General features: G+C 40.8%; 5 protein-coding genes and 1 non-coding gene across 6 annotated transcripts; 5 read left to right on the top strand and 1 right to left on the bottom strand.

Annotated features, from left to right (window-relative positions):
• Positions 1-2,188: 2,188 nt before the first annotated feature.
• On the top strand, positions 2,189-7,974 carry LOC150060639 (gastrokine-3-like). Its single transcript, XM_090336139.1, has 6 exons — positions 2,189-2,233; positions 3,622-3,672; positions 3,865-3,999; positions 5,558-5,665; positions 6,738-6,879; positions 7,772-7,974. The coding sequence occupies exons 1-6, from the start codon at positions 2,189-2,191 to the stop codon at positions 7,864-7,866; spliced, it is 576 nt and encodes a 191-aa protein (XP_090192265.1). The 3' UTR covers positions 7,867-7,974.
• Positions 7,975-12,909: 4,935 nt separating this feature from the next.
• Positions 12,910-19,538, bottom strand: Gkn2 (gastrokine 2). The gene is made up of 6 exons (XM_090336138.1): positions 19,527-19,538; positions 17,465-17,518; positions 16,937-17,074; positions 14,945-15,055; positions 14,162-14,318; positions 12,910-12,992 (listed from the first exon to the last, which is right to left on the bottom strand). The coding sequence occupies exons 1-6, from the start codon at positions 19,536-19,538 to the stop codon at positions 12,910-12,912; spliced, it is 555 nt and encodes a 184-aa protein (XP_090192264.1).
• Positions 19,539-31,634: 12,096 nt separating this feature from the next.
• LOC150060637 (gastrokine-1-like) lies at positions 31,635-35,869 on the top strand. Its single transcript, XM_090336137.1, has 6 exons — positions 31,635-31,665; positions 32,808-32,861; positions 32,949-33,086; positions 33,820-33,930; positions 34,761-34,908; positions 35,745-35,869. Exons 1-6 carry the CDS (start codon positions 31,654-31,656, stop codon positions 35,840-35,842), a joined length of 561 nt encoding a protein of 186 aa, XP_090192263.1. The 5' UTR covers positions 31,635-31,653; the 3' UTR covers positions 35,843-35,869.
• Positions 35,870-47,339: 11,470 nt separating this feature from the next.
• LOC150060636 (gastrokine-1-like) lies at positions 47,340-52,619 on the top strand. Its single transcript, XM_090336136.1, has 6 exons — positions 47,340-47,413; positions 49,167-49,220; positions 49,307-49,444; positions 50,657-50,767; positions 51,643-51,790; positions 52,426-52,619. The coding sequence occupies exons 1-6, from the start codon at positions 47,402-47,404 to the stop codon at positions 52,521-52,523; spliced, it is 561 nt and encodes a 186-aa protein (XP_090192262.1). The 5' UTR covers positions 47,340-47,401; the 3' UTR covers positions 52,524-52,619.
• Positions 52,620-61,967: 9,348 nt separating this feature from the next.
• Antxr1 (ANTXR cell adhesion molecule 1) lies at positions 61,968-262,880 on the top strand. Its single transcript, XM_090336766.1, has 18 exons — positions 61,968-62,395; positions 84,815-84,886; positions 87,817-87,888; positions 108,991-109,072; positions 109,611-109,644; positions 111,837-111,916; positions 114,593-114,661; positions 116,612-116,692; positions 129,754-129,814; positions 138,126-138,224; positions 154,560-154,629; positions 156,312-156,390; positions 179,094-179,189; positions 189,647-189,688; positions 197,036-197,131; positions 197,601-197,768; positions 206,780-206,860; positions 260,941-262,880. The coding sequence occupies exons 1-18, from the start codon at positions 62,244-62,246 to the stop codon at positions 261,202-261,204; spliced, it is 1,698 nt and encodes a 565-aa protein (XP_090192892.1). The 5' UTR covers positions 61,968-62,243; the 3' UTR covers positions 261,205-262,880.
• Positions 221,287-221,393, top strand: LOC150060635 (U6 spliceosomal RNA). The gene has a single exon (XR_016536335.1). It is a non-coding gene; the product is annotated as a U6 spliceosomal RNA (small nuclear RNA).
• Positions 262,881-288,358: the final 25,478 nt, after the last annotated feature.

The following is a 288,358-nucleotide window of genomic DNA, read 5'->3' as shown; positions in this document are numbered from 1 at the left end:
GCTAGTGTTTTTAACAAGCATCCAAATGCCACTTGACTATCAACTTGGTTTAACCACAGCTTCATTTGTATGAGATATTTATTGTAAACGTATCCCAACATTATGCCAGAATTCAATTGAGATCCAGTGTGACCTACTGGAAGACATGTGAGGGGAGTGATTGCATGAATATCTTTCAGATATCTAGATCCTTAGATAAAAGGATAGGGAAAAGAAGACCTGAAAGGTGCCAGGGATTGCCCATATCTTCATGGCTTTCTAATTCCTTGAGTCCTCATCTTCATTTCTCTTTTCAGCCTGTCTCATTTACTTCGAGTCCTATCTAAATGCTCCACTTTTACAGGCCTTTGCATGATTAGAAGTTCATTGGGAGTCAATCGTGCATGCCTTGTAATTTCAGCTACTTAGGAGGCTGAGATGGAACAATCATGGTCCAAGAGCATGTCTGAAAAACAAATGTAAAAGCAAAAAGTGCTGGGCCTAGCTGAAGTAGTAGAGTGGCTGCCTAGCAAAGGCAGGAAGCATCAGTACTGAAACAAAAGGAAAATAAAAAAAACTAATTTGGCTGATTCTCCCACCCTGTGACACTACTCCCTGACAAGTAAACTTATGAAAAATGGAGTGGAGATTGGCTGAGATTAAATGACCATGACTCTATATTTGCATAGAGAGAAATTCCAACAAAGTTAGTTGTTCAGCAGAGTTATCTGAGAAATTTACAGAAAACTGTAAGTGCAGGCAAAAAAAGAACATTTATTCCACTGGACCTTTGCTCGTTTCACCTAACAGCATGAAGTCATCCATCTCCCAAAAGCAGCACGGAAAAGATGAATGTAGTGAGAATCTTTGGAGTCCATACACTTAAGTTTCAATAAATCTATTAGCTCTAATAGAGAGATCCATGGGAGAAATAGAGGCCACTCCGTCCTGACAGGACTTTCTGAAAATGGGCCATGAGGAATCACATAGTTGGACTTTGCTCTCATCCATACAGAGTTAGGAGATAAACATGACAGGCACTATTGACAATACGAAGCAAATGAAATCCTGGCCAATAAGTGATTTGTAAGGCTTAAAATGAATGGAACTGTATTTGTATTTATCTTTGTTTTGTTTTATACATTTTATGGTTACTATCAAGTGATACGATTTTTTTTTTAATTTTACAAGTCATGATCCCTCCTAGTTTTGTTTCTGCAATATTTCTATTAGAGGAGCCACATCACATTTAAAGATCTCTTCTGGTTTTCCAATTTGATAGCTCTCTACAGCTTCTCAAACTCCTTATCCTGAATATTAAGGTTTTAACATTGATTTCTTCCCAGTTCCACTACCTTAAGCTCTGTGAGCTGGAAAGCAGACAGCTTCCTTCCATGGCTCATTCTAGTGTCCTGGATTACCTTTACAACTCCTCTCTCGGAAGAAATACCTGCTCAGTCTTGCCCTATGAGATCTGGCCTATCCACTGTAAATCTGCTTTTCAGAAAAAAAAAAAGTAAGATAGGACATGAAAAGGTCCGAATCAGTTCCCTTGTGTCTCAGGGAGTCCAAGGATTTTCAAAGGATCATATGTGAAGAAAAGCACCCTGAAATGAAAGGTGGCAAGAAAGCCAAGCCACATAGTGGGGACAAAAGTCTGAACATCAACTGGAGGCACACGTTTGAGGAGCGAGGTCAGGTTGGTGGCTAGGCAGAGGGCAGTGCCTGTGGTCTGGATTTGGATGAAAAGCTGGAGAAGATTACTTCACAGTCTACTCTTGCAGCTCAGTCCATGTCTTTAAGCCTTATGTGTTTGTTCCAACCATTTTCACTACTTAAAAACATCAGAAATTAAGAGGTCGAAACCTTGAGTTCATTAATACTCTATCAGACCATTTTGTGGGATTTACTGTTTAAAATAGTTACCTCCGTGGCTAAGGTCGTGGTAAAGTCATGGGTATGCCAACCCACAAAGACTTGTTCATAGCCCATGTTTGTCTTGGAACCAGGGGAGGTACTAGAAGAAAAGAAAAATACTCAGAGATAGTGGGGGAAATGTGATAACAGTAATTACATAAACTTGTTCTCCCCCTTACACTCTCAGTCCCCAGCCAAAAACATAGCAATAGCTGAAGGGACTATATAAATAGCTGAAGACCACATAAACCAGATTTATAGAACAAATGCACCATAGAAAATTCTACCATGCATGCAGTTGCATAAGGCCCTAGAGAGCAACAACATGAAATGCCTTGTAAGTACATTTTCTAATTTAAAAAGGGAGCAATTATATTCTCACAGTCAACATGGCCAAGAAAAACTCACCTCTTCTTGATCTCTTCAAAGGAAATGCAAAAGCAATTCTGTGTGTAATTCTCTTTACTTTAGAACATCTGAATGAAAAGTCTTATCCACAGAAACTAGTTTCCTAAAGGTTAAGAATCTTTGGATATTGGGTAGATATTGGTATTTCAGAGTCTTATTTTTTTAGAGTTGATCTTACGTTTCCAGTAAAGGCAAATTTCAGAAATATTTTGTACATGATATCAACTTGATTATGGTAGCAAAATAGTCTCTCTAAAATGTGTTAATAAAACAGTAGCCCCTCTATATATTACCTTTATAACAATAAGATATTTGACTAAAATGTGCTAACCTGAATTAATTGTAAGTCATATGATCTTGCCCTCTGCATGTCAGCTATCTTCTGGACTGACCTTACCATGTTATGTTAAGGCAGTAGCTACTTCCTTTGGCTTGGAGGATGTATTGGTTTTGGTTGTTGCAATTGCATGTGGAAAATTGTATGAGATGCTATGAGGCTGAGGGAGAAGGCCAGTGCCTACTCATTCTCATTGACCTGGTCAGTGCCCTTAAGCTCCATGAGCCTTTAATACACCATATAAACCATGGGATGTGGGACTGGGTGGGTTGCTGTTCCCATCTCCAATTCTCTTTTATTTACACTCTAATGTCTGAAATTCCTTCAATAGAAAAGGCAGGTCACACAGAGTGGAACTGATGAACTAGAAATAATTATATTCGTATATTTTTATTTAAAAGTAAATTATAAATAATTGACCCATGATCTTTTATTCTCAGGCACAGTGAGAGAATCTAAAGGAAATGAAATCAGGGAGCTGTTAGTTTCCAGTGGAGTGATAGATGAGTAGAAGTTAGGGCCAGGCCAGCCATGTGATTTGGGGTCTGGAGGAACAACTACTCTATTAGAGAATGTCCAGTAGTCAGAAGTAGAGAGGAAAGTGCAGAAAAGAAGACTACAGACCTGGATTGTATTAGCCTTTGCATTTTGACCCAGAATGGTCCTGCCCTGTGTACAGATTAAGTAAATGGTTAGATTGCCTAATGTTTATCCCAGTGATTAAAAGCAGAAGCCTCATAAGAAATATCCTTGAATGAACCATAATGCTTCTCCTTCTGAAGAGCCAGCATACCCCATTCAACTACATTAAACCATAGTCTCCCAATACATGGCCCACTCATATAACTCACGTGCATAAGAGACAGTAAAACTTACAGATATCTTGAAGATGGCTGTAATAGCCATAGAGCTATAGGCTCTGGACTCTGAGTTCATTTGAGGCTCAGGAAATAGTGCATGGACATTTGTTCCCCTTTCAGATGGTAACCTCCATCCTCGTGATCTTCCTAACTCCATCTCTGGCCCTGATGGTAAGTAGGGTGGGGAGAACCCAATCTGCCCAGGGAGAAATCTTGGCCCAATCTTCAGATAGAACTATTTCAGTAGTGGTCATCAAGGGTGACATCACTATAATTGTTTCGTGAGCGCTGCGTAAACCTGCAAAGAATGGACAAAGTAGAGGGTTGGACTGTCTGTCAACTTTTCTTTCCTTGATTCCCCAGAACACCAGTGACAGCCACTCCCTGGATGGATCTGATGGAACTCAAATCATACATGTTGACACCTCCCGAGGTCTAGTCAGCATTCGAGACAACAATGCATTTAGTGAATGGGATGGAATCTTGGACTACAAGAATGTAAGATGTGCAACATGCTCATAACACTGCCAAAGAAAGCCTTTTTCTGGTCCAAAACACAGCTTACTCCTTTTCCAGAGAGAAGTAGAGATTGCCTACATTGGCCTTCAGTTGGTTTAGGTACTTTATAGGAATGCATGTCCTCAGGCAAGGGATCAGCTTTTCTGCAGGTGTAGTGACTTCCTTTCAAATCAGACTCTGCACTTCCTGTGAAGTGTCGATTTCCCATGACCACCATTAAGAATGTCTTTAAAGAACCCCATTTCCTACAACTGGGAGGTAGCATAGAATTTGTCTTGGGTCCAGACTTCACTGTTGGTTCCTTTAAAAAAAAGAATTCTGCATTGGTTGTCAGTCATGGGGCTTGAGCCCTGGGCCTTGAGCTCAAAGCTAGTGCTCTACCACCTTGAGCCATAGCACCATTTCTGGTTTTCTGGTGGTTAATTGTTGATGAGTCTCATGGAATTTAGTACCAAGTAGGCTTTGAATCTCCATCCTCAGCTCTCTGCCTCCCGGGTAGCTAGGATTATAGATGCGAGCCACCGGCACCTTGCAGAATTCTGCATTTCTTTCTTAACACTGCTATCTAGAACTTGTCCTTCTGCTTAAGTACTAAGACATAGCCGATAGAAGCAGGCTCTGGGAGGGGACAGCTGGGCCTTGGGCTAGCCTTCTGATAGAAATGAGATGAAATCACAAAGAGATCACAGCCTTGGGTACTTCAGTGACTGCATCTGAAAAAACAGCACCAACAGCTGCCTTTCCTGGCTGATAGGACTCTGAAGATCCTCAGCTGTCCAGCTCCTCCCCACCTACCCTCGCCCATTCTTTTCAACCTATAGAGAAACAGACATGGTTTCCACATCTGCCCCTTCCTGTCATGCTTTGTTTCCCATGATCACCTCCCTCTCTCTTCACTAGCCCACTCAAGAATCCTCAGCAAAATACCCCCAGAATGCTCCAAGAGATTTCCAACTCCATTATTAAGCTATGGACCCTTTTCCTCAACAAAGTATTCTGTAGTGGCCACAAGGTGGCAGGAGGCAGTCAGAACTCTTGCTGGAGAAGATTTCCAGCATGTAGGAGCACAGTGGGCACAGGCAGACCCCAATGCAGAAGATTACTACTCTGCTCAAACTGAGTGAGACTCAATGACCAGCTCAGAGCAGCATGAGGAAAGGCTTGATCAGGACCTACCCTAGAATCCAAGCCTAACCATCCCATCCTAGGGAATCTTCACAGATCTCTGGAACTTAGGCAGTACATTCTCAAGCATATGGTATTTCATCCCACTCTCTCCTCATGACAACTCTAGGCAGGGGAAGGGGGACTTGGAGGATGGAATGTGCTCCAAAAAGAGCAGCAAGAGATTGTGCCACAAGGGGCGCAGAGAGCAGCAGGGCTTGGTATGCACAGCCAGTCCAGATGCTGACCTTGGCTCTGGAGTCCAGGGAAGCACAGTGCTGAGACACTCTACATTACAGCCAGAAGAGCAGTGAGGTGCAGCATGTGGAGAGCAGGTGGCTATATAAACATGTGTCTACTGTGTTGCTTTAAGAATCTCTTGGCAGCTAAGCTATTTAGCAAGATGGCTTGCGTGCTGGCTAAGATGGACCAAACCATTTTCCCAAGTTTGGACAACATCAGCAAGGCCCTGGGCAAGAAGGTAAAGGAAACCAGCTTACTCTTGTCCCCTCCTGTTGTGGTCCCCTCCTTCTCTGGAGTTTCCCAACTCAGCCAACCTCCTTTAACAATGCAGTCCATGTGGGGGTGGGAGGCGGGGAAGAGACTGTGTGTGTGTGTGTGTGTGTGTGTGTGTGTGTGTGTGTGTGTGTGTGTGTGTGTGTTGGTAATGGGGCTTGAAGTTAGGGTATTGCTTGGCTTTCTCACTCATTGCTGCTATTCTATCACTTGATTTGGGCCTCCAATTTTGGCTTTTTGTTAGTTATTTCGAGATATCTCCCAAATTTGTCTTCCTGCACTGGCTTTGAACTGCAAACTTCAAATCTTAGCCTCCTGAGTAGTGAGGATTATAGGTGTTAGCTATTGGCACCAGAAACATGCTTGTTCTTAATACCCAGGAAATTATACTATCGTCCAAAAGGCTCAAAAAAATTAAAAGCACAGTTCAAGTCACATAAAAATATAGTAACTTATAAACCTATATATCTATGCTAGTACTAGGGCTTAAACGTGGGGCCTGGGTACTATCCCTTAGCTTTTTCACCTAAGACTTGCACTCCACCGCTTAAGACTCAACTTTATTTTGGGGTTTTAGTGGTTAATTGGAGATAAAAGTCTCACAGACTGGGTGTCTTTGAACTACAATCCTCAGATCTCAGCCTCCTGAGTAACTAGATTTATAGGAGTGAGCCACTGGATTCAGCATTTGTCAAAAAGTTTTAAGACAGAAGTCAGGAGTGCTCCATTCAACTGCCTTAATAAGAAAAAAAATGTATATAACATAAGGACAGCAAGTAATTTTAAACTATTCTATATAATCACCAGAGAGGAGGCAGCATTAAACAGTGAAAAGAAGGTAAAAAAAAAAAAAAAAAAGTCCTGTGAACACACAAACTGACAGATTTTTCTAGAGTAATGTTGCCTTCTTGTGGTAAGATTGGATATTGCTGTTAGAGGCTGTACTAGACAGGTGCTGAGCCAGTCTGCCCCCAATCCCAGCAATCGACTCGTTCCTCCTCCCCATTCACTACTCTGTGCTGTCTCACCTGTTCCAGGCTTCCAGTCATTATTCAGCCACCCACGGCCTGGCCTACACTGTTCTACCCAACCGGGTGAAGAATTTAGCCCAGTATGGAATGCTCATCAAGGACTTGTGCAGAGCAGTCCCTGCCTACTTTGCCCAGCAGCAAAAAGAAGGTTTGCTAACAACTTAATTAGAAACCTAAGACCATGGGCAAGTCAAAACATAGCATGTGATTTTTTTTAGGTCATTGGCAAGTTGTAATGAGAGCCTAATCTTCTTCATTATCAGTGGTATATGAATAAAATAGCTTGGGCTGTATTCTCCCTCATTGCAGAGATGGATTTTTGACATTGGGGCTCCTTGGGGGCTGAATGGGTTTTTAAGATGTTCAAGGCCAGTCATCTCATCAGAGGGACTGAACTGTTGGTGGATAGCCCCCGACTAAGCATCACAGCCCCCAGCAGCATATCATTGCTTTGGACTGGATTGGGGAGAGGGATCCTCAGTCTTCCTCTTTTAAATTTGAAAGATGAGACTCTGGTAGTTGTTTACTATACTATACTAAACTATACTATACTATACTATACTATACTATACAGGTCAGGGACTTATTGTCTGGCACTTGTTCTTGGGATGCGATGAAGGGCCAGCCTACAAAATTATCAGGTTAGGCCAAGATTCATCTACTAATCCTGATCTAGTCAGTAATATCTCTCCATTGGTATGTTACAAGTCATTTATTTTAACCTTAGTATAAACCTCACAAACTCACCTTCATGGTAACAGGAGGGTCCAAGAGGAAAAAACTAAGCAAACAGTAAAAACTAGAGGGTTTGAAGGATCAAGAAAGATATTTGAAAGTCAATAGAAAGAAAAGGAGGCATCATTAACCAGTCACTCATTACAGGAGACAGCATGATGGGATTTTCCATTCCTGCCCCATGGCCTCTTGCTATTAGATGTTCTGAGAACCATATTCAGTGAGATACAATAGAAAGTGCATTCTAGGCCATCAGGATCTAGAAAGGCTTGTTTATATAAAACGCCTTTCCTTTGTTCTTAAAGGTACTGCCTTGGCAAAGGATCCCGACTCCTGTTTCGAGTTCCAGCTTTTGTCCTTTATGGGAATCTCCATCTGTGGTGAGATTTCTGGACTCTGACCCTCTTAGTCAAGCACATGAAGAGTAGGATTGCTAGCTTGGCTGCTAGCAAGACTGGGGTAGGTGCCCAGGGACCTGATGTACCTTCTGCCTAGGAGAAGTTGCTCAACTCAGACCTCTCCCTTGTGACTTCCTAACCCAACGCTGGGCTTTGTAGTCTGGAAATTTGAATGCATTTTCTCCTTCCAACAAAGAACAATAAAGCTTCATCTATCATTGATATAGCCATTTCTCCCTGACTTCCCTGGCCTCTCTCAGCACAGACAGCCAAGTACATCCCTGAAGCAACACACGCAGCATGGCACAAATGAGAAGATGCCTCCCTCAGGATGTCTCCTTCCCAAGAGTCGATTGCAGCTCTATCCCTTGAGGAATCTCTTGAAAACTTTGATGATAAATACATAAGCCAGTGAAGGCATTTGTCAGAGGATAGACTTGACTGTCCGAGCTGACGCTGCCACTTTGTCTCCCCGGAAGTGAGACTGAGTTTCCCGGGAAGCCCCATCTCTGAGTTGACCCAGCCTGAAGTTTGAAAAGCCTGCCTGATATTTGAGTGAGCACCACTTAAAGCTGATGACACCCTGATAATTGTCATTGTTGCAAATTAATCAAGGACCTGGGTGCTTAGCTCTCATTCTCTGCCTGTCCCTGACCCATCCTTTATGGGGAAAGTCTGGGAAAGTCCTTTCCTACTTCTTGCACCTTGTGTAATTACTTGGTGTCATTGTAATCAGAATACCTGAGAAAACAACATGAAGAGTCAAAGGATTTATTTTGCCTCTGGTTTCAGAGGGTTTGGTCTGTGGTCACTTGGCTCCATGTTTAAGAGAACAATCTGACTGTGGAAGTGTGAGGCAGAGGAGATTCTCACCAAATGGTGGACAGAAAGTAGAGAGCCCAGGAATGATACCTGTCTCCAGTGTCCAGTTCCTCCAGCTAGACCCTACCTTCTAGAATTTTCACAGCCCCCTAAAATCAGTGCTAGCAAGGAGTCAACATATAAACTTGTTGGAGATATTTCATATCCAATCTGGTGTCATCCCTCACCTGTCCAAAACTCCCACTTCTTACCATCCTCAGGGAAGAGCTAGCTGGCCCTTAGCTAGCTTATCTGCCCCACATAGAGCTTCCAGTGTCCATTTTGTGCAGATTGCATTCTATTACTTTTCCAAGCAATCTGGTGCATTGCTAAATAGGTTAAATACCTTATTTGTGTTCTGCCTCTTGCTTTGACTGGAGACCGCCCACTCCCACAGGTTAGCCTGTGTCTCTGAAGTTAGTCTTGAATATCCTGTCTTTGGTCTCTGTCAGTGTGTGAGGGGGGAGGCTGTTTGGCACACAGCCTCTAGCCTGGCTCCAGATATAAGACTTCATGGGCTACAGCAATCATCAGTTGTGTGTCTGTGTGTTTCTTGAGATTGGGACTCCTTCCTATTCGATTGTCTCTGAAATGTGACAGGTGTCCCAATATTTTTACTAAGATATAACATGGAATGAAGATGTTATAAACACAGCTCAATGAGTTTTATGTAAACACATATCCCCATGCTTCACTCAAATGAAAATATAGATCACCTGAGAAAGTTCCTGGATGCCACCCCCAAGAAATACCCTAACCACACTCCTCAGCTCCAAGGGAGTGGAAGAGGCAGTGTGGAACACGTGAAGATCTCTCAGCAACAATCAAACATGGGATTCTTGAGGTGGAATCAGCTTCCAAGTATGGGGACTCGATTCTCTCACTGTAGAGATAAATTTGGGACACAGGAAAAGGGAAGCTGGCAAAGATAACAAACAAATGGGCAAGGCAGTTAGCTGCTAGCAAGGCATTGTGTGCCAGGGCCATGTTCTATGGGTGGCAGAGGAAGGCTGAGGGGTGGACCGCATCATTTAAGGCAGGGACAGGTAAATTCTCTTAAGTTCCTTCCCAAGGATCCTTCCCTTATACATGCTTCAGAATATGTGGAAATGGCCTTCTGAAGCCATACTGTTTAAGCTCATGCTGAGGAATGGGCTTACTATGTTAAATAGAGATGGGCCTCAATACTCCAAATACCTTGATCTTTCTTCCTGTGTGATGATCCCTTAATGTCAACATCGCTGCCTCCTCTGATATTTCTTGAGAGGCGAGGGGACTCTGCGGATTGCATCTAGCTGGAGAAGGAGCAGTACGCCAGGCAGAGCCAGATAGCAGGCATCAAGTAATACTCGGTCCTTCTAGGACTGACCACAATTACAAATTTCTAAATGCAAGTGCAGGAAGGTGGGGGTGCTGGGATTGGTAAAGGCCATAGGAGTAGGAGAAATGGAAGCAGCCAATGCGGCAGTCCTAGGGCATGTGTGCTCACTGAGTTAGCTCTGTCCTTATTACAGGCACATCTCTGGAAGGAATGCTTTATAGGCAATAAAAACCCCATCCACCAGCCTCACCAGGATTCTTTAAAAACAAAAAAACCAAAACCTCCCGTGGCAGGCTTCTCCTAGACAGCGTTGACTTCTGTAGACAGCTTAGTAACATGACCACTCTTCTAGCCGCCAGAATGGGTTGTTGACAATCCAGGTCAGGGCCCAACCATCTGTGAGCTGACTTAATTGGTATTTGCTTTCCTCAACACTTCAGAAAGGCCTGGTGACAAGAAAATGTAAAGGAGATGGAGGCCAGGCCTCCTTGTGGCCTCCATTTGAACATGGTCCTTTGTGGTACCTGTCTGGTTTATTTTGCTTAACACCTCTGTGGGTATTCAACGTAAACAGCAGCATGAATGAATTAATTGGTTGAGGGGGGAAAAAAAGTTCTGCTCAAAGTTCTGCTTCCAAAATGGAGCAAATATGATAAAATGCTGTACAACTCAGAAAGGATAATACATTTTCAAGCAGTAAAAATGTCAAAGGACATTGCTAACAGCCTTTAGTGTTCCCCGCCTCAGCTCCACTGCCCTGGCCAACTCAGTCAGAAAGTGACTCATGTAAGCCAGTTAGGGCTATGGCTAGGAAACTTTAGGTTAAACTTAATCTGAATTTGGAGCTGAGAGGAGCCTTGTCTCTAGAGATGAAGCTGGGGAGAAGACCTTGGGGTTGCCCCCTAGACAAGAACCACTGTAAGATGCTAAGCCTGACAGACAGACAGGAGAGGGGACATGTGGGAAAATGGAGTCCAGCCACCATCAAGTGCCTGGTTCCAGCTACACAAAGCAGAACACTCCTTTTCATCTGTGGTTAGTTACACGAGGCAATAAACTGCCCCCACCCTAACCTTAGCAAATTGGATTTGGGTTCAACACTTGCAAACAACAAGGTCCCATTTATAATAGGCTATGATTTGTTGGTTGCTTCCTTATATGCTTCCTTATATTCACTGTTCTTATAAAATGTGTTTCTATAAATGCCTCATTTCCTCACTACTTTGTGGAGAAAGGGGCAAGAGACTGGGGGCCTCGTGCTAGCTTGGCAAGCATTCTACCACTCAAATCACACCTCCCGTGCCTTTGCCTTTATTTTTTGCCCAAGCTGACTTCAGATCAGGATCCACCCAGTGCTCCCACTCCATACCGATAGCTAGTAGGAAACAGGCAACTCAATGCCCACTTTGATTTTTGAGATAAGGTTAATGCAGCTTTTTCCCTGGACAACCTGGAACCATGCTCCTGCTAGCTCCTCTCTACCTCCCAAGAAGCTAGAATTAGATGGTATGCGCCATCATACTCAGGCAAAAAATAATAATTTTTAGAATTATAGCCTTGCCTTTGCCTGAAGAAATGTTAACAAACATTCAAACGACACTCATTGATGACTATCAAGAAGTAGAAGAGCTGAAGCTGAGAGTTGAAGGGTCACACCATCTTACTAGCTGTATGGTGCAGGCATATGACTGCGAAAATAAAAGACCCTACCTCAAAAATAACCAGTGCAGGGCCGGGAGTTTGGCCTAGTGGTAGAGTGCTTGCCTTGCATGCACAAAGACCCGGGTTCAACTCCTCGGTACCACATACATAGAAAAAAAGCTGGAAGTGGTGCTGAGGTTCAAGTGGTAGAGCTCTAGCCTTGAGAAAGTCCAAGGACAGCACTCAGGACTGGCAAAAAAAAAAATAACCAGTGCAAAAAAGGTCTGGAGCTATGACTCAGCATCTGTCTAACAAACATGAAGCCATGAGTTCAAACCCCAGTACTGCCAATCCAACCAAACACACAAAAAGATATTGATGAGTACTATTTGGAATCAAAGTAGTTGGTGGCAGACAGGAGTTCTGGTTAAAATATGCCTTTGTTCTGAACTTGAAGGCAGCCAGCTAGCTAGACTCCATTGAAACCCAGTGATTTAATCTGGGAAATGTCCCACGTGGCACAACTTCTTTTAGATCTTGCAAGTTCCTTTTCTGCAGTGTATGTACTCAGGTTCTCCAGTTAGGTTGTCATTCCTGTTAAGGTTTTCAGTCAGGGCATCTTTTCCTAGATGTTAGATGTTCCTTCCTCCATCCCTACTTGTTCCAGGTTAGCGCATGTCCCAGTAGTGTTTCATTAGGTTGAGTCTACTGCTTTGGTGAGCTCTAAGTCATTGCCTAAAAATCTATGAATGGCCTTCAAAGCTGAGTGCTTCATTACAGGGGACACTTCCCTTCATCTTAGCAGTCAGGTTGTTTGCTTTAAAGATATATGTGCCCTTCTCTCTTGCCAGTCGGTCATCACCATCTGAACCCCTCCTGTACCCAGGCTACCCAGTGCTTTGGGACAGAATGATGGGAAGCAGGTCTGGTAGGAAAATGCAAACAGAGATGGAGACTCATAACTAGATAGTTAATCTGCAGGTGACCCAGCTATATTAAGAGAATGTTCACACATTATGCATCTTACTCGAGATGTTGGTGATGGCTTCCCCCTGTTGCTTACAAAAAGAACCAAAAGCCCACTCATGTATCTGTAAATATAGTCTTTACGTTTTATTATTGTGTCTCATAATTAGGTAGAATATTGAGAAAGAATTTAGTTCTGTGTGAGTAGAAACCAGGGGCATATTTTCTGAAAAGATGAAAATGGTAGGTAAATCACCTAAACGTTAACGCCTGCACAGATGGAAATTCCAAAGATACCCAGCAGTCCAGCCTTTGCACAACCTCCAACACCAGTGTTATCTGGAAAGGAGAAAAGGTTTTCATGAAAAGCTTAAAAATAATCCAGGGGGAAATAAACCAAATGCTTTGTGTAAACCAAAGGTTTTCACTATATTTGCATGATGAAGAATCATACAATACTTCATACGATTGACAGATTCCTGGAAGTGTGAGCTAGGTAAATCCTGGTTGATGTTATGATATTCTGTGTGGGTGGAATAGCTTCGAGCTTTTTTAAGTGAACACTTAATTTAAGTAGTGAGTAGCAGAAATACAATGGATGCTTGTCGGGAGCAAGAGTGGAATCAAACTGTACTTTGATTTGCATCAGATAATTGCTTGATTGTCTTATTGCTTTTTGGCCTTCTCCTGTTCAATTGATCTGAGATTTACCATATGAATGTAACCCCCAACAGTTCCCTGATTAACCATCTGGATGTAACACCTGGGAGTGCCCTGGTCTCAGGGAGGGATAAAAACTTTGAGTGAAAAATAAACGAGGCGGCAGTTTTTGCGTGCACTGCAGACCTCCAGGACCCGATGTGTTTGTCTCTCTTCTAATTTTTCCAGTCCCTGGCCCTTATTTCAGGAACCCCAATTTGTTGCCGGGAGGCCCCGGCAGATGCTAATCTTTTTTTCCTCTTCATCTACTTTATATTATGCTGGAGGGTTTCTTTGTGGTCAACGTCATCAGTTGTCTCTTGCTACCCTTCTACATTTAAAACCTTTGTAAAATTCAGTAATGACTCCAGTTCTCCTAGAGGAAACAAGGTGTTTTCTTTTGCAGGGCGCTTTGCTTATTCCTGTCTGGACTAATTCAGCCCTAGATTCTGAATCTTTCTTAGTAATTACATCTTTGGAAGATGCTATTCTAAGGGCTCAGAAGATTTCTTTTCTTTTCCTTGATAGCAGGAATATTTTGTTATTCCACCTTTTGTTTTGACCCATCAACTTTTTCCACTAGACTATGTGTTGCAGGGAGGCAGGCTTTTTCTCACTGCGGCATCCCTACCAATTTTCACAATCACCATGCTTAATAGGAACTTATTTCCCAGCTACAACTACATTGAGTCATATTTTGATTCTGTGTGTGTGTGTGTGTGTGTGTGTTTCACAAACCTGTAGCAGAGTGCCAATACATAGGAGCTTTCAGAAAACATATGCAAAAGGAATGACTTATTAGTACTCACGTGACTTTTCAACCATTTTCCCCTCATACAAAGGAATGTGTTTGCAGAGTTGCTCAATGGGCGACCCAAACAGGAGCCAGTCCACCTTGGTGATGAGAGATTTCAGCGGGTTGTACTTGACCCAGGTGTACTTGCTGGAAGTAATGGTTTTCATCATCTATACCAGCACAACCAAAACCAGCATGAAATAAGGTGGTAAATCTGACAAACATTATATGATATTATGAAAGGTTTTCTCCTCAAATTACTAAACAGAAGACAGCCAGTGATCTCAAGTCACCCTCTTTCTGACCGCTCTGTCTGTGGACCAGTTTTATTATGTACCAGTATTACTTTACTACTCTTGGCAATGAAGCCAGTGAAGACCACCTCTAAAGGTGACACAGGTGAGAAGTTAGGAGAGAGGCTAAACCTCAGTTATCTAGCCCTTGTTGTGCATTGTGCATAAATTCTCACACAATCGTATGATTTCTCTTTTCATCATCGAATATTATTATACATTTACTCCTATTTCTGCCAAATACTCCAGTGTAGATCAAATACTGGAATTTATTGTAAACTCGGGGATTTAAGGTGAGAAGAATGGAAATCCAGCTGTGGTATTGTCCTGATCTTTTGTAGATGAATTGGTAGACAGACAGAAAAACAGACACACAGATCCTTTAATAATGTGAGTACTGGATCCATGGCAAAATATAATAGGTTCTTTCTCCTTCATTTCTCCACAGGCACCCACATTGCTCGGCTCAAGAACGGGGAAGTTTTAAGGGTGCCTCGGATTACCTGCTTCTCATAGATGTACCGTTGGAGTTGATCCAGAGCAGGGATGGCTTTATGATCCATCTTTAGGATATAGCAGGCTCTTCGGGAGAGCACCCTGGAGGCGATGTAGCCCTGAGGAAGTAGGAGGAACACAGTTACCAGCCCTCCACAGTTCCCTAGGTTCTGAACTCAATGAGGGCTATGATACCTGAGCCTTAGCAGGAAGACTCAAGCAGGTACAGTAATACAATCTCATTGTTTATCTATCTGAAATCAGCTCTCACCACTCATCTTTGACATAGTATTTTAATATTGTCACGACCTTCCCACTTCATTTGAAATTGTTCCTATTTACACCTACTCTTGATGCTATGGAATCAAGATCTGAAATTGAGGGTTTGGAAGGCTGAGACATGGCAGCTGTCACTTCCAGGTTTATTCAGCCTCATCTGAAATTTGGAGAAATGAATATTTGTTTCAAGGTTCTAGAGCTTGAAGTCAGAGATACATGCTCGGTCAGCAGGCCCTCGTCCACTTGAGCCACTGGGCTAACCCTGAGAAATGAAACCTTCCTTAGAACCATGCTGTACATCATGTAGACAAGCTATTATGTAGTAATTTAAGCCTCAATTCAATTCAATTGCATTAAAAAACAATAATAATATAAGATAAATAAAATAAAAATATAAGGATATCTCATCAGACAATTCCAGTGCTGAGTAACTGCAAGTAGCTCAGCACTCCCCCATTAGAAAGCACAGATAGAACATTTGCACCTGGCTGAAAATTCTGTTGGCTAGTGCTTTCTGGAACTTTCTAGAACTCTCTAGAACTCTATAGCTTTTGTACCCTCACCCGCACATGCATTCTTCACCTTCTTTACTATCTTCCCCCCATCTCTTGTCTGCTATATCTATTATCCACTGCAAACTCAGGAGCTCAAGAGGGATGGGCTGGAGGAAGCTGGGATTAGATGGGATTAGAGGGAGGGTGAGAGTTTAACTCTGCTAAAGTTTCATTTGAATAAAAATATTATTTGCAGAGTTTCAAAAATCATGTGCCCTTTAGGGTTGCATTAATAGAAATCCTTCTAGCTCCGATTTTTCAGCTTTCTTAAATTTCCAGTTCTGTAAAACAAAAACAATCTGAAATGAAGGCTGAAAGTGGCTTAAACCAAATCCTTTCCATTTGAGTTTTTATGCCACTTTTTGCAATTTCTAGGCCAACTGCTTAAAATGATTTTACTACCATTTCCGTTCAAACTGTATCTTTCAAAGATTCACTTCTTTAAAATGTGCTATGGAACTTCCAACACTAGTGAAAGCCTGTGAGGACTGGGGGAGAAAATGAGGGAGAGACAAGAAAACCAAGTGTAAGCGCTGAGTGAGAGAAGCAACAACGTACTAGTATCAATAGTAGTTTACGCTGGCAGGGCAAACAAGTAAATCCTCCCAAATCAGAAGCAGATACTGGGAAAGTTTCTTAAACTTTTGGTTAATACTAGTAACTAAATCTTAGAAATTCCTTCTTAGAAAAAAAGTACAATATTGAATATCATATATACAGAATTAACATATGTGTGTGGTATTTGTGTTTCTCTGGAGGTCTGTGATTTTACGCTTATTCTTTTCTGCATAGTATTTCATACTAGAGTTCTTGTGTATTTATTTATTTATTCATTCATTCATTCTAGCAACAAAATTTGTCAGACTCTATATGATTACCATTGCTTTGTTCAGGGATACTTACTTTCTGAGTGTGTCATAAGGCATCATCCCTTTTCCAATAGCTGTCCCCCCAAAAGCATACAAATTAATATTTTTCTTGTCTTTGTCCCTCTTACAAATGATTGTTAATTAGTTGCTTGGTGACATAGAAGGAAAAGCAGAAGTGAGAAAGGTGTTTTTTTTGAGTTGTAAAGATCTTAGAATTTAAATATACAGTAAATAATGATCTCTCTGCTTTTTAGTAAACCTGTCTTGAAAAGTATAAAATAATCCCTTAGCTGCTTACATGTTTGTAGTCAAAAATTGTGGTAGAAGAGCAGGATCCTGCATGGATGTCAACAGTAGCCGTATTTTCTTGATTGTCAATTGTCACTGTCTCTTGAATGTTGCCCCCATTGTTGCTTGGGCTGAAGACATTATAAACCTAGAATCCACAGCAATGATAAGACTTTTTCATTAGTTATATACATTAAATGCAGCCTTTCCAGAAAAATAAAAGCTTCTACTGGCTACAAACTGTACTGAAGGCTCATTTTTCCAAGGGGATCTCAGTGCAAAGCCCATGCTACAATAAGAGTTCAAAGCTTTTTCTCCCAGTTCATTATACTATATAAAGAAAAAGCGAGGCATCAGAGGAGAAATCAAGAGTCACCACCCTGTAAAGCCATGGGCTCCATATGTAATGGTATCACAGCTAGAGAGAAATAACCACTCCATCACTTCCATTGTTGGTGATTTATGGAATTCTCTGTAGTCTTTCCAATTATTTTCATCTCCATTTTCCTCTCCCAACATCTCTAAGGAACCAGCTCACCTCATATCCATGAGATTGTAGCCCAGAGATGGCCAGCACTACCAGAAATGCCACCTGAAAAACAGAACATCCATTCCCTGTGGGGTAGTCACTGAGTGCAGGAACAGCAGAGGATATCAGAAGCCTAGGGACACATGTGAGTGGCTATGGAGGACCTACATGGAAAGCACGCACATTCACTCACTTAACAGACATTTTTGAGTTCATGCCATCTGTCAGACATGCAGTGCTCTCTCTGCCACCATTTTCTAACTCTTCCACACCATCACCAACTAGACAAGAGGAAAACTTGGGACAGATGAGCAGAGAGGAAGGATTTAATTTCACAGTTGAAATACAATGGTGTGATTCATATTGGCTTTGTATTACAGTGAATGTCATGTTTTTTGTTGGGAAATCCAAAGCTTTAATTCCTGAAGGCAGAGTAGAACATTTGAGAGATGCATGAGGGATACAGACACAAGGAGTTTTTAAAGAGTAACTATGAAAGTACAATTCTGGGGAGCATGGTTGACTTTTGTGACTGAGATCAAGAAAATCCTCCATGTTCAACTACAACCCACTCCTGAGTGATTCTGCGCAGATGTGCTGGGTTCATAGGCTGCGAGCTGAAATGAGGGTACTTTGGATATTTTTCTGTGAGAGTGCCAGTGGTTTTGCATTCTCTCTTCTGAGTACCTATCATTGCTATGTCCCAATGTAGGCAGCTTGTGAGAAGGGTGAATATGTCTAAGAACTGTATATTTCTACTTTGCTTTCTGTTCCTCTCCTAAAGTTCCTCTTCTGGTGCATGGGGTTCAGTACATCCAATTAAGTCCTGATTGCAATTATCCAGCATGATTACTTATGCAGGGACATGTCTTCTCTACCCTGTGCCAGCTCTAGGAGCCTCTGACGTTCCTGTATGATTACTCAGTAACAACAGGGATTTGAATAAGATGGTGAGCTAACCACTTCCATAGATGTCCAGAAAGGGCTTTGCTACCCAAATAATCTCCCACCCAACACCATGATTAACTACACCCTGTGGTTATAAGATGATAATTTAGGATTGGGTCTTCTCTTGAAAAATTAAGAAACCCTTAAGATTTTTCTTTTTCTCTTAGCAGATGACTAACAATCAAAGGCAGAAATTGGGGACAAGATTGCATTCTAGATCAGAACATAGGCTACTGTCCTTGGACAATGCAGTATGGAACCCCAGAGGCTAGAATCAAATGGAAGAGTAAGTCAGCCTTAGGGAGAATTTGAACATGATGACATTAGGATGACTCACTGCTTAAATTTTACTTGATTGCTCTTATAAGTAGGACCTAAGATAGATAAATTGCATCCTAAACCCCACAGTGAAAAAATCACATTCTTCTGTGTCTCAGTCTCCTCAGTCATAAAATGAAGATAATGCCTCTTGGCTTTTAAAAAAGGTAAAGGCAGGGCCGGGAGTTTGGCTTAGTGATACAGTGCTTGCCTACTATGCACAAAGACTCAGGTTCAATTCCTCGGTACCACATACTAGAAAAAAGCTGGAAGTGTTGCTGAGGCTCAAGTGGTAGAGCTCTGGCCTTGAGAAAGTCTAAGGACAGTGCTCAGACCCTGAGCTCAAGCTCAGGACTGGCAAAAAAAAAAAAGCGGAGTGGGGGTGCAGCAAATTATATTATTCATGTGAAATTCTTAGCTTGAGGCTTAAAAATGTATTTGGGGACCCATAGCTGTTATTATTACTATTACAAATATGATTTTAATACAATCATTCAATTGGAGATAATAAATAGAATTGTTCTAAAATGCCTACATTCCTCACAAAATAAATGATTCTTCAAATAAAAATTCTCTATTTCCAATTTTTTTCTGTCTAGTCTTTTAGTAAGCATCTCAAAAAAACCCCAAACAACCAACACATAAACATCCAACTTAATATTCAGCTCTATTCCTGTTAAATATACAAAGCCTGTAAATATGTACAGAATTTGCCTAAGGCCTCTGAAATCCATGACATGCTGGATATGAGCACTCACTGCAAGCCTCTGCCATAAGAGAATCAAGAAACACAACAAATACTCACAAGGATTTTCATTTTGCCTGCAGAGAAGAAGGTACTGGAGCAACTGAAGGTACTAGTATGGCTTCTACTCTTTATATTGGTTTTAAGACATGGAAATTTCTTTTTCAAACGATGACATCAGAAACAATCATGACATATACACACCCGAGCAAATTCTGCTATCAGAACTGACTCCAACCACACACCTGCTATCACTAAAGTTCATTAGTAATGGAAATCCACCACTTGGTCACTCTACAAATATGTCTTGCTTATCTGTTCCATGCATACTTGAGATTTCTATTTCCACCCTTTAAAAATATTATAAGATATTCATTCTAAACATATAGGTGGGTAAGCACCCGTTTGTAGAATCTCCTCCTGTATATCAAGTTTTTTCTAAATACCTGAGTTGGGCCTTCTCTCTACATCTTTTCATCTCTGTTCTGCTTGTTCATCTACCTCAAAGGAATGACTTGATCACAAAATATTGTATTTATAAACTACTTTGGTAAATGGCAACTCTTACTAATTTAAAAGAAAAGAACAGATGTGAGACCAGAGGTGGAAAATGTCTGAGAACTCTGGTTTGAGAACACGCAACTTCTGACTTTTTTCTTTAGAGCTGGTAACAATTTCCAATGATTTACAAGAAACAAGGCTCAAAATTACCAGGACTAACCAAATGTTTACACTGAACCTTTACCAGAACTGATGGAATTTATGTGCTTTATATCTCCAGTCACCTTGAGAAACTTCAAGAACTTCTCAGATTAAAAACAAGAGAGAACAACCACCCTATTCAATTATTGGTGCTGACAAAACTGAGCAGCCACATGCAGAAAACTAAAAATTGATCCTAGCCTATCACCATGTCCAAGCATTAACATAACATGGATCCAAGACCTCAATATCAGACCTGAAACCCTGAAACTGCTACATGATAGAGTAGGAAAGACACCGGAACTCATAAGCACAGCAAAATCTTCTTGAACAGAGTCCCAGTGTCACAACAGATTGCAGAGAGACTTGACAAATCAGACTACCCAAAAATGAAAAGTTTCTGCACAGACAAAGGCATAGCTATTAAAGTAGAAAGACAGCTAACCAACTGGGGAAAGATATTTACCAATAATACATCAGACAAATGCTTAATATCCAATATCTATGGGGAACTCAAGAAACTAATCCCCCCAAACCCAACAAACCAATCACCAAATGGGCAAGGGAACTAAAGAAAGACTTATCAAAAGAAGAGGTTAAAATGGAAAAAAAATATAAGAAAAATGCTCATCATAAAAAGAAAAAAATTCTCATCATCCATGGTCATAAAGAAAATGCAAATAAAAACAACCCTAAGATACCACCTTACCCCAAAAAGAATGGCCAATATCCTGAACTCAGATGACGACCAATGCTGGCAGGGATGTGGAGAAAGAGGAACCGTACTGCTGATGGGAATGTAAACTAATTCAGCCACTCTGGAAAGCAATTTGGAGGTTTCTTAAAGTACTGAAAGGGCCTGGAGTTTGGCCTAGTGGTAGAGTGCTTGCCTAGCATGCACGAAGACTCAGATTCAATTCCTGATACCATATACATAGAAAAAAGCCAGAAATGGTGCTGTGGCTCAAGTGGTAGAGATCTAGCCTTAAGAAAAAGGAGCCAAGGGCAGTGCTTAGGCTCTGACTCTATGCCCAGTACTGGCAAAAAAAAGAAAAAAAAGAACTAAAAATAAACCTTCCCTATGATCCTGCCTTGCCGCTCCTGGGCATCTATCCTGAACATCACAATCCAGCATATGATAAGGACATCTGCTCATCTATGTTCATCTCTGCACTATTCACAATAAGCAAGTGATGGAAACAACCCAGATGCCCCACTACAGATGAATGGATACAAAAAATGTGGTACATGTATACAATGGAATTCTACATAGCCAACAGACAAGATAAAATAATGGCATTCTCTGGGAAGTAAATGAAACTAGAGCAAATCATGCTGAGTGAAATAAGTCAAGAACAAAGAAACAAAAGGTGCATGTGGCTATTAGATCCAAACAGTACAAAAGTGATGAATCAAATGTTGGGTACCCAGGGTTATAGACATGGTTTTAGAGATATAAACATAATTACATAGACATAAAAATCTATGATGGAACATATACTCCATAGACATAATGTTATATTGTGAAGATTGATATGTATCTATGACATACAACCCCTCAGCTTAATTTTAAATATGTTCTAAAATCTATGTGCCAGTGATTCCGTATAGAGATTCCCTTCTAAAGTACTTGTTTGTTAAACATGACATTTAAACTATGACGTAAAAACCATGTTAAATCTTTTTAAAAAGAGAGAGAGAGATGAACTTTAATTTGTGTAAACTAGCACTACAGTCCAAAAGATCTAGTTGAGTCTAAGATGGGATAAAGAATTCATAAGGCAAGGACATTTTGTAATGCTATGGTAAATTATAAAATATTAAGAATCACCACCATGAGCAAAGAGATAGAACAAACAATATTGTTGCCCAATGGCTAAACAAACTTCCTCACTACTATCCCTTAGAGATATAATAGTAGTGATTTTAAAAGATGGACATGTTGGAGTGGAGGGTTTCGAGTTCACCGGAACTCACCTCCACTGAGTGCTCTGTGGGGGTTGATATAACGTGTGCAGCTTTATTAAATCTTTCTGCGATCAAAGCAGCAGAAAGGATCTCAGTTTTATAGCACGCCTACAATTGTTCTGCCATATGTGACTCCACAGACTGAAAGGAGAAGGAAAGAAAAGCAAGCAAAAGCAAGCAGGCAAGTCTTAGGCATGAGTACTGATGGAGCTATTATCCCTTCCTCTGTACTTATCTCCATCCTGACTTAATAGCTCTGGGTCTATAGATCTAATGATGATAACAGCATTTATAGAGACTATAATCCATCCCAGCCTCTTCTAAATACTGATGTATTGATTTATTTGGTCCTCATGGCCTTCTATTCCATCCGGTTTCACAGATAGACGTTAAACAACTCCCTCCCTCAAAGTCACACAACTTCTAAAGGCAGGAGTTCAGATTGGAGCCTAATCTGACTCCACTGACCTCTCTATCAAGCACAAGAACTACATGTCTTTTCCTCTTAGTTGCTGGATAACTGTAACTTCTTGCCTCCCCAAGATGGAGGCATTTGCCAGGAAGCATCTGTTTTCAGAATGTGCCTTGCCTGAAGGACAGATTAGGTTATTGTCAGACCTCCCTACCAGCAACTCAATAGTAAAAACATTGAACAGTGAGAAGGAGAGAAGCTGTGTTTGTAAACATTTCTATAAAGGACTCATCTCACAGCTGCCCTACTCCTGTTCACGCACAGACAAGACAGGCCTATTGGATCTTTGTGCCTGATTGGATCTTTGGTGTAGTAGATGGTCTGAGAATGGATGCAGACATGTGAACTTCTGAAACCTTCATGGTGTCTTCTGATTGAAAGAATTATTTACAATCTCCCCACTGCATTCACACAGAAAGCTACTCAGGAAGCTGAGATCCAGTGATTGTGGTGTGAAGACAGCCAAGGCATGAAAATCTGTTAGACACTTAGTTCCAATTAACCACCCAAAAGCTGTAAGTGTAAGTCAGGCATGATGGCTCATACCTGTAATCCTAGCTGCTCAGGAGGCTGAAATCAGAGGATCGTGGTTCAAAGCCCGCCCAAGGAAGAAAGTCTGTGAGACTCTTATCTCCAATAAACCATTAGAAAACCAGAAGTGGCACTATGGCTCAAGTGGTAAAGCCTTGTTCTGAAGAGCTCGGGGACAGTTCCCAAGCCTAGAGTTCAAGCCCTACCATCGACAAAAAAAAAATAGCTGAGAGTGGAGCTATAACTCAAGTAGTAGAGCACCATCTGAAGGGTCAGAGAGCCCAGTCCCTGAGGTCAAGCTCAGTACCCGGGTATGCACGCATGTGCATGTGCATGCGTACACACACACAAACATACACACAAGACCATCATTCTGGCTTTTGGCCTTGAGATTAGTATTTCACAGTATGGGAAGCAGTGAAGTTTTGAAACAATTCTTCAGTGATCGGGAGCATGGCTCTTTACTACTCTCTCGCACAGCCTTTGTTCTGTTGATGCAGACGGCATTGACCCAGATGTTTCTGCCCCATGTTTACATATTTGGAGTGCTCACCTTGCCCAGTCAATTATCATGTTCAGGCATCTGATTTACCACATTTTGGCTTCTTAATTTTGAAGAACATGAAGTGATATATATGAAGATGTTAGTTTGTACCTATCTGATGAGTGCAGTTTAGTATCTTTTTTTTTTTTTTTTGCCAGTCCTGGGCTTGGGCTTAGGGCCTGAGCACTGTCCTTGGACTTTCTCAAGGCTAGCACTCTACCATTTGAGCCTCAGCACCACTTCCGGCTTTTTGCTATGTACGTGGGGTACCCAGGAATCGAACCCAGGTCTTCGTGCATGCTAGGCAAGCACTCTACCAATAGGCCAAACTCCCGGCCCCCAGTTTAGTATCTTTTTATAACTTCAAACCATTCGGTTTTCTTCTCTAATTTGCTAGTTTCTAGCGTCTGCCCATTTTTTTTAACTTATAGGTATTTTAATTGTTACATAGGAGTTCTCTTCATATTCTGAATAAGAATCCTCATTAGAAAATCTGCTCCATAGTTCATTGTGCAACCTTGTTTACAATGTGATCTGTTATTTAGACATTTTTAATCTTAATATCAAAATGAGCAATATATTCTCCTATAATTTGTGCTTTTAGTCTTTCTTTAGAAATGCTTCTAATGTCTTTCATGTATTTCCCTGAATTTTTCTTGAAGTGTTGATTTTCATGTTTTAATTTTACTATTATCTTTGAATATAGTATGAGGTTGCGATCCAATATTTTTTTCTATTTAGGTATCAAGTGGTCTCTACATCTATTACTAGTTTAATCTTTATTTCCAGTAACTTATAGTTAGTTATAATTATGTTTATGCTGTTTCTCTATAGAAGTCTGATCATTGTCTAGTTCATTGGTATATTTAGTTATCTAAATGACAATGATGTCTTAATTTCATTGTTCCTTTAAGTAAATCTGATATCTGATAGATCAAACCCCTCAGCTATACTGTTTTTCAAATTTGCTATGACATTCTTGTGAGTTTTTCCTGTCACCTATTTGCTCTCCTTTTCATGGACTGTATCCTATTCCTTTTAGAATTACTATTACTTTTCTAACTTCTTGAAATTTGACCCATCTCTATTGAATGTCTTGATATTTTTAATGAAACCATTAAGTATATATTTCCCTCTAGTTATATCTTATTTTCATCTCACAAGTATTTTACTATTTTTAATTTCCACTGTGAGAACGATTACTCATTTTGTATAATTAAAATGGGCTAATAGAAATGATTGAAATTAAGTAAATAAAATCAGTGAATTTAAAAAAGGAAATTACAAAGAAAATGCTCTTATAAATATAGCTAAAAAAACTTCAGAAATATTAGCCTATTGCATATGACAATAAATAAAAATAATAGAACATGACAACCAAGACAAGTTTTTCCTCAAATATAAAGCTTATTCAACATTTTAAATCATTTTAAAATCATCCAATATACACTAACATATAATCACCCAAATTTAAATAATATGAGCATTATGATGACTACAGAGAAGAATCTGAAGAATTCAGCATCCACTGATATGAACAACCCTTACAAAAGTAGGAAAAGAAGGAATCACCTCATGTTGATAAAAGGCACCTGCAAAAAAGGAATGCATATTTTTAATTCATCAAAAATGAATAAATTGGTCTTAAGTTAGAAGTTTTTGTCTCACAGAGAAAATATTTCTAAAATACATATTTGATAAAGAACTTACTATACCTAGAATAGGCAAATAATTTACAAAAAGAAAATAATTCTTAAAACAAGCAAAAGACTTGAGAAATGTTTTGCAAAAGAAGATATACAGATGGTCAAGGTTACATTGAAAGATTCTCTTCACTGGCGATTAGGGAAACAAAAAAGGGTAATTACATTTCTAAAATGCTTATGTACGCACCTCCCTAGACATGCCTGATATGCCTCTAGGAAGGAATTATATCAAATTTTAAGGTGTGTCAGTTAGGAAAAGTGAATTGAGGTTGCTTTTGTAGACAAACACCAACATCCACCAACTAAAATATTAATTTACTAGGAGGAGCTCAAGGGTACTGGAACATATAGGTGAGGAAAAAAGAAAAGAACTCCTAAACGTGCAGACTACTGTTGGAACAAACAGAAAGGGCAGTTACAAGTGGCAACTGGCCAAGATTAAATCCCTGTACTATCTCCAGCTCATGTAACAAATCATGTTCTTGGTAAATTGAATAAATCTGACTTGATTTTTCTCTACCTGTGATTTAATGAGATATTTAATAATCACAAAGTGAATCTGAACAGGTGCTATAAAATCTCCTCACAGACACTGAACCCCTCCCTTCATGCATACCACCTAGATCAGCTGTTCCCTGGGCTGGGGGAGAGAGAAGGCATGGCCCTTCCACTTGTATGCCCATGTCAGCCTGCCCTAGAATGCTCAGCAATGGCATGAAGCTCTGTAAGCACTCCCGCCTAGAGTGATTAGTCTCTTCTAAACATGTGACTCTACTGCCAGTGTCCACACCAGCAAAGGAACAAGCATGGGCTCCAGGGTGATGGGAATTCATCATGCCATTTCTAACTTCCACATATCTGGAATGGGTTACAAGTCTTTCAGAGCCTCATTTTCTGCATACCTCACTTTGATAGTCAGCCTGTGCAGTGTCTTGCCATCTAGCAAGTCCCAGTGCAAAATGAACCCCTGGTTGAAAGAACGGGAAAAAGTTCTTCCTCTTATCCTTAGATCCTCAATTTTCTTCAACCTGTAATGATATTTTTGTTATTTAATGCCCCTAATGAACAGGCAGATCTAAGTGTCTAAGCTTAATGTTTTCTGTGCGAGGCCTTAGAGCATTTCACTAGTCACATGTCCATAGAGCCAGCCCAGGTGATCATGGAAATTTCAGGAGCTTGTAGTAAGCATCGCTTTTTTTACATCTTCAAATCATACACAGAACTTATTAGCTGAAGTATAAGGAATTGCTATTATTTAATTGGATTTGGGTAAGGAAATGGGTAAGAGATTTCAGGCCCAATAACCCACAGTTGAATAGTAAGCATGCCTGGCTAAGATGAGAGGAATTGGTTTCCATGCAAAGCCTATGGAACCTGGAAGAAAAGATCTCAGAGTTAAGTCACAGGACGTGTGTTTTTGCTAAGCACTTCCAGGATGCATGGCAAGCTATGTAGTCATGGAAGCTCAGTCCTCCTCAGTAGCTCTGGAGATTCAATGTCTTCATCTGAGGATGTGTCTTCCCAGAAGCCAAATGATGCACATAGGTGTGTATATTCTATTGGAGAGGAGAAAAGGAAGTCAATTCACCCTGCAGAAAACACATTTTTTTTTCTTCACTATTCAGTGGGATTACTTTGGCTTCTTGTCCCCAGGATCCATAGAAGACAGAAGGGTGAATTTACTCAGAGGAATTTTTGCAGAAAAATTTTCTCAAGGCCTATTTACAACACTGAAACACTCATGGTCTCAACTACTCCAGGCATTGTATATCATTGCTCCTCTCTCAGCAAACCCAGGCTTGGCAAATGAAACCAGACCTACATATTCAATCATCCACAAAGAGTCAGAATCACATGTACATTTGAAAGCTGATGGTCCAGAAGAATGGACAAAAACTAAAGAGCTCCCTTGTGGACAGGAACTTGAGGGAAAGAAAAAGAAGAGGTGACATTGACAAAAAGAATTATACTTTTTATATGACTTAGGAAATAGCAACCCCTCTGTACAGCATTTTAATAATAAAAAATTATGTAATAAAGTAGAATATTTTGGAATCAGAAGCTTTCTAATAATTATTATTACAAACCATGTATATGGTTCTATGGTATTTTCACATATATTCTTCATAGCCACAAGTATACATGGAAGGTTTGATGAAAACCTGCCATCTCCGAGGCACCAGAGCTTCAGAAGCCATCGCTACCATCTGAGCCATAGGCAGATGACCCAAGATGCAAGAGAGCAGATGTTTCCCAGAGGTGAAATGTGTTCAGCTCTCATAGTGAGCAACCTGCCTTGAGGCCACCAGAAATGAGTTCATCCATTTCTCAGAGAAGCAATAAAAGCAAAGAGGCTGAGACCATCTGCGCATGAAGAGGCTTTCCACACAAGCAGACAAATGATAGCATGAGGAATAATAAAGACAGAAATTGTTGAGTGCCACAACAACAGAACAAGATTTCTAGAGATGAGATTGATGAGACACAGGTGATCATACCTGCTAGACAGCCCTGGGTGGCCTACACAGAAGACAGAAACTTGAATAAGAGTACCAAGGGTGGGCCGGGAGTTTTGCCTAGTGGTTAAAGTGCTTGCCTAGCATCCATGAAGACCTGGGTTCGATTCCTCTGTACCACATACATAGAAAAAAGCCGGAAGTGGCGCGCTCAAGTGGTAGAGCTCTAGCCTTGAGAAAGTCCAAGGACAGTGCTCAGGCCCTGAGCTCAAGCCCAGGACTGGCAAAAAAAAAAAAAAAAAGAGTACCAAGGTGTACATAAGTAAAATACACATGGAAGTATGTCCAGTACATTAACAATCCCACCACTCAGAGGAAACAATGAACATAAACAGTCTTATTTCTGTGGGAAATCTCCCTCCATTTCCCTGAGCTGAACAGGCGGCATGGGGAACGCATCTTGTTCGGTGCACAGGAAGGCAGTTTTCACTTTGCTCAACATGTTAGGGTGTGGAGTAAAATCAAGTCTTGGTGTGTGTGCACTGGGAGGTAAATTAATGATAGGGGCTTCTGTGTAACAGGGCCCAACACTCACTCTGGGCAGGGCAGACCATGTTTACCCGTGATATATAGGGTAAAATACCCACATTTGACCCACACTAACCCCAGCGCACTGGAGCCATTGTACTACCTGGGCCTCCCAGTGTGTCACCACAGCCAGGGGATGGCAGCGCCTCTCCAGCACACATCTAAACCAGAACAGATAAGTATCGTGAGCTCTGTACCCTCTAGCTTGATCTTCTCCTTTGTGATAACGTTCTTCAACATTTTAGAAGGACCTAGGAAGCATCAAGCATGAGGACACACAATGTGTGAGACATAGCTCTCAGGATGAGAGGGAGCAAAGAACCCACTCAGGGTTGTTCAGGACATTGTGCAGGATTGAGGTGAGAGAAGCCACCAACACACACACACACACACACACACACACACACACAAACACACGTGAGCATGCACACACACCTACATGCCCATACAATCACACATCTACTCATACATCTTATCACACACACATACACACACACATACACATACACACACAAATACTACAAATACATCAAATACTACACATGTATGTACACACACCACTCCCACTCAAACATAGTCACACACCTACTTACACGTATTCATATAGCATAAAAGTAAAAGAGAATAAGATCCAATTTGGGAATTATTGATATAACAATACTGTGTGAAGAAGCAGTTTCTTTTCCTTCACCTATAGGGACCTTAAAGCCAAGAGGAAAAATATGACTCTGTGAATGAAGATAGAACAGAGTTTAGGTCTTTGGAACCCTAGGTCCAACCAGCGGGTCCTAAAATGGATTTTCAAGTGCAAGAAACACTCTCAGTAGCCATGGTTATTGCCCCTCCCCACCAAATAAAAAGATAATTTCTCATAAGGGAGGGCAAGAAAAACAAGGCTACTGAGAAAACTCAGGTAAGAAAAAGTAACACAACTAGGTTCTGTCCTCATTGAAATTTAGGAAAATCTGTATACAACATGTGGATTTCTCCCTTATGGATTTCTTAAGCAATTGGACATGGGAATGTGAATTGTCTAGCTACAAGAAAGATACCCTGAATTAATTCTTTCTGCCTGTTTGTCTGTCTACCAACATATCTACCTACCTACCTACCTACCCACCCATCTACCTATCTGTCATGGAGCATGTACCATACGAGCATTTCACAGATCCACTGTAGAGTATGTCAACTCTGAGGCTTTGCAAAAGCAAGGCATGAAAATGTGTACTGGGTTTTGCATGTGGTGTGAACCAAGATGACCACTCAAGGCTTAGCCTAAAGGCAGAGCCTTGCTGTTTCCTGTTGACTTCATCATGATCTGACAGTTCTGCAAGCTGATGAGGACTTCTTCACACAGGCCCGAAGCTTATTGATGCTGGGCAACTAGATTAGTTGTAAAGGTATTTGTGGATGAAGTTTCTTTTATTATTATTATTACTATTATTATTATGGGGCAATGTTACATTCACCAGGTGGATGAATGGTCTTTAAATCCATATCTTTTAGTATTCACTGTACTCCTCTATGTATATCGTTTTGAAAGCAATACTGATTTTGAGTCTAGCAATAGAAACCCAAAATCCCTCCCTATGGCTGCTGTGAATGCGCATAAGGACAACTGTGAACATAGGAATGTTGCTAAAGTGGAAATCTGTAGTCCAGCAATTAATGAAGCAAAATTATCCACCTCACTAATTGTCACTCACCAGATTTAGTTCATATGGACAAATTTAGGCTTTAACTCACATTCAACAGCATTTGAATCGGCGAAGTGATATCAGGCTCTTACTTGAATGACCAAGGGACAGTTTCTACCACTTTTGTTCTGAAACTTTTTACATTTTAATTTAATGCAATTTTTTTTTGCCAGTCCTGGGCTTGAGCTCAGGGCCTGAGCCCTGTCCTTGGACTTTCTCAAGGCTAGAGCTCTGCCACTTGAGCCTCAGCAGCACTTCCGGCTTTTTTCTATGTATGTGGTACCGAGGAATTGAACCCGGGTCTTGATGCATGCTAGGCAAACACTTTAACCACTAGGCCAAACTCCCGGCCCTTAATGTAATTTTTAAAGTATAAACACCTAAGAGACAAATAATAAAACAGATATGTCAGTTTTACATACAAGAGAGAAAATGAAGGACGCATTCAATTAAAAGATGGGGGTGGTGACTGGTAAAGGGAACAGTATCTGAGCTGGGATTTGAAACGTGAAATGCAATTTGTCAGAAAGGCCAGGGAGCAGAATTCTGACACAGGTCAGAATAAGGAACAGCAGGGGCAGTGGCACAGCAGTGTGAAACCTCTTGAATACTGCGGGAATGTGGAAACTGATTAGCTGGAGTATAATGCACAGCATACAGAACAGACTCATCTGGGAGGCTGAGAACTTTTCTGTAGAGAACCCTGGATGCTGTGCCTGAAAGTGTTAACTTATCTTTAGGGTACACTGGAAAGCATGGTAGACTCATGTGTATCTACATAACATGCTTTAGGAAGAACAACCTAGGAGAAAAGGAAAGAATGCACGAGCTGTCAAGTACCCATGACCTAAATGGTTAATAGACAGCCTGAGCTTTGTGAGCTCAGGCCACCATTGAGAGGCATTTCTAATGTGTCGTGACAGGATTGAATAACTCACTGGAGGATGGGTTGGGAGATAGTGCTGACATAACTCTGAGGTTTGCTAACAATAAGTAGTAATACTCTTGAGAGATCTCAGAAATCCAGAAAATTGGGTGCATTTAACAAGAGGAGGTAATAAATCCTGTTTAACCAAACAGAAGCATTGCAATGGGATCAGAAACAGCTCCCATAGGAGCTGGTACCAGGAAAGCCAAGTATAGTTACAGATTTTACCTGTTGTCTTGTTTGCTTTTAGGGATTATTCTTTTCTTCGATCTTGGTAGTACCAAACCATAAAATCCCCACACCCATGGTTTCCATTGGACCAGCAGTTATCACAAATACTGTTGAATTGGATGTGACGTTTGACTTCTAACAGGTGATGAGTCAAGTCCACTGCATGTCAAAGGCTTTGATAACCAGGCAGCTGTTTCCAGGCTTCCTGATAGGTGAGGTACAGAGACAAGAAAAGAGGAGATAAGTTCCTGACTCCTCCTGAGCACACCTATTTTGAGCAAAGCTGGTGAAGTACAAATAGGAGCGGGCAGACTGGCTATAAGCCCATCCTCCAGCTTGCCTGCTCCAGTGCACTGCTGAAGACATGAAGGTCACAGTAAGTCCATGTGCTTCTTCTGAATGTATTACCATATCATTGGAACATATTAATGTTCTGAGATGAGTCTGCTTCTAATAGTGTGTTATCATCATAGGAAATTTGGGGGAAAATATTCTTTTCACTTTTTTTTCTGGAATCATGGCATTCACAAGCATCTCTACTGAGAAAGAAAACAATACCAGGAGTAGACATATGTCTGCACATTTTAGTTCCAATTATTTGGTAAAATTGCTTGTCATGTTCCCTGACTTTTCCCCTTTGTCGTTTCCTCCTCTACCTAACTCTTGATTATATTCATGGCATATGAAAAGCTTATTATGAGAGGAAGTGGGGGAGAAGCTTATCATGTTTTTGTGTTGTGCAATAGATCTACAAGTGAGGAAGGCTTCTTGTGGATCATTGGTGGGCATTTCTGCTGGAAAGCTTCTGAACCCTGAAGCTAGTGCTCTTCCCCTGCCTCCATACACACCAGAAACAAAGGGGCGCACCCTAAAATTCCACCAAAGGTTTTGGTGACATCAAGTTCCTTACAAAGAATATAAAAAGATTAGCATCAGATGAACATTCTTCTGCTTCAACGTATTATACAATGGATTATAAGACACAGACACCGTTTTATAAGGAGGGTGTCAACATAAAATGATTATCTGGAAATAAGTCTTAGTAGCAGCATGGCTGCGGAAGGAAAAGCAGTGAAGATGCTGGAGATGGGTCAGAATTTCTTTCTCTTCTAGTTTTGTCATGAACAAGATGGTAGCTTCTGGCCCACTCCCTTCCTGTCTACTGCTTAGCGCCTTCATTTTCACAAGGCTCACATTCCAGTTCTGTCTCCACTTCTGACATTTTACAGAATAGTTTTAACTCTTTCTTAAACTAATAAGAAACAATGATAGAAAATTCTTAAAGTCATAAAAAGAAATATGTTCCTTCTCTAGGAGGAAAATACTCAAGATAAAATAGAAACTAAGATGGTTTTCAGGTGTGATTTTCAGAACTTTTTATAACTTTTCTGCACTAAGTCAAAACACAGATCATTGACACATTGGTAGAACAGGTAAACTTTCTCCTCAGTTGGACAGAAAGTAGGAGAGGTGCTGCTAGCTGATGTAACAGCAGGGCAATGTTATCTGTGCTTCCAGATGCTCTTCCTGGGACTTCTTGCACTCTTCATAGCTCCTGGTTTGGCTAACTACGTAAGTATCACTTGGTAATGTTTGTTCCTAAAATGTGTTTGCAAAGACACACGGCAATAAACCATTCTTAATTTCTTATGACGTCAGAACATCAACGTGAATGATAACAACAACAAGGCTGGCAGCGGACAGCAGACAGTGAGCATCAACAATGCGCACAACGTGGCCAACGTTGACAACAACAATGGATGGAACTCCTGGAACTCCATCTGGGATTATGAAAACGTAGGTGGGGTGCATGCACTTGCCAGTTCTGGGAAATAGCACCATCCTTTACAAAGAAAAAAAATAATGTACCAGCTAGCCATCGCTTTTTTAAACTCTATCTGCACATAAGCATAATAATTACAAATGTCTGCTTTGCTTACCTAATTGTATTTCCTAGATATAATTACTATGAATAAGGGTTGCCTAATCAGTTAAAATTCAAACCAACAAACATTTAGGTGACACTGGCTTTGACAATAAGAAGACTATAGGACAAAAGATGTCCTTTTGTCTTGCCTAGAGAAGCCGAAATATTGATGAAGGACATTTATCTACATTATCACCTTTGATAAAGCATGTCCTACCATAAAATCCAAGGATTCCTATGTCATCAAAACTTACCAATTCCTGTCCTATACACCTCCTTCTAACACTGTAAAGATCAAAGAAGAATAACATATCACAACATTGCATCAATAAAACAGACACATGAGCATAGATAGCATCTATCATTCTAGAACTGAGGATAAACCATGAGGTAGAAGATCCATCTCTCCCCTCAAAGAGCCTCTTCTCTACCCTCACAAACATTAAGAACACGTGTGATCCCAAACAGCACCAAAGCCAGGGCTCCTGTTCCACCTCCTCACAACCCTGGAGTTCCATTTCCCTCTGCTGACAGGAGGACTTCTGATAAGAAAGAACCTAGACTGGGAAAACATAGACTTCCCTGCATCCTCTTCTTTAACAGAGCTTTGCTGCAACCAGACTCTTTGCCAAGAAGTCATGCATTGTGCACAGAATGAACATGGAAGTTATGCCCTCCATTCAAACTCTTGATGCACTGGCCAAGCAGCAGAAGGTAACTGTAAGTCTTTTGCTTTCTGGTGAAAGGACGTGCTGAGAAAGCTAGTTATAACATCTTGAGCTCCTTGTATGTTGTAACATTAGGCACAGGGTGGGCAGAGTGGTTTATCATTGCCCAAGGGGAGGCTGCATCCACTATACCAGCTGCTGGAGCCCACACTTCTCTCCAGGAGGTTCAGCAGACAAGTGACTGTTTGCAGACCAAAGTTCCATTTATATCAGTGAAGTCCCAGTAATTCTCCAAGTACATTTTTCTGCCAGAACTAGAGTCAAGAGATTTAGCAATGTTCCATTAAGTTTTTTGAGACTATCCACCTAAGTTTGAATTTCAGATCAATACCATATTTATAATATTTGGGACAGTTTCCTCTTACAAATAATTTGTTATTTATCTGAAATCAAGTGTAACTGAATACCAGTATTTAGTCTAATAATCATAGTGAAAGTAAATAGGAAGAGGGGAGCCAGTACAGTTACATTTTATTTCTTGCCTGAGTCCATATTCTTGTAACTGTTAAATGTGTAACTTTCATCGACAGAATGGACTACACTAGTAGTCTAGATAGACTGTATCCACAGGTAGTGATCATCACAAGACAATAAGTTTATCAAGACAATGCAACTTTCCGAATAAATGTAGCCTCTGCCTTAGAAGCAGAGGTTTCATCACATCCAACTAGCTTGAGATAGTCGAAGCAGAGCTGGAATTCACTCTTCATCATCTTAATTATGAGAAAACTGTTTTGATTTCAACCTATCCATCAGCAAACCACTCACCTTGTCACTTACTCGGTTTCTCCCTTGTTCACATTCCTCCACACTCAGCTCCAAGGTGCAGGGCCAGCAGGATCACCTCCCAAGACCATGACCTTCTCCATCAGCCCTCACCCAGTGGATGACCTGAGTCAGTTTGGAGCAAATGTTGCTAGCATGTGCCGAGGGATGCCAACGTACATGGCTGAGGAGATTCCAGGTGGGTCTCCCTCCTACTGAATAGCCCCTGTTACTATTGGTAGAATTGCTACAGTCCGATCATGCTCACATGTAGTTGGTCCTCAAGGCCAACTCTTGTAGGCACTGTCCCAAAAACGTTCACTATGTTGATTCCATTGGTTTTCACAACAGTTTTTGTGGATGTTTATTTGTTTTATGTGCCAGTTCTGAGGCTTGGACTCAGGGTCTTGGCATTGTCCCTGAGCTTTTTTGTTCAAGGCTACTACTCTACCACCTCAGCTACAGCTATACTTCTGCCTTTTTGGTGTGAATTGGAAATAAATGTGTCATAGTTTGCTTCTTGGCCTGGCTTCAAATGAAAATCCTCAAATCACAATCTCTTGAATAGCTAGACTTACAGGTGTGAGCCACCAGCACCCAGCTTTACAACAGTCTCTGTTGTCGGCACAAGTGTTAGTCTCACTTTAGTTGCAAAGCCCTCACCTAGGTTACTCAAGAATATTGGCTCAGATTCTGTGCTCTAACCTTTATAATATTTTCAGGGGAAGATATAGAGAAAACTCCAGGTATATTCAAAGGAATTCATGAGATGCTAAATGAAAGAAGATATTGCTAACAGGTCACCCATTAAATATCTAAGCTTTTATAATCACTATATATCATTTGAAACGTTCACCTGCTATTTTAATCCCAATAATAACTTTCCAGAATTTAGAACTCTGATGTGAATAATTTTATCTTCACAGGTAGGAAGGTAGATGGGTTGATAGATAGATTGATAAAAGATCGATTGATTTTAAAATTAGTACACATAGTTTAGAAATTAACCTTCAAATTGTCTTTTATTTTTATCAGGAATAATCCCACCATTGGACACTGAAAAGTGCTACAGTGCTAATATTCTCTGGATTCTGAATATGTCCTTCTGTAAAACAACAGAGGAACAATTTTAAACCTTCCATGAATTCCATCCTCAGAGAATGTGATGTCTTAAAACAAGGGTTCTAATTGATTATAGCAAATCACTCGCAATCTCCTCTTATGCTTGGTTTCTTTAAGGTTCAATAAACTGATCTAGCACAAAATTCCACGAATATGACTACTCCTATTATTTTAATTGAAAATGTACTCACTCATAAGTAAAAATGTATTGGTAGTAAGTGTGTTAACATGTGTCCAGGACATGGCCCCTATAAAGAGCCTCATTACAAACTGTAGCCTGGGATTGACCGAAAACTGTTCTACAGTTGGTGTGTAAGTAGTATTTCTGGTCATCAAAGACAACAATGAGGAAGGGAGGTTCACTTGCGAGTAAGTATGAAATATCAAGGCAAGGCAAGCTGAGACTATCACTGGGGACCCTACTGACACCAAGACCCAAGACCACTTCTCTCCCTGAAGTTGTGTGTTATTTCGTCTCTAAAGGGAAGTCCACTCTGACCTCTCCTTATTTCTACCTTCTTTCCATTTTGTAGATGGCCTTTCCTATGCTTGTAGAAAGAGATGGATAAACCAAAATATCTGCCTCATCATTCCTGCTTAATTTTTTGTAGTTCAAAAGGTGATATCTAGTGTTGAATTCCAATTCTAATTTTCCATAACATTATAAGAGGCACCCTGTTTAGCTCAAGTCCACATCTCCTTTCCTTGATGGTCAGGAGAATAAAGTCTCTTTGAGCCTAGGGCACAACGGTGTCCACTAAAGGTGAAAGTGCTCAGAGAAAAGAGATTCCAAATGTGGGTTCTGACATAAACCAACAGCTCACATTTATATATATATATATACAAATATATATATGCTTTTGTTTTTTGTTTGAGTTCAAATTCTGAGACTTGAACTGGGGGGGGGGTGCTGGGTGCTGTCCCTGAGCTCTTTTGTTCGTCTAGAGTTCTAAGCTTCACTTCTGGCATTTTGTGGCCAATTGGAGATAAGAGTCTCATGGACTTTTCCTGCAGGGCTGGCTTTGAACCATGATCCTCAGATCTCAGCCTCCTAAATAGCTAGCATTATAGGCATGAATGTCCAGTTTATATATGTTATTTTTGAATCCCTCATGCCATAAAAGGCCATCCAATCCACTCCCATGTCTTTCAGTAATTCTCACAACAAAAACTGAAGACATTGATTCCAATTACTTAGAAAACTCTAATGTAGGTCAATATTACTAAGAGAACATTATAATTTCCTTCATTTGGATGCAGTTGCATAATTTTTATATGTAGTGTACTACCAAATTAGCACTATTTTTGAAATGTTCTGAAACCATGAAGAATAGAGATATTTCAAATGCTACCAAAAAATGTGTGTCCTTGCTGATTACAGACTCTGCTTTATGCAGACAGAAAAGAAAGAAAACGTTGTAAACTGTTTATCATGCTTTGTCCTTGACTTTTGAGAAATGGTGACTCTTGCAATTTGTAGTAACATCTAGCCAGTACTTATGACTGAAAAATTAAATTTACAGCCGGGTGCTGGTGGCTCACACTTGTCCTAGCTATGTAGAAGGCTAAGATCTGAGGATCCCTGTTCAAACCCAGCCCAGGCAGAAAAGTCTGTGAGAGACTCTTATCCCTGATTAAACACCAAAAAAAGCCATAAATGGAGCTGTGGCTCAAGTGGTACAGTGCTCAGCCTTGAGGAAAAAAAGCTTAGCAACCCCCAGGACCAGCTGAAAAAAAGTTGCATTCAGTTCACATATGAACTGAAAAAAAAAAATCAGGATCAAAATAGGAGACACATTAGAACTGTGAAATACTGAAACATTGCATAGAAAATCTGTGAGAAGAATCAATTGGGTTATGTAGTGAAATTTTTATAGCTGCTCCATTCTGTAAAAGAAGAATGGCTGAACATTCAGTCAGGTCTTCATCTTCAAATATTAGTTGAAAGAAGCACCTCTTCAAAAAAATGAAAAATGTTTGTTAATATTATTTTTTATTTATTATTGATAAACACATTTTAATAAAGTTAAAAGAAATTAATTGAAAAAAGTGCTAGCTGTAGTGGCTCATATCAGTAATCTGCATGTATTTGAAAGTCTAGGTAAAACTGTCTCTGAAGCACTAATTTGGTAAAGCTGACTCCAGAATAAACAGACATCTGGAACAGTTCTACAGTCAGTAAAAGAATTGGTTCAGAAATTGTAAAATTTCAGATGAGAAAGTTATAGGTCAATATTTTTATGGGAGATGTAACAATTGAAGATATACCTTTTTCTAATATCATACAAATTATTCTAGTATATGAGAAAAAAGAGCCAAGACTATATTAAATTCATTTCAGAAGAGTAGTCCTAAAATAAGAAAATGGAAAGTATCTTTCTAGGTTGTTGATACATAGGAACAATTTATGCTTCAACAGTGCATGGGTTCACTCGCCCATCACCTGCTGGATGAAGAGGTATGCTTCACCACCAAGACATCCACTCATCGTCATGTGAGGGAGTTTTGTGAGCCTCGATGATTCAGTGGAGAAACTGAGTTTTGCAAGGCGCAGGAATCACTAAAGAATAGGACTGGGGTGTCTGGCTTTCTGAATCCATTGTTTTTCTCTCACACATTTAGTCAAATCATATTCATTTTGAAAGCAAGATGGATTCATGGAGAAGAAAAGAGGCTATAATCTGCATCATTATCAAAAGCTAGGGCTCAGATGAGAGTTCTCTGTGTTCATTATGAGGAATATCAGAGGGTGAAGTTTTAAGGCCCATTTCTATACAATACACACCACACACACACACACACACACACACACACACACACACACACGCACGCACGCATACATACACACACACAAATACACACACACACAGTGTTAATCTCAACAACACCCACCCGTTTAAGGTCTTGGAGTTCTTGAGCTAACACAAGGCAGTCAAATCTACAGTGCTATCTTTCTTGCTTAAGGAAAGCAGGAAGGCCCACCCATCTCATTCATCTTTTCAGTGAAAATTGCTTAAGAAACAGCAAGACATTGCCATAGTAACAGAGCCATCTCCCTCCCAGCCCACATGCATGCCCAGATCAAAATCCTTTGCAATGGCTAAAAATACTTCTTTGGGAAGAAATTTAGCAATTAGGTGCTGAGAAACTCTCAGAGCAGTGCAGGATCTTGGCCACGACTCTCTTTTATACTCTCTAATATAATACCTGTGAATCACATGGTGTGGGATGGTGGAATAAGTGAAGCTAGATTCAAACAACTGCTCCCTGACTAAGAAAATGAACTGTTTGTGGCCTCATGGTAGGAGGAAGAGATAAAGCAGAGTTAACAGTTCCTACTTTCTTAATCAATTACTAAAATAACCATGGACTCTCAGTAAAATTCAATACTAATTATTTTCATTTGATATGGCGGTACATACTTGGAAATCTAGCGCTTGGAAGGTGGGGGCAGGAAGATAGATCATGAGTTCAATGCTGGCCACATAGGAAGTCAGAGGCCAGCTTGAGCTATTATATATAGTGTCTCCTAACCTCAAGACACAAAATAGGGGAGAACTAAGGAAAGGGTGACAATGACCAAGATGTATTGTACTTATAACCTGATTTAAGAAATTGCACCCCACAGTTGGAATTTAGCTCAGTGGACGAGCACTTGCCTGGCAAATGCAAGGCTCTGAGTTTGGGTCTCAGCTCTGTAAAAAACAAAATTAAAGAAACTGAAAGCCAGGTGCAGTGGCTCATGCCTGTAATCTTAGCTAGTCAGGAGGCTGAGATCTGGTGATAAAGCTTCAAAGCCAGTCCAGGCACCTGGGACTCTTTTCTCCAATTAATTTCTAGAAGACAAGAAGTGGGGCTTAACTCCAGGTTAGGGCAGTAGCCTTGAGCTGAAGAGCTTAGGGACAGTGCCCAGGCCCAGAGTTCAAGCCCCATGACCCACAAGAAATTGCAACCCTTCAGTATACCTGCACAAGAGAGAGAGAGAGAGAGAGACAGAGAGAGACAGAGAGAGGCAGAGAGAGACAGAGAGACAGAGACAGAGACAGAGAGAGACAGAGAGACAGACAGAGACAGAGAGACAGAGAGACAGAGACAGAGAGACAGAGAGACAGAGAGAAAGAAAGAGAAAGAGAGAGAGAGAGACCACATCATCATCAACATCATCATCATCATCATCGACATCATCATAAATTTCAGTCATTTCAATAAGTCTCCATCTGGGCTCCAGGGAAAATAGGCATGCCATCATGTCCCTGAGAGAAACCTATGACAGAATGAGAACAAAGGTTTCAGAAGGCCTGCTCAACCATATAAGCACAGTTCTAATCCTTGTTGCATCATATCTACTACCATCCCACAGTAAGCTAAAAGGTCAAGGTAAAGTCAAATTGTAGGGAAGTAGCTTGATTGTGCTTCTCATGTGAGACGAACTGAGCAAAATGACCCTACAGCCGAGATACAGATCCAGAGAGCAGTGATGAATGGGAGGTGAACACTCAGTCTGCCAGTCTGCTTTATAAGATGGTTGTCATGAATGTAAATGTATGCAATAGTGTTGATGCATGGTAAGCATTTAATAACCATTTATTTTCATCTTTTATGTACAGTCTTGGTCCATCACTGTCATGCTCTGAACAAAGTCTCTCCAGATTGTGGTAGTCAAATATGGTTCCCTTACAGGAATACTTTTATATGAATATGTTCATATGGCAATACATTTCCTCCAAGCAACAAGTAGCCCTATTTCCTCGTTGGACTCGAAGGTAGCCTGAGTGACTTTTCTTCATCAGTGGTGAGGTGTAGAAGAGACATTTGAACACCTCCAAAGGCAAGGTGAGAGAAATCTTGAAGCCTTGAAATACTCACACTTGGGCCAGTTCCTTTGGAAAACCAGTTGCCACTTGCAGGACACCCAAGCACTGTCTTTTAAAAACTTCAGCTCCTCCCCTTTCACTTCCAGACTTGTCAGCAGCCTCCTTTCTGTCATCAATCTTTGTCACTGCCCATTGCCCTTCTAATATAGAGATGCTTTAGTTCTTTCACCATATTAAGAATGCTATTCATGTCCCTTTCCCTCCTTTAAAAAGGTTTCATTCTCCCTCTATCTGAATGCATTGCACTCCAGATCACCTACACAGTCATCATTCTGGGACAGGATTTGACTGTCTTTGTACTGGTATATCAGTCAGGGCTCTCCAAAGAAATGGAAATAGTAGAAGGTGTGCATACAATTCTGATAGGGGCTCATGGATTATATGCTTAATTCAATTGAAAAGAGAAGAGAGAAGGGGAGGAGAAGAGAGGAAAAGGGTGGGAAGGGAGGGAAAAGAAAGGATGAAGAGATCTCAGGGTGCATGAGGCTGGTGCATGGCTTTTTCCACTATGTTTATGTGGTTTTTCCAGTTCTCATACTTAGAGATGGCATTCCCTTGTCCTCTTTTCCTATTACTATTTTTACTTGCATATTGCTACAAAATATATGAATTTATATACCTTCCTTTCTAAGTGCCTGATATTATTTTGTAATGACCCAAAATCAGTTATGAAAAGGTAAAGTAAGATTGCTCTACTAGACAAACATACATGTCCACTAACTGAAATGTTAATTTATTGGGAGGAGATTCAGGGTTTTGGAACACATGGGTGTGGAAAATAGAAAGGAGTCAGACATGATGACTCATCCCTATAATCTGGTGACTCAAGAGGCAGAGATTGGAAGGATCACAGTACCAGAGCAGCCGTGCAAAATGTTAAAGAGACCCCCTACCTTGATGAATAAAGTTGAGCATAATGACCTACACCTGTCATGTCACACTTGCAGGAACATTGTCATAATCCGAGGCCCAGCCGAGGCCGAAAGAAAAGACCATGAACTTAAGATTGGTAAAAGCACAAAAGGCCTGGGGTGTTGCTCGGAGCCTCAGCACACTTGCCCAACTTGGATGAATCTTGCTTTCAGACCTCAGAACTACAAAGGGAGGAGGAAAGGGGAGAGACAGAAAGAGAAAAGCTGGGCTCAAGAGCTACTGTTGGACCAAAGAGAAAGGGCAGTTTCAAGTGGTTACTGGTGAAGATTAGATCCCTGTATTCTCTCTAGCTTGGTGTGTAATAAATTATATGTTCTTGATACACTGGATAATTTTGACTCACTTTTCTCGATCTCTTTGTGATTAAATGAGATATGTAATGATCATGAAGTTCAATCTGAACATGACGCAAATGTTTCAAGATCTCCTCATACACACACACACACACACACACACACACACACACACACACACACACACACACAGCACACCTGGATCTTCTGTTCCCCAGGCAGGAGGGGCCTGGTCCTTCTACCTGTAATCCATGACCTGTCCTGGTGTGCTTAGCCATAGGCCCTGTTGCAACCGGAAGTTTGGAACAATCTGAAAACCTGTCTCTACAGTTGGTATGGCGAAACTGTAAGGCACAAAGGAATGAATTTGGGCTCCAGGGTGATGTGAATTCATCACTCCATTCCTACCTGCCATACAACTTGTATGAGTTGCAAGTATCTCAGAACATCACCTTCTTATCTCACTTTGGTATCCAGATCATATAGTATCTGGCCTTCCATTAGTGTCTAAGAGAAAATGAACCCTTTGTTGAAAGAGCAGGAAAACTTTTCCATAGGTTCTTACTTTCTGTCAACCTGGAATAGCTGGAATTTGTCATTTAACATCATAATCCCTTAGGCACAGACATGTTTGTAAAGTCAAAGAAACTCCCCAAATTTACCTGGGGACTACCCCTAATTAAAAAGCAGGTATAAGGATGCAGGCCTAATGTTCCCTGTGCTAGAGTGTGGGCCTTGACAAACTCCAGTGGTCACAAGGCCATACACCAGCACTGCCTTTCATGGAGATTTCAGAACCTTACACGGGACACTGTTTTATGTGAATCTGCCATGGTATTTATTCCTAAATAGGGCACTGTTTTAGCTGGAGTATAATACATTGCTACTCATTGATTGGATTTCAATATGAAGAAATGGGTATCATGTTGCAGGCCCTGTGATCCCTTGCTGAGCAATAAAAGAAACAACTTTTCTGGCAAGGATGAGAGAACCCTATGGGTCCTAGAAGGAACAGCATACCGTAAAGTAAGTCCCAAGTGCTATGTTTTTGCACTTCTAGGAGCTGGACACTGGGTACATGGGTAGGAAGAGAATACAGTTGCACAGTGATGAGAGTTAAATGCTCTTGACTAGCCCTGGAAACCTAATGTCTTCACCTGAGTATGTGTTCCTCCAAAAGTGAAAAGTTGCATACGTGCGTGTAGGTTTTATTGTGATGTAGAAAAGTAAGCCAGTTTGCCCTACAGAAAGCAAGGTGTGCTCCATTGCTCAACAGGGTTAGTGGGTTCTTTCTTATCCCAAAGAAGCCATGGAGGATGGGAAGATACACAAGTTCCTGGCTCCTCATCCACATGTGGCTCCTCCAGCTCTAATATGTTGGTTGGTTCCAGTCAGAACAGCTGCTCATTTGTCAATGGACAGTTCAGTTCTTTCCAGACTGAACGCTAAGCCTGAACGAATACCTCACATCATGAGTGCTTTTACAGAATTGTCATTACCTGCTTCCATACGAATGCAATTTTAAAGAATATTTTAAAAATTATCTTTACTACCATTTTAAATTTAAAATAAGTTTGAATCAACATCTTGGAATAACATTTTAGAATTACATTTACTTCCTTTTGATGTATCTAGGGCATATTTTTAGAAATCTTTTTCAGAATAGAAGTTCTGGCCATTATTCATGATGATAAAATGAATTTATTGGTCATCATTTTCTTTATCTCTAATTTCATATAATTTATACAAACAATGAATTTACACAGGAGGTCTTTAAATATTCACTCAAGATAATAACTCTTCTAGGCACCATATATTATTGCTTGCCTCTGATGAGATCCAGAAAGTTTGGCCATACAATTGGACAGAGTCATTTAATCAGCAACAGAAAGCAGAATTGTATGTATTTTGGAAGGCAATGGTCCCAGAAGAAACAGCAAAGATAAAAAGTTCAGTGATGCCATAAAAAGAACTCCCTCAACCTTGTTGTAATTTGAAAAGAATGTTGTTCCTCTATACAAAAAACAACCTACATAATGCATTTGGATTTTCTGGAACTAGACTCTTTCAAAGTAATACTTATTACAATAGTATTTCATATATTCCTGCTGATATTTTTACATATATTCTTCCTGGCCACAAGTACACATGGAAAGTTTGATGAAAGCCTGCTGTCTCCCAAGTGCCATGGCTTCAGTTACAATAGCCATCACTTCAGTCTTAGCTACAAACAAGTGAACCAAGATGCCAGACAGCAGATGCCTGCACAGAGGTGAGCTGTGTTCAAATTTCTTAGGGAACCAACTGAGTTGAACTATTATATAGGTGCACCAGTTTCTCAGAGACACCAAAGTTAAGGAGGCTGAAACCACCTCCACATGAAGAGGCTTCCCACACAAGCAAACAAATGATAGCATGAGGAATAATAAAAACAGAAATTGCTAAGTGCCACAACAACAGAACAAGATTTCTCGAGATGAGATTGATGAGACACAGGTGATCATACCTGCTAGACAGCCCTTGGTGGCCTACACAGAAGACAGAAACTTGAATAAGAGTACCAAGGGGTACATAAGTAAAATACACACGGAAGTGTGTCTAGTACATTAACAATCCCACCACTCAGAGGAAACAATGAACATAAACAGTCTTATTTCTGTGGGAAATCTCCCTCCATTTCCCTGAGCTGAACAGGTGGCATGGGGAACGCATCTTGTTCGGTGCACAGGAAGGCAGTTTTCACTTTGCTCAACATGTTAGGGTGTGGAGTAAAATCAAGTCTTGGTGTGTGTGCACTGGGAGGTAAATTAATGATAGGGGCTTCTGTGTAACAGGGCCCAACACTCACTCTGGGCAGGGCAGACCATGTTTACCCGTGATATATAGAGTAAAATACCCACATTTGACCCACACTAACCCCAGCGCACTGGAGCCATTGTACTACCTGGGCCTCCCTGAGTGTGTCACCACAGCCAGGGGATGGCAGCGCCTCTCCAGCACACACCTAAACCAGAACAGATAAGTATCGTGAGCTCTGTACCCTCTAGCTTGATCTTCTCCTTTGTGATCACGTTCTTCAACATTTTGGAAGGACCTAGGAAGCATCAAGCATGAGCCCTTTCTAGTTTGTAAGAAGGTGACAAAGCATCTGTCTATTCTAGGTTCTTCCCTCCTGGAGTGGACGCACAATGTGGGAGACATAGCTCTCAGGACCTGCTGATGCTTTTTCAGGACTTTGGAACTTTAATGAGAAAAGCATTGAGATGAAGCCTCCCTCTCTCTCTCCTCCTCCTCCTCCTCCTCCTCCTCCTCCTTCTCGTCTTCCCTCTCTTTTTTTTTCCCTCTCCCACTCCTTTTCCTCACTCCTTTTTCTCTCATTCTCTCTTTTATTCTCTGTCCCTTTCATCTCTCTTTCATTCATACACCTAATCACAAACATATACACACATCACACAGCATCTCACACATTCATATATGTACTCACATGCTCTACTCACGTACATACTTCCCCCTCACACACATCCATACATGCCACCTACTCCCACAATCACATACCTAGTCACACACTCACATACCATACAAAAAAAACAGGAAAAGGGTCTGATTTTGGAGCTGTTTTTATGTACATATGTACCTTTCATCTATCTGTAATCTTTTATCTAGCTATTCAACATCTATCTATCCATCATCTGCCTATCAAATATCTTTCATCTGCATCATTGTCTATTCATTATTCATCCATTATTTATCATGTGTATCTATCTTTCATCTACCCGTTGTGTCTACCAGACCCACATTTCACAGACCCACTGTAGAAGATGTCAAGCCTGAGCCCTTGAAAAAGTGAGGCATGAAAATGTGTCTGGACAGTAGGTGGTACATAAACCAGGATGATCCCTAAGGTTGCATCTAGGCAAAGCTCACGTTCTTCACTCTTTGATCTCACAGTGTTTTGATGGTTTCCAAAGCAGATGAAGACCACATTTTACACTAACTCCCCTATCCACTCATACCAACAATTTCTAAGAGACATTGATAATGAGTCAGCTTTTGAAACCTACCACCCCTCTTAAGATAATGGTCTAGGAACAGGACAATTATGGGTACAAGAAGGTTTATAAAGTGTAAATTGGCAGATTAATAAGGTAAAACCTTTTTCTAAAGTAAATCTGTCCCACCATATTCAACTTATGGGAAAGAGCAGGAAACAAAATTAAACTTTAATTCACCATCAAGACTCTTTTACAATTTACCTGTTTACCTAGGTGGCAGTTTCTACTCCCTTCTCTGATAAATACCTTTAAAATCATTTTATTATAATATCTGAAAAATAAATATCCTAGAGACTGATAAAAGGACATAGATGTTAGTTTAAGCGCCCAGAAAAATAAACATGAAGGAAGTATCCAAAGAGGAGATAAGGAAGGAAGTGTTCGAGGGAGCCATGTCTAAGCTGGACTTTGAAAACTGAAATGCAATTTACTAATTAGAGAAAAACTAAAAGGTGAAACTTGAGAATGACACACAGCAGGTGGAATACATCAAGGCATGAAACATCTTGAATAGTACAGAAATGTGGGAACTCTGGCTCTCTAGAGAAGAGTACACAGCATACGGCAGATTCATCTGGAAGGCTGAAGCCTTTAGTATAAAGCACCCTGCTCTACTGAGTTTCAACTTAATCTTGAGAGCCTTCAGTAAAAATTTCTAAACATGGTAGGGTCATGTGTATTTGCATTGTTTGTTCAGGAACAAATCTAGGGGAAAATAGAGAAAATGGACTGACTTGATTGGTTAATAGACAATTGTTCTGAATGGTAGCTGAGGCATTGCAAGGCATTTAGGGGACAATAACAAGGCTTAGTAACTAGTAATTACAGATAACAAATCTGACAGTCATCCTGCCTTCTAAACTTATGTGTGGTACTACTGCTGAGAATTCTCAGGAGTACAGAAAATGAGGTAGAATTGGTAAAAAGAAGTTTATGATGACAGTTCACCTCAAGCAAAAGTATTACAGTGGGATTAAGACAGGTAAGTTCAGAAAGAACATTGTTTCCACATTCCTGAAGAAGCTGATAACTGGAAAACCAGGAGCACATACAGATTTATCTCTAGTCTTATTTGTCTTTAGGGATTATTCTTTTCCTGGATTTGTACAGTATCAATGTACAAATCCCCACACCCATAGCTTCACGTTGGACAAATCATGTTGAATTTGATGTTATATCTTTGGCTTTAACAGGTGATGAGTCAGATCAACTCCATGCCAAAGGGCCTTGCTGACTAGGTAGGCCTTTTGAAAGGCTTCCTGGTATGTGAGCTGTAGTGCAGATACAGGGGAGGAGGAGATAAGTCTTGATTCCACCTGTGCACACCTATTTTGAGCAAAGCTGGTCAAGTACAAATAGGAGGGCAGACCGATCAAGTCTCTGTGTCTGCTTCCCTGCTCTATTGCACGGCTGAAGACATGAAGGTCACAGTAAGTTCATGTTTTTCATTTGAAGGTTTTTGGAAAATGTGAATATTCTGAGATAATGGGGTGTGCTTCTTATAAAAGTATCACGATAATGAGAAACTTTGATAAATCATTTTCAGACTTTCTTTTCCATGGAGTCATCACCTATCTTTTTAGACAAGGATGGCCCTGGGAAATATCTATCTATCTGAGCCTCTTATACCAAGCCATCTGATACAATAACTTGTCACACCCCCTGTTTCAGCTTTCTACAAGGCAGCAGTCCTTAAGTGTTAGAAAGTACCTGGCCTTTCTCTATTCTTCTTTCCTCCTTTACACAAATCCTTGAGCATGCTTGTGACAGAAAAAAAAGGCTTATGAAACAAGTGGAGGAAAAGCTTGTCGCATTCTTTGCTGTGCAATGGGTTTCCAGGGAAGAAAGTCTGGCTTTGGCTCTGTCCCTGCTTGCTTGTGGAAAGCATCGGACATCAGGGGCTAGTGCAGCCTTCCCCCACATTCCCACAGAAACCAGAGCGAATCTAGATGTACTCCTATATTCTGTCAAAAGGTACTGGAAGTACAGTGTTCCTTACAACAGAATGAAAGAGACTTCATGTTTCACACACCGGCATAGGATGGCAGATTCTCTTTTGTCAAATAACATGCTGTAAGTGCAAGATTGCTATGCAGAAATTAGTCTTCTTAGCAGTAGCAAGTCTGAAGGATAAAAGCAGTAAGAGCTCCACACTTCACAAAAATTCTGACTTAACTCTTACGTCTGCCATCAACAAGAGGTAAGTCCTCGGCCCAGTCCCTCTGCACTGCACGTCAGCTTCCTCCTCCAAATGAGGCTCGCCTTGTACCGCCAGTTCTCCGCATCTGCTCTACTTCTGAAGCCCAAACCATCATTGTAACTCTTCAACCATGAGAAAAGAATACAGAAAAAAATTCCTAGGAGTCAAGCACCAGTGGCCCATACTTATAATCTTAGCTACTCACGAGGCTGAGATCTGAAGAGAGTGGTTCAACGCCAACCCAGGCAGAAAAGTCTGTGAGACATTTATCTCTAATGAAATCACACAATAACTGGCGATGTGGTTGAAGTGGTAGAATGTTAGCCTTGAGCAAAACGAGCTCAGGGACAGCACCAGGACCAGGAAGAAAGAGAGGAAGGAAAAAAAGGAAGGAAGGGAGGGAGGAAGGGAGGGAAGAAGGGAAGGAGGGAGAGAGAATGGGAGGGAGGGAAGGAGAGAGGGAGGGAGGGAGGGAAAAGGAAGGAAGAACAGAAGGAAGGAAAGAAGGAAGGGAGGGAGGGAGGGAGGAAAGGAGGAAGAGAGAGAAGGAAGGAAGGAGGGAGGGAGGGAGGGAGGGAAGGAAAAGAGAAAAACAAAATTAATAAAAAAAAACTCTTATAGGAGTGAAGTATTCAGGATCAAATAGGAAAAGTTTCCAGGTGTGAATTTCAAATCTTTTTATAACTATTTTTGCACTGTGTATCATTTCTTCATTTCAACGTTTATTTTTTATCCATTTGAATAGATCTACATCTAAATTTCTGAATCTGTATGTCACACTAATATAATTACTTATAATGAGCCAGCAATTCCATATTAGCATTTAAACTCTCTAAACGGTTCAAAATACAAAGTCAAAGAAGGAACCCAGGTCACTGACACATGGATAGAGCAGGTGAACTTTCTCCTCAGTGGGACAGAAGAGGGAAGGGGAGGCACTGCTAGCTGATGTAACAGCAGGGCAATGTTATCTGTGCTTCCAGATGCTCTTCCTGGGACTTCTTGCACTCTTCATAGCTCCTGGTTTGGCTAACTACGTAAGTATCACTTGGTAATGTTTGTTCCTAAATGTGTTTGCAAAGACACATGGCAATAAACCGTTCTTAATTTCTTATGATGTCAGAACATCAACGTGAATGATAACGACAACGTGGCTGGCAGCGGGCAGCAGAGAGTGAGCATCAACAATGCGCACAACGTGGCCAACGTTGACAACAACAATGGATGGAACTCCTGGAACTCCATCTGGGATTATGAAAATGTAGGTGGGGTGCATGCACTTGCCAGTCATGGAAAACAATGCTCTCTTCTTTAAAGAATGAACTTAATGCTGCAGCTAGCCACATTTTAAAAATTCTAACTGCGCATAACGATAGCAAAAGTAAAAGTGCCTGCTTTGCTCACCTAGTTTTATTCCTTTTGTGTAATTACTATGAATAAGGGTTGCCTGATCAGTTAAAATTCAAACTAACAAACATTTTAAGTAACACTAGATTGAACAACTGCAAAAAATATAAGACAAATAAGATGTTGCCTTTGCCTTGTCTAGAGAAGCTGAAATATTGATGAAAGACATCTACATTATCACCTCTGATAAAGCACACCCTACCACAAAAATCAATTCTTTCTATCACAATTTACGATTCATAAGTACCTCTCATGTCTCATTCTGCCTTAATTTCCTTCTAAAAAGACAGAAATGCATATTTTACCTGCAACGCATAGGACCCAAGAGAAAAGAAATAGCAATAGTAGTTGGTATATGAAGGAAAAATAAAAAGAAACAGCTAGACACTACATACAAGATGATATTCTGCTTTTTTTTTGTCGGTCATGGAACTTGAACTTTGGGCCTAGGCACTGTCCCCGAATTCTTCAGCTCAAGGCTACCCCACTTTACCCTTTGAGCCACAGTACCACTTCTTGGTTTTTTTTTTTCTGGTGGTTAATTGGAGACAATAGTCTCATGGACTTTGTGCCTAGGCTACCTTTGAACCTCAGTCCTCAGATCTCAGCCTCCTGAGTAGGTAGGATTAGAGGCATGAGCTACCGCACCCAGCAATATACTGCCATTTAAAAATCAAAGTCTTTCCTTTCACTTTTTTCATCAGATCAATTAGGAAATTATTCCTGTCTTAGCTGCCTCCTTCAGATGTTGCAAAGATCAAAGAAGAATAACATGCCACAACTTTGCATCAATAAAACAGACACATGAGCATAGATAGCATCTATCATTCTAGAACTGAGGATAAACCATGAGGTAGAAGATCCATCTCTCCCCTCAAAGAGCCTCTTCTCTACCCTCACAAACATTAAGAACACGTGTGATCCCAAACAGCACCAAAGCCAGGGCTCCTGTTCCACCTCCTCACAACCCTGGAGTTCCATTTCCCTCTGCTGACAGGAGGACTTCTGATAAGAAAGAACCTAGACTGGGAAAACATAGACTTCCCTGCATCCTCTTCTTTAACAGAGCTTTGCTGCAACCAGACTCTTTGCCAAGAAGTCATGCATTGTGCACAGAATGAACATGGAAGTTATGCCCTCCATTCAAACTCTTGATGCACTGGCCAAGCAGCAGAAGGTAACTGTAAGTCTTTTGCTTTCTGGTGAAAGGAGGTGCTGAGAAAGCTAGTTATAACATCTTGAGCTCCTTGTATGTTGTAATATCAGGCACAGGGAGGGCAGAGTGGTTTATCATTGCCCAAGGGGAGGCTGCATCCACTATACCAGCTGCTGGAGCCCACACTTCTCTCCAGGGGGGTTGACAGAGAAGTGATAATCTATGTACATCAAAACTCTATTTACATGAACAAAGTCCCAGTAATTCTCAAAGCACATTTTTTTCTGCCAGAACTACTTAGAGTCAACATAGTTAGCAAATAAAAATGTAATTATAGTTAAGACTGAATTTTAGATAAATGACAGTGTGAGTATTCCTTTAGGATAGTTGAAATATTCTTATCTTAGAATAATTTATTATTTATCTGAAAATTAAATGTAACTGAGGGTCTAATGTTTTATCTAGCAATCATGTTGAAGTAGAAAGGAAAATGGAATCCACGGTCGTTTCCTTTGTAGCTTTCCCTGGATTCAAAGCCCTAGAATTGGCACACAGGGATCTTTCCTTGATATGGTAGAAAAATAGATTGCATTCTTAGAAATTGATCATCCCACGGTCCAAACCAAGCCATCTAAGATAACCCAATGAGAGTTGGTTTTTTGAGTAAAGTTAGTCTGACTTCTGTTTGAATTAGAGAAGCTGAGATTTCATACCATCTAACTAACTTGAGACACTTAGACATATTGAGATATGACTAGAAATCACTCTTCATCATCTTGACTGTGGGAAAAATATAGCCTGACAAACTCTGTTTGGTTTCAATCTTTCAATCAACGAATCACTGACCTTGTCTTTTATTCTATCTCTTTCTTCCATCTACGTTCCTCCACTCTCAGCTCCAAGGTAAAGGGCCAGCGGGATCCCCTCCCAAGAACATGGTCTTCTCTATCAACCCTAACCAAGTGGATGACCTGAGCCAATTTGGAAACAATATTGCTGGCATGTGCCAGGGAATTCCAACATTTGTGGCCGAAGAGATTCCAGGTAGGTTCCTTCCCTCTCACACACCCCAGGTTAATGCTGCTATTGAAGAGCTTCTTGAGCCTGTCCAGCAGGACCAGTCCTGTGGAGGACGGTCATCAAGACTAACATTTCTAGAGCATTTGTGCCACTCCAATCACTGGGCCTTCAATATGCTGACACATCTGAATTTCACAATTACAGGTGCTAGGGAAAGGCTTATTTTATGGATGAGGAAAATGTACAGAAAGTGGTCACAAAGCCCTTATTTGGGTCAGTCCTGAGCATTTGGCTCAGATTTTACATGTCAAGGGTAAATCTAGATTACATTTCAAGCATATTCAAAATAGTGTAGGGGTGGCTATATAAAAGAAAAATACTAATTACCCAATTACTAAATTTCTGAGGATTCAGAGAGAATAGCTTATTCAATAGCTTACTGGTATGCTCATCCAGTAGCAACTTCCCAGGTCTTTTTAGTGAATAATTTTATCTTGATATGTAAGACAGTAGGTAATAGATAGATGGATGCATGTATACATACATCTTGCTACCAGTGCATAACTAATTTGGAAATTATGTGACACTCCACTATCACTCAGCAAAAAAGTTCTTGAATTGTCATTGAAGTAGAATTCTTCTTTTATTTTTTTTTTCAGGAGAAAACCTGCCTTTGTACTCAGAAAAGTGCTATGACGCTAATATTCTCTGGATTCTGAACATGTCCTTCTGTAGAACAACAGAAGAACAATTTTAAAGCCACTAGATTTGGTCATCAGAACACACTTAGTGTAAAAACATGGGTTCTAATCATTTTTAGCAAGTCATTCTGAAAAAAATTGCCGTGAATTATATTTGGTCTTTACAATTCAATAAATCTCTTTTGATCTGAATTCTACTTATACAAAGCTTCCTATGATTTCTATTGCAATGCACACACTTGTAACTGCAATGTAGAGTTAGCAAGTTGTGGAGGCAGGTTAGGTACAACTGTCAATATATATTAAAGATCTGTCTCTTAAAAACAGTCCCTCAGATGGTCCAAATATTATGAACTGCCACTTGGAAATGGTTCCAAGAGCATCCAGCAGCTCAGAAGACTGCTTTATAGTTGCTATAAAAATGATGTTTCATCATGTTGAGTGAGACAAGTCAAGACATAAGGAACAAAAAGCGCATGGTATCCTTAATATGCGGCTATTAAATGCAAAGAGTACAAGAGCGAGGAATCAATAACTGCATACCCAAAGCTATGGACACGCAATGGAAATACAAACATAACTATATAGACATAAAAACTTATGACTCTATAGACATAATGTTTTATTTCATAAATTAATATGTTTCTATGACATACAAACCCTTAGCCTAATTTTGACTGAGTTCTAAATACTAAGTCCCAGTGATTGTAATTAGAGGTTCCCTCCTTGAACACTTGTTTGTTAAACTTGTCATTCAAAATATGATGTAAACATAAGCCATAAAAAAAATGATGCTTCAGATCAACAAAAACAAAGAGGAGCTTAAGCTGGGAGTGTGGCCTCCTGGTAGAGTGCTTGCCTAGCATGCACAAAGCCCTGGGTCCAATTCCTCTGTACCACATACCCAGAAAAAGCTGGAAGTGGTGCTGCGGCTCAAGTGACAGAGCACTAGCCTTGAGCAAAAAGTGTCCAAGGACAGTGCCCAGACCCTGAGTTCAAGCGCCCCCCCAAATAGAGAACTCAAACCAGCCTATGCCAGAATGTGAGGTGGACTATAGGATATAGAAATATCTAAAGTAATTCAAAAGCAAAACAAATACCTAATTATCAGAGATACATTCTCCCTCTTTAATGTATCTCCCTCTTCAAGATACACACGTATGTCTTTCTAAATTTTCCCATGTTTTCCTTCACTATTCACATAATAGCTGCAAAATTACATTCCAGAAGATATGTGAATTTTATACTCAGAAGCAAAATCTGAGTGTTATTTGCCTTGTTCCTTGCCCCTTTTTAATTTCAATTTTGCCTAAAGTTTGTCAGTTTTATTCATTTTCAAAGAACAAAACATTGTAGTCACACAATGTGGTGCCACATAACGTATTTGCAGCCACAAAGGAGGCAGAGCGGGGAGGATCATAGCATGAAAATGAGCTGAGCAAACCAAAGGTCATTTAGCTCCAGTGTCAAAAACAATCCAGTTAGAGAGGACATTCCTGTGGTTCCAGTCACTTAGGAGTTGAAGGTTAGCAGGAGTACAGCTAAGACTAGCCCAGGGAAAGTGTGAGAACCTACTTAAAGAATAAATGAAAGCAAAAAGGGCAGAGGTTTTATGCTCAAGTAACAGAGAACAGGAGACCCTGAATTCAAAGCCCCAATAGCAAAAAAAAAGAGAAACAAATTTTTATTTCATTGAGCCTTACAATTGTATGTTTCTGTTTCATTACTTATTTTTGCAGATATTCTATTCCCTTGTTGATTTTAATTTTGTACTTTCAAATGGGATAAAGTATTTCCTTTTAAAAAACATTTCTTATCAGCATCAATTAGCTGTAATTCTTTTTTTTTTCTAGTCCTGGGGCTTGAACCCAGGGCCTGAGCACTGTCCTTGGGCTTTCTCAAGGATAGAGCTCTATCACTTAAGCACTACTTCCAGCTTTTTTCTATGTATGTGGTACTGAGGAATCAAACCTGGGTCTTCGTGCATGCTAGGCAAGCACTATACCACTAGGCTAACCTCCCAGCCCAATTGTTGTAATTCATTTTTACAAGCTCATGTCCTCTGTCACTCTCACTCCTCCTCCTTCTGGCTTTGCCAAAACCACTCTCCATGGTAACACATGAATACTGGGTGACTTCATTCTCCTGACCATTAAGGAATGGAGAATATGGCTGTGTGCACCAAACAAGATCAGGGAAAACTGAAAATGTCAACATCAGACTGTTCCCTCTTGAATTGCAAAATCATATGAACACAAAGGATGAGGCTGGCGTTTTGGTTACACCATCTTTTATTATAAACACAGAAAAGCCCATCTAGAAGACAGAAAGAAGAGAGGAAGATAGAGTTTGGAGAAGGCTTCTCCTTAGAGAAAAGATAGCACATGGTTTTCCAGGGAGAGAGGAAAGATGTCTTGGGTCATCTTCATTGTATTATAATAATCTGTATATATAACTTAGTAGATGAACATGACAAAATGTGATTGTTTCTTAACATAATTTCTGTGTTAGGAGAACATGATTAATTGGGAACTGACAGCCAGTAGAAAAGCATTCCATAAATGTCTATTGCATATGCACAGGATATTGCTGCTTGCTAGATTTGGCTGATTTTCTTTCCTTGTTTTTCTCTTTCCCACAGTTACTGAATTGAGTGCATGATTGAGAACCATGTTTTAAGCTGACCCCATTACATACTAAGTTTGTAATGAATTCCTATCATATTTCTATTTTAGTGTCCAGACAGCAAATTAATCTACCTACTTAATCTTCCACCCCAAGGCTTTCTTTCTGCCTTGGAGCAGATCTGATTTCTAGAAGTCACTTTCTGAGTCTGGGCCTTTTCTTCTTTTTTTGGCTCTTAGATTTGCAATAATTCCATTGCCTGTTTCTTCCATTTCAACCTAAGATAATAATTCCACTATGGTAGAGTGGCCCTTGGTTTCTTTAGGTGTTTATTTACTTCACATTTTCTTTGGTTTAAAGTCACAATTTAAGTGACTATATTCATGATATGAACAAAATACATTGCAGACCAGTCTTTAGCCCTAATGAGAAATACAAAGAAAAAGAAAATAAAGCCTGGGGTTGTAACACTAACCTTGCCTTGAGTTCTATACCTATTTTGAAAGGAGTCTGCTCTAACTTCAAGAATCAGTCCTTATATCAGGGGACTTGAAGATTCTTTTACATGAGTGACATAGTATTTGAGTTTGGTTTGTTCCCTGTTCCTTTGGCCCCAGAATGAACAAATGCTTTATATATCAGATTTCAGGGTGACCCTACTTCCTAGATTTGCATGTTGCTTGAACACACTTTTTATGTCACTCTACCACAATTTTGATTGCTCTCAAATAGTCCCTAAAGCATTCAGGGCACAAAGGCAAACATCAAATAAATGGATCCTGTTACTAGCTATACCTCTGTTCCCAAACCTCCTGTGCCCTGCTGAATTCTAATGTTATGAGTAGGGAAAGCAACATAACGGCCCCTTTCCCAAAGCTGGAGATAGTTTAAGTACCCCAAATCTTAGTTCCATTGTGATAGGCTCTTTCAACATCCCTTTGGAAACTCTTCATTAAAGGGTATTCCTCATTCACTCTCTAAGAGACTTTTGGCATGTCAATTCATCCATTCCTTGCCTCCCCGGCAAACATTCTTTCACATCAGGTCAGCTTTTCTTAGGACTGGTATATCAGGGTCAAAGGTATATGCTGAGTCCTTTAACAAAGAGGCTAACCAACCATATTTGGTACCAAGGCTTATACATTGCTAATATTCAATACAAGCACACGGTATTGTATAAAGTAGATATCTGAAAACTACTTTTTAATGAATGAATAAGTTAATGAGGAAGAATAATAAGGGGTCTTTCCTATGGATTTCTGTGTCTCACATATCAATGACAAAAAGAATCGTGGATATTTAATGTCCTCAGACATCTCATTGGGGTTTAACAATCTCGAATTCTTGGCTAGCAGAAACAGCATTGTTTCCAGTAGATTATTGATAGCACCAAAGTGTGTTTTTCATTTGTTTTCTACATGTGTCCTAGGAAACCACCAACTCCCAGTAGTTCCTGGAAGAGCAGCAATCTTCATGTTTGCAGTTTGCAAAGTTGTTCATATGAGCATCAATAGAAGAAACAGCTTTGGTTCACTAGGAATAGACAACTCAAATGTTTTGGCACTTGGTTATTTTAAATATGATCTTATTTTAGGAGAAATGAATTTTCAAATGCATTTTCTCAGAATTTACCAGTAACAAGAACAGCCAGCATCTATCTTCTGTGTGCTACCAGAGGGCACACATGACATACTTTATCTCATTAGAAGTACAAAAAACTCAGTAAGGTAGTTAATAGCACTCATCTTCATTTTTCAGGTGGGAAGTTGAGGTATAGTTAAGTCAAGTGATGTTCACAGCCAACCAGTTTGTGCTGGCAGAGCTGTGCTGTGTTGCTCATAGCCAGATGGGAGATTATTGTAGTCATTAGCAGGTCATCCTATTTGGTGCTCAAATTGTTTGTGGGAATTACTTCACATATTTCAATAGATCTCACAGGGGAAGAGAAGGATAGGAAAGAAGAAGGCAGACCAAATTGGTCAATAGAACACTGGGTATTATTAATTATGGTCCCAAAAGCTCCAGTATCTATTTCTGGTACTCTGAAGTTACTTAGACCCTTCAAAGAGCACCATTTGGGTTATTCCACAGTGAGCAAGCATCGTAGCACCCATCTTCACAGTAAGCCTCTCCCAAACATCCCTCACCTATGCACATACACACATATGCTATAACATATTTTCAGAACCACTAGTCCCTCTGGCTTGCAACTTGCATGACAACCGTTAGCAAAAGAATTGAAAAGAGGGGCCGGGAGTTTGGCCTAGTGGTTAAAGTGCTTGCCTAGCATGCATGAAGACCCGGGTTCGATTCCTCGGTACCACATACATAGAAAAAAGCCGGAAGTGGTGCTGAGGCTCAAGTGGTAGAGCTCTAGCCTTGAGAAAGTCCAAGGACAGTGCTCAGGCCCTGAGCTCAAGCCCAGGGCTGGCAAAAAAAAAAAGAATTGAAAAGGTCATAGACCAATCAGAGTAGATTTTTCCTGGTATCTTTGTTCTAGAGGGGGGAAGGTCTCTGAGGAAGGCACTTGTCTTAAATATGCTCAGGTTGGATAGAACTGGCAGGATCAGGCTGGGATTGCTGTTTTGTTTAGCTTCGTGCTGGCTTTCACTGGTCTCAAAAGTAGTTCACTGGATATTTGTAATCTCTGGGCTTTTTAAGGGCCCTGGACTATGTTGGTGCATTTCAGCTTTTATCTGAGCTTTGAGTTTAGTTGGCTTCATCTCTGCTGTTAGTGAAATGAACTGTTTGTTCAGCAAAGGGCTGAATCCTTTTAAGGACCTGGGATGGACTTTTTAGGACATACTGTTATAAATCACGGATTATTTTCATGACTGAGTCCTTCAAAGGATGTGTTTTTCAGAAGGTAAAGCTGTGGGTAAGGGGAGCCTAGGATGATACATGGCCATAGCTGAGCTGAGTTGTTAAAAATCAAACAGGATCTTTCTCTGGGTCGATATTGATTCATATATAATATGAACCACTTTATTTTGCAAGGCTCTAGATTAGTCAGAATTGGGTTTCAGCCCATTCTGATTGGGATTTATGTCTTCATTTGGGATGATTGCTTTGGCCTGAGAGTCTTAAGGCCACAACCTGTGACATTTGTTAACTACTTCTCCAAGAAACTCTTCCCTGTTCTGGTTCCCAAATGCATGGTTAGTTTTCTCTCGTACATCTTCAGCCCTAGAGATATCTGCCAATAAAATGGATGCCACCATGAATTTGCTCGCCACTGTCTTCAATTGGAGGGGCAGAAGTGTTCTTTTCAAAGCTCGTGGATCTATCTGGATGCACCTTGGGATCAATGTCTTCCAAAACACTGACATCTTTGGAAAGGGCTGGAACCAGAGGAACATTCTCAGTCCAATTAGAACATTAAGAATTGCCCCTGCAAGAGACAATAAAATACTGACAAAAAAGACAATATTCAAAATCCTTCAAGTTCTAAATTAATTCCAGGAAATGCTAGCAGATATGCATTAGAGACTCTTCCTAAGTCCTGCTCACCCTTCCCATGACCCTGCATATACATAAGGCTGCTATATCCCCAAAGCCTAAGATAACAGTTGTGTCCTACCTCTCCACTGAAATACCAGTGTAGGGTCATAGAAGGGACTTCACTTACTATTGGTAAAGACTGTGGACATCTTGGTTTTCTTTCAATTTTTTTTCCTGTGAGTAACTGTATTTAGGAAATATGATGTCAAGTTCACTTTGTGGGCATATTTAGAGCATGTTCTTGTACACAAGGCCATCTTATAATTTTAAGAGGCAGCCAGAATGGATTCCTCTGGATAGAAAGAAAAGATTAGAGCTGTGTTAAGATGTAGACTTATTCAGCTTTCATCAGTAGTCTTCCTTCTAGAATCTTGGTTAAAAGGCAGGGGCAATTGGAGCACTCAAATATCTGAGTCACCTCATATCCCTCCCTGCCCCCTAAGGAACCATATTTGTTCTAGGGGAGACTCTTGGATCACCCTCTCCCTTCCCTATAAAATATTCTACAGGGAATATTCTCCTTTTCTGGAACCTGTGCCTTACCTATCTCTGATAATGGTATCTCTAACTCTGAAGACCTGTCATGAAGCCATTAGTTCCGTTCCCAGGAAAACATTCTAAATTGCTCTTGAGGGGGTCAAGTAATGTGGCTTAGTGGTAAGGTGATAGCCTAAGATGCATGAGGCCCTAGGTTCGATTCTTTGGCACCACATAAACACAAAAAAATAAATAAAATGATTATTTTTAATTGCTTTCCCTGTAAAATTCCCACCATCTAAACGCTTAAACAACCTACAAGACCCTAATTCTTCCTGAGCCTCCTCCACTCCCTTCAAGTAGGCCTTTCTTTTCCTTGTCAATCCCATAAGCACTTCTTCACTTTGTCCTCATTACTTTTCTTTCTTCTGATTTTCTAACCTTTATTGACCCAGTTAAATGCATAAAAATTTCTCTCTCTCTCTTTAAAAAAAAATTCAGCTACAATGAGACTAGAATAAGTTGTAAACCTCTCCCCATGCCTCTCTCATCCTTGGGCTAAGCATTTGTACTCAAAGCTAGCACTCTACTACTTGAGCCACAGCTCAACTTCCAGCATGGCATGTGTGTGTCGTGTGTGTGTGTGTGTGTGTGTGTGTGTGTGTGTGTGTGTGTGTGTGTTTAACTGGACATAAGAGTCTCATGGACTTTCCTGCCCCAGCTGACTTCAAACCACAGTCTTCATTTTTCAGCCTTTTAAGTAGCTATGATTACAAGCATGAGCCACTCTGGCATCTGGTGATATCTCTCTCTCTCTCTCTCTCTCTCTCTCTCTCTCTCTCTCTCTCTCTCTCTCTCTCTCTCTCTCTCTTTGTGTGTGTGTGTGTCTCAATGTCATTTATTACTAGGGCTTGAACTCAGGGTCCTACACTCTTGTTTAGCTTTTTCCACTCAAAGCTGGCACTTTACCACTTGAGTCACAGCTCTACTTCCAGCTTTGTGGTGATCTACTGGAGATAAGAATCTCTTGAATTTATCTGCCTAGGCTGATTTTGAATCATACTCCTCAGATTTCAGCTTCCTTAAGGTGGGAGACACTGGTACCTGGCTGTGTTTTCCATTTCTTGAGGCAACAGAAGTGAAGAAAAGGAAGTCTTTGTCAGGAAAGAACAGTTTCACAGACAAGTAAATCGTGGAGCAATTAAGTACTTTTTTTCCCAGACAGAAATTCTCCAGGCTTCAATGTGATAATAGGCATTTATTAGTTATCTATTACTGCTGAACAAATTACCCCTGCCCTCAGAAATGACAGCCTCAAAAATGATTGTCTCTTTTCTGTGGGTCAGGAATCAGGAAAGGGTGTAACTGAGGAGTTCTGATTTGGGGTCCCTTGCTAAGGTCATTTGAAAGATTTGATGACAGGAGCAGAAACCACCACTTATAAGGGGGCTAACAAATGGTTTTGTCTGTCATCAGGGAATGTACTTATGGACTCCCCCATAGCGGTGCCTGGGTGGACTCTTGACAAGGCAGTGGGCTTCCCTAGAGCCAATGACCAGGAAGAGCAGAGGGGAGAACACAGGTTTTCCATGCCCCCCTCCCTCGCTTTCAGCTGTCATTCACCATCAGATCTACTGTGCCTCATCCATCACTTACAGGCCTGACAAGGTGTCAGAACCAAGAAAGGAGGACTCTGGAAATCACCCCTTGGGAACTCCAGAACTTATGTAAAACCGCTTAGGTAAAATCTTTCACCGACCTGGACCCTTCTTCCAACGCACCAGGATTCCAGTGTGCACATGGGAAGATTCCCTAGAACTGAGGCATGAGTGTGTACTGAGGACTCCTGGAGTAGAAGATACAGGAACTGAGGGCTGGGGTTTGATCTGGAAGGGGAGCTCAGAGGCCACTCTAAAGAAGCCATTAGAGTTTAGGAAGGCGAACACAAGGCTTCCCCAGCTTGCCACAAATTGCTTGAACTGTTTACACTGTCCTTAGCTGTTTACTTCCTCTGTCCTACATCAAAGATCAGAATAAAAGCCAAAGTTCACGGGCTGAAAGGAAGGATTGTGTCGCAGAAGCCCTAAAACGTAGAGAGATGGAGCTGATCTAGTGGGCTCAGCTGTTCCCAGCCTGGGGCAGTCCAGAAACCCCACAGGCACTGCATTGCACGTGCTTTTTTGAAAACAACCCCAGTCCTCTTTGTGGTCTGCACTTAAGACTACCTAAGGTCACTTGGATGATTCAGAAGACAAAGGCCTTGTTTTTCCCTACTTAATTTGCACAATGACTTTATATTTGTCAAGGTCCGAGGCTGGAGTCGGAGCCACTGTGCTTAGAGGAAATGAGTTCTATCAAATATTTACAATGCCCATATCCGCAGAGGCAGAAATGGAGAAGAAAGTATGGAATAGCTAGAGAGACTGGAGAAGGGGCCACGGGAAGGAAAAGAAAGGGAAGATGCATGACCACAAAGGAAGGAAACGGCAAGCGTGGCTTACCTGGAAGTGATAAGGAAAAGGAGATGGACACTGTGTCTCTGGCGGGGTGTGTGGTTGGGGGTTCGGGGCAGGGCGGGGCTGGGGGGGTCCCCAAGGCCAGATCCAGCCGCGCTCTGGCGGACCCCGGCTGACCTCTGCCGCTTTCGACCACAAGGTGGCACTCTTCGAACTTCTTTTCCTCCACCAACACCACCCCCAATTTTTTTTTAAATTTAATTAAAAAAAAAAAAATCAGAAGGGGAAGAGGGGAGGGAAGAAAAGGCAAAGCACTGCCCCAACCGAGGAACAAGTTGAAAACCCACCCCATCATACTTAAAGCCCGGGACAAAGGGCCGTCCAGACGGAGCTGCTCGCCTTGCAACACCCGGGCGCAGCCCCGGGGATCGGCGGCGGCGGCGGCGGCGGCGGCGGGTGGGCCCGGCCCGGCCCGAGAGCGGAGTTACCATAGTGGGATTCTTGAAATCTGAAACCCCGGCGCCGGCTTCGGAGCGGAAACCGGGAGGGAAACCTTGAACTCCTCCAGACAATCGCTTCCGGGGAGCTTCAGGGGGAGGCCGAGGGGCCACCGAAGGACCTGCGGGGCGGGGACCCTCGGATGGCGCGCCTCTGAGGCTGGTGGCCAGCTCGCGGCGCGGGCAGTGGCGGACCCGGCGAGCGGCGGCACCGTGGACCATGGCCACCGAGGCGCGCAAGGCCCTTGGCGTTGGCCTCAAGTGCCTGTCCCTGGCGACTCTGGCGCTCCTCTGTGCCGCGCACGGGGGGCGCAGGGAGGATGGGGGGCCGGCCTGCTACGGGGGATTTGACCTGTACTTCATTTTGGACAAGTAAGTGCTGTGGGTCTCTCCGCTCTGCACTCTGACGAGCCGGCGGCCCCGGGGAGGACCAGGGGTCGGGGTGGCAGCGGGGTGAGCGCGCGTCTGGAGAGGCGCACGGGGGGCGCGGGGGGCGGCGGTGGGGGCAGCGCTGCCCCTTTGTTGGGGAGCCCTCCTCCCATCCGGGGAGGCGACTTCGTTTGTTTGGTTTTGGAGGTGCGGGGGGGTGGGACGACGACACAGACTTCTCTGCCCTGCTTACTGTCTGTGATCAAGGAGCCTGCCAAAGACTTTAAGGATGCTGTTGACTTCAGCTTGTGCGTGTGTGTGTGTGTGTGTGTGTGTGTGTGTGTGTGTGTCTCTGTGTGTGTGTGTGTGTGTGTGTGTGTGTGTGTGTGTGTGTGTGTGAGGCTTGCTGACTTAGGCGCTTGCTCTTCTAAAAGTAAGAGGCGTGGTGGGCATTTCAAATCCGGCCCTGTGTTTTTGGGGGAAAAAAAGCACCACAGCTAAAGCCCAGAAGGCCGCCTCTTTGATCTTCGTGCTCTTAGGAATGCCCTGCCCTGGGCTTTGAGAGGGAAAAGAGAAGGCGGAGTTCGCAGCCTTGGCACTCTATTGAGCTCTGGGCTAGGTCGCTGTGTGGAGCCGTCCTGGAGGGTCGCCTCCGGATGTCTCAGAGCATCTTTGTCTTCTGCCTCCACCATGCCCAGTCACCCCAAGCGAAGATGTCGCGGGCAGTTTTTCCCTGGACGTCCCCAGAGAGTACATTCTCCCTCTTCCTGCACTTGAGATCCCAGGTGTAGGGGAATTCAAATTCGTGGCCTGGTGACTGGTAGGCTACCCAGGGAGATGGAGGAGCTCTGGTTTCTTTGCTAAAAGCCATGGCAGCTAGACATGAGGACTTTACTCAAAAGAGAGCTGAACTCAGACCGCTACAGGTTTGTCAAGATGCAGCCACTGCACAAGGCTCGATGTTATCTGCTGAAATTCAGCTACAGTTTTTAAAAATTTAGCATAAAATTCCCAAAGCCCCTTAGAGAAGATCCCTGCTTGTTAAAACGGTGCCAGCATCCTCAGTGCCAAGGAGGAGAGGCTCTTGCAGTTTACAGTGGTGGGGAGATGAGTTTCACAGGCTGGAAAGTATTTGGGAGTTGGAAAACAGAGTCCTGAAAAATAAGCTGGCCACTAGACACCAACTGTGCTCTGCAGTTGCTCCTGGAGTTTGGTTTTTCCGTAAAGGCTGTTTTTGACTCCAGATTCCTTGGATGAAATGCAAGATCTCTTCCTTGCAGATTTATGAGAAGGTGGATAGCAAAAATATAATCCCATGCTAAGATATGGAAATTCTTTGGTTGCTTCTAGGGAGTAGGAGGACTAGCTCCTAGACTCTGGATGGGGTCTGAAAACACTCACAGAGGTTTGTGCATTTGGGTTGTTTCAACAGTGAGTTCATAGCCGTGCACAGGGAAGTTTGGGGAAGTGGACACAGCCACCATTATCAGAGGGACATGATCCATACTGTAGAGATCGTCAGTTGTCCCCAAATTCACTTCCAAGTTGAATTAAATTTGGCAGTCCAATTTCTGCAAGAACTTTTGAAGAAGCTGGGAAGAATTAGCAAAAAGAATCTAGGCTTGTGTTAGATCAAAAACATAGTTGGGAAAAGGATAATGAAATATGCTTTTTCTCTAAACAAAAGCTACATAACAAAAAGAATAGGTGGATAGAAAAGGAAATTTTAGACATATACCAGTAATCATTTGTTGGAATTTCAGATCCGGAGGAAGTGAAGTGTGTGTGTGTGTGTGTGTGTGTGTGTGTGTGTGCGCGTGTGTACGCTATTACTTGAACTCTTAGTTGCATTCCTCATTAGGTTTTTTGCTCAAGGCTTGTGCGGTACCACTGGAGCCACACCTCTGCTTCCAGTGTTTTGGTAGTGAATCGGAGTTTAGAGTCTCATGGACTTTTCTACCTGGGATGATTTTGAACCACAGCCTTTAGATCTCAGACTTCTCAGGAGCTAGAACTACAGACATGACTCCAGTACTGGACATGAATTGATTATTTTTTGAAATGGTTTTTTTGCACAAGTGGTTTATAACAGGGGGGATGAAAAAGATCAGTTTATACATTATAGCCCGCACCAAAATAAATTCCAGAAAAAGTGAATTTTTAAATATTTTAAAAGAAACGATCAAAGAACTAGAAGGTCATTTTAGTGAGAATTTCTGTCATCTCAGGTTAAGAGCTTTCATGAGAGCAATTAAGAAACAATAAAAGAGAATAAAACACATTTGAATACAGTAAAATTATCCTTATCTGTGATAAGGATAATGATATAAATAATCAGTTACAAAAAGATAGAAGTGGTTCTAAAACTCAGCCCAGTGAAAAGAGCCTTACTGCACAATTCGCAAAAGAAACGTATACAAAAGTCACTAAATTAAGAAGAAGTTAAATTTCAGTTGCATTCAGAGAAATAAAAGAATCCAACCAAATCTAATTGATATCATGATATTGTGGACTGGCCGCCTTGCCAGAGGTGAGCATTGTCCTTGCTCACTGGGGCAAATATAAATGTGGTACAATCTTTGTGGTCTTGCGCTGTCCAAGAGAACTCTATCAGCCAATAAAGATGTTCTGTAGTTATCCTGTCCAAGATGATAGCCACTGCATAACTAGTGAAGGCTTGAAATGTGTTTGAATGCTACAGAGGTGGTGAACTTTTCAGTTTATCTAAGTTAATGAAAGTTGAGATAGCCATGTGTGACTGCTTTATGGATTGTGCAGATAAGATAATTTGGCAGTGTGTATCGCATGGTTTTAAAACAGTGAAAGGTCTCTCCTTTCCATATCTCGGAGAAAAAAAAAACTATCCAAATAGTCATGCAAAAGTACCTAAATATACTGGTGTTCATAATAATGAAAAGGTAAAAATTACCTAATAGACCTGAAACAGGTTGAGAAAGACATGACAATGCCAAGTATTCTGTGTGTCCATATTATACATGTTGATACTTTAGGACAAATATGTATTCTTATAATATACTCTAGTGTGAAAACAAACTGTCATTATATACACTGTGATAATATCTTTATTTTTAAAAAAAATCAGCCAAGTTTCATCCCAGTTCAGGAAGCTACCCGCAGGAGATTGAGGCAGGACAGTGAGTTGGAAACCAACCTGAATTGTATGGCAGTACTCTGTCAAAAAAATTAAATGCATAATATAATTTTTCCCAAGTCTTTTCATTTCCTTACAAATGGAGCAATGTTATTCTTTCTGATGGCAGCATAGAACTTCATTGTGTATAAGTACCATATCATCTTGATCCAGTCATCTACTGAGGGGCATCTGGGTTGGTTCCATACCTTTGCTATGGTGAATAGTGCTGCAATGAACATCATCGTGCTAGTGGCTTTAGTATGTTCTTGTTTCTGGATGTTTGGGTCAATGCCAAGGAGTGGAATTGCTGGGTCATAGGGGAGCTCTATGTTTAATTTTTTGAGGAACCTCCATACTGCTGCTTTTCATAGTGGTTGAATGAGTTTACACTCCCATCAACAGTGTAGTAGTGATCCTTCCTGGCCACATCTCTGCCATCACTGTTGTCATTAGATTTCTTGATCGTGGCCATTCTAACTGGAGTGAGGTAGAATCTCAAAGTTGTTTTGATTTGCTTGGAAAAAAAATCATATTGTGACATAAGCCCGACCCAAAGAAACATAGGCTCAATTGTTTCCCTTATTTGTAATAATTAGTACACACCTAGGACTCTCCTAACAGAGGATTACAGTAGCATAAATGAGGCTAAATGAAAGGATCTCCAGGATATGGAAACAAGAGCTTTATCTTGTGTGATTGTTGTTCTTAATGTACTATGTTATTTCTCTTCTCTTTTGTTGCCCTTTGGTTAATCTCATATTGTTACAGTATTTGACTTTGTTACCTACCCTATTGTATATACGTTTATTTGTTTATTTGAAATAGGAAAAGGAAGGGGGGGGAAACAAGATGATTGGGAGGGGGTGGAGAGAGGGAAATGGGAACAAGAACATGAGAAAGGGTATCAGTGTGTGAGAAGTAATGCATCTACTATCTGGTGAATATAACTGTAATCCCTCTATACATTACAATAAAAATGCATATATATGTAAATTTGTAATGATCAGATATAGCTGTATTATTTCTAGGAGTTTCTTGTTGTTGCCAGTCCTAGGACTTGAACTCAGAGCCTGGGCACACTCCCTGAGCTATTTTGCTATAAGAGTCTCATGGGCTTTCTTGATTTAGCTGGCTTCAATCCTTGGTCTTCAGATCTGAGCCTCCTGAGTATAAGTGTAAGCCATTGACCATGGGCAGAGATTTTTAAATTATGATTTTATGCTTCACTGAACAAACATCCCTATAATAAGCACATATCAATTTCATATTTTAAAAGTTATTTTGAGGCTGGGTGCCAATGACTCGTCTTTGTAATCCTAGCAACTCAGGAGGCTGAGATCTGAGGATTGTGGCTCAAAGCCAGCCTGGGCAGGAAAACACAGGAAAAGCCCAAGAAAGCTCAAATTAACTGGCAAAACACCAGAAGTAAAGCTATGACTCAAGTAGTAGAGCACTAGTCTTGAGCAAAGAAGCTCAGGGACAAGCATTCAGATCCAGTATTCAAGTCCCAGGACCAGCAAAAAAGAAAAAGTTTGCTTTGAGCTTTACAAAAAAGAAGTCAAAATTAGAGAGTCAATTATCTTTACAATCGTTGTATTGAGCTTCCAACCCCTCTCTACTATAAAGGAAGAAGCTTCTTTACTACTTAATCCTGGAATAAATTTCTAAATATCCTAGTGGATCCTTTGAAGTACATCAGGAGCATGTGAGGCAGACTTCAAAGGCACATAAAACATACATATGCGCGTGTGTCAATGTGTCTAATTTCTTCCTTTGGTTGCCCTGTTGCCTGAAGATGAGGATATTTTCATGGTGAATAACGAACTTCTCAGAACTTTGTATAATCATGGGCGTACCTCCAGCTTGCTACCTTCAGCCAAGCAACTAGATATGATTATTTTTTTAATCTTGAACTGGGACTGGGCAAGTAGGCAGCCATAAAAAGCAGGCCCCATGGTGGTACCTAAAGACATGGTAAAGATCATGTCCTAGATAGAACCTCCTTCACCTTCACTGTCCAGTACCCAACCACAGCAGAATGGGAAGGAAAGAATGCTAACTTGACTTTCCCTTGTGCTTCCATGATCCCTTGACTGGTAGACATTGTCTACAGACTGAAACCAGGGGATCACTGAGGACAAATTCCACTATTCTTCTCACCAGTCCACAGATCCCTTTTCTCTCTGGACTCGTTCCCTTTCCCATTGCGTTAAAGCTCGAATCACTTCAGCTACAAGTAGGATGCATGTCTGGCCTGAAGGGAACCCAGATTATACACTTAGTGGAACGTCATGTTTTCTCAACCAGGAGCAAAGACTTGGTAATAATAACCTAGAACACCACAGAAACACAATAAGGCGTTATTAGAGGCTTTGGCAGAGGGGCTGCACTAGGCTTTAGACTGATGGAATTTCATGTTCATTTAAACATGCTTTTCTGGTTATAGTCAGGAAAAAGTAGATTGCTGGGAATTCAGTCAGGGATTTGAAAAGTCAGATTTGGAAGGCTTCTATCCAGAGAAAAATAATAAAGGAGCAGCTAGTCTTTTTTAAAGTCTCCCGGGAAGTTTTCAAAGATTTCATGCATCCATTTGATGGACTCAATAGACACAAAAGCACCTTTCCTCTCTTGCAAGTCCTTTCTATTATTGCAAGACACATTTATGTATCACATACTGGTCTTTGTTAGGCACTTAATGGAGAAAGTAGATTTTCCGTCTTGAGTCTCAAGGAAGTACTGGCTATGGTATATGTGCCCTAAAGATTTCAAAAACAGAATGTGGGGAAGAGAACAGGAAAGTGGAGGAGGTGGTGGCCTGAAGGGTGGGGGTAGACGCTGAACAGCTTTATTTAGAAAACTTCCAAGAGCCAAATCCTGTCATTTGTTTCCTACACCCAATAAATCCTTACATGTGAAAGGCTCCCCACAGTTCACCATGAGCGCCTTCCCATGAAGGCCTCCAGCTCCCCTTTCTTGTTTGCTTGGCATCATTTTTTTTCACCCTAAATTATCACTCACTCATCCAGACTTCCAAATGCAGAATTTACCATTGAGTGTCCTGTGGTGCTGTGAATGGATGGGGCTAGTACAGCATTTATAACCCAGCTACACAGACATGAGATAGACTTGAGTAGCACTGTACCTGATTACCAATAAAGTAATGATTTGGGGGAGGGGGAAATTACTTGCAAAAGCAGTCTTTTGCAAGGAGGAATTTAATATGAGTCTCACAAACTCTTTTGTCCCAGAATCAACCTTGTTTAGTAGTTAGGGCTGGCAAGATTGTTCCTAACTTATGGATGGAAAAACTTTGTTCAACACACTGGGCTTCATGGATTGCCAGAGTTCTAGGATAAGAGCATGGCAAAGCCAGGACACTGTTTTCTTCTGGCTCTCAGCCTGGTGCTTTCTGTTCATTTTTGCCCTGTGTAATTGGGCTATAATGAGAAACTGATGGCAATCCAACTAAAAACTCCAGGTGCATTAAAAAAAAAATCTCTGCATCAAGTTGGGTGCCAGTGGCTCAGGCCTGTAATCCTAGCTATTGAAAAAACTGAGATCTAAGACTGTATTTTCAGGGATTATTTCTATAGTATGTCAAAAAGCTGAGATCTGAAGATTAAGGTTTGACTCCAGCACAGACAGAAAAGTCAGTGACACTCATCTCCAATTAACCATCAAAAGGCCAGAAGTGGAGCTGTGGTTCAAGTGCTACAAAGCTAACCTTGAACAAAAATGCTCAGGGACAATGCCCAGGCCCTGAGTTCAAGCCCAAGATGGTGCACAGGCACGCACGCGCGCACACACACACACACACCCCTCTGCATCAAACTTTCAATAAGTCAAATGCATAAGGCAGTCAAGGATGCTTAATTGAGGAACTACTAGTTTCACTGTTAAATCAATTGGCTAAAAGTTTCAGCTATTCCAAGCTATTGTGGTCCATTGGGGTACAGCAGGATTGTTGGAGTCAAGCAATAAATCAGACCCTAGGTGTGTTTGGGTTATCTAGTTCTGCTTTTAAAGATCACACTGAATCTGATTAAAAGGAGAAACTTAAGTGTGTAGAAGTGTTCAAACATGCAAGTGTAGCCTTTTCTCAGATAGAAAGATGGCCTAGAGTAATAAAGATGCAAACTTTACTCTGAATAAGGAAACAGTCCATTTGATAGCACTTTAAATATTTCCCAATAATAAATTTAAAAGATATCAGGGCTGTGCCTGTTGCTCATGCCACAGAAAGCTGATTTCTAATACTGAGATTTGAAACCTGCGCAGGCAGAAGAGTCTATGACATTCTTATCTCCAATTAATCAGCAAAAACCCAAAAGTGAAGCTCTGGTTCAAGTGGTAGAGCACCAGCCTTGAGAGAAAAAACTAAAGGAGAGCTCCTGGGCCCTAAATACAAGCCCTATTATGCATACATTCATGTACACACACATGTATGCGCACACATGCACATGCATACACACACACGCGCATACATTATATGGTTTTTTTTTTTGTTGTTTTTGGTTTTGTGTTTTGCCAGTCCTAGAGCTTGTGTTTTTGTGCTCAAAGCTAGCCTCTCCCACATGAGCGCTAGTTTCACTTCTGGCTTTTTGGTGGTTATTTGGTGATAAGAATGTCATGCCTTTCCTACCCTCAACTGGTTTTGAACTTCGATCTTCAGATCTTACCCTCTTTAGTGCTAGGATTACAGACATGATCCACGGATACCCAGCTCCATGACTGATTTTTTTCCCCCCACTGGTTATTCAGCAGACTTAGAGCATCCCTGTGGTCAGGCAATACTTGGTAAAACTGCTTGCAAGTCAAGAAGCTTGGCGTATGGGTTAAAAATAAAAATAAGTAAGGTGAAAGTGTTTTGTTTTGTTTTGTTTTCTGTCTGGGTCAGCCAAGTAATTACCTCACTTTCCTTAGCTGTGGAGACCTGGTAAAAGTCAGTGTCAAGTTGAGAATAGAATCCAGGAGTGCTGGAAGATGTCTGTCCTAACATAACCTGTAATTATCTCCAAATGCTAGAGGACTGCTAGTGGTCTAGGTACTAACTCTGGCATCCCTTAGGCATACTTGACTGTACATAAATGCAAATAAGATTTGTCTTATGCTAATTGAGAACTTGTATCTGTTTTGGTGTGGGACCAAGAAGCTAAATCTCACTTCTCCCTCTAATAACTCTGCTATGAGACAAAGAGTATTTGGATGTGTTTTTCAGACATGTCAGTTTTGTATTGAAAAAGTAATTTGATTTCTAAAAATGGACTGAGCTGATTCTTTACATGCATGCAGCATAAACACACTCTCAGTACTGGTTGTAAGTGGCTGAATTCCTTGGTGTATTAAGTAAAGAGGGTGGTAACACAAAGACCTACTGCAAGCCATATCTTGTTCTGGCATGTGCAAAGAATTAAAAAGCAATCCTACAGTGCTGGCTTTTTAAGCAAAGGACTTTAAGAGGACTTGAAACAAAGATGATGGCTCCAGTTAGGATTTTGGGTAGGTAGAGGCAGACACTGTGAAGTTTGGTCCAATAGGAAGTTTAAAAATAAGTTACTAGCCCGGAGCTGGTAGCCTGTAAATCTAGCTCCTCTGGAGGGTGAGATCTGAAGCCAACCTTGGCTTAAAAGTCTGTGAGACTGTTATCTGCAATTAACACTAAAAATATTGGAAGTGTGTTGATTTTCAAGTGAGAGAGAACTGACCTTGAACCAAAAAAGTTCAACCACTGCACCAAGACCCTAAATTCAAACCCCAGGACTGGGGTTTGAGTATATGCATGCCCCAGGATTGGTGAGCGCGCGCGCACACACACACACACACACACACACACACACACACACACACACACACACACACAGAGTTAGTGATCCCTGGCCCTTTGCCTAGCATTGTGGTAAATGCTCTGCCCGTATGATCTCTTTTAGTCTTTGTAGTCAGTCCCCAGGAGGTCTGCACAGTTCTAAGAACTATTTCACACAGACAAAAATTAAGGTGAAGGAGGCTGGCCAAGGCCACTCGAAGTGGTGGAAGTGGTGAAAATAAGCCTCAAGTCCAAGCCTCTGATTTAAGCTCAGCACAAAAGGATGGAAAGAATCTGAACAGGCTGAAAGAACCTAAAATCAATCAGAGCAGAATAGGTTCCACTGTGGTAACAAAAAACCCACAAAATCTCAGTGGTACCAAAGAGCAAAGGTTTATTCTTTGCATGTGTTACGTTTGAGGTTGTACTTATGGCTGTTCTGAGAATGAGGCTGGTGGAGGTTTCTTGGAACTCCAAGAAAATGCTGGGGAGGATCTAACCAAAAGTGGCATATATCCTTCCACTCACAGCCAATTGGTCAGAATTGGTCACATGGCCTTACCTTATGGATAGGGTCTATTAAGGAGGTACATTCTGAAGGATGGAAAAGCTAGATAATGCATAGGCATTAAATGCACTGCCTTAACCTGATTCAAAAAGAAAGGCAAAGACATGGAAGTAGGATAAGGAAGTAAGACTAGATGGGGGGAAGGCAATTTGGAGCTGTATGTTGGATGTTTTCTCAGTCTGAATTTACTGTCAGACAAATTGTTCAAATTTGCTTAGGAAGCATAATCTCTCTTCTTTTCTTCCCTACCCATAACCTCCACACATTAGGAGAAATCTTCAGCGCAGATAAATTAAATTAAATAGAAGGTTAAAAGAGATAAGTTTCTCTACCACCTAAATGCACAGGAATATATTTGCAAGGTAAGAATCTCTCTTCCCATAGCTGATGGAATAGAAGTGAAGAATTGGGCATCAGGAAGAAAGAACAACCCCTGGAACATGAACATGAGCCAGTTGATAGATGGTGGTGGTGATGGCAACAGTGGTGATAATGATGGTGGTGATGTTGACAGGGATGATGTGATAAATGGTGATAAGGGGTAGTGATGATGACATTAGTAATGATGTTAACAGTGGTAACTGTGATAACGATGGTTGAGATGGAGATGGTGATGGTGGAGGTGATAATGGTAATGATGATGACGACAAGTTGATGTCATATTAGTGGTGATGGTGACAGTGATGGCAAGGATGATATGGTGGTGGTAATTACTCAGCGAAAAACAACATGGTCCTCTAACAAGACATCCCCCTAGATTCTAAGCAAGACTACCTGGCTAAGGGCAAGAAATATATTATTCCAAATAGACGTTTATAGAACTGTGCTAGAATTATAATTATAGTTAGAAGATGCCTGTGACATGTATGTTCTCAAGGATCACACAGTTTAGAGGAAGAAATAAAGAACTGGCAAATCAGCTGGTAGATTGATTTGGTTACATTTCACAGTGAAGGTATCTATGGACCAGAATCTTGGAAACTGAAAATAATTTCATCAGATTGCAAAGTATAGAAAGGGCAACAGACGAGAAAGCAAAGTGACCTTTATTCTTTTTTTATTGAATGTAACAGTGAGACTCTAGAAAGAGTTTGAATTTTATCCCATCAGCAATAAGTTGTACAGCTCTGTGCTAGTGGCTCACACCATAGCCTCTCAGGAGGCTGAGATCTGAGGATCATGGTTCAATGTAGGTCTGGGCAGAAAAGTTCATAAGACTAATCTCTAATTTTTGACGCCTAAAAAGCCAGAAGTGGAGCTATGGCTCAAGTAGTAGGACACTAGTCTTGAGCAAAGAAGCTCAGAGACAGTGCACAGGCCCTGAGTTCAAGCCCCAGAACTGGCACAATTTGTTTTTTTTCTACCAAGCTTCAGGATTAAGGGATTGTAGAAGTCAAAGGTCAAGCTTACATGTTTTAAATATATATGAATATATCGATTTGCATAGTGGGAATGTGGGAAAAATGAGGAATAAAATGGAGAAGTCTTTTATATTGAGGGGAAACAGGACTTGAGCAATTGTGAACCATTGAACAGATCAGGGAGGAAAGAGCTGCAAAAGTAAGGATCTGATTTCAAAAGGAAAGAGGAGTTTCCTGTGGTTGCAATGTCTGAACATGTGGGGATTTGGGCCGAGTATGGTGAGTAGGTAATATGATTGATGGTCGAAATTAAAAATAAACACTTCAGTGTTGCTAGCCCAAGGGCAGTAGTTGAAAATGTGAGTACATGTAGTAAATAATTTCGAGGTCAAATCCAAATAATATTGTATTTCATAATGTCAAGAAGAGGTAGGCTTTTAAAGAGGAAAATAGCCAAGTTCCAAACCAGAAAAACTACCTACAGGAACTGACTGGGAGAAAAGAAGAAATTCTATTGAACAGAGCTGGTAGATAAGTAGTGGAAGGAGAATGGCAAAAACCAGTATAGGTTGGTATGAGCAGTGGCTCATACCTGTCATCCTAGCTACTCAGGAGGCTGAAATATGAAGATTGAGGTTCAAAGCCAGACCAGGAACTAAAGTCTGTGAAACTTTTTGGGGGGGGGTGGGTCATGGGGCTTGAACTTGACCTAGGCACTGTTCCTGAGCTCTTCCGCTCAAGGCTACCCTACCCTTAGGACAAGCCCCACTTCTCATTTTCTAGAGGTTAATTGGAGATAAGAGTATCAGATCCTTTTGTGCCCAGGCTGGCTTTGAACCTTGATCCTCAGATCTCAGCCTCCTGAGTAGCTAGGATTATAGGTGTGAGCCACCACGCCAGGCAAGTTCTTGAGATTCTTATCTCCAATTAACCACCAGAAAACCAGAAGTGGTGCTGTGACTCAAGGGGTAGGGCAGTAGCTTTGAGCTGAAGAGCTCAGGGACAACACCCAGGCCCAGAGTTCAAGACCCACAACTAACAAAAAAATATAGACTTGTGTGACTGAAGGAAGAGGATATATTGTTTTGATAGAGTGATCATCTGGGTATTACCCTCTTTCCTCCCCAGCTTAAGTTATCTTTGCTTCTCTCTCTAGCCTCAGTAAATGGTGGGATCATAAACCTAGGTTACAGATCTGGAGCTAATTCTTTTTCTCACTCTGCAATAACGGATGGTGTCTGAGAATGGCAAATCCCTTATGATCTTGAGTCTACTCCATTCTTCATCTAGTTCTTGTATTAGCTCAGGCATCCAACACCTTCATCAGTTTTCGCAAACATCCTTAAAGTGGGCCACTGTCTCCTCTTCTCTTACTGCTTTTTTTTTCAAATTACTAGGATTTCCCCCCACAGTCTCACATTTGCTAGGTGGATGTGGTACCACGGAGCCATGCTTCCAGTCCATTTTTACACTGGCTCATTTTACGATGGTATATTGTTTTCTACCTAGGAATAAATTGGACTGAAACCCTCCCATTTTTTTCCCTTCTTGCCAAAGCTGAGATGACAGGTGTATCCCATCATACCTAGCTTCATCCATTGAGATAGCATCTCTCAGATTTGGGGGAGGTTGATGGGTAGTGAGGATTAAATTCAAGGTCCAGAGAAGCCTCTTGGAACAGAGCTTTCTCAACATCTCAGTGCAAAAGGATTAGGAGAAGAGTCATAACCATCCTGCTATCATCCTTACATAAAAAAAATAGTGAAGGAGCTGGGTGGTGTGGCTGAGTCTGTAATTCTAGGCATATTGGAGGTGGGGATTGGAAGATCTCAGTTTGAGGCCAACCTAGGCACATGCCAAGAAGTTTTTCTTGAATTCATCTCAACCAATGGCATGGTTTGGCATGGTGACACATGCCTGTCATCTTAGTGACACAGAGAAGTATAAGTAGGAGTCTAAAAGGCCAGGGAGGCATCGGCATAAATCAATGTCCTATCTCAATACTATATTGCAGATACCAGGTTTACAGACAGTCAGTACTCAATGAGATAAAAATGAAGAATCCTGCTTGTAACAGTACAGTAGTCATAATAATAAACAATCTAAGATAAAAAGAAATACAGGCTGCCAGTGGATAGCACTAAGTATAAATAAACAAACGTGAGATAGTAACGATCATTGTTAACGGCGTAACCAAACACCCTGGCACAGGGAGGACAGTCCTGCCTCACTGTAGAAGGTGTAATGCCTTCTACATTTGGTTCCATGATGACTGGCAACCAAATCAGTACTCCTACTGCCCCCAAAGTGCCTGATTCTAAGTCTTTTCTGGAATCTGCATTCTCAAATTCCTACAACAGTTCATGGAAATTCTCCGTGAGGCCGCTAATACTGCACCTGACACTGAGAACTGTAATGGTACATTCCTAACCCCGCCTTTGGGAGGCAATGTTGCACAGTGGTAAGAGGAAAGGCTTAGCCTACTCTGGCTTGGAGGACCCTCTCCAGAAGGAGAATCTCATTACTTTTTTTCATAGCTTTCCTTACATTTTCACATAAACTTACACTTTTTTGGGCGGAGGGGGTCTTGGAACTCGAACTATGGGCCTGGGCATTGTCTTCAGCACAAGGCTACCACCCTACCCCTTGAGCCATAATGCCATTTCCAGTTTCCTAGTGATTAATTGGAGATAAGAGTCTCATAGACTTTTTAGTGCCCTGGGCTGGCTTTGAATCTTGATCCTCAGAGCTCAGCCTCCTGAGTAGCTAGGATTACAGGCGTGAACCACCCCGCCTGGCAAACTTACTCTTTTTACCTTAAAAAACTAAAAGCATAATTTTAAACAGAAAGAAGATTTCAATGAGCATAGTGTTTGGATCAAGAGTATGGATTCTATAACTCGAATCCTAGTTTGATCACTTAGATGCTATGTGTGTCTTCGAACAAGTTACTTAGCTTCTCTGTGAACTCAGCTTCCTTATCTGTAAAACTGGATATATTAGTTTTGTATTATAGAGTTGAGCTCAGAATGGAGCTGGCCATATTGGAAGTGCTATGATTACTAACTGATGAGCCATGTAAAGTACCCTCATCAGTTTCTTCTGCTCCATAAATCCTCAATAAAAGTGAGGTATAATTACTCATCATTCCATAAACCTCATTGGGGCATTCACAAGCCAGCTGGCTGAATCAGTGAATGGTATAGGGAAAATAGGTCTAGCAAGATAACTGAAAGTGCTTTAACAGAAATATAAATGTTGATGGCCTTTGGAAGCATTTCAGGCCCTCATTAGTGCAGACACTAAAATTAAATGAGCTCAAGTATTTAATGAAAGGAAAAGAATCTAAGCAGAGACATCTCCCTCTCCCACCATCACCTAAAACAATCTCATCCTCCAAACAGAAAAAGTGTTGGGAGGTGCCCAGAGAAATACCCCATCACTTCAAGAACATAAAAACACTGACATGTAACACATTTGTAGGAAATTATACCAGAAACAAAGTGGTTAGTCTGAGATTGAAGGATAGCCCCTTACTGAAAACATATTACTTGAACATATTAAAACAGGAAATATATTTGAAATAGAATACAGAACTATGTGGCATAAAATAAACAGAACCAAGAAAAAACAAATAAAATCTGTATTCTATGAGGGAGACTAATATATCCTTATGAAGCTGTCTTTGGTTTCAGACTGCTAGATTCACGGACAACTGAGGACATCTTCAAAGAACACAAGACTTCATACTCCTATAGGAAACAAAAAGATGACATTTTTCAGTTAATTAAAGAAACTGACATGTATCTGAAGTTAATATTTTCCCCAGATAATACAAAAGAATTTCATAAATTTCATACAACTTCATAGGCAGGAATAATCCTTAAGCAAATACATTAAAGCAAAGCCAACAGAATAGTAAAGGAACAACGTTCTAAGACTAAGTCAATTTGTCCTAGGAATGCAAGAGTGTTTCAGTATTTAGAGAAAGAGTAAGATAACCCAATTTATTTCACCTACTAAAAATGGAAGCCGTATTAGTATCTCGGCAGAATCTAAAATACATTCATTTGAATACTACTTACACATCCCAAGGACAGAGGATGTGAATAATAATTAATGAGGCTGATTTAACAAATATTTTTGAACTCTATACTCTATAGAGAATAAGCTTTCCTTTCAAATATCCATGCAATATTTATTAGGTCAGAAAGAATACCTCTATGTCTCAAAGCACATTTTTTCCTGTCCACAATTTATATCCTGTCAAATATTACTGGATAATAAATAAATAACAGGAGTAACAAAGTCCAACCAGAATTTTTGCTCTCAGAAAAAAATATATACATATGTTTGTAAGTATATGTGTGTGTTTGCATGTGCAGGTGTGTGTGTGTGTGTGTGTGTGTGTGTGTAAAGCTTGTGATGAGAAAGACAACAGTAAACACAAAAATTATAAGAACAAGACTGAAAGAGATTGTAGGATGGAAGTTGGCAAACAATGGCCTGTAGCTTATTGTTGTAAGTAAAATTTGTAGCACAACCAGATTTATTTTGTTTTATGATTGTCAATGACTGGTTGCCCTGGGGACAATATCTATCCCAATACCACTCTCCAAGCTAAAAATATTTACTGTACGGCCTTTTACAGAAAAAGTTACCAATTTCTGGACTAAGGAAACATGGGCAAAGAATGCGGATACCGGTGTTAGCAGCCTGGGTATGGGTGTCATTTTGAAGGGCCTGGCATTCGCTCAGGGACATGCTGTAATGTCTTGAAAACCGTCATCGTTTTGCATAAGAGGAATTGCTTTTTTACTTTGTACTTATCCCAGAAAAGTATGTAGCCGATCCGAACTCATACAAAGAAAATCAAAGGGACAATGCAAGTATTTTTAAAATTCTGTCATATATAATGAAAGAATTCAAATAAAAAACAGTAACAAAGTCAATTTGTCTTTCTTCCATCCATTCTGACTCTAGTGCCCCATTTATCTTGACATTGGAAGTCTATATAGGACAATTAATTGCCTCCTTGAGACTCAGAGATGAACCTCCCATTCCTGATACCTGCTCCACCCTCTGTTTTCTCTTCACAATTAATTCTCAGGGAGCAGAGAGGAGAGTTGAGGGATTTCTATTCCTCTGCCATTTTGTCTCTCCCAAGGTACAGGTTTCTCCACCCAAGGACACTAGAGGAGATTAGATCTTCCCCACGCTATGACCTGAATCCTCGAATTTGGTTCTTTCACTGCTAAAGGAATTTAGAAAAACTCTGTTGACAATGTCTTGTGTCCTAGCCACTTACCTTCCTGCAAAATAATATTTCAAATCCCCAATATTAATGTTCCCTGATCGCCTCATGGCTGAACAGGCAAGTCATCTGCCCAGCCATTGTAGCTCCTGGCAGATGGATGTTTTGGACTGCCCGTGTTGGGTTAGGTCATTTTCTATGCAAATGCCAATGCAGAAAGAACAGTAAAAATGACAAAATATGACTTCCATTGTGATGAAAAGATATTGCTTTTGCAATAGTGCTGTTACAAAAGTACAAACTGGAAACAATCCAATCAACAAAAAGGAATTATACCAAAAATGTATTTGTAATATGAAAAAAATACAGTTATTATAAACAGTGCTAGGGAGCATTATTGAATGAAATAAAGGCTGTGTTTGATAGCCATAATAATGTTAGGTAAAGAACAAGGAGCATAAGCTATAAAGAGCAGGCATAACCATAACCATAATGTTAAGAAAGAACAGGGACCAAACTGCTAGATATATGCTGTGAGAAGAGTGTGAAAACGACGTGGCTGATAGTTGTGTCTTATGTGGCATGGTCAGTGATTTTTCATTTTCTGCCTCTTGTGATTGTGATTTTCTTCTTAGCTTAGCCTCCCTTCCCAGATTTCCAACAGGGGACATGCTGCTTCAGTGATACAGTGCGTTTACCCCATCTCCCGTGGTGCCCTCACTCTGAGTCACTTCCTCCCAAGCGACAGCATCCATCTCCACTCAGAAGGGGATGCCCCCCTCTTTCTGGCCTTCAGAGGGTGTGCAGTGGTTCTGTGGCTTCATTTCTGAGTCTAGAGAGCGTGAGAAATGGAGCCGCGGTTGTACAGTTCAGCTATGGGAACAACTTTTCTGGGCAATTAACCAATTGTCTGTGTTCTTAATAACACCACCATGTTGGTGGTGAGTTTACATCAGAAATAGCAGCAGTTGATATCACAAAATATATGTAGATGTTTCCATCTCTGTGTGTGAGTGTGTGTGTGTGTGTGTGTGTGTCTGTGTGTCTATGTGTCTGTCTATCTAGCTGCCTGTCTATCTGTTGGAAAAGGCAGAATGGAGGCACAAGGAGGAAATATTTTGTTATAATAATATTATGTGATCATGACAATATAGAAAAGATGTATTGTGCATCTTGATGCTGCCTGTGTATACTTATGCATCTCTGACCAAAAGCTTCATGAGGCATTGCTTCTTGTTACTGTTAGCAAGCTATTCTAATAATTCAATTTGAATGGTTTTAATTTTGGGGGGTGGAAATACTGGCCACACCACTAAACTGACTTCCCAACTTGTGAATAATTGCTGCTTTCACGGCTCTCAGACTGACTAAAGGAAAATTCATCATCACAAGTCAGAGATTAACATCCCAGGCTTCATGACACAGGAAGCAGCAGAGTGGGTGACTCCAGACTCCAAATACAGTGCTCAATGACTTTTTTGGTGTCTGGTCTGTATCTGGAAGAATTGGGATAGACCCAAGAATCAAGATCAGTTTGTGAGAGTAGGAGGAAGGCTTGGCTATGACCCCAGACAGCAATAGAAGAACACGGGCTAACAGTCTGGGCTGGATTTGGAGTTCCAGCCAGCTAATGTGCAGTGTGAGATGGGAGGAAGGAGATGAGGGTTGAGGAAGTGGCTGGAGTGAGGAAGAACAATGAGAAATGGATATAGGGTCCTTGAACTAATGCGGAGCTCCACAAGCTGCTGAGAGTATCTATATCCTTGTCCATCATTTTCCAAAGATTGGATAAGGACCTGAATGTTCACTGGAGACGTGCGTGAGTGGACTGTGCTGGGGGCCAGGGTGTCTAAGGAAAAGGTTTATGGTTTCCATCTTTAGAACTACTCTGCTCTTCTATATTAAAAGACTCCTGGATAATGCCTCCAACTGCAAGCTTTCTGTTGTTTCCTTTTCGTTAGATTCTAATCCATATGCAAAACAAAAGAGTCACTTCAAATCCAGTTTGACCTACTGATTCTGGTATACTGTTTGTGTGGCTAATGGAAAGAGCCTGTGTTTTCTAAGGCGTTTAACCACAAGGAGGTTTGGAAACTCTCATAAACACGGAATAATGCATTTTTGTTCAGAAAACAAATCAGAAGATTTAGGGTTCTTGTTTTGTTCCTGCCCTTTGCATATTAGATCGTGAACGTAATTGAACAATAATCTGAGGGCAATGCCAGGTTCTGTGTGTAACTCCTTGCCAGGAAGAGGTAGTAAGTGCAATGTCACAAACATTTCCTGACTCTTTATACTATATTCCAAACTCTGGAGAAAGCATGGAGAAACAGCAAAACTAAGCAAGAAATTCTGGAGCTACCCTCAACCGTGACCTTCTTCAGGACTTAGCTGTCAGAACTGATGTTTTCGTATCCTATAATGTGGTGATTCTTTCTGCAAACCCTGGTCAGAAGATACTATGAATTGAGGGTTCATGGCCTCCCAAGCATGTGTAAAGTCCTGAGTTCAATTCCCAATTTTTTTTCTAAAAAAAGCTGGATGCAGGGTGGCTCACACCTGTGATTCTAGCTATTCAGGGGGCTGAGGATTATAATTCAAAGCCAGCTCAGGAAGGAAACTTTGTGAGATTCTTATCTCCAATTAACCATCAGAAAGCTGGAAGTAGTCAAATGGTAGAGCACTAGCCATGAGCACAAAGGAAAACTCAGGGACAGTGTCCAGATTCTGAGTTCAAGCTCCAGGACTGGGGGGATAGGAGGGGGTAGGGCATTGGCTCTGAGTGGGCTCAGGCATATTGAATGCATCTTCTAGAATTAAATTCTGTAACACTGTCTTTAGGCAGAATTCTTAGGAAGCTACTCAAATTTCAGATGCTGCTTGTATTTATCATTGTGGAACAGAAACAAAAAATACTAAGAAGAGGCTAAGAGCCTCCACACAACCGTGACACCAGCCTGGACTATGGGACAGAGGCTAGAACTGAAATTGAAGTATCTTATTGAGTTGAAATCAGAGTATGTACACAGGCAAAAGTTTCTAGCACAATTTGCCTGTGACTATAGTTCTCTGAGTAATTATGTGTTCAAGGCAATTCTGAGGAAAAAAATAATATCCACAACTGAGTCCAATGCAGTGTTTTCCAATGTTGTTAATATTTGAGCTTGGAAAGAAACATTCTTAACTTTTTCTTTCCCTTCCTTTCTTTCTTCCTTCCTCCCTCCCTCCTTGCCTCTCTTAATTCCTTCCATTTTTTCTTCCTTCTCTTTCTTTTTCACTCTATCATTTCTATTTTTTCTTTGTTTTTGGCAGTGCTGGGATTTGAACTCAGAGCTTCATGCTTGCTAGGCTGGTATAATACCGCTGAGCCACATCTCCATCCCTGCTTTGATTTTTAAGATAGAGTCTCACTTGCTGCCCAGGCATGAGTGTGAGCTACAGAGAAGATTCCCACCACCACTAGGACCAGAGGTCTGCTCTCCTAGCTTCTTGCCTTCCATGGAGGAGTCATGTGGAATTTGCTACCCAAGCTGGCCTGGAACCACAATTCTCTCAGTCTCAGCCTCCCTCATAGCTTGAGAAAACAAGTGTATGCTACTGTGCTCAGCTCAATCCAAACAGGTTGAGAGGGAAGTGATGGGGGAGGGAGATACGCCTGAATTTTTCTGTTAGTGCTGGCCTTGAAACATGATCTTCTCATTCTCAGCTTCCCAAGTAGCCAGGATTACAGGCTTGAGCCACCTGCACTGCTTCTACCTTACAGCTTTGGATCACCAAGGCTGGATGAGCCTTTCAGTCTGAACATACTGCCAGGACTCCTTAGCTGGGGTCTAAAGTCATTCACTCTTACTCAAATCGGCATGACAAGTGTGTTGTTTTGTCTACTGTAGACATTTCTCCAACCAATGCCTGAGTTTGTTCTGGTTGTGATCATAGTCAATTTAGCTCCTCAGGTTTCTAGAGTCAACCAGAAAAAAAAAAAACTACCCTCTGGTTCCCAAAATTTTAGGAGGTTTTGATTTTCCTCAATACTTGGGAAAGTAGGCTATGTATAACTCCACTGTGACTCAAGATAAAGAATTATATAAAGAGTTGTATTTACATAGAAGAAATGACAATCCAAATGCCAAATAGGACATGCTACTCTCTTCTCTTTGCCCTGGAAGGTGGAACCTCAACCACAGACCCTTCTTATGACACTTGGCATCTTAATTATTCTGAGTTTCTTGCTCGACTTTGAGTACTTTGAGGGGAAATAACACTTCTAGTTCTGTGTACCTTGGACAGCTAGAAAAATGCCAGCAATAAGATATATTTTGCAACTTAATAAGAAATGGGATATCTATAGTATAATTCTCTTGCTGCCAACTATGCCAAATACTAGTCCAAACAAATAAGAAAAGCATTCAAGATCAGAACATGAAATTACAACCATAAATTTCTGTAGTTGTAGACGGACCCAAGAGAGGATATTTGCCTTTTGACTCTTTGTATCAGCCCTTTGTAAAATTCTGAATCAACCTGTAATCTTTAGAAAAGGACAGCAAATAATATAGTAAATGCCAATGAGTTCTTGACCTAAAATGAGCAAAATTTAACATGTTTTCACATTTTTAGTGTTTCTTAAAAGAAATAGGTAGCATGTGTTAGCAGATTCACAGCAATTACCTATCAATGATATTAGTTATTTTTTTCTCCAATGCAGCATGTCTGTCCCCATACTTACTATACAAGAGTCTCATTTTTTTTTGTCCGTCATAGAGCTTGAACTCTGGGCCTGGGCATTGTCCTTGAGCTCTTCAGCTCAAGGTTAGTGTTCTACCACTTGAGCCACAGTCCACTTCTGGTTTTTCTGGCAGTCAGTTGGAGATAAGAGTCTTATGAACTTTCTGCCCAGGCTGGCTTTGAACTATGATCCTCAGATCTCGGCTTCCTGAGTAGTTAGGATCACTGGCATGAGCCACCAGTGCCCGGCTCTACAGAATTCTTATAATCACTTCCTTGCATGGGAGATTATAAATCTAGAAGCAAAATTGCTGATCATAGACAATGCGTGGCTTCAACCTCATTGCCAAATTACCTTTCAAAGGATTTTCATCATTTCCCAAATCTCAGCAATATGTGGACATTCCTACTTGGTCCATGTTCTCATTAGCACTTAGTATTCAGATATTTTAAGTTTTGCTGAATCTGCATGGTATAAAATAGTGTTTCTGTCATTCTTAAATTCTGCCATTCTTAAATTTGTATTTCTGCATTTCCTAGAGTAGTAAGCATTTTTCTTATATTGATTTTATTTCAGGAAAGTACCAAGAGTTAAACATTTTAAGGAAATATAATGCAATTAGTCATATTAATAAGCTAAGTAAAACTATAAAGTTCATTATTACAAAGAAATTCTCTTAGGGGAATCATCAAGTGATTGATTATTCAGGGTTTCTGCTAGATTCACTTTGCTGAGATTTTCTTTAAGGGATTTGTCTCCCTATTTGCAAATGAAATTGGATTCTTAAGGGGGTTCTTATGTCTTTGTTTTTCATTTTGTGCTAATTTCATTTATAAGAATTATAGCTGGGGTGGGGGAGGGAAAAAAATCAGGAGCATAGTGGGTCAGGGCCAGCCTAGCCAAAAAAGTCTCAGAGATGCCATTTCCATCAATAAACAATTCTGAGTGCAGTAGTATGCACATGCCTGTCTTCCCAGGGGCATGGGAAGGGAACCAGGAAGACTTCAGCCTAGGCCAGACTGGACAAAACCAAACAAGAGCCTGCTTGAAAAACAAGAAAGGGCCGAAGGCTTCATTTAAGTGGTAGAGCACCTGCCTAGCAAGCCTCCGGACCAACCTCGAACTCAGCACTGCAAAAGATTATGTTTCAAAAAATAATAAATGAAAAAGGATATCTTTTCATTTTTCATCAGGGAAATAATGAAAGCCTCCTAGAAATAACAGTGTCCTAAAGATTCAGAACTAACTTGTGAGTCTATTTGAGCTGGAGGTGTGCTTGGCTTATTTATTTTTCCCGTGAATTAGTGTGGTATAGTGGTGGGGGCAAGAGGTGATAGAATGGAGAAAGTTCCTTAACAAAACTCTGTAAGAATTTGGTAGGGCTGAAATTAACTCATCACAGAAAGCTGAAACAACCGTTCAAGTAATTCCCAGGCTTACATTAGCTTCGGGAGATGAGCCCAGTTCATAAGCTAAGTTAATGGAACTAATAGAATGTGAAGAGAAAGACACAAGGCAGAGACAAATAGTTTCAACATCTGCTTTTGTTTTCCCAGGTCAGGAAGTGTGCTGCATCACTGGAATGAGATCTACTACTTTGTGGAACAACTGGCTCATAAATTCATCAGGTGAGCAATACTACACGTTTGTTTCTCTCATACCTCTCTCACAGGAGTAAAACCCATCCATGCTTGCTCTTCTCCCTTGATAAAACTGGATTCTCCACCCTGAAACCGGGGCTGTATTCTCTGTTTTGACCTATGCCACATATGATAGGAACTTTGCCTTAGTGCTACCAGGAGGATCCAGGTTTGCTTGAAGACCAAAATGATTCATCTTCTCTCTTGTTTGTTAAATAGTGTATTCTTGTAAATGAATGATTGACAACTTCCCTACACGGTTTCATGGAGTCGGGGCGGTGGGCAGATACTCATGCTGCACCTGTGTCTAAGGTGCAAAAGCACCAACTCACAGTTCTCCTTGCTTAGTACTGAAAGCATCCTATGCTAGGAACACTAGGTATTCCTGAGGGAAAAATAACCATAGTGGTTGGACATACCAGCCACATACATGCTGGTAGAATTCCCTGAACATTCTCCCCATCATTCCAGCCATATTTAAACATGGTCATGGAAATATTACAAGAATCCTGGAGGTACTGCTTCTCAGGAAGTAAGGCTATCCAGTAGAAAGGGAAAGAAGAGTCAGGTCATCTTCCAAGCCATGACATGGCGGTGACAGTGTTCATGTATGTATTTGAAGTAAGTTGTCAAGGCCTTTGGTAAAATGGTCTGACCACTGTAAATTCTAACAGAGCTCTATCTCATGCCCAGTATGAGACAATTAATTTTGAGTATGAGTCTTCATCTCAGAATACAGGGTGGCCTCCGGGCTCAGGTTAATGACAGCTTCCTCTCACTTCTTGACCAACCTGTCCCTATGTGTCTAATTGAAGGGAAGAAGTCAGGGAAGACCTCTCTGTAATGCCCCAAATCGGAACTGACTGGAGGAAGTGACCTCATAACACCAAAAATTGAAAGCTGCAGCAGGAAATCAACTAAATCTACATGATTAGGAGAGCAGAGGCTGAAAGAAGAGGATGAAAAAAAAAGGGAAACTATAGAAGCAAATACATAAATGGCTTTAAAAATAGGAAAATCATTGAAAATGTGAGTGGAAAGGAATGACTTTCCAATCAGAAGAGGCGTTCAGTAGCCCTATTTTGAATATCTTGGGTAAAAATTGCTATTGTTTTGAGCAAATAGTCCAATCATAACTGAATAATTTCAGTTTTTAGAAGTCTTTTTGTTTTTGAGGCAGAATGTCCTTTCTTGTGTTCTCATCCACTAGCCCTTTGGAGTGACACAGAATGCATCTGTGTCCAGACACTTGACAGGATCTGCTCTGTCTCTACTGCTGTTCTTTTCTTCTCCTTCTGGTCCAGTCCAGTGGAAAAGGCTCTGAAGTTAGACAGATGTACTTTTGAATTCAAGCTCCATTGTGCAACCGTAGCAAATTGCTTACACTGGTCAAACACTGATTTCCAAGGAAAGATTATACAAAGAGAGCATGGGCAAGCCAATCAGCCCCACCCCTGCCTTTGGGTGACCACAGGACATCTCTTGCTTAGCTCAAGCAGCTCTGGACTCTTCACTGTCAGAATTAAGGAAAGGAGAGGGGTGTGGACTGAGGTAACACTCAGTCCAATGCCCTTGCTTTACAAATGAAGAAACTGACTACCATAGAAAGAGCTTATTCCAGCCGGAGAGGCTGTCCCCTGACTCTCTGCCTATGGACCCTTTAATGTGTGGCAACAGAGCATCATGGAAACCCACTTGAGGCAAAGACCAAATTCTGTTGGCTGTCACTGTCCAGGTGCCTTTCAGAATGTCAGACACAAAGTTCATGCTCCATGTATGTGTGTGTGTGGGGGGCAATTATTAGCACTGGGGCTTGAAAACGGGGCCTGTGAGCTATCATTTAGCTTTTTTGCTCAAAGCTAGCACTCTGCCCCATGAGCACATCTTGCTTTTTGGTGATTAATTGGAGACAAGCTTCTCATGGACTTTTCAGCCTAGAGTGCCTTCAAACTTTGTCTTCAAATTTCAGCTTCCTTGATTAGCTAAGATGGTTCCATCAATATTTTTTAATCAATAAATGATTGGATGACTTTTACTTAGAGCTGATACTGCCACAGAGAAATCTACTCAGGAGCAGTGGTGATATTGATAAGATGTGTAACATTCCCATCCCAAGGTTTCCAGTTTCAGTGAGCACACACCAAGTGCTATTATTTGCCTTTAGTCTGACTCCTGTCTTCCTAATAATGATTCTAATTCTTCACTCCTTTTCTCAAGCCCCCAAGCTACATCTCACACACTTCTATCTCAGCAGAGAGCCTCATCGCCTATTCCATGAAGAACCCAGAGATAAGATGATTGCCTCAAGTTCCAATCCTGTTCCTGACAGTATCATGCGGGTCCTTCCTCTCAGCCTCTGAGGGCCAAGCGTTCTCCCTTTTAAAAGACAACTTCCCTATTTTACTCCCATTTTGTGCCTTCACTAGTCACCCACAGGGTTTTGTTTCTCTCTTATAATTTTTCTACCTTTCTCCTGGTCCCTTCTCCCACAGGCTTCAACTATCGCTCTTGTCCTTTGTCCCCAGAGGAAATGATGACAAAAAATTTGGTCATGTCTTTCCTTTTTTTCCATATATTTTTTATTGTAATTAATAGAAGGGTTACATTATATTCACCAGATAGAAGGTGTATTACTTCACAAACATTGATACCCTTTCTCATGTCATGGTCCCCATTTTTCTCCCCCTACCTCCCCCCTTGGTCATGTCTTTCTATAGATACAACTCTACTTTTTTTTTTAATTGTAAGGGTGATAGAGGAGTTACAGTTACATAACTAATCTATTGGGTATATTGATTTTAATGCCTCAGCTCTGGCAGCCATGATATAAAACAAAAACAACAATAAGGGGTAAACCAGGAAAGGAACACCCTGCTACAAGTTTTCTGTCCATCCTAATGTAATTTTGTTCCTTCCAGTCCACAGCTGAGGATGTCCTTTATTGTCTTCTCCACTCGAGGAACAACCTTAATGAAACTAACTGAAGACAGGTAAGCTTATTTCTTGTCCTGGTCATTAGAAAGTCCATCTCTTCCTAGGAGCTCTTGTGATGTGAGCCCTCCTGCTTTAGTCTGGTGATTTATGTAATGGCTGTTGTTTAAGTTAAGCCTAGAACGTTGTATCTGGGCTTTTCTGCCTGTGCTCTTTGGTGTGTTTCGTGTGGTGACTGACCTACAGTTGATGGCAGTGTACACTGAGGTTCACAGCTACATACCTAAACTTACTGACCTTCAGAGGAAATTTGGCAAATGATATCTCTAAAATGCCTTTTCAGGAAGCTGGCTGAGTCAGGCTTACAGATCTTCCAAACTCGTGGTTATATTACTCGTATATTTTTTTTCTTTTTTAAAAAATATTGTTATTGTAATTAATAGAAGGGTTACATTATATTCGCCAGATAGAAGGTGCATTACTTCACATACATTGATACCCTTTCTCATGTCTTGGTCCCCATTTCTCTCCCCCTCACCCCCATCCCTCATCTTGTTTTCCCCCTTTCCCTATCCAATTTCAAATAACCAAATACGCATATATCCAATATATCAGATAACAAAGTGAAATACTGTAACAATATGAGATAACCAAGGGACAGCAAAAGAGATGAGAAATAACCTAGTACATTAAGGACAATAATCACTCATTATATGGCTTTTGTTTTTCTATCCTAGAGGTCCTTTCATTTAGCGTCATACTGTATGGCCTTATGTATCTAGGTTTTGCTCTATTGAAAATCTCTGCTAGGAGAGCCCAAGGTTTCTACTGACAAATGACAAATGAGGGAAACCATTGAGCCTATGTTCCTTTGAGTCTGGCTTATTTCACTTAATGTGATTTTTTTCCAAGTCTGTCCATGTCCTTACAATGGGACGATGTCGTTGTTTCTGACAGCTGCATAGAATTCCATTGTGTATAAATACCACATCTTGTTGATCCACTCATCAACTGAGGAACATCTGGATTGGTTCCATATCTTTGCTATGGCGAATAGTGCTGCAATGAACATCATTGTGCTAGTGGATTTAGTATGCCCTTGTTTCTGGATGGTTGGGTAGGATTTCTTCTTTATTTTTTAGTGGTAAGCTGTTTGTGATGTGTTTCAGCAGGTTTTCTTTGAGCTTATCTGACTCTGGCTTTGTGAAGCTTCTTGAACCTATATACAACTTTTACCATGTTTGAGAAGGTTCCAGCCATTAGTTTTCAACATTTTTTTCTGTACCAATCATTTCCTTCTCTTTTGAGGACTCCAGTGATGCAAGTATTAGATCTTTGGACTATTCCACATTCCCTAAAGGTCCATTTATTTCTTTTACAATTTTTTCTCTGCTTTTTCAAATCGGTGATTTCTGTTGCTGTTTCTTCAGTATCACTAATTACTCTGTCACTTCTTCAGCTTTTTGCTTAATTAACTTAATTTTGTGGGAGGACTGGTGAGAACCTCCCTAGGGCTTTACCCCTGGCAAGAAAGTATTCTACCACTGAACACCTAAATTTCTCTCGCCCCACTTAAGTTTTCATTACAGGCATTGATTTTTTCAATTCTAAAAATTCACTCAGTTCTTTTCCGGCTTTTTATGTCTCTGCTTAAAAGATTGCTATATTCCTATTCATTTCTTCATGCTCTTGTGGAATAGTTATTGTAACAGTTTTCAAGTCTGTATTATGATTCTAACATCTCAGGACTGACATCTTAATTGCCTTTGCCCTTGAGAATTGATTTCATTTCGAGGTCCCTTAACTTGCTGAGTGATTCTAGAGGATAACATGAAATTTTTGAATTGTATGCTGTTTAGACTAAGGATCATGTTTAGATTTTCTGGAAAATGTTGAATTTTTTTTTCTGTGTTTGCTGCAGTAAGCAATAACCCCAGTTATACTCAACCCACAAGTGCTATCTCTTCTGTGGATGGTGGTTTCAATGTCAGCACAAATATTTTGCTTAACTTTTTTGTTTCTGTCCAAAGTCTAAAGCTACACATGTGTGGCTCAGGGTTGAGGGTGGGACCTACCCCTTTTACATCCAGAATCCTTCCATCAGTCTGTCCGAAGGAAGACCCCTCTCCAAATACTCTGGCAAGAAAGACAGACTTCTATGGGAGCTTTGGCCAGCCACAATGATGATAAACAACTTTTCACTGGAGCCACCCTTAGAAAAATGAAAACTCTTTTCACATTTTTTTGAACCATGGGTATGGGGGACTTTCCCAGAAATATGGAGATTTTCAGACAATCTCTTAGCCACTGCCATGTGACTGAGATTTACCTCGGGTTGACACCATAAGAGAAAAGAGAAGAGGAAAACTGGAATGCAACCTTGTATGAGTTATTTCTCTAGGTTTTAACTTGCTTATCCAATCTACCAGCAGTTATTAGTCTAGCATCTTCAAGGGATTGCTTTTTGACTTAAACTAAGGATTTTTGCGGTGCTGAGCCAGAAACAGGAACCAAAAAGCATGCTTTGTCTTGTCTTGTCAGTTGTTACTTCAGTTTTACAGACGAGGACACTATGTTAAAACACTCTCCTGATGTTTGAGTTCTAAACATGTTCCAGTTCATGAGTTTTCCATCATACCATGTTGTTCTTCTCATATTTCTGAGCTTCCTCAGTTTAAATAATAGACAATTTGTAATAGTCTGCAGTTCATTGCATTAGCATTATAGAGTGTGTGATGATAATTCAAGTATTATTGGAACAAAATAACTTACTGATATCTATTATATATGATTCCCCAAATACAAAAGTACAAAAGGCCCAACAATAATTGACATACCTCAAATGTTTCATTATTGGGGGGGGGCAGTCTTGGGGCTTGTACTCAGGGACTGAGCACTGTCCTTGGGCTTTCTCAAGGCTAGAGCTCTACCACTAGAGCCATAGCACCACCTCTGGCTTTTATGTCTATGTATGTAGTACTGAGGAATCGAACCCTGGACTTGGTGCATTCTAGGCAAGCACTCTACCACTAGTCCAAACTCTCAGCCCTCAAATGTTTCATTATTTGGAAATAAGATCATTTCAAAAAGTTCCACTATTCATTTAATATAAATCAGGAATTAATGCTCAATGTAATCAAATGCATTATGGTCATTTGTTAAAACACAGATTTTCTTTTATCTACAAGAATAGTAATATCCATTAAAAAGATTTAAAAATATTGGGCCATTCTTTTATTTTTGTTCCCACTTGGCTATTATATTTTTCCATATAAATATGGACTCTATTTTCTGTATATTATTTAGACATTTAGTATCCATATTCAAAATTGTGAGTGAGCTACGTTGTTCTTTTGATGACTGCTTTTCTTTTTTCTTTTTAAGTCAGTGCTTTTTCTAGAATTCATTCTGTGCTAATAGATCAACATCCAACATTCTATCACTCAGCTGATTAGCCATTTTTTCCATCCCAAAGGTGGCTTAATCTTTTATTAGCCACTTGAAAAGTCAAAATCTTTGACAGACTCAGGTCTATTGCTGGGTTTTGTATTCTGTTCCTATTCTATCTGGTTTGTTTTTGTTGTTGTTCTTGGTGTGTGTGTGTGTGTGTGTGTGTCTGTTCTTATACTCAGACCACACTGTTTGAATTAGATTTAACATCTGGAAAACCCAATACTAATACATCTTCATTTCTAATATTTGGCAAAAATCCCCTTGGTTTTCAGTGGATTAATTTCTTCTTCTGTGCATTTGAACTTTTGGGGGGAGGGGCTCCCATGGGGTTTGATCTTGGCCTGGGGGCTGTTCCTGAGCTCTTCAGCTCTAGGCTACCGCCCTACCCCTGAGCCTGAGTGTTGTCCTAAGCTCTTCAGCTCAAGACTACCACCCTACCCTTGAGACAAGCCCCACTTCCCAGTTTCTAGAGGTTAGTTGGAAATGAGTCTCTGGTCCTTTTGTGCCTGGGCTGGCTTTGAACCTTGATCCTCAGATCTCAGCCTCCTGAGTAGCTAGGATTACAGGCATGAGTCACTGTGCCCGGTTTAAATATTTTTGTGTTCTAAAATATCTTTAAGATTGTCATTTTAAGTGTAAGAAAAAATGTGGATAAATCTTAGCAACAAGGGAAACTGAATTTTGGCTATAATTTACTTATTTTCTTATTTAAGGATATAAAATTTCTTTTTATGTTCCTGTGTGTATGTATGGGAAAGAGAGAGAGAGAGAGAGAGAGAGAGAGAGAGAGAGAGAGAGAGAGAGAGAGAGAGAGAGAGAGAGAGAGAGTGAGTGTGTGTGAAAAGGACAGAGACACAGAGAGAGACAGAGAGAGGAGAGATTAAATCTCAAACTGTTTGGTAACATTATTCCAAGGTACTCAAAGCTATGCTTTGTGAATGAAATATTTTCTGTTTATTGCCTAGATCTTTATTGTTTTTCTAAAACAGTGAACTTAACTGTTTTGGGCTCCATAAATTACATTGAACTCAATAAAATGGCTCAGAGAATGTTCCTATCAGTGGGTTTCGCATTGTAGCCTCTATGGTCTATGACTCACTTTTACCAAGAAGATTGAAAAATATTGGGAAAATTGTTGGTTTTGTGGAAGTGTTTCCTATCCCAATATTTTAATGAAACATTTTATTAGTTTAATCCATCCCTGATTATTTAATGATCTGTCTTAAGTGTATTCAACATTTCCATTTTTGTGTATTTTAAAATTTTGATTCACTGTTATATTCTTTTAGTTATTAATTCCTTCTGTGTGTTATATTTCATCATTTCCAAACATCTTGAAATGAAAGCTTATTGTATTCTATCTTAATAATAAGAACAATTTTATATAAATTATGATACTTGTGGTTGTTGAATCTTACGTATTCTGGCAGGTCCTGCTTTCACTGCTGTTAATTTTTGAATAGTTTATATTTGTAATTTTGTCCTCAAATTAGAATAGCTGAGGAAGGTACATTCCAATTTCCATTGGGAAATTTCATTTATCCTCTTCTTAGTGTCTAGTTATTACATTTTTTTCAAAGAATGTGATATGTTATTGTAATCTTTAATCTTTTTAACCTATTTTTTCACTGATGGACTACCTTGTGATACAATTTTGACTGCTATAAAGAAATACTAGGAAAATATGCATAGGGATAGAGCAAGGGCTATAGATAAGAGTAAGAAGTTTGGTGTAAGAAATATTAAAACTTTAAGTATATTATATATTTATTTAAATTTCCATTTCCATTGTTCTATTACAACTATTGATTTAAATTTTCAATACATTAGTTAAGAATTTACATGATATATAGAGTGTGTTTATTTTTATTATAGACCCATCTTCCTAAACTTTCTAAAGACAGTGACACACTGTTGATTTGTACATATTAGAAAACTGAACAGTAACAATACCTTTTTTCTTAGTAGGTAGCTGGATCATTTTCCTCAAAGATGTTTCTAGGATCTTTTGAAAGTCTTAATTCTTTTAAATGTCAACAGAATATATCTAGGCTGAGTCTTTTTAATAAGTTTGAATATAGTTTTTCTTTTCTTTCTTATTTTTTTCAGGGTGGGGGGCGGATCATGGGGCTTGAACTCTGGACCTGGGCACTGTTCCTAAGCTCTTCAGCTCAAGGCTGCGGCCCTACCCTTGAGCCACAGCCCCACTTCCCATTTTCTAGTGGTTAATTGGAGATAAGAGTCTCTCAGTCTTTACTGTCTGGGCTGGCTTTGAACCTTGATCCTCAGATCTCAGCCTCCTGAGTAGCTAGGATTACAGGCATGAGCCACCACACCCAGCTTGCATATACTTTTTCTAATATTGAAACCATCCATGTGAAGGCAAATTTCTTCAGCTTAAAACATTTTTCTTCTGTTATTTTTTATTGTTACTATTCTTTTGTTTGTACACTAAACTTCTGAAATCTATTCAGCATCTCTTATACTTTTAGAATGATTTTTAATCTCTTTATCATTTCTGTTAAATTGCTGTGGCCATGCATCACTCAGGTCCTGTAGCTCATCAATTCAAGTCAATTATTCTCAACTTGATTTTAATTTTATAGTACTCAGTTTTCTTTGCACTATTTCCATTGTTCAACTGGTAAATAGCTTTCATCTCTATGGATACTTTTCTATTTCTAAACTTTTCCGGCTGTGTGTGACCTACTATTATTTCAGAGATGGAATGTCTTCATCATAAATATGAATTACAGTTTGTTACATGTGTGCCCCTTTCTCATATTACTTCAAAGGGGAATATTTTCTTAAATTCCAAAAATAGGCCCTTTCTTTCCAGACTGCTGAGAGTTTCTCTCAGTATGGTGGTGTATGTCAAAAAGGAGCCAAAGAGATTTTTCAGTACTGAGACTTGAGCTGTTAGAAATCCTGTGGGTTCTTGTTGAAAATATTAAGGTCTCAGGCTGAAGAAAATGGAATTTAGGGACAGTGTAACTTCTTTCTTGAGACTCAACAGTCTCAAAGTAAAGAGGAAGGAGAGGTCCAAGGAAGATGGTGAGGTGTGGGTGTAAGTGCTGGCTTCAGATGGAGATACTCATCTCCTATCCTCCACAGGCCATTCTTCTAATGACCCTGAATACCAGGGTACTTTGTCCTGCCCTTTCTCTAATCTCAGAACTCTATTTCATATAGGAATTTTGAAATTCTGCCTTGATAACAATACTCTTTCCTAACTTTCACAGTGATTTTTTCTCTATTATACTAATTTAGTTATATCTATAAGAATTTGGAAAGGGGAGAGTTGAAAATGTGAAAACTAAGATCACTCTTTGACCAGAAATCCCATCTTTCTTGGAAATTCTGCAAGATTCAAATACAAACAAAGAATTACAAAACAGGCCTTGGTCAAAGAATTATTATACTTTATCTAGCCCACTGACCATGTTTTATGGCTGAGGAGACTGATTCTTTGAATGACTGGCTTATTTGCACAAATTCATTTATGTACTCAGATATAACAGGGTCTTTTTAATTCACAAAATTAAAATTTTAATCCAAGGCTATATCCAGTTCTTTACACAGCCTGCCCCCACATACCCTGCTTCTGCATGAATGTTGTTCTCTTTTTTCATGTGTGGAAGACTCAGATGGAAGCCACTATTATCTATATATGCATAATTTTGCTCTATGTCATGATTTTATTGGCTTAAATACATACCAATGAACTAGATATCTACCAATGGGGAAATTATGGGAATTGCATTATCTATTATATATGTGTATTTGATGATGATATCTCAAAGCCTCTCCTATACAAGTAAAACACCTGGATTTGGATCCAGGAAGCATAGACCCTGTTTCCATATACTTTATTATACTGTTGGATTTCCCACCATTTTGCTATTAGATGTAGTTTTTAAAAACTAAATCTAAGAGTACACAATTCACCACCCAAACACTCTTGGACTTCTTCAGAATAATAGTTCCCTGAGAGAGTATGCCCTTCACATTTCATGCTCACAGTTGTGAGGGGAGGTTGGCAATGTTCCTGCCCAAGCAGTAAAGAGGTAACATCAGCATTTCACAGAGGGGTTCAGAGGTTAAGTATTGTGCTTATGGCTTCAGGAGTAGAGGAAAGCCAAGAATGCTTGGCTCAAACTGCTGAGTGGAAACCAAGAGACCACACTTCTCTATCCCTCAGTCATATTTTGGTTTGGTTTACAGTGTGGTTTTGCCATTAGTGTCACAGGGGAAAATGACATGTTCTGGACACATCACTTGATTCCTGGAGCAGAATGATTATAGGCTGCCATTACCAACAGGCATAGCTCTGAAAGGTCTTTTCTAAATTTAAAAACAATGAGAGACAAGAGGCTTGGGTATTTAGTGCTTCATTACATTTTGAGGTAATGTTCATTTAGTTGTACAGAGCTTGATGGCAACAATAAGAGAAACAGCCAAGGAGTGGAACATTTGTTTATTCTTTTGTCCTGGTGGTTGGGAAGTAACAGCATGGAGCCTGGTCCATGTACAAGTTTCCTACCTCTTTCTACCTCTGTTTCTTTATCCATGAAAGGATATAGTGATATGCCTACCTACAAACTGTGGAAAGGATCAATAGTGAAGAAAGGATTGTGATTATGGTTGATTTTAGGGTTTTCTTTCTTTTTTATTTTCCCCCCAGTGTTGGGGCTTGAACTCAAGGCCTGGGCACTGTCCCTGAGCTTCTTTTTACTCAGAGCTAGTGTTCTATCACTTGAATCACAGCACAATTTCTGGCTTTTGCTGAGTAGTTTATTGGACCTTCTCTATCCCTCAGTCGTATTTTGGTTTGGTTTACAGTGTGATTTTGCCATTAGTGTCACAGGGGAAAATGATATGGACTTTCCTTCCTGAGCTGGTTTTGAACCACAATGCTCAATTCTCAGCTTCTTAAGTAGCTAGGATTATAGGAATGAGCCACTGGCGCCCAGCTATTTCTTTTGGGGTTTTGATAAGCAGCTAGGGTGTCACTTAAAATCCCCCTAGGCAGAAAATTGAGGGGAGAGGTGGGAGAGAATAATGAGAAGAATGGCATGGCTCAAAATGCTTAATGGTAACCCCTTCATGCAACTGTTGTGAGGAAACTCAGAAGCCATCCCTGAAGTGGCTAAGTTATGAGTCTTTATTGGACAGCTCAAGGAGTGCTGGTGGACTCATGTCTTAAAGACCAGCAGCCCTGAATGCAGCTAGCACAAAGCTTATATAGGCCCAGACCATGCAAGGTATGTAGAATCAAACCCAACAAACATGTCATATATGAGCAAAGCAAACCAGATGAGGACACCTACACCTAATAGTAAAGAAAACCATCTAGGGAAAGAATCAGGATGAATCAAGGGCCAATTATCTAGGGAAAGCATAGACTCAGTCTCCTTGCTAGACACACATTATAACAGTAAGATCATCTAACACTTAATTCAAGGAGTGAAATTTCTTGGCTCCAAGTGGCTTAATGTCCTTTTTTCAGTTCTTTTTTGATCAGTCCTGGGACTTGAACTCAGGTCCTGGGCACTGTCACAGAGCTGTTTTACTCAAGGCTAGCACTTTACCACTTTGAACCACAAATCTACTTCTGGTTTTCTGGTGGTTAATCTTAACAAACAGTCTTCCCTGGCTAGACTGGCTTTGAACTGTGATCCTCAGATCTCAGCTTCCTGAGTAGCTAGGATTACAGGCATGGGCCACCAGTGCCCTGCTTTTCTGTAGTTCTGAACACTGAGCCAATCTATCTTTATCGAAGGGGATCTAGGTAGAAATGACTTCTTCAACATGAGTCTAGAGAAAAATGTTTTCAGGTAATAGTCTTAATAATTTAATTGTCCTAGCAAGTGTTCTTCCAGACTGAAATGCACAGGACTTGTCCGATACCCAGCCATGGTATCCAAGTCTTACCTTGGAGCAATGGAGCGAGTCTGGGAATACAATTTGTGAGTGCTGTGCTGGAATCTGGTGTTTCTTAAATTCTTCCACTGGAGTATCTCTGTTAATTGAAGAAAGTAAAATTCTACCTCATAGGGCTCTAGGGTATTTTTGACATTGCTCATTTGAAGCAAGAACTTTCTTCAAAGTTCTTTCACCTAAAAAGGGCATACGTGTCGTATTCTGTTTCATGATAATTATAGGATATCTGTCATGCCAATAATATATCAGTGTTTGATTTAGTGTAAAAGTCATGTTGAGTTCTTTTATCAAATATTGGGGTATAATTTATGTTCCAGAAAAAAATTCATGTTTCCTGTATCTTTGTGTGTAGTGATCTGCTACAAGCCATATTTGGGCACTGCCAATGAAATAGACAGAAAATAGATTTTGCCAGTGATATTCACAAGATGATATGTTGGAAATGAACTTTACAACTTGGAAGGGGGAGGTAAAGTGGGAAAAAAACATGGGAAGGGGTAACAATGTTCAAGAAGTAATATATTCACTACCTTATGAATGTAACTATAATCCCTCTCTCTCTCTATATATATATATATATCACACAGATCATAAGGATTAAAAAATAAAACCTCAGAGTACTCAATAAGAAAACCAAGAAAGAAAAAGAAAATAGATTTTGCACAAGATCCAATCTGGCATCCAATCTGGAGTCTACCCCCATGTGCATGCTAGTGCAATTCTCAGAGGCTGTTTTTTTCCTGTATACAATGAAGCAAATGCTGCCAACCATATGGCGTTGTTATGAGTCATTTGTCAATTAATATATGGAAAGTGCCCGGTATAGCATGTCCCTCACATAGCAAATGTAAATACATAAAAGCTGTAAATGAACACTGGTACTCAAGCACAGTTTTGCTGTCTGGTTGAAGGCAGCAAGGTAAACTTGAGAAGTGATCAAGAGAACTAAAAATGGTGGCACTGTCAAATCCAAAGAGAGTGTTCCAAATCAAGACACTTCCTGGGATCCAACACGAATGGTCTGGCATTGGTCAACCTTAGATGCTGATGCGATTTCGTACTGTCAATGACCCACATAAAGCGATACCCCAGGAACCCGGAATTGGGGAAGGAGATCTATCATTTTAATGGATGCCATACACTTGTGCATACAATATATTTTTTCATATTGAACGTTTATAAAGTATGGCCATAATATACATTTTTAACTTACTTTTAGCACTTTTTCCATTAAACATGTGGCTGATTCAGTTCACTTTAACTATTAAATACTTTTCCATTGAACGTAGTCATAGAATATGTTCGGTCCTCCTTGCTGCTTATCATCCTGTCCTGTCACCCTTCCTTTCTACAGTCCCTCACCCACACACATATTTTTCTATTTATGTCTTTGTCTTTTTGTTTCTATTTGTGGATAGAGGCTCCACATATGAGAGAAAAACATATCATCTTTATCTGAGTCTGGCATGGTTTGCTTAACTTGATAAAATCTTCTGTTTCATTTATTTTTCTAGAAATAATATAATTTCATTCTTCTTCGATGCAGCAGGGTTCAGAGTTAGCCTTGAAAGATGATTAGATCATGGAGTCTCTAACTTCATCAATGGTTAATCTATTAATGAATTCACAGCTGAGTGAATTAGATGGTTGGGTCTAGTTTGAGGAATTAGCACGGTGGCATTGTGCACTTAAAGATATATACCTCAGGTCGGGAGTGTGGCCTAGTGGTAGAGTGTTTGCCTAGCATATATGAAGCCCTAGGTTTGATTCCTGGGTACCGTGTACACAGATAAAGCTGCAAGTGGTGCTGTGGCTCAAGTGGTAGAGCACCAGCCTTGAGCAAAAATATTTAAGGACAGTACCCAAGCCCCAGGACCGGCAAAAACAAAACAAAACCATGAATATGCATCTCTCTTTCCCTCCCTCCTTCCCTTTCCCCTGCTCTCTACTGGCTGCCATAAGTAGTAATGGTAGCCTTTTCCAACATATATTGCTACCATCATGATTTATGACCTCACTTCAGGTCCAGTGCAATAAAGCCAGCTGACCTCAGACAGAAATTTTGAGCCAGAGTGCAATTTCACTCAGGTATTTCCTCAGGTATTTTTCACAATGACAAAAGCTGATAAACACTTCTTCCAACTCATTTCTCCAAGTAGACTGAACCATTTAGGACTTGCGGTTTAGATTTTCTTATGTGAACCTCCTTCCCTCCTCCAGACTGTCCTCGCCATGGAGTGTGACAGAAAAGTGCTGTTATTGGAGGAAGATTGTCATCCCCTCCAGCATGCACTGAAGGCATGTCAGTTTGTCCAAATCCAGAGTGTTGCTAGGGCTCTCTACTTGAAGATGCCACAGTAGAGGTTGGCCCCTCAGGTCCTCGTTACAGAGAACCACTCTTTCCTTAGCCCACACAGAAATCATTGTAGTCATTGTAGTCAGGGATACTGAGCTCCAGTCCTCACCCCATCACCATTTTAGATGTCTACCCGCACCAGGAAAGACCACACTTTGCTCAGCTAAGACAAAGCTGTACAATGGGGATATGTCGAAAATAGAGCCCTCTCTCTGTTACTCCTATCTCCTGCAAAATGTGGCTCAGAGGAGGAAAAGTGTTACTGGGGAAAGTTCTTGCCGAGTTTGTTTCAAACTCCAGGAGGGACTGTTAGAAAACCACATGGTGAAAACCATTGCACCAATAAATGTGCAAAGAAGAGTTTGAATAAATATACCATGTTACCCTGAGTAAACTATGATTCTGTCATTTATGCTAACTTAGGCTATCATTTTTGGAAATTCCTTGATGACTTATCTTTGTGAACTTAAACTACCCACCTATAATTGACTCTGTATCACATGATAGGATTCTCCTGTCTTATTGAGTGTGGTCTCTCCATATGTCATTAGATTCCCAGTTAAAGTTAGCTTTCTTATCCCAGGTAAAAAAAAATAGGTGCAATATTCTGAGCTGGAAGGGACCTAGTAGAATTTAATTCTAAGCTTTCATTTCACATTTGAGAAAATTCAGACTTTAAGAAAGTCTGCTGGCATGCTCGGAAAGTGGTGGGGCCAGAACACAATTACAACTTAGTCTTCCCCTAAAGTTGTAGTAATGCCACGAGAGCAATATTATCTTATAAAAGTATGTAGTGTGAAAAAAGTGTGTAGCTGTGAGAATAAGGCGACGTGGTTAGTTCTAGAACACTCCAGCCTTTAAAAATCTAGAGGAAAAGCCTACACAGAAATATGAGAAACAACTGATGAGGTAGGGGAGGGTGTGGTGAAAATGAGATTAAGAGAATGTGCAGTGGTAAAGAAGTCACCTGTGTCCTGCTGCCAGAGTTTGACTAAGATGAAGCCAAAGATGTTACCATTGGGAGGGCATTTGAAAATTTCAACAGAATAAGTAGAGTTGTAGAGATAAGACACAGCAGAATGCATAATGACTCAACTTTCAGATAAGGTAAGGCATTATTAAAACAGTTTCCCCCCTTCCAGAAAGCATCCCAAACCAGGAAAACTTGAAACAAAAGCACAAAGCACATCATAGAGAAAACTAAGAGATATTTAAACTATGATGTCATTGCACAGGACAGAAAGAGAAAGGAGGAATGGCAATGACAAATCAGTATAGAGGGAAATAAAATACAACTTTGCACAAGAGGATACTGAAGAGAGGCTTCAACTATAGCAAAACCTGTAAGGATGTTTGGGAGTGTGTCTAAGAAGCTGTTCAATCATCAGAGCTACTTCTCCTCTCTCCTCATGCTATAGTCTAAAAAGTGCCTCCCTTTCCATCTAAACCAGAGTGCACGAGCACAATTGCACAAGAATGGCTTTTTAGTCAAACACAGGTATTTTAAGAGGACATGTTGCTCTTTCTATTTTTCCCTGTTGTCCAGGAGTATGAAAACACTTCTCTGAAGAAGTACATACATTAGAGGGGAAAAAATGTAGATGAATATTTGAGAATCCTTAAGGGGAAAGAAGAAGAAAAAGGAAGAGGAGGAGAAAAAGGAAGAACAGGATAAGGAACAGGAGGAGGAGGGAGCCATGACAAAAGTTAGTCATCTACCTATTGGTATGTCCCACCGTGACCAAGAGACCAAGTCTTTTGTTCTTCCTCAATATGGGTATACAGCCAAAGATCACTGAATAGCTGAAGGCTATTCAGGAAGGCTCCATCAGGAAACATGGGAAAGGAAGCAAATATATGGAGGCTATATTGTAAGCAAGATACCAATAAGCCAATAGCTACAGGTAGATGTGGGATCAGAGAGGGTTCTTATGGAGGGTTTATATGGTGGTGACCAGTCTTTAGTATTTGTCCTCCTTTTTAAAAGACAAATGTGTAGCTCCTAACAGTTAGAAACAGCTTGAATAGGATGTCTGGCCTCTGGCTAGAATATAGAAGGATGTGAAAAAAAACTTTCATTTCCATGGTCAACCAGAAGAGTCCAGACAAAATAAGATTCATATGTTTCCAGAGGGCTGGCAGAGACACAGGAAGCCCTGATTAACTGAATTAAAGGGAAACAAGCCCTTTATAGTTCAACAGATCTGCAGAATCCTCTAAACTGGAGGTTGGACGTCTGATCTTGGTGTGGGCAGTTGGAAGAGTTGGTCTTCTGTGGACAAAGACCTTACAAAAATGAGAAAAAGTCAGCTAAACACTAAACATTATCCTATGCCTAGAGAAAGGATTAGAATCTGAAGTAGGGAGGAAAAAAAATAGACTTGGCCTCATAATTGCTATCCACACATACCTCTGAATTTTTCCCAAGAAAATAACCGTGAAAGAGTTGCTGGAAAGTACAGAAAACTCGTGGCCTCAGTGAGTTTTTTTAGTGCTTGGATTTTAGAATCCTACTGGAGTTAATGAACAAGTCAGGTAAAGACATGTGAAGCTGCATCACATCTCCTCTCATCTCAAATACTGGAGTGATCACAAAGGGTGGGCAGAACAAAAAGCCAAAAGTTGAGCTAATGGCTGAGGGAACGCTAATTAAAAGTGCAGCTCAGCCCAAGTCCATCTGAGCTCAGAAAGGAATCCAAACAGCTTTTATTAGCATTCCACCCCACCTCACAAAGAAAAGGTTCATACTACAATACGTAAACAAAACAAATCAATCTAGATATCCTGCCTCTGTGTGTGTGTGTGTGTGTGTGTGTGTGTGTGTGTGTGTGTGTGTGTGTGTGTGTGTGCTGGTACTATGGCTTGAACTCAGGGCCCTGGCTTTTCCTGGCTACTCAAAAATAAGAATCTCAGCTGGGAGTTTGTCCTAGTGGTAGAGTGCTTGCCTAGCATGCACAAAGACCCGGGTTTGATTCCTCGGTACCACATACATAGAAAAAAGCTGGAAGTGGTGCTGAGGCTAAAGTGGTAGAGCTCTAGCCTTGAGAAAGTCCAAGGACAGTGCTCAGGCCCTGAGCCCAAGCCCAGGACTGGCAAAAAAGAAAAAAAAAAAAAGATAAGAATCTCTCAGATTTGTCTCTTTAAGCTAACAAGAGTCCTCAGAACTCAGTCTCCTAAGTAGCTGGAGTGATAAGTGGAGTGGCCCTGAAGCAGTCACAGGACACGTACACACATGCATGTCCACACATGGGGGCTCACATGCATACATGCACACACACACGTATATACACACAGAAATATTTAACAAAGAATGTCACAGTACATAAAGCATAAGTGTCAAGTATCACTCATATTGCTATATTAAAAATTACTCCATCTTTACTTGAAAGGGGTGGGGCAGGGTCAAGGACATAGAAGTAGATGAATGAAGAAGCAAGGAGAATGCATTAAAAAATTCAGAGTATATCCTACAAACTTTAGAAAAGTGAGTGAAGGGGTAGACTGGAAGGGATAAGTATTAACCCTGAAAGGGGTGACACCGATGAAGACACACTCGATTTATAAACTGCTTTGTGGTATAACTCCTTTGGACAAATAAGGTGCTTTTAAGAAATTTTTAAAAATAATGCCACAATAGAGAGGATTTCCAAAAGAAAGGTACATGTGGAGGCATGCTAATAAAAGCTTAGCAACCCAAAAAGATTACCCCATCTATTAGTAGTTTGAAATGATACGTGAACTTATTTATGCAACCATCTGTATAGGATCAGCTGGGGAGATTGGGCTCAGCTAGAGAAAACAACACGTCTAGAACAGCTGAGTCTCTCAATCTCCCACTCTCCCTCTCTTGTCCTTCACTTAGAAGTTTAGAAAATCAATTTTTTTCCTTGATAGCTGCAACATTCCAAGAGGGCAACCCTCGCTAACAAGTGCTAATGGAGTTCTGGGTATGTACGAATTAATCAAATTAATGCAGAGACAATGTGGGAGAAAACTACACAGGATAGGAATATTGGGAGGGATGATCTCTTAGAAACGATTAGATCTGTATGGTTTACAAGATTCACACATAAATATAAGTAGGTTAAAGTAAGAGGACTGAGAAAATGGTGCAAGCACTAATTACAAACATTGGGATGGTTATATTAATACCAGACATAGTAGAGATCAAGATAAAAAACTAAGGATATATAAAGAAATCAGAGAAAGTCAATGTGCCAAAGACAATCCATGAGTCAAAGAAAAATCACACAGGAAATCAGATGTTTCTGCCTTAGTGATCATGAAAATCCAACATATTTGTATTTATGAGCTGCTGCAAAAGTCATGCTCTAATCACATCTTAGAAAAGAAGAAAGGTTTAAAAAACTTGTCAGTGATTTCCTTCTCTACTTCATGAAGTTAAAAATGGATGGTCATATTATGCTCAGGTAAGTGGGAAATAAAAAGAATAGTAAATGAATCAAAATTAAAAACAGAGAAATAGAGAAATTGGCAAAACTCTAACTTGAATATTTTAAAATTTCTCTGTTAAATTTCTACTCCTGCATAAAACTACTTAAGAATAAATAAAAGGACAATATCGATAAATAAAATTTCTAGAGATACTGATTTTACTAGAAGAGAAAAAAAATGCAGCTTACAATAACATCAGTAACAAAAAAGGAGATATTATGATAAATTCTACAGATGCCAGAAGATAATGGAGCATTATGAACAACTTTGTAGAAATAAATTCAATAACTATGGAATAAACAAGTATATATCCAAGAATGCATATATACACTGTATATAAATTACACCTGACTAAGATATATTAGAAACATATTTTTGATTCAATAAACATCTTGATACCACTAGTCAAGTTGACCTATCCTTCGGTGTAAGTTTCAAAATACAATGCCTATTTACAGATTACTATAATACAGTTCTTGTGGGACTTCATGATACTGAAAGTATCAGCCAAATGTCTCTGTGTTCTTTCACCACACAAGAGGCAACACAAAGCCAGCAGGAAATGGGGTGTGAGTGGGATTCACATTAATAGTGAGGTGTTAAACATATAAGTGGAGACATCAAAGCCAACAACTCAAAAGCATTTGCAAAAAGTCTAATTCTATAGCAACTTTACTATAAGGAGAAAAGGAACTGCTCAATGCAGAACCAATGTCAGGTTATTTGGGGATGATTTCAGAGGTTTTTGTTTTTTTTTAATAGTACAAAAATCTTGTACTGTTCCATGAATTAAAGGAGATTTTGCAGAGGGGATGTGAGTAGGATCCTTAGGATAAAAGCTTGTCAAAGTACTTCATGACATGACTGTATTAATCATTTCATAGTGTCATTGCCAAATATAATCGAGATATCACAGGAGAAACCCAAAAATTAATCTTCCTGAAGTGGAGAAAAATTCCTCGAACAAAACATAAAGGCAGTGACAAATTTTCCCCATCTATTACTCCTATAAACCTGTGAGGTTCTGGGGACTCGGTGTCTGCTCAGAACAGAGTAGCTATGACCAAATGATGCACCCAAGTTGGAAACGTTGACTCAGCAATACCATACGTACTCAGTGCTCATCATTAAATGCTGAGGGGTTGCAAAAGGAATACAAGACATGAGATCTGAAAATACTTAACTTCTACGTAACAATACTATCCGACATGTGAAACCACCAAGGAAAACAGGACCTATGTCTGACTAGCAGCCTCTTGTGGACAGTTCCCAACCTCTGTCATTTCCCAGGAAGACAGCATGACACTTGATAATGAGTCCCCAGAGAGGTTCTTCTCATCCTTGAAAAGATCTCTCTCCCAATTTTCTTCGGTTTCCAAGATAGCATAAAGAGTATTAATGGTTCTAGTAGCCTAGAAATACAATTCCCACAAATCCATGTGCTTTGCTTCTTTGGGTCTTATAGGTGCTTACAAGTGGATAGAGTAGTGAGGGAGGCCACAAGATACATGATCTCTGACAAACTTGGAGAACAGGGGAGTTGCCATCACTGCGAGCACCAATGAGTTCACAGCTTGCTAGACACAAAGCGTCAGGACAAGGGCATGTTCCAAAGAGCCTTTGCTTTTTCTGGTACCAAAAAGAAAAGAAAAAAAAGGCTCAAGAAAACATGTGTAAAGAAAAGGAAATAGGCTTAGAGGAAACTACCCTAGTTCCCAGACTTTATTTGGCAGAGCAAAAGTACAGTGCAGCCCAGAACCTTTTCCACACCCCCACATGCCTATTTTTTTTCTATTTTTTAAGCCTTCTGTTTTTAGGTTTCTGTATTGACACAGCATTTAGCTTTAGTCTTACCAAAATTTCCCAGACTTCTCTAGTCTCTAACCAAAGAACAAGATCAAATTGATTGTCTTGTTCATGAATATTAATTTAGAAAGCAATGAGTTTCGTTGTGATGGCTTCATATATATATACGATACGTAGATCATATTAATCCATTCTGTTACTCTTTCTTACTCCTCCACCCATCCCCTTTCATATCAACAATAATTCCTCTTTGATTTCCATGTCCTTTTTCTCCCTCTAAATCCCACGCATGAGAGAAAAACATGCATTATTTGTCTTTCTAAAGCTAGCTTACTTAATAAGCAAAATAACCCAATTCCATGTATTTTTCTGCAAATATCATTTTTTCTTTATAGGTGAACAAAACTCCATTTTATGTGTATGTGTGTTTGTGAGACATTTTCATTACCCCAGGCTCATCTTATCACTTTGCTGTTGCAAACAGTGCTGGCATGAGGTCTGATATCTGAGCCGTAATAAGATTAATCAGTGCCTTTCCTAAATAAGTGATATGATCTTAAATATCACATCTGAGAAATGTCAGCAGCGTAGGGAACAGGCCTGGGCTAAGTCTTTTTCAGTTTTCATAAAACTTCCCAGCATTGGGGTTCAGTGGCTCCATACATGTAGTCCTGATTATTCTGAAGACTGAGATCCAAGAACTGCAGTTCAAACCCAGGCTAAGCAAGTAAATGAATGAGACTCATGTCTCGAATTAACCATCCCAAGGTGCAAGTAGAGCCATAGCTCAATGGTAGTGTGCTAGTCTTGACCACAGATGCTCAGGGATTGCACTAGCTGGGAGTTCAAGCCCCAGAAATGCACACACACGCATGCGTGTGCGCACACACACACACACACACACACACACACACACTCTTCCCAATGGCCTGGTGATCCATTCTCACTCATGGTTACCCATCACATCACTTGTTACCTAGGGTCTGGCTCATTCAAATTAGTTTTCAAGCAATTGCTAGCATAAATTGGCATTATTTCACTCACTTGAGAAATTGTGTATCATACCAATCAGGAACAAGACTTCTGGTTCAAATCTACCCCTCACCACGGACTAACTGAGATGCCTGAGACAGATTTCTTAGCCTTTTGTGACTCCATTTCCTCATCTGTGCAATAAAGGACATAGTAGCTTGTACCTCAGAGAGCTGTCACAGTCTTAACTGGATTAAATACATTCCATGTGTTAAAAATTGAACCGAGAGCTGGGCAATGGTGGTGCATGCCTAATCTTAGCTACTCAAAAGGATTAGAGTTCAAAGGCAGGAAAGTCCATGAGACTCAACTAATCACAGGAAAAAAACAGAAGTGGCACTATGATTTCTAGTGGTAGAACTCTTACCTTGAGCAAAAGTAGCTCAGAGAAAATTCCTAGGCCCAGAGTTCAAGCAGCAGGACTGGCAAAAAACAAAACAAAACCAAAAACCTGACATTGGCACACAGGACCCAGCAGTGTCAGGCGTGGCCATTGTTCTTTGTGAGCAGGTGTTAACAGGGAGCTTCCCACTTTCCAGCACTGCTCCAGGCCAGAGAGGTCACTGTGCACACTACAAAGCCTCGTGAGTCAGATTTGTGTGTGTGTGTGTGTGATGGGGCTTGAACTCAGCCTGGGTATTGTCCTTGAACCAAGCTCTACTTCCCATTTTCTAGAAGTTAATTGGAGATAAGAGTCTCAGGTCCTTTTGTGCCTGGGCTGGCTTTGAACCTTGACCCTCAGAGGTCAGTGAGTCAGATTTGACATCACATCTCTCCTCTCCTATTTAAGCTTTTTGAGTCTGAGATTTCTCAATGGTGTTATGGCAACAACAATGTCAACAGTGAATGGTTTTCACAAGCATCTCTAAAGAGTGCTCTGTAAATGGTGAGGTTCTTCCCTGAATCAGAAGGATTTTTCTTTCCTAATATAAAGTGTCTCTCTGCCCTCCTCTACTAGAAGGATCCCAGTAGGAGGAAGACATCAACCTCTTATAAGCATATGATTCAAAACCCTCTTATCAGGTTATGTATCTCAGAAATGATACTTTTTATAGCCCAGTATGGAACTGTGTAAAGGCCAGCCACAAGAGTGTGGACATCTTACACACCAGAGAAAGTGGTCCACAAGGATTTCACTTGGCACCTGGACCACTGGCATATCTCAGCTGCCACTTGCTCTTTCCCACATGTTGTCCCCCACAGACATCTTCAGAACCCAGCCTGAGAAAACAGGCACCCGCCACAGCAAGCATTCTAGCTTGTCCTGGAAAGCACAGATTCTTTCAACTTTTTATTTGAAAAACCTACTGCATGGTTTCCTTAGGCACAACCATGAGCATAGCAGGCACAGCTTGCTCCGGGTGTCTCTGCTTCCCTCTCATGTCCTTACAGGGGCCTCTGGCTGCTGCTCCTCTATTCTACCTGGCACCCTTTGCATCTTTGCCTACATTTGCTGTGTGTCCCCTCAGAAGCAGATGTATTTTAAGATTCATTGTGGACATGGAGGGAAAATATCATTACTGTTACAGAAAAGGAACATCTTCACAAGCAAATGGAGATTCCTGAGGCAAGGTCCTTTCCCTCAGTCCTTACAGTGTCATTCATCCTATCTATGGCTCACCCTGGGTGGATAATATTATTCAAAGACTCCTCCTGTGGCTTTATGGGGACTGTTGGGACAATGCAGCAGCATGCAGATAATTAAGAAAGCCAGCCCCACTGAGCTCTAATGGCTAATTACACCTGTAGTCCTAGCTACACAGGAGGCTGAGATCTGAGGATGGCAGTTCAAAGCCAGTCCAGGCAGGAATGTCTATGAAACTCTTATCTTCAGTTAAGTGGCCGGGGGGAGGAAGCTGGAAAGTGAAGCTGTGGTCATGGGTCATGTGGTAGAGCACCAACTTTGTGCAGAAAAGTTCAGTGATAGCACCCAGGCCTTGCGTTCAAGCTGCGGTTCAGGCACCAAAGAAAAGAGAAGAAGAAAGGAAGGAAAGGAAGGAAGGGAAGGAAAGGAGAGGAGAGGAGCAAAAAGAAGAGGAGAAGAAAGGAAAGGGACCAATACAACCACAGGGGAAAAATGATCTAATAAGACTAACAGGGTATTTCTGGATTTCAGGGAACAGATTCGTCAAGGCCTTGAAGAACTCCAGAAAGTTCTACCAGGAGGAGACACATACATGCACGAAGGATTCGAAAGGGTAATTTCAAGAGAATTTTAAAGCCCGGGTGTAAAGAGTGATATTGGAATGTCTACACAGGGATAGCTGCACATTCATTAAGGGGGCGGAACATACCCAGTGACCAGAGGTACAGTCCCCACCCCATGAGCTTGGGCAGTGACAACTATATCCAAAAGGCACTGAGGAACTGGATTTCCTCCCTCCACTGATACCAATGGAGTATTTGTGACCTGATGACCCACACAAGTCCCAGTGTGGTCTTTGGGATGACAGTTTCAGAAGTCAAGACAAAATTTCAGTGAGCTCAACTGTAAAGGAAGCATGTTCGAAGCTCTGAGAAGGAAAACTTTGAGCATGTTTATGGCTATATTACTTAAATGTGAGCATAATCTTATGTGAAGGCCACCCATTGATATTTGAGTAATGCCTAGGTGGATTGCATAATGATAAAGACTAAGTCTGGCAACCTATGAAGCTCAGAGCCCAATGCCCAATGTGCTATTTTCAGTGATAAATAATAGCTGTATGCCTAATAGTTTGTTCATATGTTTTTCAGGCCAGTGAGCAGATTTATTATGAAAATAGCCAAGGTAAGAGTACTTCATAAAGCCCTATTATAAAATAGCTCATATTTTTCTGTTTGCTTCTGAGAAAGCAGAGCTTTACTTTTCAAAACGCATGTGTAATATTGTCTGTAAATCTTTGGTACACAAAATCCAAGAATGCATAGAAAGATGGCAAACAGGTCAAAAATCCACCGTTCTATTAGTTCCAAGAAAAGTTATGTAAAAGTAATTAAGAATATATTGTAGCTACAGCCTGCAATTCCCATGAATAATTTTACATTTTAAGTTTATTAAACTAGTAAATACTTGGATGAGTTCATAAAGTCTTAAATTTTTGCTTCAAAACACATTATCTGGGCCATCTGTGAGACCCAAACCTCTTTATATTATCTCCTGGGTTAACCTGAAGTTAATGAACTAATAGTGGAATGTAGAAATGAAAAAGAGAGTTTATTGTTTTAAAATCCAAGAAGTAGTCTGCCAGCAAACCAGTAGTCTACCCTATAAGAATTCATAAAAGAATTCATATACACAAGGTTATTCATTATTGTTTTGTTTGTAATTCAGAATAGGAGAGGTGTCTTAACAAGTATGATTGGGTGTAATATTAAGATACCAAGCCGGATGAAGTAGCTCAAGCCTGTACTCAAACTAACTTAGAAGGCAGTGTTTAGCGGATCAAAGTTAAAGGCCAGTTTAGGCATAAAAGTTCATGAGACCTGATATCAACCAATGGTTGAGCAAGTGGTATATACCTGTTGTCCTAGGTACAGGTAAAGCACAATGGCTAGGTGCAAAGGCAAGACATGAGGAAGCAAAAGTTGGAGGCCAGGCCAGCTTAGTCATAGAATCCTACCCTACCTTTCAAGTAACCAAGGTAAAAAGGAGATAGAGTTGTGGCTTCAATGGTAACGCACCTGTCTTGCAAGCCCAACGCCATGAGTTTGATTCAGTACTGAAAAAATCAAAAAACCAATAAATGATTAAAATTCAAGGTTGGTTTAAGCTTTGCTTCATTTAAGTGCAAGACACAGTTGGCAAAATGCCTAGAAACAACAATAATAATTATAGTTATTATTTTAGCTATTAGTCTTTCATGGAAACCTCCCAGGCAAATCTCTTAAAAGAGGTTCACTAAGCTGAGCATGAGAGCGTGATGACACACACCTATACTCCCAGCTATTCAGGAGGCAGAGATTGGAAGGATCAGGGTTCAAGGCTGGCTCACACAAAATGTGGTTATTTACACTCCATCTCCATCAATAAGCCAGGTGTACTGGTACAAACCTGTGACTCCAGCTACACAGGATCATGGTCTGAGGTGGACCCTGAAGCCCCTACCTGGAAAAAGGAAAAGGGGAAAACAGGCAGGGGCTTGAAAACATAACTCAAGTGCTAGAGCACCAGACAAGCAAATATGAGGCCCTAAATTCAAACTCTGGTAGGAGTGTGTATGAGTGTGTGTGTGTGTGTGTGTGTGTGTGTGTGTGTGTGTGTGTGTGAGAGAGAGAGAGAGAGAGAGAGAGAGAGAGAGAGAGAGAGAGAGAGAGAGAGAGAGGCAGAAAGACAGACAGAAAGAGAAAGAGGCTCACTTATAGTAGGTATTGTCTCATCTGATTGTAAGAAGCATATACTTCCTGTTTGATTTAAACTACACTAGATAGGCTAGTCCTGGTATCACTATCAAAGCTTGCTAATATAAATCATATAAATCAATTATGGGCATTTAACATGTCTAAATATCACTGAGAGAATTCTAGTAGATTTTTCCCAACTACTATAAAACTTCCAATCATCATATAAATCAGGGTAACTATACCCTTTTGCCCAATTGTCAGGCATTATCACATGTGTCCAACTACAGTATGAGAGAAGGGCCAATAAAGCTCAAGTGGCTGCTTGCTCTTCGCCTTGGTGGCAACTGAGAGAACGGCTAATAGAAAGGTACCCAGCTATTGGTTCAGTGACCATTCCACCAAATATGGCCATTTGTTGAGATGAGGCTGACTGAGAACTCTAGGAGCAAAACCAATTTTCCCCAAGTGTCTCTAAGAAATATTTTTCATCTTGGAGTTGCTCCAAGCCCCAAATAAAAATAGATATTTTCACACTATGAATGTTAGGAGGTTGAGCTTCAAAGAGATAAAAGTTCCAGGCCTGAGACGGTTTCCTGGAAAGAGCAGCAGAACTGAATGTTTCTTTGTTACCTCTGGCAGGATACAGGACAGCCAGTGTCATCATTGCTTTAACCGATGGAGAACTCCATGAAGATCTCTTTTTCTACTCAGAGAGGGAGGTAAGTAGGGCTCTAGTTTCTAGCTAAGCAGTCTCTAGGGATTAGAAATGGTTCCATGGCAGAAAGTGTGCTTAGCCTGTGTGATGCCCTGGGTTTGGTCTCCAGAACCCACCTGCATAAAAACAAAGGCATGGAAATAGGTCTCCTGTCTGAACTAGGCCACAATCTTCTACATTCAAGCAAAATGACAGATATTCTCTGCAAAGCTCCTGAATGAGATAATGTTTCTTGTGTAAAAATAATCATATCTCATTTTGAGCATGAATTTTTATGTCTTATACATGGTTGATATTTCTCATCAGCCATGAACTTTTTGCAAATCACTCTATGCTGAGGAGTAAAAATATCAACTACACCTTTATTAAAGATATATTACCAGTTTTCAAATGCCATATGCCACTTTTCCACCAAAAAAAACCCCCACTGATACCGTGTTTCCCTCCATTTCCCCCATTTTTTCTGCTAAAACAAGAAAAGGAAGAAGAATCTCTTGAACTATTTAAGAGTCAATCTTCCCAGAATGTACTAACGATTGAGATTCTTGCTCTAAGTAGAGCACTATTTGCCAGAGGAGTTAATAGTAAGCTCTCCTGTATTTTTTTCTTTTTTTCACATGCATGTATTATATTTTAATCAGATTACCCTCTATTGCTTTCTCTTTCCCCATCCCTATTCCCCATAACTCAACAGCTTTCAGTGCATTTTTATGCCATCTTCATGTATTGATGCAATATATTTTCATCTCCCATCAGTCAGTCTCTTCCCCTCTCCACTTTTCCCTTATCCTCCCAAACCATCCCAAAATTATAATCGTAGTGACATGTGTATATACATATATTTTTCTCAAAAGCAAGCAAACTAATTCTCCAAATAAAGCTTTCAGTTTATTAAATGAGACTTAGCAAAAACATAATCAAGAATGGCAAAATTATGTTTCTGACTTACAAAGTCTGAGTTAATTATATGTGCACTTGGCTTAAGGAAACAAGTTAACCATGGGAAGGTTTGGGGCCTTATGATTGATAAGGCTCATTTTGACTAAGCTAGGACAAGAAGGCAGTAGGCAGTAAGAGATTTGGAGAGTCTGGATGCTGAGAGAATTTAATCAAAGCATTAGGCTTCCCTCAAGCTCAGGAGTAGCATTCAATCCTCTCTAGATGTATAAAGTGTATCTTCATTCGTCCATTCGAGTTTAGCATATGCTGGGTAAACACTAAAGACATAGGTTAATGAGTATCTTAACCATGACAAGCATTTAGCTTTCATTGATTTTAGTACAGAGAATGATTCAACAAGGGGAACATGAAAGCTGGCGTTTCTGACATCCCTGAGCATTTGGGAAATCATGCATTTCTGTATTCTAAAATTGAAACCCCAGGATGGGAATGCAAAATGGCTTATTTGGGCACTAAATAACAGTCAAGTCAAATGAAAACCCTAATAAGGAAAGAAATGGAAATAAAACAAATGCTTTGTGTGAGTGGCTTAAAATAGGGGTTAGCAGAAAGGAATGTTAGGTATGGCGCATACAGCCTTGAAAAATATAGTTGGAATACCAATGCACTAAAGCAAGCTTTCTGGAATAAAAACGGAGAAAGATAAATCTCAACATGTAAAGAAATGGGTTTTGTTAATTGTATAGAAAGCCCAACCAGCAGAGAGGAATTGCAGAGTTCTTGTTGATAAGGTTGAGGCTAGCCTAAACCTGAAAAATTCTTTTCCCTTGAAAGCAGTGGGAATATTTCGTACACCAAAAAGGAAAAATTCTATGTCGGTCCCTTTCAAAATTCAAGGTCAGACACAAACCAATGGGTTTGTGTGCTGAAGAGGAGAGGAGTATAATACAGTTCAAATCAATGCACATATTGAGCACTGACTGTATAGTATCAGTCATTTATTGAGCATCTGCACTATGTGCCAAGGTTGTCCAATTTTTGCTTTCTATTCTGAAACACAGGAGAAGCTTGAAAGCAGATATCACTGCCATTAATAAAACAAATATTAAAATCAAGACCAATCTCAGATGCTCTCAAAGGTCACGTATATAGAATGTCACGGCTTACCTGTTTACATACATCCCACATGCATTGTAATGGCTTTATTCCTAAGGATACTGGCATCCGTGAACATCAGTAATGTTCTAGGCTTTGTGTGAGGATCTCTGCACATATTTTCTCATTTAATTCCCAGGACACTTTACAAGTAAAACCAACCATCACATTCAGGTACAGCTTGTTCCACAGGCCACATTTTTTTTGTGTGATATCTTGTTGCCATTACAAACAACAAAAAGTATGCCAATAAACACCCGTTAGAGCAAAGGAAAAGGTAAATATTTCCCCAGAATAGTTTATGTGACTCGCTATAGCCCAAAGCTTCCCTTTCTTCCTTCTCTTCTTCTCTCCAAGTCAGTACTTCTCGCAGTACTCCTCTTAAGAGGGTTTCTTCAGCACTACCTGTTGCTCTACTCACTCCCCTCTGCTTTTCTTTGCACTGTGTTAGATTGCAGTGTTCACTGGCATAGGAGCTCCTTAGGGTCAGGGATTGTTTTCTTCAGTACAATACCTGGCACATAGTAGATGCTCAATAAATAACTGGCCCTGCTATTTGGCAGATCCAACAGGAATACATTTGTCATGGCATCTCTTTCTAATTCCCCTTGTTTTCTTGACCCAGGCTAACAGATCCCGAGATCTTGGTGCAATTGTTTACTGTGTTGGAGTGAAAGATTTCAATGAAACACAGGTATGATCATGGATTTTTTTTAGCTTAAGAATATACTGAGCTCATGAATGAGCTCAAATGGTAGAGCACTGCTAGCCTTGAGCAAAAATGCTCAGGTTCCATGCCCAGGTCTTGAGTTCAAGCCCCAGGAGCAGCTATAACAAAAAAGTCCAGATATGAGTTAACTTGGAATAGTTGTTTTGGGGTAGTTCATAATTTCTTTTTTTTGTGGGCCTCTTTATTTTTTTTCATATATTTTTCATTGTGATTAATAGAAGGGTTGCATGATATTTGCCAGATAGAAGGTGCATTAATTCACATACATTGATACCCTTTCACATGTCTTGGTCCCCATTTCCCTCCCCCCACCCCCACCCCTCATCTTGTTTTCCCCCCTTCCCTATCCAATTTCAAATAACCAAATACAAATATATCCAATATATCAGATTCATAATTTCTTTATGCTGTAATGACATGTGAAAGTACTTATGGTGCATTGTTAAATAAGATTCAAAGTGGAGGTAATAGTATATGCCCACTTTTACAATAACTCTGTGTGCACTTGCACTGAAGAAGCACAGAAGTCTGAAAATATCCAATTGTTAACAAAGGTAGACATAGAAAGACAGATATGGATGCCATATGAATGACATTCATTTTGTTTTGTTTTAACACATGGCATTTTCCTTGTTCCACACTAAGGGTATGTCACCTGCAGTCAGTAAGAAGAATAACCAGTGTGTGTAAAACCATAGCTACACACAAGCATAGGCCTTACACACCAGCACAGGCTCTGACTAGTGCAATCCCAGAGATTTGAGGGGCGGAAAAGAACACAGACCTGAATCCTCTATAAAGCTAGAGCAGCTGAAGCCATCGCCAGGCCTCCTTCCTTCCCAGCAGTTTAGGTAAAAAGTTGGAAGCCTGGCCCAACAACAAAACATGACTTTATTTTCAAAGTTGCTCTAAAGGAAACCTAAGTCTGTTTGAGTTGAATAAAGTTACCAGCAGGAATTTGGGTGAATGGGAGAAAAATAAGTCAATGACCTGCCCCCAAATCCATAACTATGTCAACTTACTAATATGTCATCCAACTCTGCAGTCTATCCTGATTCTGAGGAGGAAGGTATTAAATCAAATGTAAAAGCTGAAGCCTCCCTTGGGGCCCCCTCTACAGGGCCCAAGAAAGCTCTTAGCGATGAAGACACTTCAGTGAGGCCTATAAACCCAGTGAAAACCTCATGTTCCTCCTTTTTTTAAGTAAATAAGATATATACGTAACAGAATTCTGTCTCCATCAGAAAGACATCTTCCCATTCTTAAGGAAATGGAAAGACTTTGGAAAAAAATCATATTAAGTGAAGTAAGCCAGACCCAAAGAAACATAAGCTCCATGATTTCCCTCATGTGTAATAAGAAGTGTATGTCTAGGATAGTCTTAGCAGAGGATCACAATAGCCCAATAACTATGTACTTATGACCATATAAAATAATGCTAATCAGAATTAATCCCATGATATGAAACAAGAGGTTTTCTTCTTTTTTAGTGTTCTGTTTACAGTTATTTCTTTTTCCTTTTGTATTTTTTCTCTGGTTTCTTCTCTGTGGTCAAGGTTTCTGATTTTGGTCTTGTATGTAAGTTTATTCCATTTGGAGAATGGAAGGGGAGATCACAGAAATGGTGATACAAAGGTTAGAATCAATGCAACAGCAATATTCACTAGATACTATGTTGGAAATGAAGTTATCAACTTTGAGGGGAAGGGGAGTGGGAGGGAGGGGATAACACTGTTCCACAAGAAATACATGTACTTATTCACGTACTCATGTAACCGTAACCTCTCTGTAGATCACCTTAACAATAAAATAAAAAATAAAGTAAGTGAGGCCTGCATACAGTGGCATTCCTGAGCACTCCACACTAGACATGTCCTAATCTCCATGTGTGTTTTGTGTCTGTCCCGTTCTCAGTTGGCCCGGATAGCAGACAGCAAGGATCACGTGTTTCCGGTGAATGATGGCTTCCAGGCTCTGCAAGGCATCATCCACTCAGTGAGTGCTTCCTCTCAGGTCCCTTTCTGGCTCCAGTCTGCAATCAATCCCCTTGTCCCTCTTTCTGAGGCGGCTGGATTTTTTCTGCTTGAGAAAGCATTCTTTCATGTATTTTTATGTCTACTGTGTCCCATGTCCCCCTTCAATCTTCAACTCTTGTTTCTTTTCCTTTGACCCAACAACGGAAAATTTAAAATTTGAGAGGGACCCTGCTGGGGCAGTGCACCAGACTTGAGGCAGTCTTTCTCATTCTGGATAAACCATGGCTAATGGTTTGCGTCTGACCCCTCGCTGTACAACTTCTTCACTTTCTTCAGCTGTAACCAAATACAAGCTGTCATCAGAACATCAGCAGGCTGCACCTCAATCTCTTGCCATTAGAAGCACCTTAGACCACACAGAAAGCAGCTGGAGAGATTATATTTTTTTTAATACTGATGCTTATGTCTCCAGGCTGAGGTGTAACCTAGGCTTTGGGAATTTTTGATATTATAATGTCAGCCAAGGTTGAGAGCCACTGCCGCAGACCTCCCATTCCCAAAGATGGTGGCTTCACTGTTCTTCAAGTGTTCTCTGTCACTAGCTCTCCTTCATACATGAAGATGGATTTCTGTAATCCTTTTCATGGATGGTAAATGGAATACTGGATTTTGAGGCCTTTTTTATGTAATCTCCAGCCATAGGTTAGTCTTTTGGTACAGCTGGAAAATTGAGAGCTTTTGGACCTCAAAGCCTCAGCTAGTAAAGCCAGTGTGTAATACTATCCATAAGTACCACAAGCTCCATCTTTAGGAACTGTGACCAGGCAGGTGAGCCACTGGAAGCAGTGAAAGCTCACAAGCTCCCCATCTGATATACAGGATGCAAGTTCAGAGTTAAGACTATCGTTGTCCTTGGTAAAATTGAGGTCTTGACCTAGGGGTTGCTCACCAGAGCCTGGGGACCTGCCAGCTTTCTCAGATAAACCTAAGAAGCTTCCAGCATGGCTGTACATCTGTGTGTCCTGAGACCCTCCAAGGGTTAGTAGGAAATAGTAGAGCAAAAATGAAAAAAATTGAGAGCCAATTGCCTAGAACTTAAATACAAGCCCAAGCACTTATCACTACTAGACCTATGAATATTTACTTCCTTTTTTCTAAAAAGGGGCCGATGATAAGACTTAAGGAATGAACTAATATGAAGATTACAAGGATTATTGGTTAAAATACCTAATTTCTAGACACTTCCACTTCTGACCATTACCATATCAGAAACATGAGTGTCAGCATCACCCACACCCTCTGTTTTGTGAACTCTGTCTAAAGATCACCTGGGAATCACATCTGCAGCACTGATTCCTACAGCATCTTCAAAAACAGATTCTGTGACAGCCAATTGGAAATAAATGTAAGGAATCTGTATATTTTAAATCAGCACTTAAAAAAATGCACCCAGGTATTCTTTTAGAAGATGGGTAGATTTGATTAAAATTTTTCAGAATTATGAAAAATAATTCCAGAAGCATTTTCAGGGGACAGGAGTGATGATTGTTGTCTGGCTGACTGGTGGGAGAGTTTCAGGAGTAATAGAAAATAAGTGGGGACATTGTATTGGAACAGATTTGCAAAGAGCTTTAAAAGGTATTAACTCCAACCTAAGGGCAATGGGTAGTATCGGTGAGACATTTGTTTTTAATTAAGTATAAATAAACATTATGGGATTAGGTCTGATATAGTGTAATTAGCTGTCTATCACAACCTGATTTCTTTATATTGGCAAACGTTGTTGAGCCTCTTCCAGTTCCTCATGAAAGAACTGAAACATTACTGACATGCAGCAAATGATTTTTTTCTTTTTGCCAGTCCTGGCATAAACTCAGGGCCTGAACACTGGCCTTGGGCTTTCTCAAGACTAGAGCTCTAGCACTTGAGCCACAGCACCATTTCCAGCTTTTTCTAAATATGTGACTACTGAGGAATCGAACCCCAGTCTTTGTGCATGCTAGGCAAGCACACTACCACTAGGCCAAACTCCTGACACACAACAAGTGACTTTTAAGAAGCACATTATTGGTAGTGTCTGTATTATAAGAGGGAGATAAGAGACAACTGGGCATTAGTCAGTCAGGAGTCTACAAGGCAAATCTAGGCTTTCCTTCAGATATCTTGATTCTTCTAAACAGGAAAGAATCTTTCTATTTTTTTTCTTTCTCTTTAATGTTGGTCAGATAATATGCCTGACAAGAACTAAAGTTATTAACAGAATCTTTCTTCAACTCTCCAGGTTGGGTTTGACGTACCAGAATGGTATTTCTCTTGATAACTTCTCTATTTTTTTACTTTTTTATTGAAAAGATGATGAGCAGGGAGGATTATTTATACTTATTAAACATTTCTTCTGAGTCATATGCCTAACATCTTTCAAGAGTTGGTTTTTACGCAAGTAATTAGAATCTTTTATGTATCTAAGCTAGTGTTGTCTCTGAATATTTTAGTCTGAACAACTTACCCAAGTGCAATATGAGCCCGGATGTTTGTAAAACTTCCCCTACTTCCAAATGGAAATAATTCCAGGGATGCGTTAGAAGTTTTAACAGAACAGCATCCCAAAAAAGGAGCAAATAAATTTGAGACTTCAGTCTTCAAACTTTTAGCTGAATGATAACATTCTTAGGAACTTTTATCTGGGAATTATACTAGTGGTTTTGATCCTCCTAGGACTCAAAGCCCGTGTTTATGGTAGTTGTTAATTAGTTTGCTTGGACAGAGAAACAGGACAAACCTAGCAGGGCTCATCTTTCTCAGATCAGACAGAAATAATTATGGCCTAAAAGCAGACTAACTTATTTTTAAGAACTAGGTTCATTTCCCCTTTTGGATACTGAAAAGAAAGCCCTTATTTTCTTCTCATCTGAAACATCTAAACCAGCTTATTCCCATCAATGTTCTTTTGTGGCTGAATATTTTCTCACAATTAAATAGAACTGTGCTTAATTATGCAAAATGGGATGAGGACAGCTTCTAATAAACTCAAACAGTTCACAAAGTTTTCTGCCTATAGAAACTGTATTTTGAAACCTCAGGTGATATAGGAGCTGATACTACTCATTCATCAAATACTCACTAGAAAATCTTTAGGGTAGGCTCTGACTGTTCAGTTATAAGTAAAGTAGGAAGAAATCCTATTCCAAAAGAGCTTTTAATCTACTGGAAGAGACACATAAGGGAGTATATACAGCATGATAACAAGAACTATGTTAAATGGTATGAAAGAAATATGTTCTTGAGATTAATGGAGTTTCCAGAGATTCCGGGCTTCTTCAAAGATGTGATCTGATCTGCAGGGTAGAGAAATGAAGCCATCCATCAGAAGAGACTGGATAGAAAGCTCTTGGCCAAGCACACCCCTAAGATGATGTGTAGGAGAATGAAAGCAGATTGCTTAGTGAACAATGACTGGAGATGAGGTGAAGCAGCAGGCATACAGGAAGGTCATGGTATTTACTTAAGAACAGCAGGACATGATAGATGTAAAATCTCACAATAGAGCAATCATGCTGGCAAGGCTCAAGAAATATAGACACTGTGATATCTTACTCATACCCCACTAATGAATAAATAAGTCCTCGGAATCATTAGCAAAAGTCTATGCCAGTGTGAAGAAATCACTGTTTTGAGCATCTTCCTCCATCAGCTTCTCTGCCAGCTCCCTCTCAATGATTCTCCAAGAAATGTATTGTTCCTACTTCAAAAGTGAGGAAACTGAGATGCGGGAAGTTTGGATAAATGAGCCAATTTGCCGCTCCACAATGATGAAGCGGGGAATCCGAACGAAAGTCTGACTCCAGAGATCCTGCCCTTTCCAAATGCTTGGCTATGAGAGCTGAGTTGATCTCCCAGGTAACAGACATCCATGCTGATAAACTCTAGTCCTCATATGTCAGACTGTAGAATGTGCTCCTTGTCAAAGCATTCTCTTGTTTCACATTATAATCTCTACTATATGGAAGAAATGAAAAGGGCAGAAGGAAGACTAGAGTTTACAGAAGTCTTACATTGTTCTTTTCTCCCATTTAATATTATTCCATTAAAACCCCTAACATTGCCATGAAGTAAAGATTCTTATCCCCATTTACACATGAAGAAACTAAGACCCAGATAACCTACCCCAAAGCACACAGCTCTCGGGGTGGAGGGGGACATGGAGGGGGAGAAAAACAGCATGATGGACACTCAGTTCCACAAATCCAGAGATAGTAATCCCACCTACCTGTTTCCTTAGAAAATTAAAAATAAAAGCTGCCATTTAGTGCGTTCTTATCATGTGCCAGCAATGTGCGTATCATTTAACATAGCCATCTCATCAACACTCACAAACACCATTGGGTGTAGGTACTGTTCCCCCTTCTGTACATAGGTGTTATACACTCAGAGCAATGCATCCACTGGTCCAAAGCCACACAGCACAGTGTGTGACCACGTCTGTCTCTAATATGGATTATCACAGACTCTACTGAATAATGTGAGGAGGCCAAAGAGCAGCTTCAAGTCACTGAAGACCAAAACTGCAAAATGACACAATTCACACAGTTACAGTTTACTTCAGGCAAGGCATTTCTCCTAAACTATAGTTTTTGTTCTATAGATTAAAAAGTCCCAATGGAATCAAAATTCCACAAGGACTGCAAAGACTGTAAACCGCTCCTACAGAAGGAATCGCCTTTCCTTCCACACTTACATGGAATTGAACCACTGAGCACCACAACAGGGTTGTACTTACTTTTGCAGACACGATCAATAAAATTTTAAGCAAAAATCTGGATGGTTAGAAGATGATGAGTCTTTCTGCCAGTGAAACTATAAAGGAAGAAACTACTCCTATGCTTTCTGTGATTGTGGCTTCCTTGGGGAATTTCCACTAACCACAGCTGGGGAACTTAGGACAAGCCCTCAAGTGAAAATATGAAGCAGAGGTCCAGCAAAGGCTTCTGGGTCTTCACTTTTTCCTCAGAGCTGCAGGCAACATGCTTGAAAGCTGAGTTCTGATAACATTAGAATGAATTGACAACTTTGATTCCCAACACTTGACCCAGTTACTGTGGCACCTTTTCCTCCCACTTCGTGTCCAGTTAAGGGTAGTGCCTGGAACCAGGAGTACTATCTACAAGAAAGAGAACTCAGCTCCTGGCACCAAGAGGTCATCTCTACCAAGGAAGATTTTCTTAGAGTAACTACTTAAGCCTGTTCTTGGCTTCCTATGAATGTGAGGGTGAGTCAGCATATGGAGCTTTCTGTGTGTTTGATCGACAATAAACAAGTATTGAGCAAACACAACATGTTTGCAAGAATTTCTTGTAAGCTTTGGCAAGCATGTCCTTGTTATCAGGAAATCTGACAGGTCAGCAAAACAGAAATAGGATCTATTCCATGGTATACATAGATTTGTTTTTATTTATGAAAACCAGATCCTGTGCTGGTTTATCATAGGAAGTTTGAAAGAAAGAAATATGACTCACAAATCTAGCCCAGACCCTAGCAAAATTATGACAGGACACTAAGTTTGTCTTCTAGGGTTGCCTTTCTCCACCCCAACTCTTCTAAACTACACTTAAAAATATTAATGGTTTCCTTCCTGTCAAAATTCACATCATAATCCTACAATCCCAAAAGATATTTGACTTTAACTGAACCAATCCTCTCTTGGTGTGAAGCGAAAGCACACCTTAGCAGCTCCAATCCTCTCAGATTCATCTGATTATGGGAAGCCAAGCCCTCTTCTCCTTGACCCCACATGGATCCTGTCTCAAGGCCAATTCTCAAACCCTGAGACTGCTTGGTCTTCTCTACAGAACCTGTCCTTGTCTGTCCTCCAGCATAAGCGCTCCCTGCCCTGAACTCCAGTGGCATCCATTGTTGAAGCTTCTTGCTGGATTCTTGGATCTGTCCCCTGCTTCATGCCATTCCCCTTGGACAGATTCTGAGTTGTGCAATCCCGGAGATCGAGCGATTGCCCCATGTTGGGTTTGCAGATATTTGCTTTGGACATTTATTAATTATGAAGCTCAGAGGACTATACAGCATTCATAACCCGTGGAGTCCTATGTGGCACAATAAATGGGCAGTTTTGTGGCTGTTCCTTGTAAAATTCCTTTAGTCCTTCCTCTATCCCCTTTTCCAAGATTGGATCTATAAAGGATGGCATTCTGCTTTCTATTCACATTGCCAGGACTGAATACAAAACATAAATAGCATCAATTGTAGTTGGTGGATCAGAGGAAAAAAATCTAAAAGAAAAGAAAAAGAAAGAAAAAGTCATTGGCCTCAGCAGTCATTAATTAGACTCAGACTTTGCAGACATTCAGGCCAGGCATTTCTCCTAAATTCTTACTTTTACTGGGCATATTTAAAAGCCCCAAACTAATACAAGCTCCTGTAGATTAAAAAGACTACAAAGATGAAAGGGTGTGTTTAGTTAATCATCGGCTTCTTCCCACTTCTCTGCAGCTACTTCCTTCTATTTAGGACATTGGGCCCATTGCAAAAGCAATAGCAGAAATTTTGGATAAAATCAGCACCCAGAGAGGGCTACTCACTTCACTATGTGCAGCAGGGCAGCAAGCTCAGTTCATTAAATAAACCACATTTTGGGAATTTGCAGCTAGCTGAGCTTCCCTTCTAAAAACATGAGTGGAATATGAGTGGAAAAGAAGAAAATTTCCTTAGTTTCAGAAGCTTGTTTGTCCTGCACTCCTTCAGACCAGACTCCCGTTGGGCACAAAACTAACAAAGAGAAGAATGTCATTTGTTCAAGCAGACTGCATAATTTGCTCAAAATGGTCAGTTGTTCTGAGTATAAGAATTATTATTTAAAATCGAGTAGCTTATTGTTTCTTGCCTATAAGAGCCTTTATTTGGTATAATGTAGCAGTGTACATAAAATCATTGAACCTCAGAAAGATATATGTATAGATGCTAAAAAAAATCATGCCAGTACTGGACCTTGAATTCAGGACCATTCAGGACCTTGGTGCTATTCCTTAATTGTTTCTGTTCAAAGCTACCACTCTACCACTTGAGTCACACTTTGGGCTCTTTATTGTTAATTGGATAAAAGCTTCATGTACATTTCAGCTCAAGTTGGCTTGGAACCATGATCCTCAGATCTCAGCCTCCTGAGTAGTTTGGATTACACTACCAGTGCCCAGCTTGTAATACTCAATTTTTATTTTAAGTTGGATTCTGTAAGAAGCCATGAACCCTGAATACAGTCCATTATTAACAAAATGTGTTTCTTTTGGTTTAAAGTGTGAACTGGAATTTAATTAGGAATAATGACTATGCCTTTTTCAAAAAAATACATTTTACTAATATACTATGGATTGAATCATGTCAGAATTCTTAGGAGCCACACGAATGATCTTGAAAATATAAATGAGCCAGTTTTGTTTATCCCCGCTGCTTGGTAATTTCTCAAACAAAGGTCCCCAGATTTATCCAACATGCTTTCTGCCTTCAGTTGTAATAATGCATAGAGAGCTCAGCCTCGGAAGGCTGAGCTCCAAGCATAAGACCAGTACAAGATACACAGGTTGCATTTCTGTTTAGAAGAAAAGATTCGCTATTAAGGAATTGGAAGACAGAAAATTGTCTCCTGTGAAAGGCAGTCCCTAAGCATGGTGATGCTTACTTCGTAAGAAGAAGGAGGTATCATAAAATACAGGATATGGCATTGTATTCAGAAGTCTCCAATACTATACTATATAGGAAAAATAGGTAGAGACTAATGTATAATGTGCCATTTTTGAAGCCATGCAGAAAATCTGTCATTTGTGTCACTGATTTAATCTAGTAAATACTTGTTTAATGTCTACTATGTACCAAGTTAAGCCTTGGAGATCTAACACTGGGAAAAAACCAAATTCCCTCTGCTCTTGTAGAATTTATAATCTGCAAGACAATGAAAAAACCATCAAAAACCAATGGTGTGACTATAAAATATTATAAATCATCTGAAGAGAGGTAGTTTATATGGAATTGTGAATGAACATGGAGCTATTTCACTGGTCAGACCACCCAGAATTAGGTACCAAAGTTTATATTAGTTTTGAAGATGGGGACAGTGTAAAGAAACAAAACTGCTAACTTTTGGTCTTAGAAAACTAGATAAACGCGGGGGTGGTGGAAGGGAAATGGGGACCAAAACATGAGAAAGGGTATCAATGTATGTGAAGTTGTACACCTTCTATCTGGTGAATATAATGTAACCCTTGTATTAATTGCAATAAAAAGTATAGGAAAAAAAGAAAACTAGATATTCATATATGGTCAGTAAATTGTTAACCTTTGGGCCCTCCTACTTCAAGTCTCAGATGCCTTAAAATCATTGTGTTCTCATGACAACAAAGAGGACATCAAGGGATGTGATTGGAAGGATATGTGGGAGTAAAAGGCTCTATACTGAGAGTGGATTAGAAGGGAAGACTAGTTGATTATTAACACGCACCTGAAATCCTTCAAGAGAAAATGATCAAGTAAGCATGGACTGGATGTTTATTAGAAAAAAAGCAGAGCCATTATTATCAGGTGGAAGTTCCTAAATCACTTTACAAATATTCATAATTCTTAAGAGAGAAATCCCTTCATAAACTGAGAACTTTCTAACAAAAGCCATTAGAATTTTGGAAACCAAAAAGTAACACTCATATCCTCCATCCTCCTCTATCTCCACAATAGATTTCAGTTTAGATTTATTAAACAGTTCTTGCAACTTGGCAAAGTTCTTTTCAATCTGCTATCTCCCTTGCTCCCCCAAAGATGAAGAAAGTATGCAAAAGTAACCCTACCAATAATAAAGTGTCTCATTTATCTAGTTCCTTAAGGATTTTAGGCATGCTTCCTCATGTAATTTCTCTTGAAAATGTATCCACAAGTCAACAGGAAAATAGTATTCACTTTGGTTCAGTTTGTATCAGTAAATATGATTAAGCATGGGGCCAGCAGTGAGTGATGGGACAGAACCTTTTTCTAAGGGTCATAGAGCTTGAACTTAGGGCTAGGCACTGTCCTTCAGCTTCCTCAAGGCTAGAGCTCTACCACTTGAGCCATAGCATCACTTCTGGTTTTTCCTATGTATGTGGTACTTTGTGCATGCTAGGCAAGCACTCTACCACTAGGCCAAACTTCCAGCCTTGGTTCCTTATTTTCATACTGCCTACTGGCCCAAGAGTTAATCATCTACTGACCATCTCCATTGGTCTGTTTTTATCCACAAGAAAACAGCCTTTGTTTTGTTTTGTTTGTTTGTTGTTGGTAGTGGAGCTTGAACTCTGGGCCTGGGAGCTGTCCCTGAGCTCTTCAGCTCAAGGCTACCACCCTACCCCTTGAGCCACAGCACCACTTCTTGTTTTGTAGTGGTTAACTGGAGATGAGAGTTTCATGGTCTTTATAGTGCTTGGGCTGGCTGTGAACCATGATCCTTAGATCTCAGCCTCCTGATGAGCTAGGATTACAGGTGTGAGCCACCGTGCCCGGCTGGTTGTTTTGTTTTGCTTTCCCCCCAGTCTCTCCCTCACTTTCCATCCACTATGAATTTTGTCACTTAAGTTCAATTGATTACACAAACACCTGTTCATTCCTATCTGTTATTTCGTTTAACCTTTACACAGACTCTTGAAATCAGTTTTTCTTATCCCATTACACAGAAACCTGAGATTCTGAGATTTAATAACTTCTCCAAGTCTGCATGGCAAGTAAGTAGCAGGGCTTGAATTTCAGCCAAGAAAAAAAAAAGAAGCAGAAGAACAAAAACATTCAGAGCCCAAATCTACCTTACCTGTGGTCAGAACCCAAGTCTTTAAAGATAATGGCTACAATTAGTAGAAAATGTATCAGTTCAGTCCCTGTGCTCTGCTTTAGCCTGTATTTATCTCATTTAATCTTCTCAATTTCATCCCATGTTAGTGTTTTAGGAAGTATATCACTTTTATAGATGAGGAAAAGAGATTTGGGGAGGTCATACAACTTGCCCAAGGTCACATTGCTCATATGTGAATTGACTCAAGTAATTTGCTCCCAGATTCCAAGCTACTTGTCATTATGTTAGGTTTGTTCTTTAAATGGGGATGCTGAAAAGTTCAAAGAATTACCAAAGAGCACAAACCAAGGATGTAGGGCGCCAGGACCAAGACAAACCCCTCACATGGCATTCTAGCTAGAATCATGACCTGTTCTCTATGGACCAGTCATACCTTTACCTCACCTCTGACCTCATTCCAACGCCATATGACCCTCTTCCACTCCATCCAGTGACTTTAGCAATTCCCCTGTCCTATGTCTGTATCTTCTCCATAGCTACTGATGTCCAGATAAAAAAAGTGATCTTCTGTCTCCTCATTCCCATCTAGTATCCAGATCCTCGGATCATCTACAGAAGTTCTGATGTATTGTTTCTCAGATAATCTGGGCTGCAAACAACCACAGGAACCCCTAAACCATTCACTACCTTTTGAAGTCAGACATTTTGAACTAATAGGAATCAGTTCCAGACAAACCATGCCCATCCCCCACTCTGATAAATTTTACTGTATTGGCTATACTGCATCCCTTCCAGATGTTTTAAGTTATGATTTGGAAAACTGTATTTTTCCTTGATTGAAATCGCAGCCCTTGGATGACTTTGTTTTAGCTTTTTGTGCACTCCTTAGATTTATCAGCTAATTGTAGACACTTTGAGAGACTAACACACCATGTGTTTATGATGACAAACCCTGTTAGTATGTGTTTGTGGTCAAAGATTCACAAGTATTTTTTTTACTGATCCCTAGTTAAAAGTGAAGAATTGGCTCCAAAATGTTGACTGAAGCTCAGAAACTGATATATAGGTGAAATTTTCATGTATCTGTTTTGGGAAATGGGAGGTAGGAGAGAACTAGGGGCTCAGTTTTTGTTTCTGGACTTAAAAACAATGATTTATTGGAAGAAGTCAAATACTTTAGCAATATAATTTTAAATATCAAAAAAACCCTTGGTTTTATTCAAATACCACTGTTTACAGAGATCTTTCCCTTGGATTAGTTGTTTCTCAGTGGGCCAGTTTGGAGACTCATGCCTGGCTTAGGTGATCCATGAGGCAGAAAGAGCCAGATGGAAGCACATGATTGCAGGGGGATAGGGGGGGAGGGGGAGGGCGCTGACAAACTTCATATTTATAAAGAACAACTGTCACCTAGAATAGGTGCCATTGTGTACCAGGATCTTAGAAAGGTCTAGTTCTAGGAAGAATATTTCTACAGCCATAACAACTCAAAGACTGCTGGACTATAGAAAAGGGGAGGATGGAAAAAGCAACAGGGAAACACAGATGCTCAGATATATCCCTTGAGTTCCTGATTCCAGGTCAAACTAACTGTGAAAGGGAAGCAGACACAGCACTGACATCAAGTGTCCCTAGTGAGGTGAGCGTGGACCTCTGACTTCAGTTGACAGAACAAGGGCTATCAAAGCCCAAAACATTTCCTTCCTGCTGTAGTCAACAGACTTGGGGCCTAGTGAGAAACTGAGGCAGCACCAGTGTTTGAGTTGAGGAAGAAGCTGGATAAGCCACGAGCCAAGGAAATGAGGCAAAAGCAGGAGGAACGATTTACAACTGCCCAATCAGAAGAAAGATGAAAACAGACTGGGAGAGCAAAGAATGAAAATGCCAGGAAGTTGTATAGAATGAAGGAAAAGTGGCTGAAAAATACAGAATTGTGCTTTTTATAATTCCTGGTATACAGTCTACCTAAGGGATGTGTTATGAAGAACCCTGTTGGGATTTTTTTGCTATGTTGTCACCTGCACATCCCCTAAGTATTTTTCTTGTACTTGTTTGTTCCTTTTCTTTCACAATGCTTCTTTACAAAGGTACCCCAAATCTCTCTGGAATGGGTAAATATTATCTCTTCTCAGAATCAATTTGTTTTTATTCCACAGATTGTGATCCTCGTGTTCTCTGTCTTTTTCACTTGCTACTAGAAAGCTTGGGCCACTCCACAGTAAGCTCCTTGCAAACTATATTTCTGTTCTACTCCCATTCCTTGTGTCATCTTTCTTTTATTTTCCCTTGAATCCATCCGCTTATTGTAATCTACTGCGTTTTTATTTGATTGTATCTTCGTGTCATGTATCACTTAAGATGGGAAGCGAAGAACAGCTAAGTAAATATGCAGAAGCAAATAAAATGGGCACTGCTCAGTTCTAGGAGATCATTTCTTCTTCTACAGACTTTATTATTTTTATTATTAGTTGTCTTAACAAATACCCTCCATGGAAGGAGAAATGATTTTCTTCAGCCCTCCGAACCATATCAGATCTCAAATTCATAAGCACCCCCACCAAAAGATGCCATACTTGCTCAATACATGAACTCAATGTCCCCTACTTGTTTAAAATCCTTGCATCAGATTTTAGAATCCATATTGATTGATGGAGAGAAGCTTACATTCTACCAGCCAGATACTATGCTCTGAGCAAAGGGTTTTTCTTATGAACCTCTCCCTGAGAACTCTCCATTCAACCTTCCATTCACTGCTAGAGAACTAGTTTCAATAAGGTTTACAGGGGATAAAATTCTAAAGGCTAAGGCACAGCAAGTAAGCTTCCACAGCTCAATTTCACATCATCTCTCTAAACTTTTTCTACACAAGAACTCTGAATAATCTGACCACACACTTAAGGAGATGTTACCACCTTCACATTATCTCTCTAGCCCTACCTATGTCATGAGTTGATTTTTTTATGTCTCCTTTTTCAAGCTGTGTGTGTGTGTGTGTGTGTGTGTGTGTGTGTGTGTGTAAAGTGGTCTGTGCATTTCTCCATTGTTACCTTTGGTCATGCATTATCCTGCCTGGTCTCTTATTTTAACACAACCTGACTCATTAAATGTTTGGCAATGATGATAATAGTATATATGACCCTTTCTTCCCATTCGCTACTGCAAGCTGATATGCTTGAGTTTTCCTTCTTCAGTAGCCAAAAGTGTTATCTAAATTCCACCTTTCGAGAAAATAAACTGGACATTCACCCTTTGATTTCTTTTTCTCCTAGATTTTGAAGAAATCCTGCATCGAAATTCTAGCGGCTGAACCATCCACCATATGTGCGGGAGGTAAATTTAAATAGAGTGCTAATTACTTTTGTTTAGATATTTTGAGTTCAAAAATTACATGTTTACTTTGTTGGTGGGAATGAAAAGTGATGGAGCAGGAAGAGGTTGGGTAAAGAAATGGAATCGAAATTTCCAGGGATGACTATGTTTACTATAGGGACCGATCTAGGAGAAGAATCTCTTTAGGGAAAGAAGGCCATCCAAGTGGGATGCATATACCTGTAATCCCAGCACCAGAAAGAACGAGGTGGGGGAAATGGCATTGAACGTCAGCCAGAGATATTGATTGGTTCTAGGTCATTCTAGGCTATTTTAGTGATACCCTGTCTCAGAAGAAAACAATAAAGGCCAAACCTGGAATCTTTGCTACTCTATACTTGGAGACGTTGAAGATTAGGAAGATTATAGTTCAAGTCCACTTGGCTTGGAATACCTCATCAATCCTCAGAAATGCTGAGTAAAGCCAGGTGCAGCGGCTCACACCTGTAATCCTAGCTACTCAGGAGGCTGAGATCTAAGGATCGAGGTTCAAAGCCAGCCCAGGCACTAAAAAGTCAGTGAGACTCTTATCTCCAAATAATGCCCAAAAAACCCAAAGTGGCTCTGTGGCTCAAGGGGTAGGGTGGTAGCCTTAAGCTGAAATGCTCAGGGACAACACCCAGGCCCAGAGTTCAAGTCCCATGACCGACAAATAAAACTGCTGAGTATAAGTGGGTATGCTTGCCATTCAAACTCTATGAAAAGTATAAACAGAAAGATCACTTTTCAGGCAGGTTCAAGAATAAATTTGAGACACTATGTCAAAAAAAATAAAATAAGCAAGTACAAGCAGCAGTGTCTTATACCTGTAATCTTAACTACTCAGGAAGTTGAGATCTTACTTCAAAGCCATCCTAGGTAGGAAAGTCCATGATACTCTTAACTGCAATTAACCACTAAATTGCAGAAAGTGGAGCTATGCCTCAAGTAGAGCACTAGCCTTGAGCAACAAATGTTTAAGCACAGCACCCAGCTCAGGCCTCAGGACTGGCACAACCAATCAATAACACAAAAAGAATTGAGAGCATGTTTCAAGTAGTAGAGTACCTGTCTATCAAGCTCAAAGTCCTGAATTCAAAACCTCAGTACTGAAATAAAGAGAAAGAAAAAGAAGAAAAAGTGGGAGAGAGAGAGAGAGAGAGAGAGACAGAGAGAGAGAGAGAGAGAGACAGAGACAGAGAGAGAGAGAGAGAGAGAGAGAGAGAGAGAGAGAGAGAGAGAGAGAGAGAGAGAGAGAGAGAGAGAGAGTGGAGGAAGAGGGGGGAAGGAAGGAAAGAAGGAGGAAGAAAGGAAGGGAAGAAGGGAGGGAGAGAAGAGAAGAGAGACAAAAAGAAAAAAATTCAAAAACTATAAACTAGACAAAAATATATTACCACATGAACACAGTGCAGTGTCTTGTGGAGTGACAAGCCTTCATTAGATTTCATGAGCTTCAAGGTAAATCTTCTCTGGGTTTTTGTATTTCTTGGTAGAATAAGCAGGTAGGTAGACTAATTAAATCTTGTGTTGTACTTTTAATAGTTACCAAAGAGTAAAGCAATTAGAAAACAAGGAAATTCCTTTATTATGTAATTATCTCTTTCATGAAGAAAATCTAGACTTTGGGTTTAGCAATGCTGTTGTATGTGTTGTGACCTTGTAATGTCACAGTGGGATCCAAACCTTAGGAAGTTCTGTGAGTAAGGCAGGCTTCATCTTCATGGGAAACCTTGCCTCTCGGTCTGTGAATCCCATCCCTTCCTTAGCCTCAGAGTAGCCTCAGAGAGGGAGCTCCTCCTATCCTCTACCTCTCAAGACATTCTATGCTAACCACTTGCTGAGATAGTGACCTCAGCTGGCTCCTACCCCAGCTCAGGTAGCCATGGTTCTGACAGCAAACTAAGTTGAGAAAGACACAGAGAGCTAACACACTGGGTGGACAACACAACTCAAATCCAACACAAGTTTTGTGTATGTAGTATTTATAGTATGTATGATAAGACATGACATTATGTATATTCATATATAGTGGGCTGCAAAGCAGTTTAATTGAACAGGACAAATATAAAGGTGTTAGACTTGGGATCAAATAGCCAGTTTTACATACAAACAGGGTTAGGAAAATCTGACTTGGTAACAGTTGATTCAGGAGAGGGAGGGAGAGATAGAGAGAGATAGAGAGAGAGAGAGAGAGAGAGAGAGAGAGAGAGAGAGAGAGAGAGAGAGAGAGAGAGAGAGAGAGAGAGAGAAGGGGGAGGGAGAAACTACAAAATAACTCAGTATGTTTTGAAGGACAGAATAAGTCAAGAAACAAGGGTTACCATTTCTAAAGTGTAATGTTGGGATCCAATCCTAGATAGATCAGTAAAGAAGACTGACTATACCTCCAGAATCCCTTCCTCAAGCTGTACACCAGTGGCTCACACCTGTAATCCTAGCTACTAGTGGAGGCTGAGATCTGAAGAATGCTGTTCAAAGTCAGACTAGGAAGGAAAGTCCATGAGACTTTTCATTTAACCACCAAAAACATGTGGCTTGAGTGAGCACGAGCTTTGAGCATAACAAGCTTAGGGACAGCACTCAGTTCCTGAGATCAAGCCCCAGAACCAGCACCAATGAAAAGAAAAAGCAAAAACAAAACCCTTCATTCCAGGCCCCATCTCCTTGCTCTTTCTCAAGAGAAAAGAACCTGTAGTAACAGCTATAGGAAAGTGTAGACAAGAAAATCCTGGGCCAAGGTCAGCCTTGCCACAAAGTGCACAATCCTATCTGAAAAAACTAACTAATAATAACAACAAAGACAAGGGTAGGGTAATAGCAAAACTGGTAGAAAGCCAGACTGATACATGTAAGGCACTGAGGGCAGAACTGTAGCTTGTCCAATTTAATGACCAATAAATAAATAAATAAATAAATAAATAAAGTTGTCAAGGAACAATGGCTCTCCTGTAATGGTAGCTACTCGGGAGGATGAGATCTGTGGGTCACTGTTATATAAGAAAACCTGATAGGAAAATCCAAACCTAAGACTTTTGTCTCCAATTACCCACCAAAAAGCAGGAAGTAGAGATACAGCCCAAGTGGTAAAACACAGCTTTGAGTACAAAGCTCATGGACAGCACTCAGTCCCTGATCTCAAGCCTAAGAACTGGTACAAAAAATAAATAAATACATACATGAAGTGTGTAAACCTCCAAAATAACTTAAGACCAGTCACCAAATAATTGTGTTGTATAAATAAAAGAAACAACATTTCTCATGAAAAAGTTCAATTTAGGTGAAATTCTAGAAATGTTGGATGCCACAGTGAGCCTCTTGAAGGAGAAAATATTCAAAAGGACTCACCAGATAAATAGTGCTAACAGTAATTTAACACAGAAGTCTCCAGACCAGAGAAGCAGAGAATATAGATTTCCACCACCAACACACTCACAATCAATGATAGATAATCTTCATTGAAATCATCTCAAAACTGTGTCCTCCCATTGAAAGAAAGAAACAAAGAAAGAGTGAAAGAAAGAGAAAGAAGAAAACATGAGAAAGAAAAGGACAGGGTAGAATAAAAACAGCTTATCAAGCTACTTACATTTTCCCTTCATATTAAATTGAACAATAATTCACTAGCCATCAAATTTACTGTGCACTTCTGTGGTTTTTAAGATAGTGCAGTTATACAACCATAACCACTGTCTAATTCCAGAAGGCTTTCATCACCCCCAAAAATAAACTTTCTACCCATTAGGCAGCCCCTCCCACTTCTTCCTCCCTGTAGCTCTGGTAGTCATTAATCTACTTCCCGTCTGTATAGATTTGCTAATCTGGACAACTCATATAAATGGAATCATGTAATATGTAGCCATTTTGTCTGGCTTCTTTTATTTAATACAGTGTTTCACCGGTGTTTTATACTAGTGTTTCTTTTTTCATTTTATTTTATTGTAATGGTGACATACAGAGAGGTTACAGTTACATAAGCTAGGTAATGAGTACATTTCTTGTCGAATAATTTTACCCTCTCCCTCATTTTCTCCCACTTTTCCTACTCCCCCATCCCCATCCCCAATTCCCCTTCCTCCCAGGTTGTAAAGTTCATTTCCAACGAAGTGTCTTGTGAGCATTGCTGTTACATTGGTTCACACTTTGTCCTTTGTCGCACCATTTTGTTACTCCCGTTCCCTTCCCCAAATCAGATAAATGTATATACGAGACACAGGGTACCAAAATCAAAAAGATTGACAACAGGGGATAAACCAAAGGGGGGGAAATGAAGGAAAAAAGAAAGAAGTTCACATAGTACATTTGTGGGGTGGGGGGAGGAAAACTTCTTGTTTCTATATCTTGGAGTTTATTTCGATTACATAAATATTGAGTTCTTGTGACCCTCTGCTAGGATAATCTTATACATATACTAATGATTACAAATGAGACCATAGAACCTATATTTCTTTGAGTCTGGCTTACTTCACTTAATATGAATTTTTCCAAGTCTTTCCATTTCTTTATGAATGGGGTGATGCCATTCTTTATGATGGAAGCATAAGATTCTACTGGAAATATATATATGTATATATATATATATATATCACATTTTCTTGATCCATTCATCTACTAGTGTCTTTACTAGTGTCCTAGAATATAAAGAATTTGATTTCTTTTTATGGCTGGATAAGGCTGCATCATCAGTTAATGGACTCTGGGAATGTTTCCACTTTGTGGCTCTTCATTTCTCTCAAGTATATACATAGGAGTGGGATATTTTGTTTGTAAAATAACTGCTTAAAAGTTTGAAGAATTTGGGGCCGGGAATTTGGCCCAGTGGCCTAGCATGCATGGGTTCAATTCCTCAGTACCACATACATAGAAAAAAGCCGAAAGTGGTGCTGAAGCTTAAGTGGTAGAGTTCTAGCCTTGAAAAAGCCCAAGGGCAGTGCTCAGGCCCTGAGCTCAAACCCAGGACTAGCAAAAAAAAAAAAAAAGTTTGAGGAACTGCCAAACTACTTTGCAAAAAAGATGCACCATTTTTAGTCCATCAGCAATGTACATGCCTTCAAACTTCTTCACTAAGTCTTGTTCTTGTCCATCTCTTTTAATAGAACCATCATGTTGGCTAGGAGATGCTACTCATTAAGGCTTTTATTATAATATTTCTCTAATGGTTGTTGATATGTAACATCTTCTCTTTTATTGACCTCAGAAAATAAGATGACCTTAATGGCACCTGAATAATTCATCATCTTTCCCTTCCTCTTTATTCCCTTTCTATGCCAAGATGTATTTATTCATTCAATAAATTTATACTGAGCCCAACTCAGTCCTGAGTTAGGCCATAGATAAGCATTCAGAGGAGCTAGAACTAATTGCTTCTACCACCCAACCAACATCTTAAATTATAATTGAGAATAAAAATGACAAAAGAATTGTACTGAATTTACCCCTTCAAGGTACCTTAAAGAACATACATCATGAAAAATTAAACTACTTCCTAAGCATCTACAGTCTCTAGTACTCTTTCTAGGAGTGTTAGACCAGCATACATTTTGCCTAAAAACATTGAGCTATATGTCTTTTAAAAGGAACATCTACAGGGAAAGAAAGGGGGAAAACAAGATGATTGGAAGGAGTTGGGGGAGAGAAAGGGGAACAAAAACATGAGAAGGGGTATCCATGTTCAAGAAGTAATGTACCTACTACCTGACAAATGTAACTGTAGCCCCTCTATACATTACTCCAGCAATAAAATACATTTAAAAAAAAAAGGGTAGATTTAGATCTAGGACTTTGTGGCCAGATGGAGTTTGAATGAAACATTCTGGCTCTACTGTGTCCTGGGTCTCACTGGCTGGCAGAATCCTTCAACATATTATTACATAACTTCTTTGCAAAAAGAGCTGACTATTCCAGTCAAGCTGCTGGGTCAGAAGTCCGGGCTCCTTTAGAAACCAAATGTGTGCAAATCTTACCAGGTATCATTTCTCTCATGTGATCCCCATGCCTAGAGGGTTACATGATGTAGTTTCCACCAAGACCAGATCATGGAGACTGCGCCAAGCAGACATGTGTACAGCCCCTTTTATCGTGGATTCAACAGCTGAACTGGTAATATGCTAGAACATGGTGTTAGGGAAGAGCTTGGCATGCAGCCCGTGTTTCCAAAGTCTTCTCTCCCTTTGCTGACCTTTGAGGAAACAAGAGACGTAGGCCCAACATCAAGGCAGAAAATATTTTTGAATCAGCAAAAATGTCTAACAGCAGATGTCTCTATGTCTGGTACTCAAACTGGAAACAGAAATAGGTTTCTGTAGGCTTCATTGACTGAACAGATAGGACGCAATTAGATTATTCCACAATACTTGATGACTTAATAAGATGCTTATTGAACCACGAATGTTCAGTTACATGCTCGAGACTTCTAATTAATAAATGGATAGATAGATGGATATCAACACTAATACATATAGATGTATAGATATAGAGATTTATCAGCATGCTTCTATAAATCCTTACCATTTGTTTTATTTGTGGTCATATGTTCAGGCATTGAGTTCTGGTATACAAGTCCCAGGGTTTTTTGTTTTGTTTTGTTTAAGAGGGTTTTTTTTTTTTTTTGCTCACTAATTAAATGACTTAACTAGTCATCAAAATGTCAAAGTCTGTTTCTTTATTGTTCAGGTCCTTCGTGCCTGTAAAAGCATTCTGTTCTGTTCTTCCTTGTACTTCTTATGGTACATGTAGTGCCTCTGGGTTCTTTTAGTTAGATTTTAGTATTTTATTTCACCTCCAAGCCAGCTCCACTTTTCTTCAGAACAATCCTGAAATTAAAATACAATAAAATGCACTCTTAAAAACTCACAATTTAGAACTTCTAAATTACTCATCTGTCACAAAGCAGCATCGTTTCGACATCATGGTGGGGAAGATATCGCTTGCGTCTAAGGGCAAGGCAGTTGATGCCTACCCAACCTGACTTTTAGTTGTCTTTCTGACTTATTATTTCTGTGATCTTGGAAACGTTACTTAACATCACTAAGATGAGTTTCTTGTCTGCACCCTCCTGACGCAGAGGCTGAAGTAACACTCCCACATACCGCTTTTAGCACTGGCACGTGGCACACAATGAGGGAGCAATTAACCAGCAGTTGTTATTATCTTGGCAAGCTAGGCCTCTAACTTTGTTTCTTAGGAATAAAAGCAACACCGACTCATGACATTTATTTCACTTTGCAAAAGTCCCATATGCTGGTTTTCTGATTTTATTTTTCCTCTAACCATGTCTCCATGTTAGTTGCAATTCACATCTTAAGATCTGCTTTTACAAATAGACATTTTGTCTATCTCTATTTTTATATACCACATAAAATTATCCCGAGCCTTACAGTTTATACACACAGAGAGGATCATAAGGAACATTGATCATTAAATATATAAAACTAAAGCAAATACTGTGAAGCATTTAATACTTAAGTAGTTGGGTTATTTCCTGGGTGAAACTATTGTAAAGAATTTTTTTATTTTATAATATATATTGATTGAAATACCTTAGACCAGTGTGAAATTAGTCTTATCTCCCTGACCTCATATCTTCTCTCCACTGTTCAGAGAGAAGTGATTCCACACTGAAGGTCCATGTCAATTCAAGCAGGTTGACAACTGACCGCTAATAAACATGGCATTTGTTGCTAAGTATGAGTCCTGCATAAACATACACATTACTTCTGTGTGCCCTGCAGAGGAGAACTGAAGCCCTATCAAACAGTCAGCAACCTGAAAGAATGTTTTTCTAGTTGGGAGAGAGACAAAAGAACACCACCAGACATTTCACAACTGCGTGCTGCATTGTTCGGCACAGGCTATGAATACGGTTAAGCAGTGGTTTCTAAAAAAATGTTAGGCACCCTGGGCTCTAAATAGAAATCTGTTCAAGGGATTTCAAAATATAAAACAGACCCAAGAAAAGTTGAGTGGAGAGGCAGTGAAGGTTTCTTCCCTGGGGTCACCTCTGGATTTTTTAAATGGGTCTGATTTGAATGGACAGAGAGGAGAGAGAAAAAGGGAAACCAAGGTTAAGAAGATGAGCATTCAAGGCAAGAGGTAATTGGCCTTTCCTATGGACACCTCAGGAGAAGGAATTAGAGCACAAGGGACCCACATGGTACCTCTTGGTTTCCAATTTAATATTTGAGTATTTGAATAGTTGATAAAAATAGTTCAACAATGGTTTCCAAACCAGGGAAGATGAAAAGTTTGAGGCGAGTGATCAAGTAACAACATGTCCTGTCATCATTCTTCATTTCAGAATCATTTCAAGTTGTTGTGAGAGGGAATGGCTTCCGACATGCCCGAAACGTGGACAGAGTCCTCTGCAGCTTCAAGATCAACGACTCGGTCACACTCAGTAAGTCCTTGCATGACTGGTGGGTTTCTTCATCCAGGGAAAGCTGTTCCGTGGTAGACAGGCCACCCCAGCAAGGACACAACTGGCCCTAGAAGGCCATAGTTTCAATCAGAGGTACTCCTCTGGATGAGCACAGCTCTGAGGGTGCCCAACTTGGACAGCAGAGAAAGATGAACCCCCAGGTCCCAAAGAGCTTTTGCTGCCAGCAGCAGCAACCCACAGAAGCTGCTTTCTCCTGTGGGCTAGCTCACAAGAGAAGTAGGTTGCCTGTTACCGCATCTCAGGTCTTTCTCTCCCAGCTGGCTGTGTGGGTGCTGGTTTATTGGAGATTGTGGAGCTAAGATTTTATAACAAGGCATTGAAGGCTCTCTTGGATAAGAATTAGAAAAAGAGATAACTAAAGTTACTCATCCTAAGTAAAGCAAAAACCAAACTACTGGATTTGCATGTGCAGATCCTGGAACCTTCCCCAGTCTGGATGACTCTTGTTTGGAGTTGCCAAGAAACTCTCATCATGGTGAATACCTTACATGAAATAGAGGAATATGAAAGTAAAACTAAATGCATCTCCTGAGGGGAAAAAGCAAAACTATGGGTTGACATAACATTGGAACCTCCAAGAGACATTTGCAGCAGGCTAGTTCCTAATTTAAAGACATGTGTGATTCATGTGGCTGTCCAGGAGAGATGGGGAGGTCTGGTTATGGGAGGACTGATGCCAGGAATCCTGGTTATTATTTGCATCTGGCATCCATCACATGGATGATTATTGATTCCGCCTCTGCAGTAACAAACAACAGTCATAATGTGTTGCATTTCCCGTGGTGCGCACAGTGCTTCATCTTTCTGCCACAACAGCCAAGCAATAGACAGAGCAAGAAGACAGGAGAACACATATTTCACTCACCACCCATGCTAATCTTGGCCTCCTTATAGCCCGGGAAGGGGGATCTGCTCCTGATTTGAAAGAATGGAGATGCCATTTTTGCTTCCTGACATTTTAAAACTTACTTGAATATCAAAACAGAGATAGTCAGTGGCCCATGAATAGCTGAATTTCCTGGACTTGGAATTCATATCTAACATTGGAAGCATTCAATCCGTCATCTTAAAATGTGCAAGCGCTCTCACATATGCAAAAAGTACATGCTGTTTGAAAACATTTGGAAATGTCTCTGAGTAGTCACACTGTGAAAACTGGCTCGTTAGGGAGCCGGGAGCCCTTCCCACCCCCCTTTCAATTGTAATACCATTGAGGTCTGCATTCCCTCTCCTCCACCAAAATCTTGTAACTGCCAAGGACTCAATTCACTTTCCAGACACTGGGGCTTCTAAACACAGCTTCTGTGGAGATAAATGGAGGAGAGAGAGATTGCCTACCCTGTAGTCAGTTGCTGGCCGGGTTACAAAAGGTGCTGTGAACAAATTCAATGCCATGCACGTTTACTGTAGATTGGTAGTGTGATATTTTAAAAGCTTGTCTTCCAACTTTTTTTTTTTTTTTTGCCAGTCCTGGGCTTGAGCTCAGGGCCTGAGCACTGTCCTTGGACTTTCTCAAGGCTAGAGCTCTACCACTTGAGCCTCAGCACCACTTCTGGCTTTTTTCTATATGTGGTACCGAGGAATCGAACCCGGGTCTTCATGCATGCTAGGCAAGCACTTTTAACCACTAGGCCAAACTCCCGGCCCCCCCCCAACTTTTTTTTTTTTATTGTTGGGATAATGTATAGAAGGGTTACAGTTACATTCATCAGGTAGTAGGTGCATTACTTCTCACACATTGATACCCCTTCTCATGTTTTTGTCCCCATTTCCCTCCCCCCTCCCAACCGTCTTGTTTTCCCTCTTCCCTATCTTAAGTCTCTCTTAAAGAGAGACTACTCCACAGAAGAAATAAGAATGACCAATAGACACACGAAGAGATGTTCAACATCTCTGACCATGAAAGAAATTCAAATTCAAACATTGATATTCCACTTCACCTCAGTTAGAATGAACATTATTAAAAATACTAACAATAACATGCTGGTGGTATGTGGCCAGAGGGAACACTACTACACACTGTTGTTGGGAGTGTAAACTTGTTCATCCACTCTGGAAAGCAGTATGGAAGTTCCTCAAAAGATGAAACATAGACCTTCCCTATGACAATCCCATTCCTGGGCATTTATCTAAATGACCACAAACCAGACCACACTAAAGTCACCAGTACAATCATGTTCATTGCAACATTGTTCACAATAACTATGACATAGAATCAACTCAGATGCCCCCAATGGACAAATGGATTTTTTAATGTGGTATATAGCCGGATGTGGTGGCTCATGCCTATAATCCTAGCTACTCAGAGGCTGAGCTCTGAGGATTGTGGTTCAAAGCCAGCCTGGGCACTAAAGACCTTGAGACTCTTAATTACTAGAAAACCAGAAGTGGTACTCTGGGTCAAAATGTAGGGTGATAGCCTTGAGCTGATGAGTTCAGGGACAGTGCTCAGGCTCAAGTTCAAGTCCCATAACCAACCAAAAAAAATTGTGATATATATACACACAAAAGAATTCTGTGCTTCCATCAGAAAAATATGGCATTATCTCATTCATACGGAAGTGGAAAGACTTGGAAAAATTATACTAAGCGAAGTAAGCCAGACTCAAAGAAACATAGGTTGCATGGTTTCCCTTATTTATAATCATTAGAATGTGTCTGTAAATCTACAAATAAACCCAAGGAGAGTAAAAGACGAGTAATTACTCTTAAACATGATTAACTAGCAGCACTCTAAACATTCACACAGTATGGCCAAAGGAGGATATTCTTGGGAGAGGATCATAAGAGCTCAATAACCATGTACATATGGCCATATAAAATGATGCTTATGGAAATGAACTCCAAGAAATAAGTTTTTATTGTACTGTTCGTGGTTCTTTTTTGTTTTTTCTTTCTTTTTTATTTTGGTTTATTCCCTTTCGTCACTATATTTGATGTCTATACCCTGTTTCTTGTATATAAGTTTATTTGATTTGGGGAGAAGGGGAAGCACAGAAACGGTGGCACAAAGTGTAAACCAGTTCAGCAGTTATATTCACTAGACATTGTGTGAGAAATGAACTATATACAACTTCTTGGGGAGGGGAGAAAAAGAGAGAATAAGAGAGGGATGACATTGTTCAAAAGGTAATACTCTTATTACCTGACTTATCCAACTGTAACCCTTCTGTGTATCACCTTTACAATAATTTATTTGAAATAGCAAAGGGAAGGGGAAAACAGGATGATTGGGAGGGTTGGGGAGAGGGAAATTAGGACTAAAACATGAGAAGGGGTATCAATGCATGAGAAGTAATGCACCTACTACATGACGAATGTAACTGTAACCCCTCTATACATTATCCTGACAAAAAAAATTTCAAAGAAAAAAAAAGACAGATGAAAAGAAAAAGTAATGTGGTGCCAGGTGGCTGTATCCTACATTAAACTGGGCAAAAACACAAGCAGGGAACAATATCTGTAGTTGTATTTTGCCATAACTGGTTGGTTATATGGATTAAATGTTAGTGACAGGAGGAGCTTAAAGCGGAGCCTGGCTGTCAACAGCTATATTTGGCTACTAGTCTTATGTTGTTGTTGTTATGTTATCATCATTACCATCCTCCTCCTCCTCATTATCATCATCACTATTACTAAGTGAAGCCGTAACTGGATATTGTAAAGACCTAAGTTGTGTTCAAACTAAGTTAATATAATCCCAATGAAAATTCCCACTGGGCTTTTTAAATTAACAAAATAATTCCAGAGTGGAAGAATAAACATGCAAGGGTAGCCAAGAAAAAAATGTAGTAATTTGGCCTGGCAGATTTTAGGATGTATAAAAGAGCTGCGCTCATTGAAACAATGTATGACTGCTGCCATACTCAGCAAGCCAAGCACTGGAAGAAGGCCCATAAACACTAGGTGAATTTTGTATAAAATAAAGTAACCTTTCAAACAGGAGGAAGCTGGGTTATTCAAAACTTGGTGTTCAGACAACTGGCTAGCCACTTGGAAAAACAATTAAGTTCGATTTTTATCTTACACCTTACACTTAAACAATTTCCAGATGAGATACAAATTTTGATGTGAACATGAAACTTTGAAATTTCTAGAGGGAAATAAAACTAAATATTCTCCTGATTGTTGATGGGACTTCTGGACACAACATAAATGAAAAACTTATTAGTCTGAGCACATTTTTCAAAATTTTCTTGTTACCCACCCCAACCAAAAAATGAAAGGGAATGAAAACTGTGAAAAATTATGTATAAGTGTATATACATAATTAAACTCCTAAAGTCAGCTTCTTAAAAAAGAGGAGAATGGATAAAAGATATGACAAGAATATGAGTAACATATAGAATAGCTCAGTGTAAGCCAGAAAATGCAAGCTGAAATAATCTATTTCCATTTTTACTCTAAAAGATTGGTATCTATCTGATCTTAATAATGATGAGAGGGAGAAAGTATTTTTTAATTAAAGAATTTATTAACATTGATTTTTACATCATATTTCAAATGTCATGTTTAAGAAACAAGTATTCAAGAAGGGAATCTCTATATACAATCACTGGCACTTAGATTTTAGAACATAATTAAACTTAAGCTGAGGATTTGTATGTCATAGGTACATATTAATGTATGTAATAAAACATGTCTATAGAATATATAGCCCATCATAGATTTATTAAAGAATTTATTAACATTGATTTTTGCATCATATTTCAAATGACGTGTTTAACAAACAAGTATTCAAGAATGACATGTTTAACAAACAAGTATTCAAGAAGGGAATCTCTATATACAATTACTGGCACTTAGATTTTTAGAACATAATTAAAATTGGGCTGAGGGTTTGTAAGTCATAGATACATATCTTTGGCTCCTTTGTCAAATGCAAGTTGACTATAGGTATGTAGTTTTATTTCTGGATCTTCTATTCTGTTCCATTGATCTTCTGGTCTATTTTTGTTCCAATACCATGCTATTTTTGTTATTATGGCTCTATAGTAGAGTTTGAAATCTGGTATTGTATTACCACCTGCATTGCTCTTTTCACCTAGAATTGTTTTGGCTATTCTAGGTCTTTTCTTGTTCCATACGAAGCTTTGGATTATATCTTCTATTTCAGTAAAGAATGTCTTTGGGATTTTGATGGGGATTGAATTGAATTTGTATATCAATTTTGGCAGTATGGCCATTTTCACTATACTGGTTCTCCCTACCTGTGAGCATGGGATGTCTTTCCATTTCCTAGTGTCCTCTTTAATTTCTTTCCTTAGGCTTTTATAGTTTTCATTTAATAATTTCTTTACATCTTTGGTTAAGTTAATTCCTAAGAATTTTATTCTTTTGGGGGCTATTGCGAATGGGATCATTTTCTTGATTTGGCCTTCTTTTTGTGTATTGTTGGTGTACAAGAAGGCTAATGATTTTTGCAGGTTAATTTTGTATCCTGCCCTTTGCTGAAGTGGTTTATTAATTCTAGGAGTTTGGGAGTGGAGCTTGTTGGGTCACTCAGGTAGAGGATCATGTCATCTGTGAATAGGGATAGTTTAATTTCTTCTTTCCCTATATGGATCCCTTTGATGTCCTTCTCTTGCCTTATCGCTTTAGCTAAGGATTCCAGCACTATATTGAAGAGAAGTAGAGACAGTGGGCATCCCTGTCTAGTTACTGGTAAATTGTTCCAGTCTTGGGAGAAAGTATTTTAATTTATTGTCAGTGACAGGTCATTAGAAGTTCTAGAAAGCAACTCTTCTTTTTTTTTCTGTTTTGCAGTAACAGAGTTTGAATTCAGGGCCTCATATTCACTTGGCAGCACTCTGCCACTTTAGCCACATCACCAATGCTTTTCTTGCACTGGTTATTTTTTAGATAGTGTCTGACTTCCTGCCTGTTTCCCAATTCGAATGATAGATGTGTGCCACCCCCCCACCACCATTAGCTGAGGAAAGGTCTCAAAACCTTTTCTGCCTCAAACTTCAGTCTTCCCAGTCTCACCTAGGATTACAGGTGTAAGCCACTGGTGTGGAAGACAATTCTTAAACTGAGTCAACTGTTTTCAGACAATTTGACCCAGAATTTCAATTTCAACTTCGTCAAAAGAAAATGATCAATAATATCTATAAAGAGTTGGTGAAATGAATCTTTATCACAATATTGTTCATGATAACAGAAGAAAGAAAAGATTAGAGGGGAAAACATTTTAACAGTAGCATAAATATTTAAAATTAGATAATCTATTTTGTAAATTATACTTCTTCCCTAAATAATTAAACAATGTAGAAAATTAATGATGTGGAACATGTTAATTTTATGTCATTGAGTATTACAAATAATTTATGAAACAGTACATCAAAGCTAACTTTATTTTTCCATACACATTTCCACAGAAAGAGACTTGAAAGGTATTCATCAAAATGTTAACAGCAGGCCCCTCTGAATGAGGCTACCTTTAATTTTTATTTCTTTCTTCCTATCTGCATTTTCTAAGATTTCTATGATCATGTGGATCCTGTGCTATTAGAAAAGGATTTACTAAAATTATCTAACATTTAGTTTAATTTGGGGTAATTATTTAGGCTTAGCGTAGATCTTCAATTTAAATTTGGTTGGCTCTTTAGTCATCAGGCTCAACTTTAATTCTGGCCAAGAAGCTATCTTGGAAAAAGATCCATTTTCAAATGAAAATCCATTAGTGGACAGATTAGAACGTTAAAAAGGAGACCCAGGTTTGAGCTGAGAACAGCCAGTTTTTTGTAGAGTAAAAAAAAAGTCACCTTTCCTTCCTCTCTGTCTCTGTGCACCTCCATCTTGTGCAGGCCTGGTTTGCTCTCCCCCCAATAAACTCTTTTCTGCCTGAAAAAAAATTTACAAATAGAAAGTTTTGCTAATATAATCATGAAGCACATGCTTGATTATCCCAGTAAATATATGAGGTATAACTATAAAGAAGAGACTGAATAAAGACAGAAAGCAAGGATGTAGTCATAACATTCAAAGTTTAGTCTACAAAACTAAGAAAATTAAGGAAAGGGATGGAGTTGGGAGGGATAGGAGAGAATGATGAAAAATAATCAAGATTCATTGTATTCATATATTATACTTTGTTAAATGTCAACTCCTTAAAGATAAAAATAAAATTAAAACAATAAAAAGGAGCAATGAAACAACAAAAAGAGGGAGAGACTGACTTTTCACAATCACTAAGATTCAGTTGATAAGGAATGTGAAAAATCCATTCCATAATTTCATAAGCGTGCTTTAATTTTCCATACAAAACTTTACTTCCTAACTTGATTTCCAGTCTCACTCACCAGGCTTTGTCATGATTTACTTTTTGAAAACTCCCAAAGGATAAACCTTTTACCCCTTTGAAACACTTTCTTTAACTGGACATTAGTCACAGAGGCAGTTAAGTTCCAGAGAGAGAGAGAGAGAGAGAGAGAACTTCCATTGTGTTTGTTTTAAAGATCTATTTGTTTGTTTGCTTATGCTGGTCCTGGGGCTTAAACTCAGGGTCTGGGCACTGTCCCTGAGTCTCTTTGTGCTCAAGGCTAGTTCTCTACCACCTGAGCCACAACACCTCTTGCAGCTTTTTCTGGGCAATTTATTGGAGATGAGTCTCACAGACTTTTCTGCCAGTGCTGGCTTCAAAGCATGATCCTCAGATCTCTGCCTGCTGAGTATCTAGGATTACAAGCATGAACCACTGACACCCAGCTTTAAAGATCTATCTTACTATAATTATTTGGCCTTACAACCACCTTCTGTGCACCAGGGCTGCTGTGTGCCCCTAAGGAGATTATTGATGTACTCTAGTGGCTGCTTTGGAAGAGAGGCAAAGGGAAGGAGAAACTTTAAGATTCCCAAACAAAAGCCTGTGGTTGTTTGTCATGCATTCCAAGTATTGAATGTATTGGTCTGAGATACTGCAATTTGGATGCATCTGTGGGGATTTCATGTCATGATGATGAATTATCACTGTGGGTCTCAGAATGAAGGCCGACGAGCAATCTGCACACCTTCCCCCAAATTGATATTCTTTAAATACTTATTCATTTGGAGATTTGCCTGCTGTTGATGCAAGGAAGAAATTGTTTCTGCCAGATCTCTCCATGCAACTCAGCTCCCGCCACTGGTGTGCATACCACAGTCTCTTAGCACATGTTATTGACTCAAGCATGTACCCAGTGTCTCCTTCCTGCTGCCGCCGTGAATATCTGTGTGGATTTCATTCTTTAAGAGCATCAGTATCTGCCGTAATTTGTGGTTCTGATAGTGTGGAAGACTTTAGCCATTTTGATCTGTTTACTCCTTAATCTCAGTTCCAAAGGTAAAAATTCTGCCAATGCTAATTGTGCACAGGCACAATTATGTGTGAATTTATGTCAGAAAGCACATACGTTGTGCATGAATTCTGAATTGTCCTTTACCAAGTAAAAACAAAGCTTTAAAAAGTACACTTAGTAAATTACAACAAGCTTGGAGTGCAGCAATTATTATGGCCTCAAGGCTACTAAAGTTTTAAAGGCTAATGCTTTGCTTAGAAGATAATTTGTAGCTTTTACTCATGTCAACGGTCAAGAATTTTGGGGGGTGGATTTATAGAGATGAGAAATTGCTTCACAAGAGCCCCGAGTCTCATTACCTTCATTTAGTTTTCTTGCAAAACCTCAAGCTGCTCTATTAACTTTTGAAATCCATTAAGTATCAAAATCTCATAAAATCATGTGTCATATGATCTCACTATATACAAACTATTATAAACAGGAAAAAAATCTGAAATTGTTTACCTCAGGGCATTGACCATGTTTATCATTAGGAATTAGAATTATCAAGGATTTTCAACTTTTCATCAGCTTCTCTACATTCCCCAGGGTTGTTACTGTAAACATATATTACTTCTGTTATTAGTGAAAATAAGAACTATGGACACATAGTAATTTACATCCTGAAAAGTTAGTCTGGCTGTACTGTTGGCTACTTCTAAACACTGGTGCCCAGAGCTATGGGGGGAGAGGGGTCACAACCTTGTGGGACATGCAAAGCGTTTGAAGCTCAACAGAAACAATCCAGCAGGCCTGCTGCATTCTCTGCCTGACCCCTCTGGGAAGGGATTTGTGGTCACTCACCTTGTCCTTCGTCCCTTGTCCTTCATGATTCTCCGGAGCACAGTAACCAAGATAATATAGGTCATTTCCTTCTAAGAACTGCCTCCAGGTCCTAATCTCTACCTTATGTTTAGGATGCTCTTAGTGCTATACTCATGTTTTATGGCTAGTGCTCTAACTCTAGAGCCCTTCCACTTAGGACTTGTCTTCCAGTGTCTCTTTTTTACCCATTCGCCTCCTTTACCCATCTTATAACAACTCTGAATGTTCTTGACTTCACTCCAGTTTCCTGGAAGTTCTGGGCTGCTGGTAATGCTTCCAGTTTCTTTTGCCATGGGCTAAAGAAAACCATGGAAATCTCACCATGGCAGTATTGACATAAGAAGCTGGATAATCAGTGGTTGGGGTGCATTGTACTATGCATTGTAGATGTCAAGACCATCCCTCTCCCAGTTATGGAAACCTGTCTCATTTCTGAGAGACTATCAGCCCCTTGGGAGATCCACTGCATTATGTACATATATGTCCACAGATCCTACCTGGATAGATGACTTGCTTCTTGTCATGCTGTGCAGTCCTGATATAACATGGTAGACAAGTCAGAAGACCCACTCCATTTGCAAGCATATTCACAGGGATACCTTGTGTTTTCCAGGTGATGGGCCCAGTAGAATCCCACTTCAGTAGTAAAACTTAAAATATGTTGAGTACTTTTTAAATGATATGCATCTAACAATATCATTTATAGTGTAGGAAATGATTATTATTCTCACCTTCTGAATGAGAACTCTAAGTTATGCATAGGATGGAAAGCTTTGCCCAAGATTGAACACAGACTGTGAATTGCTTAGCCATGATGGATCTCCATAGCACAAAATGTTTGTACTTGTTTTTCCCTATCCTACTCCAGCTTCCCACATAACAGGATGGGAAGTCAAAAGACTTACATTCAGGAACTAGTGAAATAGTTGTGTGTTCACCCAGGGAATCTGTTTATCACGCTTATCCTTTGATCTCATGGCATCTAGCTGGTAAGGGCTTCCAAGAAAACCTAGCAACAACTTTAGGCCAGAAAAGATGAGTAAGAAGAGAGCATGTCTAAGGACAAGGGCAATGGGCAGCGTGGTTTCACTTGATAGGAATCGCCTTGGCCTCAGCAGAGCTTAAGAGAACTTTCCAGAGGCCAATTTAGCCAATGCATTGGCCTTGTGTTCCTCGCTTCCTGGTCCTTTTTGACACTTGTTTTTTATTTCCCCATCTTTACAACCACATACAACTTTTCCAAGTAGAAACCACTTTCCACTTTCAAAATCTTCACTTTGTCCCCCACATCTATATGTATGTTTTGTCAAATGAATCCGGGGCTTGTTATCATACCTACAGATGAAAACCTTCCAGCTTTGGGCTTGAAACCCAGTACTACCCAGAGTGTGAGTTTCTTTCTCCACTCAGCAGTTGGTCCCATTGAGCTTTGTGATAAGACTGGCACATCTGTGAATTAGCATCGAGAAAGCCCTATTAAGAAAATTAATCGCTTCTTTTCTGGCTGCAGATCCAGAAAGCTCAATCCAGATGCTTTGCATTTTGTCAGCTCGAAGTTCTACCAAATTATAACTGCCATTCAAATTTTTCACAATATTCTAAGTCTTAACATTTTCCCCCAAAGCCATTTACTTTTGAAAGCACTGAAAAGGCAAAAGTGTCTACTCTCTTCCAGTCTGGAGCCACATTCCCAACCAGCTGATAATTTGGTGTTGAACAGTTATACTTGGCTCCAGCATACCATGAAAATGTTCCCTAGGTTCAGGGAACACTAGGGGAAATAGCAGGGTGAGTTCATTCAGTCCATAACCTCTACTATTGTTTTCCCCACTACCTAATGCAAATGTTACAGTAGGAATGTAAACTCTCTACTTTGGGGCTTACATCAGCTTTTGGAAGGATTCAACAAACTCCCCCCAGATAAGTCTATGGGTTGTTTTTCTTTCCATTTTTGTCAGATATAAATATTTATATCAAGAAAAGATTGCCAAGTCTTGGGAAGTATTTAAATGATTTAATCGGCCCCATGAAGTGATTCACTCTGATTGGTGCTTAAATTGGCTAATGAATTGTAATCCTGGTTTTACCCCAGCTCTATTAGTAACCAAACTACTAAGGGAAATTCTGGGACCCTCCTTCTTCATAGTTTGGAAAAGGGGACATTGTCAAGAGGTGAAATGAATACCTTTGAGTTTATAGTTTCAGAATATGAGTTCATATCTGTTAGATCAGAGCCTCTCAGAAGACTCCAGAGCCTTGTTACAGAGTTCTTCAGTCTCACTCCTGTCTCCTGGATGGCCTGTCTTCCTGTGGAATCCACTTTTGTCCATTAAAAGTCCATTAACCATTCATCTCCAGAGTGGTTAGTGTGAAGCACTTCCATTTCTGTAGTAGTTCTGGTTACTTCTAAGCCCAGGAAGGATTACTCATGCCTATAGTCCTAGGTCCTGAGAAGGTAGGGTTTGGGAAGATTGCCATCTTAGTTGGCCTGAGGATGAGTAAGAGATCCTGTTCAGAGAAATAACTACAGTAAAGGGAGCATGGCTCAAGTGAGAGAACACCTGCACGGCAACTAAAAACTCCAAGTTCAAACCCAGTATCACCAAAAAGAAAAAAGACTAGGTTGACTAATCTTGAGCAAGCCAGTAGCACTAATTACTATCTCTGGGCCTCAGTTTCACAAACTACAAATAAAAATATCTCTTTCAGGATCATCAAAGCATCAAACAGATAAAGGCTATATAATGTTAAACACAATCACTACATGGGTGTGTCTGTCAGTCTATACACATACAAATTCTCTTAAGTTTTTCATTTTCTTAGGAATTCCTGATGTTTAAAAAGATGTTGATTTGGTAGAATGATGTAATTTAGCTGTTAGACATTTTGAAAATTGTGGTCTTTAATTCATTTGCCTTAGTCTATTTTAAATATATGGATGCCATATAATCAAGTGAAATACTTCCTGAATCCTTATTCATGTGAAGTGCCATGTTTATTTACTCATACAAAACTCTTTGCAATAATATCATCACCATTTATAGATAAGCTTGACTCCAGTCACAGAGTAGTAAAAGAAAAACTTGGGACTTGAACCTAGATTTTTCATGCCGCAGAATTTCCTCTGTCCTTCTCTATGCCCTATATATACAGCTTCTGATTTAGGGATAGTTTTCCTTTGTCAGGACACAGAAAGTGTTTACTCTCTCTTATTTTCTAACAGTTCTTATGTTGAATAAGTAAATCGTTCTTCCATTTCTGATTTTGGAGCTGTGTGATAATAAATTATTATTATTATCACTACTATCATCATCATCATCATCATCATCATCATCATTATTTGATTATACTGGGGTTTGAACTTGAGGTTTCATGCCAAATAGGCAGGTGGCAGCTTCTGAACCCCTCTCTAGTCTGACATGTTCAGCAATTTAATAGAATGCCATTTGTTGATCTTTAAATTGCATTTCTGTTTCCTCTCAACAAATGCTTTAGGTTAACCTATCACAGTGTATGCACAGAACTCTGAAATAGCTTTGGGAATTGACAAAGAATTCCTGTATGAGATCTTCCCCAAGTTTCGTTTAACTTCTGGTCCTTAACTCCCACCACTTCCTAGTTTCCCATTCAGTTGGAAAGAAAAGCCAGGAAGGCTGATCCAAGCTCCTGGCCTCCGTGTCTCATGTCAACTTAGTGTTAATGAACAGTGAAATGGCTTCCCAGTGAGCAGAGGCAGAGGCCTCGTTGTACTCTGAGTAGATTATGGTCCCATAAAGAGCACAACACCCTAGCATTGGCAGAGATTATAGTGAGGCTGGCATGGCCTGCGAGCTGGGCATGGCCTAGCCAAGGGGCAGATGGGGAAGCTTTTGTGCTGTCCTTCCCTAGTGGATGTTCCAGGAAGGAGTCAGATGATGTGAGTTATAGAAACCAAATGGCCCTCTTTTGTTTAGAAAGAGAGAAAAGAAAAGCCACTCATTTTTGTGGTAAAGTGAAAACAGGCTCCAAATCAAACAATCCCTCTCACAGCCGAAAATGCCAGCTCCACAGAGCAGGCCTACAGTCTCAGACAAAGTGACAGAAGGAAGTATCAGAACTGTCCCATAGCTGTGCCCAATGCTTTCTGTCCTCCTGGTGAAGTGCTCCTCTTTGTCCCAGAAATGTGTAGGAAAGGAAAACGAAAAGGGAGAATGCAAGAAATGGCTGCTTGACTGGACCCCCCCCTCACCCCCAAACTCTTCCAGTTAGAAGGAGGGAAGGGGACAGGCATTGTGTGAGGAGATCGTGGAAGTGAGCTCAGGCACTGAAGGGAATGTGGGCATATAGCCTCTGCATTTCCCTGGCTGCATCGTTGCCCTGTGCAGCCTCAAATGCTCTTCCCAGTATGGTGCAGCTCTTCCCACAAAACGCAATCTGGAGTCAAAAGGCCAGTTGGGTCCCAGGGTTCTGGGGGCAGAGAGCTGATCAGGCCTGCCTGTCCTCCCTTTGATTTCTTCCCTCATACAAGCCTTTCCTGGCATGTGGAGTCTTAACAAAGAAAGAATAATGCAGCATTCTGTTCTAATCCTGGCTTGCCTCTAACTTACTCTGCAACAGTTTGGCATCTCTGTTTTTTATCTGAAATAAAACAAGAGCCCGTGAGTCCTACCCTGCCTTTATTTACAAGATTCTCAGGAGGTAAGAGGACAGCTTATTAACTAGGCAGTTAAACTGCTGCCAGAGTCTTTGATTCAGACCCAAGACAAGAATTCTGTCCTTCTTGACAGCCCTGCCAGGTTAGATTTGACTAAATGAAATGCTTGGAGAGCACTGCATACCCAGGTGAGGCCAGCTGTCATCCTTACCATACATGGAAAGGCATCTTGAAAGTCATAATGCTTCAGTAATAATGGCTTCAGGCACTGAGTGATCCTCTGCTGTCATCCTGTCATAACGTTATCCCACATACACTCCCCATTCCTGCATATTCCATAATCTGCCAACAACTGGTGCTGAAACTAGGGGAAACAACCAATAAATAGCTCCCTGACAGTTTTAGTTACAATTCCAGAAAGCCTCTTTTGTCCTCCACAGCTTTCATCCATTCTTGCTAACTTTCCTTGTCTCATTTTGATCAAGTCCATCTACCTCATTGGTCTTCTACTTCTCATGAGATCTGGGTTCCTTCATACCCCAGGATCAGTACACCACCTCCTCACCTAGCCTTTGGGTTTCAGCTGAAGTAGCCTTTCCTTGTGGAAGTATTTCCTGGCTTTCCAGATGAGGAGTAACCTCCCTTCTTCTATGAGTGTGCATGGCAGTTAAAATGAAGCACTAATCTGTGCGATTGCTAGCATGGTATCTCCATGGGCCAGGTGCTTTATCTCTGACATTCACTGGAAACCCTAGCACAGTGCTTGGCCCATGGCAAACTTTTACGTTTATATGTGTGAGGAAAGGGGGGAGAATGTTTCTATTTTCAAAGCCTACGATCACTAACCCATAATAAATTTTGATTGAATATTAGTTGAATTTATTAATAAATACAAATTCCTTAGAAATACCTTCTTAGCTTTTCACCATGTCAAGATTTCCTAAAGCAGCATTTTTCTCTCTTCATTTTTGGTCAGCACTAAACACAGTGCTTAGCACACAAATGGGTCCTTTACTCCTATCCCACGTAGCTGCGCCCTGGAATTCCAGCCACAGAGAACACAGAGCTTCCTGATCTCCACTCAGGCATGCATTTAATGTCAACTGTATTCTCCGCAGCCATGACTGGCACATGTCACAGGAGACACGGACTTCACAGCAAAGGCTGATGGCAGAATAGAATCCTTCAAACATATTTGTATCCCTTTATACCTTCTGGTTATGAGTGGTATTAGTGGTCACAGCATGATGGATGGAAGAAGAAATATTACCCATCCTTTTTCTTCAGTGGCTTCTACCACAGTCTTTTCTACATATCCAATAAGCAATAAGGCCTGACGGGATGACTCTTATCTACTGAGTACACAAATTTCTCAACCCTGACTCTGGGCCTAGACCCTAATCACAGTGAATGTAAGCTTTTTCCTAATTATCCATCAGAAAAAAGAGCAAGAAACTCCCTACCTTCTAGGCCTTCCCCACTATCATCCATCTTCCACGACACCATCTGCCAACTCTGCCAAATGCATCATTCCAGTTTTGCTCAGAAACCTTCCATATTTCTTTTCCTAGCTATAAAAGTCTGTCCATTCCCCTGTAATCCCTGAACCAACTCAGAGAAAGAATGCAGGCCCCAGTGCTTTCTGTGCTCATCTCTTCAAGTCCTGCCTACTTCCTATGTTGAGACACCTTTGCTTACCCTGACTTTCCTTGTGCCAGGACCCCTACCAAGAATGCCTCTTTCCCAGCTTTCCACTAAAGCACAACTTTTGTGGATTTTCCTAGGATGTAATCATGTCTGCCTCATACAAAAAAAGCGCTTTGTCTCCTGAACAGATTTTGGTTTTGCCACTTCTTGTCTTTGTTGGCACCCCTTTTGCATGGATGTTGCTCTGACGCTCCTTAGGAGCAATTTAATGTTTTCTTATTTCCTCTCAGTTATTCCTGAGAAGAAAGGAGGCTCACAATGAAACATAAGAGACTCCAGACTCCGGTTCCTCAGTGGTTGACTATAGAAACTATTAATAGTCAGGCTTGAGTTCACTGCTAATATTATAGTACAAGCGTTCTTATTTCAAAAAGTTCTTGGTTTCTGTCTCCCTAAACTTCACAGGTCTTTGTTTTGTTTTGTTTTGTTTTTTGTTTTTTTGTTTTTTGTTTTTTTGTGGGTCATGGGGCTTGAACTCTGCCTGCGCACTGTCACTAAGCTTTTCAGCTCAAGGCTATCCCCCTATCCCGGACCTGGGTTCTGTCCCTGAGCTCTTCAGCTCAAGGCTACCGGCCCTACCCTTGAGCCAAGCCTCACTTTCTCACTTCCCATTTTATAGTGGTTAATTAAAGATAAGAGTCTCAGGTCCTTTTGTGCCCGGACCGGCTTTGAACTTTGGTCCTCAGATCTCAGCCTCTAGGATTACTGGGGTGAGCCACTGTGCCCAGCCACAGAAGGTCTTTAAAAGTCACTGAATCAGGAATTGTAATTTGGCCTCACTCCTCTTAACCCAGTACTTCTTCTTTCCAGATGAAAAGCCCTTCGCTGTGGAAGACACCTATTTGCTGTGCCCAGCACCCATCTTAAAAGAAGTTGGCATGTAAGTTTACACCAGCAACTGAGACTTATATCCAGGAAGGAGACAGGAGATGGAGGAGGCAAAGAGTATCACCATGCACATTCTCTAGATTCCTTCAGTCACGATGGTACCAGTGCCGACAGCCAACCAGGCACCAAGATAATGTTTTACAGAGAATGCGCTCATCTCTTCCCGTCCCATGAACCAGACATCCCCATCCAGCTAAGGAAGGCTAAGAATTTAAGTCACCTGCTCAGAGTCACACAGCAGTCAGTGGAAGAGCCAGAGCTCAACCGAAGTTCTGTCAGACTGAATCCTAAGTACATTTCTAGAATGTGTTCTATGTTTCCTCACACTGTCATTGATGCCTTGATAGATGAATGTTATCTCCTTCCTGGAGAGAGGAAAACTAAGAAAGATAAAGTAGTATCTTTCCTAGTTGATGACAGGCTAAGAACCCACATTTATATACCTACAAGGTCACCTTCATTCCATCTTCCTCACTCCTCCACAAGATTCCCTGAACTCATTTGTGGGAACTACCTCCTGGAGGCGTGGCACCATTATAATAACTGACAATCTGATGTGACAATAAAAAAAAAACTCAATAGATCCTGCTGCTCAGGAGGCTGAGATCTAAGGACTGAAGCTCAAAACCAGCCCAGGCAGGAAAATCTGTCAGCCTCAAATCACCGAAAGATCAGAATTAATGCTATAGCTCAAAGTGGTAGAGGCCTTGCCTTGAGCAAAAGAGCTCAGGGACAGCATCCAGGCCCCGAGTCCCTGCCCAATGACCAACAAAAGAAAGAAAAAAAATTGTGTCCCGAGCTAGAGAAGAATATCTAGGGATACAAAGAGATAGTGTTGGTGCAGAGATTAAAAAAAGCCCCACCAGAATCAAGTCTAACAAGCTGAAGAGGGTGAAGGTCCTGCTTTTAAATATTCACTGTCATTGTAAGACCATCAGCTCTATGTACCTGACATTGACTTGTGACTCCATGAACTAACCCAGGGTCTTTGTGGGAAATGCAACAAGAAGGGAGCTCATGTTTCCAAGAGTTCTTATAGATGGGAGGGGATAAAAAGAGAACTGGCCCATCTATTGCTGTACCTCTGAAAGTAGCCAGACACCCAGTTTACCCTACTGACTTAGACATATGTGTGTGTTGCAGGGCTGGCCGGGGGGGGGGGGGGGAAGGGGGGGAGTGGGGGGGCGGGGAGGCGTGCACACATGCTCAGAGCCTCAAGCTCTTGAGCTGTATTTCCATTTCCAACTTGTATCAGGTTAATTAGAGATAAGAGCCGCAAGGATGCTTTTTCCAGGCTGGCTTTGGTCTTCGATTATCAGAACTCTTACAGATATAAGCCACTAGCCTCTAATGTTGAGCTACTTTTGAGGCATGCTTTGGCCTATAAAATGTGGCAACTAAGAAATAGAAGTGGATTTTATGACTCACATGCAGTATACTGCTGCTCAAGGAGCTCTGAACACAGCCTTGACACACCAACCATGCACACCCACTGTCTCTAGAGTGTTTGAGGAATACAGGCCAAGAAGACTAGCCATCACACTTTACAGGGAATGACACTGCCATCCTCAGGGTGGTTAGGAACAGAGTCCAAAAGAGACCTGTGTGTCTGGCTGTCAGTCCATTGCTCAATGTACAGCATGCTGAGTGTGTCTGGTTGCCTTGTCATTTCAGGAAAGCTGCACTCCAGGTCAGCATGAATGATGGCCTCTCTTTCATCTCCAGTTCTGTCATCATCACTACCACCCACTGTGTAAGTCACAACCACCCCTGCACTAAAACCTCGCCATTATTATCAGTGTCAACAATTTTCTTAAACTCCAGTCTTTTCTGCCAGCATCCCTCAAAAGTTTTCTAGATCTTTATTTTGTTCACTGAGCCTTCACTACAGCACTGATAAGCCAGACATAGATTAAAGTGTGCTGAGTCTGAAATGTTTTAGGTCAGTCTTCTATTAGACATTGCCTGTGGTCCATTACCCCCTTTACTGGTGTTGAAGAGGAGGAGTTCTCACATACAGCCTGGCCATATGGTGAGATGGGCTGGCTGAGAAAATGGACTCGGACAATAGGTCTTAAGAAGGTTTTCTCTAAAGGAAAGCAGGAAAGTGGTCACTGGTTAAAGGAAGATGTGGAGATTGTAGAGGACTGCTTATTGAAGGACAGGAAAAATGGAAGCTTGTATATGTGGTTGTGGAAATAATCTAGGGAAAGTTGAAGCCTGATGAAGCCTAAGAGAGGGATGGTTGGGAAGGGACCTGGCATGAGGAGCAGTGAAACTCGGCCAGCTCCTCTGGGTCCCTTCTCTGGATCGAGTGGGTCAGGCAGCTTCATTTCTGACCACACACCGTCACCTGGAGACCCTTTATTTAATTTTATTGGTGTTTACTGATCATATGTAGTACGGAGTATATCATGACATTTCTTTTTTTTGTATCATGACATTTCTATACATGCATTCAGTGTAGTTGGAACAAATTCACCTTTCCATTGTGCTTTGTTATTCCTTTTTCTAAATTTTCTCTTCTCTTCCATATCCCCAGCAGTCCCCCTCTACTTCCATGACGCTTGTTGTTCTGATTTTCTTTTGCCAGTCTTAGAGCTTGAACTCAGTGCCTGGGCACTGTCCTTGCCACTTGAGCCACAGTACCACTTCCAGTTTTTTCTGTGTATGTGGTACCAAGGAATCTAACCCAGGGCTTCATACGTGCTAGGCAAGCACTCTACCACTAGGCCACACTCCTGGCCTCTAATTTCTTTAAGTGAGATACATACCCCTGTGAGACTAGCATATTTAGCTTACAAAGATCACCTACCTAGAGAGTTTTTATTGTTGTTGTTTCAAAGATTTTATTGACTATAATTTCCATTATTTTATTGCTTTTGCTCTAAGATTAACTCTCATCTTCTCTCTTCATTTGTAAAGTACATGAAGATTATTCCTATTTATTCTCTATCCCCCCTCACACGGTCTGGTGCTAGTGGATAATTTAAGAATAGCTAAAGGCTAAACAAAATCCTCCAAAACAATGGTGTGAATCATCATTGAATTCTAGAAAGTTTTTTTTAATGATGTCCTCTTCTCAAACCAGACTCATTGAACGAAAGTCTCTAGCATAAACTGTTGTGTTTGTTTGTTTGTTTTGTTTGTGACTCTTAGGGAAGGTGGTAGTGTTCAGTCTTTGCCTGAAAACCCTTCAGCCTCAGCACTTGCTCCTATCCATGATCAGTGTACCAGAGCCTTAGCCCTCCCCCAATGCAGTCTGAGCTCAGTTAGCTCATGTAAGGAACTCTGCCTCATGTGCATTTCCAAATTTCCTCAAGTGAATGAATTACATTAGATTGTTCTACTTAAGATGTTTGGACTGAGGATCTCTTTAAGTACTTGCAATGACCACTTCCTGGTTGGCTTTTGCAAGGCATGTTGGTAGATCATCTCAGTAACTAGAATCCTGTCCTTACTATCACCATTGATGAGGACAAGAAACTGCAGCCACAGTCTGAAGCCAGATGAGATCAAAATGAGTTATCTTATAAATGTGCAGGAAGTCAGACTTCACAACAGACAAAGCCATTACCACCCTGTGTTTGTGGCAAACCAATTTCTCGAAAGCTAAGAAGCCAGTGGAATAGATAGATGCAGGTGATAGAAAAGTGTGATCTGTGTTATCACCACAAGTGCCACAAGTGAGAAATGTCTGTGTCTCTGATATCTGATCAACTCTTGATCCCGGATGCCGGAGCAGAATATCAATTTTGAGAAGAGTACGCAGAGTGAAATTTCTTAAAGGATATTTTGCCTGATTCCTTTGGAAAGTGACTCTCAGAACCTGCCAGCCTTCCTGAAATGATTAAAATACCCCCAAATCAAATAACTCCATTCCACATCCTCCCAGCAATGCAGACCTGTATTTCTCATTAGGCTGACCACACCGCAAAGAAATTGTTATTGCCCTTGAGACCCCAGGGATGAGGAAGTGGAAAGGAGAACATCTTAGGACAGATGAGTTGCATGACAAATACAGGGATACATTTTTTCCCTTGGGCAGACTAGGGATTGAACTCAGTGTTGTGTACTTGCTGGCTCTGTTACTTGAGCCATTGCCCTCATCATTTTGTTTTCACTTTGCTTCTCAAGTAAGGTCCCTTGATTTTGCTCAGACCAACCTCAGACCTTTATTCACCTAACTCTCCCACCCAAGTAACTGAGATTACTGTCATGGCCCAGCCAAAATTACACATCTCAATCTGTCTCAAAAAAAAAAGTACTCTTAAAATACATTACAATATTAAAAGGATTTTCTTTCTTGTCAGTCATGGGGCTTGAACTAAAGGCCAACATGTGGTCCCTACGTTCTTTTGCTCAAGGCTAGTGCTCTACCACTTTCAGCCACAGGGCCATTTCTGGTTTTCTGGTTGATTTCTGGTTTTATGATTAAGTAAAGATAAGAATCTCACAGAGACTTTTCAGCCCAGCCTGGCTTTGAACCATGATCCTCAGATCTCAATAGCTAGAATTACAGGCGTGAGCCACTGGCACCCAGCTAAAGGAATTCTTAATACAGTCCCAGTGCATTTTCCCAAATCACTCTCCTAGCCTCTATTTACACTTGATAACACCCTCCTCTGATTATGTCACTGAACTGTCTGTTTAATCAGTCCTTGATTAAAAGCACTTTATAATGTACTATTTCTTTTTTCCCAGAGTGCTTTATGTTTTATTAGCAGTCTAAATGATACAACAGAATTATAATAACCACTTAAAGGTTTGAGATCCAAGACGATTCAGTCTCACATATTCATATTCAGCAGATATTCATCGATCACATACTAGATATCTTCCGGGGTTCTTGGATAACCTTAGAGATCAAAACACATAGAAAGCTTAGAAAATTGGAGATGAGGGTAGACAGTGAATGATATCATAAAAATAAGTTATGTACTATATTAAAAGTTAGCAGCCAGCCTGGGTAGAAAAGTCCATGAGACTCTTATCTCCAGTTAACCAGCAAAAAGCTGGAAGTGGAAGTGTAGCTCAAGTGTCTTGGATGAAAAAGCCAAGCAAAAGCATATACAAAGAAAAAGAAAAAGAAAAGGAGAAGAAAGGAAAGGAAAGCAAGAAAGAAAAAAGAAAAGAAATGAAGAAAGAGAAGGGAAGGAAGGAACAAAGGAAGGAAGGAAGGAAGGAAGGAAGGAAGGAAGGAAGGAAGAAATGAAAGAACCAACGAACAAACCGACGAAGGGATGGTTATCACATGCTACAGGAAAAATAGAGCAGAGTTCAAGGTACTACTCAGGTGAATGATTCCAGTGTAAATAGAAGGTGGCACTAGAGTAGTTGATGAGGTAGTTAACCCTGAGGGTGGAATAGAGTGAAACATTCCATACCAAGAGCCTGATCTTGGCATTCAAAGAAGAGCAGGAAGACCAGCAGTCAGTCTCTGGAAGTGGATGAGTTGAAGACCGTACAGGCAGAGAAGTAAGTGGGGACAGAGAGACCTTGTAATGGCTTAGACTCTGGAGCAGAGGAGAACAAGGCTGGACTTACACGTGAAAGATCAGTCGTCTGCTGGGACTGCTGTAGACAAGGGGTCAACGCACTATGGTTGTATAGATTTCTGGCAATATTTCAAGCGAAAAAAGGTAGTGCAGTGGCTTGAATCAGAAGAGGACAACAGAATTGGAGAGAAGCAATGAGCACCAGATGTATTTTGGAAAGTGGGGCTAACAGATTTTCCAAGCATTACATAAAGAGTTTTAAAGAAGGAGAGGCATTAGAGTGGCCTCAGGGGACAGGTCTCAGCACTGAAAGGACTGAATTGCTGTCAACTGACAGACAGGAGTGAAACTAAAGGAGGAGAAGATTGGGGTGGGAGCTTGAGGGGGGAAGTAATCACACTTTTGCTGGTTGCTAGTTCTTTTGACTTTGATTGAATATTTAACCCCTCTATCCTTCCATTTTCTCATTCAAGGTTACATTGTAACAGTTTACATCTTTTACAATCAGTAAATTAGGCACTAGTAAATCCAGAGTTTTGCAGATTGTTTGAAGATAGGATAGAGTCTTGTGGACTTTTCTGCCTGGGCTGGGTTCAAACCATGATTTTCATATCTCAGCCTTCTGAGTAGCTAGTGTTATAGGGATAAACTGGGTATTGTAGCACATCTCTATAATCTCAACACTTAGGAAGTTGAGACAAGATGATCTTGAGTTTAATACCAGTCTGGGTTATATAGTAAAATCCTCTTATCTCCAAAACAAAAAAAGGTAAAACTTTTTTTTTAAATTAACTGGAAATTCTTCCTTGAAAATTGGCTCCTTGATTCAGAATGCCAATATTAGCAAAGAGGCTCTTCTGAGACAAGATATATCCTTGGTAGTTTAGTACATCACTTGATGATTGCCACCCAAATGATTGGAAGGAGGCAGGAAAGAAAGCTTAAATCTCCAAGGAAAACGGACCTGTATGCAAATATAAGATTCCAATCCCAGCCCAGGCCTATGCAGAAGCTCAACTTAAACACTGAAACCATCATGGAGTAAAACAGAGACGTGGGTGGAAGGTGTGTCCATTCGGAAGATGAATTAAGGTCTTGGATTTCAGTCTGTTTAGAGAATATGGTTTTCAGATCAAAAATGATCCCCTGGGTCTGAACAAAAGGTTAGACCTGTCAAATGCCAACCTCAGTCTGCCCAGTCCCTCACCTGGAACCAAAAATCATCTTAAAATATGTAGTGGAGAGTTTTCTCACTTTATTCGGTGCCCATTTGGAGAACTGTGTCACAGATTTTCAAGAGCCACAGTGAATAACTCTTACCCCTGCCAGAAGCAGAAATTCCATGAAGGTTTACAGGAAAGAGATTTTTTTCCACTTAAGAACTGAAAGATTCCTATACAAATGGTAAACTTCATTGAGCTCCATGGCTATAGAAGTTAGTTAGATACCTAGAGTCCTTCCTCACCAGAATTTTTAATCCCCTCCAGCTCTGTAGCCTTCATCACTCTCCCTCTCCTCCCGAAGCTGGAATCTCAGGCTGAGAAAATAACTAATATGGGACAGATGAAATGGAGCATTGAACAAAGCAGCACATGTTAATGCCTCAAAGAACTTTTTTGTGCAGACTGTCTTCTTTTAAATAAATATTTTGCAATTCTGTAATTTCTACCCAGAGAGCATAAAATTTAGGATATCATTCCACAAATATTTTGCAACTGCTACTGTGTCATTTTACTAAGTTGCTGTTAGAGAGATAAGCATACCATAAGCCTAGAAAAAGTATATTATAAAGAACAGAATTATGCGAATCAGGTATAAATGAAATAAGATTTCTGAAAAGGAAAGGTAGGATTGGGGCCAGAAGAGTCTTGAGATCTTTATGGAGGTGATTATACTACAGTGGTGATTTTTTTAAGATTCTAAATATAGAATTAAGAAGAGGTCATAGTTCCATATTTTAAATTTCATGTCTTCTTATCACACCAAAGCTTGGTAATCCCCAGACGTATTGCTCATTCATTTTTAAGAAGAAGTAGCCCAGTAACTAACGCTTCATGGGTCCTTATCTCTCTCAAGAGGATGAGCTTCCAGCCCTCTACTTAGGACCCCCTAAAGTTATAATTTTGAAAAGAATGGGAAGCTGAAGGAAAAAAGCAAGCAGTAATTTAAAAAAAGCAAGTATCTCAGGCTCCAGATAGCTCACATGCTTCTTGAGGAAAGACAAATTTATGTCTTGTCCACCATTGCACTCCAAGAGCTGACACATGTCCACATGTACTGGACATGGCTAGAAAAATAACCGTGTCAGATGAAAGGACTCCATCAAGATTCAAGTGACCCTAGGATGATACCCGCTAGCAGAAGAATAAGGGAGCCATATTGAGGAGGCTATGAAGATGATGGCCAACAAAACTTCACATCCAAGGAGTTTGGACATAACTGAGACACGTCTGCCAAATGAGAAACTGTAACCAGCAGTCTTGGGAAGGACAAATGTCAAAGACATCATCAGAGCAGGTGCAGTGGCTCATACCTGTTATCCTAGCTACTCAGAAGGCTGAGATCTGAGCATCGCAGTTCAATGCCACTAAAAATTCCATTAATCACCAGAAAACTGGAAGTGGTGCTGTGGCTCAAAGGGTAGAGCAGTAACCTTGAACTGAATAGCTCAAGGACAATGCCTGCCCATAGTTCAAGTTCCACAACTGACAAAAAAAAAAGACATGGTCAGAACATCATCAGAAGAGTGCAGACTGGAGGAAGCAACTAGCCAGATTCAGAACATACCCCGAGACTTTCTGTAGGATTTGCAGCTTACCTAGAAGACAGGCAGAACCTACAGACTGATAGAATCAAGGTCATTATAGGAAAGTTCTGACTTGGGAAACATTGGCATGGCTTGAACTCATCTAAGATGTTAAAATCTTAGGCTACAACATCTCAACTGATAGATAGAGACAGCTTTAGCTGTGGGTGAAAGTGCAGTCCGCCTTTGTGAGACTATGCTTGAGCTCCTGCCAGAGACAATGGTGGCTGCAGATGAGAGGCAGCCGAGGGAAGGAAGCTCTAGACTATCACCTGTCAGCAGAGTTTTATCCTTGGACTTCCCAGGTCCAGTTTCCATGGCAGTTTGTTTCTGTTACCATTAGCTTTAAAGTATTTCGGGAATGCAAAGTCAACCTGATTTTGTAGTCAAACAGCTCTCTAGGTAAACAGACAGCTGGCATAGCTGCCCTTGCCAAAACCTCTTGAATTTCACCAGCCTGGTAAGGAATGCATCCAGTGGCCTATGCTGAGTGGCAATCCAAGATAATAAAAAATAATATTGTGCACTCTTCAGAAAAAGTAGAAAACAGAGAAGCCTTTTATTCTTCTCCTGTTTCTTTTCTAAGATCAGGAAAACAGTCCATCCATCAAAATAGGTATCCATCATTGGGATAAATAATACATGCCAGCAGCTATAAGCATGAGGGAAAGAAGTCCAGAGACCAGGGTACAAATAGTAAAAGAGGCCAACTTCATGATAATGCTCAGGACCAAAACATACACAATTGTAGTTAGGCTTAAAAGGTTAAGGACAAAGGGTTAAAGAAGAATAGTCTGTCCCTTTCCTCCAGAAATCTACAATGTAGTTGCCAAGACAGGAGAAATACTGTATAAGATTGGCTCAGTCATGTGGTTTCCAAAGGCATTCTGACTTCTGGCTCCAGGAATAGAAGTATGATCCCCAACACTAAGGAAGTGGTGAAACCTCAATTCAGTGAAGATAAAATCTCTGAGTATTGTATTCGTGTAAAGGATCTTCTCTAGGGAGAGCTCAGAGAAACTGAATATGTAAGGAATATTTCCAAATATGGCCTGTTGCTTAGAATATAGAATCAGAGCTCTTCAGCTTGGAGATATAATTTAGTAGAGAGATAGCATTCATAGGGCTGTTCTAAAACAAGAGCATCTATAACTGCAAATCCCAATTCTGGCTCCATTTTTAAAAGATCTTTCTAATTAACTGCTTCTGGTGGTGTGAACTCCCGGTTCAAGCATGGGAAACATGATAACTTTGACAGAATGTCTATCCATTGGCACTGATGTATCAGATAGGTGATTGAACTAGAGAAGCTTCAACCGGCTGTCAGGACTACGAGTCTTTGCTAAAAACCCAGAAGTCTATCCGTGATGTACATACAGTCTGTCATCCAAAGTGTAACAACAAATTTGGCTTTTGCCTTTTGAAAATATCTTTAAAGATCCTGGGTTCAATCCCCAGAGCCACCAACAAACAAACAACTAAATTTATGAGACATTGTGGATACTAAAAGCAGTTTCTCTTAGTGTATTGAAGATTGTTCAACCTTTACCTAAAACACACATTTCAGATGAGAGAGTGCCAGAAACCCCTCCTGAGAATAATTCATATTCAAATATTCCCTTCCATTAGTACACCAGTCACACATCATTCTTTATTTATTCGACTGAGTCTCACCAGAGCTATACAAAACTCAATAGTTATATTTTGAAAACACATCCTGGAATTTTTTTTTGTTATTGTTGTAACAAGATAGCCTGCGGTTTCATGTACTGTCACTGGAAAAGGCAAAAGACCACAGAAATATCAAAAGGCAGAACTCAGGTCTGAAATATTGCTTATAAACTGAAATAAAAGGAATTTGCCAACATATCTATTTTGATAACCCTTGTATGCATAAGAAATATCTTTTCAAATATGTTTTGGAGGATTTGTGCTGATTTGTTTCTCTTGGATATTTGAGCAATTGACTTTTCAATATTTTTATCCCTAAGTGTTTTAAAGAATGCTTGCCCTTAGTTTGAAGTTTCCTTGTTTTGCGAGTGAATGAGAAAAAGATTTTCTGAAATGATGTTTTAGGAAATTCTGAAATGAGCACATAATAATCTGGCAGAAATGCACGTTAAATAAAAAAAAACCCATAAGCAAAATAAATTTAAAGGAACAAACTCAATAGTTAAAAAAGACTGACAAATTGTATTTTTAAAGTATTTTACTATATGCTCTTAAATGATAATAAAACCTGCATTCACTAGAATGTATGACTATGAAAGTTTGAAAATAAAAATATAGGAAAAGTTATATCAAATAAATACCAAAACAAATTCAATATAGGTCTATTCATATTGAATAAAGAAAGCTTTTAGCCAAAAATAATTATTGGTATAAAGAAGACCATAACAATAATGACAATAGAAACCATCTAAAAGGTACTATTCTTCTTTGTACTTAATTACATGCCCTCAGCACATATAAAACAAAATTTGAGGGCAAGGAGTGTATGCCTAGCATACATGAAGCCCTGAGTTCAATTCCTCAATACCTCCTACACAGAAAAAGCCTGAAGTGGTACTGTGTCTCAAGTGGTAGGGCTAGCCTTGAGAAAGCACAAGGACAGTGCTCAGGCCCTGAGTTCAAGCCCCAGGAGTGGCAAAAAAAAAAATTTGAGAAAAGTGTAATGAGAGATTGAGAAACTCGACATTTCATGAGATTTACATACAGTTTTCTCAGTAATTACTAGATCAACCAGCTGAAAATTAATAAAATATAAAGAATTTAAATATGCAATTAAACATGAGCTAGTGGACATACATTTAAACTCTACCATTCAAAATAGGAGCCTCACTCTTTGCATACATTAAAAATGAATTGCAAGATAAATAACAGAAATATATTGCCTCAATTAGAAGACTCACTTCCTGCCCACTCACCCACACATACTCATTTTAATATCTCTGAAATTAAGATGTTTCAGTTAATCAGTAACATACCATGATTCACTGGACAATGATTTCCCCTAATGGTATATAAAATAATTACCATAATAGATAAATCTTAAATTTAGTAAGATGTTTCCCATTAATCTGTATACTACCAAAAGCAAAAATAATGAAATACTGAACAAAAAGGATTAGTCACTTCCTGTCCACCACCTACCCGTATGCATATAGGAAAGTAAAAGCTCTAGCCTGTCCCCTTGAGGGATTGACCTACTGTATATGGGAAATTTGCAATCAGTAGAAAATACTTGTTCTTTTTCAAGAACACTTTTTACACTTTTACGAAAAGTAGTCATGTACAAGAAAATGAATCAAATTTTCTCAATACGTTAGAAAAAACTGTTCATATAACTACATTCTGTGGAATTAAAAATTAAATCAATAACTAGTCAAGATAACAATTCAATGCTGAAATTTTCCTATTTCAAAATTTCAAACAAATATCCACATTATTTTGTGTGTGTGTGCGTGTATGTGGTGTACTTGCACTGATACTAGGACTTTAACTCAGAATCTCACAATTTCACTTGGCTTTTTTGCTCAAGACTGATGTTCAACCACACCTCCAGTTCTGGCTTTTTGCTAGTTAATTTGGGATAACAAGTCTCACAGGTCTGTCTATACAGACTGGCTTCAAGTCAGGTCTTCAGATCTGTCTCCTGAGTAGGTAGGATTTGGGGAATGAGCTGCCAGCACCTACCTTCCAAATCCTTTATGAATCAAAGTAAATTCATACTGTAAATAAGAAATACTTAGAACTTATCAATTATAAAGGTACCAGGTACCAAAATTTAGAATGCACCTAACATGGTTCCTAAAGGGAAATTTATCATTGTAAGTGTTTACACCAGAAAAGTTGTAAGTCAGTTGGCTGAGCATAGAACTCAGAAAGTCAGAGAAGAAAAAAATAATAAAGTAAGAATGGAATAAAAAACAAGATTAATGGAGCAGTAACAAAAGTGTTAGTTAAGTGTAAAGGAGGTAAAAAAGAAAAATAGACTCAATTCTTTGAATTGTGTTATTGCTGCTGAGGCTCTATGGGAAGATAAACCAAATTCAGTGCTGTCATGGGGTGAGGGCAGTGCTCCAGTGAGATCACCAACCAAGGGACAAAGGAAACACACATGGGATTCTCATCTCTCACTTACTCCTCAGTCTTCCTCCCTAGGAGGACCTGGACACAAAAGGACTCTGAAACGATGCACAAAGTTCACATTTGACTTTCCCCAATTTTATTACCAATTAAAATCTGCCAAATTCAATGCAAATTTCCAATATTGAGATTATTTGACCTTAAAGCCAGCTCTATTCACTGCTACAAATTTTCTTCGTGTTGTTTTGTTTTGCTTTTCTGTGATGCTGGGGCCTTGAGCATGCTAGGCAACCATTGAGTGTCAGCCCTTACTTTTTTTTTCTTTTCTTGTGGGTCATAGGGCTTGAACTCAGCCTGGGTGCTGTCCCTGAGCTCTTCAGCTCAAGGCTGCTTGAGACAAGCCCTACTTCCCCTTTTCTAGAGGTTAATTGGAGTCTCAGGTCCTTTTGTGCCTGAGCTGGTTTTGAACCTTGATCCTCAGATCTCAGCCTCTGAGCGAGTAGCTAGGATTACAGGCGTGAACCACTACACCTGGGTTCAGCCCTTACTTTTTTTAAGCATATGATTCTATTTCTGGCTTCTCACTTTGGTATTCTAAATCCTGGTCCCACTTTCTAATTTGATTGCTGAAGTTTGTGTGTGCCCAAATATCAGATAGCCAAGATTGTATATGAAATAAGCCTTAGTCTCCAAATAACTTGAGAGAAAGTGTACATGCTCTAAATCCACAGGTTAATATCTAGTGTGTCCATCCAAACTTGCTCCTAAGTTATTAGAGCTATAGGAGAAAATCAAATCTTTTGAATCTCAATCAATCCAAAAGATTGATTTTGGATTAACAAATCCAGTTGTGAGACTTGATCGTGGGAGTGCACAATTCGATAAAGGTCCAAAAATGTGGTAGACAGAGGGAGACAAATAAGAAAAAAAACAAAGAAAAGAGAGGTTAACAGTTTAGGAAATGGAATCAAAATTAGAGAGAACACGAGGAGATCTTCTTTCACTAACACTAAATAATTACCAGCTCCGTGAGTGGTCCCCAACTCACAAAATCATCATAGAATGGGAGGAGACCTGCGCGATCCAGACCATATTCTCCTGTTTGGCAATTGATAGCCATATTTCTCTAAATCCCAAGATGCCCTGAGAGGTTTTTTTCTAATCAGGATGCTATCTGGGAATGATGTAATATATAATATTGGCACTCTCAATACCTAAGCAAAGTGTTCTTTTTTCCATAGAATGCCAAAATCCTATGAAGGTGAATAATGACTTCTCCATACTTAGTCATTAGGGCACCACGAAATTCAGAAGGTGGTGATTTAATTTTTTTTTCTCCTCAGAAAACAAGGAAGTACCACAACAGATATCTTGCCAGCATTCTTTTACCACTGTGGCTGCTAGAACAGATGTTAGTTTACTCAGTGCTCAAAGCAGTAGGCTGGATGTTTTGTCTCTTTTTGTTACTTAAAAGCACTTGAATGAATGACAGCAAAAAATATTCCTAGGATTCTTTGCATAACATAACATCAGGAAAATTGTCTTATTTGTAGACTGAGAAAACATGAAAGGTACAAGCAAAGGCAATTTTATTTTACCTGCATTGATCAAGTTCATAGACTTGGAAAAGAGATCCAAAATTCTTGAGATTATATATTACACGTACAAACTCAGCCAAAACAAATAACCACAAAATGCCATTTATGATGGTTCTACCTAGCACTCTGGGTGAATTTCACCATTGGCCTTAAAGTATGTGAATGCACGAGTGCCCAATAGATAAAAAATGTGTGCTGATCATCCTGTACTTTGTACTTCCTCACAATACATAAAAGTATGTCCATTCCTACCCCCTGTACCTTTGATCACACGTTATTTTCCTTCCTGGAATGCCCTCTCTTCTTTCCACCCACTCCATCTCACCACTGCTGCAAGGCCAGCCAAGGGCTGTCTGCACATGTCCCAGGATGCATCACTGGCCTTAGCAAGCACTGTAACCTCACTGTGCTCTGAGCTCTGGGCCTGTGGATTGTGGCATCCTCTAACACTGAACACCATCTAACCTATTCATCAATCCTGACTTCCCAATATCCAATAACCATTTCATGACTAGAAGATGACTTGGCCCATTTTTCTGAGTCTCTTCCTGCTGAGCGTATGTTAGAGATGCAATAGAGAATGTTTTATTGGTTTTCTGATACTCTAATACTACGCAGTTTAAAGACATTATTTCAAAGAGTGCTCATCTGGGTCACCTCTAGTCAAGATGTATCTTTATAAGGCACCACTCAAATGCACTCTGGCAAGCTGAAAATCTAAAGCAACAGCTAACAGGAGACAATATGTTCACTTTCCAATAGCAGATAATAGTGATGTTGGCTCACACTTGAGGGTTGTTTGCTAAGACCAACTGAGTATATAACATCAATAGATAGCTACATAATGACTATTAGATCCAAAGAATACAAGAGCAAGGACTCAATATTTGTGTACCTAATGCTGTGGACATGGTATTGAAAATTTATGACACTATAGACATAATGTTTTATTATATAGATTAATATGTATCTATGACATACAAACCCTCAGCCTAATTTAAATTATGTTCTAAAATCTAAGTGCCAGTGACTGTATATAGAGATTCCCTTCTTGAATACTTGTTTGTTAAATATGTCATTTGAAATATGACATATTAATAAATTCTTTAATAAAAAAAAGAAAAAATACATAGTTACATGAAATGGAAGTAGATAAATAACCATACTGAATGAGACACACAAAAAATGAAAATTATAAATTACCCTTTCTCTTGCCTGGCATGCATGAAGCCCTGAGTTTGATTCCTCAGTATTATATACACAGAAAAAAAACAGAAGTGGTGCTATGGCTCAAGTGGTAGTGTTAGCCTTGAGAAAGCACAAGGACAGTGCCCAGGACCTGAGCTCATGCCCTAGGCCTGGCAAAAAAAGAAAAAAGAAAAAAAATTACTCTTTCTCTTCAACCTTCTAATACTTGAACATTACTAAATAACTTTCTCTATAATAACTAACCTCTTTTCAGTAGCAAAGACATTCTGCATACTAATGAGTTCAATCTTTTGTACATTTTCTCTAAAAACTGGTTTTGATTAACACACTATGCATTTTTCTGGAAAGAAAGGAAAATGCTAAATGAATCCAAGATTGAGTTTCATAGCTCTGGTCATTAAGTGACATGAATTGTCATTACTGGGTCAGAGTGAGATGAGAACTGAGATTCCACCATCAATTAGGAAGAGTGTGTGCCTGTGACAGGACCTCACAGCTGGAGCCTACAGTCTTCCCGTTAACTGCATAGTAATAATGGCTTATCTAAGTCCTTCTGGTATTATTCATATAAAGTAATAAGGTTCAGTACAAGCTAGAATTTACACATGCAAATGATTTCTGCTCCTTCAGGGTATTTACCTTGGAAAACTCTACGGTCTCCTCAACAACACTGTCACTATTCCAACTGCACTTACATTCTTGCTTGGAATTGCTAGAATTTGAAGACATGGTAATTAAATATCCTAGGTTTGGAAATAGAAGAGTGACAGTATTATTTAATTTCAGAAACATCATAAGTTGGGTCTGGGAAGACATGGATTGTCATCAAGCTGGGAACTAAGTTGATTTATTAAAAAAAAGACTAACAAATTTTAAGATTATTTTTGTCTTATAACTTGGTTTTAAATTGGTTCAAAGAGAATGGAGAATTAAGTTGCCACTCATTTGGATGGAACGTGATTCATTTGCCTGTGGGAGTTCTGTTATGTCCACTGCAGGGACAGCCTCATTACTTTATAGCTATGCACTTTTTTTGCCAGTCCTGGGGCTTGAACTCAGGATCTGGGCACTGTCCTTGGGCTTTCTCAAGGCTAGCACTCTACCACTTGAACCACAGCACCATTCTAGCTTTTTTTCTGTGTATGTGGTATCAAGGAATCGAACCCATGCTAGGCGAGCACCCTTCCACTAGGCTACACTCCCGGCCCCTCTTTTTTATTTTTTTTAAGAAAAAATTTCCACAAAAGCTGGTGCAATCTCCACCTAATTATTCTATATGCCTTCTTGTAATATCTTTAGTGCTTATCAGATTTATTGCCATTTCTTCTCCGGTGGCAAGAATGAAGGAATCATAATGTTTAATTATGTTATACTCATTAATGTTTTGTCAACCTTCAAGAGGGATAATAAATCCACTCGGGTTATATTTTCCTCAACATTGGCATGGCAAGCCTAGAGACTCGGATTTCTCAAATACATAACCTAGAACCTCACCCAATAACAATGCACTTTAGTCACTGTTAACTTGAGGTTACTCACAGAAATCAAATTTGTTTATCTGAACCAAGCTTGAGCACAGACTTGGGCAGAGAAACAAGGGGAGAATGAGAAAGGCAGCCACCTGTCTTGAAGGGTTATTTACATACTCTCTCTTGTGTCATCACAAGTAGGAATTGCCCAGCCAAAGAGGAATCATCTCTATTTCACACATGTAGAGAAAAGAGAAGCAACGAGAGGATGGACAACTTAGCCAAACTCGCCTCTTCATAAGGGGAAGTCTTAGGAATTGAAACATATTTTTCTTTTTTTCTTTTCTTTTCTTTTTTGTGAGTCATGGAGCCTAAACTCTGGGCCTGGGTACTGTCCCTGAGCTCTTGAGTTCAAGGCTACTGCCCTACCCCTTAAGCCACAGCCCCACTTCCCCTTTTCTAGTGATTAATTGGAGATGAGAGTCTCAGCTTCTTTAATGCCTGGGCTGGCCCCGATCCTCAGATCTCAGCCTTCTGAGTAGCTAGGATTTCAGGCATGGAGCACCACACCCGGCTTGGAACATATTTTTTTAATTCTAAAGCCCAGGCTCTTTGCAGTGATGTTGGCCCACCTGTTTCTAGAGAACGGGTCATGGAAGAGGAGTAGCCACGAAGACCTGTGCTCCAGTTCCATGTCTGCTATCCTGTAGCCTGATCCATGGCCCTGGAGGTGAAGATAGCAGAGGGAGATCTCATTAGAATTTAGATCAGATGAATAAGATATATTGATGGAAGGTATGACTAAATATTATTATAAGGATGAGAAGACCAAGTGGGTTTGAAGGGAAGACTAGACTTCAGTTTGAAGTGTTGAGGCTGACACATTGGTGAGACCTAGAATGGGAAGAGATCGAGGTTAAAAATAAAGATTTCTTTTTAAACAAAGTTTTAAGTGATCAAGATGAGAATTAAGAGATCCAGATGAGAATTTAAAATAGAAAAGGAAATGAGACCACCCACAGAGGATGTTAGAAAGGAAAACAGCAATGAACCAAGAATGGATCCATTGGTTACACGGTTGTACCACACTAAATTCCAACTTGAGGCTACTGAATAATGACAGGAAAAGTGGAAAATTTTTTAATGAATGATTCTATAGGGTAGATTGGCATGTAAGTGTACAAGTACCAGAATAAGCCACTAAGGAAGCTGGAAAGGAATAGCCAGAGATAGGAGAGGCATCTGGAGAGTACTCTTACTAATGCTAGCAAATGGAATTTTAGTAAAATGCAGGATGAGGTGGGTGGATAAACTAGTTCATCCAGAAATAACATTCAGAATATATAAGCTGTGAAAGAGAGAATTTTGGTCTCCAGCCTTGCCCATGCAGAATTTCACAGCAGCAATAAAGTGACTTGAATTTCATCTTTCAAAAGAAAACTTGCCCGTGCACTGCCAGCTTTGTCTGGGCAGGAAACAGCTCTGAGCAGCTGCTTTAGAAAGGTTCTAAATTCCACTTCAGAGCACTGGAATGTGAGACACTTCCCAATCACCAGCTCTGGCCTGCAGAGAGGAGCGAGAACAGGTGTGCACAGTGCTCCTGCATCCCTCCACGCGGCAACAACACCCCTCACTCTGTCCTCAGAGGCTGACATGGAACAAGGCAAAGTTAACATGCTCATAGTCCCTGATCTCATTATGTCCTCCTCACCAGGATCCGCCCTGGAGCCTGTAGCAGGCAGATAGCCATGAAGTTACAAAGCAGAGGGTCCAGAACCACCCCTGGCTGAAGGGTTTCCCTTGATGGTACCTAAGCATGCTTCAAAGACCAACTCACCTAGTAGCACAACAAGGCAGAAAGAAGGTAGATGGTAGGTAGGGTAAGGAAGAAGAGAGAAAGAGACTCTGGAAGCCTCAAGTCATCAACCATGTCCCCAGGTGTCCTGTGGAGAGGACAATCTGGAGAAGCAGCTTTCAAGAAACACTAGTGCATCAGCAGCTCTTTTCCTGTCATATTTCTGGCAGAGATTGGCAAAGAGCCCTTCAATGTGGCAGAATAAACCTTTCTAATTCATTCTTTCATGTTGGGTGTTTACAAAGTCAGTCCAATCATATGAAAGCATCTGTGTGGCTTCACTTACTCAGTAGGAATACAAAGACTCTGCACAACTTCACACAACCCACAGAACTACCACAAACCCACCACCTACCAGTGTGGGCTTTGTTAACTGATTGAGCATAACTGTTGGTAAAATGTAAATTATTACAGTTGCCAACACCCATCCCAGGGTTAGTTACAGTAAATGGTATTGGGGTCTGCATTGGGGGGCAGCAAAACATACCTTGGTTGTGACTAACATGAGACAGAAGGCCAAGAATGATATCCAACAACGTCTGTATCACCGTTTCGACTCCAGGCTGAAGACTGTCTGAGGGTAGCAGCAAGACAGCTGGAAACAGAAGCACAGAATTAAATAGATTTACAGGTGGCTCCCAGGCACAGGGACTGGCCAGGGAAGACAGTCAGACAGGGGCTGAGTTACCTGGAGCTGAGTAGCTTAAGTCTTAGGACCTCTCACTTGAATGGTCCTTCATAGGCTTTTCTAAGATCCTGAGAGGATTCATTTTTCTTCTGAGAGTCTCTCCACCCCCAACTGTAGAAACATCAGGCCTCATTAAAACCATTTTAAATAGAGTAGCCAAGAGTGACACTGCACACACCCGAGAAACAGAAGAAAAGTCCAATTATGCCATTGACTCTAATTTACAAAATGAATAGAGAGGAAGATACAGGCCTGGAGTTACACACACACACACACACACACACACACACACACACACACACACACACACACACACACACACACACACACACACACACACACTGGGTGCCCTAACATGGAAGGAAACATTGGGAGTGAGGAAAAAACATTCCCTGCTTGACCCACATAATTTTCAGGGTCCAGTAGGAGGACATATTATTGGCTATACCACATGCCACAGGCATTAAGCTGTATCCCCAGTGCTAGCTCCACAGGAGATTTAAGATTTCACAAAGTTTCTTTATGTTGAATTCCTCCCAATCTCCCACAAATTCCTCTCCATTTTATCCCTTCCATTCACTATGGCAACTCCCAAAACAAAACAGAAAAGGGCAGCAATGTTTAGTTTTATATCCAGAGGCCTGGCTCTTTTCTATCACATTGCAAACAAGCCCAGACATGATTCTTCACCCCTGGCCCATGCCATGTGTCAGAAATCCAAAATCCCTAGATTCTGTCTACCAAATAAAAGAAATGCTCAGGTTTTCAAGTTTCCAAATCTATATCTTTGAGAACAATGTCCTCCTTTGTCTTAAGCAAGATGCCTGCATTTCCTGAGATGGGAGCAGAAGGAACTAAAGAAAGCTGTGATACAGCCAGCCTTCAGAGAACGTCATCCCTATAACAACTTCCAGGGGAAGGAATAGGCCTAAACACATCCAGCCTTCAAATTTAGTATTACCTGTCAGCAAGCTTAATAGCAGGCCTCTGCGTGAGCCTCTTCTATATACTGTTCTATTTCAGAGGGGAGTGAAAGCTGAAATCATTCACTGAAGAAAATGGGTGTTCCCCCAGTAGAAGATGTACCATGCTTTGACAGTTTTTGTGACTACCTGTTTCCTTTCAGCTCTAGTCACAAATCTGAGCACTTATCTAACATATTTCCTTGTGGATTTTTCGTTTGTTTGTTTGTTTTGCTTGGTTCTTTTTCTTTTGTTTTTTTTTAGAAATAAAGGTCCATGTTTTTTTCTTTGAACTTGGTTTCCACTTTGAAATACAGTAAGGATGTAGCTATGTCAATAATTAGATAACTAGATCTCAGTGATAGGAAGGAGAAGATGCTGAGCACATATTGATCTGGACTCAGGTTGTCTATACCCTCCTAGGTACCAGTCCAGGAAGTAGCAGTTAGTACAGGGTGAGCTTACAGTGACCAAGGACAGAGAGGGCAGGTCAAGGTCAGAGTCAAAGGTCTCAAAGCAGTCTTCCCTAGAGCAAGAGAATAGAATAGGAAGTGGAGAGAGGTTCTAAGTTCATGGCAATGTTCTATGTCTCTTGGGCCTAACTGGCTGAGCCTTCTCCTGAGCATATGGGAAAGCATAGGGAAAAAAAGGAAAAGTCTTCATCTGGAACTTGAAAGATGCAAAAAGTCTGATTTAAAGCAGCCGAACTTATTTTGTGAATGAGGAAGATACCATTTATTATTAGTACAAAAGTCTGTCTAGTTCTCTACTGTATATTGATATTTAGTCAACAGGTAACACAGAGCCATCCTCACATTAGGTATAAATCACTCTCCTCAAGCTTGTTGATTAGAACTCCAAGCCAAGAATCGAAAGGAAGGGCACACTGTGCCTTGTGACTGGCTTCACACAGCACCGTGGCTTACCCTGACCACACTAGGCAATGTGAGGAAACCTTTCTCCCAGAGCATGCAAAGAAAATACCAAGCCTCCATCCCTAATAGAGCTGTGTGGCCTGCTAGCTAAACCTGTGCGCCAAACTGCCCACATTTAGATTCTGCCTTCTCTGTGTGACTGTGGGGAAGTTTCACCACTTCTCTTCATCTCCATATTTTTACCTGTAAGATGGAATATTAAAATTATTCATTAATGTGAATAGGAATAAATGGGCCAGCAGATGGATAGCATGTTAATACACTGAAAAAAAACTATTATCTTTGTATTGTCAGTGCTCAGTAAATATCAACCCAACTAAGCAGTTATCAACATTGTTGTCATCATAATCTCTATCATGATCGTCATCATTCTTCCAGAATGTGAGCTTTTTAAAAAGATAGAGGGGCAAGGAGTGTAGCCTAGTGGTAGAGTGCTCAACTAGCATGCATGAAGCCATGGGTTTGATTCCTTGGCACCACATACACAGAAAAAGCCAGAAGTGGCACTGTGGCTCAAGTGGCAGAGCCTTGAGCACAGGTATCCAAGGACAGTGTCCAGGTCCTGAGTTCAAGCCCCAGGACTGGCAAAAAAAAAGATAGAAAATAATTTATTCATTCTCTTCTACATAAAACAGGCTGGGCTACAGCTGTTGAGCAACACACACCCCTGCATGGGAGTTAGCTGTTTGAACAGCCTACTCAGCAGACAACACATGGTATCCCTCTTATATAGCTGAGGTCTTCTCAGTGAGCATAGATAGACGCAATAAGTAATTGCTGGATGAATTAATGAAGCTACCTCAGAGGTTGTATGTACCTTATGAAGCATAGCATCAGGTCTAAGTTTCTGGAAAATCAAGTTCATGCCCTTTGTTTGATGGCAACTCTTCTGAAAGGAGCATTGAGATGGTTTTCTGAAAGATCTCAGAAATCAGCCTAGTACTCTATCCCTGTGCTGACTCAAGATCATGAGAAAGTTTCCACTCTCTGCCCCATGTTTAACTCCACAAGGGATTCCCTTGGTGTATGTAGTGTGCGTGGTCCCCCTCCTGCATCCCTTCCTCACCTCTGCAGGTGGAATCGACTTCTCAAGGTCAGATCAAAAGTGGCAGAGGGAGGGGGCTGGGGGAGGGGGAGGGAGATGGGGACAAAAGCATGAGGAAGATATCTATGTGTGAGAAGTAATGCACCTACTACCTGGTGAATATAAACCCCTCTATACATTACTCTGACAATTTTTTAAAAGGTGGCTAGGGAATAGCTAGTTAGCCATTATCTTACCCAGATCTGGGGTGAAAGGGTCTACTGTCCTTGTGAGCCATGCTTTACCCTGGTTGCACAGGAAACCTTTTCCCTCCCCTAAAGATGGGAAAGCATGCCTGCACAGCTTAAGAGCCCTTTTGCTTCAGTTTATCCAAGTTGAAAATACAATCTCGGGAAGGGGGAAATCATGTAGAATATGAACTATTGCAGTCTGTAGTCATTACTGTGAAGCTGCTGCTATTTTATATGCCTCTTGGTGACAAGAGACACTTATCATTCCATGTGCAGACAGGTTTATGATCTGAAATGCTCACTGTATTTACTGTCATGAGGAACTAGAGGAAGAGAAAGTTACAGCTCAGTGTTGGATGAGATCTTGAAAATCAGGACACTGGGCCCCTGACACTTCCTCGTTTACTCTTTGCATCCTCCCAGACAGGCAGTAAGATTTCTTCCCACCATGTAAATAGCCTAGAGCATAGAGACCAAGCAGCCAGGAGGCTTATCCATGACTAACTGTGTTATGTTGACTAACAATACATTACACTCTTGCATATGACAGCAGTCCAGCAGTCTGCTGTGCCGTCACAGCCCTGTGTTGTCTCTGCTGTCTCCCCTCCCCTGACCTCAGGCTGCCCAGCCGTGTACCTACCCTGTGAACCATGGCCCCCTGGAGAGCTATCCAACATTGTCAACCAAAGTTTCTTGTTGGGAGCTAGTGGTGTTTAATTCCCTGATTTTTTAGTCGAAGAGGTTCCAGGGAAGTCTGCCTTTAAACAGCTTCTATTAACCTCTGCTGAGCACTAAGCTGGGGAGTGAATCTCCACTCAGCTCTACCATGAGTCTACCGTCCTATCCCAGACACCCTTCTTTATCTGCAGATAGGAAGGAACAACTAATACTGGAGAAATAGGTAGTATTGTGAACTGTTTCCACAGAAAATACTGAAGATTGTGGGTGTCATATCAAGAGAGCTACAAGCTTCTATTCTCCTGAGCCCATCTGAGCTCTGATCTACCGAGCTAGATACTCTGGAATTCTGACTGCCAAGTGGAGATCTCCATGTGCAGTGTGTGTGTGTGTGTTTGTGTGTGTGTTTGTGGGTGTGTGAGTGTACGTGTGCGCACACACTAGTAATGGAGCTTAAACTCGGGGCTTGATGCTGTCGCTGAGCTGTTTTACTCAAGACTAGAGGCTACCACTTGAGACATATATCTACTTCTGGCTTTTTAATGGGTTAATTGGAGATAAGAATCTCACAGACTTTTCTATCTAGGATGGCTTTGAACTCTGCTCCTCATATCTTAGCCTCCTGAGTAGCTAGGATTATAGGTATGAGCCCCCAGAGAGCAGTAACCCCCCTACCCCACCCCACCCCAACCTCGAGAGAAATAAAAACTCCCTAGCAGTGGGAGAAGTGGTCTAGACTCATGATCTCCTAGATGCTGCTTAGGATGCTGATTTCATGTGAGACTTCTTTACCAAATCCTAACAACCCCCGAGGCCATAGCAACTATGGGCTGGACTAAGCATGTTTGGAAGAGGCGACATGGGTGTTGAATGTCTTGATCATCAACTCACAAAGCCACGTGATCTGCTTGCTGGCTGACTCAGCTTCCCCACCCTCACCTGGAAGGCTCAGTGGTGGCTGTCCTGACCTCACACTATCATGAGCAGGCTCTAGTCTGCATCCACAGCACAGGAGTCTGTTATATACACCCATGTGATCAGGATTGGGGAAGAAGGCAGAATTATCCCAGAGGGTAGCCAGAACATCAGACCCAGTGAACTGCAAGGTGTCACTAAGCAGAAATAAAGCTCCAGAGGCTCAAGTACCATCTCAGTACCTGCTCAACTTCCTTATAGGGTTGGTTGAAATGGTTATCAAGGAGTCCAGAAAAGGCAAGTCCATTTCTCTTGGAGATCAGCTTAAATGAGTGTGTGATAGGGCCACAATCCCAATGTGTGTTGGCACACTGCTCCTGTCTAGACCTCAAATCTGCCATTGCTGGTGGGAGTTGGGAGGGAAGACTGTGTGTGGTCAGTCCAGGCCTGATTGACTCGTTCTTCTCTTGACTCTGCAGTCAGACGGTTCCATCCTGGCCATTGCCTTGCTGATCCTGTTTCTGCTCCTAGCCCTGGCACTGCTATGGTGGTTCTGGCCGCTCTGCTGTACTGTGGTGAGTACCTAGCCGCAGACCATACAAGAGGGAATGACATGAAGTCTCCGGGATTACAGTTGTAGAGAAAAGGACCCAAAAGTATGGCAGTAGGGGACATACTATACATTTTTTAAATACAATTAATACAAATTCAGGGCTGGAAGTTTGGCATAGTGGTAGAGTGCTTGCCTAGCATGCACAAAGATCCAGGTTTGATTCCTCTGTACCACATACGTAGAAAAAGCCAAAAGTGGTGCTGTGGCTCAAGTGGTAGAGCTCTAGCCTTGAGAAAGCCCAAGGACAGTGCTCAGGCCTTGAGTTCAAGCCTCAGGACTGGCAAAAGCAACAAAAATACAAATTCAGCATAAATTTGCCTTGGACACTGGCACTTTGAAGCATGAGCCGTCATGAGCAGTATAGGATGCTCTAGATCCAAAATAAAAGTGTTATTTAACATAGAATACACATATAGTAGACATGTATAAGTATGGTGCACATGTTATCCACTCAAGCACACAACACACTTGTTGAATTCCGCTAATTGGCACTCTTCTAAGAGCAGTCTGGCCTTAGCTACCATTCTATCCATCTGACAGAGTACATCAGGTCTACACCTTCAACCATAAAGAGAGACACCACCATTATTTCATCAATGTTAGTTAACATTTATAGGACACACTCTGTGTCCCCTTAGTGGTGAGTCATCCCTGGTCTAAGTACTCTGGCTACATGATGAGGAAGACCTGGGGTCACCACAAAACCCCAACAAATAGCCTGGATTCCAGAATAACTTACCCACTAATCATCTTTTGCTCCCAAAGGAAATGTGTCTGTTCATTAGTTTCTATTCTTTGGCCCCTAGACTAGAAAAATCTCAAACAAAGTAGTGCCAAATAAAGAGTAAAATCATGTGCTTATGTTCTGTAAAGCCCAGGTGAATTTCAAATGCCCACTGCTAGACTGCACAGATCTCCTGTTCCCTATGTTTCAGCTCTCCCAGAGCGGAGCTCATGATGGGGAAATAAGTAGTGAGCTTTATTATATTTCAAGAATTCCAGCAGTTCACACAAAAGCCAGGAATTTGTGTCTGAGATAGAACAGAGCTGGACCAGGACTACAAATACAAAGAGCACTGAATTGGAAAGGAGGGGAAGATGGTTTTCAGTTGCAAGAGGTGGCAAAAGTACAAGATGAGAAACCCAACCATGATGGAGACTGTGTGGCAGGGACTTATGGAAAGGTTGATCCAAGGCAGAACACCACAGGTGTGTCTAGGCTTAGCCCCAGGACAGGAGCAATTCTCAGTCAAATAGTATCATCTCCACTGTCCTCATTTAGCAAGATGATGAATCAATCTCCTCATGGCAGCCCCAAGAGTTAAGTGTACTTTTAAAAACTTAAGGTTTTTTATGTTCAGGGGTAAAAATCCCCATAATTCAGCTAGACTACATTCTATGTTGATTCAAAACAAGCACATTTTTCAAGTTCACAATTCTGAAGGAAAATTAAAGAAATACAAATAAAATGTTTTGCCATAGACTCTTAAAAAAGAGATGGATGGGGTGGTGGCAATAAATACCAGGGCATCTGTTATGATCTTGTTCATTGGAACCTTGGATTGTCATAAATAGTAACCTCTGGATGGAGCAGCTAGGAATAATAGAATAGCCAAGGAAAACTCCATCCATTGCTTGATGAGTGTCTACTTCTTTGCTGGTATAGTAAAAGCCCTGACCTTCTAAGTAAAGATAAATAAATTTAAATGAATTCATACATGGAGTTGTTAGAAAGCACATGGGAAATGTTATTCATTATTATTAACAGTGTTAGTATTAAAAAGTATTTCATCATAGTCGGAGATCTACTGTTGGACTGTATGGCAATAGATTTATACTGCTGGAAAACATTTCTCAAAATAAACATTTCATTATGGGATGCTGCATTGCCCAAGGCAGGATTGCTTTTGCAATATCCCAAATATTTGTCAATGAATGTATCTGGTTAAGTATCTGTTTCTTTGGAAAACAGTCACCGTTTCTTAATGGGAAGTCCCAAAGGACTTCCTGAGGGAAGATTGTGCAGATTCATTTTTCTGTTTCTGATGCCTATTAAAACAGTCTCCATCCCCTTCTGCTGGAAGCTGGCCTGGACTCCAGTGCTTGATGTATCCCCAAAACTCTGTTGATCACTTGCTTCTGTGACAAGTGATGATGTTCTGATGGGACAGGATAAAGTCACATGTAGTCTGAATGAAGTAAACAGGAGGGAAGGCAAACATGAGTTTCCCCACAGGGCCTTGTTCAGAAGATTCTGGAAAGCTTCTCTAGCCTAAGTAGCAGCATTTCTCACTGCGGTCCTCTCTCTGAGGGTGTCTTTGTAAACATGCTCTCCAAATTTCCCTCTATCACTCCCCCTAATGTGGAAGATGCCCCCAAACCTGATTGCAAAGAAACATTTCAATGGTGGGAAAACAATCAATAGAGTAAGAGGGACCGGCAAATTGTGCAAACTATGTGACAACTGCACCTCCACCCTAGGAGCCATATTGGCAGTGTGTGGCAATCCTCTGGTCCCTACTTCACCCCAGCCAAGCCAAGGGTAGCCCTTCAGTGTCTGGAGAGTAGCTGGCAGTAGAGTAGGCACTCAGAAGCTACTTCACTCACCATAAAGAGCAATCTTACAGAGCTACAGTTGGAACTGCCATCTCAGCATCCTCTTACTTCTTCCTTGTTGTGTCTAGAAAGAGAAGTCCAAGGGTCAGGAGTTTGGCCTAGTGGTAGAGTGCTTGCCTAGCATGCATGAAGACCCAGGTTCGATTCCTTGGTACCACATACACAGAAAAGGCCGGAAGTGGTGCTGTGGCTCAAGTGGTAGAGCTCTAACCTTGAGAAAGCCCAAACATAATGCTCAGGCCCTGAGTTTAAGCCCCAGGACTGGCAAAAAAAAAAGAGAAGTCCACTGGGAGAGGGAAACTGGAAATGATTTTTCATCTCATTTGGCCTTTCTCAAGGAATTTCTCTCAATCCTTGCCATTTACCTGGAGACCTCTCTCCTTCCTCTGACCCTTTCCTTTTCTTATAGCTTTGAAAACAATGGAGGCTACCCAGTGTTATCACTTCTACTTCAGTACTTTCCCATGTGTGTCCTCCAACATGGGGATCTGGTCAGACCAGATGGACCATCTAGTGTTGTGCCTCAAACTTCTCTCCACCACGTGGTCCCCCGGGCCCTCCTCCCAGCTCTTCCATCTTCACCCTTTCTGTTCACTCTTCATCAATGCTGTCTTCCAAGCTTCCCAAACTGGAGACTATAGAGTGACCAGCAGTGTCCTCTGTCACACCTTGCCTCATCTCACTTCAAAGTGTCTTCAGTTTGTCATCTTCTCACACCTCACCTTATCAGTTCTCCTCAGGAGTAGAGTATGCTTGGAGATGGTTCTCCCATTCATTTATCTACTCAAGGAATTTAGAAATTCCCTGAGTAGCAATTTTATCTAGGCAATCTATTAGGCTCTAAAGACCTAAGGCCTTCGCTTTATCAACTTCATTGAACAGATGCAGACACAGACAATTATAACAGTATTAACAATGCCACAGTGAAACAGGCACAATGCTAAATGAGCCCATCCCCACAGAGGAAACATGAGAGCTAAGACTAGAGAAGTTGGGCCAATAGTTGAAACTTTATTTTAGAGCCATTGAACAGTCAGGAGCATAGAGTGAATTAGACCACAATCGGGTTGCTTTTTTACAACTTATTTATTTTTTATTTTGCAGTACTAGCTTTTGAACTTGTGCATTTTTTCTGGTTGTATGCAGTTCCTGTAGCATGTAAACCATGCTTCTAACATTTTGTTTCTTAAGATATTTTTAAGTGTTTATATTAATATTTCATAGCTTGTACATACAATGGGCAATTTTTATTTATATCGAATATTATATAACAAAAGATATAGCTGTTCCTTTAAATCCTAAAAACATGCCCATTTATTCAAAGGTTATTAATGTATCAGGAATCCAAAGAGAAAAATCTTGCTATATTTTGCAAGATGGAAGAGTTCTGTTATTTGTTGCACAACAGTGTAAACAGAGATAATACTATTGAATTGCACACTTAAAATGTTAAGATCATAAACTTTAGATTTTGTGGAATTTAATACAATTAAAAAGAAAAGAAAGATCTCTTTATAAAGTTGCACTCTAATTCTACCACCAAACCATTTAGGTCAAATTGACTCATTATATTTCAGTTCAAATAAAAGCAAATGTTTTTATTTGGTTTATCAGGAGAGTGCACGCATTCAAATTTTTTTTCTGTGTATACAGATTCTCTTCTCTTTGGTTCTCAAAAGCCTTGTAAATATTTTTCAAGTCATTATATAAAGGCTCATGTTCATTCACTATTAAATGCCAATGATAGTTAAATAATAAGCCCCTTGGACATCTCCAATGACAAATTTTAAGGGGCAGAAATTAATGAAAAACTTAATATGCCTTAAATTGAAATCAAAATAAAGCCTTCAAATAATGCTCTCCACACCTTTCCATATTACATTTCATTTGTGGGGTCAGACACCCAAGGCTAACATCACCAAAGAGATTTGCTGTTTGTTTAATTAAAACATGACTTCTGCAAGCAACTCCTAATCCTGGCAGGCATCTTGGACCTAAGCTCATCTACTTCTTGATCCTCTTCCAGCCTCCACCCATTCCCATCTGGATGCTTCTCACTGTAGTGCTTACAAGCTTGATTATCCCTAGCACAGATTACTCTATCCACTGTGACCTGCCTTCCCTTCCTGAGCTCTGTGCCCCACACCCAACACCCCACACCCAGTCCTTCCTCACCTCTACCTTCTCTTGAGAACTTCTCCTCCTTGATGAGCTGGCCTCATTATTTGTCTTATAGCACTCATCTTGTCCTTGTGCTTGCAGATAAAATGGAAAAGGGCTGGCTGTCATTGGAGATAACATCTCCCTACATTCGTTTTCACTTCCATTTTCTGTGTGGGGAAAAAAAAAAGAAAATGAGAACTGAATATGGTCCAAGGCTGATCCCTCATGTTCTTACCTTCTCTAAGTGAATCTCTCCCTCCTTTTCAAGATTCCCTGGCCTTATGTGAATAGGAAATTTCAGAACAAGAGATGTGTAGACAGTAAGTCTGAAAGATATAGCACTAAACCAAGTTGAAGAACTATCTTTCGGGGACGGGGTGCTTTTTCCTTCAATAAGGTTGTTTGCATCGGGAATCTCCAAACTTATTGTGACCTTGGCACTCTTCCCTCGGCCCTATTCCTCACAAGCACCTATTGCCCTGCTGACCTCTGGAAGCACACTGGCATTCTACTAAAAATATTTAGGAAACACAAACATAGAGAAAGTGGAAGTAACTAAAGAATGAGTTCCTGGATTATGAGACGGGGTCTCCTTTCTGCCCTCCTTGGAAGCTCTATCAAACTTCATGAGCTTGAAAGTATCTTGAGCATCCTCAGTACACATCTCTGTGTGCCCTGTTCAGGTCCCACTGGCTGCTATTGGCTGAGATCAACTCATGTGTAGTACAGGCAGAAGCCAGAGGCTCCTCTTCCAAGCCTCAAGGTTGTGAACTTTTAACAGAATTCTACTAACACTGGCATATCATCTAACAGTGGCTCTGCACCTTCATTCTTCTAAATTACCATGTCGGTCACTTAGGCCTTCTCAATCCATGTCATTCAGCCATGACTGTCACTTTAGGGAGTGATCCATGTGGCCATTTAAATTATCCCATCTTCTGGGAAATGAGATAAATGGCCCAAAAGTATTTGACATTTGAGCTCCAAATGAAGAAGGAGGAGAAAGAGGAGGAAGTAGGGGAGGACAAGAAGGCTGGGAAGGAGGGGAAAGAGGAGAGGAGGAAAGTAGCTAAGCACATTTCTTTGAAAATTTCCTGTGCTACAGTCCAACGCCCTTGGCATAAGCCTTTGCCTTGTTTTCACGGTAGAAAAGCTGTAGTGGGCCAGCAATAATCAGCACCTCAAGCAGTCGTGGAGTTTCCATAAAACTTAATCAGTTTGCATCCTGGAAAGAGTCATTGGTCTTCTGGCCATTAGCATTTCAACTTTCCATATCAGGTTGCCATTTTCCGTTGGTTTCTTGACTTTATTAGAGTTACCTGTTATAAGATTGAGGAATCAGCGTCCAAGGATAGAATACAAAAAAAAACAAGAACCCCTCTTTTTCTATGTTCTTAAAACCCTTCAAAGATTGCTTTTCAAACATGAAATAACATTTTTCCTCCACACAATTCTTTCAATGCTCTCCTCATGAAGAACCTTCTAGTAGCAGCTGTGTTGGTGAAGAGATCAAGCCAGAAGTCTAGTATGAGCAATGTTTTAAATTAAAGACTCCAAAAGGCCTTTGCCATCTAAAAACACCATTTGTTTTAACTATCCCTTAGTGTAGGCCGGAAATAATGATTTATGAACAATCAGCTCTTTTTGATTACACAGCAAAACAAGAACACAAAAAAATTCCTGAATAAATATGGTAAGAGTTGTTTTCATACAGAACTAGACTCATAAGAAAGTAAGGGACATTTTCATGGCCAGAGTCAAAAAGAACCAAGGAATCAGCTGGTCAGCTGACGGTGTCTAAAGCAGTGTCTGTCTGGGAGAGATTTTCTGATCTCAATAACCTAGAGGTATGCTTTAGTAACCTTTTGTTTAAGTCTTAGAATTGAGTCTTCAGCCTAAAATTAGGTCCTTGAGTGAGTGGCTGGGTTTTATGTATATGTTGCTCAAAAGTCATGAGCATAACAACTGTTCAGCATTTTCGAGTTCAAATTTAAACTACTTGGAATAATGGAACATCCCTATAATCCCAGCATTCACAAGGCAGAGGCAGGAAGACCCAAAGTTCAAGGACAGTCCAGGATATACAAATGAGACCCTGCAGAATACAAATAAAAGTGTAAGAGAAACTCTGAATCCTCTGGGGGTTGGTCCCTCAACTCAGGCCTCACAGGATTCCAGAGATAAGTTCTAGAGGATTTCCTGGTTGATTTCTTCCCTGGCTCAGCTGCTGCCCTTTGGCTCCTTGTGAGGGAAAGTCATTGGAAGAGTTGCGTGCAGAAGAAATGTGTGAAGAAGGCTATGAACTCACCGTCCAAAATGATTTAAAATCTAATTTATTGCTCAGACTCCTTGGAGTTTTACTAAACACATGAAAAACTCAAAAGGGTAAAAACTGGCCGGAGAAGTCCCGTTCTGTCAATTGCATTGCCTTTACTCTCTCCAGAGTTACTGATACTCATTTAAGAGCATATGCATCCAAGATTCCCTGAGTGCACCACTTTGCCTGGAATGAAAAATGTGTGTCTAGGAATATCATTGCATTTTGGGTTGGAAGCCATAAAAGGTATCATAGGATTATATATTCAGAACAGAGCATTGAAAACTGCAATCCTAGTTACTCAGGAGTCTGAGATCTAAGGATCAAGGTTGGAAGCCAGCTCAAGCAAGGAAGTCCATGAAAGTCTTATCTCCAATTAACCACCAAAAATCAGAGATGGTGGAATGCTACCCTTGAGTGAAAAGGCTAAGGGACAGTACCCAAAGCCCTGAGTTCAAACCCTATTACCAGCACAAAGTAAAAACAAAAACTATCCAGGCACCAAAAGGAATAACGTTCTCTATTAAAAATTCCACTATTAAATACCTTAAATTCTTAACTAAATATTATATTAAATAATACTAGGATGCTTTCTGGATGTTAGAAGATGAGCCATGCACAGTCCTTGTGGACAGGAATGTAGTACAGGCCTGTCACTTTACAGCAGAGACAGTGGGAAGGAAGGACATTGTTAGGGTGAAGTGTCACCACAGCAGAGGTGCAAAGCTGTGACTCACTATCCTGTTATTCTTTCTGCAGTAGCTTAAAATGAAAAATTGGCTTTTGTTGTTTTGACTCTTTTCATTATCAAACAAGAAGAAGAGGGAGGGAGGGAGGAAGGAAGGGAGGGGAAAAAAGAAGAAGAATTAAAGAAAGGGACAAAATTAAGGAGGGACGAAGGGAAGGGCAGTCTGTATGTGCTCGTGGACACTCCATCCAGCTTCACCACTTGGAATAACCATGTCATGACTTCATATTTTGCCTCTCTGGATCCCACCCTTAAAGACGACCCTACTGAGGCCCCATAGCTTCTTTCTCAGGGCTGGCTGGTGGTGTTTGGACGCTGAGGAGTAGGAAAATCTCTGTCAACATTCCTGAAAGACCACCTAACCAGGTGGGAAGGGTCTACGTCCTGTCTACCCAGACAGGATAACATTGTTTTCAGAAGCTGGAGTACCCCACTTACAATGTGCCAGTGTCGAATCTAGATGACCAACTAATTCTCCTTTAGTTAGTACTTAACAAGTCATGTGAGTTACCTTTTGAGTTCTCCTCGGGGTCTGGCACACTGTTGATCTAAAACATCCAATAAATACCTAATGAATTAAACCAAGCGGCATCCCCACAAGTGAGTTGGTCTGAGTGGTAAACTGTCTTCACAGTGAGGAAAAGGAAGGTCTGGGGCTTACATCTGGTAGCTGTGCTAGGCTTCTGTACAGGAAAGGAGTTGTTATTAGCACTGTCAAGAGAAAACTGCTACTCTGCCCAGAACCTCTTCATAGACAGACTTTCCATGCCCCAAAGCTCTGTCAGCTGTCGTGTTTCAAGCATTTGGGTCTTCTTCTCACTCCCCTGCCTTTCTTTCAAATCACCCCCCACACACAGATCCTCATCCCTTCCTCCACTTTCCAAGCATTTCCTGTTTTAAAAACAATTCACTGCCCTAGGGATGATGGGAAATCAACACTGGACAGTGATGGTTCTCCCCAGTGGTTTCCTTAAGGAATTCTAAGCCAAGGTTGAGTGGGTGAGCAAAAGCATGGCTCCCACAGTGTCCAGGAAGTGGAGGAAGATGAAATGATAGTTCAAAATCCCAGGAGTCCTTTATCTCTGCCTCTACACTTAATTGAATACTGGACTTTCAGATAGTTGGAATTTCACTCCACTGGCTGAAGTTGGTAGCCTGCCCCATTGTACAGAGATGGCATATGGATCATGCCATCATAGATAATGGCATTCACTGGGAACCTACTGAAGTTTCAGAATTATATAATCCAAAGGAGATATGAATTTAATGTGGATATGTGAGAAAGAGCTGGATACCATGTGAGTACCTTGGCTATAGCTAGGGATGAGCTCCCTGAATTGAAAATTAAATGGATCTTGGGCAGTCCCCGAACACTCGTCTACAAAGTAGGCAGCCCCATGCTGAGACATGGAGCTATCTGTGATAAGCTCACGACCCTCTAAAGAAAAGTGCTGCTTTAAAGGAGCCAAAATTCTGACAGAGTTCAGAGTGAGGGTCAGGAGTCCCAAGGGATATATTGGGGCCCAGTAGACAATACCCAGAACTGCATGTAAGAGAACGTAACTCGAGCTAACTTCAAGAGCATTCCTTTATTGAATGGGATGGACAGATTGAGGATAAGCATGCCACCCAGCGATCTTCGTTCCTTATTCCTCTCCCCTGGGTCATGTATCCCCTCATGGGGAAGGGGCTCTCACTTACAAGCCTGTTCTAACTGTCCATGAACCTCTTGATCTTGATGCTGGGACCATTGCTGAGTACCTTCTTATAAAGTTGTTGTGAAATCTTTATGTCTCAAAATGCCAGTGATCTGAGAGAGATTCTTGGCCATTCTTCTTCACTGCCTGGGGTCAGGATTTCCAGCCTAACCATAACACCCTCTCTCTTTGAGAATTGTGCTCAGTGACAGAGGATTTCTGGGTACCAAGACCTGGTCCATACTCTGCTCATTTCTGCAATACAGTCTTAACTTCCATTGTGTAGTCATCCTTTGTTGGTTGCATAGATGGTTGGATAGATGGGTAAGTGATTTAATGTATAGTCAACTAGATGACTGAATGAATATATTTGCAAGATGACTACCTAAAGTAAGTAAAAAATAAAAATATTAATTTGGGAATACGTGTCTATTCAAAAGTCCACAGTGGAAAAAAATAATGATCAGCTGGTAGGACAAAGGGTAAACAAATGTATCACTGGTACTCACTAGACACTATGTTGAAAATGAACTATACAACTTATGGATAGGGGTGGGATGGAAAAACTGGAAGAAAGTGAGGGGAAAGGTGATATTGCCCCAAAAGAAATGTATTCTTTGTACCTGACTTTTGTAACTGTAACCCCTCTGTGCATCACCTTCATAATAACAACAAAAGCTTGAAGAAAATATAACTATCAGTGTGCATCATATTCTAAGTCACTGAGCTACTCTGTCCAGGTTGTCGGCCCTGCGTGGGCCATTCTCGAGGTAATTATGATCACACGAACAAAGACCAATACAACTATGAAGAGAAGGCTTTTAGAAAGCAGATGGCTGAAGATTTCCATTGATTTGTCCTTTTCCTTTTCTGTACAGATTATTAAAGAAGTCCCTCCACCACCTGTAGAAGAGAGTGAGGTAAGTAACCTATTGGGCAGGGTGGCAGAATGTCAAGGGAGCTAGTTGTATACTTAGCCCCCTGCCAAGCAAAATCTGTACCCCAGGGTATGTGAAGCAGCAGGAAGGGAAAGCTTTATCCGTATACTAACAAAGAATGCACAATTACTGAACTAAAAACAGAAAGACGTCCTCCCACATAGAAAAGATTTAAGATGCACATATAAATGTTGTCAGTGCATTTATTTGGAGTTGTGAGGATCTGATTTTTCCTCTAAAACACTTTAGAGTAAAAATCTTCTCACTGCCTATTTATGCTTTATCTGTGCAAATCTGTACAAACTTGCCACATTCTCCAAACAATCATTGGTTCTAGGAACAGCCTCATGCTAAAATTTCCCAATTTTCTTTAATTTAAAACAGCATTACCTAAAGATTTGCCAGGCAGTAATGAAAATATGCTGGAGGAGGATATGCTAATATCCTGGCCTCTCTCTCAAATCCTCATCATCTAAAGGAAAAACAGAAATTGTATACCCTACTACCAAAAAGATCAGTAACCAGTTCTGATGCAGAAGTGGCCTGGCATGGAAAATAATAGAGGTATCAAGGGCCAATCCTGAAGATTATCTCAGGGCAGGAATGCATAGTAAGGATTCCCTCATCTGGGTTAGCTGGAACAATTTCCACCAATTTAGCTTTTTTTTTTTTTTTTTTTTGCCATTCCTGGGCTTGAGCTCAGGGTCTGAGCACTGTCCTTAGGTTTTCTCAAGGCTAGAATCCTACCACTTGAGCCATGGCACCACTTCCAGCTTTTTCTGTATACGTGGTACCAAGGAATCGGACCCAGGTCTTTGTGCATGCTAGGCAAGCACTTTACCACTAGGCCACACTCCTGGCCCACTTCCACCAATTTAGAAGCCAGAGGACAGAGCCATACACTTAATAGGACCAAAAGATACACTAATAAGATTTCAGGTTCTTAGTCCCTGAAGTCTAGTATTGTATGCAAACTGCTCATCTCTTGTCTTTCCCAATGCCTTTGTCCAATTTCCTGAACACAGAAGGGAAGATGATTACACTTAAAATTCCATGTGTCTCTTAGGTGCTGGACCATATGCATGTAAGCCCAGGGATTTAATAGCTGCAATCAATTAAAGCACATCTTGGTGGAATGCTAACTTTCTGCCCAGAAATCAAATTACACTGCTGTGCAAAGAGGAGGGAGAAAATAAGAGGAAAAAAAAAAAAAACCTCTCAACATTCACAAAGCCCTTCCTTAATCCTTCAAGAGCAGGCAGTACACTAGCTCCATGGTTCCTGTTTGGCTTTAACTCTGTTGTGTGCAGCTGTCTCTTAGACGCCCAAAGAAAACAGAGCTAGAAGCTGTCTCCATAGGGCTAGTTGTGTTGGCCCTGTGGTGAAGAGTTCCCTCCCTCCCCGAGGTTTAGTTAGAGTAGTTGCTCCTTCTTCTGCTGCTGGCTCTGCATTTGCCTTTAGAAGGTGATGTGGCAGCCCCAGTGGCAGAAGTATGCCGTGGGATTCAGACAGGAGACTGCCGAGTCTGATGTGCCTCAGAGCCAGCATCCAGCAGAGCTCTCCATACTGTACAAGCCCAACATGTATTTGTAGGATGCAGCATTCTACCCAATCATGCAGTCTTGGAACCAAAGAACAGCTTAAAGCAAAGGCTGGGGAGTAGGGAAGTAACTGAGTTTTTCCAGTTTCATCTACCACTCTGACCTGAAGGTGAACCTGGTATCTGTAAGGCTTGTCGAAAGGAAACTCCACACCGTTTAAGAGGCGAAGGTTTATTGAAAGAGAGAAAACAGACCTACAGCCGCACAAGATGGAGTCAGGAGGAAGAAAGAGAGCTTATGGCCGGAAGTGAGACATTATATAGTGGGGGGACAGCGGAAGCGGATGTGACCTCAGAGGATGAGGAAATACTTCAGACTGGGGGACCTCCCACTGGGGGACATGACAGTTGCCAGGGTTACAGTCTGGGCGGGGATTTCCAGAGTGCACAGAACGCCAAGGGAAGGAATCATTTCTCCCAGGCAGACCTAACAGTATCTAAAACAGAATGACAACCTCGAGAGATTTGATACCTGCAGGCTTGTAGGAGGCTGGCCAGAGGCAGGTTGATTGTTTTAGCATGTGTGTTGGCCTCGGTGATTCCTTGGTCTTAATCCCCTTCTTAATAGATCTTGGCAGGAAGAAAAGAAATCCCACAGAAACAAATAATGTAATTTATCCCAAGCAAAAGTATTTTATACAATGCCCTTAAATTTTCAACTGGACCCTAGACAGGCTTCTCTACCCAGCTCTCTGTATTCAGATCCTACCTGGGTTCAAGGCTAGCTTATGTACAGCTATCTTCACAGAGCATACTGTTATCCCATCCATCAAGCTAATGTTTCCTTTCTCCTTGTCTTCCTTCTAGTAAAAAGCAGTAGCCAAACACCAATGACTTGGGCCTGTAATCCTTAGCTACTCAAGAAGCTGAGTTCTGAGGATCATGGTTAGAAGCCAGTTCAAGCAAGAAAGACCATAAGACTCTTATCTCCAGCTACCAAAAAAATGGAAGTGGTGTTGTAGCTCAAAGTGGTAGAGCACTAGCCCTGAGTAAAAATGCTCAGGGACAGCTCCCAGGCCCTGAGTTCAAGCCCCATAAAAAAAGAACATAAAGAATAAAACATTTAACTGCTGGCTATTAAAGGTCAGGATCTATATCTAGTTAGCCTTTGACAATCTTCAAAGCATTTAACACAAGCAGAGAGTGAAGGTGCCAGCCTATAATCTCAGCACTTGTGAGAGTATGACAGGCACATTCAAAGTTTAGCACCAGCCTGGGTTATACAGTGAAAGACTATCTTCACAAAAAGGAAGGAAGGAAGGGAAGGGAAGGGAAGGGAAGGGAAGAAAGAGAGAGAAAAGAGGGAGGGAAGGAGAAAGAAGAAAAGAAAGAAAGGGATAAAAATAAATTTAAAGATCTTCACATAGTTTCTAGCAATAACTATATAAACCCATGTTTATGAGTAAGACCATCAATCCTAAGGATGACATGTTTACTATATAAATACTAAACTTAGAAAATTCCAAAAACTCTATTACTCTTCACAATGGGCCTCTTTCAAGTGGCATCTTCTCTGTGTTTTTACATTTTACTAAATATATTCACTTATTTAACTTCAAACTTGCAGTAATTGCATCATACATCTTACCTATATTCTTTGCTTCTGAATGAACTTTAATGCCTTGTTTATGGAAAGAGAATGGAATCTAAAGGACTGAGGACTCAAATTGACATTGGTTTTGTTCATTACAGTCAAATTAAGTCAATTAAATAAAAGCAACAGCTTCTAAGCAAGTGAGACTGTTTCTTAATATCATGTTTGTATCTGTTTATTACAATGTTTTAATGAAGCCATATAAGGTGGCATCTTCTTGGATAGGGAATATCAAAATGTGCAATGTAGAAAGGCATGACATTCTGAGGTCCCATGAAGTTAAGTACCTGGAATTTGGAGAGCTCAACAAAAGCATGGAAACTTGGTGTTATCTTAGAGCATGCTTTCTGGGTTAAGACTCTTCAATGATTTATACCAGAGAGAGGATATTTCAATAAGTCTCTATTCCAAGTAACTGCTGATGTGTGAGAGAATGCAGTCCTGGAGGACTCCACCTGAAGGCTTTATTCAAATGCAATCACCTGCCATGGATTTTCCACCTGCATTTGAAGGTTTTATCAGGCTCTTTAGGCTGCAAAATACTAAATTAATAGTTATTATATTATGGATGTTGATATTTCCTGTTAAAGAGGACCAAGAGATCTCATAATAGAGATGAAAAATTTGTTTTCATTCTCTAAGGTTAGTTATTTATATTTTAGGTACATCTTTCTTGGAATGTGATGGTTATAGAACTGATGAGAGTTTGGGTAAAGAATACTTAACTATTATGTATTAAATATGGTATGTAACATAAATAACTGTTATAATGTATATAGCATAGAGAAGGTTTGAGTTCACTTTACTATTGTAGTCGATACTACTTAAAGTATTAATTGGAACCAGTTCAAATTAGTCTAATATTAAGGACCCAGATACACTGTGGTTGAAGAATTATCAAGAACTGAGCAGCTCAGGCACCAAACTCCTAAAGGGCATGTTTGCCCTCACTGTTAACATCTCTATTCCATTCGATTCCTTCCATGAGAATTCCTCATACCGTTATTTCTTGGAACTCTTCCATTCTGGTTCTTCCTGCTAATATATCCCCAGGCCTTCATTTCAGCTTATGCCCCAGTATATTTTAGTCTCTCCATTTCTGTCTCTCAGTTCTCAACAGGAGAACTATCTTTGCCCCTACTAATCTTTGCACTCTACATTACAGCTTATAAATCACCGTTCACAGCCAACCAATAGACTGGCTCTGCTTGAGTCAGGTGCCCAGTTGTGGTCCAGTCAGCTGTGGCCAAAGAGAAGATTCATTTGCTTCTTAACAAGTCATAGTCATGAACATGGAGAACATAAATTTCCTTGGAACAAGGAGTTGTTTGCCTTGCTAACTAAACTTTAGCCTAAAGAACTATCAAAATACAAACTACTACCAGGAATCCATGTACCTGCCATTCATGCAGGATACCAACTTCACACACATTTGAAAGAAGAGACATAACAGGAAACCCCATGACTGAGTGGAAATTTGGCTATAGCTAAGGCTTAAGCTCTTACATGTCTCAGACAGAGACATGTAAACAGTAAACATCCTAGGAAAAAAAGAAACCTCTTCTCATGCCCATCTCAGATATGTAGCTCAAATCAACACCTGCAGTGCTCTTCCTGAATCATGCCACTTTGGCCAGACCCAGACTGGACAGATGAGTAATGCATTTTATTTGCTGATGAAAAACAAAACAGACCCTTCCTGGAACCTGGAAACCCCCACATGCATTTAGCAGTGGTTTATACCTATAATCCTAGCAACTCAGAGGACTAAAATCTGAAGATCATGGTTCAGAGTCCTGCTATCCAAGAAAGTCTGTGAGACTCTTACCTCCATTTAACTACCAGAAAGCCAGAAGCAGAGCTATATCTCAAGTGGTAGAGCACTATCTATGAGGGACAGTGCCTCAGTCCAAAATTGAAGCTCCAAGACTGGCACAAGAAAAAAGAAGTTCTTCCCAGAAGAGGTTACAGTTCAATCTCAGATGGGGAAAAGGGTTTCCTGGATATAGACCCCTGAAAGTTGAAGCATGGAACTCTACAAAAGTCTGGCAAAGTTGGGAAAAATAGAAATGGTCAGTGTCTGTGGACATTACAAGCCTAATCCATTTCTGAGTCCAGTGAGTTTGTCAGAGTCATCTCCTACAGCTGTTTCTCCCTGAGTGGGTCTACCCAGGTCTGCTTAAGGACAAGCACGTCAGACTGAGCCTCTTCGTCTGAGGAATGTGCTGCCACTTGTGTCAGACTATGGAATGTCTAAGGCTATTACATCCTTAAGGATTTAAACTTCCCCTGACGGGAAACCAGCACCCCTCTATGATCTCTGCGGTTTCTCCTAGGCACTGTTGACTTTTTCCTTCTTGTTTTTATCTCTCCCTCTTTGTTTGTTAGACCCCAGCTGGCAGGACCTTTCCTATACTCCCCCAAGGCTCTATTAGCATGAGACTATTTTCATGGGGACTTCTACTGAAGTGTTAGGGCTGGGGAGCCATCCCCTCAGGATGCCCTGGAAGCAGATAACTCATCTCCACTCATTTCTACTTATCGCCTAGCAATTGCCTAAAATCCCCAGATCTGCTACTTGATCATACAAAGCAGTTTGCCTTAGCCTGATCTGTCTTCCAGTAGCCATAGAGGACCCCAAAGCCCCTGTATTAAAAACAGGATAGCTGAGGGGTTTTGTATGTGGTGGCCTCACCCATCGGTATTACATCTGTGGAGGGTAAGGGGTGGGATTTCTCAAGAGCCTGTATACTTATAAGGAGATGTAGAAATTCACCCGGAGGTGTTGCTGTTGTCGTAGTGGATTCTATGGGGTCTGTGTGTTTGCTCCACCAATTTTTGACCAAATGAAAATATATGTTAAAGCTTTCCTTCTCTTCCTGTGGATTGCAAAACTCTCCCAGGTTCTAGAATGTGTAAACACAGGCATAGTGGAGTAGAAACTCTGACTCTCCCTTTGGCTAAACCCTATGGGCTTTATGTTGATTTTTTTGTTGTTATTTGCATTTGTCAGGCAAACTAGGGTCAAGAGACTGAGGATAGCCTTATTGGATCAGGAGTGAGTGTGTGCACAAATGTCTTAGGTCTAGGCATTTTCTATTGTGGGACAGCACAACAGGGGCTGGCCCTCCCTCTCTCTAGAATGTCATGCCCATGTGAAGTCTGGGCCATGGCAGGAGGGGTGGCTGAGGTATACAAGGAAATCCAGAAAAGGATGGGAACAGGCTTTCTGCTTCTTATTATATCTAAGCTCTCCAAAAGTTTGCAAAATAGAAAAAAACCAATGGTAAATCTTTCTTTAACTTCCTATAATACTGTATACCAGTAGTGACAGGGGAAGATGCTTCCTGGAGAAGGTATCAGCAAACCAGGCCGGAACCTGACCTTTCAATCATGCGTTTGCTCTAGGTCTGATGGCCCTCTTCATAAAGGTCCCATCATCAGTTGGAGTTCAGAGGTATCAGGATTAAAATTAAGTTCACAAGTCATCAGTATATAGATGAGGTTACCTGAGATCCTTCCCTGTCTTCATCTATTTTCTGGTGCTATAATACAGTGGCTGAGAGTAGGTAATTTTTAAAGGAATAAAAAACTATTTCTTACAGTTCTGGAGGGTTATATTTCTGGGAATTCTAAGATCAAAGGGCACATACCTAGGGGCTACCTTTTGTTGAATCATGTCAGGTAGGAGTAGAAGAAGAGAGCATATAAAAAAGGCAGCAGTATGGGGGAGGAAAATGGGAACCATGACATGAGAAGGGGTATCAATGTTTGTGAAGTAATGCACCTTCTGTCTGGTGAATATAATGTAACCCTTCTATTAATTACAATAAAAAATATATGGGGGAAAAATGTCAGCAGTAAAACAAAGGGAAGACCATCTAGCCCATACAACAAGCCCAGTCTGAAGACAAGTAACTCACTCCCGAGAAAATAACATGAGTCTGTTTGAGTGGTTCTAATCAGTTCTTTTTAGACTTTACCCTCCAACAGCATGGCACTAGGGATTACACTCCTACATCAGGAACTCTGGATGGCACACTTTGACCATAATACCCTGAAAAAGGAGTTATAATACAGCTCCCATCCACTTTACCATAGCTGCTTTATCTTTATGTGCCAAATATCTTTACAGGAAGAAGATGATGATGGTCTGCCTAAGAAAAAGTGGCCTACTGTAGATGCCTCTTACTATGGTGGGCGAGGCGTTGGAGGCATTAAAAGGATGGAGGTAAGAGAATGGTCTAGTACACGTTTAGCTATGTGCTGCCTGCTCAGTGATGGAGACCCATAGCAAATGCTGACCTGAGATCTGGTACTTGAGATCTGGTGGGGATGTGGACTGTGAAGCACAGGGCTAGAAAAGTGAGAGGGGTAGCCTTTGCACCTATGTCTGTGAGAGTCAGATCAGCAGGCTGAGCATACTCAGACTTCTTCATGGTTTCCTTTCTTGCTTGAATAAAACCAAAGTTCTTTCCTAGCCTTTACATGTCTCATCTATTATCTAGGTAGTTCCTCCCCTAAAAATTGATATCTCCCGCCCCCTTCCTCCTTCCCTCCCACCCTCTAAAGCCCAGAAGTTGAAGATTGGATAGCATGTGCCTTGCACATTACAACCATCATATGTTGGCCATTCCTACTCCCAAAGAGGAGCCTATTCTATTTTGTCACTTTATTTTATTGTATTTTCTTTATTTTAGGTTCGTTGGGGAGAGAAGGGTTCCACAGAAGAAGGTGCTAAGCTGGAAAAAGCAAAGAATGCAAGAGTCAAGATGCCAGAGCAAGAGTATGAATTCCCTGAGCCTCGAAATCTCAACAACAATATGCGTAGGCCCTCTTCTCCCCGAAAGTGGTACTCTCCGATCAAGGTAAGTGTTTATTATTGCTTTTTTTTTCAATCCCTTTAGGACTCTGTCTCTCTGGCTATGTGTGATCTCTTTTGTTCTCCACCATTTCTCTTTCCTACACAGCTTAAAACTTAAACTAGATCAGTTTATTGGGAACTTCAAGCTGCAGATAGCAATTAATGTTCCCTGAAGGCCTCTTCTCTTCTAGACTGCAAATAGCTTTAAATACTTGGAGCAGGTCAGTACCTGCTTTTCAGCCCTGCCCTTACTTATCTGTACTCTGCCAGTTGTCAACCATAGAAACTTCCAGCTGAAAAGACTCGGGGTATACTCTGTTCCCACTCACCTATTTCATATGGGGAAAAAGAAAAATAAATCAAATAAAACAAGAAGAGCAATGACCCTGCTCTGCTAAAACCAAAAACCCAGCTCAGAGGCACAGCCCCACTTCCATGCTAAAAACAGAACCAGGCCCAGTTCTGAAATAATAGACTCACAGTGGGAGCCAGCCCTTATTTCCTGCCCTCATACACAGACCCACCCTTCTTCCAATGGCAACAATGAACTACTGCTATCATTCCTCGAGTTATTTGCTAGCTTCATAACATCCTTCCTACAAAATCAAAAGAAATGTCTTTTCTTTTGGAGTGGAGGGCAGCTTCATTGATAGTTGTCTTTTCTTAGACAAGCTGGCTCTGGTCACATGAACTGGTGTGAAGTTCATGTGGAATGCCATGTTTTGAGCCATGGGATTCTTGTCTCAGATAAGCCTCCCTAAGGCAATGGATTGAATTCTGAGAAGAAGTAGACAAAGGACAGCATAGAAGAACAGCAGCTGTGAGCTCCCGATGCTTTTCTAATGAGTAAAGGGCAGTTACATGCAGACATTTGCAGACTGGGAGGAGCCAAGGGAAGTGGGCTTTTCTATTCTGTCACCTTCAGGTATCTGTAATTGGTTACTAACCCACCTTTGATGATAGCTAAAGCTCCATTTCTGTAACTTTGGGTGTTGAAAGTACATAATCATTTGAAGAATTAAATTTCTCTTTGAGAGCATGTTGCTACTTTATTCACTGATGGTTTAGAACTGAGTTTTATGAAACAAGGATATAAATGAACACGTTTTAAAACCTAAGAGGGAGGGCCGGGAGTTTAGCCTAGTGGTAGAGTGCTTGCCTCGAATGCACAACACTCTGGATTCAATTCTTCGGTACCGCATACACTGAAAAAAGCCAGAAGTAGTGCTGTGGCTCAAGTGGTAGAGCGCTGGCCTTGAGGAAAGTCCAAGGATTGTGCTCTGGCTCTGAGTTCAAGCCCCAGGACTAGCAAACAAACAAACAAATAGACCCAAGAGGGCTGGGAGTGTGGCCTAGAGGTAGAGTGCTTGCCTAGCATGCACGAAGTCCTGGATTTGATTCCCCGATACCACATAAACAAAAAAAAAAAGCCAGAAGTGGTGCTATGGCTCAAATGGAAGAGTACTAGCCTTGAAAAAGCCCAAGGACAGTGCCCAGACCCCTGAGTTCAAGCCCCAGCACTGGCAAAAAAAAAAAAAAACTAAGAGAGTATTCCCAACACCACATGGAATTAGTATCAACTCAGTGAGTTCTGTACACAGATACTATGTGCCAGCCACTGCTGGATACTGAATGTAGAGAGTTCTCAGACCTTTCAGAATGCAGGAGACCTCCTAAATCACATTAGCCTTTACAACACAATCATTGTATCTCACTGAGAAAACTTCTTTTTTTCAGATTTCACATCCAAAATCCCCAACTGATGCTCCATGACACTTCCCCAGGGACCTTCTCCTCTCATCCCAGCTCTGAGCATCTTCCTTAGTCACTGTGCTAAACCACTGGCTATCAAAATGTGGTCCCTAGAACCAGTGATTAGCCTCACCCAGAAACTTACTAGAAATGCCTATTTGAGGGTCCCACATAAGGTCGGCCAAATCAGATATTTCCATATTGGGGCTCAGACGCAGCCCAGCTGTTACCAAAGGTGGCAGGAATGGTGGTACCTAGATAAGTGGAAGCCATGATCATATGCCAGGGATTGCAGGATCTCCACAGCAGATTTCACATTGGGGCCATTTTTACTCCTAACACATGCTACACTCCAAGTGACACATGGCTTTTACATTATCAAGTGGTTTGGGGAGATGGGGGGGAGGAAATCAGTTTAATTTATTCTGTTTTATTTTAGTAGCATCTATCAACTTTACAAAGGAATTTCATTGCCATATTTACATACATGCACACAAGGTACTCTGATAAAATTTACCCTTTCTTCCTCTCTCTGATCCCTGCTTTCCTCCTCCTTAAAACAGCTTCAGTAGGTTTCATTTCTGCTCATGAATATAAAGTTCTTAGACTACTCTCACTTTCTTGAACTCTTTCTGCTGGCCCTTTCCCTGACCTACCCGTCATCAGAACCTGTGTTACATTTCTCTTTTCTTTTTTTTAATTGTTATTTTAAAGGTGATGTACCTAAGAGTTACAGTTACATAAGTCAGGTAGTGCCTGTCTTTTGGGGGAGAGAGTTCATTTCAATAAATATTATTTTATATGATCAGAGGCATATAGACATTGCGCCTTTGTGTTTCTCTCCTGTGGTCTCACTGTGCTGTCTTACACTTCTGCTGTTCATTTTTAGTGTATAGTATTTGTACAAAGCTGTTCTGCCCTGCCATTTTACCCCTGCTTATATTATACTTTAATCATCATAACCCCCTCTTTTTCCTCTCTTTCCTGCCCCCATACTCTAGCATCCAACAGCTCTCAGTGTATCTCCTTATGCCATCTTAAGACATAGAGGCAATATATTTTCATATTATTCACCTGCTCTTATCCTCTTCTCCTCTCCCTCCCCTTGATCCTCCCAAACAATCCCAGAATTGTGATCATGATAGCTATGTTTTTAATAGTCACATAATGACTTCCTAAGACGTTTTGCCTTTCAACCTGAAAAGCTTGCAACTGTTACTCTAGGGTCCTTTCCAGAAAATGTTCACTGGCTTCTAGCTGAGGAATGTGCCCGCTGCGGGGGGCGGAAAGGCAGAGAGCACAGAAGGAACAAATAAACACCGCAACTTATTCTCATCTTGCCCTCTCATCTCATTTTATATCCACCTATTGACCAAAGGGAAGCCAGCTGGTATATAGGCAGAGAGCAAAGGAGGCAGAGAAATGCAGATCATGCATGGAGACAAGCAATTCATTTAGAATGGCTCACTCAAGCTGTGCCCACACTCTATCCCCACTAGAAAGAGGAAAAACAGCTCCACTGTACACAAAACTTTTAGCAAAGCCAGAGTTCGACATAGTCTTTGACACCTGCAATCCCAGTACTCTGCAGACAAAAGCAAGGAGACTGAAAAGTTTACACCAGCCTAAGCTACATAAGGAGACCCTGTCTAAGAAGGAAGGAAAGAAAGAAGGAAGGAAGAAAGGAAGGAAGGGAGGGAGGGAGGAAAGGAAGGACTTTCTGCTGGTCCTGGGAAGGTTCCTAGCTCCCCAGCAAAAAAAAAAAAAAAAAAGGTCAAAATCATAGACACCTTAATAGATTGCATTGAACCCACCTTTTCCATACAAGAGTTGAGAAGCAGGTGAACACACAGTCACTGAGGCAAAACTCATTGGGAACTCAAGGAGGAAGAGATCCACTGTGGTTTCTTCTCTACCCACCATCTCCTAGTCTAATTTCAGGCACTGACCACACCAGCCACATGTCCCTATCCTCATTCTAGGCTCATGATCAGGATATTTTCCCTCGATATTTAAGCTGCATTTTTCTTTGCTTGGTTTTTCACCTCCCAGATTTACAATACCCTTCATTAAATTGGGACTGACCATTTCAGACAAGTTAAGTCATACCCAGATATAAGGCCACCAGCTAGGTCAAAACCAGAAGTGATTACAGATTTGTTGGAAGGCTTGTGGCCTTCACAGAAACCATTTTGCTGTTTCTCCAGGAGCTTCTCTATGTGACTACAGGTGACAGAAATGATAGCTGAAGGACAAAAGCTTGGTTCTGGCAAAAGAGGCAATCTGGGAGGGGCAGAGTTTGCCTGCTCTACTTTTGGATCAGAAAGGGGGGGCTGTTCTTTTGTTGTTTGAGCTTTACAGGCTTTGATCTTGTAGACAAGCAACATTCAGCTTTAACACTGTGCTGCACGAAGCTATACATGGCCAAGTAAGACATAGATACCACAGCATGGTGTGTCCTCAGACATGCTGTTGCAGTTAAACGGATTTTATGTGTCTCTCTCTGGCTCATTTGTGGATAGCTCTAAACTTTTCATAATGATCAAATTTAAAATTTTTTTTTCAATTACTTTATGTGTGCATGACTAGGGAAATATTCCAGCTTTACTGATTAACTAAAATTCATCAATTACAGGGGACCAGGATTTTGGCCTAGTGGTAGAGTGCTTGCCTAGCATGCACGAAGACCCTGGTTCAATTCCTTGGTACCACATACATAGAAAAAAATCGGAAATGATGCTGAGGCTCAAGTGGTAGAGCTCTAGGCTTGAGAAAGTCCAGGGGCAGTGCTTATGCCCTGAGCTCAAGCCCAAGATTGGCAAAAAAAAAATCATCAATTACATTTAAAGAGAAGCCTGGGTCACACTTATCAGACATTCCAATGTTTAGAAAGAAATTCAGGTGTCACTTGTACAACAGCTCTTTAAATGGAACTGCCTTCAAAATTCTCAATTTCTCCCTACCTTTCAAACAGCTAAGACAGACAAATCAGAAGAGCTGCTGTCTGACACCCAACCAAATAAGAGAACTAGCCTCTAACAACTAGGCTCCAAGGGTCTTTAAACAACAGTCCCAGACACACTTCCAGCCAAGAACAGAAAGAAGCTGGCATTTGCATAGAACGTTCAGTCTATGGATTAAAATTATTGTCTGAGGCTGAGTGGAACACAGTTTAGGAGCCTAGAGTTGGTAAATTTTTCATTTCATAATCTAATCATGTCAGCAGCATAGGGAAGAAAGCTATTTTTAAATGGCAGATAATACAGTCTGGCAGAGTGCTCGGAGCTTTGTGGCGAAATCTCTGTCATAGCTTCACAGGAGCCATTGGGCATTTTGCCTCAAGGGTGAGGTCCCATGTCTTCAGTGCACCCTGTGAAGAGGCTTGCTCCTGATCGACACCCAAACCTGAGCTAAACAGAGTGGTGTCCACCCCGGTGGCTCCCAGGCATTAGGAAAAGCCTAGGGACCAGTGGGAAGAATCCCCTGAGACATTTCTGGCTTCAAAGAAATATAACGAATAAATCCATTTACTACAATCTTTAAATGCAGACTTCTGCCTACATTCAGAAAATTCAGGCTCCAAAGGTCTTTCATGTCCATGTACTCTTCTTGGATTGCAGAAATGTGGTGAGTGGGGGTGGGGAGGGAGATTAAATCCTTTCAGTCAGTTGTAGCTCACTTCGACACTTGCTTTAAAAGTTACATTAAAAGGCACCAGTAGCTCATACCTGTAATCCTAGCTACTCAGGGGGCTGAATCTGAGGATCATGGTTTGAAGCCATCCCAGACAGGAAAGTCTGTGAGACTCTTATCTCCAATTAATCACAGAAAAAGCTGAAAGTAGTGCTGTAGTTCAAGTGGTAGAGAGCTAGTAAGCAAAAGGAGTCCAGGGACAGCACCCAAGCCCAAGAGTTCAAGCCCCAGGACTGGCACACATAAAAAGTTTACCTCAAGGGGAAGTATCTTTTCTTGTGTCAAATATTGGACACTAGGACAGTCAGATTTCAAAACACAAGGCAATAACGCCTTGTATATAAAAATGGAAAAGCACATTTGTTGTTGGACATAGGAGGTGTCCAAGATGGAGATCAAGAGTGATACTCTTGACCACACATAAGCCAAGTCAGAATGTGAGAAAGGGGAGAAGAGTTTAGGAAGAAGAGAGTTTATTCAATTGGCAGTGTTTATTTGATACCTGTAGTACAGGGCAGTACAATTCATATTAAGTCATTTGATTCCTAGAGCTAGGCCTGAAGAGAGAACAAGGAGGTGTGAGTATAAGGCACCCATTCCAGAGAGCCACGTGAATGCAAGACAGAATGAGAATTATAAGCAAGTTTATTAGTGGAGGCCATCTTGCCCATGGGAAAAGAAGAGACATGGTGTCTGTGCTCATCCAAGTAGATCCTATAACACTGGAGGTGGTTATGGGAGGTTCTCTGCTAGCATGGAGAGTGGGAGTGCCCACCTGTCCTAGAGCAGGGTGGAGTTCAGGTCTGGGTAGGGGGGCCTTCAGCTGATGCCACTGGAGCTGCCCTGGGAAATGTAGTGGGAGGGGCTGAGGACCTGAGTTGGGAAGAACACTGTGAGTCTGGATTGGTATGTAAACCACTAAGCATCAGCAGAGAAAAAGGAGCCAAAGAAGCTGAAAGGACTAAACAGAAAAGGGGAAGGGTGTAGGTTAAAGCTGGCACTCAGGCCAAGGGAAAGGGATAGCCAAATGGGATATCCAAAAGGGATAGCCCAGTGCAGCAAATCTGACAATCAGTGGATATCAAGGCATTTGGCAATCACTGTGGGCAGCCGTAGTGAAGGCCATTTTGGTGGAGTGACTGGGACAGGTACCCATTCAGAACACCATGGAGAGGAACCAGAATTCTGCCTAGAAGAAAGAGACTGAAAGAACTCAGAACAGAAGGCAGGTAGATCCATACTTGTAAAACTCCACTTACTGAATATATATACACTGGGTTTCAGTCTTCCCCAAAGATCATTCTCCTAAAGTCATTTTTAATGACTTTACTGGGTTCATAATAATGTGTAATGAATATGTTCCCTAAGACAGACACCTATCTTCAATATTTAATTTTTAAACCTTTTTAAGCCTGAAGAATAGATCATATTATTCCCATCTTAAAAATGAGAATGGAGGGGTCCGGGAGTTTGGCCTAGTGGTAGAGTGCTTGCCTAGCATGCACGAAGACCTGGGTTCGATTCCTCGGTACCACATACATAGAAAAAAGCCAGAAGTGGTGCTGAGGCTCAAGTGGTAGAGTACTAGCCTTGAGAAAGTCCAAGGACAGTCTCCAGGCCTGAGCTCAAGCCCAGGACTGGCAAAAAAAAAAAAATGAGAATGGAGGATTGACTCTGACTGAAGTACATTATACGTAAACGAGTATAGTATAACAAAATCCACCAAAAAAAATTTTTGGAAAGGGGAGGCAGACTTAAGAAAATAGGTTGTTTCTGTTCATTTTTTATACATATAACTTTACATTTCTCTGAGTTAATTAACGCACTTTCTTAACAGCAAAGTTTTCTCCTTTCAGCCTCATGTGCTTCTAGTTTGTCAAGGAGTTGAGGGATTAGCACATAGACACAACGCTGTGGGTGGGCTGACTTCCCAAGCCAAATACAGAGTCCCTCCTTCTCCATCTAAGAAAAAAAATGGCAAGAAAAGGAAGGCATTCATCCAAGAAATCCACCTGGCTATACCCTGAACTATAAACACTTATCCCAAGAAGCCTTCAAAGAAATTTAGCTGATGATGGAAATTGTTTAACGCAGAAAACCAGGCTGAACCCAGCAGTGGCTCTGTCCAACAGTCTACAGTCATTTCAAAATATTTTGAGAGGTTTTTGTAAATGCCTTGCCAGCAGAGATAGGAAACATTACACTTAGAAAGATAAAGTTTAACTAACCCACAGGAACTCAAGCAACGGTTGACAAAGGTTCAAGGGTACAGTTATTTTAGAGGTGTGTAAGGCACTAGAGAATCATTTGACAACATCCTGGCAATGGCTGCTAAGTCAGTGTGACTGCTGCCAATGTTTTGTGTTGAGAAACTTGAACTATCTAAATGTCCTCTGCCACATCAACATATTCAAACATGCCTAACACCACTGTGGGAAATTCATTTTACATTTTAATTCAAGATACATTCCTTACATATACACACATATTCATATACAGAGCACTGAAACAAAATTTTTACAAAATAATATTTACCTTACCCATGTACAATGAATCCTAATCCATTATTTCTATGCTATATAATGCCATGCTGTTCCATTCTGTATAAATTCTAGTCCTAGATCATGAAACTGATCTCAGAAGTACTGAAAGTTTCAGCACACAATATAGAAACCCTAATCTGAAGGTTCTGCATTTCCAACCAGAAGACCTTTATGAGGAAAATCGTTCCACCAAATTGCCCTGCCTCTCCCTGTCTTCACATAGCTTCTCTGACCCTCACTCCTCCATCTCTCTCTATGAAGGATTTATAAGATGATATTGGGCTCCTTTGGTAGTCTGGGCTATTTTCTTCATCTCAAGGTCCTTAATCACATTTCCTAAGTCCTTTTTGGTTTGTGAGGCAAAATATTCAGAAGTTTCAGGGAGCCGCTTTTAGGAGTCCACTTTATCATAAATTTTGAAAACCTTAACCCGGACACATTTGTGCTTCTTAGACTCAGTCAGTCACACAGTCTCCAGAATGGTCTTAATGTGGGGAATCTGTGGTTTCTGGACTTTTGTCTCCAGAGCCAAAGCAAGTTATGGCTGGTGAGTGAGCCTAGCCCCTGTATTCCAGGGGTCATCCCATGTCAAAGAAGAAAGGAATTTTTGCACTCTCCTGAAACTGTCGCTATTGCTTTCCCCTGTGATCTTTGGTACCAAGCAGGAAGGAGAAACATCAGTGAAAAGGGAAAGCAATGACTTGGTGTTAAGTTAGCCCTAGGAATGTGATAAAGGTGAAAGCTAAGACCCTGAGTGGACTTTGTTGGCAACTTTGAGGTACCTTTAGGTCAGGATATCTCCTTCACAAGCATTAGAATCTTCTTCATATGTGTCTCTTCACCACGTTCCCAAAGCCTGAATTTTTCATTTAGGAATGGAGAGTCACACATGCTACCACAACCATGTTGCCAGAGTTTTGCTGTTCTCATGATGGGAGAAGAGCAGAATTTTGTGTGTCCACGAGTCATTGGTATGCATGTGCCACTGATAGGCATTCATGATCTTCATGTATTTGTTTTATTTCAGGGAAAACTCGATGCCTTATGGGTCTTACTAAGAAAAGGATATGATCGTGTATCAGTAATGAGGCCACAACCAGGAGACACGGTAAGATTTGCTATTGCTCATGCACACAAAGGATTTTCACAGATATTTGAATGTGAATGTGTTGGGTTAAACTTTTGAGACGTTGAGGTGGGGCGTGACTGGCTCATCCTTCAGGCAGAACCATGGGGAACGCCGTTGGTCTCCAGCCACTTTGGCCAGTGGGAAGGCACAGGTGCCAACCCACAAAACCAGATAAGGAACTAAATGCCACAGTGAACTCCTGCCATCTGCCAGCAAGTGTTGAGCTCAACAATTCAGAACCTAAAGGGGCACTTCCACCCCGGGTGTGGTTTTAACTAGAATCATCTAGGCTAAGTTTTGGAGCATCTCCACATAAGACGAGTTATACAAGTGGGGCGGCTCGCAGAGTCCTGGGAAACCATCCATACCATGTCTTTGTTTTATAAGTGAGGAAATGGTCAGAGGTTCCTGTTCAGAAAGTAACAACCTCACTTTTCTTGAAATCACACGTTTGTTATTATCTCTTGGAGAGGTGGTTTCACTTCCACAATTCACACAGAACCAGGCTTGGGACCAGATTTCCCTCCAACAACCAGAAACCTGTCAACCTGTCTTCCATCCACCTTCTTTTTCTTTTTTTTAAATTGTGATTAATAGAAGGGTTACATTATATTCACCAGATAGAAGGTGCATAACTTCATAAACATTGATACCCTTTCATATGACATGGTCCCCATTTCCCTTCCACCCTTCCCCCGCTTATCTTGATTTCCCTATCCAATTTCAAATAACCAATTAAGCACAATATAAAATATATCAGATAACAAGGTGAAATATTGTAACAATATGAGATAACCAAGGGATGGCAAAAGAGATGAGAGATAACATAGTACATTAAGGACAACCATCACTCATTATTTCCATCCACTTTCTTACAAATTAGGCCTATGTACCAAAAAAAAGTGTCTGATTTAGAAGTCTTTTCAAAGCAGGCAGCCCTGAGTTTGAATAACCTCTGTACACTTCATCTTTATGAAGTTGATGTCAATTGCTAGATTGTCGTTTGACTAATAGTTAATATCTGTGAAACATGTGGCCACTACTGAATGTGTAACTCTCAGTCCATAAGAGATCATGAGTGTTGTGCGTTTTCCCCCTCTCTGTGAAGAATCCATGTAAAGATGCGTGTGACCCACTACTGGTATGGGTCAGACGGGCCATATCTGCCTGCTGTGATACCACTAATGCACATTAGATTAGAGCCTAGTAGACTGACCCCAATTGCTCTACTCCCTTTGACTTAGTGACATTGGGTAGTTTGGGCTGAAGGAATTGGACCTAAAGCTTCTTATCTTCTGCAATCTTCAGCCCAGCTAGCTCTCTTCTTGCTCCAAATTGTGGCAAAAAAAAAAAAAAAGGCAAGCTGATACACAGTGAAACAAGATCAGCTAAATGTTAGGTCAACTTGGTCCTTCTGGTGCACAAGAATGGATATCTTTCCTATGAAAGCCAACAAGAAGCAACTTCTTCAGCACATTTAAAAGTGAAAACTCCACTGGTAACAAAACTGAGCATAGGCCAGAAATTTAGTACTCAAGGAGATGTTTGGTTTTGTAAGTTGTACATCTGGTTTTGGAAAATGAAGTTTTTGTATCATTCATAAGACTCGTCTAACAGATTAAGAAAAATAACACGAAGACACCTAAGGAGGCAGTCCTCCTTAGTGTTTTTATGGCAGAATATGCCTGTACAATAGAGCATCCTTTTTCTTTTTTTCTAGTATTATTTTTTGTTGTTGGTCAGCAACTGAAAAACATCTCCATTAAAACATATTCACATTCCATTCCTCACTGATCAGTTTGGCAGAAATAAAGTCATAAACTGGGTTAACCTAAGAAATGGGAAGTGTGTTGAAAAGAGGAAAGATTTACCCTTTATTCATTGTTTAGAGCCCAGGGCTGATTGTAGAAATCCAAGAACAATGGAATCAAAACTGGTGGAATTTTCTTTAATGAGTCACAGCTAAATTAAATATCACAATTACTAATGCCGCGTGGACATTGCACTAGCATTTGAAGATGTTCCGAGTGCTTTAGAGAAATAACATCACCTTGGATATTGGCTTTCAATCACACAAGTAGTAGACTCGAAGTACAGGAGTTCTAAGAATTGCAATGCATTTCAACATATTCTTGGCATGATCTCCAATTAATACTGCCCAGTTTACTTCTAAACAGAATTTCATTAAAATCCTGTTGAAATTGCAAGCTGTATGAGAGAAATAGATTGAGAGAATTGTATCCTTGTAGTCAGGGGGACAGCCACAGACTGGTGGAGCAACACAAGGACAATCACCAACTAAAGGACTACATTGCAGCTTGGAACACATGCCTGAACTGTTTTGTTTTGCAGAGGAGACTCACTCTCCTTACATAGTGATGACTGAAAGAATTCCTCTGCACTGATTTATGGGACTGACCACATTTTCCGTAAACTCAAAATGACCACATCCAGCCACGTGCTCGTGAACAAGAGTCACAGGTTCTGAGTATTTCCTTTGAAACAAAACAATAACAATAATCACCTAATTGCATTCTCACTTTGCTTCAAACACATGTTGACCTTGCAGAAACCTGGCAATTCTTCCTCCTCAGTTCCTGTCAGTTCCCTTCCCCACCCCCACCCCAAAAAAAAACCCACACTGGTACCTGGGAATGCAGGCACAGCCCACCAACAGAGCCTCAGCGACTGCTGAAAGGCTGACTGCCTTCCAGTCCCACCACAGAGCAGGAGAATGAGAAAGCCTGAGCTCAGAGCCACCCTTCCCTGGCACTGGCACCCACCTCCTGAGAGCTAACCAGGCTCCAGGTCAGGAAAAACAAGAGACAGGGCTCCCTCCCATCTGCTGTCACGTGTCATCCTCTTTATGCCTGGGCTGAACTCATAGTTGTTCCTGGGGCACCATCAGAATTGACTAGCACCAACATGAATGAAACAGTACCCTCCCCCACCCCCAAAAAATACTTCAGTAGTAAATGAGTAATCTGTCTAAATTTAAAATAGTAAAAGTTTGTTAACTATATGTCTCCTTCTGTAGCCAGTAAATAACTTGCTGCTGCTGCAGTGCCTTTCTAAAACACCCATCTTAGCACACCCTTCTTGGCTTCCAACTAGAAAAAAGTAAGAAAAAGCTCAAATTTCTTAGCTTGGCCTAGAAAAATCTATCTTCCTTTTCTTCTTCCTCTTCTCCCACTTCTTCCTTTTTTTCCTCCTCCTCTTCCTCCTCTTCCTCTTCTTTTTCCTCCTCCTCTTCTTCCTCCTCTTCCTCCTCTTTTTCTTCTTCTCCTCCTTTGAGCCACTTCTGAGGCTGAAACTCAGGATTTTACACTCTTTCTTGCTTAGCATTTTCACTCAAGGATGGATCTCTACTATTCAAATCGTAGCTCCACTTCCAGCTTCCTGGTGGTTAATTAAAGATAAGTCTCAGCCTTTCTGCCAGGGCTGATTTTGAACAGCAACCCTTAGATCTCAGCCCCCTGAGTAGTTAAGATTATAACTATTAGTATTCCTTGTTAGCTCCCAATAGGCTTGGATCAATTAAATAATAGCCACGCCCTGAAAATGTCAGCCACTCTTGTATCTGAGAACCTTTACGCATTCTAGTTTGTTTTCTCAAAATGTCTTTCCCAACCTCTCTACTTAATGAACTTCTGTTAGGGTGGAATATTGTTTGTCATCTCCATGGTACCCCTGTAAACATTTGCTGGCCAGATCCATGCTTTTAAGCAGAATGTATAAAGAGAGATCCTATGAGCCCCAAAGTGTCCTACACAACTAGGCCACTCTTTGAATTCAGAAAATTTGCTCATCTTTTAGAGACAAATGTTTGAAGGATTTTAGAATGTTTGATCTGAGAAAGAAAATGTAAAGGACAATAGAACAAAACCTAGATACATAAGGCCATATAGTATAATGCTAAATGAAAGGACCTCCAGGATATACAAACAAGAGTCATGTAATGAGTAATTGTTGTCCTTCATGTACTATGTTAAGTCTCATCTCTTTTGCTGTCCCTTGACTATCTCATATAGTTACAGTATTTCACCTTGTTATCTGATATATTGGATATATGCGTATTTGGTTATTTGAAATCGGATGGGGGTTGGGGGGAGAAATGGGGACCAAGACATGAGAAAGGGTATCAATGTATGTGAAGTAATGCATCTTCTATCTGGTGAATATAATGTAGCCCTTCTATTAATTACAATAAAAATTTATTTAAAAAAGAATAAAATTGGGGCCCTTACCAAAAAAAAGAAAGAAAGAAAGAAAATGTAAAGGGACCATGAGAGCCTTATTAGTTGTTCATTTCTGTCAGTTACACATCCCATTTGCAATCTGCTTTTCCATTACATCACAGTATTCAAGGAGTAAGGTATGAGTAGATGCTCTAAGGCAGTTGATCTTCAGTAGCTGGTGAACGTGACTTTTAACAGCTAAACAGTTTGCACTGTAGTTTAAAGTCCAGTAATAAATATGACTGCATAGTGGTCAAAGAAGCTACCAATGGGGCAGAGTACGGTTTGGGTTTAAGTAGCAAACCAGTGATTCTTAGGCTGGAACAGCTGAATTACCCAGGTTTGTTACAGTGTAAATTGCTGGTTGCCACCCTGAGAGTTTCTGATTTAGGGGTGCAGGTCAGGCCTGGGGATTAATACTTTACTTAGCAGGCACTGTGATGCTGGTGCTACTGTTCTGAGGACCACACTGTGAGACTCTGAGATAGACCAGACTACAGGACCTTCAGGCTTCCTCTCACTCTGAGAGCCTGGGATTCCAAGTCAACTTTTCTATACATAGTGAGTGGATCACCGAAGTCACTGTTCTCCTGCATTCTTCCATAGGTTACCTACTGAAGCCATCAAGGAATCATTAGTCTCGTTTAAATAAATACTAAGCCCTAGTCAGTGACTCTGTTCTACTTATATTACTGATTTCAAAGACTAAAAGCTAAGGGAATCCAGATAACAGAGTTCATGAATTTCAGTGATTTTTAGCCTGGCTTTAAAGCATCAGTGCCTAAGTTCTAGCCCAAAAGTGTATTTCATTGTGTAATATGTTTGTGAATTGGAATTTATTTATTTAATCGTGTATTTTATCTATTCATGGTACTAGGGTTCAATCTTGGGATTGAACACCTGAGATCACACGTGCTAGCCACCATGCCCCTGTCTGACCTTCAGATTTTACATCTCTTCCACTGAGTTTAATGGGTGCCCAAAACTAAGAACTATTGAGCTGGTCCAAGTCCCTATTTTCCACACTGGCAGCAGCATCTTCATTTCTCCCTGATAAAATGTAAAGCCAAGTCTCCACATTCCTCTAGAAACCCTAGAAGCCTCATAGGTATAAGAGAGGTGTTTGATCACAATCTCCTGCACCTCTCCACAGCATCTCTCCTCCCAAGACACATGGTTAACCTGGACCTGGCTGCTGTTGTTCTAATTATTTGGGTACAGAAGATGGAAAAGACAAACTATATATAACTCTCCATCTTTTCTGAGTAGGATTTAATCTATCAACAGCCTAAGCCTTCATCAGTCTTTTACTCCAGCATGAACGTGCTTGTACATGGTCCACTAGCACTGGACTTCTTTTTTTGTTTTTAGGTACTTGGCTGCTCTTAGATCTGGCTTCAAAAGACTGGTACATTCCATTACTATCTGCGCACAGAATACCAAGGCACACTCTGAACCCTTTTGGCAAGACTGAAAGTCCTTGCAATCACACACACACACACACACACACACACACACACACACACACACACTCACACACACACACACACACACACACACACACACACACACACACATATGCACATAAACAATGTTTGAAATTCATCTGAAGCACCGCTCCAGAGGTTGAGAAATCCTCTTGGAGAGAGCTCAGGCCTCAGGGCTGCATTCTGCAGCTGTTTCCAATAAGGAGTGACACTGGTCACATGGGTACCAAGCCCCTGTGCAATCACTAACTATCCTGAGCAGGTTGTCTTCCAGGGGACTGAAGTTGGTTCTTCCAAAGCAGATAGGCTTCCTGTAGCATAAATAGATGTCAGAGAAAGTGTCCTGTTTCCTTCTTTCCTTTCCCTCTTCCACATACCATGAATTCTCATCTTCTTTTCCACTTTCTTCCTTCCTTTCTTCCTTTCTTCTTTTCTTCCTTTGTTCCTTTCTTTTTACTTCCTTCATTGTCAATTTCTAAGGCTTACCATGGCTTCTTTCCTTGAAATAAGCATCTGTTGCATTACTATTAAGAATCCATTTCTAGATTGGGCAGTAGGGATGCCCATTCAAGTAGAATTTTATGCTAGTTTCCTGGATTCCATGTGTGGCATGCACCAAGAGTGCTGAGCTGAGCATTTTATGAGTTGCCAATGGTTACTGAAGCACAAGCTCACTCACTATAAGTGGAGGTAACTATATCTCTGTTTTATAGGGCAGAAACAAAAGCTCTAGAAAGGGTATTAACCTTTCCAAGGGCACGACTGTGTAAGAGGCAGATCCAAGGCATGAATTCATAACTTTTGGACTTGAATGTCCAGGTAGGGGATTGCTGAACTTCACTGAGAGTTCAACAAGCAAATACTTGTTGAGCATCTTCTGTGAGCAGAGACTTAGGTTAGTACTGGGCATTCAGCAGTGACTAAGGAGCAGAGACAAACAGGCAAGTCTCCAGGCAATGACTGGTGTGAAAGGCTTTTGAACAGAGCTAAGAGCAGGCTTGGAATCAATGGCGGGAACTGTGCTCGTGTATTGCATGTATATGAAGGGAATGGTTAGATTGGTGGTTTAGATAGTTGACACAAGCTATGGTGTGGATATGTGGCAGGAAAAAAAAAATGACCTGAGGAGGATGGAATCTGAAGGTAAGAGGTGTTGAGGAAACAGGCACTGACTTGATTCCTGTCTTCTGAGTGTAAAGGATGAGAGAGAAGGATGTTGGCCTACGTGACAGAGTTGAGTATGTTGCTGTTCACAGAAAGAACTGCTTTGGGTTAGCAGAGGCAGTTGTTAATTGGCTTTGGTTTTGGCTTTATTGTTGTTGTTGATGCTGGTCCTGGAGCCTGAACTAGGGCCTGGGTAACATCTCTGAACTTTTTTGCTCAAATCTAGCTCTCTACCACTTGAGCTACAGCTCCACTTCTGGCTTTTTGGTAGTTATTAGAGACGAGTCTCACAGACTTTCCTGCCCCGGCTGGCTTTGAACCACGATACTCAGATCTCAGCTTCCTGAGATCTAGCTACCTAGGATTACAGGTGTGAGCCAGTGGCACCCAGCTTAGATGTTGTTTTAGTTTCAGCTGATCAAGTTGGCAATATTAATAACAGATGGGCAGGAACAGGTAAGGATCAGATAAGGCACCTAGGAAAGAAACTCCAAGGAGATTCAGGGGTTGTGCAAAATACAGGATCAGAGCCTCGAGAAGTAATTCTTCCTTCAGTGTGGAGCCTTGGAATCCTACATGCCTCTCCCTTATGCTGATCTGTTCAGGAAGGAGATGGCTCTACCCCAAGGACAGTTCTAAGCTATAGGCAAATTTGAGTCAGTACTTCATCATAGAAATCAATGTACATAAGCAAGAAATCAGGCAGATTGGGGTGGGAGGAGATTAACCCTTGAGCCTGGGGTGTCACATCCTTCAGCACTGAAACTACTCTTTGAAAGATGATGTCTGTTTCCCATGAGAGGAACAGGGAAGCTAGGAGTGAACATTCTAAGGAAAGAGATCAGGAGGTCCTACCAGACCCTCGGAGGTAGTGGGGGGTGGGGGGGTGGGGGGGCCTGTGGCCTCTATCAGAATAAGGTCTCATTCCACAAAATTTTAAGTATGAATGAATCATTCACTAGGTGGGAACTGGTATCCTTGCTTTCAGGGAATTTCAGTTTATATCTCAGTATGTATGGAAAACTCAAAATTACTTCATATTTTACTTTCCGTTTTACTGTTATATATTATATTGTACCCCACAAGGGTTTGTTTTATCATGCCATTTCCACATACATGTTGTGTACTTCAGCCATAATCATTCCCTCTATTACACTCGCTTATAAATCAGAATTCTTTTCTTATGTTCTTCTCAGTATTAATGAAGAGTCACGTTGGTCTTCAGAAGGAATATTTTCTTATACAATGGATGAGATCTTCAGACCTCCTATCAGTGTCTAACACCAAGCTGTGAGGCCCCAACAGATCTGGAGTGAAAGTCTGATTTGCAGGCCACAACTCTTGACCACTTATAAACTTTTGTAAGAAGTGGGTCATTTAAGAAAAAGGAAAAAAAAATAAATTATGGGAACTATTCCTAGAGGGTGTCATTTATTTTGGCAAGGCCTCTCCTTGGATGTTTCCATTCTCAGTAGTGTTTACTTGGTTCTCAACTCTTGGAAATCTTTCCTTTGCTGTCTCATTGGAAGCAGGAGATGAGTACTTAGAATGCTTGGCTTACTTTCCTGAATTTAGAAAGAACAAATTCAAAATACCCTCTATCTACAACAATAACCAAACAGTGCCCAAATCCTGCAAGATGAACTTTTTCTATAGCCATAAAGCCTAAAGTTGATGCTACAAAATTATACTGTCTTGAGATTATTTTTGCCTTGTTCCAACTTCCTTCCATAGTAGGATAAGTCTTTGAATGTGAAGATAAGTGATATGTCTGAGTCCTCACTCTTGTCTGCCCTCCCCCTTCCAATCTTCACATGCTATTTTCCACACACATACGTTTACACTCACACCCAATCCTCCTCCAGCATCATCATCTCGTAGCTCTCTCAGGACTTTCAGCTTCCAATTGCCTCATCTCCCAAGCAGCTGCAACAACAGGTCAAGCCCTGGTATCAAGTTGCAAATAGCAAACAAGGGGGAAATAAATGTTACAGACTGGACAGGACTAGATAGTAAAGTAGCCCTGTTCAAGTTCTCTGATGTAATTTTTTTTCTTTCTAAAAAGAATGTGGAATGAGGGAAGTAGGGCTTAGCTTTAGGGTTGGAGTTTTACAAGAGTGCCTCATATTTTAGGAAGTTTGCTACTTTTTCCGAATTTGATAATTACATCTGGTCACTTGTCTTCTGTGAACCTATACCTTCAATTGATGACACAGAAACGCATCATCTCAAAGGACATTCAATAACTCTGTGACAGGCCTCAAATGAAAATCATCCTAAACCAGATTGGCAGAAGTTCTGTTCTGGCCTGAAAATATTAGGTTGAACTATAGATGGCAAAACCTGGTCTAGGAGATACACTTCGAGAATTCATGGTGTGGGGAAGAGCTAATCTACTATAGACCATCCACATACATTCGTGTTCTCAGAATTTCCAAGAGTACCACCTTATCTCAACTCCAAAATGGACTGGCTGGTAATTCCTCTTAATCCCAGTACCATCCTTTTAGAAGTAAGGAGATTGACGTCTAGAGAGATTGAAGAGCCCTCCCAGGTCTAGTTTCACACTTGTTCCACATCATCACCCTCCTCTCACATATAAGAAAGAAAAGGTTCAGGAAAGTCCCCAGTGCTGCAGTGTTCAAGGTGCCAAAACATGCTAGTGGAAATGGAACCATTAGCCTACAGTGATTGCTCCTTCTTGAGTATCCACCCAGGCCAAAAAGGAGAGGCAAACAGTGGATATCAGGTTTGATCCCTTGAGGAATGACCAATCTCAGTTTTGGAAGGCAAAGCTGTTCCTTACTACCCAATCACTTCCTTTTCTTTCCTCCTCTCTTTTCCCATGAGTATGTTCTTTTTTTTTTTTTCTTTTTGGCCAGTCCTGTGGCTTAAACTCAGAGCATAGGTGCTGTCCCTGAGCTTCTTTTGCTCAAGGCAATCACTTTACCACTTGAGCCACAGCACCATTTCTAGCTTTTTCTGCGTAGTTTATCGGAGATAAGAGTCCTACAAACTTTTCTGTGCAGACTTGCTTCAAACCGCAAATCCTTAGATCTTAGCCTCCTGAGTAGCTAGGATTACAGGCATGAGCCACCAGCCTTCTGGTTGTACTTTCTATTTTTATACCCTGCCCACCTATCTATAACCTGAAGGATGGACTTTCCCGGTGAAGAGGGAATGGACTGCAAGCAGGAAGGAACAGACCATGTAAAGACCAAATGGAAAAAGAAGGAGAGCAGACACAAAGTGGAGCTTAAGAAAAGAGTGGGAGAGCAACCACACCCACTCCTGGCCCTGCCTCCTAGACTTAGTCTCATCAGATTCTTCAAGTATATGGAGCTGAAGTCTCATTTCTTCCAAGGCCTTCTCCTACTCTCCTAATCAGTGTGCATTGTCTGGCTTATCTTTCTGCCACTGCTTCTTCTCCTGCTGTCATTGCTGCTGCTGCTGCTGCTGCTTCTGCTACTTCCGCTTCTGCTTCTGCTGCTGCTGCTGCTGCTTCTTCTTCTTCTTCTTCTTCTTCTTCTTCTTCTTCTTCTTCTTCTTCTTCTTCTTCTTCTTCTTCTTCTCCTTCTCCTCCTCCTCCTCCTCCTCCTCCTCCTCCTCCTCCTTCTGCTCCTCCTCCTCCTCCTCTTCCCCCTCTTTCTGCTCCTCTTCTACATGTAGCTCAGGTGGTTTCCTTGTCCTAAGGACTATGACTTTTTTTTAAAAAAAAAAAAAAGGGCACAGCTATTTGTAAACTTTTATAACACCCACTTCATATGCAGCTGCATTTTCATAATGAGCAAAGTGATTCCTTACATATTTTCTGTCTTTTTTTTTTTTTGCCAGTCCTGGGCTTGAGCTCAGGGCCTGAACACTGTCCTTGGACTTTCTCAAGGCTAGAGCTCTACCACTTGAGCCTCAGCACCATTTCCGGCTTTTTTCTATGTATGTGGTACCGAGGAATCGAACCCGGGTCTTCATGCATGCTAGGCAAGCACTTTAACCACTAGGCCAAACTCCTGGCCCCATTTTCTGTCTTTTAATAAGGAGAGCTCCCAGGGCCAGGAGTTTAGCCTAGTGGTAGAGTGCTTGCCTAGCATGCACGAAGACCAGGGTTCGATTCCTCAGTACCACATACATAGAAAAAAGCCGAAAGTGGTGCTGAGGCTCAAGTGGTAGAGCTCTAGCCTTCGTAAAGTCTAAGGACAGTGCTCAGGCCCTGATCTCAAGCCCAGATTGGCAAAAACTTAAAAAAATAAGGAGAGCTCCCAAGTCTACCATGGCTTCCTCCAGATACAAATTGGTTTGGTGGAGGTTGACTTGAACACTAAGCATTCTTTACCTTTTTTCCTCCCATTCCCTTCATTGTTTATTATTAAGATTGACTTTTTCAAAACTTCATTTGAAAATAGGAAGTTAATTTTGAAAAATATTCTCTGAGGTTTGACTAGTCTTACTGTAAGCAAGTTTGGTAACAATAAATAGTCATATTTCAAGGTTTCCTTTTCTTTTTGGTGCACACCAGTTAAGACCAAAGCTTTTTCCAATTGCACAGTGATGAGAGTTAACCTGGGAGCCTGTGCCACTCCTCTAGTCTGTAGCACCAGTGTCTGTTTCTGAGTTGCACTCAGCATCTGAACTGGTTTATCACACTGCCTATCAGAACTGATATACCACCTTTTTGAAGACTCTGGGCTCCTACTTGACTGAACGCTTTGTGTGCTAGTAAATCTTGGGTAAGTTTTTCCACACTCTTCTCCTACCAACAGTAAATAATAATGGAAAGATTCTAAATGTCAGAGTCTGGAAAATTGAACATAGTAACATTTAACTATTCCTCTTAGTGGTGAAACCAGTAAGAGTGGATTTCCTCAGTGATGAACAAGGCAGAAAGTCTTCCCCTCCTTTGTCTTCCTAGCAAGGGAAGTAGCTGTGACCAGAACAGTTTGGGGTTCTTAGGTGTGGTGGTAAAAAAAAAAAAAAGAAGTGGTGAGTAGGGAGGTAAGGGTAGCAGAACATCCAAAGCCACTGCCTCAATGCCACATCCTGTCTATTGGCCTAGCCGATGCCACACAGTCCTGCAGAGATAGGCCTGGGAATTGCAGAACTGAAGCCTCATGTCCCCAAGCCAAGACAAACACAGGCATTCCCCACAGCCTATGGTATGCCAACTGTATCCCATAGGCCACTTTTACTTGTTCTTCACTTGATCTTCTGCCAGGAGGGTCTTGGGAAAGGAAGAATGAAGTAAAGGTAGACATTGCAATGAGTTTGAAGTACATTAAACAGAATCTCTTGTCTTGATAATAATCAGGCCTTCCTGATATGAAAGCCAGTTTTCTACATCAAGCCTCAAATACATAACTTAGAGCCTTTCAAAAGAACCAGCTTGTTCATGAGAAAATTCTCCTCTCAATATCATAATGCCTCCAGCTTTCCAAAGATGCCAATACTGTCATATATGTCCTTTATAAAAGCCACGCAGCCTATGCCCACGAAAAAGTCCAAGACCAAGCTGATAATAGATTTATGGGTCATATGAGGACATAAGACATTTGGACAACTTTACAATAATTCATTTGTTTTCTCCAGGCCATTTTTTGATAACATGCTTGGTTCTAATCCATTTCCAAGTCTGATTTTGTTTTAATGGAAACAATTTTATTATTGAAATTATTTAGCTAAGTAGGCCATGGCAAAACAATTATTCCTCCATGAAGAAATTCAGCATCTCATAAATCTTCCCCTGAAATAGTAGAGTAACAATAAGAGAACTGAACTTTTATTTTAAATGAGTAATCTTCCAATCACTTCTAGAGTGATAAAAGACAGACATATAAGTAAGCTGGTTAGACAGACAGATGGACAGACTGATAGACAGACAGACACACACACACACACTCACATAGTGTCAGACAGACAAACAGTGTCAGATAACATAGTTTTACATGTCTGTCTGAAGAGCACAGTGGATGAAAGCATTTCTGTAATAGTCTGAAAGTCTTAAAAATAATTTTTCCAATTAATTAGTAATCTTTAGTGTGTATCCTAGCTAATGAATAATTGCCACCCCAGTTCTTTATGGTGGATCTTTTCATTCTGAAAGGGTGAACAAATGTAGCAGTGTTACTCACTAGACACTGTTTTGAAAATGAGCCATGTAACTTGTGTGTGGAGACAGGAAGGAAAAATTGGGAGCAAGAGAAGGGGTGACATCGGCCAAAACTAAATGTAATCTTTATCTGACTTTTATAACTGTAGCCATGCTATACATCACCTTCACAATAATGATAAATAATTTTTTTAATTTTTTGCGAGTCATGAGGCTTGAACTCAGCCTGCGCGCTGTCCCTGAGCTCTTCAGCTCAAGTTCTACCAACCTACCCTTGAGCCAAGCCCCACATCCCCTTTTCTAGAGGTTAATTGTAGATAAGAGTCTCAGTTTCTTTTGTGCCCAGGCTGGCTTTGAACCGGGATCCTCAGATCTCAGCCTCCTGAGTACCTAGGATTGCAGGTGAGAGCCACCATGCCTGGCTAGTGATCATTTTTAAGATGCCTATATTTGAACTCCAATAGCACACCCTACTCTTAAGTAGTGTTTGTAAATTATACAGAGTAGGCATCTCTCAATGCTTTCACTGAACTACAGTAAATCAGGACAGAATGTGGTTTGTTGTGAATCCTGCTTCTTAAGAACTTCATGTCTATCACATCAAGAGCATGACCTGTGACTGATGCTGATACTGACACCAGTGGAAGAGTTGACCAGGTTTTTCCCTTTATCTGTAATACAACATTAGTCAACTTGGGAACATTACAAATGATTGTATATTAAAAAATATTAGTTATCTCTTATTTTATTCCTACATGTAGCAAAAGATGTTTAGAAATCCTGAACACCTCAAATGTGGAGCAGACTATCAATCCAGAACCAACTGTCCAATATGGTGAGGCCAATCACACATAACTGATGAGCACTGGGCCATGGCTAGACAAACAGGACATGTGATATACAATGTAAAGCACACTGAAATTTCCAAGATGGACATAATGGGTGAATATATTGGGTTTAATAAGCTATATTATTAAAATTAGTATCAGCTGGTTCATATTACACTTGACAAATGGGACTACTAACCAACTTAAAAATGCCTGTATGATTCACATTGTGTTTCTATTGAATAATACTGGTCTAGAGGACCAGCCTAGAAAACACACTGTGCACAGGCAGTGATTTGAGTTCTCTAACCATTTATATTTTGTGAATGCAATAAGAATCTCAGGAACTGTGGCTTCTGCTCTTTGTAGTTGTCTCTTATGTCAGTTGTGAGTTTACCTTTCTGAGGTATTTCTTAATCAAAGTTCTTATTCTTAGCCAAAAAGTTGTACATGCTTGAAACTAATATAGTAAGGTTTGGTTTGGTTTGGTTTGGTGTCCTAATTTGTTTTTAAGCAAACAATACTATTGCTTCTTTGCACCATGGTTAAAGAGAATAAAGAGTTATTGGAGTTTAAAACTTTGTTCCAAGTGCTCGCTTCGGCAGCACATATACTAAAATTGGAACGATACAGAGAAGATTAGCATGGCCCCTGCACAAGGATGACACGCAAATTCGTGAGGCTTTCCATAAAAAAAAAAAACAACTTTGTTCCAAATATTTGTACATTTACTGGATTGTGTCCTCTACTTTATCTTTGAAAAACTCCTGGAAAGCAAGTATTATTTCCATTATACCAAAAAGGACACTGACTTGACTTGAGCAATAGTGGTAACTAGTATTTGCCAAGAATTATATCATTTGCTACTTTCTAATGTATTTCTCCCAATTTCTTCCAGTTACTCTGTGATATCGGTATTCTTGCTTCCATTGTACAGATGAAGGAATTCTCTTTTCAGAGGGCTTCAGTGCAAGAGAGGGAGGGCCATTTATTTATTCAATGCATATTCTTGTTGTACTCAGCCCAGGTGAACAAAGACATTAGTGGTCCTTTTATGGTGTTTGCATGCTAAAATTCACAGCACCCAAATATTGAGTGCCACATTAAGAATTAAAATAGAAAGTATAAAGAGTATGGATGTCTAGCCTATGTGGTTAGAAAAGCTTTCTCTAAGGTTGGACAAATGGAACTGCATTAAACTACAGAGCTTCTGTATGGCAAAGGACATAGCAAGATAAAGGCCACAGAATAGGAAGAGCTCTTCACTACATACAGACAAGGGCCTCTTATCTAAAGTGTATTTATAGCTCAAAAACTTATGTCTTTCAAAAACAAATCCACAAAGAAACAACCATCTCATTAAGGATAGGCTAAAAACTTAAAGAAAATACTTCTCTGAATAGGAAATAAGAATGGCCAATGAACACGTGAAGAAATGCTTGACATCTCTGGCCATTCAAGAAATGCAAATCAAAACAGCTTCGAGATTCCACCTCATTCCTGTTAGAATGGCCATTGTCAAGAAATCTAACAACAGATGCTGGCTGAGATGTGGCCAGAAGGGATCGCTACTACACTGTCGGTGGGAGTATAAACTTGTTCAACCACTCTAGAAAGCAGTGTGGCAGTTCCTCAAAAGACTAAACATAAGCCAGGTGCAGTGGCTTATGCTTATAATCCTTGCTACTCAGGAGACTGAGATCTGAGGATCAAGGTTCAAAGCCATCCCAGGCACGAAAGGACCTGAGACGCTTATCTTTAATTAACCTCTAGAAAAGGGGAAGTGGGGCTTGGCTCAAGGGTAGGGTGGTAGCTGTGAGCTGAAGAGCTCAGAGACAATGCCCAGGCCCAGGAGTAGAGTGGTAGCCTTGAGCTAAAGAACTCGGGGACAGTGCCCAGGCCTAGTTCAAGCCCCATGAACCACCAAAAAAAAAAAAACAAAAAACCTAAACAGAGCTCCCCTATAACCGAGCAATCCCACTCTGGGGCATTTACCAAATGTCCAGAAACAAGGGCATATTAAAGCTGTTAACACAATCATGTTCATTGCACCATTATTTACCATACTAAGATATGGAACCAATCCAGATGCCCCTCAGTAAATGACTGGGTCAAGAAGATGTGGTACTTATACAAAATGGAATTCTGTGCTGCCATCAGAATGAATGGCATTTCCCATTTGTAAGGAAATGGAAAGACTTGGAAAAAAATCATCTAAGTTAAGTAATCCAGACTCAAAGGAACATAGGCTCCATAGTTTCTCTCATTTGTAATAATTAGTATGCGCCTAGGATTTTCCTAGCAGAGGAGTACAGTAGCTCAAAAGCTATGTACATATGGCCATATAGGATGAGGCTAAATGAAATGAACTCCAGGCTAGGGAAAAAAGAGATTTATCCTGTGGTTGTTTTAATGTACTATGTGAAGTTATTTCTTTACTATTTTTTTCTCTTTTTCTCCCCCCTCCCCCGATTTATGGTCTTATCCTCCCTTGTTGCTTTATCTGACTTTGATAACTGGTATATTGTATATGCATTTATTTGTGTATTTGAATCAGGAAAGAAAAGGGTGAAAACAAGATGATAAGACAAAGGGCAAAGTTTGAACCAGTTTAACAGTGATATTTATAAGACAATATGCTGGAAATGAACTTTACAACTTGGGAGGAGGTGAGTGGATGGAAAGTGGGGAAAAAAAAACATGGGAAGGGGTAACAATGATCAAAAAGAAATATACTCACTACGTTACGAATGTAACAGTAACCTCTCTGTATATCACCCTGATTATAAAAAAAATTTAAAGAAATTGATATACTAAGAAAACAAAAGAAAATCTTTTTAGATGACAAGAGGGAGTTGCCAATGTCAAGATCAAACCTCTGGGGCCAGGCCTAAAAGGCTAAAAAGCACTGGACAGTCTGGAGGACCACAGAGACTCAGGGCTGTTCAAGTATGATGGAGCTAGGTGGGCATTGAGTTGAGAGAGGAAACCAGCAACAGGCTGGGCTGGTAAACCAGAACAACGGTGTGGCTTTTACTCTGGGTGTCACATGAAAGCTTTAGAGTAGAACATCTACCAGAGGAGAGATATGATCTAATCCAAGTTGGACAAAGACGTTCCTTGATATTGATACCATGGGAACAATGGGTGGAAGTGAGGAAAGAGTAGGGACAGGAGGTCAGAGAGGATGTTGATACAAGCATCTTGGTTGAGAAGTAGAGGTAGTAGTGGGTCAATGTGCTGAAGGGAAAACTGCCAAAAGTAGATGGATTCTGGAATACCGAGGGGAAAAAGTCAAGGAGACTGGCTGATAAATACCTTGCTCATCTTTACCCATCCTCTCTCACCTCCTGAAAGAGAGTCTCTCCAAATGCTCTGCTGAGGGAAATCTTATCCATTATTCCGTAACAATAGCAAGAAAGCAGAATGAAACCAGGACAGCTTGTCACTGTTTACCACCCCTTCCTTTTCCTTTTTAACCTCATTATCTTCCCACACCATTAGAAATGTATCCACGATTAATAATGGCATCTTGGTATCCCAAATCCTCCCATGGAACTAAAGGCAAAGGAATTCTCTTGTCTCCATTTTCTTTTGGCTTTTAGGGATTAGAGCTGTTTGCACATTCACTTATCCTTCTCTCATCTGAAAACCAAAAATGCACTATCACATATGACAATTACCAGCAAGTGTACCTCACGCCCTGAAGTGTATCTCCTGATGAGGGAGGAAAATTGCATTTAAGAGCCATAACATGATGATTTGTTTGCTTCTGACAGTAACATGAAGAGAGGGACTGGATGGAGGGCATGCTGGAGGCCAAGGATGGCTCACCAGGACCACTGAAAGGCGGTGTGGCTCGAGCTTTTCTCTAGAGAATGCTCTCTAGCATTGCCTGAACAAAGAAAACAGGGAAGATCAGAGATTAAAATAGATGGCCAGTTTATGTGTGCATGCATATGTATATGCAGCCCTTTCTCTGGCCAACGAAAGCATTCTCTTGGCCTGTGCACTGGCCTTCATTAATACCCAAAGGCAATAAATGTTCTCAGTGCTGAGGAATGTGAACTCGCCCTGTTGGCTTTACCAGTACAGGCAGTTTCTTCCAGGAACACTGAGGGGAATCCATGCTGGCAGGAGGCGTTCAGTAGACACATCTTCTTATACTCCATGCCCACCTCTCTCCGACACACCAGGGGAGGTTTTACACCTTTACATCAACCAACTGCCCCTACCTTGCACTCTTAGTCCCTCATTGGCTCCCACGGACTTCCAACACCAAGCGTGTTTTATGGAACGCTTGCTCCTCAGCTGCTCACAGCTATTAAATAGGAGAAAACTGTACTTAAACAATGTTAAGAGGGCTTCTTGCTGTCCATTGGTTTGGTTTGGTTTGGGCTCTACAGAACACGTGTTGTGAATCTACAAAGTAGAGATGTATTATGCAACATTTCTTAAATGTATAAATTACTGATGTGTTTTCATAGAGCAACACTTAGGACTAAAGTTTTGGGGAAGGGACTTTAGATAGTACTGGGCTGAGCACCTTGTCCCTGAATACCTCTACAGTCCCAGCTGCCTCTCGGGGATCTGGAATAGCATAGAAAACTCCTAAGGCCTTGTGTATTCCCACAACTGGACCCCTGACATTTCACTCCCCAGCCAGATTGTCCTAGGCCTTCTTCTCTTCCCAGTGGAACTCAGCCTAGGTCCTGTCTCCTCTGGAAGAATTTTGCCAGTACCTTCTTGGAGTTAAAGATGCCTCCTCCCCCAGAGCTAATATGGCATGTCTTTGTCCCACTTGATAGCTGGCTTCTACCCTTTTTTGTCTATCATCCCCTGAAGGTGGTAGGCCATCAGTTAAGTGGTCTACTAAAGAAAGAAAAGGGAAGGAGATAAAGCAGGAGAAAAGTAAAGAAGGAGGCAAGGGAGGGTAAGGACAGAAAAGAAAAAAATGAGAGGAATCCAGGAAGGGGTAGAAAATACAGAGAATTTCCCAGGACCTTAAACATGGTCCTTTTGCTAAGTGTGGGTAGGAGTTAGAGTCCAGGAGAAGCAGCCTCAGCCACTTTTCTGGAATAAGGACTCAGGAAGCTCTTATTACATGACAGCAGCTCTCAGAAGGCGGACCTGGCCTAGGCCCCCCTTTGCTGAAGGCCACTGACCTTTGCAGACATCAGCCCTAAGTGCACTAAGAGGAAGCACAGACTGCAACCCTTAACTTTTATAAGAGAAGAGCGTATATACTCATATCTGTTGGGTTTGTTGTAAACAATATAATACAGTATACAGTGGCAATAATGGATGCTAAAGCTAATAGTCTACTTAAAACATATAACTTAGTCAGTCTAGAACTCTGCTACCAGAGCTGGCATCCAAAGCCAGTGCTGGCCTTTCACAGAGGAGATTCCAAATGCACCTGGCAACTTAAGCCCAATGTAGATTGCTAGATCCCTACTTCTCAAAAGTGGCAATCTCATTCCCAGCCAAAGAGCCAGAAATGGAGACACATTCCCCGACTTCCTTCATGCTTAGACACACTAAAAGGGCCACCTCTTTTCACAAACCCGTTTTCCTCCAGGCAAATAAAAGAAGGTTTGCTTTATTCCCTCTGCGAGAGCCAGGCATTGGTACTTTATGCTTGTAATCCTGGCTGTCTAAGAAGCTGAGGTCTGAGGACTGAGGTTTGAAGTTAGCACAAACAGAAAAGTCCACAAGACTTATCTCCAAGTAGCCAGCAAAAATAAAAAGCTAGAACTGGAGGTGAGACTCAAGTGGTAGAACGCCAGCTTCACTCTGTGAAGCCCTGAGTTCAAGTTCCAATATTAGCACACACATGCATACAAAGTCAAACAAAAGTGCATGTTGTCAATGAGTTACCCAGTTGCCCCCAAAAGAACCTCTTCTTTGTAAGATGCCAGCCCTTTGTGCTAACTTAATTACCCTCTACACAAGCCAGCAATGTTGCCAGTATTCCACTCATATGGAAGCCCATATGGGTGGGTCCACCAGACTCTGGTTCTAACACTCTGCTAAGTGTGCAGCTGTATTTCTTTCATGCTTGTGATAAATTCCATTTCAGAGTGTCAGGACAGCACCTACGTCCACCTCTTAAATGTAATTGATGGAAAGAGCTGGGAGCTGGACACTAGGGAGCCTGGGTTCTAGTCAGCATTTCCTCTGATTTTTCACAAGCTTCAAACAGATGACCATGTTCCTGGTGCCAGCACTGTACAAGCCTAAGGAGTCCAGCAGAACATGGGGCTCAATTCCTCTGGCCCCTCCCATTTCCCACAGCAGCTCATATGCAGATGGACTCAGCCAGGCAGGTCTGAGGCCAGAGTCAGATGGCAACAGACAGCAACTCCACACTGTGTCAGAACCAGGCCTGGAGGGGAACATGTACTGAGTTCCTTCACGGGAGAATTTCTCTGGCCTGTATGTGAAGCAAGAGAAAGTGACAGTGGAGCCACCCAGTTCGTTTGTTCTCAGCGCTTTTATTATCTTTCTCCTTTTCAACACCGCTGCCAGTGTATGGCCATGATCAAGATAGAACTTCCCTCCACTGCTGGTACAGAGATTGTTCTCCTCTCCTTCATTTGGCTTATTCACTATTAAGTTCCACCTTATGATAAACACTCATTGATTAATCAAGCCAACCCTTTTATTCCTAATCTGGATGTTTTAAGAGTAGAAATGGGTATTCATTTTGTTCAGCATTTACTAACCTTTACTAACCAGTACTAATCAGTGAGTACTTTTTTTTTTTTTTTTGCCAATCCTGGGCTTGAGCTCAGGGCCTGAGCCCTGTCCTTGGATTTTCTCAAGGCCTGAGCTCTACCACTTGAGCCTCAGCACCATGTCTGGCTTTTTTCTATGTATGTGGTACCAAGGAATCGAACCTAGGTCTTTGTGCATACTAGGCAAGCACTCTACCACTAGGCTAAACTCCCGGCCCCGAGTGAGTACTTTTTAAAAAACTGTTTGGGGCCAAGTGTGAAGGCTCATTTCTATAATCCCAGCTACTCAGAAGACAAAGGTCAGGAGGATTGAGATTCAAAACAAGCCCAGGCAAAAAAAAAGTTATAAAGACCCATGTCAGCCTATAAGTCTCAGTATGATGGTATGTCCTTACAATCACAGTTATGTGAGAGGCAAAGGTAGGAAGCAGGATTGCAGTCTATGCTAACATAGCAAACAACTAAATCTTATCTGACAAAATAATAACTAAAAACAACAACACCAAAGCTGGGGTATGAGTCCAGTGGTAGCATACTACTTCCAACAACAAGACTCTTCTTTAAATGAACTAACAAACCTTGACAGAGGATCATATTTTATTAGTCAGGATTCATGAAGATTCTACTGGCCCAAAATATCTCTCCCATTCCCTCCTGACTATACTGCTAAAAATATGCCAAAACAGAGTCTCTTGGACAATTTGTGTCCTTTCCAGGCATTTCTTTACTATTCCATCTCCTCCATGAAATTTTTAAGAATCAGTTCAGTTTTAGAACTAGAAGGAACCATATATATTATCAAATTCTGTGCTTTTCAAACCACTTTGAGCCAAAGGAAAATCATTGTGTGTGTGTGTGTGTGTGTGTGTGTGTGTGTGTGTGTGTGTGTGTGTCTGTGTGTGTGTGTGTGTCTGTGTCTGTGTCTGTGTGTGTGTGTGTGCGTGCTGGTCCTGGGGCTTGAACTTTGGTCCTAGGCACCATCTCTCTATCTCTGAGCTACTTTGCTCAAGGCTAGCACTCTATCTACAACTTGAGCCACAGCATCACTTCCGGCTTTTTCTGAGTAGCTTTTACAAGAGATAAGCGTCTCAGGGCCTTTCTTACCTACAGTAGCTTCAACATCCTCAGACCTCAGCCTCTTGAGTAGCTAGGATTACAGTCTTGAGCCACCAGCATCTGGCTTGAGTAATCCTATTTTAATGAAGTCTTAGCAGAAGTCAAAATGAAAAACGGATAACTGGACACGATCTGGTTATAGGTGGGCAGTAGACACATGTACACACATACAAAAAATGCAGATACCCACATACATGTACACATATAATGTGCATACAAACCCATTCATAAGCAGATGCATACACATACATATGCATATGCATTCACATAGACACACAAAAGCCTATAGATCTGCACAAACATTTACATTACACACAAGCACAGTTTTCCCATAGTAGTTTCCAAACTTGCCCCTCACATCTCCTAAGAGCTCAGGAAACTGAGTCTAAACATAGTGCTAGACCTGGGGTCATCTTCTACCATGGCTGTATCCGAAAGACAGAGTTCCAAAGGTCAGATGAAAATGGACAATAGATGGCTCGGAATGTGGCTTAGTGGTAAAGTGTTTGCCTAGCATAGAAGAGGCTCTGAGTTCAATTCCCCATACCAGATAGATGAAAAATAAATAAAATATTAGTTTTTCAAAAAACGGGATGCTACTTCTCCCTTGATCAAGGAGCAGACTTTGTCTCTTCCACTTTCCAAACTCTTCATCTTTATATTTGCTAATGTAAAGAAAGAGCTCTTTCATGGAGTCTGTAAGACTTCCCTGTGAGTTTAAATGCTGACAACTATTTTCTGAGTGCTTTCTATATTCTTGATATCCAGCACAAATGACAGTTGTCATTGCTACATTTGCCAGCTCTCCTAAGCTATTTTTTACCCTTCTCTGAGCCATCCCACCCCCATCTTCCTCCCTTTCCCTCAAATGTGCTTAGAGACACTGTGTGAAACGATTTGCTGAGATGCAGATAAACTACATCTGTCAGCGCCCCTCTATGAATTCAATAAGCCTTGCAGAAAAAAAATGAGGTTTGGCATAATTCCCTCTGAAAACCTTCATCACTACGTTGACCACTACTTCCTGTCTGTGAGACCTAGAAGCCATCTGGGTAATAATTTGACCTAGCTTCCTGCCAAAGACTTAGGCGCATCTCTCCAGTCAGCAGTTCCCATCAAATGTGCCTAAGGCCTCAAGGCCTCCTGTCTGTGCTGCTGGCTAATGTCCAGGTCACAGAAATGGTTCCCTCATCCCTCATCCCACTGGGCTTCATGAGCACAAACAAGCTGCCCATCCTCTAAAAGCAAGAGATGAGGCTCGAAGATCTCAATTTAAAGTAGTTATTTCTGTATCAGTAGGACTCATCCATTCAGGGCCTCAAGATGACTTGCTTAGCTGTTAGTATAAGAACAGATTTACAAGGAAGGAAAGCTGGGCTTGTAACCCATCCATACCTCTCATGGTGTGGCTTCAGCTAACTGTCTCCCTCTTCACTTTAAAAAGAAAAAAAGGAGTGTGGAAAACTCTGAGGATTAAATGCAATTTTGTGCATGAAGTGCTCAGCACAATGGCTTGGTACACAACAGCACAATGTTATAAGAAATGATGTCATCATTCCACTCTGGCAAGCTGTGGTAGGAATAGACAGAGAGAAGGCCAAGGGGCTGGGGACTGTGAGGAGAGGGGTAGCCAGATGTGCACAATTCACATCTGTCTAGCATCTGTCTAGGGACTAGGAGGTAATCAGAAAAGACCTTCTATAGGGAAACTGGATTCTCAAAGTCGGGGAAAAGAAATCATGAGAGAATGCCCGTCTCCTTTTGATCACCTAAATTGTCAGAGTAAAGTTCTAGATGACTTGGCCCTAGGCTGATTCCTATTTTTCAGAGGCTTATAGGCAGGTGCTTCAAGGGTGTATTCTAGACAAGAGGACTCACTAAAAGGAGTTAGGTACTGTCTGTAAAGCCCTCTCTTAAAGAGACAAGAGTGAATCAAAGGCTCTCAAAAGAACACCACAAACCAACTATAAAAAGTTTATTATAGGACATTCCTCAGCCTTTTGTGAAAACTTAAAAGTATCAACCCATTCCTCCATTCCTTTGCTGATGCAAGATTCATCTGCAGTGGGTTTTAGCTACTCTAGATCTTTTTTTTTTCCTTTTAGTACTGGGGACTGGGGAATCGAACCCGGGATGTTGTACTTGCTAGGCAAGCACTTTACCACTGACCTACATCCCAGCCCCTCTGAACACTTAAAGCCAATTCCTTTACAAAGTACTGAAGCTACAGGCTCAACTAGGAATTCATTTATCTTCGATTCTAAATAATAATAATAATAATAAGAGAGTTGAGTATCCTTTTGTACACTCAAGACTAAAGGTAAGTGAATGGGAGAAATCCTGTGAGCAGTTTGTTCTGATGTACCCTAGTCTTGGACTCATGCTTAGCTTGTCAGAAGGTGGTCCCCATTGGATGAGAGAGAGTGAGGGTGGGAAGCCCCCTGCAAGGCAAGACTTCTGCCAGGCTGCTCTAAAGCCCCTACACCCTCCTGGGTAAGAGAACTGCTCCCTAAGGGAAGCTACTTCCTGCTTTAGCCCTGACCAGCTTTCAGCAGAAGTCAGAAATCACACTGAGAACAAAACCACCACAGCCAGGAACCCAGCACCAGAGGTAAAACCCTGCCCAATGCATCTGGCTGCTGTAACTTACAGTGTTAATAAAAGACTTACAGAAAACCAATGCCTATTAAATATCCCTGCCCCACCTACACATTCGCCAATTAATTGGGGGTGGGGGCCCTGAAGGCATAAACAGTGCCAAAGGCCTTCCTCTGAAAGGCCCAGCTCCAGTTAAAACAAGCCAGAGCTTTAAAAACTGCTCTGTTTTGACATCAGAAAACCATTCTTAGTTCTATTAATGGCTATGATAGAGTGATGGTATTTTTGACTGCCTTAATACTTAAAAGAATTGAGCATCACAACTTCCTCATCTGCCACAAATAGCCATCCTTTTTTAGAGCCAGTCTCTGACCCGCAGTCTTAGATCCTCATCAAGTTTTGGTAGTCCTATTAATTTGGGGCATATTTTGCATAAACAAAATAACCCTTGTTGTGGTTAGAAAAGCTTCTCCAAGTACCTTCCCAACCTACCTTCAAGAAATTCCTCCAAGAGGAAGGTTCACCCTTTAACTTATGAACATTAATCTAGTTAATATCCCATATCCACCAGAAGAAGAAACACACATGCACACATGTGCACACATCCCCACTGATAGGTCAGACACCATAATGAAACTTGCTAGGAAGAAATTGTAGACATTATCTCCTTGCCTTTTATTAACTCTACAGTTGGAGCCATGATGTAAAGAAAAGGGCTGCCATCTAATTTGAAGTCTCTTTTAGTTAACATTTATGTTATTCATGGTTCTACCTACTGGCAGAGCCAACATACTTAACAAATAGCTGTGTCGAAAGTTCCAGCAGTCTTATGGCTGCAAGGAAACCCTGGAGCCGTGCCCTAACTGTCCCCTTTGTAGCTCCATTTTTTTCCATCCGCACAAGAGGCTAATGATTTTTGCTGCAGCCTCTTCATGCTGAGTTGCTGTGAAACAAAGTTGTACTGGAAAATTCTATAGCTGTAGTTGCAGTTGCCACAGTCTGAGAGACAGCTTTTTTGTACAACACTTGGGATGATGAGAAGTATTTAGTACACATTTAAATAAAACAATTATTGAGCCTCCCCAATTGTTGTCAATAAGAAAAGCAATTACTGATCACAAAAGACCTCTTTGTGGAATATAGTAGCGATAAATTATAATGATAATTCTTTTTTATTGTAATTAGTAAAAGGGTTACATAATATTTGTCAGATAGAAGGTGCAATAATTCACATACATTGATACCCTTTCACATGTCTTGGTACCCATTTCCCTCCCCCCCCACACCCCCCACCCGTCTTGGTTTTCCCCTTCCCTAACAAATTTCAAATATCCAAATACAAATAAATTCAATATATCAGATAACAAAGTGAGATACTATACCAATATGAGATAACCAAGAGACAGCAAAGCAGATAAGAGACAACATAGTACATTAAGGACAACAATCATTCATTATATGGCTTTTGTTTCAATATCCTGGAGGTCCTTTCAATTAGCTTCACATTATATGGCCTTATGTATCAAGATTTTGCTCTATTGCAGATCTCTGCTAGTAGAGCCCAAGGTTTCTACTGATTATGACAAATGAGGGAAACCATTGAGCCTAAGTTCCTTTGAGTCTGGCTTACTTCACTTAATATGATTTTTTCTAAGTCTTTCCATTTCCTAACAAATGGGGTGATGTCATTCTTTCTGACAGCAGCATAGAATTCCATTGTGTACAAATACCACAACTTGTTGATCCACTCATCAACTGAGGGACATCTAGGTTGGTTCCATGTCTTTGCTAGGGTGAACAGTGCTACAATGAACATTGTTGTGCTAGTGGATTTAGTATGGCCTTGTTTCTGGATGATCGGGTAAATGCCAAGTAGTGGAATTGCTGGGTCATAGGGGAGTTCTATGTTTAGCCTTTTGAGGCACTGCCACACTGCTTTCCATAGTGGTTGAACGAGTTTCCACTCCCACCAACAGTGTAGTAGTGATCCCTCCTGGCCACATCCCCTCCAGCATCTGTTGTTATTCGTTTTCCTGATCCTGGCCATTCTAACTGGAGTGAGGTGGAATCCTAGGGTTGTTTTGATTTGCATTTCTTTTATGACCAGAGATGTTGAGCATTTCTCCATGTGTCTATAGGCCATTTTTGTTTCTTCTTCAGAGAAGACTCTCTTTAAGTCTTTGGCCCATTTTTTAATGGGATGGTTGTTACTTTGGAGGTTAGTTTTGGAGTGATTCAATTTTTTGAGTTGTTGATATATTTTAGATATGAGGCCTTTGTCTGTTGTATGGTTGGTGAAGATCTTCTCCCACTCTGTAGGCTTCCTGATTAATTTACTAGCTATGTCCTTTGCCATACAAAAGCTCTGCAGTTTAATGCAGTCCCACTTATCCAGCCTTTCTCTGATAATGATAATTCTTAAATGAAGTATATATACATACAGATTTTTCTATAAGTATAGATATAGGTATCTTTTTTGCCAGTTCTGGGGCTTGAACTCAGTGCCTGATCACTCTCCTTGGGCTTTCTCAAGGCTAGAGCTCTACCACTTGAGCCACAATACCACTTCCGGCTTTTTTTCTATGTATGTGATACCAAGGAATTGAACATGTCTTTGTGCATGCTATGCAAGCACTCTACCACTAAGCCAAACTCTTGGTCCTAGATATAGATATCTTTAAGGCACTTCTTCAAAAAAAAATAATGTATTCTGTATCTTGGCTTAAGATAAATTTCCTTCTTGGAACATGTTGACTCCTGGTAGGTTGTTAAGCCCTTTTTTTGTCCTGAGCAGGGTTCACTGGGAGGAGACCTAGAAAACTGTGGGACTAAAGGACGGAGCAGTAGTCCTGGGAGGTCGTGACATATCATTCGGATTTTAAGTCTTTTAAAGAGATTATTATCCCAAATGTAAAGAGTAGTTTTGTTTGATATATGCCTTGGACATCATTCATAAGGGCCATCTTAATAAAATGAAATGTTTAAAGAGAGATGAATGGAATGCCACAGAAAAGACTTAAACTGCAATCATTTGGTCTTTAAAGAAGAAGGAAGATGTGTTTTACAATCATGTAGACCTCTTAAATGACATGATACATTTGTATCGGCCACCTATTAATCTGGTGATATAAAGGAATTCTCCAAAATAGTCACCTCCCACTGAGATCCACTTAAACCTTGCAAAAGGTATTTGTATAGTTGTATGTAGCTAAAATACAGTAAGATCTCAAAACAGTATCAGAGTGGGGGGGGGGTTGTTTCTAATTCTCCACACAAGGTCCCATCTTGTCCCTCTTTCATAATTCAACTATTGTTATTAAAAATCAGAAGATAGGACTGGGAGTTTGGCCTACTGGTAGAGTGCTTGCCTAGCATGCATGAAGACCTGGGTTTGATTCCTCATTACCACATAGATACAAAAAAAAAAAAAGCTGTAAATGGGGCTGTGCTCAAGTGGTAGAGCTCTAGCCTTGAGAAAGCCCAAGGACAGTGCTCAGGCCCTGAGTTCAAACTTCAGGACTGGCAAGGGAAAAAAAAAGAAAAAGAAAAAATTAAATGACAATCTACAAATTAAAACAAGAGGAATTCAGCATTGTTCTCTTTGATGAGACAATTACCAAAGAAAGACTCTCAGAAAGTCTATTACATTTGTTTGTTTGTTTGTTTGTTAATAATTTTTATTGTGATTAATAGAAGGGTTACATTATATTCACCAGATAGAAGGTGCATTACTTCACAAACATTGATACCATTTTTCAAGTCATGGTCCCCATTTTCCTCCCCCGCTCATCTTGATTTCCCCCCTTCCCTATCCAATTTCAAATAACCAATTAAGCATATATAAAATATATCAGATAACAAGGTGAAATATTGTAACAATATGAGATAACCAAGGGACAGCAAAAGAGATGAGAGATGTCATAGTACATTAAGGACAACAATCACTCATCATATGGCTTTTGTTTCTATATCCTGGAGGTCCGTACATTTAACGTCATACCATATGGCCTTATGTCTCTAGATTTTGTTCTATTGTAAATCTCTGCTAGGAGAGCCCAAGGTTTCTACTGATTATGACAAATGAGGGAAACCATTGAGCCTAAGTTCCTTTGAGTCTGGCTTACTTCACTTAATATGACTTTTTTCTAAGTCTTTCTATTTCCTTACAAATGGGGCAATGTCGTTCTTTCTGACAGCAGCATAGAATTCCATTGTGTACAAATACCACATCTTGTTGATCCACTCATCAACTGAGGGACATCTGGGTTGGTTCCATATCTTTGCTATGGTAAATAGTGCTGCAATGACCATCGTTGTGCTAGTGGATTAAGTATATCTTTGTTTCTGGACAATTGGGTAAATGCCAAGTAGTGGAATTGCTGGGTCATAAGGGAGCTCTATGTTTAGTCCTTTGAGGAACTGCCATACTGCTTCCCATAGTGGGTAGGAACAGATTTTACCTGCATTAATTGAAAATTGAGGATCCATTAACATGTGTAAATGGTGGAATATGGAAATAGATATAGGGTTCCAGATATTAATTGTGTTTGTTTTGGGGAAGTGAGCCTAGAGGGTTTTTTTTCCTTGTCCATAAAGGTTTGCATGGCCTTAATTTGCCTTCATGTAAGGAGATAAGGTGGAAGGAAAGAGAAAGAGAACAGAGAAAGGGTGGGGAAAGGGCAGGTGGGAGCTTTAAGGGATGACTTTAAAACCAGATCTCTGGTGGCTGAGCTAAATTCCCTAGAGAGTTGGAAAATGTCTCAGCTCATTGCATCCAAGTGCAAATGAGGAGGTGTAAAGCAGTGTTCACAGGGAAAACACAGGACTTCTCTGTAGTGACCACATCCACTATATCCACCACCACCCTCGCTTCTACAGCCAGATCTCCAGAGACTCTAGTGACTCCCATTCACAAGTATGCCAATGTGAAAAAAAAAAAAAAAACCTTCTGGGGTTTCTTCTTTCTTTTTTACCATTCTCCTGGTCCAGTGATCTCCCAAGGTTTGGTATGAAAACTTTGATATGAAACTCAATCTTCATTTAGTTTATGACTTTTTTTTCTTTACCTAGTAGCAGAGCATGATGAGGTAATGTTTTCAGGAACAATAGCCAAGATTTGAACCTTGAAAAGTGAAAATCATTGGCAACTTTAAAAGCTAGTTCTCAATATTCCTTTGGTGGTCTTCAGTTGACAGCGATGTGATCCAGGATGCTAATTTCCGAATGGCAGAACTACCGATGTTGCCATCTGTCCCTGCTACATGGTTGTGGTTTCTCATTCTCTGTAGCAATGGTGCTAACTCTCTAGTGACAGACAAATAACCCAAGAAGAATTTCTTTTCCCTCAGAGACTGTTTAGAGAGGCTTTTCTAATATCAAAAAAGGGGAGTGAAGAGAAGAGGTGCTGGAAGAGCTTGATTTCTTAGATATGGTGCCTAGACTCAGCAAAATATGATGTGAAATCAAAAAGTTCTTCTCATTCATAAGGAAAGTCTATATTCTGGAGTGGTTGGACCCTGACAGCTAAGGTTTAAAAACCCACTTTTTCATGGCCCAGAACCTTCTGTGAGGTTCCATCTTGCATAAAATTACAAGTTCATGGTTGCTTTTAGTCACTGATCCTTTTATACTCCTTAATGCTCATTCAGATGGGAAGGAGAGGGCTATCCTCTTATTTACATAATGCATTTATTACTTGCCTTTACATACTTCAGAAAGAATCTCTTTGCTTCCAGCATGTCCCGCCCTTTTTTCAAGTGTACATTGTATCTTTTAAATCAGAATAAGAAAACAGAGATGCTAAAGAAAGAGTATTTGAAAACCAAGCAACATTCTGCACAGAAATATGAATTAGCTAAAGGAGGAAGCTGCTAAAACAGATTATTTATTCAGTAGAAAATATATGTGTGTGTCTTCAATTCAATTAACCACTGGTATGGGCAATAAAAAAAGGTTCCGTTCATCCCCTTTAAGTTTCAAATGCTGGCACATAAACTGTTTTCTAATCTCTACCTGGTCCTGTTGACAGCCACATTGGGTAAGGCTGTCTGCTGTAACAATATGTCCTGAGCTTCCGCAGTGACATTTACAGTAATTTTCTTTAAAAAAAATACTGTGTTAATAGTCTTTGAAAGGTAAATTTTGTCAATATGAATTCCAACTTAATTCTGGTATGTGCAAGCAAAGAAAAAAAATCCACACAGGATCTTCTTAGAAGGCACTTTCAAGGCCTATGAAGTTAGAGAGTTGGCTTTTTGTCCCATGGAAGTTATTGTCCTTGTGAATTGTCATGTTGTGTCTGAATAAAGAAGAGATATTAATATCACTGTCAGACTTCTTGAAAGCAGTGGACTGAAATCACAGTTAGCTTTGACTGAAAATTGTGTCCGTGTGTTTTGAAAGTAGGTCAAGGTTAACCCAGACAGTCTTTCACTGTCAAGCTGTTCTGTTCATGCAAAAAATGAAGGATTGTGTCCTTGTGCTGCTCTTCACTCAAGCTTTTTTTTTAGTTGTAATCTTTTTTTCCATATTTTTATTGTAATTAATAGAAGGGTTACATTATATTTGCCAGATAGAAGGTGCATTAATTCACATATATTGATCCCCTTTCTCATGTCTTGGCCCCCATTTCCCTCTCGCTACCCCCACCCCTCATCTTGTTTTCCCCCCTTCCCTATCCTATTTCAAATAACCAAATACAAATATATCCAATATATCAGATAACAAAGTGAGATACTCTAACAATATGCTTCACTCAAGCTTTATCACGTTCCCTGTCCCTCTCCCTTGCGCCCAAATCCTTTCCCATCAGTAAATGTTCTACTTTCCTTCCTATTTGCATTACATCCCATGAGAAGGGCTTGCCATGCCCCACAGTTAGCTCAGTGACAACACAAGGTGTGCTGGCGCCATCCCAAAGAGAAATCCTCAGACACAGGAGACTCTCAGTTCAAACCCTAGAGAGCCACTCCTCTGTCCCCAAACATGGAAATCTGTGGCTTCTACCAGCTTTGAAAACATCTTCTTTCTCTTGGTGTTTGGTCTACATTACATGCCAGGAGAGAAGACATCTCCATGTAGAATAAATAAGTTTTTTGGGGGCTCCCTGATAAAGGTGGGAAGGTGAATGGTGCCACCCTCCCTCTTTGTCCTCTCCTGACCCAGGTGAATAAGACAATGAGGTGCTCACCTCCCAGCCAGCCCCTCACAGCCCTTCCTTTAGGCTCTGCACATTTTAATCACGTTGCCCCCCATCACCATGGAGACGTGCCCTTTCTCCAGTCTCCACCATCCCCAACTATACTAGTCCTGCAAGCTCTTAATTTCAGAAGGATAGCTATGCTGTAGAGCCATGTAGCAATGCCGCAGGAACTTCCCCTCTGGATAACATTTTATCATTTAAGAGGAATCCCTATGAGAACCCCCCCAATGGACCCTTAATGTTGAACATATCAAACCCTATAGTCTATACATACCTGTGTGGAGAGAGCAGGAAGAGGATGCTTAAAGGCATGTCACAGTTCTGCCAGTTTTCCTTCCTGGATCAGTCACATTCCATCACTGGGACAAAATATCTGAGAAAAGGAACTTAGAGGAAGAAAGATTCATTTCAGCTCACAGCTTCAGAGGTCTCCATACAAGGTTAGCTAATGTCATCACGCTGCGCCTGAGGCCTAAAATATCACAGCTACAGAAACGTGTCAGAGGGAGATGCAAGAAGCTGAGAGAGAGGCAGGGGCCAGAGATAAAATATACCCTTTAAAGATATGCCCTGTTATGCCCAAGTCTGAGGACCACCACCAAGAGACCAGAGTCCGACGTTCTAAAATGCAAAAGCAAGGCTTTATTCGGGCGGGCTGTCAGCTCTGTGGTCCTAGGCACCCAGCAGGAGCCTAGGAGAAGCCCTGAACAGCTTTTCTACGGGGCTTTTAAAGGCAAAGACTACAGATTTGCATCAACATAGCAGTCAGCTATTGGAGTGAGATAAGGTAGGGGTTAGGGATAGTTCAGGCCGGTGGGAGCTAAGGGAGATTCCCATGCCAGTAGAGTCCTAATTAGCTTTATGGTTTTAGAAAACAAATGCCATCCCTTGAATTTACATGAGTTCTGGTTAATTTTAACACAGACAGGTCAGTTCCTGGGACTTAATGGCACCACAATTCTGTTTCTTTAATTTTGTGCACTCTTGGGTCACTCACAGTTTACATAAGCAAGACGGTTGCTGCTTCAGAATGGGGGCGCTTTTTTATGCTCTTCATTCCCAATGGCAAGGAGCATGGCCTAGTAGTAGGGTGCCTGCCTAGCATGCATAAAGACCTGGGTTCGATTCCTCAGTACCACATACATATACAGAAAAAGCCAGAAGTGGCGCTGTGGCTCAAGTAGTAGAGCAGTAGCCTTGAAAGCCCTAGGACAATGCTCAGGCTCTGAGTTCAAGCCCCAGGACTGATAAAAAAAGAACAAACAGCCATGCCCCAGTGGCTCACTTCATCCATCTCCCTGGATAAACTGCAGTGATGAAGTTGGCACACTCATAAACCAATCTCTTCTCAATAGCACCACCACCTGGACACCCAGCCTTGGACACAAGTCATTGGGAACATTTCACATCCAAACCATAACCAGACATTACCTCATGGAAGATCCCAAGCAGGACAGAGAATGAATGAGAGTGATGAGCTGAGAAAAGGGGGTTCAGAGAAAGCAATTGTGCAACATCCCCCTCCCAGCTTTCTCCACAGCTCTGCAATGTAGTTCTTCGCCTTTCAGTAGCTGTTTATTGAATACCCAGCAGGTATATTATGCCATACTAGAAGCTTTTATTTTAGCCAAATAATAGGACTAATCCCTAAGCTTCAAAGAATGAAGGCTGGAAGTCATGAAAGGACCAGGTGGGAATGATAATAGCCAGAAAGAAGAAAAGGTATTCGCTGTTACTGCCGGCCTTTTTGTTTATTCATAATTTTACCACTTCACCATTAAAGCTCCCAGAAAACAATGGCAGTGATATCTTCCCACCCTACCTCACAGCTGCAGCCCTCTCTCTCCTCCCCCACAGCCGCTCTCAGCCTCAGGAATCTCCCTCATTGAACTGGGAGAGAGCTGATTACCACAGAAGGGAGACAGAGCTAATCCACTAGTACCCCACTCACTGTGGGGTCTTTGGAGGCAGAGCAAACACTGCTGTTAGTAAGCATGAGGTCATCTTTCCGCTTTCTGGATTTACAGAGCTGTTTGGGTTCTCTGGCTGATTTCACTTCGGGGTTGACCTCTGTGAGCTGGCCCTGGGGATCAGAGCCTAGCTAAAGGCCAATCAATTGAGAAGGGACATGGAGGTAACCATGAAGCCAGGAAGAAGCCAAGTTCAATCCAAGCCCAGAGATCTCGTCAATGTGAAAGAACAGGGGACTCTGGAAACCAAATCACTGGTCAAGAAATAAGGAATACTGAAAGGCAAAAGCAACCACTCACCAGTGAGAGGAGGTCAAAGCCCAGACAGGAACTTGAGAAGACTTTCTCCTCCTGATAAGAGCTAATATATTGAATTTATTTGTATTTGTATATTTGAAATTTGATAGGGAAGGGGGGAAAACCAAGACGGGTGGGGGGTGTGGGGGGGGAGGGAAATGGGTACCAAGACATGTGAAAGGGTATCAATGTATGTGAATTAACACACCTTCTATCTGGCAAATATCATGTAACCCTTTTACTAATTACAATAAAAAATAAAAAATAAAAAAATAAAAAAAATATGAACCTTGAAAAAAAAAAAAAAAAGCTTGTGAAACCAGAAAAGGACCATTTTAATGGACAGAAATATGGCAGGCAGTGCCAGTCAATCTTTCCATTTGGAACTCTTTGCTGAGGCCACTTTTAATGAACAGATAAAATTAATAGGTAATTAGTAACAATCTTTATCTCTAGCTTTAAGAAAGGACTTTACCAGGTACCAGTGGCTTGCCCCTGTAATCCTAGCTACTCAGAAGGCTGAGCTCTAAGGATCACAGTTCAAAGCCAGCCCATACACAAAAGTCCAAAAGACTCTCATCTCCAATAAACTACTCAAGAAGGGCTAGAAGTGGCACTGTGGTTCAAGTGGTAAAGTGCTAGCCTTGAAGCTCAGGGACAGTGCCTAGTCCCTGAGTTCAAGCCTCCCAGGACTGGAAAACAAGCAAACAAGCAGGCAAGCAAGAAAGCAAGAAAGAAAGAGAGAGAGAGAGAAAGAAAGAGAGGAAGAAAGAAAGGAGGGAGGGAGGGAGGGAGAGAGACAGGGAAGGAGGGAGGGGGGAGAGAGGGTAGGAAAGAGGGAAAGAAGAAAGGAAAAGAAAAGGCTTTACTCTCTTTTTCTACCCTGCCTTTTCCTAAAGGCTTTGTGATCTCTATTTCTCCTAAAGATTCTTCCTACATTACATAGTAATATGATAAACCATTTTTGCCCACATCATACAGAATACAAGCTCATCCCAGCATGACGAGAAGTAGTACAAACTCTAGATTAGTGAGGTGCTTCCTGCGCAGTGGAAATAAGGCATTTTCATACTGGGTCACAGTCTCATTTCAGGTCCAACTTTACATGGTTTTATAATTAGGAAGTGTATTGGGGCCTAGTGGAGGCCTGAAAACAATTTTGAGGTTGGATAACTTAAATTAGTGTTCCTAAATGAATCCCAGATTTTGAATACCATAAATTTTCCATTTCTCTGACTGACCAATTTCTAACATCAGCCATGATATTTCATGGCTTTGACTCGTTTCCACCTTTTATTTCAGTTTGGGAGGCAGTTAGGCCAGACATGGCTGCCCTTACCTGGAAAGCAGATGAACCCAGGCAGCAGTTAATGGGTGCTTGGATCTAAATGGACAGGAATCACTTACTGAAAGTTGACACGGAAAGCTGATTACCTGTTAAAAGGGCAGAATGGTCCTAGAATAGGGACTTCTCCATTAGAAAATGCTTTCTTAAAAGGTTTCTAAACTAGGTACAGGTGGCTCATACCTATAAGTCTAGCTATTCAAGAGACTGATACCAGAAGAAGACAGTTCTAAGCCAGACCAGTATAGGAAAATTCATGAAACTCTTATCTGTAGGAAAGAGCCAGAAGTGCTAGTGTGGTTCAAGTGCTAGAACACCAGCCTTGAATGAAAAAGCTAAGCAAACACACACACACACACACACACACACACACACACACACACACACACACACAACAGAAAGATTTTTTCTTCGGTTATATGATATTGGTTAGATGATCAACTAATCTCACAAAAGCTCAAAGTAATGTAACTTTAAAAAGGTACAGAACACTGATGGCTCATGCCTACAATCCTAGCTACTCAGGAGGCTGAGATCAGAGAATCACAGTATGAAGCCAGCCCTAACAGGAAACTCTGTGACATTCTTGTCTCTAAAATAAACTACCCCCCCCAAAGCCAAAAACTCTAAAGCAGAGCTCTGACTCAAATGATAGAGTGCAAGCCGTAAGTAAAAGAAGCTCAGGGACAGCATCCAGGCCCTAAGTTCAAGCCCCAGGACTGGCACCAAAAAAACAAAGTAAAACTGTTTTTCTCACACAAATGATCCTCTGAGGACAGTCTCCCCAGGGTCAGTGTGGCGCCTCCATGCTGTCAGAGGCCCCAGGCCCATCCTGTGTCTTATTTTTCCAGTGTCTTCTAGAATGTGGTTCTCATCTGAGTAGATGGTGGACATACCATTCCTTTTCAGGCAGCGTAGAGTTTGTGCATTATCACTTCTGTCTACACCCAACTGGCTACACCTGCATATAAAGGAGGCCATACTCATACGCAGTCCATGTGTCAAATAGGTAAGGCCTTTCCACTTCGTTTACTGTCTCTTAAGCCATCTAATTTGAGGAAGGCTGGAATTGTAGTCATTACTGAAGTGTCCAATTTCTAGTACTGAAAGAAAAATCAATGCAGTCAACAATTATACTGGGACATCTCTGTCCCAGTATACTTTTCTTTCCTTTGTGCCAAATGGAATAGAAGCTATTAAGAAATAAACCAAGGCTGGGCGAGGTGGCTCACGCCTGTAATCCTAGCTACTCAGGAGGCTGAGATCTGAGAATCAAGGTTCAAAGCCAGCCCAGGCACAAAAAGACCTGAGACTTTTATCTCCAATTAACTTCTAGAAAATGGAAAGTGGGACTTGGCTCAAGGGTAGACCAGTAGCCTAGAGCTGAAGAGCTCAGGGACAGTGCCCAGGCTGAGTTCAAGCCCCATGATCCACAAGAAGAAGAAGGAGGAGGAGGTGGGGGGGAGGAGGATGAGGGGGAAAGGAAGGAAGGAAGGGAGGGAGGGAGGGAAGGAAGGAAGGAAGGAAGGAAGGAAGGAAGGAAGGAAGGAAGGAAGGAAGGAAGGAAGGAAGGAAGGAAGGAAATGAACAAACAGGCCTGGGAATGTGGCTTAGTGATAGAGTGCTTGCCTCCCATGCATGATGCCCTGATGAATATGAAAAAAAAAAGAGAGAGAGAAATAAACTACTGTACAGGAACCAGCTCATGGATCAGATGGGTCAGATTCGAGATTTATCCCTTGGAAGAGCACGGAGAAAAATGAAAGGCTAAGGCACACAGGAAAGTGTTTATTAGAAGGAAAGATGGGAAGGCCTAAGGCTCTCTTCCAGGAAAGATAGCCAGAGAGTACTGAAATTCTGAAGAAAGAAGAAATGGCATAGGAACCTGGAAGAGCATGGAGGAAGCCAAGGAGTGTCCATATCGAAAGCAAATCCTCAGATGGATCATATTACTGGTGGTCAACTCCGAGTGTCTGTGCTTCCTTGATTCATTCTTTCCTAGGTTGATTCTGATCTAAAAATACACATCATTTAAAAGAAAGTCATCAAATTTAAGCAGACTTGGATTTGAATCTTTACTCTGTCACTCACTTCCACAGTGAGTGACACGTGCAAATTACTCACAAATCACTTACAAATTATTTACCCTTTCTGAGCTCTTGTGTACACTTTTTACAATTATCTTTAAGTACTTGTCTGAAGGAGTTGCCATTTAACAGTTTACAAATACAAATGAACCACCCCTTCCAACATATCTGTACAATTTAAATCAGGATAATAATATTGTCTGTTAGAAGGACAAAAGGAGATGGTATAAATGTAGCAGATAGGACACAACCTGACATGGTGAGAGGACTCGGAGAAAGTTAGACATGATTAGTATGGTATGTTTTACCTTCTTTCATGCAACCCGTCCTTCTAATGAATACGGGTGACCAGGGAGATTGGCCAGGGTGAAAAGTCATGGAATGAAACTAGTGCTGAGAATCTACTGGGCACATAACTAATTCAGATGCCTGTCTTAGTCTGCTGAGCCTGCCATCTCAAAATATTATACACTAAATAGCTTAAACAGCAGCCATTTGTTTTCTCAGACTTTGGAAGGCTAAAGGCCCAATGTGAGGGCACCACAATGTCCATATCCTGGAATGAAAGCTGCCTTCCCAGCCATGAAGTTACATGAGCTTTTCTTGCTGCATACGTGTAGAGAAAGAGCAAGCCTTTTGATGCCTCCTCTTATAAAGACATTAATCTGGTCTGAGGGTTCCAGCCTCGTGACCTCATCAACACTAGCTGCCTCATCCCTTTTGGGCAGGTGTTGCACCATTTGAACAAGAGAGGCCACTCACTGGCAGCAATATAGAGATCATAAAAACTCAATTATTCTTTTTGTAATGAGCATTATCTCTTTTCTTTTCTTTTTGTGGGTCATAGGGCTTGAACTCCACCTGGGTGTTGTGTCTGAGCTCTTCAGTTCAAGGCTACTTCCCTAGCCTTGAGCCAAGCCCCATTTCCCATTTTCTAGAGGTTAATTGGAGATAAGAGTCTTGGGTCCTTTTGTGCCCGGGCTGGCTTTAAGCCTTGATCTTCATAGGGGCTGAGAGTTTGGCCTAGCAGTAGAGTGCTTGCCTAGCATGCATAAAGACCCAGGTTCGATTCCTCGGTACCACATACATAGAAAAAAGCCAGAAATGTTGCTGAGGTTCAAGTGGTAGACCTCTAGCCTTGAGAAAGTCCAGGGACAGTACTCAAGCCCTGAGCTCAAGCCCAGGACTGGAAAAAGAAAAAAAAAAAAAACTTGATCTTCAGATTTCAGCCTCCTGAGTAGCTAAGATTAGCCACCACGCCCAGCTTGTAATGCGCATTATTTCTACATTGCAGAAAGCACTTTTGATAGCCACAGGAATAAAAAAGAACTCACTCTGTACAAAAGAAGGAAACAAACCTTCACCCATAAGCTTTTTATATATGGCATAGGATGAGGTTTGAGCTATGCACCAGATGAATAAGTAATCTCATAATTCTACATTTTCACTTCCAAGCTAAATAATGCTCTTGGCCAAGCAATCTTATTCTGTTTCTCTACTGGAAGCAGTTTCTTTTTTTAAGGCAAATACCTCAATGTAAATAAAATAATAAATAGAAAGACTACACTAATGATGGTTCTGAGTAGTTTAGAGTAACTTCACTGAAACATGGGTAAGGACAGGAAAAATATCCTACAAATTGTTAATGGGGAGACTGAAAGGGAATAAAGGAAGACTGAGCAAGATTAGTTCATCCTGGGTCAGACTTTTCACTCACTCAGCGTGACTATGCCACAGTGTTTTTCTAAACCTTAGAAAAGTGCATTAAAGCAATAGTATCGCTGTGATCCATCCAAAATGTCTATTGAAACCAGGCTCTTTGGCAAAGTAATTTCTCCACTGCTTGGCAGGACCCACAGAGTGTACATTGGGCTTTGTGTCACCAGAGAAGAAAAAATACAAGTGCCAATGGCTGATTTTTACAAGAGCAAAGTTAAGAAATGGTGTTTAGGGTATAACATCCAGGGTCAGTGCTCAAGATGATTTCCTTCCTCTTCCTCTTTGCTTTTTGTTGTTGTTGTTGTTTGTTTGTTTGGGGTTTTGATTTGGAGTTTGGGATCTGTTTTGTTTTGTTTTGTTTTTCACCAGTACTGGAGCTTGAACTCAGAGGATAACACTCTTGATTAGCTTTTTCACTCAAGGCTGATACTCTACCATGTGAGCCACACTTAAACTTCTGGTTTTTGCTGGATAATTGGAAATAAGAGTTTCTCAGATATATCTGCCTGGTCTGGCTTCATGCTGGGATCCTCAGATCTCAGCCTCCCAAATAGCTAGGATTACAAGTGTGAGCCACTAGCACTGCTCTGAGTACAATTATCACTGTTGCATAACACACTTCTCCAAAATATAGTGATTTAAATCACAGTTTGCTATGTCTTTTCCAAAATTCTGTGGCTTGCTCAGGTTCTGTTGGGTTCTTTTTTTGAGATTTTTCATGAAATTATAGCCAGAAGGTGGTTGAACTGAAGTCCTCAGACAATTGTCTGGTCCAGGCATCCAACATTTCTTCATTCACTTGCCTATGCTTCTGTGATCTTCCACACAGCCCCTCTCTACAGTAAAATAGCCTGGACATCCTATGTGGAGGCTCAAGGCATTCAAACTGGGAAGCAGAAATTGCCATGCCTCTAAGAGTCAGGTTCAAGGCTAACACATCACTTACCTCATACTTCATTATTCAAAACTATGACAAGCAGTAAGGCCCAAAGGCTACGTGTGATGGGACACATTTGGAGTTACAATGGTTGGATGCGTCTCTCATTTGACATCCCCAGGGATACCAGGAACATCTCCAGAGACACAAGAAAGTACAAGTAGGAGAATTGAAGACTGAGTTGAAGGTTGTCAATACAATCCCCAGAACCAGGGGAGCAGTCTGGGAGCCATCCCAGACTTAAGAAAGTATAAGCAGGACATAAAGAGGAAGGCATGGAGGATACCCATCTTAGTAGACAGACAACCACCACAAACGGGAAGCAAGAACAGAGGAATTTTCTCTGCCCAACTGGCTCCACTAGAGGCTCCTCCCAGCTGCTCTTGGGTGGCCAGTAAAATCAAATTTGAGAAAATGTAATTGAGCAAAATATTGAGGGGAAGAGTTGACAAACCCACATCACCCTTCGACCTCAACAGATTAAGCAGATGAAACGTTAAAATACACAAAGGCTTTAATCTAATTTTAAAACAATGCGTAATAGAAGATTATTTAGCAGCACCCTTCAATAAAATAATTTACCTTTCTTTAAAAAAGTAATATGAATTTAAACAGTGCCACAAAGAAAACCTGAGGAAAAGGGGAGCAAGTAAAAAAATGTATGGGCCATATTTTTTCACAAAAGGTCTAAATTAACAAAAAAATTAAATTTTTGACAAAAACATTTTATAAGCCTTTAGTGCTCTCTAAATTGCTGTTGAAGCTTAGAGGAAATCAAAACTGTCACAAAACGACAATTAGAACATTACGTTAAAAGGTAGGGTTTAGGAAAATTATAAGCCTTAAATCCTTTTATTATTAAATAAGAAAAAATAAATGAAGTAATCATCAGACAAAATTTAGAAAATGAGAATATATAGAAAGCACATGCAAGGAATCTATGAATCTAAGAACAAACTAATTAAAGCAAGGCAAAATCAACAAAATTGAGAAATTAGTCTTTAAAAACATTTTTTTACATATAAAGTAATTGATGATCCCTGACTTAAAAAAAAAAACTGCATGGCATGTAAATACATATATTAAGCATCAAAGGAGTGTCACAAGTAAGGAGATGTTACCTACAAGAATTCCTGTGGACAGGAGCCAGGAGTTTGGCCTAGTGGTAGAGTGCTTGCCTAGCATGCACAAAGACCCGGGTTTGATACCCAGCTACCACATCCATAGAAAAAGCTGTAAATGGTGCTGTGGCTCAAGTAGTAGAGCTCTGTCCTTCAGAAAGCCGAAGGACAGGACAGTGCTCAGACCCTGAGTTCAAGCCCCAGGACTGGCAATACATACATACATACATATATACATACGTACATACATACATACATACATACATACATACATACATACATACATACATACATAAATGAAATTAAAAAAATAATTTCCTTGGGACAGAATAATGCTACAAAAATACTTTAACCATCATAATGTATAATTGGTGATTTTCTAAGAGAAGATAAATTATGGGAATAGATTTAAGATATAAAAATAATAATAGGGGCCAGGCACCAGTGTTGTACATCTGTAATCCTAGCTACTCAGGAAGCCAAGATCTGAAGAGCACATCCATACCCTGAATTCAAGCCCCAGGACTGATATCAAAAAAAGAAAAAGGAACAATAAAACAAGTCCAGAAACCAATTATTTAAATTAGTGTGGATCTTATAAAGAAAATTAAAAAACAAATCCTATTATCTTTCCTTAAGTGTCATACATACAAATAGAAAAACATAGAAACATAAAAATCTACTTTTTGACAGGTATAATAACTCTTGCCTACAATTCCAGCTATGCAAGAGATCCTAGGAGGATCAAGATGCAATCAAGCCTGAACAAAATTTAGAAGGCACTACCTGAAAAATAACCAAAGAAAAACTAACTGAGGGCTTGGCTCAAGTGACATAGCATCTGCATAGCAAGCTTACGGCCCCAAATTCATACTTCATACAAAAATGTCCATCTCTTCTAGCTGACTTCATAAATCACATTATTCTACATAATCAAAACGAGAGAATAAAATGATGGAAATAATGTAGTCAATCTTGAAATCAAAGATGAAGATATTATTTTTTTAAAAATATTTTTATTGTGATTAATAGAAGGGTTACATTATATTCACCAGATAGAAGGTGCATAACTTCACAAACATTGATACCCTTTCTCATGACATGGTCCCCATTTCCTTCCCACCCTCCATCTGCTTATCTTGATTTCCCCCCTTCCCTATCCAATTTCAAATAACCAATTAAGCACATATAAAATATATCAGATAACAAGGTGAAAAATTGTAACAATATGAGATAACCAAGGGATGGCAAAAGAGATGAGCAATAACATAGTACATTAAGGACACAGTCACTCATTATATGGCTTTTGTTTCCTTATCCTGGAGGTCCTTACATTTAGTGTCGTACTGTTTGGCCTAATGTCTCTAGATTTTGTTGTATTGTAAATCTCTGCTAGGAAAGCCCAAGGTTCCTACTGATTATGACAAATGAGGGAGACTATTGGGCCTATGTTCCTTTGAGTCTGGCTTACTTCACTTAATATGATTTTTTCTAAGTCTTTCCATTTTCTTATTCTTACAGTTCTTATAGAACCAGTATTAAAAAAAAATCGTGAGATTGCCATAATCTTTATGCTATCAATACAGAAACACGTCAGGGGAATGAAATGGCTTCAAAAATAAATGTAAAAATGGTCAGATGGTGCTGGCACAGTTGGCTGGAAGAAAGTAAATTTGAATTTATATCTCTCACCTTAAACCAGTATATTTCAGATAACGATATTGATATTTACTGACTAATTTTATGTGTCAGACATTTTTTTTTTGCCAGTCCTGGGCTTGAGCTCAGGGCCTGAGCACTGTCCTGGGACTCTCTCAAGGCTAGAGCTCTACCACTTGAGCCTCAGCACCATTTTCTGCTTTTTTCTATGTATGTGGTACCGAGGAATCAAACCCTGGTCTTCGTGCATGCTAGGCAATCACTCTACCACTAGGCCAAACTCCCGGCCCCATGTGTCAGACATTTTTGAAGTTATTCATAGTATCAGAACATCCTTATCCTAATCTCAGGAGACAGAAAAATTATTTAGCCCAATGTTACAGAAAATGAATCAGAGTGATTTTGGGTCCTGGTAATTTGGCTCTTTAACATAAGTGAAACTATAAAAGTAACTAGGAAAAAAGCAATGATGAGCTCCTCAGTGCATATGAAGGATAAGCTATGGTTGATATCAAAGGACACATACATAAAAATGTTTAACTTCTGTGTTTCAACAAATACCATCATCAGACAGATGGGGTTGTACCACCTACAATCGAAGCACTTGATTGTAAGAGGCAGGAGAATCAAGCATTCAAGTCTAGACTACACTGTAAGACCCTGTCTCAGAAAGAGACTGACAGACAGAGATAGAGACAAACAGAGACAGAGAGGGAGAGGGAAGGAGGGAGGGAGGAAGAAAGGGAAGGAGGGAGAGAAGAAGAAGGGAAAGAGAGAGGGAGGGAGGGAGGGAAGAAAGAAGGAAGCAAATCATAAGCCAAAGAAAAAATAGCTTTACATTCCCAGTATTTCATCATTATTTGACAAAGAGCTCTTAAAAATCAGTCAAGTCAAAGACTCAGCAGAAAAATGAGCCAGGGATGAGCAGACAAGCCATTAAAGGTAAAGTACAAAGGTCTACCACAAATAGATCATTCTTTCTGATAATGGCACATTTTTTCAATTAATAAAATTATAAAAAAACTGTGGGGAACTCTAATCCTAGCTACTCAGTGGCTGAGCTCTAAGAATCACAGTTCAAAGCCAGCCTTGATAGGAAAGTCTATGAGACTTTTATCCCCAAGTAACTACCAAGAAAGCCAGAAATTAAGCTGTGGCTCAAGTGGTGGAACTCTAGCCTTAGGCAATTCTACCTTAAGCAATTTGTCCTAACACTGTTGGCAAAATTAGAAGAGTGTTGATTTATAAGTGTTCTGAATACAACATTATTCATAATGAAGGCAAATTCAACTCTTAATGCCCACAATAAAGAATTTAAGACAGACACTGGCAACTCACACCTGTAACTGTAACTGCTTGGGAAGCTGAGATCAAGAGAATCCTAGTTTAGGGCTATCCTGGGCAGAAAAGTTTGTGAAACTCCTTCTAAACTCATAGGTAGGTGATATGGGGTGTGCTTGTCATCAATCCTAAACTACTTTAAAGACTGGGATTGTAAAGAATACAGTTCCCAGACCAGCCCAAGTAGAAAGGCCCATGAGATTCCATCTCCACAGATGGAGGCTGGGCATGATGGGTCACACCTGTGATGCGAGTAATTAGGAGAATCCTAAAGTAGGAACATGCTCAAGGAGGAGACAATACTCAGTCTCAAAAACAACCAGCAAAAAACAGGGTTGAAAGCATGGTCCAAGTGGTAGAGCTCCAGCCTAGCATGCATGAGGCCCTGTGTTCAATCCTCAGTACTACCGAAAAAGAAAAAAGAAATTAACAGTTTCATATGATCTAAGAGTCCATGAGGTAGAAGATTAGGCAACAACTGAAATGGTGAGGGAGTAATATCATTTTGAAATTCATATAGTCATTCCATTTATGTGCTAGATATGCCTCTGTGTGTGCATTTTCTGAAAAGAGAAATACAAATGTTCATTCTGAGCACTATTACCTAAAATTGTTCTCTCTTCCTTTTCCTCCTTCCCTCATGTATTTTCCATTTTCAACAAATATAGAACTTGGTAATTCAATGAAAAGGGAAATTTTTATTGCTAAATAAGTCATAACTCAATAGTGATTCTTGACAAATCTTATATTTATATATGTCCTACAAAAGATATGCCATTTTTAGTTCTACCCTTGCCTTCATTTTTCTAGTTTCCTCCTATTACCAAATATTTCCTTTGTGCTTTCATCTTACTCTTGGTTTTGGATCCAAAAGACATTATTATGGAGAGCATGCCAGCTTGTGCGTCAGCAGAATGAATCAAATAACCAAGAGAGCTGACCTTGGATCATTTTCCATGGATTGCACATAAAAGCCAGCCTATGATATGAAACTTGGGATAGACATGCCAAGTTTGAGGTGGAGAAAAGGGAATCAGGAGGGACTCAGGCCTCTCCACTCACAACACACCTTCTCTCGGCCCTAGGCTCCAAATCTGGAGTAGAGGGAGAAAGCAAGGCAAATGTCTGGCCATCTTATTTCTGTCACAGCACTGGGCCTGTGACAGCAATGCCATCACCAGAAAAGTCAGAGCGTGTTAGCCTTGTTTCCCATGATGAGCCAATATTGGAGTGAAGGATTCCAGAAGTGGAGGTGTGGCTCAAATGATGGAGCTCCAGCCTTGAGCAAAAAAAAAAAGCCAAAGGAGGGAGGGAAGCTCTGAGTTCAAGCCTTCCTACAAGCATAGACAAATGAAATCATGGGAGTGCAGGGTTCAAAGAAAGAAAAGAAGATGGAGTAGTTGAGAGAAATGTGGAGGGAACAAGGGTCAATAGGTTGGGCTGAGAATTTGAGTATCATCCTGTAGAAAGTAGGGGATATTAAAAGGCTCAGGCAGAGGACAGCTGAATATGTGTGTGTTTGTATATTATATGTACATATCCATGTTCATCCATGTGTGCATATATATTGTATATATATAAATATTCTAACACAATGTGTGTTTAAACAAAAATATTAATGTAAGAAGGAAAGGCTGAGGACATGAAACCCCAGGTTTAGAAGAGTGATGGTGAGAGCAGGTAAAAGTGAATGGGATAAAAGAGCTCACAAAAATTGAATTAGAAATTACTCACTACCTTAGTCTGTACATCACCTTGACAATAAAATAAAAGGAATAAAAAATAAATTACAAATTTTAAAAAAAAGAAATCAAATCAGAACTTCCTCTTGCTCCTTCAACTATGGCAGAAGATGGCCAAACACACACACACACACACACACACACACACACACGCACAGCTCCTTCTCCATGGAGTAAGCTCTCCCTGATAACCCATTACCTAGTGGTCATTCCAAATTCCCAAGAGAGAGAATCCCATTGGCCTTGCTCTGATCCAGTTAGTGATGGCCCAGGGCAGAGCACAGGTTATAATCCTGGCTGACAGGCCCATCTGTCGGTGAGATCACTTAATGACTCACTACTTCCACCTCTGGACGATATTCTCGCTGTGGTCACGAGGATCTCACCACTGCCTATAGCACCTTCTAAAGTGCTGAGGACTCAGTTGGCACTCAGAAAGCACTGTGGGAAGGATGCACAATGATTTAACAATGGAAGAAAATCCTGGGAAAAGTGTCACTATGAAGTCATCCAGTCCTCCCTCGACCAGGTGTCTGGTTCATCACACAAGCTCCAGCTTCAGTAGATTACATCAGTTGCCTTTCATAGGTCAATTCGCTTTCATGGTCTAGCCTGAGAACCAGCCATTTGTGTCCCAGATGGATTTAAATTAGGCTCCTCATTCCAAATAACTGACTACTAAACAAACTTTGCAGACTTGTACCCTGAGAAAGACAGCCCTCCAAACAAGACAATCAATAGGAGAACCAGGTCAAAGGGAAAACAAGGTATTTGTCAGAGGAAACTTGGCATATGTGTAACACTTTTTCCATCTGATTATTTTAGTATTCTTTCTGTGAAATCCAATTTCCTTAAATGACCTCTGTTCATAGGAAACTATTTGGTTTAATCTGTGGGATCCATGGCATATTTTTCACCATCTTCTAAGGCCAGATCCCTCTCCTCAGAGCGTGCCTGATACCCAAACAGATGTTTCCTAACACTCAGCACCCATGAGCTCACTACTGGCAAGGCCTTCGCACACACTCCGCCTGCAGCCCTGCTCACTGTCCCGTAATTACACAAACCCAAATTCAGAACTCGCAGGCAAGCTTGACGCCTTACCACAGTAACATAAGAGCAGAAGGTGAAGCCTCCAATTCTGAATTTTCAATGTGTTAATATTTCAAAAATCTAATGAGCGGCTAGAGAAAACACAATACAAAGAGGGAGCCCAACTAAGTAATACAAAAAGATGCGCAAGCTGGCTGCCTCAAAAGAATCAAATTAAACTATCCAAGTAAAAGGTTCCACTCAGTTGTTGATGGAATTATAAAGTATTAGGGTTGAAGGTTGTTGGGTGGCATCTAGCTTTGCAACAACTTTATTTTTCAGATACAGAATGTAAGTCCCCCTCCCCCGCTCCCAAGTGGTGGTCACTTGCCCCAGGTTTTACGAGTGGGTCACTAGCAGAACAGAAGTGGAGCCCTAACTCCTGGCTCCAACCAAAGGCAGACCACAACCACATCTGCCAGCTTCTTGTCTGATTTTCTCTGAACTGTTGATCCTTGCAGTTCAAACCTTGGAAAAGATCAGAACCTGGTTAACTAAATCTTTCATCCAATCCATATTGTTATTGTTTCAGAGTATGTCACCTCCAATTTAGGCAAAGAGTTTTGTGGCAAGATCATTTGCTTTGATGAATCAAGAAAGCTTTTGGGGTGAGGGGGAGATAGGGGCCCGGAGCATGGCCTAGTAGTAGAGTGCTTGCCTAGCATGCACAAAGGCCTAGGTTTGATTCCTCAGTACCATATACCTAGAAAAAGCTGGAAGCAGTGACTCAAGTGGTAGAAGACTAGCCTTGAGAAAGTTCAAGGACAGTGCCCAGGCCCTGAGTTTAAGCCCCAACCCCAGGACTGGCAAATAAAATAAAATAAAATGAAAACAACAACAAAAAATACAACTTTTGGAATTAACATGTTAGCACTTGAAATATAGAAGCCAATGGGTACTCAGAGTCCTTGCCACACTTCTCCCATTAGAAATTTCCACAGAGGGCCAGGAGTTTGGTCTAGTGGTTAGTGGTTAGCTAGGTCTAGTGGCCTAGCATTCACAAAGACCTGGGTTTAATTCCTCGGTACCACATACACAGAAAAAAAGCCGGAAGTGGTGCTGAGGCTCAAGTGGTAGAGCTCTAGCCTTGAGAAAGTCCAAGAACAGTGCTCAGGCTCTGAGCTCAAGCCCAGGACTGGCAAGAAAGAAAGAAAGAAAGAAAGAGAGAGAGAGAGAGAGAGAGAGAGAGAGAGAGAGAGAGAGAGAGAGAGAGAGAGAGAGAGAGGAAGGAAGGAAGGAAGGAAGGAAGGAAGGAAGGAAGGAAGGAAGGAAGGAAGGAAGGAAGGAAGGAAGGAAGGGAGGGAAGAAATTTCCACAGAGCCTAAGATGCCAAAAGAATCTTTAAACTCATAACCATGTTAGTAGCTTGAGCTTCTTTTTTTTTTTTTAACTGTAGTCCACAGGTTTGAGCTCATGGTCTGCATCATGTTGTCCCTTAGTTCTTTTTTTTCTGCTCAAATATGGTCCTCTACCAGTTGAGCCACAGCTCCTCTTGTGGTTCTTTGTTGGTTAACTGAAGATAGAAGCTCACAGACTTTCCTACCCTGTCTGGCTTCAAAGTACGATCCTCACATCTCCACCTCCTGAGTAGCTAACATTACAGGCATAAGCCACCAGTACCCGGCAGTGGTTGAACTTTTTACATTCAAATTTTTTTATTATCTTTGAGTAAGTGTGTAAAGGGGTTTCAATTGTGTATATCATTTGTAAGAAAAATACGTCTTGATCATTCTCCTCCATCTTTCCCAAAGTCACCGTAGCTTGAACTTCTTCTGAGAATCCAAACTTGTAGAAGAAAATCTGTGCTAAAAAATTTTGCTCCAGTCTGGAGACCCATGGGCATATGAGCGCCATTGTCCAGCACCAACTTAAATTTAAGCCTTGAGGTGTTTATAGCAACACAAGGCACAACAAGAGAGATGCTGAGGCTACGCCTGGGACGCTCACCAACCAACTAGGGAGTAATGCTGATGAGAAAAACTGTCAGAGCAGATTACCAAATGCATGGTACATTCCTTCACTGAACACATATTCATACAGCATTTGGATAGGCCAGGCTGGACATCAGGCAGTAAAAGACAGAGAAATTAATTGAATGGTAGATTCAGGGTCAAGATCATAAAGGTACCAGATGTTTAGATTTTACTTTAAGGTATGGAGAGCTAGTGAAGATTCTTGACCTGGAGAGTGAATTGACCAGAACAACCTAGGTTCTGGAAAACTCTTTTGACAAGGTCTCAAGAGCTATAGGTGGTGGCCACAAGATGCATTGTGCAATATTATCTACCAATGTTTTGAGACAGTCTTTGTACTCAGGATCTATATGCAGGATAATATGGCAAAAGGAGGGTTCCTGAGGCATGCAGAGCCATGTTCAAATCCACCCCTACCTCCTCCTAGCTGTCTAATCTTGAGCAAATTATTTACATAGTTCTGAAGCCTTTCTTTCCTTTTTCTACAAGGGAGATATGGATACTTAGTTCATGAGGATTTGATCTTGAGTCTGGGCCTGGATATTTCAACTAATCTTACTAAGTTATTAAGTGATACTATTGCATTTTCTTCTTAGAATTTTACCAGAGCATATTGGCAGAGTTACTAATGTGTAAAAAAAAAAATAGTTGGCATTTATGCTTTGTCAATGAGGAAAGCGAGGTAACCTCAGGTCAAAGCCCAATCTTGATTCTGAATCAAATGACCCAAAATCAGCACTGCAGAGAATTAAACAGGGTTGCAAAGACCAGTGTTATGAAGTGAGTGCTCCAATTGTCCTAGCAACCTTTAGCCAAACACATTTTCTGGCATATATGACACTAAGAACATCTGGCCTTGCTATTATCCTCTTGCAAGTAAAAATTGATGTCGTGTAAACTGATCTTTAGGCCAATTATATGGTCTAAGTGTTACAGTGCTTGGGTTGGTGCCTCTGGCTCCAGGCTTTAAGAACTTAATTTGGAGGTACACTCCTCCTAAAAGGACCACGTGTTTTACTGTAAATTTCCCTGTTCAGGGTGAGTGGAGGGTAGCGGGAGAGAAAGGAGATGAATTTATGCTGAATCTGCTTCTTTCCTTGAAGATACAGTAAATGCATCACTAATCAGCTGTGTGTGCAAAGCACTGTGGGAGATCCTGTAAGAAATATGTGACAGGAGTTAATGTAGCAAGGGAAGGTTGAGAAGAGGAAACACAAGAAAGTTGACTCAGAGACTGCCTCAGTCACATCCCATGCCATATTTTTCCTACTTACAGATTTTATTATGGAAGGCAGGTGTGACGTGCAGAAGCTGTAACCTTCAGCTCACTTAAAAAGCATAAAAGTAGGTGGGTGCGGTGGCTCATGCCTGTAATCCTAGCTATTCAGGAGGCTTGATCTGAGAATCAAGGTTCAAAGTCAGCCCGGGCACAAAAGGACCTGAGACTCTTATCTCCAATTAACCTCTAGAAAACAGGAAGTAGAGCTTAGCTTAAGGGTAGGGTGGTAGCCTTGAGCTGAAGAGCTCAGGGACAGCACACAGACACGGGCCAAGTTCAAAACCCCATGATCGCCCCCCCGCCCCCGGCAAAAAAAAGCATTAAAGTAGGGGTCCAGACACCTCATACTACCTCCAACTCTCTGTCTACCTTAGACAAGCCATTGCTGTGTCTGAGCATCTGCTTCCATCTACAGAGAGACAACATTAGACTTGAATGGCCTATCTCAATCTTCAGGTGATCTCTTGACAAATCACCAACACCAATTTGTTTGTATACTTAACCCACTATGCGAATTCAGATGAAATAAAAGGAAATAATAAATCATTCACATTTACCAACACCACCCACCCATCAGATACTGTCCCAGACCCTTCTTCAGCGGTGACCGTCATCATGACAGATAAATGCCTGTAATATAATATAGCGCCTGTAAACGGCAGGTGGGGTGATGGTTCTCCTCCCAAGTCACACTATGGGATGACCCACCAAGGGAGCGAGGTAAGGCTGTGATCTTGTCCCTCCCCTTTAGGTATCTATAAGGCTATAACATCCTGGAGTCTATAATACACCACAGCCCGCTACTTAGGGGCAGGAAACATGGATGCACATTTACTGACCACAGGAAAGACTCTGTTTTTCGGTAGGCCTCAGTCCCTGTGACTCTCTGTCTCTCCGTCATCAGCTGACAGCTATTCGACATAATCTCTATCCTGTGGCTCCCTTCAGACATTTTAGAAACTATTTGGGAATCTTGATGTGGATTATGAGCAGAAGTGTTGCTAGATGAAGGCTGAGGCTGCTCCCTGATTCTATCTGGTTTGTTTTTATTTTTATTTTTAACAGTACGGCTACTGTTGCATGGAACAAGCAAATGGACTTTCAAACTAATTAGTGTCCTTGCTTACCACCAGTGGTGGCCAGCGCTACAGATCTGAAGCCAGATGGGGACCTGACCCAGGGTACCAGCAACTCTTTGGCTACGCTTGGAATTTCCCTTCATCTTTAAATAAACGAAGCTCTTGAGCCTCCTGGTGCATGTTAGAGGTCCAGGAACGAAGCCCAGGCTAGGTAGTACAGTAAATCCCGACTCTGAGTTGTCATGACAGGAATTTATCACAGATGGTAATCATCAGACCGTAACATCTTGAAGGAAAACGCTTTATCTACCACCATAAATAAACTGTAACCAAGGCTTAGGTTTATATTGCTATAAAATAGGGCTGTCGGCCAGTGGGGAATTTATACTACTGGGTTACAAAATCAGTGTGAACTGGGATCTCCGGGCAAAGCATGAGAGAAGACATTAATTTATTTCTGCAGGGAGTGGGCTCCCACTTGGAACCCAGCAGAGTTAGGATTGTAATGCAAACTCAGAGGAACCAGAGTAGCCAAGGCTACTGTCCTACCCTTTGGCCTGGGTGCTGTCCCTGAGCTCTTCAGCTCAAAGCTACCGTCCTACCACTGGGTCTGGGCATTGTCCCTGAGCTCTTTAGCTCAAAGCTACCCCCCTACCCTTGAGCTACAGCGCCACTTCAGCTTTTCTAGTGGTTAATTGGAGATAAGAGTCTCAAGTTCTTTAGTGCCCGGGCTGGCTTTGAATCTTGATCCTCAGATCTCAGCCTCCTGAGTAGCTAGGATTACAGGCATGAGACACCACACCTGACTGACAGACATTGCCATTTCTATAAGGCTTACAGAAATGCAGTCCCGTCCTGTGTGGCCCTACATCGCCAAGGCATTCTCTTCTCACTGTGATGGTTTATCATTGCGAACACTGCCCGTGCGCCTGTTTTTCCCAGATGTCCTCATCGAGTTTCATTTGACCAAGAATCTCTCTACCATATAGTGCAACACATGAGGCTCTGGCTGGTAAAACAGCAAGGTGCAAATCAAAGCAGCTGCCTCCTAGAAGTTTCTCAACTGGGAGGCAGGGGCATTTGTAGATAAAAACAACTTCAATCTGCAGGCTGCAATGTGTTCTGTGGACAGAAGCAGTCCGGGAGGCAAAGGGCAAGAGGCCACGGTCATGAGAGGATCATATGCAGAGGGCAGAGGACTTGTTGTAGGAAGAGTGGGGTTTCTTGAATGAAATGTCACTTGTCCCTGGCTTGAGTCATGACATACCCACATTTTCCTCTTGTCCTAAAACAAATTAGCTCCTTGGATTCCACAGCCTCAAACCCTTTGTTCCCTTCCAAGCCCTTCCCAGAAGCCTAATAAGACAACTCTGGGGGTCCTGCACATATCCAGCTCTGAATGGACTCCAGCACCAGATGACTGACTGTGTGGTGGGGGAGGCCAGGCCCTGGTAGCTCAACATTCTGTCAATGGAGTTAAACTAAATAGGAGGAGGAGGAAGGCCAGCCTCATAGGTATGGTCCTCTCTGTCCTCCGTGCGGAGGAATTCTTCAGGCATCCAGGAAAGCCACAGGGGAGCCATACCCTGACCCAACAAGAGGGGAAGAGCGTAACGGAGAGAGTGAAAGAGGTACACACCTCACAAGAAGAGCCTAGGAAGAGGAGATCCCAACCAGGAGTTGGGCCTAGTGGTAGAGTGCTTGCCTAGCATGCACAAAGACCCAGGTTTCATTCCTCGGTACCACATACATAGAAAAAGCCAGAAGTGGTGCTGTGGCTCAAGTGGTAGATCTCTAGCCTTGAAATAGTTCAAGGACAGTGATCTGGCCCTGAGTTCAAGCCCCAGAACTAGCTAGAAAAAAAAAAAGAGGAGATTTCCTCCTCACAAATTGAGCAGGGGGTGGAAGACTCTAGCGCCTGGAGAGGAAAGACAAAAGTTCCAGGACTCGGGCCGGGAGTTTGGCCTAGTGGTTAAAGTGCTTGCCTAGCATGCACGAAGACCCGGGTTCAATTCCTTGGTACCACATACTCAGAAAAAGCCGGAAGTGGTGCTGAGGCTCAAGTGGTAGAGCTCTAGCCTTGAGAAAAATCCAAGGACAGTGCTCAGGTCTGAGCTTCAGGCCAGGACTGGCAAAAAAAAAAAGTTCCAGGACTCTGGAGGTTGAAGAGGCTTCTGTGAGGGCTCTGGGGACCTCCCACTGTTGTCTTGTTAATTCTCTGGAAAATGGCTAAGGAAAAGCAGAATTTGGGATAGCTGCCTGTTTGACAGTAAAATGTCCCTCGATTGCATGTCCTACGGGTGTAAGTGGACCTGAATGCATGCAGAGCATCTAGAAATTCTTCCACAACCAGATGGAGAACAGGATAATTTGTGACGGAGCTTTGGGGAAGTCCTGGACATGGAGAAAGACCTGTATTGATTTCAGTCTTTTTACATTAGTTGAGATCGCTGCCTCCATAACATGCTGTCCAGCCCTGTGATTAAGGGGGACAACACGTGCAAAGAAGAGACGCATGCAGGAAGGCCTCTGAAGATAGATTGCCCCAGTCCAGGACAACTCAGATCAGTTCTGTACCCTTGAACTTCAGTGTAGGCCACACTCAACTTCCTGTTATGACAATGAACTTGCGGCCTCCAAGGGTGTGACAGAGGAGAATTGAAATAAGTTGTTTTTATGTATAAAATTGGAGGATCCTTCAGAAGCCAGGGCTATATTGCTGGGAAAAAAAGAAGTCTTGGAGTCTGTTTATGCTGCTGTGGGAAGAATTTTCTGAGCCTTAACTTCTACATCTATGAAATGAAAGTGTTATATACACACACATACAAAATTGTGATCCAGTCAGCCCAGGAAGGGAACCAGGAAGTGAGCCACTGGAAGGGCTCTGCCCACCACCCTCCTGCCTGCCCTCGTGAGCTCACATTTCTTTTCTCTCATTTTCTTCTAGGGGCGCTGTATCAACTTCACCAGAGTCAAGAACAATCAGCCGGCTAAGTACCCCCTCAACAATGCCTACCACACCAACTCACCACCCCCGCCTGCTCCCATCTATACCCCCCCACCTCCTGCTCCTCACTGCCCTCCCCCACCCCCCAACCCCCCCACCCCGGGGATCCCCTCCCCACCTTCCAACCTCCCCCCTCCTCCTCAAGCTCCACCTCCTAACAGGGCACCACCCCCCTCTCGGCCTCCTCCAAGGCCTTCTGTCTAGAACTCAAAAGTCAGTGTTCTGGGCTGTCTCAGAAACTTTGGGAAGAAGACTCCTCTGCACTATTAGAACACGTCTTTCGAGCTAGAGGAGCTAGTGGTGATTAAGCCCGCCGTGCACGCACACTTTAAGAATTGGTTGGCAGTACCAAAATACTGACAATTGTGATCAGCAGAAAAAAGGGAAATTTTGAATTGCCTGAGGACAAAATTTTGAGGCAACCACAGTCACATTTATATCCGGCTGCCCATCACCTCTGGAAGGTTCCAGACACAGCAACACTTCCAAGATGTTCTCAAGGGATTGTGTCTTGTGAAGACCAAGAAGAGAATCATTTCTCTGTGAGTGGAAAGCAAAGTTGGATAAGAAATGACATTGCCAGTTTGATGGATGACGCCTTCCCTCTTTCAATCCATTACAGTGACGAGACATGGACGTTTGGCTGGGGCACAAAAAGAATCCCCACCTGCAAGGTGGAAATGGTTACTGATGGTTTTTGGAAAAGCTCGAGGAGTCCTCAGGGTGGCAAGAAACTCAGCATTAAACAGGTATCCAAGTGAGGAAGGGAACAGGTGTTTCTGATGGGAACGGTATGTTGGCATGTTGATGTGTAAGTTAAACCAGTCACGTGCATTGGCAGGGAAGTATTCATGGAAGCATCAGTTTCTAAAGCCCAGAAACCATTAGTCGCTAGAGGTAGCTGGCTTTGGACACATATCCTCCCCTACGGCAGCAGGCAATGGTGTTGTCCCAGGGCAATCAGTTCATGGTCATCCTTTAAAAAAAAAAAAAAGCAAATTTCACTTTTCACTTTGATTTAAATCACTTGAGATAAGAAGAAGTGATTGGTGCTGTTTTCCAGAGACAAATACGACTTGATCTTCATAAAATAGCATCCTTGGTACCTAACACGTGCCTGAATCATTGTGTTCTTTCTCAGTAAAGCTGTACATCAGAGATTTCTAGGTGTAGGAAAGGGACAATAGTACTGACATAATAAGAAAACTATCCCCAGGTTCTCTGATTAACCCTGAAAAAAATGGCATATCTGTAGATACAAAGGTATTTCCTCTTAGCTTTTTAACATGCTTCCTAGTATTATTGCTGGTAAGCACGGGGAAATATAAGAGATGGGCCACACAAAAAGATTCTGCCTGAAATTCCCACTATACATGGGGCCCTATTCAATTCCTCCAAGTCTCTCTGAGTCTGTTTCATCAGTAAGTCCTACAGTCACTTTATAAACACTGGGATTTACCACCCATGGTCATTGGCAAAGGCAATGTACCAGAGCTTATTTGAAATGATCTCCCCCCTTCAGCTTTCTATAAGCCCTGCAATTCCTGTCTCAAACACCCCAAATTCTTAGATCTTTTCTGGAACAAAGCAGAATATAAATTGATATAAACTTAATGTTTGGGGCTATGGTCTTTAAAAGATTCCTCAAGAACCCATCAAGCTAACCTATTTTTCTCATCTTGCTTAGAAAAGAGATGTTAAGATGTATCCTGCATTCCATAAACACCAATTTTTGTTTCTGTGACAGACATTACTAATTAACCACAGCATCATACACCATTAAAATCAATGTGTTTTTATTTTCAACCATCCTTCTCAAATTACAACTCTAAAAACCTAGTCTTCATTTTTCAGAATGAGAGAGAGAGAGAGAGAGAGAGAGAGAGCAAAAACAAACAGGTATTGTCAGGAAGGAAATGGGGAAGACTACCAGCATAAAAGGTATTTTCAAGGGAAAATATACCTAGAAAAGTGCCTTATTAGGGGACCATGGGCACTGATATGCAGTGCCAGCTGCCAAACATGACACTTCTCCAAGTGGGCCTCAGGCCCTGCCCTTCTCTCATGGCTGCCTTCTAGAGAATCCCCAGCTTTCTCAGAAAGCTGAGATCAGAGGTTATTTTCAGAACTTGGGAAAGCAACCTCCCTCCCCCTCTTCCAACCCTGCAACGTTGCCGTCCTCTTCCAGAGCACAGGGTTTCTTCTTTAGTTTCTTAGGGAGCAGGAGCCAGGATGTCTCAACTCCCCTCAACGACATTGTTGATACCCAGGAAACCATTCCTTAAGAGAATGGGTTTCTTAGGCTCACCGAGCTCACAGCAACCGTTTTGACTGCTGGCAGTACAAAACAGTCCACCCCACATGATTCAACAGACATTGATGCCAACATTGATGTGCCACAAACTGGGGGGCATTCAGTGAGAAGACAACATTCAGTAGCCCAAAAGCATGTCAATCAGATCCCTGTGCAGTTTCCAAGGGATTGTGCTGGAGTGTTTTGATGAGATAGGGAACTGCAGACATAGGTTCATATTGAAAAGGATTAACAGGATTTGTCCATCATACCATCTCTTAGGAAGGAGAAGTGTCCATACACTGTGTGAACAACGTAATACTTTCATAGTAGGCTTTTATAGGCAGGATATTTCTTTAACTGGTGTAGAAAATCTATCAGTTCAGTATCTTTTGTTGTAAAAGACAAGGGGAGATGTGATTGTGATTAGGAAACTGCACCCAAAAAAATGTAACCCTCGTGTTATTGTCCTTATGAAGTTTTTTTTTAATGAAAACCAAATTTTGTTGTATATATTCATATTCCATGTGTTAGGTGGAAACATTTCCTATCCAGTGTGAATAAAAAGAACAGGTGTAGTAAATTATTATAAAGCCAATGATATTTCATGGCAGGTTTTTCTACCAAGCTGTGCTTGTTGGTTTTTTCCCATGACTCTATTGCTTTTATAAATGTACGAATAGTTATGGAAATGACGAGACCCTTCTTTTTGCACAGCATTGATAACAATTGCTAAGAACTGTGGTCTTCTCGGTTGACAACTTTTTCACAAAGTTTCTTGACCACAGCTTGGTTTATTCTTCAGTAAGACACAAAGGCCTCTCTTTTAATAAGGTTAAGAACATGGTTGGTGATGAATTAGTAGTTTTGGGTAACTTGCTATAGGTAACCTCCCTGTCGATGCCACTAAAATGAGCAAAGTTGATGTTGAGATGTCCTAGTATGCTGATTTGCAAACACTGCAACAGATGGAGTGGGAGACTCAAAAAAGATCTACAAAAATAATAGGCAACAATTTCAGCCCTGTGCCAATGCAATACAAAAACAAGTCAATGCTGTGTGAAATGGGTTGAATTAGTTCACTAACTATATAAAGATAGATGCAGTAAAAAGCCTGTTAATGCTCACCAGGTGGGGATAGAATGTTCTAGCAATTGCCTTTTCTAGTTATCTGAGCTCTGCATATCATCATATTTGGATAACCAGTTTAAAAGAGTATGATTTTTTAATACACTTAACATTAAACTCTTCTAACTCTTCTTATTTTGAGATAGTTCAGTTGTGGATCTTTTGTACATCTGTGTCATTACTATAAAAAGAATCAGTTATCATGCACCATGCTGTAGGAGACGGGACTGAACCTGTACAATGTCAAACCCTTGAAGTTGCTTTTTTTAAAAATAATAATAATAAATTCCTAAAATTGACTCTTTTATTGGTTATTTGTGTATTTGTTATAAAAAGAAGGTGCAGATTGTTCAATCACTTAGCATACAAATCACAACATAGATGTCATTCTGCACATCAATTTATATTTCTCAAATCATTTCATAGCCTCCATAAACTGCCTGATTATTATTTCTTCTTTATCTCTCCAATGTTCAAAGTACCATATGTTTATAGTAATAAATGTCATGTCAGAAATTGCCATGTGTTAAATAGTCAACAGACACGTGAAGAAACATCTCAACATAAAGTGACCATAAAGGAAATGCAAATCAAAGCAACACTGAGTTTCTACCTCACCTCAGTTAGAATGGCCATTACCAAGAAAACAAACCATAACAGATGCTAGTGAGGATGTGGCCAAAAAGGAACAGGGCCCCTAATACTCTGTGGGTAAGGATCTAAACTTATTCAATCACTTTGGAAAACAGTGTGTATGTTCCTCAAATAACAGCAATTCTACTCCTGGGCATTTATCTAAAAGATTACAAACCAGGATACAGAAAAGCCACCAGCACAACCATGTTTATTGCAGCACTAGTCACCATGGCTAAAGATATAGAATTAGCCCAGATGCCCCTCGATGGACAAATGGGTCAAGAAAATGAGGTCTATACACAATGGAATTTTACTCAGCCACTAAAAAGAATGATATTGTATTATTTGTAAAGAAATGGAAAGATCTGGGAAAAAATTATGTTAAGTGAAATTAAATCAGACCCCAAGACAAAGATTGCCTGTTTTCCTATATCTGTGGAAACTAGGATTAGCTTATGAACATATAAATACACTGCATGGTATGTAAGTGTATATAAATGTAGACTAAAATATAATAGATTCAAGGGAGAACTCAAAATACTGAGATTTCTTAGAAAGACAGAGTCAAAGTTCCACAAAATCAACACCAGGAGACAGGTACTTGAAAGGGATGGTGTACAAATATCCAGAAACAAGGACTTACTAAAGTGTGTTACTAGCACAACGATGTTCATTGCAGCATTATTTACCATAATGAAGATGTGGAACCAGCCTAGATGCCCCTCAGTAGATGAATGGATCAACAAGATGTGGTATTTATATACAATGGAATTCTATGCTGCCATCAGAAAGAATGATATCGCCCCATTCATAAGTAAATGGAAAGACTTGGAAAAACTCATATTAAGTGATGGAAGCCAGACCCAAAGGAACATAGGCTCAATGGTTTCCCCATTTGCAATAATTAGTATACATCTAGGACTCTCCTAGCAGAGGATTACAATAGCTCAAAAGCTATGCACATAAGGTCATATAGGATGAGGCTAAATGAAAGAAATTCTAGGATATGGCAACAAGAGCTTTATCTTGTGTGATTGTTGTTCTTAATGTACTATGTTATTTCTCTTCTCTTTTTTTGCTCTCATGGTTAATCTCATGTTGTTACTGTATCTGACTTTGTTACCTGGCATATTATATATATGTTTATTGTTTTATTTGAAATGGGAAAAGGAAGGGGGGAAACAAGGGAGGGAAAGGGGAACAAAAACATGAGAAGGGCTATCAATGTGTGAGAAGTAATGCACCTATCACCTGGCAAATGTAACTATAACACCTCTATACATTATCCCAGTAATGGAAAGAAAAAAAAAGAAAAGAGTGGTGTAGGGCCAAGGGGAAAAAGCTAGACTAATGAAGAGAAGAGGGGAGAATATAATCAAGAATGTGTATCTTACAAAATTAAGAAAACAGAAGGGAGAGGTGGGTTGGGAGGATGGTGAGTGTTGATGGGGTGACATGGATCAAGATGCATTGTATTCATAAATGGCTTTGTTAATTGGCAACTCCTTTGTATGATGAATTAATGATAATAGAATAGAAAAGCATTTGTAGTAAATTATTATAAAGCTAATATCAGTTTCCAGCTTGTTTTTCTACAAGCTATAATGGTTGATTTTTGCTAAATCTAAAAAGTAAAATAAGGGGCCAGGAGAGTGACCTAGTGGTAGAGTGCTTACCTACCATGCACGAAGTCCTAGCTTCATTTCCTCCATATCACATACACAGAAAAAGCCGGAAATGGTGCTGTGGCTCAAGTGGTAGAGCTCTAGCCTTGAGAAAATTCAAGGACAGTGCTCAGGTCCTGAGTTCAAGTCCCTGGACTGGCAAAAAAAAAGGGAGAGAAGGAGGGAGGGAGGGAGGGAGGAAGGGAGGGAGGGAGGAAAGGAAGGAAGGAAGGAAGGAAGGAAGGAAGGAAGAAAGAAAGAAAGAAAGAAAGAAAGAAAGAAAGAAAGAAAGAAAGAGAGAGAGAGAAAGAGAGAAAAAGAAAGAAAAAATAATAAAAGCAGATCAGGGAACCAGCAGGACAACTGTAACCCTGATTACTGAAGAGGTTGAGATCTGAGAAACACAGTTTGAAGCCAGCTGCGATAGACAAAACCACAAGATTCTTGTTTCCAATTAGCCAACACGAAGCTAGATTGGGGGTATGGCTCAAATGAAAGCACAAGCTATGAGCTGAAAAAAAGAAAAGAAAAGAAAAATGTAAAGGCAGAAATAATATAGGCAGAAGATGTGCTTTGTCAGTTATGATTGTGTTTGGCTATCAAAACAAAATACCCACTGTTTCTACTCACATAGCAGAGTCACAAAGTTTGTAGCTGCCCAAGAAAGGCTGCAGAACTATTATTCTATGGACATCTCAAAATGTTCTTTCTCTATTTCTGGTACAAGTCATTTTATTTCACTCAACTGTATCAGTTCAGCCCTTCCATTTTTAATTTTTGTAAGTAGAAGAATATCTCTTTCTAGTTCCAGAATTTATTTCCTATGAGGCCTCATTAAGATTTGAATTCATCTTAAGTGGAATAAAACCATCTGTAAGCAGAAAGCCATGCTATAATTTTCCAAGTTTTCATTAATATTTATTTTTAAAGCTTTGGGCACAAATATATTTTTAAATTATATTCTTATTTCATGAATGTTTAAATAATTGGTTAGTAATTTGAAAGGAAAAAGAAAACTTAGGAGCCCTACCTTTACTCCCTGTACCAAAATAAATTCCAAGTGTACTTAAGTATGGTAGACAAAACCAGGAAAGAAAAAGCTTGAAGTATTTAAAAGCTCTATATACTGCTTGTGTAAACAATCAACTTTCTCATAAAATTGCTTTCAAATACTCTTGAGTAATGCTCCATTACATTTAGTTGAATAAACAAAAGGATTTCCAGTGGCCTGGAGGAGGCTCGGCTGCTGACTGAGGTAGAGTTTAAGAGCCGTAAATGTTCATCACAAAGTTCCGCTTTTGCTTGCATGCTGTAGATTTACCCTATCTCTAAAGTAATCAGAATAACACACTAAGCTCTCTCTGCACCTTGTAAACAAGATAGGTGTCATAATTACACCTATGCATAACAAGGTATAGATCTGTCTATGCTACACAGATAGTTGTTAATCTAGCCAAATTGCGTGGTATTTATCATGACCACAACAACCCATTCCCAAAGTTAATTGCCTGGAAAACATGTGGACACCCATACTTCTATGTGGCACAATCTTTGACTTCTCTAATTTTCCCCCATCATCCAAATGGTTGCTAAGTTATGTAGATTCTTCCTGTCTCTGCTTTACTTAGGACATCTTAATTTTTAGATATCAAAATTGTGCAATGTTTTCAAGCATTTTCCAGTGCCATTTCACCGTGTGTTACTTTACAAGCAATAGTACAGCTGACGAAATCTGATCTGTCACTAATCAACCCCAAGCATGGCTCTGTTAAAAGATATCCATTAATTGTGTCTACTCTCTGCTTCATCCAGCATCTTTAGTTGGGGGTTTCTTATAAACATTAAGATGTATGTAACTCATAAAAGACTTTCCATTGTATAATAAAGTGGTTTACCTTCTTCTGAAACATTTTTGAAGTAATGGAAATGCTGCAAGTTCAGGCAACAATTCACTTTCTTTGCATGGATAGGTCATAAGTCAAGAGACCTGTCAATCACTACTGGCAGTGGGCTCCTTCTAACCCACTCCCGAGCGTAATCAGGCAAACCTCTTCAACCAAACCCCTCTCTTCCTTTAAAAAAAATATTATGACTGCTATAATCATGAGAGAAAGTTTTTTATTTTAAACTCTTGCTACATAAGTTTGTCAGTATGTCAAGATGTGAAATATATGTCAAAGAGGATATTGCTACTTCAGGGGTTTTGTTTTGTTTTACTTGATGGAATTAATTTTTAATTTCCTATTATAGCTGAAGTATTCATATGGAACTAATTTCTTTTCTCTAACTCTTTAGGAAATCTGTAGAGCAGAACTAGAAACTAGGCTCTAGTGGCAAGGCAAAACACAACAAAGAAACAAGCAGCTATGTAACCTAGAAGAAATGTCCAATTGTATAGTTGCAAGTTGCTCATGCTAAGAAGCTCAGTGACCTTCACAGTGTTTGGGAAAAGGAATCTAAAAGGGGGGTGGGGAAATGTGCACAGAGAACACAACTCCTTTCTTAAACAGAAGCACCTTTTTACTCTTCCCTTTGGGTGCCAGCAATGCAGAATTCCAAGTTCATAGCTTTTGGCTTCATGTTCTAAAATGTGTACAGGATACCTGTCATGCTGTAAAAGATGAGTTTGAAATGAAAGATAACTGAATGTCTGACCAAGTTCATGTGGAGAAAAAACACATCGTGCAAATCTCAAGAATGGTTCCTAGATGAGACGAACAGAAACATTCCCATTCTCCTGAATGCAGAACAGCACTGGACTCTGTCCAATTCTTCTTACTGTAAATGAGGGCAAAGATGATGGACCTCAGGCAGCCAGCGAACAAATTCATTCTTCAGGGTCCCGATTTCTCTCCAGGGAGGAGGGTGAGTGAGTTATTCCATGAACATATGTGAACATAGAACCAAGTATCAGAGAGAACGGGTGAGGTTGAGAGGAATGCTGGGGGAACAATGGAAGGGGTTAGATTGATCAAGATGTATATACTCAAAATGGAAATCCCAAATTTAAATGCCTTTATACAACTACTTACAGGTAATTTTTCTAAAAAACAAAAATTGTCTCTCTATGGAGGGAAATTTCTGTTCTCATTCCAAATAGGCATCTATTTCCTGCAGATTAAGTTTTTTTAGATTGCCATCTTCACTCAGGATGGAATTAAGTAGGCAGAACACCTCTTACATCGCTGGTGTCTGCTCTATCTTCCTTAGTGGTAGAATCCCCACAGAGAATAAGACTTGCAGAGCCAGACTTGATTTCACTTCCTCACATTCCACTTCTCCAGTCCGGAGCTACGGAAACTAGCAAACACTCTCAACAGACCCTTGGGACTCTGCTGTTGGATGATTTACACTGCATCCTGGTGAGTTAACACTTGGAGGATCTCTTTCAATATTTTCTTTTAGGAATAGCTCAAAATATCTTTATCTTATCTGGTAAGATGGTGCTGTCCCAGAATTCCCACACTCAGGGAGCAAAGGTAGGAGCATTGAGAGTTTAAGGCTGGGAGTGGCTATTCAGTGAAACCCTGCCTCAAACCAGAGGTGCACAAGTTCTCACTTCTCATTGCCTTTGAGCCAAACTTCCAAAATATGGACTCTCATTCAGTGGCATTTCAGAATTCCTCTGAAAAATCATTAATTTTTTCAGATTATGTTTCAATGCACTCACATTCTTCCACATGTTGTGTCAGTTGAGGGCAAGTCCTTTTGATTTTGACTTGGGAAGAAAAACAAAAGTAGATGCCAGAAATTTAGGGTCAATGCCAAATTAAAAAGAAAAAAAATCTCTAACACACAACTCTTGTGTCATGGTTCATTACAGAAACAGCAAGAATCTAGAATTTAGTCAAACTGTAGTGATGAAATCTATTAACGCAGCCATAAAGAAAACACCTGTTTATTTGAGGCTCTGTGTTCTGGTCCAGATCACAGACGCCCCGAAGGACTTTGTTTAGTTGGTGATAAGGAAGTCTCTCCTCTCCTTGCTGAGTTCACCTTCTGTTAAAATCAGTCACAACTAAGCCAGGCACCTGTAATCCTAGCTGCTAACGATGCTGAGATCTGAAGATCACAGCGGAAGCCAGCTTAGACAGGAAACTCCGTGAAACTCTTATCTCTAATTAACCACCAAAAAGCCAGAAGTGGAGCTATGCCCTAAGTGGCAGAGAGCAAAAAAGCTCGGAGACAGCATCTATGCCCTGACTCCAAGCCTGGAACTGGCACAAAAAAGAAAGAAAGAAAGAGAAATTAGTCAAAACCACTGCCACTGTAGAAATGAATATACATTCTCTCTCTCTCTTTTTTAAATTAATAGACTTCACTAACAGAAAATCTGAAGAAATAATGCAGAAATAATAACTTCTCTCCCCTTCATTCAGTCTTCCCTGTCACTCACACTTTCATTAATGCTGCACTCGAATCAATGCTGACACGTCAGCATGTACTAAAGGTATTTACACAGTTTGGAGTTCACTCACTGTGTTCTGCTCTACTATGGGGCACATGTGTGTTTTCACATGTGCACACAAACCCATCATGTATCATACGCTAGCATGCAGAATTGGCTCATTGCCCTAAAAATCCCCTGGGCTACGTCCATCCCTCTCTCTCCTCTTCCTCTGTGTGTTGAGATTCTTCAGGGAGGCAGAACCAGTATGTATCCACATCTATGTGTACGTACATGTAGAAGAGATGTATTAGGAAATCGTTCTCTAGTCTCCTGCAAACTGGAGGCCCAAGAAGGCTAGCAGTGGGGTAGAGTCCAAGTCTGAAGATCTTGAGACAGAGGAAGCCAAGTGTGCCATTATCAGTCCAAGGTAAGAAGCCTGAGAGCCCAAAGAGGGGCCACTGGTCTGCATCTTGGAGTCCAGAAGCTGGAGGCCCTAGCAGAGGGAGTGACCCCTGGTCATCTGGAGAAAAGAGGACATCTTCTATAATGCAGATGTTCAAGGGATCCATGACAGCATCTCCTGGGGCTCCCATGTCCAGATTTAGAAGTAAATGGGCAAGGAAAGCAGCCAGGTCCTGAGATACAGGACTTAGAGCCCAAAGTGATAAGGATGTGGGAAGTCTCATCTGGTAAGCTTTCTAGAGCAGCAGAGATGCTGACGAAACCAACAAAGGAAGAGCAGGATGAGTAGCCATATCCGCTGCACTATTAACAATAGCAACACTGATATTTCTCACCTAGGCTCCCTGGGAAATGAGACAAACCAGAATGCTGGTGAAGTGAACCCAGATGAGGTAGCAAATGGACCCAGGCAACGTGAGGTCTGTGGTGAATGCTCTTCAACACCAGTACCCCATTCCCAAGTTGCTGGGAGTACCAGCTGTGGTGGTTCATAACTGAATCCCTTCTGAAACTTCCTCTCTGCCACAGAGGATTGCTTTGCCCAAGGATAAGTTCTCTAATAGAACAACCCAGAGCCAAACTGGTGGAGGGAGGCCCACCAAGACCCAATCATTCGCCTTGCCTTCCGATGATCTGATGTGCCCTCCCCGCTCCAGAGCTCCTTAGTGGATCATTTAAGGCCTCCCTTGCAGACTCATTACACATCTGCCTTCTCCAGCTCCTTCCACACAAACCTCCCACATGCGGCTCTGACTCAGTCTCTTCCAGAGAATCCAGTCTCACACGAATGTTCCCAGCATGGGGTAAGATCTGCGAATGATTTGGAAAATCATCTGTTGTGACAGCAAGTAACCACTTTCCAACATCTGAGCATTGGCTCCTCTCTATATACCAGGAACTAACCTGCACTCTTTACTATTTATTATTTCATGAAATCTTTAAAGCTACTAGGTAAATATGAAGCACAAATGCTTTGAACTAGGCTACAGTTTAGATCCGATTTGAGTAGGTCCCCCAAAGGACTTGGCCCCCACTGTAGACATGTTCAAAGATAGTAAGATCTTTAAGAGCTGTGAGGACTACTGGAAAATCACAAGACTTCTCCCTATCCTGTACCCTGGCTAACTGTCCAGGCTAACTATGGAAAAGTGTGATAAAACTTTATAACAAGTACAAGATTGTAAAAGGGGGTGTTCAGTACCTAATTATCCATGATAAAGTCATTATCTTGGTTAGCAAGAATTAACATGGAAGTATCAAAACTTAACCTTAAAAAATTAAGGTACCCAGGAAGGAAAATAATACAATCTATACTTTCCGATTGGCAAGGAAAAAAAGAAAATATTGATACTTTATTAATTTGATAGAAAGTAGGAGGGAAAAGAATTTGTTATCAACCCTTTCCCCAAATCCATTCTCCAGCTGTTGTATTTTTTTAATGTACTACTTGAACCATGGCACCACTTCCAGGTTTTTTCTGTGTATGGGCACTGAGGAATCAAGCTCAGGGCTTCGTGCATGCTAAATAAGCACTCTACGACTAGGCCACACTCCTGGCCCCAGCTGTTGTATTTTTAAAGCTGAAGACAAGGCATTCCATAACCTCCTTTCTCTTCCCACCTACCTTTGAACCACAGTGTCACTTCTAGTTTTCTGGTGGTTAATTGGAGATAAAAATCTCACAGCCTTTCCTGCCTGGGCTGGCTTTGAACCATGATTCTCAAATCTCAGCCTACTGAATGAGCCACCAAGGCCTGGCTCAAAACAATTTTTTTTTGCCAGTCCTGGGGCTTGAACTCAGGGCCTGGGCACTGTCCTTGGGCCTTCTCAAGGCTGGAGCTCTACTACTTGAGTCACACACCACTTCTGGCTTTTCCTATGTATGTGGTACCCAGAAATCAAATCCAGGTCTTCGTGTATGCTAGGCAAGCACTCTACCACTGGGCCACACTCCCAGCCCCCAAATAATTTTTATTTTAATATAAAGTTGATATTTTAAAATAAAGTTAAATGAGGGCCGGGAGTTTGGCCTAGTGGTAGAGTGCTTGCCTAGCATGCACAAAGACCCGGGTTCGATTCCTTGGTACCACATACTTAGAAAAAGCCAGAAGTGGTGCTGAGGCTCAAGTGGTAGAGCTCTAGCCTTGAGAAAGTCCAAGGACAGTGCTCAGGCCCTGAGCTTAAGCCCAGGACTGGCAATAAATAAATAAATAAATAAATAAATAAAGAAAGAAAGAAAGAAAGTTAAATGAAATATCTTAAATATTTTTATAGCACATCTTCAAACTCTGGGAATTTGGAGCTGTCGGCACATTTCAGTGAAGTCTAGACACATGTCGTGGACTCCTGGCCCACATGTGGCTGCTGGTGGCTACCACATTACACAACACACGGCCTGAGCATCTGCCAAAAAGTAGAACTGCTAGGTACTAGCACTTTTCAACATCGGTGAATAATGACTAGTTTTTTCCAGTTATTGTACCCATTTCTACTTTGACCAGATGCCTTTTAAGGGTTCCTATTACTCCATATTCCAGTCAAAACATAGCTTCCTCCAGAGACCTCTGTCTTTGCCAGTGCTATGGATATGTATAGATACGTCATCGTGCTTAGATTTCTCTCATTTCTCATGAGATGGACAATCTTTTGAATGTGCATTACTTATTATTGTTCCTGTTCTATATCATTGTATCTGCCAACCCTCAAGAAGACTGAGGTTTGTCAATCCATAGAATAAGACAAAAATATCTTCAGAACATGTAACCTTGAAAAAATGAGTATTTAGATGACATAAGCTCCCTTAAAAACTGGTACTAAAATGAGAAAATGGTTTGACAGATCTTTTGATAGGAGAAAGAACAGTGGTTACCAGAGCCTGGGAAGGGTATGGGGCACAGGGTAGAAAGACAATGGTGTCAGTCTCACCCCACAACAGCAAACAAGGGGTTAGCACTTTTCCGGGGCAAGAGGTGAGATGAAATTATCCCCTATGGGTCAACCACTCCCTTGGAAATGTAAACCTCTCAGAAGTGCACTAAATAAATGGAAGAAGAGGACAAACCCCTGAGTGTCATCTGAAATTGAAGTGATCCCAAGACAAAGAGAGCACTGCAAGTGTTCCTAAGGCCGTTCCAGAAACGTTTGCTATACAGACTAGGGTTGAGTATGTTATGGAATACTTTGGCCCTCACTTCTCTCTTCCCAGCTAGTGCCTGAAAATGGATTCCAAGAACAAGGAGCAAAAGAAGAAAGAAAATCTTCAAGAAAAGATTGTAAAAGTTGAACTTTAAGGAAAGTGATTTGAAAGAATCATTTAGAAAGCTCAAGCTTTGATAGGTTACAGTAAGATTTTTTTTCCTTTAGATCCCATGCTAGTATTTATTTAGTAGACACCCTCTAACCCTGTGGATGAGTCACATTGGTTCTGATCCTGGTAGGATAGTAACTTGGGGTGTCTATTGAGAGTTTTTGTAAGCTAGAATTTATTATGCTACAAACTCTCTATAACTGCCTTAGTAGTCACTTGTATTTTACAGCTCATATACTGAAATGAAAACATCCGGTAGAGGGAAATGACTCAATTATGAAATAACCAGATTATGAATACTATCCAAATGGTGATTTTTTTTTTATTGTTGTTGTTGGGTTTTGAACTCGGCCTCATAACTGAGGGCCTTGTGCTTGCCAGGCAAGTTTTCAAGTCATGTCCCTTGATTTTTTTTTTTTTTTGCTTTGGTTGTTTTTTAGATTTGGTCTGGCATTTTTCTTGCAGCTTGCTTCTTATACTCCTATCTACAGCTTCCCACATAGCTGGGGTGACAGTCAGGCGTCACTATGCCAGGCTTGTTTGTCTTTCCAACCTTTTGCCTAGGCTGGCCTGGATGTGATCTTCTTGATCTCTGTCTCCCAAGTAGGCCAGTTTACTCATGAGCTGCTGTGCTTAGCTTCCCAAGGTGTTTTTAAACAGAGTAGAAATCAAAATTGCTCTTCCTAAGAAGGAAAGTGAGCTCTGGCTTGAAACAAATACAGTACATTAATGACATGTCTTATCATTATTGCTCATTCCTTGGAAAAGAAACATTTCTGGATTTCTCAAAACAAAAAATAATATTAACCAAGGAATAACTCTATTGTTCTACTGCCTACATTTTTCTGTGATTTTAAGTTTTGAGATAATGTCTGCTGAGGCAATCTGGATTTGAGATGAGACACAGCAGCTGTCATCCAGCGGGAAGGTGATAAAACCACCAGCCCTTCACCATGCATGAATAATGGGTTTCTGAGTCCTGCAGCTCACTTTCTTGAGTGGCCTTACTTTCTCATTACTAAATAAACTCTTTACAACTTTAAAACATGCATTTGTTATATTAATATTTATGAACTATCAAGACAGTTTGAATTTTAACCTGCTTACAAAGATTTATCCTTATTTTCTTTTTTATTGCATTTTATTCTCTTTATTTTCTTGACTATGTAGACTACCACCTACTAGATGCAACTGCTTATAACTATTGTAATTTTCTGAATGCTGATTTGTTGAAAAGAACAACCTTATGACTTCAAGCTTTCAATAAAGATGCCAAATACTATTTAAAGGAAGGAGCTGGGCACCAAAGGTTCACGCCTGTAATCCTAACTAATCAGGAAGCTGAGATCTGAATATTGCAGTTCAAAACCAACCTAGGCAGGAAATTCCATAAGACTCATCTCCAATAAACTACCAAAAAAATGAAAATGGAGCTGTGGCTCACGTAGTAGAGCACTGGCCTTGAGCAAAAGGAGTTCAGGAACAGTGCCCAGGCTCTGAGTTCAATCCCTAGGACTGGCAAAAAATTTTAAAAAGGAAGAAAAGAAGAAGAGAAGCAAAAGGGAGAAATGGAGAGAGGGCAAGAAGGAGGGGAGAAGTTCAGAGGAAGAAGAGAAAAGAAGGGAGAAAGGGAAGGAAAAAGGGGGAAATCTATTATCACATACACATAACACACCACAACATCCAGAGAGAGGATGGATATGAATATAGATGTATATAGAGAGATGTATTTTGCAAATATTGACAGTTATAGATTTGATCTGAAGAGATAGAAATGTACAGAGATGAAGCTGTTGATGTACATATAAAGGAATGAGGCACAAACACAGCACCTGTGGTAGAAAGCTAACTCCATTCACATGGAGAATCTGGAAGACTAGACTTCAGGATATTTGTATCACTGTACTATGTTAAATGTATCTGTAAGTGTAAAATGACTCCCCAAATAAAGCTTTAAAGAATGAAAATTGGTATAAACAGTTCTAGAACCAGGACCTAGGTCAGAAACTGGATTTGTCCTGATATCTTTGCATGCTTTTCCACTAGACCGGTGTAGAGGAAGTCATAGACTTCCTGGATTGAAAGCAATCAGACTCAGCAGAGCTGGGGAGGAGATTGTGGTGGAGTGAGTGGAGGATGGGGCAGGGAGCAGGCCTCTGTGCCACCGATGCCTGTTGTTCATTGAAAACTACAAAATCTATACTGGTTATATGCAACAGAGGAGCAGCAGATCTTGGAGAAGCAGAGGTCTGTCTCCAAGCTGCCTTGTTTATTATATCAGCTTTGGATTTGGGAAAAGAAAGGGCAAACAAATCAGTTACAACTTAAATGAACTCATTTGGTATGATGAAGAAGACCTGCTGAGACTCCATCTCCACACCTCGGTGTAAATCTCCCAGGCAGACGTGTCCACACAGTGGTCATTAACTGAATGTGGCCCTTCTAATTTGAATTATATGAATATGAAACTCAGGCTCCCAGCCCTCTAGTTGTATTTCAAGGGCTCACACATAGTTAATGGACACCAATGACTACTACAGAACCCAGACAGTACTTTGGTCTTTGTAGAAAATTCTAGACATCTGGAATTCTGAAGAAAAAAAAAAACTACACATCACTATTCTAAAAGCCAAAGAGCTGAACACTGGTGAAGACTGCTTCAAGTGTTTATTTCCTAGTCTTTGACTCATGGAAAATATCAGGCAAAACATAAGAGCCCTCAACAAAAACCAAACATTCCACTTCCTGTTGGGTTCAAAACCAGAAAAGTGCTTTGTGCCAAATGGGAGAGATTTCATCAAGAATAAATAGGAGCGGAAAGAACCCAGGATTGCTGCAGACCTGTGGAGAAGACCCTCAGAGGCCTATGTCTTCTGAAGTCATGTTGACTTTATGGTTGGTCTCTATTTTCCATTCCTTTTTACTTCACCTCGGAACTGTGGAAAATACTGTTCATGTTTCATTTATTATTATACCACATGGTTTGGCAAGAATAATTCTTGACCAAGACAAACTTCCAATAATGAAGCCTGTAATATTATCCAAGGAAGGGAGGAAATGGACCTAAACATCACAGTAGGTCTTAAGAGGTTACAGTTGCTGGGTGCCAGTGGTTCATGATTGTAATCTTAGCTACTCAAGGTTGAGAACTAAGGACTGTGGTTCAAAGCCAGCCTGAGCAGGAAAGTTCATGAGACTTATCACCAATTAAATCAAAGAAAAAGCCAAAAATTAATGCACCCCACTACCTGATGAATGTAACTGTAACCCCTCTATATATTACCCCAACAATAAAATAAAGTAAAAGAAAAAGCTGAAAGTGGCACTGAGGCCCAAGTGGTAGCATTGAGCAAAAGGAGTTAAGGGACAATGCTCAGATCCAGAGTTCGAGCCCCAAATAAAGTAAAAATAAAATGAAATAAATACTGGCATGGTATAATAAACACCATCTTGAAGTGACCAAGCAGTGACCTCAAGAGGAAAGAAATGTCAGGAAGGGAAAGACATAGCTTCAAGTGTATGTGTTACTATTTCATTTTCTTTAAGAGCATTTGATGCAGCGATGGCTTCATGCTGGAGTGTGGAAACACTATTGACCGGTACAGAGGTGCCAATTACATTCATCTTTGAACATTTATTTGCTTAAAGTATTTTATAACAAAAGAAAACTTTAATAAGACAAGTCATTCTTGTCCTATTTAGTATTTGTATGATCCAAAACGTCTCCTATTTTTCTGGTTGCAAATAAGATTAGTGTAATGTCAGCTGGGCAGGGAGTTACACAAAGCTCAGGATGTGAGGGACACACACACAAACACACTGGGAAACCATCCAGAAGCCCTCACAGAATCAGCAGGCTGAGAAGGTGGCTTAGGTGTGGCTGTGGCATCAGTTATGCCAGGGTCCAGATCAGCTGATCTGACTCATGGCCTGCAATGGTCACGTTACTCTAAATGAAGGCATGAAGAGACTGGTTTTCTTTTGGTGTGGAGGGACTGGAAGAGTTAAGCGAGGTCTACACATTCCAGCGAAAACAAAAGGAAGGTTTGGCTTGTGAGCCTCTCTGCTTACTTTGGCTAGCCAGGCTTGCTTTCTCCCCATCTGTCCACAGGTCAGGGGAAGCAAAATATGTGGATGTTAAACACGAGCAGCAATTCTTTCACATCAGCACTTTGGTAACCCACATTCCACCCTGCAGGTCTCTATCTGGGCCTCCCACCACCCGCAGGGGCAGGCTGCCCCTGTGAGCACACTGGGTGGCAATCTCTGAGTGTAAACAAGTCAGCATGGAACCCCCCCTTAGCTTCCTCTTGCCCACCTTTTCCCCAGCTGTGTGTGCTCACAGAATGCCACCTTCCCTGCCAGCCTATTCTCACTTCCTCCCAGAGCCCTCAACTTCTAGAAGGACTCCTCACTCCATCACAGATCTCCTGCTGCTGCTCCTACAGACTTGGGCAACCTTCCCCCGACCTCACAGAGACAGAACCAGAATCCGACTACCCCTCCTTCCATTCCCTCCACCTCCACTTCCCCTAAAAGATACTATGAGCCCTATGTTGGCTTCTTGCCAGTCCTTTTCCCTGGAATCCCTCCTTGCCCCTAAATAAATCTGCAGGACTCGCACTTACAATCCTAGCTACATAAGAGGGTGAGATCTGAGGATTCAAAGTTAATCAGGACGAAAGAATCCATGGGGTTCTTATCACAGATTAACCACCAAAAAGCCAGAAGTAAAGCTGTAGTACTAGAGCTCAAGTAATAAACGTGCTAGCCTTGAACAAAAAGCCTCAGGGACAGTAAGAAGGCTCAGAGCTCAAGCCCCAAGATCAAAAAAAAAAAAAAAAAGGCAGATTTCTTATTTAAAGTTTAAAATGTCTTTCCCTGCAGTAAATTTCTGAGTATACCTCCTATCACCCTTATGGATCTACATCATAGCACTCACAGTAAAATCTTATTTGTTGGTGTCTCCTCAAACTCCCTGCTATCTCTCCCTAGTGAGAAAGAGACTATGTTTTATTCATCTTTCATTCTTCAGCATTCGCATGGCTGATTCCCCAAAGGTTGCAGGAATGATTTAAAAGTGAGGAACATGGGCCTAGCTAACTCTTCCCAGAGTTTCTCCAGTGGTCCACCGAAATGCAGGGCCACAGCTAGGGCAAACAGCAGGGCATCCAATCCATTAGCCTGTCAATGAACCCAAGAGCTTTCCATGAAATCCACTGAAACTAAGGGAGAGTTTCTAATTCAAGAAGTATGCACTTACAAAGAGCTTGTCCAAATAATACAATTATTTTTAAGTTCATCACAAAGAAAGTAGGAGTTGTTTGCCAACAGATTTTAGTACATTTTTGGAAAAAATAAAAATAAGATACATAAGAAGTTGGCACCCGATGAAACAGGGGGGAGGGAGACCTCAACTACAGAGAGTCCTGCCCTGGACAGCCCCAGAGGAGCCCCATCCCAAAGTTGCAGGTGGAAAGAGTGGGAGTAGATGAAGGGCTGAAACAGGGAAATTACTGGAAAGTGGACAGTGGTGGCCTCACTTGCAGCCTGCTGGGCAGAACTCCCTGCAGTCTGGCGTCCTCTAGTAACCCCTCCCTCCTTCAAACAAAGCAGAGTTCTTAGAGTGAAAATGCTAAGCAGAGCATGGAGGAGCATGCCTGTAATCTCAACACTGCAAAGGCAGGAGAATCTAGAATTCTAAGTCAGTCTGGACTAAATAGAAAAATGCTATCTCGGGAACGGGGGGGGGGGGGGAGGGAGGGGAGGGGAGAACAAGATGAAAGGTGGGGGTGGGGGGAGGGAAATGGGGACCAAGACATGTGAAAGGGTATCAATATATGTGAATTAATGCACCATCTATCTGGCAAATATCATGTAACCCTTCTATTAATTACAATAAAAACATATGAAAAAATGAACAAAAAATGCCATATAGGATGAAGCTAAACGAAAGTACATCCAGGATATGGAAACAAGAGCCATATAATGTGGGATTGTTGTTCTTAAAGTATTGTGTTATTTCTCATCTCTTTTTGTTGTCCCCTGGTTATTCTCATATTGTTACAGTATCTTACCTTGTTTTCTGGCATATTGTATATATGTTTATTTGTTTATCTGAAATAGGAAAGGGAAGGGGGAAAACAAGATGAGGAGAGTGGGTAGGAGGAGAGAAATGGGGATAAAAATATGAGAAGAGGTATCAATGTATGTGAAGTAATGCACCTTCTATCTGGCGAATATAACTGTAACCCTTCTATTAATTACAATAAAAAAAGAAAAATTAAAAAAATGCTATCTCAAATAATTTGTAAATCAAAGCGACAATTTTTTAAAAGGAAACTAAGGCCAGTGTTTGTGACCCATGCCAATAATCCTAGGCTGAGATCTGAGGATCCTAGTTTAAAGCCAATTTAGGAAGACAAATCCAATTAGTGAGCAAAAAGATGAAAATGAAGGTATGGATCAGACGGTAAAGCACAGACTTGAGTGGAAAAGCCAAACAGTCGTGCCAAGCCCTGAGTTCAAGAAAAAACAAATCAAAAGAACAAGAGGGCATTTGTAGTCTTTTTGGTGAGGTTCAACTTCCTTCCCTCATTGGTAGCAAAGCTAACAGCTAACAAGCTCTGCCTCATACACAGACCTTACCGTTGCTCTTTTTCTATTGCCTCATTCTGAAATATAACCAAACATCTAAAGTCCCACTGGACATTGAAAGGAAACATACATGAGAAAGAAAAAGGCCTGTATATACAAGCAAAGAGCAACTGGAGTCAGATATGGTGGCTGAACCTGTAATCCTCTCCTCTTAAGTAGAGATCAAGTGTTCAAGGTTCAATAACAGCCTAGGCATAAAAGTTGGAGAGATTCCATCTCAACCAGTGCCTGGATACGGTGGTACACTCCCGTTACTCCAAGTGCTCAAGAAGCCTATTGGCTGTGCAGTGGTACACACCAGTCATCTCTCCAGCAATGCAGGGAAGAATAATTCAGAGGGTGGCAGCCCAAGCTGGCAGGAAGGGAGACCCTGTCTCAAAAAGAACCCAGGCACAACAGAGCTGGACTTGTGGCTTAAGCATTAGAGTGTCTGCCTTACTAGTGCCCAAAATGCAAGGTTACAAGAGGCTTTGCAGTTCACATACAGTTTCACCCAAGAAATGCTGGTCTACCCTTCAATCCAGGGACCTGTCCTGGTCAAGCCACTTTGTGTGCTCCAGAGACTTTGGCCTGAATCCATCTGCAACATCGCATCATAGTAAAACATGACAATGAGGGGCTGGGAGTTTGGCCTAGTGGTAGAGTACTTGCCTACCATGCACAAAGACCCGGGTTCGATTCCTCAGTACCACGTATGTAAAAAAAAAAAAAAAAAGCTGGGAGTGGGTGCTGAGGCTCAAGTGGTAGAGCTCTAGCCTTGAAAAAGTCCAAGAGCAGTGCTTAGGCCCTGAGCTCAAGCCCAGGACTGGCAAAAAAAAAAAAAAAAAAAAAAAAAAAACCAAAAACATGACAATGACCTACACAGATGGTAAACCAGAGATGAATAACTTCAACGTGGATAAATGTCCAAAGCACAGAGTTGAATACAAACCCCCACGGACAGGACTTAGTGGTAGAGTGCATGTAAATCAATCATTCAATCTCTAACACCACACACACACACACACACACACACACACACGCACACACGTGCGCGCACAGCAATTTATAGAAAAATACATGTGGTATTCATTTACAGAACATTTACAAGCATGTAAAACAATGCTATAACAATGCTATGCATTTTCTATAGCTAAAGTGTATAAAGTGTATATGATACACCTCTGACTATATACCAGTCTTATGATAGATACCAACTAGGGGTGAGGGATGCATGGAATGGGGTGGGGTCATAGGAAGTTTCAGATGCATTGTTCTAATTGTTTGTGCCATTCCTGGGGCTTGAACTTGAGGCCTGGCCACTCCTCTTTTAGCTGGCCACGGAGCTTCTTTATGCTCAAGGCTAGCACTCCACCACTAGAGCCACAGCTCCACTTCCACCTTTTTTTTTTTTTTGGTAGTTTAGTGGAGATAAGGGTCTCAGACTTTCCTGCCAGGCTGGCTTCAAACCACAATCCTCAGATATCAGCCTTTTGAGTAGCTACAATTACAGGCATGAGCCACCAGTGCCCAGCTTTTGTTTTTTTTTTCCTACTTTCTTAAACTACGTTGCAGATACATAGGTATCCATCAGATTATTCTCTAAACTTCAAACAAGTCTGAAACTTTTCATAGTAAGGAATGAGAATTCTTCCATTGAGAATTCTAGGATCTGATACATGGTGGGCTGGGGGTGGGGGGTGGGGATTAGGGTAACTAAACAATGAGCCTGGCCTGCAGCTAGCGCCCTGCCAGGTATTTGAGCAGAAGAAAATGGTGGAAGAAGCTTTCAAATATAGTGTTGCCCTCAGATGGGGAAAAATAAAATTGGTGGTAATATCAGGTGACAGTGAAGGGACCACAGCAGAGTCACATCAATAAGTAGCAGTCAGCTCCCCAGCTAGCCTGCTGATGCACACAGAGGAGAGAAACTTATCCTTGGTGTGAGTCTCTGGGAGCCATCAGAGTTCCTCTCTCTTCCCATATCGTGTGTGTGTGTGTGTGTGTGTGTGTGTGTGTGTGTGTGTGTGTGTGTGTGTGTGTGTGCAGTACTGGGACTTAAATTTAGGGCCTGGGTTCTGTCCCTTAGTTTTTTTCACTCAAGGTTGGCACTCTCGCTAGAGGCACAGTTCTACTTGGCTTTTTTGATGATTAATTGGAGATAAAAGTCTGTCAAATTTGTCTTCCTGGGCTGGCGTCAAACCATGATCCTCACGTGGTCCACTGACACCCAGCATTCCTGTCTTTTGACATTTTGATACTTTGTTTAATCTTTATATTTTTTCATGTATTTTTATTGTAATTAATAGAAGAGTTACATGATATTTGCCAGATAGATGGTGCATTAATTCCCATACATCGACACCCTTTCACATGTCTTGGTCCCCATTTCCCTCCCCCACCCCCACCCCTCATCTTGTTTTGATTGTGGAATATCTTCAGCACTTGGCCATGCTCCAGTAATATCTCAGTGGACGTCTGCGAACACCTTACCCGTAGATGTTCCTATCATTTAAATATCTATCTCAGATATATTTTGTCACTTATCAAGGTAAATGAAACAAAATCCTTTCCTCCCCCTCCTTGGTATTTTTATCTCCCTTACACATCATTTAGGATGCTCTTTTGCAGTGTGTGCTGTTTTGCACACCCTTGCTTTCCAACTTTTCTATTACATTTATCTAATAGCTACATTTCACATTTTGAATGCACACATACTCGTCATCATACAATACAGTGTACCAGTTACTTATATAGCATTTACATCATACTAGGTTTTATAGAGGATGGGTATGATTACATATTTGTAAAGGACTGAAGTACCTACAATTTGGAATCTACAGAAGACCTTAGAAACAATTCCCAAAGACACTAAAAGATAACTATGAGCCAAGTATCAGTGGCTCAGGCCCTAATCCTAGGGGGCGGATAGTTGTATGATGGTTGTTAGAGTCTAGTCCAGGCAGACCCCATCTCAAAAAGGACCACCAAAAGAAGCTAGTTCAAAAGAGATGTGGCTGACAAAAGGCCCTGATTAGAACCCCAAAGGAAAAAGAAGAACTTCATACAGGTACTTCTGTGTATGTCATAAGTAAGCTAAAAACAACTTTCTTTCATAAGATAATGCTATGAGCTACTCGCAGCATAGTCGAATGTTTTGTTTGTAACTTTGTAACTTTATTTTGTAATGCTGGCAGTGACCCATTAAATTGATTTCACAACCAACAAATGACTCACAACCAACAACTGAACCAAAAAAATCCCATTATAATACCATTTTTACAGTTGTTCATTGTTAAATAATTTTCCTTCACAGTTTTATCCTTGTGATTCCGATCAGCATCATTCACTTTAATGTTCTCCTGTAGTTTGACACTATACCCTTCTGTTCTCAGATAGCTAAAGTGATTCTCATTTTGCCTATTCTTGCACATAACTACAGATGTTTCTCCAGGAGGAGTTCCTGGAAGCAGCGCTGCTGGGGTTAAAGCCCCACTCCTCCTCCACATTTGCAGCTGCTGGTAAATTCTCCTAGGACATGGCTTGAAGCTTCCCATGACCTCCAGCACCCAGAAGAGCTTCTGCTACCCCCCAACCTAACCGCCACTTAATGCTGCTCACTTTCCATGGCTGTCAGTCTGGTGATGCAAAGAACACTTCTCTCTTTCCGTAGCTTCTTCTCTCTAGTGTTCATTCTTCTTTGGTTTTATTTTTTTTCTTTCTGGTGTTGTATCCTTCCCATAACTAACAAAGAATGCCTCCTCGTACAGGGTATGCACTCATGCCATCTGAGGCTCTTGTTTGCTGTGCAATGCATGTGGGCTGCCCGCCTCTCCTTTGGGGTTAATACACAGGTTCCTCATTGGATACCTACTTGGCAAGTATCTTCTCTTTTCCATGGAATTAAACTTTTCAAGATACTCTTCAGCTTTCTGTCTACTTTTCTTGTTTCAAAGCACTATTCATACACTATGCAATTTTCACTATTCCAAAAGTTTCTCTAGGAGACACACCTGAAAGGTAAATATTTTTCTGTAGTTTAGTCTTTATAAATATTTAAAATTTTACATTACAATTACATGATGATCTAGCTCTGTCTGTGTGTGTATATGTGTTTGTGCAATGAAGTAGGACAATTATGAAAATAATTGTCCTAGACCAATTTGTTAAACAATCTGTTCTTTCTCTACTTCTTTGTAATACTACCTCTGTTGTATATCAAATTTTACATAGTGAGCTTGTTTCTGGCAACATTACTAATCTCTTGCATGACTTCTGGAACTTGACCTGTGGGGTTTTGGAGAGGTTTTATGTTGCTCAGCACATAATCTTAAGCAATAAGTTTTCTTTTCTATATTATAAGCTTTTTCTCCATTTTTCTGTAATCACAACAACCCCAACTCTACTCAGAAGTAGTAATACTCCATTTACCCTTAGCAACTATACAGGAAGTGGAAGAAGCCAAACTTATACCAAAGCATTCAATTGTTGGGAGCTGATCAATCAGGCCTGTTCAGTGTCTACATTCCCTGACATATATGCTTGAATGTATGCAAACCCATACATATTTCAATCTTTTAACTTTTCTTCCTCTTATTTATATTTTTAATCTTGATGACGTTGTACAAAGGGGTTTCCATTTAAATGTGTCAGTTTATGAGTACAATGCATTTTATCCATTGTTCCTCTCCATTTCTCCCAATGAACTTTCCCTGTTCCCTGATGCCCCTTTGATTCTCAATAAGTACTTCCTACCATGAAGCAGTATGGAGCTTCCTACCCAAGAACTCTATTGGCCTAGTATTTCCAGTTCTTTCCATTTTCATGTCATTCACAAGAGGCTTTTTTTTCCTTTTCACCAACAATCCAGACAGAAAAATCTTTCTTGCCATCTTCCCAATTCAGTGGGTGTGTTTTGTTCTCTAGTCTTCCTTCCATTGAGAACTCAGCCCTAGACTTGCCCCAACCTTTTGCATTCTTGTTTAGGCTCCTGCATGTCACTGGCCCAAGACCTGAACTCTCATCTCTGCATGGCCCTCCCACGCCAGTCTATTAACAGGACAGGCAGTCACCCCCACACCCCAGACTTGCTGCAGTCTCTGCTCACCATTTCCCACTTCTTCCATTCCATCTTTAATTTTAGCAGCTGAACGAATTCAGTTTCCTTTCATCTCTATCTCTTCCTGTTTGTAGTGGGAAGTTTCCACACACATCCCCCTCTGGATGCCTTTTTCTTCCTCAGAAGCTCTGGTAGAAGCCGGGACTGCATATCGAGGAATCAGCTACTCCTTGCCCGCAGATACCATCTCCAGAACCTGACCTTCTCTGTGGAAGGGACTGACAAGGTCTGCTTGATGACTATCTGTATGGTTTCTGCTTCACCATCACCTTTGGGCTCTTGTGCAGCATAAAATCGGAATGTTTCTTCCCTGCCAACTTCATGGGATGAGATCAGTCTTACAAGGGTCTTTGGGGAGACATTAATTAGATCAGGAATCCTTTACAAAAGAAATGCCTACAGCATGTGAGACTAAAGGGAAGTCAGCAACGCATCAGCCCCTTGAGAAATAGCTGAGTGAGGTTGTGTTACTCTGCTGTTGTTGTTATTGCTTTAGAAAGACAGCATCTCAAGGGTTAGGAATATGGCTTAGTGGTAGAGTGCTTGCCTAGCATTCATGAAGCCCTGAGTTTGATTCCTCAGTAGCACATAAACAGAAAAGGCTGGAAGTGGTGCTGTGGCTCAAGTGGTACAGTGCTAGCCTTGAACAAAAGAAGCTCAGGGATGGTGCCCAGACCCTGAGTTCAAATCTCAGGTTTTGATTTCTTTGGGTTTGTTTGTTTTTGTCTTAAAAAAAAAACAGTAATGAGGGCCAGGAGTTTGGCCTAGTGGTAGAGTGCTTGCCTAGCATGCATGAAGACCCAGGTTCGATTCCTTGGTACCACATATATAGAAAAAAAGCCAGAAGTGGTGCTGAGGCTCAAGTGGTAGAGCTCTGGCCTTGAGAAAGTCCAAGGACAGTGCTCAGGCCCTGAGCTCAAGCCCAGGACTGGCAAAAAAAAAAAAAAAAAACAGTAATGAACACAGAAGGTTGGCTTGTGATGCAGAAAACTCAAGCCTTCTGGGGTCAGTAGGCTCAAAGGTCACTGACACACACTTGACAACGCTGGAAACAGGCTCTTTGAAACAGGATGGTGTGTGACAACAAGCAGTCAGAGTCTCCAGGAAGGACAGTCCCAGAAATCTTGGAGCTCAGACTTCAAGGTCTGCCAGAGAGATTCGCCCCCTTACAAATAGCCCAAGGATGATTTTCTGTGACCGGAGGAAAAGCCAAGGGCACTGTGCCTACACACCTGAGCTTGAGAATAATGACCACAAGGTAAGTGTGCATGAGAATGTTCTGAGCAGACTTTCTGGCCTTCAGATCTAGTGCTGTCTTTCCTGCACACCACATTTACCATCTTCCTTTACAAAGGGTCTGCAGCAACACTTCTAGCATCAGAGACTGCTCCAAGGGAAACTTTGGGAAGTCTGTCATGTACACTTTACTGTGAATTTAATGTAAAGTGTCATCCATCTAGCGATATTGTCTCCTGTGTACTCTAATCTCAATGAGATAAAGATTTAGCTAAAATCTTTTGGAACAGAGCTGGGATTCAAATAAGACCTTCCAACTCCAAATCCTTTGATCCTTCCTTCAGAAAAATGAGATGGAGTGAGAACCCCAGCCACATACGCTCTCTGGGCAGGCAGCGCTGACAAGCACGCCCAAGGTCAACTTCTGCCATCCCACCCTCCAAATTCCATCCCCTCCCCACCGCTCATAGGTGTCTACAGGGATCTC

Source organism: Megascapheus bottae, chromosome 7 (assembly GCF_031878675.1).
Source record: "Megascapheus bottae isolate mThoBot1 chromosome 7, mThoBot2.hap1, whole genome shotgun sequence".
Classification (NCBI taxonomy): domain Eukaryota; kingdom Metazoa; phylum Chordata; class Mammalia; order Rodentia; family Geomyidae; genus Megascapheus; species Megascapheus bottae.
Note: the sequence above shows the minus strand (reverse complement) of the source record. Positions and strands in the feature narration are given on the sequence as shown.

What these genes read in the sequence shown, in the direction of transcription:
- LOC150060639 (XM_090336139.1), top strand. Translation starts at nt 2,189, where the DNA reads ATGCAGTTGCATAAGGCCCTAGAGAGCAACAACATGAAATGCCTT. An exon ending in GCAACAACATGAAATGCCTT is followed by an intron (nt 2,234 to 3,621) that starts GTAAGTACATTT and finishes TTCCCCTTTCAG; the next exon opens with ATGGTAACCTCCATCCTCGT. An exon ending in TGCCCAGCAGCAAAAAGAAG is followed by an intron (nt 6,880 to 7,771) that starts GTTTGCTAACAA and finishes TTGTTCTTAAAG; the next exon opens with GTACTGCCTTGGCAAAGGAT.
- Gkn2 (XM_090336138.1), bottom strand. An exon ending in CAATTTTTGACTACAAACAT is followed by an intron (nt 15,056 to 16,936) that starts GTAAGCAGCTAA and finishes CTACTTCCTCAG; the next exon opens with GGCTACATCGCCTCCAGGGT. An exon ending in GAAAATGGTTGAAAAGTCAC is followed by an intron (nt 12,993 to 14,161) that starts GTGAGTACTAAT and finishes TCTCCTTTCCAG; the next exon opens with ATAACACTGGTGTTGGAGGT.
- LOC150060637 (XM_090336137.1), top strand. An exon ending in CTCCTGGTTTGGCTAACTAC is followed by an intron (nt 32,862 to 32,948) that starts GTAAGTATCACT and finishes TTATGACGTCAG; the next exon opens with AACATCAACGTGAATGATAA. An exon ending in CATGGCTGAGGAGATTCCAG is followed by an intron (nt 34,909 to 35,744) that starts GTGGGTCTCCCT and finishes TATTTTTATCAG; the next exon opens with GAATAATCCCACCATTGGAC.
- LOC150060636 (XM_090336136.1), top strand. An exon ending in CCATCTGGGATTATGAAAAT is followed by an intron (nt 49,445 to 50,656) that starts GTAGGTGGGGTG and finishes CTTCTTTAACAG; the next exon opens with AGCTTTGCTGCAACCAGACT. An exon ending in CACTGGCCAAGCAGCAGAAG is followed by an intron (nt 50,768 to 51,642) that starts GTAACTGTAAGT and finishes CTCCACTCTCAG; the next exon opens with CTCCAAGGTAAAGGGCCAGC.
- Antxr1 (XM_090336766.1), top strand. Translation starts at nt 62,244, where the DNA reads ATGGCCACCGAGGCGCGCAAGGCCCTTGGCGTTGGCCTCAAGTGCCTG. An exon ending in ATGAAACTAACTGAAGACAG is followed by an intron (nt 87,889 to 108,990) that starts GTAAGCTTATTT and finishes TCTGGATTTCAG; the next exon opens with GGAACAGATTCGTCAAGGCC. An exon ending in TTATTATGAAAATAGCCAAG is followed by an intron (nt 109,645 to 111,836) that starts GTAAGAGTACTT and finishes TACCTCTGGCAG; the next exon opens with GATACAGGACAGCCAGTGTC.